Genomic DNA, 288,358 nt, shown 5'->3' with positions numbered 1-288,358 from the left:
AAGAAGAGGTGGCAAGAATACACAGAAGAACTATACAGGAAAGATCTGAATGTCCCTGATAGCCATGATAGTGCGGTCACTGAACTTGAGCCGGACATCCTCGAGAGTGAATTCAAGTGGGCCTTAGGAAGCATTAGTAACAATAAAGCTAGCGGAGATGACAGTATTCCAGCCGAGCTATTTAAAATCCTAAAAGATGATGCTGTTAAAGTGCTGCATTCAATATGCCAACAAATCTGGAACACTCAACAGTGGCCACAAGACTGGAAAAGGTCAGTTTACATTCCAATTCCAAAGAAGGACAACGCCAAAGAGTGTTCAAACTACCGCACCATTGCGCTCATTTCACATGCCAGCAAGGTGATGCTCAAAATCCTACAAGCTAGGCTTCAGCAGTATGCGAACCGAGAACTACCGGAAGTACAAGCTGGGTTTCGAAGAGGCAGAGGAACTAGAGATCAAATCGCCAACATTCGCTGCATCATGGAGAAAGCAAGAGAATTCCAGAAAAACGTCTATTTCTGCTTCATTGACTACGCTAAAGCCTTTGATTGTGTGGATCACAACAAACTATGGCAAATTCTTAAAGTGATGGGAGTACCAGACCACCTTACCTGTCTCCTGAGAAACCTGTACGAGGGTCAAGAAGCAACAGTAAGAACCAGACATGGAACAACCGATTGGTTCAAAATTGGGAAAGGAGTACGACAAGGCTGCATATTGTCACCCTGCTTATTTAACTTATATGCAGAGTACATCATGAGAAATGCCGGGTTGGATGAATCAGAGGTCGGAATTAAGATTGCTGGGAGAATTATCAACAACCTCCGATATGCAGACGATACCACCCTAATGGCAGAAAGCGAAGAGGATCTCAAGAGCCTCTTGTTGAGGGTGAAAGAGGAGAGTGCAAAAGCTGGTTTGAAACTGAACATTAAAAAAACGAAGATCATGGCATCTGGCCCCATCACTTCCTGGCATATAGAAGGGGAAGAAATGGAAGCAGTGACAGATTTTACTTTCTTGGGCTCCAAGATCACCGCAGACGGTGACTGTAGCCATGAAATTAAAAGACGCTTGCTCCTTGGGAGGAAAGCTATGGCCAACCTAGACAGCATAGTAAGAAGCAGAGACATCACCTTGCCGACAAAGGTCCGTCTAATCAAAGCTATGGTTTTCCCAGTAGTAATGTATGGCTGTGAGAGCTGGACTATAAGGAAGGCTGAGCGCCGAAGAATTGATGCTTTCGAACTGTGGTGCTGGAGAAGACTCTTACGAGTCCCCTGGACTGCAAGGAGGTCAAATCAGTCCATCCTAAAGGAAATCAACCCTGAGTGCTCATTGGAAGGACAGATACTGAAGCTGAAGCTCCAATATTTTGGCCACCTAATGCGAAGAGAAAACTCCCTGGAAAAGACCCTGATGCTGGGAAAGACTGAAGGCAAAAGGAGAAGGGGACGGCAGAGGATGAGATGGCTAGATAGCATCACGGATGCAATGAATATGAACTTGAGCACGCTCCGGGAGAGAGCGCAGGACAGGAAGGCCTGGCGTGCTATGGTCCATGGGGTCACGAAGAGTCGGACACGACTGAACGACTGAACAACAACAACAACAACAAAATAAAGCATTTTTTTTTATCTTTTTAGCATACTTTTAGGAACATTACAAATTAGAGGAAAAGAGGTGACTGTAATAATCAAATAATATTTCTGTCATGGTCAATAATTCAGTATATATAAAATTCCAGCTAATGCAAAATGCTCATTAAATTTCCCCCCTCCCATTATATATACCATTTCTTTTTCAGTGTAGAAAATTAATCCTCATTGGTTACGTGTTGTCATTTTACACTGTTCATACCTCTTTTTATTGTGCTAACAAGGGAAAGGGATGGGAAATTGGAAATGAAAGTTCTATTTTTTAAATGAGATTTGTGTGAGGCTAATTAATAAATACCAGTAGCATGAGGGAACATCGGCAACCAGGCCTGTTCATTTGCAAGAAGTAAATTGGAAAGACTGCATTTGTCGCACATTTCATACAGTCTATAAATATCAGTTTGGCCAGCCCAGGTCATTGCTTGGCAGACATTTCAGAAATGTTCCAGTGGCTGCTCTGAAAGTGTTGATTCAGACAAGAATCTAATATGTCTTAATGATGCCTGAATTCAATGTGAACCCCAGATTCCTTGGAGGATTGCTCACAGAGGAGGCAAAATGCTCAGTGTCTCATCCAGAAAAAAGTCTTGGATATCTTCAGTCCAGTAATGTTGCTTTCATTTTTAAAATCTAGAGACATTGGAAGAAGAACCTTCAATTAAAATGTTTGCATTCTACTAATGCTGTTTAGGTGTTAGCCTAAACATGTGAGGACTAAAAGTAGGCACAGGGTGTGGTCATACCTTCCCCAATGTTCTCATGTGCACTTTCCCCATCTGCTCAACCTGATGCATGACATTCTGAAGGAGGGTTCTATGTGCATTCAGATGAACACAAATAGAGTTAAATCCAAAGTTGTCCACTTGTGCAATGGAACGTCCCTTTGCTCTCTGCCCTGAATACCTCTCCACTAGTGCTGTGCACAGACCCTCCAATCTGCCTCAGATGCTGCTTTGGATCCTCTCAAGTGACCCCTATTTGCTTCGGACCGATTTGGACCCCTTCCTCTCCAACTTGGATCCGAATCCAAAGTGAGTTTCAGATATCCAGATAGCCTGTTTTTGGTGTTTTCCCATTGACTTGCAGGGGAAACCACAAATGGTTATAACTTTTGTTTAGTTTTCATGATACAAGCATGAGATTTGAGGACCTCTCCACCCTGCTGGAGAGGAGGCCATGCGCAAAATTTCAGACAGTTTAGCCTAGCGGTTTTTGTGCTAGATGGAGTTAAAATCTGATGTTTTCCACAGAGAATCTCAAAGCAAAGAGCTGTAACTTCTCCCTTTTTCCACACACACACGTGACACTTTGGCCTCTCCCAGCCCCCCTTGAGGGCATTGTACCCCCCCAAAGCCCAGGGAGTTTGGCCCACTGACTTGTATGCTAGGCGCAGGTGAAACTGGAGTTTTTCCAAGAAAACTCCCAAAGCAAAGAGCTGTAACTTCTCTCTGTTTCCATGCATGCAGGTGAAACCTGGGCCCCTCCCAGCCCCCCTCGAGAGCATCCCACTTGCCAAAGTCCAGGCAATTTGGCCCACTGGCTTGTGTGCTAGGCACAGGTGAAATTTGATATTTTCCACCAAAACTCCCAAAGCAAAGAGCTATAACTCGTACTTGGTTCCACACACGCACGTGACACATTGGCCTCTCCCAGCCCTACTCACGGGCACCCCACCCACCAAAGTCCAGGGACTTTGGCCCACTGGCTTGTGTGCTAGGCACAGGTTGAATGTGATATTCCCAGAAACTCAGACCAAACTCAGAAGGGAAAGTGTGCTGAAGCAGAGGTCACAATCCCTAATCTCTGCTGCTGGTTTCTTTGAAGTGTAAAACAACCCTGATTCAGAAGAATCCCCGGCTCAACCTCTCTATGCCTGAATACACACATTACCTGGCAGGCAGGCTGGAACAGATTTTTTTTAATCTGTTTTTGTTTATTTCTATTCTAGCACACACTAAATGAATATTTTGAATGTATCTTGAATGAACATGATACTAGGGATGTACGAAAGTCACTTACCTTTTCGCAGCTTTGATTCGTGGGGGGGGGGAGACGCTCCGTCCCTCCCACCAGAATCCTCCCTGGGCCGGCTCTGCTCTGCGGCGGCTCCATGGAGCCGCCGGCCAGGGCCATCTGCAGCCGGAGTTCTGGCCACAGAACAAATGGCGGTAGTGGCCACCATTTGCATGGCTGCCTTTACCGTGATAGGCTATGTAAATACTTACATAGCCTATCACGGAAAGAGCAGCGGCGCAAACGGCATAGCGGCCGCCGTTTGCGCCCCTGCTATTTGCCGTGATAGGCTACGTAAATACTTACGTAGCCTATCACGGCAACCTGGCAGGATGCAAATGGCTGCTGCTACGGCGGCCGCAGCAGCTGGCCAAGAGACCAGCTGCCACTGCCGCTGAAGGCCCCGCTGCCAGAACATCCGCCCCAGGTAAGCTTTGTCCTGGGGGGGGGGATTCCACAGGGTGGAGGGGGGTGGGAGGCCGTTCCACCATGGGTTTCGGGGGGCCAAATGCCAGTGCATTCGGCCTCATTGAAATCCGTGGCGGAATTCTCCTATTCTCTAGGCAGTGTGCCTAGCCTAGAAGGGCCACTGATTTCTGAATGCTGGAAACCTCCACCTTTCCCAAACCCCATCTCCTCCATGGTGGCCTGCCTAAACCTCTTGGGGGTGAGAGATGGAGAGCTTGCAGGAGTTCTGGAGCCACTACCAGCCTTCTGCTTGCTCCTGCTGGGATGTGGGGGCCTCTTCCCTGAGCAAGACCGATTGGTGCTGCCTCCTTAAGTGCAGGAGCAGGCTGCTGGTGCTGTAGTGTCCTGGCTGTTTCCCCCTGCTCAGAGATGCCTTGAAGTGGTTGCACATGGCAGTGCTGGGATCTGCTCCCAACTCAAAGTGGTCCCCAACAATTCTGCCCTGACATTTCGGGGGAGGAGGAGATTCAGACTGCCTGCCTTGAGTCTGGCGGCACACCACACGAGCAGGGGGAACAATGGAAGAGGGGTTGGGTGCTGGAGCCTCTGCCTGCTGCTGATCCTCCTCCAACACACCCTGGAGGATGTCCTCCTCTTCACCCTCCACCATGCTAAGGACGTCAGACACCTTTGACCTAGGCTCCCCTCTTCCACTAAAGAAGGAGATGCTGCTCCACCTTGGGCAAGAGTGCAACTACTGCACCTGCCCACGCCAGCCTGCTCAAACAGTGAACTCCAAGCACTGCAACTGGCCTCTGTGCTCTGTTGCCCTACTGCACCAGTATGCACTATCTGGGCTAGAGGACAGAGAGCTGGGCTAACAGTGCTGCTAGTGACAGCAGCACCTCGCCCACCTCTGCCCTGGCAAAGATGCCTCATATTTGCCCTGGCAAAGATGCCTCACACACACACACACGGACGCAGACACACAAGAGTTAAAGAAAAGCAGAACTACCTAAGCAAATGATGGGTGTCTTTCATTTATTGTTTTATATTTCATGTTCTGTTATGGAAGGCAGGGTAACTTCAAGAAATATAGGACGACAGCGCAGGTGATAAGAGCCAAATTAGGGATGTACGAAAGTCATTTACCTGTTCCTGAAAGCTGATTCGAGGTGGGGGGGAGGCGCCTCGTCCCTCCCCATGAAATTCTGGCCGGGGGGGAGGCACCCCATCCCTCCCCCCCGAAATTCTGGCCAGGCGGGAGGCGCCCGGTCCCTCCCGCCACGAATCCTGGCCGGCCGGGAACGCAAACGGCGGCGGCCGTAGCTGCCGCCGTTTGCGTCCCTGCAGTCAGCTGTGATAGGCTACGTAAATGTTTACGTAGCCTATCACGGCTGAATTAAAGAAAAACAAAAAACCACGTGCTACGCTGTTTGCGTTCCCCTTATTTTCGCCGTAGTCTATGTAAATGTTTACGTAGACTACACGTGCCAAAATAAGGAACGCAAATGGCGGCGCCCATGGGTGCCGCCATTTGCGTATGGGAGTGTTTTTTTTTGTTTTTTTTTACTCAGCTGTGATAGGCTACGTAAACATTTACGTAGCCTATCATGGTATTTTTTTAAAACCTAGCCGTGATAGGCTACGTAAATCTTTACGTAGCCTATCACTTTTTTTTTTTACTGGAAATGGCGGCGGTGGCAGCCAGTCGGAAGACTGGCCGCCGCCGCCCCGCCGCCCTGCCGCCCCGCTGCCGTGCCGCCATCAGAGCCGCCGCCGCCAGGGAGATTCGCCCGAGGTAAGTCCCGTCCCGGGGGTGGGCGGGGGGGGCAGACCGTTTTGCCACCGATTTCGGGGGGCCAAATGAGCTGGCATTCAGCCTCCCCAAGATTCGTGGAGAAATTCTCTGACATCCCTAAGCCAAATTAAACAATAATTTCGTGGCCGCTATTTGCATCCCTGCCATAGCCATGATAGGCTACGTATATATTTACATTGCCTATCACGGCTTGGCAGGGATGCAAATGGCGGCTGGCGTACCAGCCACCATTTGTGGCCTCAGCCCGGCAGCGGCCAGAAGACCACCCAGAGCTGCTGTTGCTGTCACAGCTGGAGCCACCGCCGCCACGTAGGCTCCATCCCAGGGGGGTTCCGTGGGGTGGTGGTGGGGATTTGCCCTGTTCTGCCATGGACTCCGGGGGACCAAATTCTAAAGAATCCAGCCTCACTGGAGTCCGTGACGGGATTCTCCAACATCCCTAATCTAAGCACATTCACCTGAAATGCGTAGAAGCCCCCTTCAAACCTTGATGCTAAGTGTGCAAATGTCAGGGTGGAGCAGCCATGGGGAACTATGGGGAAAGCCATAACTTTTCCCATACGGTGTCCCTGGGAGGGATGGCAGATCTCCATGTCCTGTCACTCACAGAGGCATTTGCGGCCCAATTTTAAATGTGCAGGAATAGCTGCATGCTCTAGCACCTCCATGTGGCACTTGCTCATTTTAAAGCAGAAAAATAAAATAAAATGCAGTCCCTGGACCACCATGTACAAATTCATTGAGGTATGGATTCAGATGGAAACCTGCATTCCTATCTGCACTTAAGAATTCGTAGCAATATTAGGGATGTCAGAGAATTCCACCACGGACTCCACCACGGATTCTTCTAAAGAATCCAGCCCCCTGGAATCCGTGGCAGAACAGCCTCCCCACCACCACCCCATGGAATCCCTCCGGGACGGAGCTTACCTGGCGGCAGATGAGGCGGCTCTGGCTGTTCTCCTGGCCACTGCTGGGCTGCTGTGGCCACAAATGGTGCCCACCGTAGTGGCCTCCATTTGCGTGGCTGGCTTTGTTCGTGATAGGCTACGTAAATACTTATGTAGCCTATCACGGCAAAGAGCAGGGGCGCAAATGGCGGCCGCTATGCCAATTGTGCCCCTGCTTTTTGCTGTAATAGGCTACGTAAGTATTTATGTAGCCTATCATGGCAAAAGGCAGCCACGCAAATGGCGTAGCAGCCTCTATTTGCGTCCCTGCCTTTTGCCGTGATAGGCTACGTAAATACTTACATAGCCTATCATGGCTTACTGCAAGGACGCAAATGGCGACCGCTACGATGGCCGCCATTTGCAGCTGCAGCAGCCCGGCTGCGGCTGGAACTCCGGCTGGGGCCAGCCCCGGCCAGCGGCTCCGCAGAGCTGCTGTGGAGGGGAGCCGGCCGGGGAGGATTCTGGGGGGAGGGACGGAGCGCCTCATCCCCACCGTGTATTGCCCGGCACGGAGCCAGGTAAGGCTTTCGTACATCTCTAAGCAATATAGATGCAACACAAATAACTTAAACATCTTTCTCTGACCAAACCTGCTTGTTTCTGAGGCACCAGTGTCACCAACAATGGAGACATATGTTATGGTTTGTACATCACCTTGGGTTGGATCCATATTTGGTCATACATAGAGCAGACCCATTGAAATCAATGGGAGTTAAGTTAGTCATGATGGACGTGTACCATTGATTTCAGTGGGCCTCCTCTAAGCATGAGTAAATCTGGATTGAACCGCATGAGTGTTTTATAAAGGAAGGTGATTGATTTTTTTTATTAAACATAGTAAGCACCACCAGAAAGGACATAAAAGCTTTGACTGCTTGTGGGAATACCAAGGTATACACAGTGCATATTTAGAGCAGTGATTGGGATGGTGGTTGTAAAAAACCCAGGTGCAGATTCCCAATTAGCTATGAAATTAACTGCATCGTGGTTTGCTCAAGGCAATTCTTTTGCCTTGAGTACGTCAGTGATCACTGACTCCAATCAAGCCACGTTTGTGACTAAGCAGCATATTGCAAGAAACAAGACTTAAGTTTGCTGTGACTGACTTGTTACAGTGATTTCAACATGACTTACTCACAACTAACTTAAGCTGTGTTGAGGACACTATCCTGCAGCCTAACAGTATATTACACGTTGGTTGTGAGAACTACATTAAACACGAATTCTACTTTTTTAAGCTTTAGAAATGTTTGCCTTTTTGACCCATTCCTTTCCAAGACTTGGTAACCGCTTAACGGAACCAAACTGTTCCATGTGTGGGAAGGAAACACTTCTACCAGGACTGAAGAGAATGAAACCAGGAGCAGCACCAAGAAGACACCAGGAACAGCTTTCAGATAGTCTCATACAGAACTATAGACTCTAGGGATGGTGGAGAAATCCGCCACGGACTCCAATCAGACCCCCGGAGTCTGTGGCGGAATGGACTACTCCCCCCCTGCCACCCCACGAAATTCTCCCCAGACGGACCCTACCTGCTGCCAGCTGGTCCGGGTCTGTCCGCTGCCGTCCACTGCCCCGGTCTGCGGACGCAAATGGCGTCCGGCATAGTAGGCGCCATTTGCGTCCCTGCCCTTGGCCGTGATAGTTTATGTACATATTTACATAGCCTATCACGGCTAAAGCAGGGACGGAAATGGTGTCCACTACGCCGGGTGCAATTTGCAGCCGCAGCTCAGCAGTGGATGGAAGTCCAGCTGCGGATGGGCCTGGCCGGCGGCTCCGCGGACTCGCTGTGGAGCAGAGCCAGCCGGGGAGGATTCCGGGGGGAGGGACGGATCACCTCCCCTCTCACGGACGCCCTGAACTGGAACAGTGAGTGGGGTTCGTACACCCCTAAGACTTGTACTTGCAAAAAACAAACAAACAACAAATGATAATCCAAGTCTTAGATTTATCAAAAAGGGATAGAGTTAGGGGTGTACGGATTCCCCACCGTCTGTTCCGGTGGGGAATCCTTGAGGGGGGGAGATGATCTGTTCCTCCCCCTCAGAATCCTCCAGAGTGGTTCCGCTCTGCTCAGAGGCCGGGGGGGGGGGACTGGCTTGGGGGCGCTTACCTTCCCTCCTGCCAGCCAAAGCCATTCGCCTCCTCCCTGTCCCTGCCGATTGCCATGTCTTAAAAAAAGAAAAGAAAAGGCGATTGGGAGGATGTGCCCATAGACTTATACGCAAATAGAATCATGAATCTTGCATATAAGTCTTTGTGTCCATTGGCTTATATGGAAGATTCACCGCTCTATTTTGAGTATATGTCCGTGGGCACATCCTGCTGATCGCATGTGCCCATAGACTTATACGCAAAATAGAGCAGTGTATCTTGCGTATAAGCCTAAGGACACATAGACTTATATGCAAGATTCATGACTCTATTTGCATGTAAGTCTATGGGCACATCCTCCGGATCGCCATTTTTATTTTTTTTTGGAAGACATGGCAATCAGCAGGGACAGGGAGGAGGTGAACAGCTCTGGCTGGCAAGGAGCAGCTGAGTGCCATTCTACATCCAGTCCTCCTGGTGTGGAGGTAAGTGGTCCCAATCCGCTGGGGATCCATGAGTCCAGATTCCAAAGAATCCAGCCTCATTTGAATCTGCAGTGGATTTCTCTGACATCCCTAGATGGAGTTCTCACCAGACGGTGTATACCTAAAACTATATAAAAACAAAGTCAACATCAGCTGTTAGGGATGTACGAAAGGGACTTACCTGGTCCCGCAGCTTGCTTCACGGTGGGGGGGGGAGGCACTTCGGTTCTTCCCCCGAAGTTCAGGCTGGGGGGGAGGCGCCCCGTCTCGCCTGGCCGAAATTCAGGCCAGGGAGAAGCGCCCCGTCTCCCGGCTGCGAAATACAAAAGTAAAAAGAGAGCCAGCATGGTGTAGTGGCTAGAGTGTTGGACTGGGAGTCGGGAGATCCGGGTTCTAGTCCCCACTTGGCCATGGAAGCTCACTGGGTGACTTTGGGCCAGTTACAGACTCTCAGCCCAACCTACCTCACAGGGTTGTTGTTGTGAGGATAAAATGGAGAGAAGGAGGAGAATGTAAGCCACCTTGGGTTCCTTGCAAGAGGAAAAAAGGCGGGATATAAATGCAATAAATCAATCAATAAATAAAAAACAACAACACACACCCGTGATAGGCTACGTAACGATTAACGTAGCCTATCACGGCTAGATTTCCAAAGTCAGCCATGATAGGCTACGTTAATCGTTACGTAGCCTATCACGGGTGACTTTGAAAAAAAAAACGCGTACGCAAATGGCGGTGCCCATGGGCGCCGCCATTTGCATTCCTTATTTGGTCCCGGTAGTTTACGTAAAGATTTATGTAGACTACGGCGAAAATAAGGGCAACGCTATTTGCGTTGCCCTTATTTTTGCCGTAGTCTACGTAAATCTTTATGTAAACTACGGGGACCAAATAAGGAATGCAAATGGCGGCGCCCATGGGCGCCGCCATTTGTGTATGTGCTTTTTTTTTTTTTTCAAAGTCACCCGTGATAGGCTACGTAACGATTAACGTAGCCTATCAAGGCTGACTTTGGAAATCTAGCCGTGATAGGCTATGTTAATCGTTACGTAGCCTATCACGGGTGAGGTTTTTTTTTTTACTTTATTTTGTAATGGCGCCGGCGGCAGCCGGTTGGAAGACCAGCCGCCGCCCCCCCCGACGAAATGCCCCTGAACTCCCACCGGGACCTGCCGCTGAGAGGGACATTCAAGGGAGGTAAGTCCCATCCCGGGGGGGTGGGGGGGTGGCGGAGAATTTCACCAACAATTTCGGGGGGCCGAATGCATTCGGCCTCCCCGAGATTCGTGGAGAAATTCTTTGCCATCCCTATCAGCTGTTCTACCAGAAGCATTATGTTTTCAGAGGGTTCAACCATATGAGGGGGTTCTGGGGTCACACTGGCTAGCTTTGCTTCCTGCTGCTGTCATGCACACCAGACATGCCTTCCCAAAGCAGTGCTTTCAGTGACAGCGTGAAGGGGGCCCTTTGTGCTTACTGACATGCGCATAGGGGTCCTAGACACAAGGGGGAATCCTGAGATGGGATTATTTGGCATTGCTGCCTCCTGTTATAAAGGCAACCAGAAGTGAAAAAAGCAAGAAAGCAAAACAGAATGAGCATTTACCAGTCCCACATGCACACAGGCTATCTTAGCACAATAAAGGGAGACCACACCCTTCTTTAGTGAAGGAAAGAAAACAGTTTTACTCACAAATCGTCTTGTGTATACAGTGCAGGTAGAGTGTAGAGTTTTCAAAAGAAGTTTGTTCCATCCATCTTGTGTTCCATTACATCAGCAGGAGTGAGAGAGCAAACAGATGTGCTCCCAGCAATGGTGGAGGTCAGGGAGGGGGGCAGAAGGGGAGGAGCAAAAAGGAAGAAATCACAGGAAACCACATTGTAGGCTATAGAGATCCTAAGGATAGCTGTGGTCAAAATTCCCATGAACTAACTGTAGCACTGCCCCATTCCAGTAACTTGCAGATATGGCTGCACTATTCCCAACATCCTGGACCATTCTGCCAGGGGCAAGGCTGGCATGTGACCCTCTTCTGTGGGGTGGGGAGTAGCCAGCGTGCTCCCATGATAACCTCATGAGGGGGGTTGTGGGAACCCTCCTACTGAGAATCTAGTTTGAAATTAGTCACAGTGCCTATCCAGCAAAGTAATGTTATTTTCACTTATTTATTTTTTTTAAAAAAAGGACAAAGGGGTAAATGTTGCTTTTGTTGCCTCATTTGCAGATCACATTACATGGCCAAAGCCAAATAAAGCTCACTAACCCACTCTGTTGCTCAGTCAAAATATACTTTGACAATTGACTGCTTAAAAAGTATGATCTCATTCCCCAGAGAGGTTTAAAAAATGTGCTTTCTTCAGGTTCTGAGAGTGTGACATGATGTTATACTGTGTCGTTGGTCTCATTTTCTAAGGATGCACATGCTTCGTGACACGGCCCAGACATCGTTGTTGAGACCTTAGCATCTTTGTTTTGACTTCAGCAATTGCGTAACGTGTTGATTTTTCTTTTTAAGAAGTATTGATGGTTACAAGTCAGACTTCAGGTTGAGTTCATCATCTGTATCTTATGATTTGCAGAGTTTTGATTGAAAAACATCTGGGTGAGGCTGGAGAGGCAGCAGCATTGGAAACAAAGGGGGAAAAGCCATTGAAGACTTAAGAATAGCAAAATATGTCCCATTCCAGCCACACTAAACATTGTCATTCACTTCCAAAAGTTAAAGCTAGAGGACAGCAAATGAAGCCCAATTGTGCAGCTGGGAGGTATTTTTTACAATATATTTTTTTTCATTTCCCCAAATCCTACCTGGCAAGGTCCATAAAGCAGCCCTTTCAGAAACAAAAAATGACAATCATCACCAGGTTTATGATCAGTGTAATGTTTAATCTGATTCTGACGTACTGAAGGGTAAAGAAGTGGCCTTCTACACTTGGATAGGAATGCACACATTAAATTTGCTCCACTCTGTTGCTTGATAACAGTATAAATGCTACTTCATTAAGGAAAAATTAATTTTGCCAGGTGAAAGTAAATGCCGGCTAAAGTGATTAAGCCTCCTCACATCAAATCATCACACATGAGCTGGTTTAAATGGCCCTATGAGATGCTCTGATGTCTTTTCTACAGGAGGAAGTGTAAAAAAGTTGTGCAAATGGGTTGGATATGCAGTGAAACAAAGAGGCTTTGTAGCCTCATTCCCTTTGCTTCCAAAACATGTTCTTAGAAGCTGAAATTGTTCTTAGAAGCTGCATGTTCTTCCAGAACATGTTCTTAGAAGCTGCAAATTGGGCACTCAAAATGAAGACTATTTAACATCAGATTTTGCACTTAAAATATTACACTACAGTCCCAAATGCAGATGGATAATATCTCAACACTGAAAAATGCACATAGATTTTTCCAGGAAAACAACACCTACGAGCAGGTGCTGTGAGGAATCTTGAATCACCTGGCAAACTCATCCACATCGCCAGTCATCATGTGCTAAAGCAAACAGATAAATAAAAAAGTGGACTATTTTGAGACAAGCTCTCATTCAATATGCACAGAACTGGTCTGGGTTTTGCAGCTAGCTGGATAAAGGAAGGAAACTTCAACTGAATGCCACTTGCCTTTGGAGGAACAGGTGCACATCACCATCATCTCCACCCTTCAACTCAAAGGCTCTCAGAGTGGCTAACAGAAATGTAATAAATAAATAAGAACAGAAACAGTCAAAACACTAAAACACCAGGGTAAAAAATAAAATAAAAACCAGAACACCAAGATAAAATAGCCAGAGTCACACCAGGGCCAGATCTACACCTTGTGTCATATCATTACGATCCTATCATGATAATGCTATGTCCCTCTTGCACATTTATATCCTGTAGGACACACAATGACACTTGTTGCAGTATTTTGGATAATGTGGAATAAAAAACAGGAAATAACCCTACAAAAGCAGTATGTTGAATGTGTAATGTGCCCCAGCGTTTAAATCACAAATCTAAAAGAAAATCTCAAGAGCCAGGGCGAATAAAAGGTATTCACCTCACACCAAAAAGACAGCAAGGTTGATGCCTGGTGAGCAGCAGTGAAGAGAGAATTCTAGAGATGGGATGCCTGCTGAAAGGGCTTTATATCTGGTTACTGATTGCATTATCTTTGAAGGCAAGGGAACTGAAGGAGGGCCTGGAAGAAGATCTTAACATAACATCTAGGGGCTAGGTAATCTTATTTGGGAGAAAGCTGTCATTTCAGTGGGCCCAAGGCATTTAGGGTTTTAAAGGTGAAGAGCAACACTTTTAATTGGGCCTAGAAACAGACCTGGAACTAGTGCAGTTATTTTTTAAGGTTTCATTTTCAAATACTTCTGAGCAAATAGTTTTAGCAGAACAATACATTTAACAAAACCATACCATATACAAACAGTAGCAATGATAATTATTTAAAGAAAAGAGTATTAATGGCACATTTATCACTTACAATATATGAGAGTAATATTCCAACAAAACAGTATAATGTATTGAAGCTCTTAATGTGTCTTTTTCACATCTGCACATCTCAAAAACAATTCTCAACCAGTTTTAAACTCCTCAAAGTTTTCGTATTTCCAAATACATCTGTTCTGTTTGGTTCAGTTACACATCATAATATATTTCTAAATATTATCTTACTAAGTAAGGGCAATTCTATGTAACATTAAATGTATGTTTGCATTTAAAATGCATGTCTTTTAAAAAATGGCAGCTTTGGAGGACTGATTTTCAACACAACACCCCCTGTCCACCTGCTGTGATCTCACTAATAATCAGGCCACCCCCAGCATTCATTATTTACATTTTTAAAACTGTGCACATTAAATTCATATGAGCATTTAACATCCTGTCATATGTTAGTTTGGTCCTAATACATGACTGTCATGTATTGGACCTTCCAATGTGTTTGTTTATTTATTTATTACATTTCCATACTGCCCAATAGCTGAAGGTCTCTGGGCAGTTCACAAACGAAGTACAGCATAAAAACAGTATAAAATAGAAAAATTTAAAACTACAGTATAAAAATACAACCAGAATAAAATCTAGCAGCAATTCAGAGGTTTGAAATACAGTAACAGATTTAAAACAGCAAACTTAAAAGACTAGGATATAAAAATGTAGGGGTGTACGAACCCCCACCTACCTGGCTCCCCTGGGGGTCTGCGGGTGGGGAGGCGATCTGGTCCTCCCCCCCTGGAATCCTCCTCAGCTGGCTCCGCTCCACGGCAAGTCTGTGGAGCTGCCGGCCAGAGCTAGTCATTGCCGGACTTCTGTCTGTGGCCAGTCTTCGGATGCAAATGGCATCCGGCGTAGCGGATGCCATTTACGTCCCTTTGCCTTACCATGATAGGCTACATAAAGATTTACATAGCCTAGTAAGGCAAAGGGACGCAAATGGTGTCCGCTACGCCGGATGCCATTTGCATCCGAAGACCGCCACGAATGGACCTGGCCGGACCCGGCCCTGGCAGTGCCAGGTAGGATCCAGCTGGGTTGGACTACGTGGGGTGGTGGGGTGGTCTGTTCTGCCACGGACTCTGGGGGTCCCAGAATCAGGCCTCCCCGGAGTCCGTGGCATAATTCTCCGCCATCCCTAGTACTGGGAAAATACAAAGGTCTTCACCTGATGCCAGAAAGAGCACAACATAAGTGCCAGGCAAACCTCTCTAGGGAGCCCATTCCACAACCGGGGTGCCACAGCAGAAAAGGCCCTCCCCTGGTAGCCACCCACCTCACTTCCTTTGGCAGGGGCTCCTGGTGAAAGACGATGATCTTAGGTTCCAGGTAGGTACATATGGGAGGAGGCGATCCTTCAGATAACCTGGTCCCATGCCATTTAGGGCTTTGAATGTTAATACCAGCACTTTGAATTGGGACCAGACATGGACCGGCAGCCAGTGCAGCTGGGAAAGTACTGGCATGATATGATCACATTGGCCAGTCCTAGTAAACAATCTCACTGCCCTGTTTTGGACCAGCTGAAGTTTCCAGACTGTTTTCAAAGGCAGCCCCATGGATAATGCATTGCAGTAATCCAGACAAGAGATTACCAGGCTGGGGATAACTGTAGCTAGGCTATCTCTGTCCAGATAAGGGTGTAGTTGGTATATCAGTAGGTTGACTATACGTACTAGGGATGGCAGAGAATTCCGCCACGGATCTCGGTGGGGTCGAATGCCAGTGCATTCGGCCCCCCGAACTCCATGTCGGAATGGCCTGCCACCCCCCACCCCCCCCGCGGATCCCCCCCAGGACGAGACTTACCTGGGGCGGATCTTCCAGGCGGCGGCGGCTCCGGCGGCGGCGGCCGGTCTTCCGACCGGCTGCCGCCGCCGCCGCCATTTCCAGTGTTTAAAAAAAAAAAAAGATGTGATAGGCTACGTAAAGATTTACGTAGCCTATCACGGCTAGGTTAAAAAACAACAACAACAACGTGATTGTTGCCGCCATTTATGTTCCTTATTTTGGCCCATCTTAGTCTACGTAAATATTTACGTAGACTAAGACAGCAAAAGTAAGGGGGAACGCAAATAGCATCCGCTACGCTATTTGCGTTCCCCTTTATTTTCACCATCATAGTCTACGTAAATATTTACGTAGATTAAGATGGCCAAAAATAAGGAATGCAAGGCAGCGGTCATAGCCGCCGCCATTTGTGTATGCGTTTTTTTTGTTTGTTTGTTTACCCAGAGCCCTCCGTGGCTGGAAATCTAGCTGCGGACGGCTCTGGCCTGGGCCTGGCCGGCTGCTCCATAGAGCTGCCGCGGAGCACAGCCGGATGTGGAGGATTCCGGGGGGGGGGGAGGAATGGATCGCCTCCCCCGCGTCGAGGATTCTGGGGGGAGGGACGGAATGCCTCCCCCCTACCATCAACATAATCCGCTGAAAGGTAAGTGACTTTCGTACATCCCTAGTCAAGTGACAGTTCTGGAGCCAAGAGCACCACTAAACTACGAATCTGATCACTTAGTGGGAGTGCAACAGGTTGAAAATGATCTAGCTGGGCAGACAAACCACCCACTAACAGTATATCTCCATCTTGTCTGGACTGAGTCTCAGTTTATTGGCCCTCATCCAGACCGTGTCTCCACAACAATGGAAGGAGAAGTGAATGGTGGAGTACTGGATTTTTTTTAAAAAAGGAATCAGCTTTGCTGCACTTTGGTCTATATAGGGCTCCATGAGCAAGTGCAAGTCACTTCACAGAACATACTTCCTTGGCGGGGGTTGGAGTGAACATCATCTGACTGGCAGAAGGTGCTCAACTAATAAGAGACTTCCCCTGTCTCCCCCCCTTTCTCCTTTCCCTTGAATTTCCAGATGCACCTGCATTTCAGGAGCAAGCCTCACTGGCCACAATGAGAGTTACTCCCGAGTAGACACACATATGCTTGTGCTGGGAAAGATGGGGGGGGCACAGGGATGGGAAATCAGTCCCTTTTCTAACCACAGGATCTCTATAAGGAAGGTATGAAGTCATTACTTCCTAAGGCAATAAAGCCATGGTGAATTGCAGGTTTAGTGAACCGCTTTACAGGCTTTAAACTTCAGTTCACAGGGATCTCTGGAAATTCTGATGTGGGCATTCAGAGGGCAAGCCTCACTGAGCACAATGGGAGTTACTTCCGAGTAGACACATGTATACTTGTGCTGGGAAAGGGGGGGGAACACAGGGATGGGAAACCACCCCCTTTCTAACCAAACTGATACTGTGCAGGATCTCTGTAACAAAGCTGTGAAGCAATTACTTCCTAAGGCAATAAACCAAAAAACAGAGAATCAGAGCCTCGAGATTATACTTTAGCGCTTTTAGGTAATGTACTTTAAACTGTGCCATTTCAGTTGAGGGGGATCTCTGTAAATTCTGATGTGGGCATTCAAGGGACAAGCCTCATTAAGCACAATGGGAGTTACTTCTGAGTAGGCACTAATTCATTTGTGCAGGGACAGGAAACACACAGGAAACATGCCTTGACAGGGGTTATGGTGAAAGGCACACCCCTGGGCAGGGCTAGCATACCTGAGGTAAATGTGGGGGTTGGGGCACACAGCAACTATACTGAGGAGAACCTGACTTGGTGAAAAGAATTGGACTTTACGCAGTCTCAGGAAATCTGTTTTTTCTGTGATAAGCTCCAGGGTGGCTGCTGCTAGGGGTGTACGAAACCCCGCTTACCTGGCTCCGCTGGGTTCTGCTGGGGGGGAGGTGCTCCATCCCTCCCCCTGGAATCCTCGCCGGGGGGGGAGGCGATCCGGTCCTCCCCCCCAGAATCCTCGAAAGCTGGCTGTGCTCTGCGGTGGCTCTGTGGAGCAGCTGGCCAGGCCCAGGCCAGGCCCGTCCGCAGCTGGATTTCCAGCCGCGGAGGGCTCTGGGTAAGGAAAAAACAAACAAACACGCGTACGCAAATGGTGGTGGCTATGGCCACTGCCATTTGTGTTTTTTATTTTTCTTCGTCTTAGTCTACATAAATATTTACGTAGACTAAGACGAAGAAAAATAAGGAACGCAAATGGCGGCAGCTGTAGCCACCACCATTTGTGTATGTTTTTTTTTTTAATTTTTACCGAGACATTTTAGGCTATGTAAAAACTTACGTAGCCTATCACGTCTGGGTAAAAAAAAAAAAAAGTGTACGCAAATGGCAGTGGCTACGGCCGCCACCATTTGCGTCCCTTATTTTTCTTTGTCTTTTTTTTTTTTTTTACAAAGACGTGATAGGCTACATAAAAACTTACATAGTCTATCACGTCTCTGTAAATAAAGAAAGAAAAAAAGACAAGACTGCAAATGGCGGTGGTGGCAGCAGCCAGTTGGAAGACCAGCCGCTGCCGCCGCCGCCACCGCCGGAGCCACCGCCGCCGCTGCCCAGAACATCTGCCCCAGGTAAGTCTTGTCCCGAGGGGGATCCGCGGGGGAGGCGGGGGGGCAGGCCGTTCCGCCATGGAGTTCGGGGGGCCGAATGCACTGGCATTCGGCCTCACCGAGATCCGTGGTGGAATTCTCTGCCATCCCTACTGCTGCATGGCCACAGTATCATGTATCCCTAAGGACCTCAACATGCAGCCGGCTTGGAGTAAATCACTGGTGGAGACACCGCCCTTCCCCAGTCCATTGCCATGCCCAGGCACTGATTCAGAACAGCCACTGCCTCACTTGGATTTGATTAGGGATGGCAGAGAATTCCGCCATGGATCACGGTGAAGCCGAATGCCAGTGCATTTGGCCCCCAGAACTCCATGGTGGAACGTTCTGCCCGCCCGCCCCCCCATGGATCCCCCCCGGGACGAGACTCACCTGGAGCAGATCTTCCGGGCGGCGGCGGCTCCGGTGGTGGCTTCGCCGGCGGCAGCTGCGGCGGCTGGTCTTCCGACCGGCTGCCGCCGCCGCCATTTCCACTCTTGGAAAAGAAGAAAAAGAAAGACGTGATAGGCTACGTAAAGATATATGTAGCCTATCATGACTAGGTTTTAAAAAAAAAACACGACGTGATAGGCTACGTAAATATTTACGTAGACTATCATGGCTGGGTGGGTTAAAAAAAAAAACTACGTACGCAAATGGCGGCAGCTACGGCCGCCTCCATTTGCGTTCCTTATTTTTGCCCTCTTAATCTACGTAAATATTTACGTAGGCTAAAACGGGGAATAAAAAAGGGACGCAAATAGTGCCTGCTACGCTATTTGCATTCCCCTTGATTTTTGCTGTCATAGTCTACATAAATATTTACGTAGATTAAGAGGGCAAAAATAAGGAACGCAAATGGCGGCGGCCGTAGCCGCTGCCATTTGCGTACGCGGTTTGTTTGTTTTTTACCCAGAGCCCTCCATGGCTGGAAATCCGGCTGCGGACGGCTCTGGCCTGGCCGGGCCTGGCCAGCTGCTCCGTGGAGCTGCCGCAGAGCACAGCTGGCCTCGGAGAATTCCAGGGGGGAGGAACGGAACGCCCCCCCATCAACATAATCCGTGAACAGGTAAGTGACTTTCGTACATCCCTAGATTTGATGAAAATGAGAGGTAGAGCTGAGTGTTGCCTGTGTATTGATGAAACCTCAGCCCACACCTCTGGATAGCCTCCCCCAGAGGTTTCATGTAGATGTTGAACAGCATAGAGGATAAAATAAAGCCCCGTAGAACCCCATAACATAATTCCCAAGGCACAGAGCAATAATTCCCCAGCACCACCTTCTGGAATTGGCCATCCAAGTAGGACTGGAACTGCTGCAATGCAGTGCCCCCAATTCCCAGCCCAGACAACCTATACAGAAGGATACCATGGTCAATGTATCAAAAGCCACTGAGAGATGCAAGAAAATCAACAGGGTTGCACTCCCCCTGGCCCTCTCCCAGCAAAGGTCATCCCACAGGGTGACCAAGGCAGTTTCTGTTCCATAACCAGGCCTGAAGCCCAATTGAAATTGATCTAGAAAATCTGTTTCATTCAAGAGTGCCTGGAGTTGTCCTGCAACCGCCCGCTCAAGCACATTGCCCAGGGAGGGGATGTTAGCTACCGGTCCATAGTTGTTAACATCCTCTGGAGCCAGGTTAAGCTTTTTCAGGAGTGGCCTAGTTACTGCTTCTTCTAAAGAGGCCGGCACCACTCCCTCTCTCAAGGAGGAATTTACAACCTCCTGGACCCAGCTGGACATCCCCTCTTTGTTTGATGTGATAAGCCATGAAGGGCAGGGGTCGCGCACACAGGTGTTGGACCAGACTTGCCCAAGCACCTTGTCCACATGTGTTATTACAATTCTTGCAGCTATCAATAATTGTGTCCTTAGATACTTAGGAGATAATAGTTTATGATCCAGTGCAGTTTTTTAAAACTCCAGTGCAGTTATTTATTTTAAATGCATATATGAATTCAGTGCTGGTGCAATTCATACACACTATTGTGTTGCATCGCCATTGCTGCTGCCACATTGGCCATGTGATCTCCAGTGACATTTCTCCAACAATGCCTGGCTCTGAGGAAAGACCCCTCTACACCCAGGCATTTGGGGCTGGGCGGTTCTCTGAAGATCTGCACCAGTTGCATTCTCCACCCAATGTGGCTCTTCAGAGACCCTGTCTGCCTTTTGGCTCACTCGGAGAGGATCCTCAGAGTGAGCCAGAAGGTGGGTGGCTGCATTGGAGACCCTGCTGGCCACTTTCTCACTGTGGCTGGTGTTTGCTCCAGTGGGAAAGCAGGGCTGGTGAGGCTCTCTGGAGCACCCACTGTAGTGCTGCTAGGTGGATGGCAGCTCTGGAGAGCCCTGCTTGTACTGCAGCAAATACCACCATGGGAGAGCAGCTGGAGGGTCTCCCCAGAGCACTCTCTGTAGTGCTGTATCTCTGGAGTGAGGCAATGGCTGGGGGCCCTCCTGGCAGGGGTGGGTCAGGGAACCTGCCAATTCGCTGCTTGTCCTGCTCTGCCACCTGAGACGTGAGATTCACCCCACCTCATGGGATGGCTAGCCGTGTATGAATTTAATGTGTTCCCTACTTCTAGTCCCAGTCAGTAATATGACTGCTGTATTTTGAACCAACTACAGTGTCCAAACAATACTCAAAGGTAGACCCACATCTAACACACTGCAGAAGTACAAACTGAGTGTAAGGCAGCACACCTTAATGGCATAGATAAGTCCAATGAGGCTCTCTCTGCTTGACAGACTAGCACCGTGGATGCCTGTCTGCTTTTCCATGCTGAACGAGTATATTTCTAAATAAACATGCTCTGGGGATGATAGAAATGTCACTATAGCATCTATATGGGCTGTGGCTGAACACGTTTCCAGAAGGAAATAGAGCCACATATAATAGCAATACAAAGCCCAGGTGATTCAGGAACTAAACAACATGCTAACATTTCCAGGGACCTTAGCAGCAATTGTTATAGCTCCCTGTGATACACTTTTGCCTTATTTTATGTCATATTTGGATTGCTACTTCTGAGTCAGTAATAGAGAAAGATAAAGGTATAAGTGAAGCATAGCAAAGCAAAGGTAGCTTGCGATATCAAAGCAACAATATTTTAAGTAATGCCAACCATAACCAGAGTGGCAAATTTTCAGAGAAAAATATTGCCGCAAGTTATGCTGGAGTTTACGTCTATTAGTATAGTGAGCTGTATGATTGCTTCTGCTGAAATTAGATTGTTTGCAGATAGAAAGAAGTTTTCTCACCCTTGGGTCAGATCTACATGGAAATGAAATGAGAAGCGCTTTCTGTGTTTATCTGGATTTATATGAAATGGGCTTTGGTCTGTCAGCAGCACATGAAGCAAGAAAAGCAGAGTATACGCTACCTAAAAGCCCACTTTTGTGGGTCACATAGCACTTGAAAATGGCCATACTTCAGGGTTCAGTGGCTGGAGTCTAGTGAGTAAAACTGAATGTCATCAACCCAGTAGGTGCTGCTCAGCAAATGAGAGGGGCTTGTTCCCCCTGCTCAGGAAAGTTTATTCGTGCCCCAAATTAAGCCCCTGTAGTTTACCTCACACCGCTCCCCTCTCATCCCCCATTGGGGTATTGTGAAAGATTAAAACTGCACTTATATGAATGGAAAAAACAGGCTGCATTCTGTGTGGGTAAAGCCGCTACTGTGGTATTCTGACTGACTGAAACAATGAAACTACACTTTTATGAATGGGAAAAACAGGCTGCTTTGGAAGTCCTGATGGAGTGGTATGTGCGTGGATGGTGGACGTACATTGCTTCCTTCCACTACTACAAGAGCACATGGTCCTGCCCAAGGCACTGAGCAGCAACTCCGGCTTCTCCTCCTCCTCCTCTCCTGCCGCCTTGACTCCATGTGCTATGCTCAGGCTTTCTGTTTCAGCTCACTCCCCTTTGGATCACTGGGGCTGGACACCACCGCCATTCTTCTTCTCTTTCTCTTTCTCTCACTCTCACTTGCATCTTCCCAGCAGCTGATGAGGGACGAAGGAGTAATGAAAGCCCCCAAGCATTGGGGGCCCCCCAACTGCCCCTGATTCATTTTTTGATGGAGAACCATTGATAACTTGCAGCAGGATCACTTGGGGGGTGGGGGTGGGGAAGAAGAGGAAGGGAGAAGGAGGCTGAAGGATTTTTAGAAAGGAAATCCCACACTTGCAATTTGAGTCCAATGAAGTACATTGACTTCGAAGGAATGGAGAAGTGCTTACATGAACGGGAGAAAACAGGCTGCATTCTGTGAATGGGTAAAGTGCCTACTAGGGATGGCGGAGAATTCCGCCATGGACTCCAATAAGGCTGGATTCTAAAGAATCTGGTCCCCCAGAGCCCGTGGCAGAACAGACCACTCACCTTCATCACCCCATGAAGTTCGCGCCGACCAGATCCTACCTGCTGCTGTCTGGGCCCATCCACTCACTCCGCTGCTGTCCACTGCCGGTCTGCGGATGCAAATGGTGTCCAGCATAGCGGACACCATTTGCGTCTCTGCTCTTTGCCGTGATAGGCAAAGAAATCTTTACGTAGCCTGTCGTGTGAAGGGACAGGGACGCAAGTGGTGTCTGCTATGCCATTTGCGTCCCTGCTCTTTGCCATGATAGGCTATGTAAATCTTTACGTAGCCTATCGCGCAAAGGGACAGGGACTAGGGATGGCGGAGAAATCCGCCACGGAATCCAGTAAGGCCGGATTCTTTAGAATGCGCCCCCCCGGAGTCCGTGGTGGAATGGACTGCTCCCCCCCGCCATCCCGTGAAGTCTGGTAGGGACAGACCCTACCTGGTGCAGTCCGGTCAGGTCCATCTGCTGCCGTCCGCAGCCATCCACTGCCAGGCTGTGGAAGCAAATGGCATCTGGCATAGCGGTCGCCATTTGCATCCCTGCCCCTTGGCCATGATAGACTATGTAAATATTTATGTAGCACGGCAAAGAGCAGGGATGCAAATGGCATAGCAAACACAATTTTCGTCCCTGCTGTTTTCATGGCTGGCTACATAAATATTTACCTAGCCTATCATGGCCAAGGGCAGGGACGCAAATGGCGTCCACTATGCCAGATGCCATTTGCGTGGCATTGCGTGGAAGTCCAGCTGCGGACGGGCCCGGCCGGCGGCTCTGCAGACTCGCCACAGACTGGAGACGACCGGGAAGGATTCCGGGGGGAGGGAGGGATCGCCTCCCCCCCAGAGGATGCCCCAGACTGGATGGGTGAGTGGGGTTCGTACACCCCTAACAGGGATGCAAATGGCGTTCGCTATGCCATTTGCGTCCCTGCCCTTTGCGGTGATAGGCTACATAAATCTTTCACCTCCCCCCCCGCGGACCCCCCAGCGGACTCGGGTGAGTGGGGTTCGTATACCCCTAGTGCCTACTGTGCTACACTGAATGATTGGAGGGAAAAACAGGCTGCATTCTGTGAATGGGAAAGCAGCCCTACTGCGAAAGGGGAAAAAGAGGAAATGGGGGGAGGGGGCACCCCTACCCCTTGACCAGGTCACAGCTAGATCACAGACATAATTACGCCCAGGATTTAATGCAGGGGGACGGGGCACACTGTAGCGGAACTGCTCCAGAGCCATGTTTAAGAAAAAGAACACACTAAAACAACTTTCCAAAAATGTGCCTTTTCCAGAGGGAAGCTGCGGGACTGCTGCAGACTGGCGATGGCATTATCTGTCACAAACGACCCTGATGTGCTCTCCCTCCACATTAAATCGGCCATGTAGATTGGGCCATGGTTACATGAAACCTTTTTTTTGGTGGGTGGGTGGAATAGATAACCTTGTATAGTAAAAGAAGCAGTTCTCTAACTGAGTTTTGAATAGATATGATGATAATGTAACAAGAGTAGGTCTGACCTGAGATAGAGAACAGTTGCATTTTGCGAAAAATTGTATATCTCCACAAAATATTCTCTCATTACCACAATTGTTTGGAAGGGATCTACAAAATCATTTGTCCATTGAGAGTGAGGGCAGGAAGCTGTGCATCTCACAGCTAAATCTGTAGGAATGCCAAGGAGACCTATATAGAGGGAGGGAAATCCTGCCTCTGTCATTTCTGCTTGGCCAGGATTTCCTCAAGAAATCTTCAAGAAGAGGATTCTGCTTGGCCAGGATTTCCTCAAGAAGAAACCCCTGTTGTGGTTTTAATGTTTTTGTTATGTTTTTGAATGGGTGCTAGATGTGTAGATTAGCAAAAGAAGCTGCTTGTGAAAAGGCAGTGAACAATATACGGAAAGGATAAGCAAGTGGGATTTTATGAAACATTTTGTCCCTTGAAACCTTCACTTTGACCCACAAAAAATGTTCATGGGTGAACATTTGATGCAGCCCTAAGCAAGAATTTATTTGAGTTGACAATGAACAGTGGCATTATAGATTATTCCAGATCTAAAGCATTTGTAGTTGTGCTGTGTGCTACTTAATATTAGTGTTTCCCCGCTTAAACTCTCCTTTAGAAAACCTGCTTTTTCTTTTGGTCTAGAAGTATTGTAAAAGTGCCGGAGTAGTTTACTAAGGGCTTCTCCGCACCAGGCCTTTTATCCTACAACTTTACTGGGGCTTCTGCTTCTGGATTCTTGGTGGGATTAAGATCAGTTCCTTTGCATATGCTTCCATCTTTCTTCTTCTTCTTCTTCTCCTTCTTCTTCTTCTTCTTCTTCTTCTTCTTCTTCTTCTTCTTCTTCCTCCTTCTCCTCCTCCTCCTCCAGGGATTGCTTTTATCTGCATGTTCTATGTGTTTCATTATACAGCAACTAGATGGTGTAGCTGTTATAGTGCTCTTCACACGGGCAAATTCAAATTGCATTTTTTAATTGGCTCATTATTTCCATGTCAAAGCCACGGAAATGGTCATCAAGCATGGGAGAGGCCCTGGAGGGTGATGACGTCATGTAAAGCACCTGCAAACTTCTGTGAGTAACCAATCTCGATCACAGGATAAAATCTCCATGTGGAGAAGGCCTAGGACAAGCTGTTACCAGTTCCCATATTTCCCAGCCCTCATCCCAGACCAACCAAACCTGCTGTTATTTTTTAATCAAATAACATTACAAATAATTTCTGAATATAAAGTTGCTGGATTAATTATCAGGATTTTAATTGAATAATTGATTGGGAGTATCACTTTTAAAGGAAAATATTTTTTCTGATTTAGATAGAAAATGGTTAAGCTGTGAGAAGATTCAGGCAGATAATGAAAAGCTCAGTTTTTACTGAGCTGGAGTTAGTGGGAAGACATGGCTGCTATTATGTGTGAAAGGCAGTTGTTTATGCAAGCAGTGGAAAAGACAAGTGAGGGCTGATAAAGTTGAGTATCAACAATGTATCAGTGACAGGTATTGTCATGGGATCCATTTTTATGCAAAATATATTAATACATGTAAGTGATAATTTGGGGCAGTTCCTTTGATTTTTGTCTGACAATCTTCCTTAAACTATGTCTGAAAAAGGAACATACATTTCAGAGAACAAACAAACTCACATGCAGCACACATCCCTGCAAATCGTGGGTTAATTAATGCCACCATTACATGTGAACAGCCTCAATGCTAAGTGCATGTGAACCCAATAATTTCAGTGGACTTAAGTGCGTTTATTTCTCTCTGTTGGATTGTGGTCATAGGGTTGTGTGTGTATGTGTGCGTGGAGATAGGTCAGGAAAGGTTAGGGATGGTGCGGGCGCCAGATTCTGTCCAGGAATCCTGCAGAACCCCTCCTGCCTGCACCCCCGAGCCCCACTTCCTGAGCGCCTGCCACCGCTTGCCCCCTGCCTATGCTTGGTGAGTGGCCTGCACTCACCCTGGCAGCCTCATCCAACTCCGCAATTGCCATTTTTTGAAAAATAAAATGGCAATCGCAAAAATGCACATATTTGCACATGCGCAAAAATGTGCATTTTTGTGAATGCACATATTTAGGTGTGTGCAAAAAGTGCCTACTTTCCGAAAATGGGCATTTTTGTGCATACACAAATATGTGCATTTCGCAATCGCTATTTCATTTTTCAAAAAATGGTGACTGTGGAGCTTGATGAGGCCATCGGGGTGAATGCAGGCTGCTCACTGAGCCCAAGATGGGCTTGAGCATGGTCTGGGGACCATCAAGCAGGGTCAGAGGCTGGGCGGACAGCCGGAGAACCTGGATGGAGGTGGGTTTGCACATCCCTAGGACAGGTCAGTTTAGGTTGCAATCCTATATCCATTTACGGGGGAATAAGCCCCATTAAGCTCATGTGACTTATTTCTGAGTCAACATGTAGAGGACTGCACTGTTACTTTCCTTTAATTTCATCCTCCCCTAATTTGAAGCAGAACTTCTGTGCATGGGTCAAAGCCTTTCAGTGCAATCCTAGACATGTTTATTTAGAAGTAAGTCTCACTGAGTTTAATGGGGCTTACTCCCAGGTAGGTGAGTATAGGTTTGCAGCCTCAGCATGCAGCCAGTATCACAGACATTAAGATTTGTGGATAGAAATAATGTACATAGAAAAAGAAGTGGAAAAAAGGCTAGCAGCCCTATCTAAGGTTGCCAGCTGTGCAAGTAGGATATTGTAAATTGAAATAAAAAAGGAACAATGGGAATCTGTTTGCTGACAATTTTTAAACATTATGATAGGGCTGGAAAATCCAGTTAATCCCTATCATCCTTTAACCTCACAATGCACAGTTGCTGAAGCCTCAGAACATTCTCTAGACCATTGACTTTTATTATGGGGATGGGGGAATGGCACCTATTCAAACTGCCTGTGTCAAAATTTGACATTGTGTGAGCTTAAGTGTGGCTACAGATTATTCACCTACTCTAGCATTAATAGTTACAGATGCCTGTTTTCTAAATCTTCCAAGTCTTGAAAAACCAGAAATAAATTCCAGGTCTTTCAAAAAAAAAGAAAAAAGAATTAAGCTGTTCAGTGGATATAGAGATGATATCTGGAAGTGCTCACCCCTTCCAACACGGAGTAACATTCAGCAGATGTGTTCGGTATCGCTACATAGACACATAGTGAACATTAAAAAGGATCTCAGAAAGCTGATCAAACCATGCTGAAGATAGTTACATTTAGTTGCCTATTGAAGGGAAAAAATGCACCTTGGGTAGAAACTTTTAGTACACTACTTTCTGGCTAGAAAACAATCTTTTTCTTAGAAGTACTTTTCATCACTCCTTGGATGCCAAAACAGTTTCTTCAAGGACCCTGGGCAGTGAAGTGGATGTTGTTGCTGTTGTTGGGCACAGTCCTATGGATGTTTAGACAGAGAAAAGGCCTACAACTTCCAGCATTCCCCATGCTGGAAATATCAAATATACTGTAGCTTATACAAATATACTGTAGCTTATACAACATTTTAAATTGCTCCTCCCAGTAATGTAAATGATTGCAAAGGCTTGGATTCTAACTAATGCTTTGTCGGTGGGAGCAGGGTTCCCTCAGCAGAGTTCTACTTCCAGGATGCCTCTGCCACTGGAAGAGGGAGGAAGGCATTTTTCACTGATTCCCACTCCCTCCTGGATCCCCTGAGAATCTGTACAGAAGGTTGGGAATCCCTGCTATCCACACCCTCTGGAACTGTGTCTGCAGTGGCTCAGAGGGCTGCAGAGAGGAGGGGTAATCATGGACAATTGCCTTACCCTTTCTTCCTTCAACAGAATCATCCACTGGTTCAGTGTCCCTTCCACAGATGGAAGGAGCTTTTCCATTCATGGAAAATGAATTCAGCTAGATTCAGCTCATTAATTCCTGTCCTGTCTACTTCTAGTACATTTTAACAATATTCCAATTCTCAGTAAACTTGTTATCTAGTTGTTAACCCTCTCTACCCCTAGCAAAATTTGCTAATTTGGCCATAATGTCCAAAATTTTTAACAACTATTCCCTTATCAATAGAACGTCTCTCCCTGTATTGGCCCCAGGAGTGTAACCAAGTCACCTGCAGTGTTAGAGGGGCCTAGAGATCCATAATGCCTTGCTTAAGTTTATTATTAGTGCAATTCCCTTGCTAGTAAGCCTCTGAGCATGTGAAGATGAGTCAAAGGGCCGATAGCGCAGCCTAACACATTCCATACTAATGAGTGAGAGTGTTATCAAGTACTCTGCCTGGGAAATGAAGTTTATTTACAGGTGGCTGTGCTGAGAACCAAGTGCTGTTAGTCTATGCTGGGAATGAACGCTAGATGGTGCTTGCTGCTATTATGCTGCCTGATTGCTAACATGTATGGTATAAAACCCATTGTACCCCCATGGCTCTGGGTTCAGAGAAGCTGTCTGATCCAACCATTGGGTATGCATATGTGCTGTAAGTTACTCAGTAAAGTACGCCTTGAAGGGAAACCAGGGTCTGATTTATCACTATCTTGGCACCTCTAAATTACGAGGTGGAAGCCCACGGCTGGGGTAATACACTCCCCCGCCCCAGTTAACACTACCAATAATTCCTGCTGCAGTGAGTAGGTGAATAACCATTTCCTGGGCTTCTGGTGGGATTAGACTGCAATTCCATGGTCTTTAGGAGGATAGTTTAGGAGCCATAGAATATTGCTGATCTCCCCCCTCCATGGCTTGCAGTGGGAGATACACCCAGAGAAGTTCTCCCTAGATGGTGGTTGGTGGTGCAAAAACCAGGGTGGCTTGGGGAGGTGTTTGGGGCATGTTGGGGGTGGCCAAAGATCCATAGTTTCCTAACCCCCTTTTTCCCCTGACACCCCCTGCCCCAGCAGAGCTGGAAACTATGGCAAACTGATAGGTGGCATAGCAAATTCATTCTTAGTAACATTGGGAGGGGAAACAAAGACAAAAAATTGCCAACTCTATTTTTTGTTCTGGCTGGCATGAAGTGCCCGGGCTTAGGATGTGGCAGTTCCTCTTCCATTGACCCCCCCAACTTTAGGATTGCTTTGTTAATGATCTAAAATAACAAAATAATATAATGCAGTGATCAAACCCCCCTGCTAGTTTAAGACCAGTAACACAGAACTGGTCATACCTGCTCAGATGGAATTACACCACCAAGAAATATTATTAATTCCTGGATAAATTTGGCTTAACCTTAGTGGGGGCTGGGATTAGCAATTTGAATATCAATTTATAAAAAAATGTTCTCTAAGATTCACACCTAAAGTTAAATGAGGCACAACATTCCATACTCATTTCCAGCAAGTAGCAGAAACATTTTGTTGTTGTTGTTGCAGATCTCTCCCCCAGGTTTCTTATAAGTATTTGAGCTTGAATCTAATTCTAACCACATTCTCTATATATTTCTCAATGTGCCTTTTAACATAGAAGAGGAAACTATGATATCCAAATGATGTACAATTTATTTCTCAAAGGACCATATCTTCTTGATAACAGGGTAACCATGTGACATACTTGAAGGTAGCAAAATAGTGGTAATTGACCCATTCTCCCTTGCAATTCTGAATAGACTGTCATTTCTTCTTCACATAAAACCTTCCCTTATTTCATTGTACTCCCATAACTTCATATCACCCAATTATTATATGTGTTCTAACTCTGAGTTGTAATATACTGCTGTGAAAGGTGATAAACATGAATATAAGTTATGTTTACATTTATGCCACACTGCATATAGAGTATTCACATATGGATTCCATTTGACTGTTTAAGGTGGGGTTATTGAACCTCTTTCAGCCCAAGGGCTGAATTCCATTTTGGACTGACTCTTGGGGGGCATATTCCAATGCCCCCCAAGAGCAGGGCTAAAGGCAATGAGGGCAAGGTCAAAATGCCAGCATATTTTAGCTTGAAGTTCTTACTGCCAGTAAGTAGGCCTTAGGAGAGTCATTCCAACATTTTAGGATGGGGAAAATGCACAAAAGACGGGAAACTACCAAATGATCGGCAGTTGGGGGAAAGGGGTGTGGAGCCATCTTGGGACAACTGGAGGTCCAGATTTGTCCCACAGGCCTGAGGGTCTGCATCCCTGGTTTAAGGGGTACAGCAACATTTTGTTGCTCCAATAAAAGGCCTTTGTCTTTAAAGAACAAACTTTTCATGCAATTCTGAATTACAGTGGAAATTATTCCTTATATCCTCATGCTAGAGAGGCCCAACTGTTTGCTCTCATCTCTATATGTTCTGGAGAAAAACGAGGGTCTTAGTTGCCTCAACATGTGGGGAGAGGATGATATGTGGTTGCGTTGCTACCAGTGATAGAAATTGCTTGTGCAGAACTCCTCGCTGTCTGGGAACTATCAAAGAAACACATCCTGCTTTACACTTGACTGTGGCTTCCAAGTGAATACCTCAGTAGGGTACAGGACCACAGCTGGCTTACAGCCAGCCTGTAATGAAGACACTGCTTGTATCTATGAACCTCTTGACTGTACTTCTGAGTGAGGGGCCTCCATCAAATGGGAGCTGACCCACTTGGTGTGTGCAAGCCTAACTAGGGATGGTGTGGGCACCTGATTCCATCCTGAAATCTGGTGGAACCTTCCTGCCTGCACCACTAAGTCATGCTCACTGAGCCCCTGCCCCTGTTCGCCCCCTGCCCCCGCTTGCCAAGCCATCCACACACACCTGGGCAGTGGCAGTGGCAGTGGCGAGCAATACCATCACCATTTAAAAAAAAAAATGGCACTCACAAAAAGACATATATTTGCATATATGCAAAATGGGGCCATGAATGGCCCATATACGCAAGATTGCAGGCAAACAGACACCTGTAATCTTGTGTATATGGGCGCTTCATGACCCCATTTTGCATATACGCAAATATGTGCACCTTTGCGTATATGCAAAATGGGGCCAGGAATGTCCCATATGCACAGGATTACAGGCAAGCAGACCCCTGTAATCTTGAGTATATGGGAGACCTACAATGACTTTTCATACAGGTCATGCATGGTTCCATACAAAAACCATGTGAAAATGATTTTTTAAAATGTATTTATTAGATTTATTAGCCACCTACCTGGACTGATGTATAAAGAAGACATTGTCTGAAGGATTACAAAGGTAATAAGGGGGAGACACCTTGGAAGTTTTATTGCAGGGGTACAGAACCTCTTTCAACCTGAAATTCAATCGATTTCAGAGACGCTTTTGAGGGGCCACATTCTGGTGGTGGGTAGGGCCAAAGGCAGAAGGGGTAGTGTTCCATCATCACTGGAGCTCTAGGGATTGACAGCCAATTAGCACCAGGAAAGGCTGCTGAAGGTCAGCTAACCGGAGGCTCTATCAAGCTTGAGCTGATATTGTAAAAGATACAATGAGACTTCTTTGAAGGAAAGGCTCAGTGGAAGGAGTCTTATAAGACAGGGCAGGGCAGTCGAAGGAAGTTTTCAGGCTGATGTCATGGCAATATTTCCTTCTGTGACACTTTTAAAAAGTTTATTTTTTTCCTGCCAGACATTGACATTGTTGTGGGGTTTGCATTAGGAACTCTTTGACCACCTGGTACTGTGTGGGAAGACCAGTTCTCTTGTACTCAAGGATTATTTTCAAGATCAGTTGTCAATGAAATGCATAAGAGAATAAACACTGAGAGAGACAGTGACAGTGTGTTTTCTGTTCTCAGTCCATTTTTCCTCTGTAGATACTTGGCTAGCACAATAGGATGAATGCAAACCCCTCTGGGATGTATCTAAATAGGGCTGCGTGAGTGGTTGTCATGAACAACTTTCCACTGGGTAAGTCATACAGCTGAGGCTTTCCAGATCTTCTGTTTACCAGTATTCACTTGGATGCCTTCCACCCTAAACACCTGCTAATGTTACAAAGGACAGCATATTCCATTAGTAGTTTCAATTTTTGAGGTAAAGCAAATTGGGCAATTATGCAAATGATGTCATGATTATTGTTGGTACAGGCTATAGTACTGATCGACACTTGCATCTCATCCTCATCTAATTTTATAGTACTGTTATAACTTTACACCAACTTTGTAACTTTATTCCTGAGGGTCAGAAATGTGTTCTCTCTTTCTCTAGGCTCTGCCTGGTGCTTAAAGGAATGTTTTGTCTCCAGTTCAACAGTACCAATAATGTAAATTACATTGTGCGTCCATGTAGCCCCTCACATGTTGGAGGAGCACCTTCTGTAGCAGGGAGCCTACTCTACTTAGAATCATAGAATAGTAGGGGCCTATAAGACCATCAAGTACTTCTCTACTTGTAATTTAGCACCCTGATTATACAATGCATGAAAAGCTGTGGAGATGGGCAATGGAGAGGGTAGGGCCAATGCTCTGCCCAGATGCAGTTCTAATTGCTTGTGGGGAAACTTCTGAATAGGGCTCATCTGTGAACTGTAATGCAGTTGCCTATAGAATGCAAAGAACAATGAGTCATCAACCATTCTGCACAAGGAAAGCCCTTGCTGCCCTTACGGTGCTCGCTTGCTGAATGTTTGTCTCAGGGAAATCAATGACATTTCATTCAGGATAATGGGTTCAGGACCAGGCAACAAGTCTTGAATAGTAAAAGTCATCCAGTGCATTTTGAGCCATCAGGAAATTCTAAATACAGCTGCAGGAAGATATTTTCTTCTTTCTCTCAACTTGTTGAATGCCTTATTTGTCTGTAAGTTGGGAGAAGAGTTGTCTCAAACAATTTTGGATGACTTTAATTACAGATGTTTTCATCACGCTTTCAGGATAGGTCTTCCTGCTTTCTGTGGTTTAAACACTTGGCTCACTCTGTTATTTAGTATTGAGTGCATACTGGAGGGAGCAATCCTATGGCCACTGGTCAGTGGCTAGATGGCCATAGGATATGTGAATTTCCGGGAACCAACCTCGGTGCCCTCCCTCCGATGTCAGTTCCTGGAGAACTGACCTTTCCCCCCTTCCTCAGAAGAGGAGCATGGAGCAGCCAAAATGGGGTGTTCCGGGGGGCATTCCAGGTTGGGGAAGACAGAAATGCCAGTATGACACATACTATGTGCCGTCTGGCAGCCTCCTCCCCCGCTCCACCTTCCCACAGTTAGACAGCCGAAATTGGCTGTCTAGCCACAAATGCAGGGCAGGAGAAGCACAGAGGGAATGACACCCTCTGTGTTTCTCCTGCCCTGCATTGGATAGGTGGTCACTTCCAAGTTCAGAGGCAGCCATCTATCCCCATAGGACTGCGCCCTAAACAAACAAACAAAAAATACAGCCCCCCCGCAAGGAACAAAGTTCTGTTCCTGCCTTTAAAAAGGTCACCTTCTTCTATATTATTAAACTAATTCATAAAAATAATAGGAATATAAAATTAGTCCAGAGAGAAGAGAGAGAACTTTTGGTGTCAAGGTCTCTAGGTACCTATGGGTATGTGTGTGGTGTTTTTTTTTTAAATTTTTATAAAATCATATATTATTATTCTCAACTTTCCAAAGTGTTTAATTATAGCCTTTATTACATAGATACTATGTAATAAAGGCTAGAAGTCAAACCCTAGAAGAAAACGAAGGGGGGAAATGCACAGAACCTTCAATTCTGCAAGACATTCGGTCCATCCTGAGTTAGAAACCTATTTCTTTCACAGTTCGTCCCCCTTGCCCTATCTGCATAGGAAAATCCAGACACCAAGAGGCCTGATCATAATGAGGCTGATCATAGTTGTTGGTATATCCATGCGATACTGCTAACAGTGAAACGGAAGCAATATATAGGTGGCTGATAGATGTGGTTACTTCCTGCAGATGACTCAGTCAGTTGAGTACAAATCAGCCATACATTCTGGAGATGACTATAGACTCTCAGTCTCCGTTTGTTCCCAGTCTGCAAAATAGGAATAACAAGGATCTAGTTTGTTGGGAGATTGCTAGTTAATCGATGTTATTGAGAGGGAGGGCGAGAGTTAGTTAGTTTGAGAGCAATCCTATGGCCTCCCTAGACAGCAGCTGAGGTGCCATAGGATAGTTTTGGATCGCTGAATCCGAGGTCAGAGACAGCACTCTGACCTTGCACTCAGGAGTCCATGCTCCTTGCCCCCTGCCTGCTGGTGCAGAGAGAACAGCGCTGTCTGAGATCCCAAAAGGGAGTTTTCCTGGGGGATAGGACTAGGAAGGCCGGCTTACAAGGAAGATTGCCTTCACTGCACCTCCCACTCTGCACTGGATGGTCATAAGCCTCCAAGTTCAGATAGTTTAATGATAATCCTGACAAGTAATAACTCCAGGTCTGGATTGTTTTAGTTGATTGGGGATAGAGTTGAAAATGGTTGGATGGCTCTGCCTTGAAGCCTATAACAGGCTTCCTTCAAAAGTTGTGATTCAAAAAAGCATTTTAATCATTTGCTATGACTGCATTTGCTGATAGTTAGTGTATCAGATTATAAGATCTTTGGCCAGCCACTTAGTGACTGAGTCAATTTATATCATTGGTATAAGTCTCATCAGCTTTGCCACAGACTTCAATTCAAATAAACAGCTTCTGAGAAGAAACAGTATAAAAAAATTAATTTCATTATGAAAAAATAACGAGGAGTAGTGACTTTAAAAACAGTTTTGAAAGACTGAATAACAAATGAAAAAGAAGTACAGGGGTATGGATTTTGAGTTCTTATTTTATTACAGTGACTAATGGATTATTCAAAGTGAACCACAATTAGAATTCTTTCCTCCTTTTCTTATTAAGGGATTTAGGCCCAGGTGTATCGGTCCATTGAAGAAGACCTAGTCAACCTAGACATGTAGGTTGGTATTTTCATCTTGAAACAATTGCTATTTAATGAGCAAGAAAAAAGGCATTTTGAGGTTCAGTGTTTATTTTTATATAGTATTCGTCTCTGAGTGGTTCAAAGGCAGTGTTTTTAATGTGCAATGTAAAAAGTTTTAGATCACTTGGACCCCAATATAGACACATTCCATTAAACCTGCAAGACTTTCCTTTTCACCCCATTAAATATTATCAAAACCACAGGGCTGTAGCTTAAAGTCTCAAAGTTATTGCTAATAAGTGTGCTATTTTTAAAAAAAGTACCATGAACAATTTAAAACAAAACCCAGCTTTCTTCCTTTCCTTTCCAATTTAAATAGCACATTGGGGAATGCATTCAACATAGAAGACTTCCTCTGTATAAAAATAACTGTATAAAAATAACTAATATTATAAGTGATGATTTTATTCTTTAAAAATGAGAGTAACAAAGACAAATCTGGACACTGGAATTAAAGAAAGAGGGAAATAATGATTGTGTATTGAACTGAGCAATTCCAGCAAACTTTACTCAAGTGTGTGTGTGTGTGCTGTGTTTGCCTTGTGATAGGCCAGAAGTTGTAAAAGTGGAATCTACCACAGGATGGATTCCTTTTCTGGGTATGCTCAACAGACCCAAATTACAGATACTTTTTAGACAAAATTACACACACACACACACACACCAAAATTAGGGAGTATTTATAGATAAATAAATAAATAATAAATTTGGAAGTAAGTTCAACCAAAATTAATGGAAATTGCAATTTGAGTCAGTAAAAAAGGTCATAACTATAAAACAGACATACCTTTTGATCAGTGATGATGTTGTGCAATGTCACAAATTGTGCTTGCTTACAACTTACCTTCCATGCACCCACATTTTTCTGGGTTCTTTCAGGCCCAAATCCAGATGGGAAGGATGGAATGCTTGGGACCAGCAAAGATGCCCCACATTGTCCTGGTCCTGTCACAGGGATGTACGAAAGTCACTTACCTGTTCGTGGATTATGTTGATGGTGGGGGGGAGGCGTTCCGTCCCTCCCCCCAGAATCCTCGCCGGCTGGCTCCGCTCTGCAGGGATTCTGCGGAGCCGCCGGCCGGCTCCACCAGCAGCCGGACATGCGGCCGCTGACTAGCAGGGACGCAAATGGCGGCGGCTGTAGCCGCCGCTGTTTGCGTCCCTGCAGTCAGCCGTGATAGGCTACGTAAATGTTTACATAGCCCTTCACATCTGACTTAAACAACAACAACAGCAATGCACGTACGCAAATGTTGGTGGCCATGGCCGCCGCCATTTGTGTTCCTTATTTTGGCACATCTTAGTCTACGTCAAGATTTACGTAGACTAAGACGGCGAAAATAAGGGGAACGCAAATAGCGTAGCGCTACCCTATTTGTGTCCCCCCTAATTTTCCCCATCTTAGTCTACGTAAATCTTGACGTAGACTAAGACGTGCCAAAATAAGGAATGCATTTGGCAGTGGCCATGGCCACCTACATTTGCGTATGCGTGGGGTTTTTTTTATGTCAGATGTGATAGGTTACGTAAACATTTACGTAGCCTATCACATTTTTTAAAAAAACCTAGCCATGATAGGCTATGTAAATCTTTACGTAGCCTATCACGTCTTTTTTTTTTTAAACTGGAAATGGCGGCGGCCGCCGCCCTGAAGATCCGCCCCAGGTAAGTCTCATTCCGGGGGGGGCAGGGGGGTGGCAGGCCGTTCTGCGACCGATTTCCACCATCCTCTGCTTTGGCTTTTAAAAAAAAATTAAGGCGTTATCTTCAAAGAATCGTGGTTTCTCTGCAATTTTTTTTCTAATTCAGACATGATCTTTGAAGATTAGAAAATTCAAAGTTTTGAAAATTCAAAGATTTGACGCTTCAAATCTCTGAATTTTTGAATCTTCAAATTTTTGAATCGTTGAAGATCATGCCTGAATTAGAAAAAAAAAATCGTGGTGAAGCCACGATTCTTTGAACATAATGCCTTAATTAAAAAAAAAAAAAGCCGAAGGGGGAGGGACAGAAGGGGGTAAAACTTAGTCTCATTTGAAGGGATAGAAGAACCCCCTGCTCAGTGCAGGAAGCCTGATTCCCAGGTGGTCGCCCATCCAACTACTTCCCGGGGCTGACACTGCTTAGCTTCCGAGATCAGACAAGCGCACGCACATCCAGCCCTTTGCTTGTTGCTGAGGAAACATTGAGTGCTGAGGAAGCTATGCGATCAGTAGCCAGAAGATGACATGGGGCCATTGAGAGCTGTGATTGGACAGGAGGGAAATACAAACACCACGGTATATGGACAGACAGGAGAGGGGACTACGACCAGATACAGTAGCAAAGGCAGAAAATCAGAGCACATTGAAGGGAAATACCAGGATATCAGGGTATTGAAAGCGGTAGCATGGAAGTGGGAAATTCCGGTTCCAATTCGAGGCGGGTACTGTGTAGTGTGAAAGACAGGCAGTGAAACCTCATTGGAAGTGAAAAAACCCATAAGTGTAGATTGGCCCTAAACCAACAAATCAGATGTGCAATTTCTTCTTCTCTGTTGGTATTACTTATGGATGTGACGTCAGAGAATTCCGCCACGGATCTCGGTGAGGCCGAATGCCAGTGCAGTGAGGCCAAATGCCAGTGAAATCCGTGGCGGAACGAAGCCCCCTGCCCCCCCCCACGAAAGGTGTGCAAAACGGAGCAGTTACCTGCTGCTGTTCGCACTGCTTTGTGAATGGCAGCCGCGTCTGCGGCCGCCATTCGCTTCTTCATTATAGCCGTGATAGGCTACATAAATAATTATGTAGCCTATCACGGCTAACGCAGGGACGCCATTTGCGTCCCTGCAGAGGCTGTGACAGGCTACGTAAGTATTTACGTAGCCTATCACAGCAAAACTAAGGGAAGGCAAATGGCAGCGGCTACTGCGGCCGCCATTTGCATTCCCTTTTTTTTTTGCTGTTTTAGCCTACGTAAATATTTACGTAGGCTAAAACGGCAAAAAAAAGGGAATGCAAATGGCAGCCGCCATAGCCGCCGCCATTTGCGTTTGCTGTTGTTGTTGTTGTTTTTTTGCTGTGATATAAATATTTACGTAGCCTATCATGGCAAAATACAGGGACGCAAATGGCGGCGGCTACGGCACCCGCCATTTGCATCCCTTCAGGCTGCCCAGCGGCTGGATGTCCGGCTGCGGGTAGCCCTGGCTGGTGGCTCCGCAGAATCTCCGTAGAGCAGAGCCGGCCGGAGAGAATTTTGGGGGGAGGGATGGAGCGCCTCCCCCCCCCATGAATGTCACCCTTCAAAAAGGTAAGTGACTTTCGTACATCCCTAGTATTACTCTACAAAATCCTTTATAACACAGCACTCACTAGTTTATAATTAGTAGTTTATGTTATACATTGTAATATAAAATTTATTTCAAGAGACATGTAATCTATTCCTTATGAATTAAAAATTGGCTTCTGACTTGAATGATTGAAAAATATATGGGATACATTTTCGGCACAGCACTGGTTTTTAATCTTTGTGTCTCAAAGGAAGCATGGGGAGAATGGGAAAAAGAGTCGCAAACCTTCAGCAGGCAAGTGAGAATGTAGGTGTCCATCTTAATGCTGTCTCCTGTATGATAGGTATAATTAACTTATAAAGTAAATAGCAGAATTGTTTTTGCTAGGAACATTTCCATGTGAGTTTTCAGGGCCTAATTAATCTTTCAGTTACCAGAGCAAACCAGAACTGATTCTACTTAAGTAATTAATGTTGTATCAGTGTAAGAATGGCATAATTCTAAAAAAGAAAAGATTGTAATAGTTCACTGTTGCATACCATTGGGTTGCATACCGTGTGCTTACAAAACCTAACTAGAACATTTTGCATGTATGGTGAGTTTCATTTCTTATCTTCCTTGTACATTACCCACATACTGCCTCCCCTGCCACAATCTGTTATATCTCCTGTGGCCTTCCTGCAATAGGCCATCTGCTCAGAAATGAATTTTTTTTACCCCTTGATCAGCTGTCTGGTCTAGTCAGTCATGAGCTAGAGATGTCTACCAGATCAAAGGCAAGTTCTTCTTTGGGCAGACATCCTTCTTCTCAGCAGGTGGCTGCCTGCACCGGAGGCCTCTTATGCAGGAATGGGAACACTTGAGCAAAGATGCAGAAGCTGCACCAAGGGGGAAAAGAACTGAACAGAAAAGAGGTTTCCAACTGACACCTCTAGCAGGAATGTACTCAGTGATATGTTCTGATTTTTTTTTTTATACAGAACAGAGTGTGATACAAAACAACACACAAAAGACATTGAATTCATAATTTGAGTTCTACTGCTCTTGTCCTAGTAGCTTGGTAAAGTCATTAGCAAAGCTGATTCAATGTGCATGGGACTGGATTCTTAGAGAACATTCCCTAGATCGGGGTGGACAGCTGAGGGAGGTCTGGCAGCCATTTTTGCCCCCTTCTCCCTATGGGCCCCTCCCCCAGCCCCAAATAATTTTGAAAATCTCCAAAATATGGCAGTTTGCTGCCAAAATTCAGCAGCAAACCACTCTGTAAATATAATATGGAGTGCTACATGGGTCAACTTTAGTTTGTTGGCATTACATTTAGTGCTCCATAGTAGTACTCTAGCACTAAAACGATAAGACTTAGCTTGCCAACAAACTAAATTTGGACGTTTTAGCACTCCATAGTGCTAAAATGGCCACCTCTCCCATAAATATTTTCCCTGCTACTGGTGAATTTGGCAGAGTGGTGGTGGGCAGCAGGGGCTATAGGTAGGGATGTATGAAAGTCACTTACCTTTTCGCGGATTGTGTTCCTGATGGGGGGAGGCGCTCCGTCCCTCCCCCCGGAATCCTTGATGGGGGGGAGGTGATCCAGTCCTCCCCTTGGAATCCTCGACGGCCGGCTCTGCTTTGCGGCGGCTCTGCGGAGCAGCCGGCCAGGCCAGAGCCGTCTGCAGCCAGATTTCCAGCCACGGACTGGCGGGTGCGGACGCAAATGGCAGCTGCCATAGCGGCTGCCATTTGCGTCCAGCCAGAGAGCCGTGATAGGCTACATAAGTCTTTACGCAGCCTATAACGGCTGGGTAAAAAAAAAAAAAAATGGCGTACGGAAATGGCGGCGGCTATAGCGCCGCCATTTGCGTTCCTTATTTTTCGCCGTTTTAGTCTACGTAAATATTTACGTAGACTATTACGGTGAAAAAAAAGGGGAACGCAACTAGCATAGTGGGTGCTATTTGCGTTTCTTTTTTATTTGCCGTTTTAGCCTACGTAAATATTTACGTAGGCTAAATATTTACATAGGCTAAAAATATTTACATAGGCTAAAAATATTTACATAGGCTACGTAAATATTTACGTAGGCTAAAACGGCGAATACAAAAGGAATGGAAATAGCGCCCACTACGCTATTTGCGTTCCCCTTTTTTTTGCTGTAATAGTCTATGTAAATATTTATGTAGACTAAAACGGTGAAAAATAAGGAACGCAAATGGTGGCCGCTGTAGCCGCTGCCATTTGCATACGCCGTTGTTGTTTTTTTACCCAGCCATGATAGGCTACGTAAAGACTTACATAGCCTATCACGGCAAAGACCAGAATGCAAATGGTGGCTGTGGCAGCCGGTTGAAAGACGAGCCACCGCTGCCGAAGCCACTGCTGGAGCTGCCGCCGTCCGGAACATCCACCCCAGGTAACTCCCGGGGGGAATCCGTGGGGGGAGCAGGGGGGCAGGCCGTTCTGCCACGGATTTCGGGGGGCCGAATGCCAGTGCATTCGGCCTCACTGAAATCCATGGCGGAATTCTCTGCCATCCCTAGCTGTAGGCAGCTCATGGGCTATGTGTTGCCCACCCCTCTCCTAGATTATAATCCATACATATCCAATGTTTGAGGTTTGCTATATTTTGGGTTCCAAGAAATCAAGATTCTCACACTAAGTTTGACATTGCAGTATGACCATCTATTCTACAAAGACTGAGAAGACTGGGAAACGAGAAGATTAGAACTGTTTGATGCAAGTACTGTTGCTCTTGTTTTAGCAGCCTCCAAATAGCCAGATGTTTATGGCCATCTGGCACTCTGTTTTACCAAAAAGAAAGAGCTGAAAAATCCTACCATTTAAAAACCCACCTACATTTCCTTACTGGTTTTATTCCAAAATTGGATTGGAACTTGTTAGTGTTAGTGATATTACCAGCAAGCAGTTTGTCAGTATGTGTTAGGCAATACCAACAGGTGGAAAGGGCTAGTGGACAGTAGCATTTCAGAGAGAAAAAAGGAACATAAGAGCAAGCCTCCCCATACATTCTTCTTTGTTTGATGCAATAGTCTCCTGTAACATTTCCTCACATTATGTTTTTAGATATGTGAGACTTAAACTCAAACTCCCATGTGCTAAAAATGTAACATGAAGAAACCTACTTATATCCTCTTGCTACTCTTCATTTTAATTATTTACTTTACTTCTTTTATTTATAGATTATTTGTGCAAAGATATGGAGATGGCCTAGATAAATTTGTGAAAGAGAGTATGCTTAATTGATGTGCTCACTATACATATCCAAAAAATTCCAATACTAGTCTACTGTGCTGAGGTTGAGGTAATGTTTTAGGACTCTGATCTGGGGATGGACAGCTATTATAAGATATGACATATAGCTAATGGCCAGAATCAGCAGATTGAGATTCACATCCCCACCCACAGTCCAAGTTACATCAGAATAAGCATTACCATCCACAGTGCAGTGCAGATGGGGATAGAACTAGATGACTCCTGTTTTGTATGGATATTATTTATAGCATTTGTATCCCACCCTCCAGACAGTTTACATGGGTTTATACCATTTTATTCTCATGACAACACTATGGAAGTAGATTCTAGTTCCAGTTCCAGCAAGCTTCATAGCTGGACAGGAATCTAAAACCAGGTTTCCCTAGTCTAAGTGCAACAATATCCAACATCTCACTGTATGCTGGCAATGTTCTATGCAAACATTTCCCAATCTAGACAGGAAATCTAGCCAGGCACGGAGATCTACTCCTATGTACACTTCTCTCTATCTGGATTGGGTGTAGTAGTTTGAAATGAAAGCCAGTGCAGAACTTCTAGGTTGCTAAAGTCTACTTATAGTCTTTCACAATGACATTCTCCTAACCTAATTTCCAGTTATAGCTTCAGTATCTCATAATATTCAGCGTCACCTTGCATTCCCAACTGTTGTTGAGTCAAGATGATAAAACAATCCTTTTGCTACTCCATGCCTTTTCCACCTTGTTCACTGATTATCACTTATAGCAGATGGTGTTGTGAACTGATCCTAGAAAAAATAAATATAGGTAGGGCACACTGATGCGGAAAGGTTAGCCGCAAACACAAAATCTTCTCATATTTCACCTCCTCCTTGTGAGTCATTACACTGATTTCCCATAAAGTCAAGAAATGAGGTAAAAAATTCTGCTTTTAACCTACAAGGTCCTTCATGGTTGTAGCATCTCGTGCTTAGCTGATCTTTATTCTCCTTAAGCTCCAATTCCGATGTCATCCTCAGATCTGTTCTTCTAAATGTCTTTATTCAGTAGCACTGCAAACTGATGAAATAGTAAATTGTCACTGCCCTTATTCATTACATATTTAGGTGATACAGATTTCTGGATCTCAGCACTATCATGTTGCCTACATCTTTATATAATTTGGATCCCTTTCCAAATCATTATCAGTTAATTAGTTCCATTAGCCAACTAAAGCTTTAATCGCAAATTAAAATTTCCCCCTTAAATAAAAAGTGGACTGACACAAGAAAAGATCTGGGATTTGGGTCATTTTAATGACGTTTTCACTATCCTGAATTTTCTGAGTTAAATATAATTCTCTGTTATATTCTGGGCTGGACTGCACTTAGCTACTGATTCCTGATACCCACCAGATACTAATAAATTAACCTGGATATGGATTGCTTTTTTGCTGGTTTCTGATAAAACGACATAGCATCCCAGATATGTGTTAACCTGCTACATTAAACCTGATCTTGGTCTGATCTATTATTCTACTTTGCTCGTCTGATCTATTATTCTACTCTTCTAAGGTAATGGCAGACTGCCTTATACAGAGGGGTCAAGTAAAAAAAGAACAAGGTGCCCTTCATCCCCCTCTTTAATTCCAAAAGCCAAACAGTCTAAAATTGACTGATACATAGATAGAAATCTTAATTTATTATGCTCCGCCCCATTACAAAATCAATATAACTCACTCACCCAGGAGGACCCTCCTGAAAGTCCAAATGGTCATGGAGCTGGTTATGTAGCAACCCAAGCTGTCACCCCCTCCCAGCTCACACCCCAGCAAAAGGAAATATTTGATATTAAGTAAGTTGCAGACCTTTGCACATTGGTGTCCTCTCACTGGAGGCAGTCTTCAAGGCTCTGAAGCAACTTGAAGCAGAAACTGCATTAATTCCAGAAATGAAATCTAGGCTTGAGCAAATTTCAAATCATGTGGAACTACTTATTAGGGATGTACGAAACTCACTTACCTTTTTGCGGAATTTTTCGCGGTGGGAGAGGAGGCGCTCCGTCCCTCCCCTGGAATTCTTGATGGAGGGGCGGAAATCCGGTCCTTCCCCCCGGAATCTTGCCCAGCCAGCTCTACTCTGTGGCGGTTCCGCCAGGGCTGTCTGCAGCCGGATTTCCGGCTGCAGACGGGCTGCTGCAGACGCAAATGTTGGCTGCCATAGCGGCCGCCATTTGCGTCCAGCCAGGTTGCCATAATAGGCTACGTAAGTATTTTCGTAGCCTATCACGGCAAGCAAAAAAAAAAAAAAGCGTATGCAAATGGCGGTGGCTACGGCGGTGGCTACCATTTGCGTTCCCTATTTTTTGCCGTTTTAGCCTATGTAAATATTTATGTGGGCTATTACGGCGAAACAAAGGGGAATGCAAATAGCGTAGTGGGCGCTATTTGCGTTCCTTTTTTCCCCGCTGTAATAGCTTACGTAAATATTTACATAGGCTAAAACGGCGAAAAAAAAAGAACGCAAATAGCGCCCACTACGCTATTTGCGTTCCCCTTTGTTTTCGCCGTAATAGCCTATGTAAATATTTATGTAGACTAAAACGGTGAAAAATAGGGAACACAAATGGCGGCCGCCGTAGCTGCCGCCATTTGCGTACGCTTTTTTTTTTTAATTCGCTTGCTGTGATAGGCTATGTAAATACTTACGTAGCCTATCACGGCAAAGACCAAGATGCAAATGGCGGCCATGGCAGCCAGTCGAAAGACCAGCTGCCGCCGCCGCCGGAGCCGCTGCTGGAGCCACTGCTATCTGGAACATCCACCCCAGGTAAGCCTCGTCCTGGGGGGAATCCGCAGGGGGGCGGGGGGGCAGGCCATTCCCCCACGGATTTCAGGGGGCCAAATGCCAGTGCATTTGGCCTCACTGAAATCTGTGGCGGAGTTATCCGCCATCCCTACTACTTATGAGCTTAAAGAAACAGGAGCGAACCCCAAGCAGAGGAAAACCTGCATCCCAGGATCTAGTAATGCCTGTTATTACCTCAAGGACTGATTCGAGTCCTATAGATTACAAGCTAGTAATCTCTTCACGTCAAGTGGCCCTTGATGTCTTCCCTTTACAAAATGGCTCTCTCCCTAGTTGGCAAGGGAAATCTAGAATTCAGTCAAATCTAAATAATTTGCTGAAGCTGGGCCTAACAATTGGAGATCTGAAATCTTTTCAGATTCTCCTGACGTTATGATACCAGAAAAGATTGGTGCTGACCCTTTCTTCATCTTGGATGGTGAATACGGATGTACAAAACACTTACCTGGTTTCGTCCAAGGACATCCGCGGTAGGGGGGAGGCACTCCGTCCTTCCCCCTGAAATCCTTGATGGGGGGGGAGGCAATCTGTTCCTCCCCCCTGGAATCCTGCTTGGCCAGCTCCACTCCACGGCCATTTACATAGCCTATGACAGCTAAAATGGCTGTAGGGGACGCCATTTACGTTCCCGCTTTAGCCATCATAGGCTATGTAAATATTTATGTAGCCTATCACGGGCTACCATAGGGACGCAAATGGCGTCCCCTACTCAGGATGCCATTTGCCTAGGGATGGCGGAGAATTTGTCCACGAATCTTCGGGAGGTCGAATGCCAACGCATTCTGCCCCCCGAAATTGGTGGGGAAATTCTCCGCTGGCCCCCCGCCCCCCCCGGGATGGGACTTGCCATGGCCGAATGTCCCTCTCGGCGGCGGGTCCCGGCGGTGGTTCGGCGGCATTTCGTCTGGGGCGGGGGCAGCGGCCGGTCTCCCGACCGGCTGCTGCCGCCGCCGCCATTGCAAAAAAAAAAGTAAAGTAAAAAACACACACACACACCCGTGATAGGCTACGTCACGATTTACGTAGCCTATAATGGCTAGATTTCCAAAGTCAGCCGTGATAGGCTACGTAAATCGTCACTAGGGATGTACGAAAGTCACTTACCTTTTCGCAGGGGTGCTTTGCGGTGGGGGGGAGGCGCTTCTCCCCCCAAAGTTCAGGCGAGGGGGGGGGAGCTGTCCCGCCTCACCTGGCCGAAATTCAGGCCGGGCGGGGAGGCTTCCCTGCTTCGCCCGGCCGAAATTCAGGCCGGGGAGAAGCGCCCCGTCTCCCCGGCCGCGAAACAAAGTGTTAAAAAAAAAAAAACCCGTGATAGGCTACGTAACGATTAATGTAGCCTATCACAGCTAGATTTCCAAAGTCAGCCGTGATAGGCTACGTAAATTGTTACGTAGCCTATCATGGGTGACTTTGGGGGAAAAAAAAAAGCGCGTATGCAAATGGCGGCGGCCCATGGGCGCCACCATTTGCCTTCCTTATTTTGGCACGTCTAGTCTACGTAAACATTTACGTAGACTACGGCGAAAATAAGGGAACACTATTTGCGTTGCCCTTATTTTCGCCGTAGTCTACGTAAATCTTTACGTAGACTAGACGTGTCAAAATAAGGAACGCAAATAGCGGTCCCCATGGGAGCCGCCATTTGCGTACGTGCTTTTTTTTTTCAAAGTCACCCGTGATAGGCTACGTGACGATTTACATAGGCTATCACGGCTGACTTTGAAATCTAGCCGTGATAGGCTACATAAATCGTTACGTAGCCTATCACGGGTGTGTGTGTGTTTTACTTTTTTTTTCGCGGCCGGGGAGACGGGGCGCTCCTCCCCGGCCTGAATTTCACCAGTGAGGGATGGGGCGCCTCCCCCCCATCGCCTGAACTTCGGGGGGAGAACCGAAGCGCCTCCCTCCCACCGCGAAGCAAGCTTCGAGAACAGGTAAGGGACTTTCGTCCATCCCTACATTTGCCTCTGGAGCAGCCCGGCAGCAGCCGGAGCCGCCGCTGCCACTGGAGCTGCTGTCGGAGCCGCCGCCAGAGCCGGAGCCGCTGCTGGAGCTGCAGCCAGGTAGGCTCTGTTTTGCGGGGCTTTCACGGGGTGGTGCTCCATTCCGCCATGGATTCCGGGGGGCCGAATTCACTGGAATTCAGCCACCCTGGGATCCATGGCAGAATTCTCTAACATCCCTAATGGTGAACAAAATAATGGCGTTGGAGGGTATTCTTCAAAAATTTAACATCAGAGCCAGACGGGTATACCAAAATGGAAGTACAACCCTTATTTCTATCTTTGGATAGAATATATAATTTGGATATATAAGACTTATATATATTTGGATATATAAGACCTATGCTTCCAAAAACACAAGATCTATTTAATGGGGCACCATTGATTGATTTAACCCTAGATCCAGTGCAAAGTAAATTACCAACCAAAGATCCTGTACTCACTAGTTCCTCTACGGCAGTGCCAAACTTTGATCCTATAATTGTAAACTTCTCTGATGACTCTCTGTTTCAAGAGAATCTTGCACAGAGCAATGCTCAGCCTGCTCAACATGGACTTCACCAGATGATCGACACCGAAATCAGATTGACTACATCCTTTGTAGCTAAAGGTGGCGGACATCTATACAGTTGGTAAAAACAAGACCTGGAGCTGACTGTAGTTCAGATCACGAACTTCTTATTGCACAATTTAGAATCAGACTAAAGAGAATAGAGAAGACCCACAGAGCAGTTAGATATGAGCTCACTAATATTCCTAATGAATATGCAGTGGAGGTGAGGAATAGATTTAAGGGACTAGATTTAGTAGATAGGGTGCTGGAAGAACTACAGACAGAAGTTTGCAACACTGCTCAGGAGGCGGCAACAAAAAACGTCCCAAAGAAAAGAAAACCAAGAAGGCAAGATGGCTGTCTGCTGAGACTCTGGAAGCAGCCCTAGAAAGAAGGAAAGCAAAAGGCAACAGTGAAAGGGGGAGATATGCCCCATTAAATGTAAAATTCCAGAGGTTAGCCAGAAGAGGTAAGGAATTATTTTTAAACAAGCAATGTGCAAAAGCGGAAGAAGATAATAGAATAGGAAGGACAAGAGACCTCTTCCAGAAAATTAGAAACATTGGAGGTAAATTCCAGGCAAAAATGGGTATGATCAAAAACAAAGATGGCAAGGACCTAACAGAAGCAGAAGAAAAGGTGGCAAGAATATATGGAAGATCTGTATAGGAAGGATAATAATATCAGGGATAGATTTGATGGTGTGGTCAGTGAGTTAGAGCCAGACATCCTGAACAGTGAGATTGAATGGGCCTTAAGAAGCATTGCTAATAACAAGGCAGCAGGAGACCATGGTATCCCAGCTGAACTGTTTAAAAACTTGAAAGATGATGCTGTCAAGGTGATGCATGCCATATGCCAGCAAATTTGGAAAACACAAGAATGGCCAACAGATTGGAAAAAATCAACTTATATCCCCATACCAAAAAAGGGAAACACTAAGGAATGTTCAAACTATCAAACAGTGGCACTTATTTCACATGCCAGTAAGGTAATGCTCAAGTTCTTGCAAGGTAGACTCCAGTAATTCATGGAATGAGAATTGCCAGATGTACAAACTGGGTTTAGAAAAAGCAGAGGAACTAGAGACCAAATAGCCAATATCTGCTGGATAATGGAGAAAGCCAGGGAATTTCAGAAAAACATCTATTTCTGTTTTATTGACTATTCTAAAGCCTTTGACTGTGTGGACCATAACAAATTATGGCAAGTTCTTGGTGGTTTGGGGATACCAAATCATCTTGTTTGCCTCTTGAGGAATCTGTATAATGACCAAGTAGCAATGGTAAGAACAGACCACGGAACAACGGACTGGTTTAAGATTGAGAAAGGAGTATGGCAGGGTTGTATACTCTCACCCTACCTATTCAACCTGTACGCAGAACACATCATGCAATGTGCTGGGCTTGATGAATCCAAGGCTGGAGTTAAAATCACTGGAAGAAACATTAATAATCTCAGATATGCAGATGATACCACTTTGATGGCTGAAAGCGAGGAGGAGCTGAGGAACCTTATGACAAAGCTGAAAGAAGAAAGTGCAAAAGCTGGGTTGCAGTTAAACCTCAAAAAAACCAAGATTATGGCAACCAGCTTGATTGATAACTGGCAAATAGAGGGAGAAAAAGTGGAGGCAGTGACAGACTTCGTATTTCTAGGTGCAAAGATTACTGCAGACGCTGACTGCAGCCAGGAAACCAGAAGACGTTTACTTCTTGGGAGGAGAGCAATGACAAACCTTGATAAAACAGTTAAGAGCAGAGACATCACACTGACAACAAAGGTCTGCATAGTTAAAGCAAAGGTATTCCCTGTAGTAACCTATGGCTGTGAGAGCTGGACCATAAAGAAGGCTGAGCGAAGGAAGATAGATGCTTTTGAACTGTGTTGTTGGAGGAAAATTCTGAGAGTGCCTTGGACTGCAAGAAGATCAAACCAAACCAGTCCATACTCCAGGAAATAAAGCCAGACTGCTCACTTGAGGGAATGATATTAAAGTAGGGATGGCGAAGAATTCCGCCACAGATTTCAGTGATGCCGAATGCACCGGCATTTGGCCCCCTGAAATCCGTGGCGGAATGGCCTGCCCCCCCACAGATTCCCCCCTAGGACGAAGCTTACCTGGGGCAGATGTTCCGGTGGCGGCGGCTCTGGTGGTGGCTCCAGCAGCGGCGGCTGGTCTTTCGACCGGCTGCCGTGGCTGCCATTTGCATCTGCTGTTTGCTGTGATAGGCTATGTAAGTATTTACGTAGCCTATCACGGCAAGCAAAAAACCCAACGACAGCGTATGCAAATGGCGGCGGCTATGGAGGCTGCCATTTGCATTCCCTATTTTTCGCCGTTTTAGCCTATGTAAATATTTACATAGGCTATTACGGCGAAAAAAAGGGGAACGCAAATAGCGTAGTGGGCGCTATTTGCGTTCCTTTTTTCCCACTGTAATACCTTATGTAAATATTTACGTAGGCTAAAACAGCGAGAAAAAGGGAACGCAAATGGTGGCTGCTGTAGCCACCGCCATTTGCGTATGCAGGGTTTTTTTCCCCGGAAGGATGCCCAGTGGCCGGATATCCGGCTGTGGGCGGCCCTGGCCGGCAGCTCTGCCGAATCTCCGCGGAGCAGAGCCGGCCAGATCAGGATTTCGGGGGGAGGTGCGGATCACCCCGTCGAAAAGGTAAGTGACTTTGGTACATCCCTATTTCCCCTTTTTTTCCCACAGTAATAGCCTACATAAATATTTACATAGGCTAAAAGGGCAAAAAATAGGGAATGCAAATGGTGGCCACTGAAGCTGCTGCCATTTGCGTATGCTGTTTTTTTTTTCCTGCTGTGATAGGCTACATAAATACTTACGTAGCCTATCATGGCAGCCTGGCTGGACGCAAATGGCGGCCACTACAGCAGCTGCCATTTGCATCTACAGTAGCCAGTCTGCAGCCGGAACTCAGTCTGCAGACGGCCCTGGCCAGCTGCTCTGTGGAGCCGCTGCGGAGCAGAGCTGGCTGGGCAGGATTCCGGGGGGGAGGACTGGATCTCCTCCCCCCTTGTTGAGGATTCGGGATGGAGGGACGGAGCGCCTCTCCCCCCCCACGAATCACATCCATGAAAAGGTAAGTGACTTTCGTACATCCCTATATTAAAGGCAAAACTGAAGTACTTTGGCCACATAATGAGAAGACAGGATACCCTGGAGAAGATGCTGATGCTAGGGAAAGTGGAAGGCAAAAGGAAGAGGGGCCTACCAAGGCCCAGATGGATGGATGATATTCTGGAGGTGATGGACTCAGCCTTGGGGGAGCTGGGGGTGGTGACGGCTGACAGGAAGCTCTGGCGTGGGCTGGTCCATGAAGTCACGAAGAGTCGGAAGTGACTGAATGAATAAACAACAACAACAAGAGAGATAACAGAAGTAAATTTTCTGGCATCCACAGAAAAAGCCCCCTCTTCACAAATCTTCATTCCTACTTCACAGCTAAAGAATGGGGCCATTTTTGTGATGTTAGACTCAACAGAATTACTGCTATACCCTCCCCTCAACTAGCAGAACCATCAACCAGTGAGGTTAGCAACAGACAGTCATAACTCCATGAGGAGAAGGGAAGGCAGGACTAGTATCAGAGGCCCTCTCAGAAGTGCCAGAATAAGGATTCAATGACAAAATGTGGATCAACAGGAATTAGGAAAAATACTTGCTTCCAATAAAATAAGATATCTATATGATCTAATAACGGATGGTCATATTGGAGAAGCTAAAATTGACCTATTCCAGGATATGACTACAGAGCTGGAACCCTTGTTATTATGCACCCCATGACTGTTATTAGGCCCTAAAAAGTCTTCAAAACCATGGTTTGATTCAGACTGTATGCTACAGAAGAAAAAACTATACTAAGCTCATCATATGCTTAGATGAAAAGCAACTACCCCCCTTCCAGTTTGGTATCTTGAGCAACACCGATTGTTTAAAACTCTAATTAAAAGAAAAAAAAGGGAGTACTTCCTTTCTCAGTGGGTAGAGCTGGGCTCAGCCCTAAAGCCTAAGGATAGAACAACATTCTGGAGTATGATGAGTCTACATCACAAGCCAAGTCCTCTGCAAAGTTTATCCCCCATCAGTGCATCTAGATGGGATGATCACTTTCGGAAGCTGTTTTATGTAGTAGGGACAGAGATAGATATGGGTCCAGTGGACCTGGTAAACTAGCATGCGTGGCCCCCTGTAACCCTGGAAACAGTTATTAACTTAATTACAGGCTTAAAGAAAGGTAAAGCCCCAGGCTTAAATGGTATAACTGCTGAGTTAAGTGGTGGGACCCATTGCTTGCATCCTTGTATTGATGTGATATGTCAGGTGTATTCCTAAAGGAGTGGGTTATGGCAATTGTTATCCCAATCCATAAGGGTGGTTCTAGATCTGACCTGAGAAATTATAGACCACTTAGTCTCTTGGACATGATTGACAAGCTCTATAGTAAATGCCTTTTACAGAATTAGAGCCCTGGTTAGACGAGTCTGGAATCCTGGCTGAGGAACAAGCAGGCTTTCGGAGGGAACGCTCTACTATAGATAATTGTTTTCTCCTACACCATCTGATTGGGAAATATACTTCTCCACCATACAGAGTGCTATTTACAACATTTGTGGATCTGAAAGCTGTATTCGATTCAATCTCAAGAGTGCGACTATGGCAGAAACTCAGAGATCTTCAGATTGAACCCTGGTTGGGAGCGAGAATCCAGGGACTATATACAAATTCCATCATGTGAGTCAGACTGGACACCAGCGGAACATTATCCAAAGTTATCCCAGTCAATGGAGGGGGGTAAGACAGGGATGCCTGCTGGCCCCAACATTATTTAATATATATCTGAATGACATGGTAAATGCTCTGTCTGGTCCACAGTTCTTTCCACCATCTTTGGGGCACCGTTCCATTTCTGTATTATTATATGCAGATGATAATGTCATCCTGTCTTACACCTCGATAGGGATGAGATGATTGCTGGTGGCTCTTTCCAAGTTTTGCCAGCAAGAAATGTTGACTGTGAACTATAAGAAAACAAAGATTATGGAATTAGGTAGATCTAGAAAGATCCATCAATGGTCGCTGGATGGCTATAACTTAGAGTCAGTAGCTAAATATAAATATCTTGGAATCATTTTTTCAAAAGCTGGCAAATGAGTTAATTGTATAAAAGGGACGGCAGAGAAAGCTAAGATTACAAGCGGGGCAATCCTAAGGTTTTCAGCTGGGAGAGGAGGGCACTTAATTTCCCCACTTTTGGAACTTTATCATTGTAAACAATTGCCGCAAATGCTTTATGGGGCTGCACCATGGGCAAATTCAAACCTGGCTGAGCTGGAATCAGTTCAACATGGGTTTTTAACAAGAGTGCTAAATGTAGCAAGAAGCACCCCAAGGGCCATAATAAGAACTGAAATGGGGGTCTTGCCCATTTCGGGCCTGGTAATGAATTTAGCGGCTGGTCTCTGGCTCAGATTGATTTTCCAGCTAACCTCACCATTGCTTCAGTCTGCTTTTGAAGAGATGAACCATGTGGCCAGGTCATGGTCAGATACAGTGAGAGTGTATGTGACCCAGATTGGTTTCTCATATGAATTCCTTTGATCAAAGGGTTATGATGTGGCCAAATCGATCATAAAGCAGAGGACAGCAGATACATCATGGAAAATGGACACAGCCAAGGTGGCTAATGGTAGGTCAAATGAATTATATGCTGGGTTGCCAGCTACATTCAACCAGGCAGCACAATTAGGGAAAGTCACTTACCTTTTGCGGATTATGTTGATGGTGGTGGGGGAGGCGTTCCGTCCCTCCCCCCGGAATCCTCCGCGGCCGGCTGTGCTCCGCAGCAGCTCTGTGGAGCAGCTGGCCAGGCCCAGCCAGGCCAGAGCCATCCGCAGCCGGATTTCTGGCCGCGGAGGGCTCTGGGTAAAAAAACAAAAACAAACCGCGTACGCAAATGGCGGCGGCTACGGCTGCCGCCATTTGCATTCCTTATTTTTGCCGTCTTAATCTACGTAAATATTTACATAGACTATGACGGCGAAAATAAAGGGGAACGCAAATAGCGTAGCGGGCGCTATTTGCGTCCCTTTTTGATTCACCGTTTTAGCCTACGTAAATCTTTACGTAGGCTAAAACGTCGAATCAAAAAGGGACGTAAATAGCGCCCGCTACGCTATTTGCGTTCCCCTTTATTTTCGCCGTCATAGTCTACGTAAATATTTACATAGATTAAGATGGCAAAAATAAGGAACGCAAATGGCGGCGGCCGTAGCTGCCGCCATTTGCGTACGTGTTTTTTTTTAAACCCACCTGACGTAAAGATTTACATAGCCTATCACATCGTGGTTTTTTTTTTTTTAAACCTAGCCATGATATGCTACGTAAATCTTTATGTAGCGTATCACGTCTTTTTTTTTTTTTTACAAGCCTGGAAATGGTGGCGGCAGCAGCCGGTCGGAAGACCAGCCACCGCAGCCGCCACTGCCGGAGCCGCCGCTGCCCGGAAGATCCGCCACAGGTAAGCCTCGTCCTGGGGGGGATCCGCGGGGGGGCGGGGGGGTGGCAGGCCATTCCGCCACGGAGTTCAGGGGGCCGAATGCACTGGCTTTCGGCCTCACCGAGATCCATGGCGGAATTCTCTGACATCCCTAGGCACAATATCTGGCACACCCAAGTCCCTGTTCATTACGGGTTCTTATGACAAAATGCCGACTGGATAGTATTCCCTTGAAGGAAGTACAGGGAAGATTTCATAATGTACCCAGGCCATGTCGGCTATGTCCGTTCGGTTGCAAGGCAATAGAAGATCAAATTCACTTTCTGCTAGAGTGTGCTAAATACAATAACTTGAGATTCAAATATATTTTTCCACTCCTAAAGAAAAAGAGGTTGGAAACATCAAGGGATAAGGTGCTTATTTTATTAAATGGATTGGATTATTATGCTGCTTTTAGAATGGCAAAATATATTAATACTGCTCTGAAAGTGAGACAAGGGGCTTTGAATTCAAACCCCCAAATTTTGCTTAGTTCAAGGTAAGACAAGCCAAAATAGTTTGGTGATAGGTTTTAAATATTAAATTTTAAGGGTTGTTGAATTTCTGGAGGTAACCAGTGGCTGTATTTTAATTAAATATGTTTTAGCTGTATGGCCTGGTTCATTGTTTTGCAAATGACTGGTTGTCAATGCAATAAAATTGAATTGATTGATTATCCTACTTTGCTGGACCAATTTAGCCCTTTTCAGATGTTCAAAAACCATGAATAATCAACACATGGAGGGTGGAGAGACATAATGACCACTATCCCCATTCCTGATGTCCATGTGTTGATTTTGTATACAGATAGACTTGGTTCAGACTTTCAGAACAACATGTGAGATTTGGAAACAAGGATAGCAGGAATGGGTCTCCTCCTCCATGTGTTGATTTATCCATGGTTTTGAACATTCTTGCTATGATTCTCCTATAATTATGTATGTCATTGGACAAGTATTAAATCAGAAGAAACATTTGATTTATTTATTTATTTTACTTCAACTTTATTTTCTACGTGTATGTTAACAAGCTTAAATTAAGTTAATCTGTCCTGACCTGAAAAGAGCCATTGTGTGCGTAGGTTAGTTCCCAGCTAACCCATTTTTCCTATAAGTATACAGCAGTCTGTTGTAAAGGGGTGGAGCTCATTAGTGCTGTACAGAATTAGATAGACTACAATTAAGTGGCCCCCACACTGCTATGAGTGTGAATCAGCCACTATTGTCTCCTAAAATTCATGCCTCAGAATGATGTGGTATAGAGATTGGAGATACACAATAATAATGATGATAATAATTATAACAACAACAACAACAACAACAATAGATTGCTTTACAAAATAACAGGAAGAAGAAAAGTTACAATTTAGACTTTGATGAAATGGAGGAAAAACAGAGTCATAAATGGACTGAAGGAATTTGGTAACATGAAGATGGAGGTAAGGACAAACTGGGGAAGAATTCAGTTAAGTTGCCTGTATGTAAGCTTAGCTTCTATAGAGCATGAGAGATAAGTGGTTTTGCCAGCCACAAAGCTTCATGAAAATGGTAGCTTTGGTGAGGGTTTGGAAGGAAGAGAGAGAGAGAGAGAGAGAGCTGGCATCACATGGAGGTTCTGGAAGGGAGTTCAGGCAGAAGGAATAGCAAAGCAGAAAGACATTGATCATCTCTACACCAGCCTAAAACACCACATTTAAAACAGAGGTTTCTGCTTCCATTTTGAATGCAAGATCATGATTGACTCCCTTAACATGTGCTTCCTTCCCCCTCCTTTCCCCCCTTATCTGAGTCTTCCATATGTTTCATTATGCAGCCACTAGATGGAGCTGTGCTCTAGCTCCTCTTATTGTGACTTTTCCTTTTTCTCAAGGGAACTCAAGCGGAACTCAAATGCTGTAATTTGGTAGCTCATTATCTCTGATCTTTTAAAAAATGGAATGAAGTTCATTTAGTGTGGGAGATGCCCTGGAGGTTGATGACATCATCGAAAGGACCCACAAACTTCTGTGAGTAACCAATCTCAATAGCAGGATAAAAGCTCCATGTGAAGAAGCCCATTAAGACTACAGGAGACCAATGGAGGGCTGAGGATTCTGGAGCTACAGCAACAAATGAGATAGGAAGGAATATATCTGGGACATGAGAACTGGGAAGGAACAGGACTGTTCTCCATCTTTGTATTTAGATGGTTTTAGAATATTATGGGATTAAATCTTTTTTTTTTTCTGTCTGCTAGTCAATTTCAGCCCAAAGGTTATTAGTTTAGAAGACAAAAGTTTAATTACACTGTAGAGGTCTGACAGCTTTGTTCAGGAATCCAGAAGTTCACTTCTGGGTGGTTAGAGTTGGGGAGAGGGAAAAAAAGTGCAAGAGATATAAGAAAGAGGAAAAAAGGAGTCAGAGCTGCTGGAACTGGAGAACTAGCTGCAAGAGTTGGACCAATGACAATAAGATATTTCTTGGATAAGGGGCCTGGAAAAAAGGGGATACATCCCCATTAGGCTCAGGGGTGGCCCATCCATATTGGTGAACTAGGCGGTTATTTAGGGTGTTAAGTGGGATGCCAAATTCATGGAAAATAAATACAAATTATACAAATACTCCCTTTGAAAATGGTCTGGAAATTTCAGCTGGTTCAAAACAGGGCAGCAAGATTATTAATGGAAACTGGCCAATGAGATAACATCACACCAGTACTTTACCAGCAGCACTTGCCTGCCAGTCCATATCTGGGCCCAATTCAAAGTGCTGGTATTAACATTCAAAGCCCTAAATGGCTTGGGGCAAGGTTATCTGAAGGATCGCCTCCTCCCATATGTACCTGCCTGGACCCTAAGATCATCTTCAGGAGGCCTTCTCTGGGAGCCCCTGCCAAAGGAAGTGAGGCAGGTGGATACCAGTAGGAATGGCATGGGAGTCCAAAAAGGGGGTGGAGTCCAATGGACTCCTCCCCGTCCGATGGACTCCTCACCGTCCAGCCTCCTGCACCCCACTTGCTGAGCCCTGAGGTGCTGACGGACCTGGCTGCTGAGCATCCTGGAGCTTGGCGAGCAGCTGGGAGTGCTGTGGCACCCCAGTGCTCTCGCCCTGGCCTCCTCGAGAGCACTGGGGGCTGGCTGTGCTGGGACCCGTCCTGCCTCCACCAGCTGTTAAGGAAGCCCTTGACAGCCAGTGTGGGGACGAGGGCCAGGGAGAAACTTCTGGGGGCTGGCCATGCTAAGGCCATAAAGCACAAGGGCTTGACTGCCAGAGCCCTTGGCATGGAGAGGAGGGACGGCCTGTGCAGCTCAGTGGGTGGGGCAAGCAAGGAGGCTCACTGAGCAGGTCCAAGCCATGCGAGTGGGGGGTGCAGGTCATCAAAATCCCCCCCCCCAGGACAGGGACGAGTCTGTCCATCCCTAGCTACCCGGAAGAGAGCCCTTTTTGCTTGCCCTGGCTGTGGAATGAGCTCCCTAGAGAGGTTTGCCTGGTACCTACGATGTATTCCATTCAGTGGCGCAGGGTGAAGACCTCTGTATTCTCCCATCATTTTAGAGCACTAGTCCTTTTGCTCTGCTGTTTAAAATCTGTAATTTAAATCTCTGCATTGCTGCTAGGTTTTATTCTGGTTGTACCTTTATATTGTTGTTTTAAGCTTTCATATTTTATATTGAGTTGTGCTGGACTTCGTGGTTTTAATTTTTGTGAACTGCCCAGATTGCTTTGGCTATGGGATGGTACAGAAATGAAATAAATAAATAAACACAAATGAAAATGAAAATTTTGTGTCTCTATTTTATCTGATCTCAGAAACACTGGTTGGACAGATTGATGGAGGGAAAAACTGAATAATTATGACTCTGTTTAAATAAATACGCTCAAATAGGGATGGCGGAGAATTTCTCCACGAATCTTCGGGAGGCCTAGCGCCGAGGCATTCGGCCCCCCGAAAGTGTTGGGGAAATTCTCCGCCGGCCCCCCGCCCCCCCGGGATGGGACTTACCGTGGCCGAATATCCCTCTCGGCGGCGGGTCCCGGCAGCGTTTCGGCAGCGTTTCGTCGGGGGCGGGGGCGGCGGCCGGTCTCCTGACCGGCTGCCGCTGCCGCCATGACAAAATAAAAAAGTAAAAAAACACCCAAAACACACACCCGTGATAGGCTACGTGATGATTTACGTAGCCTATCACGGCTAGATTTCCAAAGTCAGCCGTGATAGGCTACGTAAATCGTCATGTAGCCTATCACGGGTGACTTTGGGGGAAAAAAAAAAGCGCATATGTAAATGGCGGCGGCCCATGGGCGCCACAATTTGCGTTCCTTATTTTGGCACATCTAGTCTACGTAAAGATTTACGTAGACTACGGCGAAAATAAGGGCAACGCAAATAGCGTGCTCTTATTTTCGCCGTAGTCTACGTAAATCTTTACATAGACTAGATGTGCCAAAATAAGGAACGCAAATGGCGGCGCCCATGGGCCGCTGCCATTTGTGTACGCGCTTTTTAATTTTTTTTCCCAAAGTCACCCGTGATAGGCTACATGACGATTAACGTAGCCTATCACGGCTGACTTTGCAGATCTAGCCGTGATAGGCTACGTTAATCGTTACGTAGCCTATCACGGTTTTTTTTTTTTTCACTTTTCTTTCACGGCCGGGGAGACGGGGCACTTCTCCCCGGCCTGAATTTTGGCCGGGCGAGGCGGGGCGCCTCCCCCTTCTCACCTGAACTTCGGGGGGAGAAGCGAAGCGCCTCCCCCCCACCGCGAAGCAAGCTGCGGGACAAGGTAAGTCCCTTTCGTACATTCCTACGCTCAAAAAACATTAAAACGGAAAATGGGGGCAAAATGTTTCACAGTTTACCAAAAACCTCAGCCTAGGTCTTCCCTTGGGATTTGGGGGTAGGGGTACTGATTGCATGGTTTGCCTCAGGCGCCATTTGCTGGCAGCTAGTCAAGGGCCGCCCCTGCCTAGACTAGCTGGACACGTTTATCTCTGATTATTTTATTATCCTATTGCTCGTATGAAGAGTGTGTGTGTGTGTGTGTGTGCTTCCATTCAATTTTTTACCTTTTTCCCATTCACATTTTTCTTCAGTAAAATTTAAATGTTGTTATTTGAAACTTTGTGGTTGCTTTTCTTTTTGGTTACTCACATAATCTGAGCACTGAGAGCATTAAATGAATTCAGCAGCAGGGGCCTAGGTGACAGCAAAAGTTAAGGTGGAATAGTTTGTAGTAGTTAAAACGGGAGTTGACTAGAGCATGAACCAGAGTTTTTACCAAAGGAGTCAACAGGAAGGGCCACACCTTTTCTTTATGTTACATGAAGAAATGACATGGTTTGCTGACAGACTGAATATAAGAACCAAAGGAGAGGGAAAGAGGCCAAGATAAAAGCCCAAAGCTTCAAGCCTGATCAACAGGTAGTCAGTGATGTTGTCAGTGGACAGAAGAAGAGAAGGGCTTGGGAGTGTGCGTGCGTGCGTGCAAGCGTGTATGCATATAGGATGTGAAGTTTGACATGACAATGAAACATTCCAGAAGAAATATCAGAAAGACATTGGGGGAGAGAGGAAAATCTGGGCTAGAGAGGTACTGCATATAGGTGATACTGGAACCCTTTGATGAGGTCACCAAGGGGGACTGTATGTAAAGAGAGCATAGAAGAGTTTCAACAGATGTGGTACTTTGTAAAAGTGCGGAATTTAAATGCAAATACATTAATACAACACCCTTAAATGGCATAATTGGTGATGCCTCATTCATAAAACTGCAATTCTTGTAAAGAAAGAACAAAAGAAAATGAGAAGAATGTTCTAAAAGAACTACTGACACTTGGAGAAATAATAAATAGTACTTTATTTAAAGTATTGTTTGTTACTTCTTGTTAGTGGGTCTTATAGAATACACTGCTTGTTCTCATTCTTTTTGTTTTGCAATAATTGCAGTTGCATGAATAGATTTAAGAAAGGTTTTTTTGTTTGTTTTAAAAATAGACAGATGTATAAATCAAGCCCAAATGAGTGCCTTTGAAAACACCAGCAAGCCCAATATAGCTCATTATTGCAAATAATAATGCAGAGAAGAGTATAAGGTCATTTGGTTTGGGAACATGCCATATGGCAATCCAGTCTGTTTGCCACCAGGTTGCCTGGGTTCCACGTGTTGATAGGAAGGAGGAATATTAGCTCCCAAGTTGATATGCCTGTAGTTAAAATGCTAATATAGGATGCTTGGCTGTCTAAACAGCATAATCTTCAGTAAGGCTTGTGGTAATTAAAGCATGGAAAAGTTTGAATAACTGTAGTTTTATGTTGCCTCTAGCTACATTCGTATAGTTTATGCATTTGAGTATTTATGGTCCCCACTGTATGCTTGTTCTAATTCTAACGAACCACTGTTGAAACTTGCTCACATACACAACACATATGGTGTATTTCACCACAGCATCAATTTCACCTTTAAGCATTAATTGTGTTTACTGAATTTAAAGACGCAAAGATCTGGACATTCATGGTCCTCCAGCTTTGTATTTTAATATAATATGGGCACAATCCTATGCATGTTTAGACAGAAAAAAGTCCTGCAACTCCCACCATTCCCCAATCAGTATGGCTGCTTTGGGAATGTGGAAGTTCTAGGACTTTTTTCTACCTAAACATGCATAGGATTGCGCACTGCGGCACTGTTGCTCTCACAAATCCAGTTACATGTGGGCTTTCAATATTCAAAATATTATGAATCAGTATATATATTTGAAACATTTCAAAGCCTGAAGAAATGTGCATAACGGAGAGTAAAGTTGCATATGTTCTAGATGTCTGTTCATGGGATGTGCTGCATATGTTCTGACAGGATTTTACATGATAATCATTTTGGATTTCGTCTACAGACCAGGATATCAGAGCAGTGCTTCTGGTATGATCTAGAGGGCGGTAGTTTTGAGGTACAGAAGTTCCTGCAAAACAATTGAAACTAGCATACAGTTGTATGTATCCTTCCCCCAGGTGTTTTTTTTTTTTTTTAAACAGCGACTGAAACAACCTTGGGAAACTGCAATCTTGAGTACAGAATCTGTAGGGGAAGGCAAGGAGTGGGGGAGAGGATTTTCTTAATTCTTTCACATCCAGCCATTTCTTCCCCTTAACGTTTTCTCAAAGTTGCTTTACCCCCAGGGGATAAGACATGGCATCCTCTCCCCTGCCCACCACTGCCATTTTTGAGTGACAAAAGCACTTGGGGGAACATGATTTTAAGCAGAAAAATGGATTGAAGTGAAATACTTGAGCAGAAAAACAGCCGGGGGGGGGGGAGGGTTAAGCAGCAGCTCCTCCACCCCCATTACCAGTCATCAGAGAAGCCTCCCAAGTCAATTTTTATTTTATTTTATTTATTTATTTGATTTATACCCTGCCACTCTACCAAAAAATCGCGCTCAGAGTGGCTTACATTTAAAAAAAAAAATAGGTTAAAACAATAAAACACATTTAAATATGACAAAAATAACAATTACAGAATAAAAACAGCATCCAATTAGAGAATAAAGACTTTTGTTAAAAAAAATAAAGTTGTGAGGAAGATGCAAATGTGTGTCATGTGTGGGTTAGGCCATGCAGTGCAATCCTTTGCACATTCCTCAATGGGGCTTACGCCTTAGTAAGTGTTTAATATTGCATCCAATTCCAAGGACAGATTTAAAATGTGTTATGCAATACCGCCCCTGGTGCCTAAAGCAGGAAGAACACAATGGGTGCGGGTAGGAATTGGACTCAAATTTGTAGTAAAAATGATCTTTGTAGAGTAGTTGACATGAAAGAAGTATGAAAGTAAAACTCCTTCATGGTTGCAAAAACAAAACAAAAAACAAATAAACCTTGAAAAGTGTCTGCTGAAAGTATGGGAAAAGGAGAAAGCCTTTGTTGTGGCTTCTAGTAGTCAGAGGCAGCCTTCTGGGTCCTCCATTTGGGGCTAGCATCAGGGAGGCGACATTGTCAGGCATTTGACAAGGCCCATTCCTCTGTAGAGGGCCCATTGCCAACCCATGGTCTTGACTTTGACCTAGATCTGCATCCTCCTTGTCACTGCTTCCTCACCAGCCCCCACTGAGTGAATGATCTTTGAGTTTGAAAGGAGCAGAAAAAATGAGCAGCGGCCTCTGTTTGCCTCACCGTCACCTCTCCCTTTGGGTTGCCATGCACACTGGGTCCAGGAGAAGAAGGCAGGCAAGTGAATGGGTGGTGGCAATAGAGCTTCGGCTATTGGGTGGTACAGAACTGTAATAAACCAACAAACAAACAACAAGAAGAAGGGGTTGAGCTCACTCAGGGAGGGTCCCCCACACAAAATAGCCATGTGTTTTATTTTACAGAAGACAGTCTTCTATTTGGAGGCCTTCAAGGGCTCTCTGGTTCAAGTTTGGTTTAAAGATAAGGAACCATAAGAAGGGAGAGCAGGGGCCTTGAAGTTGCCTATCAACAGCATCCGGACAGCTGACTTAGCAGTCACACCACTGTGGTGAGACCTATTATGTTTCTATTTATATTATACTAATTATTTCCAAACCTGCATCTATACATATATGTCAGCATATGTATATTTTATGCTAATCTATGTAATCTTTTCTCCGCTTTTATGGCTATGAGTAAGGGCCCTCCAAATGGAGCTGGTACTGTCTTGATTTCTCCTAATTTCTAACCCAACAACACTAGTGTTCCCCACTCCAGTTTCCAGAAAAGGGGTGACCCTTTTCTGACTATCATGTTAGGCTTGAAACTTCTAAATTGACTTAAACTACTTTTTTGTATTTTATTCTGAGCACAAAATTTGTGTTCTGTTGATACACATGTTGGGATTCACAATGGCAGAAAGCATCCAAAATCCAACTTATAAAGATGCATTAATTTATACACAAAGAAATTTGGTCTGAATGGGTTTTAAAGAATAAACACTACTTTAATGGAACTATCCAGCCAATAAGTGTGTGAATACGTTCACTAGGCCAGTTTTGATGTACATATTACATTCATATTACTTTATCAAGCAAAATGGGACAGCTGGAACATGCATTAATTAATGACAACCAACTCATTGAGATAAGGATTTGTATTCTCAAGAGTCAGACACCTGTAGTAGTAACAAGCATACCAAGTACATAATTAAGACATAGTGATTGAAATTATGCTTCAAGTCTCCATTTTGTCAGATTATTCAAGGCTATAGGAATTATCTCATTTGTTATGGTTGACTGATGTCTTTTCTAAAGGTCTTGATTTCCCTTTTTTGGACATTGTAGGTTTTTTTAAAAAAATCTCAGCATTTCTGAATGGAGCAAACTTTGGGAAAACTGAAAATTGAGCACTCTTGGAACGTATGCATTTCCCTTAGCAAAGTGTAAAGCTATAGCAGAACAAAATTAAATTGTTCTTGTAATTAGAAACATTATGTAAACCAGATCAGCCCAATCCCTTGCATCCATGGCATTTATTACTTATAATCAGTGTAATGGCTACACTTGAAAACTTTATAATTTATGCAGCTCTTGGTATAAACAAACAGATGGCAAACAACAAGATATTCTATACATATTGTCATTCAAGAATGTTGATCCCCTATTTTGTCTGCCAGCAGAAGCCATTGGTAGCATAAATATGTCATGGATAATTTCTCAGTTTGCCCTACTAATGACAGAAACTGTGACTATCAAAAACAATTAAAAAGATTTCCTAAATAATCTGTCAAGCAGTTTTGGAAAGAAGCATTTGACACTAAATAACACTGGCAAATATCCTGCATGTGCGTGCACGCACGTGTGTGTGTGTGTGTGTGTGTATATGTATGTGTATATATATATATATATATAAAACATTAGTGAATCATAATATGGCCAAGGTATTTTAAACAGTCTACTGAGAAATGTAGTCTGTTTAGTTGAGATTTCCCCCCAGATTTTTCACCCCTTTTATCATCAGAATAAGGCTTAGGTTTTTGAAAACATTGAGAACGTAATAGTTTCTGGTTTTCATTTCATTCTCTCCCCATCCCCCAATACTAAATCAAACACTTGGGAGAAAGGAAATTCTCTAGAATGTAGTAGTGTGTGTATATATATATTTAAAAAAATTCAACCCAGATGCTTGGTGACCATTTAAAAACAAATATTCCAGACTTTCCAATTTGGCTTTTCGCTGTCAAATGAAATGAAATATCATGGAATGGGCAAAGAATGAGACATTGTAGTACCAGATCCCATCTGGTACAGCTCAGTTTGATTCATAGTGGCTTGCACTCCATAAAATGTTTGAAAGTTGCAAAGTCACTCAATAGTGCCTACTGTCAAGCTAACCTTCTCAAAGCATTGTTTTAATGGAGAAACAAAAACTTATTTATAAAGACCATATGTGAATGAAACTACCTGGGAGTAAGTTATCAGGACTGTAGGGTCCAATAAATCATATAGTTGAATGCTGTGTCTGAAACTCTAAAATCATGTACTTCATATTTGTTGCACTTAACATCAATCTGAATGTATTTTCCTGTGGTGTGAGCCACTGCAGAGATCCTGTGTGTTTAGGATTCTTCATTCACTTCCCTTCAGTACTAGGAGAACTATGTATATAAAATGGGAATGTGAGTGCAGAGCTGTCTGCAACACTGAATGGAAGAGGGAAGTCTAGGCAATGATGGGAGTCCCGTACATGCATGAGAACTCTTGTGTGTGCAGGGAGTAGGGTGGCCACTTACCAAGTGCCAAAAAAGAAGAAATGCATCACTAAAAAAGTGGAGAAAAGGGGGACAGCGATTTGCATGACATTTGCATATGCTAATTTTTCTGTATAGATGCAAATTTAGAAATAATTGTTATAATTTAAATAGAAATGCGGTACACCTCACCAATTTTGGATGACTGTGACCAGGTGAGCTGTGTGCCTGTCTGTTCAGCCTGCCATCCAGGTGATATCTGTTGATGGAAAACAAGTTTTTATGGTTCATTATTTTTAAATGGGAAGGGAACTGGACAGGGCAGCCCATCAGATAGAGAACACTTTCAAATAGAGCACAGTCCTCTGGCAGTTCTTCAAATAGAGAACTGTCCTCTGTAAAAGGGGCCACCTGGCCACCCTAGGCCACATTCTTGTTGGGAATATTGCAACCTTCTCTGCAAGTTACTGGAAGGGGGCAGTGTTGCAGTTAGTTAGTTCATGGGAATTTTGACCACAGCTATCCTTAGGATCTCTATAGCCTACGATGTGGTTTCCTGTGATTTCTTCCTTTGTCTTCTCCACACACACACCAACCTCCACCATTGCTGGGAGCACATGCGTTTGCTCTCTTGCTCCTGCCTGTGTAATGGAACACAAACTGGACTGAACAAACTTCTTTTGAAAACTCTACACTGTACCTGCATTGTATATGGAAGAAGATTTATGAGTGAAACTGTTTTCTTTCCTTCACTAAAGAAGGGTGTGGTCTCCCTTTATTGTGCTAAGATAGCCTGTGTGCATGTGGGACTGGTAAATGCTCATTCTGTCCTGCTTTTTGTTTTTATTCTACTTTCTGTTCTGCCTTTCCAACAGGAGGCATCATTAGTAGGGATGTTAGAGAATTCCACCACGGATCCCAGGGGGGCCGAATTCCAGTGAACTTGGCCCCCCCGGAATCTGTGGCGGAACGTAAATATTTACGTAGCCTATGACGGCTAAAGCAGGAACGCAAATGGTGTAGGGGACGCCATTTGCGTTCCCGTTTTAGCCGTCATAGGCTAAGTAAATATTTACGTAGCCTATCACGGGCTACCATTGGGATGCAAATGGTGTCCCCTACTCTGGATGCCATTTGCGTCCGCACCAGCCTGGCAGCGGCTAGAGACCCTGCTGCGGGTTGGTGGAGCGGAGCCAGCCGGGCAGGATTCTGGGGTGGAGGAACAGATCGCCTCCCCCCCGTCGAGGATTCCAGGAGGAGGAACGGATTGCCTCCCCCCACCTGCGGAACCTGGTGGAGCCAGGTAAGCAGGGTTTCGTACACCCCTAACATTACCAAATAATCTCATGAATTCTCCACAACACGCAATTGTAATCATGTTAGTGGGGAATGCCTGAAAAGAGCTCTTGGGTCATCATCATTTAGAACAGGAAACCTTCCTAGGAGCTGATGGGACAAGCTCACCCCCCTCAGCCCTCCCTTCCCTGAAGAGCAGGTTGAAAGTTGAACTTGTTAGCTATTTTTCCTGGAAGAGAAGTGCTGTTTGTCATGTATACGAGTATAAGTGTGGAAGCCACCCAGACTGTAAAATATGGAGGTGAGATAGCGTAGCATGAACATTTTGATTTTGTTTTCCACAGTCTTTTTGTAAATAATCATTTCACCTTATTTCTGTGTACTGCATTAGAACGAAACTGCTTAATTGGAAGGAACACTGACACTGTTGAATATGAAGCAGAGCCCAGAAGTTCCATGTGTGCTTGAATTATCAGTTTTACCATATTGTGAAAGATTGTGAGCAGGTAACCTTGGTTGTCCAGTCTGTTGTCCAGGTGCTAATTGTTGATGGGCAATAGTTCTTATGGTTCATTATCTTTGAACTGCACTGAAACATAACAACCCTTTAAACAGAGGATGCCTTCAAACAGAGGTTATCCTCTGGCAGCCCTTCAAATGGCCACCCCGCCAAGGAGCCATTGACCAAAGTTGTTGTTGTTTATTCGGTCAGTCGCTTCCAACTCCTCGTGATTTCATGGACCAGCCCACGCCAGAGCTTCCTATTGGCCGTCGCCACCCCCAGCTCCCCCAAGGTTGAGTCCGTCACCTCCAGAATATCATCCATCCATCTCCTGGCCCTTGGTCGGCCCCTCTTCCTTTTGCCTTCCACTTTCCCTAGCATCAGCATCTACTCCAGGGTATCCTGTCTTCTCATTAGAAGTTAGGTTCATGACCAAAGTTAGGTTCATGGAAACTTTATTCACAGTAAGAGATGGGGGGAGAACAGAGAAGCAGTTTTCAGTAATTTCTCCTGCAGTCCTCTGTGCTCTCTGAAAATCTGTTCTGAAGAATTGGAACAACATGGGGGGTGGCACAAGAGGCTACAGGGAGAATGGGGAATTAGCGACAATCAGTTCCACTCTTCCTTCCATGAGTGGGAACCTCCACTAAATCACCAGCCCTTACAAGGCTCAGGACTGCAGTACCTGATGAAGTGCCTGTCCTGGCTTGAACACACCTGTATACTATGTGAAACAGCTAAGGTCATCCTCTGGGTGTCTACTCCAAAGGAGGCTCAAAAGACAGCAACAAGGGAGAGAACCTTCTTGGTGGTAGCTGCCCAATTACGGAATGATCTCCCCTATGAGGCCTGCTGGCACCAACATTGTTATCCTTTCAGCTCCAGGTCAAGACTTTTCTCTTTTCCCAGGCATTTGGAGGCATGTGATGAGTTTTAACTGATCCTGGATTTGTTTTATGGTTTGGCTGATCGCTCAAAGTTATGTTTAGTTATATGTTGTCTCTGTGTATACTGTCTGTGCTGTTTATGTTTTTAAATTTTGCATATTGTCTTTTTAATGTTTTTAATCTTTGTGAACCATCCAGAGAGCTTTGGCTATGAGATAGTATAGAAATATAATAAATAATAATTAATAATAGTAACACACAAATCTTTGGAATCTTGAGACATTTGCTTAAATTGTGAATCAGCAAATCCCCCCAAATGCCTTGTTTCTTTCAATGGAACTACACTGCAAGCTCTGCTGGAACCAGGTAACTATGGAACAAAAGTTATTTATAAGTATAATTGTAAATTTAATAACAGAAAGCTGAACTAGAAATAACTTATTGAGAGCACCCGAACTGCACATAAATGTACTTAGGAAGATGTTTCTTATCATGAACATCATGCTGAAATATTGCTATCATGGCACTAAGGAAAGGACATTTTGTCATTTTAAACTTTATTTAATTATTAGTTTTTATTGACTGCAATATTATATCCTGACAGTTCTACGGGTAAACTTCTTCTGACAGTACTTAGGACTGTGGAGTTGTGCTAAAGTCTTAAATAGCAGCAGAAAATGATGGGAAATATAAGTTGAAGATAGGTAGGTTATTAGTCTGTTTTCATTTTAAAAAGGCAGCTGCTGTCTTTTGGAAGATTTAAGACATTTAACATATGCAGCTGTATTATCAAAGAATGAAAATTACTCAAAGGTATCTTTTAGTGGCAATGACCAGCAACCAGAGGCATGCAGAAGGGCTCCAGTTATGCAGTCATAGCTGAATGAAGGGACCATGCAATACCAATTATTTCTGGCCATAGCTTCCAGCACCTGTGTAAATGAATCTCAAAACCACTAAACAAAATAAATATCAGTTAAAAATACAGCTAACAACCTCCTAAAATCATGTGTCCTTCTTGAAAGGTATGTATACTGTATAGATAAATTGTCACTTGCCAGGTTGCCAATGGAAAGAGAGGAAGGAGGGGCCAGATGGAGTTCTCTGGGGAGATACTCTGAAGGCTAGGGGGTAATACAAAGAAGGTCCTGTTCTGGGTTGCCAGCCACCTCATTTCAGACATAGAAGACCACCGGAACAGGACCTCTGGTAATGTTCACAGCACGTGGGCAGGGTCAAATTCAAGTAAGTGGTTCTTCATCACATAGCCTGATACCATACTTTCTTTCTCTCTCTCTCTGTATGTGTGTGTATGCACACACACACGCGCACACACACACACACACACACACACACATATGCTGTCCTACATTCCAATACAAATTGTTGTCAAGATTAAAATAATAAAACATAACAAACACAAAACTAAATAACATGAGAAAGCAATACAAACTATTTAAATGCAGTTGAGCTTATAGTAATAAACAAGAAAAATGAAAAGCAGCCATTAGGTAAACACAAGGCAACATTAAACTAAAGGGCCTGGGCAAACAAAGCTGTTTTCACTTTATGTCTTATGTGTTAAACTCAAGAGTAGGCACCAAGGACACAGACCTGAAGAGGGCATTCCAGAAGCAATTTAATTGCTGAGAAGGCCTGATCCATGGTCAGCAGCCACGAAAACTCATTAGGTGAGAGAACATAAGAAGAGCCCTGCTGGATCAGACCAAGGGTCCATCCAGCCCAGCATTCTGTTCACACAGTGGCCAACCAGCAGACCATGGGAAACCCACAAGCAGGACATGAGTGCAACAGAACCCTCCCGCCCATGTTCCCCCGCATACTGCCTCTGATACTGGAGGTAGCACAGAGTCATCAGGACTGGTAGTCATTGATAGCCTTCTCCTCCAGGATAGCCTTCTTCTCCTTGTCTAACCCGCTTTTAAAGCCATCCAAACTGGTGACCATCACTATGTCTCGTTGTAGCGAATTCCAGAGGTGGACTATGTGCTGTGTGAAGAAATTCCCACAGAAAGGATTCCCTGCCAGATGACCTTGGAAAACGGGCAGGGTCTCACTGGAACAAGTGGTCCTTGAGCTACTCTGGTCTCAGGTAGGGATGTTGTGGGAATCTGAGAGGGGGAGGAGTCCGGTGGACCCCCCCCCCCGGCTTGGTCTCCCAGACTCCAGTCTGCGGATGGTGCCACTTATCCGCCCTTGCTTGGCTCCCTGGGTGAGCCACTGTGTGGTGTACAGGCACCTAGTACATGGCCACCCAACCCCTCAGCAAACCACCATTTTGCATAAAAATAGCAGCTCAGGTTTTTTCATAAAAGGCCTTTACGGATAAACCCAAGCCGCCATTTTTAGGCAAGATTACAGGTGTGAATAGTCCATTCAAGCCTGTAATGTTGTGTAAATGGCCCCTTTATGGCCACCGTTTATGCAACATTACTTTTACAGAAAACCCCAAGCCACCATTTTTTTGGCAAAATGGAGGGTCGGCGAGGGGACAGGCAGCTGGCGGGCACTTGTGGACTGCGCGGTGCTTGGCAAACCGCCCAGTAAGCACACGGCAGGATAGTGAGTGGGATCCAGGAGGCTCAGCAGGGGAGAATCCTCTGGACCCCAGCCCCCTCTTGGATGCCTGAGACATCCCTACAGTCAAGCAAGCAAGTGGTAGCAATGATGAGGAAGAAGATAAGGAGCAATAGCAGCAGTAGTGACACTAGTGGTGAGAAGGTAGACCCACAGCAGGGGAGGGCCCATTTAGCATACCTTGCACAAGGGCCTGAAAAACTGAGAGCAGGTGCTGGTATCAGCAAATTGCTGATACATTCCAGAGATGTGAAATACCCCCTCTAGTGCATCCCTCCAGATCAGTTGTGCTTTTTGACTGCTTCTGATATTTGACAGGAATGCACAGGATTAATACAAAAATGCCAACATATTTAAATAGGGAATGCATAAAAAGCTCAAGTGATTGAAAAAGCCCTTTGTTGCCCAAAGGAGGGGGGAAAAGGTTTATCTTAGAAAAAAAGGGGGAGGAGTAACAGCTAGGGGGGAGGGCAATTGAAAAAGAGGATGGGGGTCTTGCTCCTTCAATAGTGGGTAGAAGAGGGGATTTCAGTAGATGTCGCTTGCAAGCGACACCTGCTGACAGACCCCTTTTCTACACAGATATTAAAAGTGAAGGAGGCCTGTCCTCTTTTTCACTTGGCCACCACTGCAGATGATGTAAGGCTTATTTTGACCCGGGGAGGACCCACCATCCCACTCCTTGGCTGCAAATGATGTGGACTATAAGTTCTTGCTAATGAGCATGGCTCTTGTAGTTTGGCAATTGGTCTGATGCATTTCATGGCAGTTTATGTCCTAAGTATTAAACAGGAAGGTGGCCATCTAGACAACTCATGGATCTGGGAAATCTTGAAAAAAGATAGTCACAAACTAGAGCCCTACACAGGAAGCCATTTTTTTAAAAAAGAAAGTAAAAATAGAAAGCACCAATATCTTATCTATAGCTTTGTTTTGATGTTTTAATGATGTTCAGTTTGAGCATAAGGGAAGAAAGGGGAAAGAGCTTGAATGACTTTCCTGATTTGATGGCCCCAATTTTAGAATCTCTCCCAAGTGCAGTATGAAAAGAAAACAGCTGAAAGTTTCCGGCTAAGATAAGCCTCCAAACAGGCTATCAATACTTACAAGTCAAACAGATGTTAGTAATTTCAGTCTCCCTAAGATGGAGATCATAATCACAGGCTCAGTTGTGATATTGCCCATACTAACATTTTACTTCCCAAAATGAAGCCCCCATGGAGAGTCTTTGCTTTGTAAGTTAGCCATGGGTGAATAACAGAAATAAATGATGTGGATAAGAGTTTGAAAATCTTCAGATACTTCCTGATTACCCAGTGCTTCCACACGAGGCATGAAATTCAGAGTGCATTTATCAAGTTTTGAAGTGCACTTTGAAGTCTAGATTTCACTTTTTGTTAGTCCAGTGAATCCTGGAGTGAAAAAGACTTTCAAAAACTTGTAAGAAGGAGATTTTCTTAGAGATCTGTTTGCAAGTGATTTGTCCTTTTTATATGAAGGAATTTATACAGAGGAAAGATATAATGTTCTGCAAGCATTTTATCCTGATATAAGAGGTACATCCACTGACTAGGGTGGCCACTTATGGATCACCAAAGAAGAGGGAAAAAGAGAATACAGATTTGCAGAAAAAAAAATGCATAGGCTAATTTTATAGATGAACAGTTAGAAAAAAATTACTTTCTAATGTCATCCATTTCATCGTATAGTGGAGGAAGGAAACATAGTTGAGGAAACAGTGACTTGGTGAGCTATGTGCCTGCTCAGTCTGCTGTCCAGGTGCTAACTGTTGATGGGCATCTTCAAGGCCCATGTTCTCCCTTCTTATGGTTCTTTAGCCTTAAACTGGATTTGGCCTGGACAGCTCTTCAGATAGATGATACCTTCAAATGGAGGACTGCTCTCTGATAGCCCATCAAACAGAAGACTGTCCTTTGTAAGGTAGGATACCTGGCCACTCTACTGGGGACTAATAAGAAAATATTTACATGTGATTTCACTGGTGAGAAATTTGGGGAAAGGGGAAAATCTCCACATTCTGCTGATGATTCCAACTGGTCTCATATTGGTTTCTCAGTTGCATCTAGGCTCCAGCATGCACCAAAAACATAACTGGCAATGCCTGAGGGTCTGGCCCAGAGGCTTCTGGAGAGAGGCTGGGTCAGGGAGAATGGTTACAGCAAGTGTGAAAGTGTCTAAACTGTGGCAAGTATTGCTAGCATTGGTGTACAGCAGGGTTAAGTCATTCGCTGATAAGCTTGTGTGGAACTGAGGGGCATACGGCCGGGCCCTTAAACATTCTTCCTGCTGTATGGGAGCTGCTTATCCCAGATTGGGTTTTACACGGCTGGGGGTGGTATCTAAGGGCCAAACTAAACCTTCTGTCTAGCATGCATGGCAGAGCCATGGCAGAACCAGGCATGCTAGTTTTTTGTACCTCTGTGTAAGTGCGCATGGCCCTGATTCAGATTGGGATTGCAGTGCTCCGGCAGGGCTGTTAAACCATTTCTCTCCACTCATTTTTTTTATGAAATTCCACCCCTTGTTGGAGTGTGTGTGTGTTAAAAACACACACGCTCCATTGAAAGACCAAGCTACATGTAACTAACTATGTAAGCACAACGGGCCAGGGGGCTTTAATGCTCTCCCCTGCGCCTGTAGTTTTCATTGCCAAAAAGTGATTCATCTGTTTTAAGGGATCACTTTTTGGAAATGAAAAATACAGGCATCCCCCCCCCCCCCGCCCAACTAATCTGTATAGGGAACACAGACTGGAAGAATGATTAAAACCCCCTACCCCCCACTCCCATTCTAGGGATCTGGATCTAAATCAGACCCCAATTTGGATCTGGCGTATTTTAGAGTAAAAAAGAAAGATGCTAGCCCTGGACCAAACTAAACATTCTGTCTAGCACACATGGTGGACTTCAATTGAGCATTTCTTTATTTTTTTAAACTCTTCCCCCTTTATGGGGTTGGAATTTCATAAAACATGAGGTGTGGGTTTAAGCCCCCCTCCTGAAGCACTGCAGTTTCAATCTGAATTGGGGCTACACTCGCTTACATGGAGGTAAAGAAAATTAGCGTGCATGACTCCACCATATGTGGTACACAGAATGTTTTGTTTGGCCCCATGTCTTGAAAGTAATGCATAGTTTGTGCCTCATACTGACCTTTTAAGTGGGGAGTCTATGATAAGCTTCCAAGAAATGTCCAGGTCTCTGGAACACTGACCTATTAATCCAAGTTGTTGAACTTTGCCCTTGTCTGTAATATGATCATTCCCAGCATCATTTCTCTGCAGTTTAGGGACATGGCACCATGAACACCTGACTTGATGCTTTGGTCAATAGCTGTATCCATGCTTCATTAAAAGGAAGGATAATGATTTAGAATGTTGAAAATTACAAAACCTATTTTGTCTCTCTTTCCTGAAAATAGTGAGAGATTTAGCTTCATTCCAGTAGTTTCAGAAAGTTCAGAGTCAGGTCATGTGACAACCTTTCAAATGGGAATCTCTTGTTTTATGTGATGAACATATCAAGGTTTGAATGAATTGTTTGAAATCATCCATTATAGTAAACCTATAAGGGTTCCAGCTGCTGCTAAGAATACCGGTAAAAATAATGCAAACAAACTGGGCAATTTTTGGCCCACTGTCATAAATAGAAATAATCTAAGATATTTGTTGCAAGCAGTACTTTGCAATTTATTTGGGATATCTTTCTCTACCCACCAAATGTTTTTCAGCAGGTTATAATAGCTACTTTCTCTTCTCTAGTCAAATTAATAATGCCCTAAAGGTTTATACATTATTCCTCCCATCATACATTTCTGGTAGCAATTCTTGTAGCTCTCTGTGAACAATGAAGTTAACATAGTGACCACCTAGGAAAGAATTTTGGAAGGAAAACAGAAATTCTATTTTCTGTCTAAAAAAAGGTAGGCATTCTTGGGCTTCTCATTTTTACACTTTTGTCTTTGTAGATATGCATAAAAAGCTGCATCCATTCTAAGCGCTCCATTGCACTTTTACAATCAACTGAAAATAGCTGTTTATTTCCCAAATTTCTAATTTGCGTATGTGGCCATTTTACCTTCTCTATATTTTCAGTGCATTAAAGAACTTTGATTCAAGAAATGTAACTTTATGAGAGCATGATCCTGCAGAAAAGTTACAAGGGATGTTCAAGAAGGAATCCGTCTTCCCAAACCAGAAAACCTGAAACAGTGAAAGAGGCATGAAAGGGGGAATTTGACTCTTAAGTTGAATCAGCAGCATAATCAACCCTGCCTTATCAGGGTTTCTGATCACAGGAGCTTGGTAAGTGTATTCAGATGAATGTACATACAGAGCCCTTTTCAAACCTTCACATTCAATGTGCAAAGGTCTGACTGGTTTGGCGCAGGGCTTACAAGCATGCCCCACACACTCCTCCCCATTTTGGATCTACATGTGAGGAGGCTTCCACAGCGCTATAGTAGCTATAGATGTGGTAGTATGTACAATTTTCCGTGTTTCTGTATTAGAAGGCTTTCTCTAGGTAGGAGTTCTACAGACTATAATTTGATGTCACATTCCAGTTTGGGCTATTGGCCAGTATGCCCTCCCATCATTGTTCTCATGCAAGGAAAACCTAGTGCTAGCTTCTGAAATGTGATAGAATGGCTCCTTCTTTCTGTAGCTGTCTGAATGTTACTACTACAGCAGTAGCTAGTGGCATGACAGAATGGTAATTATATCTAATTAGAACAGAGTAAAATGTTATGGGAGGGAGAAATAATGAAACTTGATTACATTTTATGGTAGGGACATAAAACCCCCAACTTTCATTTTACACTCAAAATTAGCTTACCAGCTGATAAACAACTAAATGATCATTTGAAATTTTCAGCACAGTACTTGTCTTGCTAAACAGCATTTCATGCTTATTCTTAAGTCTAGAATTTCTTTCCAAAGAATTGTCCAGTGCCATTTTATTGCCTTCATTTACTTTTTCCATATATAGTTTATGACTTGCCTTTTTGAAGTAATATGTGTTAAATGGACTGTGTTGAGGTGAAGGATGAATATTGTAAGATAGCTCTGATAAATTAAAATATAATATTTTTTTCTTAATTATATACACCAGTGGCATTTCTTTTAAATATGGAGATCTTTTTCATTTTTATTATCTTATCTATCAAGCAACAAGAATGTAATGTAGAAATGTTTTCTATTTATCACAGAACACGTTTGTTCAAATCATTGTTTCAGCAAATGTTAATTTCAGTTACTTACAGGCTTCTTCTCAAGGATACTGGCTGTGCACTGGAACATAAGCAGTTTTATGGAAGTGCTAAAGAAGAACCAGGATGCAAATAGATTTGTTCAGAAAACACTTATAGACATCAAATTGTCCAGATGCACAGAGCTGAGCCTCCATTAAAAATACATCTCAACGTGGAAACAAATGTCAGAATCTAAGAAAACTGTGTCCAGAAGTGTGATGCTTTTAAACTGTATAGTCATGTGATTATGAATTAGTTAGTACCCTAGATATGCCAAGAAAGCTGTCTGAGTTGTCAGTCTAAAAGTTAGATATGAATCCTAGGAGAATACTTTTGGACCTCGAAAGCTGGCACTTCGTATGCATTCTAAAATAAGAGATGGCAAATTAATGATCTCGGTAACAAGGACGTGCAAGTTTCATACCTTCATGTCACATTCAGTGTGCCAGATTACTGGACTGGAAATGTAGCCATACAAGCTGTTGAACACCCCAGGGATGAACCTCACAATCTTGGCCATTTGGAAGCATCATTCACCTTCCCTCATTCCCTTCTTTTCCCCAACATATTGGACTCGGCCTCCTTCTGGTTAGAGGCTGCAAGCTATCTCTGATGCATAATGATGGGTTATTTCCCTAGGCTCAGTTCGGATTGAGAATGAAATTGGAGAAAAATATACATTTTTTTTTCCTAGAGAGTTTTAAATTGATTTGTAATTGCTGGCCCTTGTCTTGAGCCCTGCACTACCTGATTGCTATGCTGCTGCTGATTGGTTGGCTGCTCCTCCTCCTCTGTGTTCTCTCTCTCTCTCTCTCTCCTCTCTCCATGGCAGGGAGAGAGAGACCTGCTTTTTTTTCCTGCTGCAGCTGCCACAGCCAGTGGAAAAGTGGACAGGAGAAGCCTTTCTCCAACTCACATTAAAATCCAAAGGGCCATAATGCATGCCTTCATATTAAAGACAAAAAAAATCTCAAGTGGTCAAGGTTGGTACTCCAAGCCAAGGAATTATCATTGATATCACTGCTGATGAGCCCAAGGTGCTCTGTCAGGAAAGGACAGGGTGACTGGAGAACTTGGAATCTCTCTCTCTCTCATGCTCTCAAAGAGGGCATAAAAAGATTTCAACTGCTTTCCCACTCTCTCATGTATTCATGTTTTCCTTTTGTAAAATCTACTAGGCGGCTTAACATTTCAAAAGTAGCATTTGGAGGGGGGGGGGTCACTTGTTTATTTATACTTGTTGCCCTGATTATTATAAATGGTTGCTTTTGTCAAATATGGTCTCAGTTCTAGTGGCACTAGCTGTTACGTTTCCCTTGGGGCCCGTCTTTCCTGATGTACTCACAAACACAAATAGAGAGGCTTCAGTCTCAGGCCTTTAATTCATTATCAACAGGTTCATTACAGATGCAAATCCTCGAAAACTCTCAGGCTACAAAGGAATGCCTCAGGGGATTCAAACAGGAACGCCGACTACAGGTTGAAGTGAGGCTTGCTGGCTAGACTAAGGCTGGATCTACACTTGCCACCTTTTTTTGCTTCCAATGAGGTTTCACCGCCCAACTTTCACATTATGCAGTACCCGCCTCGAATTGGAACCGGAATTTCCCACTTCCGTGCTCCCGCTTTCAATACCCTAATATCCCAGTATTTCCCCTTAATGTGCTCTGATTTTCTGCCTTTGCTATCGTATTCGGTCGTAGTCCCCCCCCCGCCTGTCCATATACGGCGGTGTTTGTATTTCCCTTCTGTCCAATCACAGCTCTCGATGGCCCCATGTCTTCTTTCAGCTACTGATCGCATAGCTTCCTCAGCAGCCCCCATTTCCTCAGCAACAAGCAAAGGGCTGGATTATTATTATTATTATTATTATTATTATTATTATTAAATTTATTAATCGCCCATCTGGCTGGTAACCCAGCCACTCTGGGCGATGTACAACATACAACAAAACGGTTTAAAACAATAAAATTCTACAGTAAAAACATTTTCTAAAAAACCCTAACCCACCCTAAATGCCTGCCTGAACAACCACGTTTTTAATGCACGACAGAAGCTCATTAAAGAGGGGGCATGGCGGAGTTCCCTAGGGAGGGAGTTCCACAGAGTGGGGGCCACCACAGAAAAGGCCCTCTCCCTCGTCCCCACCAGTCTAGCTGTCCTGGCTGATGGGACAGAGAGGAGGCCATCCGAGGCTGATCTTGTTAAGCGGCTTGTCTGGTGCTGCTGGAGGCGCTCCTTAAGATAGGCTGGGCCGGAACCATATAGGGTTTTAAAGGTCAAAACCAACACCTTGAATTTGGCCCGGAAAACAACTGGTAACCAGTGCAACTCCTTCAGCACTGGAGTGATGTGATCTCGCCGGCGGCTGCCTTTAATCAGGCGAGCCGCCGCGTTCTGTACCAGCTGCAGCTTCCGAACCGTCTTCAAGGGTAACCCCACGTAGAGCGCATTACAGTAGTCTAAACGAGAGGAGACCAGGGCATGTACTACTGATGGGAGCAGATGGTCGGGAAGGAAGGGGCGCAGCCGCCGTATCAGATGGAGTTGATACAGCGCTGTCCGGCTCGCAGCTGACACCTGAGCCTCCATGGACAGCTGGGAGTCCAAAATGACCCCCAGGCTGCGGACCTGGTCTTTCAAGGGTAGCTGTACCCCATTCAACACCGTGCACTTGTCTGATCTCGGAAGTTAAGCAGGGTCGGCCCCGGTCACTAGTTGGATGGGCGGCCACCTGAGAATCAGGCTTCCTGCACTGAGCAGGGGGTTATTCTATCCCTTCAAATGAGATTAAGTTTTACCCCCTCCTATCCCCCTTTCTTCGAAGCTTCACAACTTTGAAGCTTCGAAGATCATACCTCAATTAAAAAAAAAAATTGCGGAAAAGCCCCGATTCTGCGAGGATAATGCCTTAATTAAAAAAACACACACATCTGGAGCGGGGGATAGGAGGGGATAAAACTTAATCTCATTTGAAGGGATAGAATAACCCCCTCCTCAGTGCAGGAAGCCTGATTCCCAGGCGGTTGCCCATCCAACTACTGACCGGGGCCGACCCCGCTTAGCACCCAAGATCAGTGTGCACAGGAAAACAGCACGAAAACAGCACAGCGCTTGAGTGTGAACCGAGGTCACGCATTCAATGAAGCACTGCAACGGGGAAAATGGGTGAGTGTGAATAATCACGTTTTAATGCGAGAGCGTTTAACCCGACGGGACACCGAATTCATTGCAATGGCGGGCACAATGTAGATCAGCCCTCACTTAGGGAGGGATGTCTCGCCCTTCCAGTGATGCTTCCCTACGTCGCCTCTCACACATCAATAACTGGGTTGACCATCTGAGCTCCACTCCTGACATTTCCCTCTTAGCTCTGCACCATAGTCTAGCATCTCTTAGGACACAACCCCCACTCTCCTCCTCCTCCTTGTCCTCCTCCCAGCTTCTCACAGATAGGAGCAAGGTGGGGGAGGGGCTTCAGGCCCAGCCATCTGGTAGTTAGTAACCTGAGAAGCATGCCTACCCATATCTGAACTGGCTTGGGAAAATGCATCCCCCGGTTAGGGATGGCGGAGAATTTCTCCCCGAAACTTTGGGGGGCCAAGCGCCAACGTGTTCGGCCCCCCGAACAAGTTTCGGGGAGAAATCCTCCGCCCCCCCACCCCCCGCATCCCCCCGGGACGGGACTTACCTTCACTGAATGTCCCTCCTGGCGGCGGGTCCGGCCGGCAGTTCGGCGGGTGTTCGTGCGGGGCGGGAGCGGCAGCTGGTCTTTCGACCGGCTGCCTCTGCCGCCATTCCAATAAAAGAAAAAAAAAAAAACGTCCCCGTGATAGGCTATGTGACGATTAACGTAGCCTATCACGGCTAGATTTGCAAAGTCATCCGTGATAGGCTACGTAAATCGTCACGTAGCCTATCACGGGTGACTTAAAAAAAAAAAAAAGCGCGTACGGATAATGGCGGCCCCCATAGGGAGCCGCCATTCCCATTCCTTATTTGGTCGCCATAGTCTACGTAAAGATTTACGTAGACTACAGCGACCAAATAAGGAACGCGAATGGCGGCTCCCTATGGGGGCCGCCATTAGCGTACGCGCTTTTTTTTTTTTAAGTCACCCGTGATAGGCTACGTGACGATTTACGTAGCCTATCACGGCTGACTTTGCAGATCTAGCCGTGATAGGCTACGTTAATCATCATGTAGCCTATCACGGCGGCGTTTAAAAAAAAAACTTTCGAGTTCGCGGCCGGGTGAGGCGGGAAGCCTCCTCCCCGGTCTGAATTTCGGCCGGGGTGAGGCGGGAAGCCTCCCTCCTGGCCTGAATTTCGGCCGGGGCAAGGCGGGAAGCCTCCCCCCAGCCTGAACTTCACGGGGGGAGCAGCGAAGCGCCTCCCCCCCCCACGAACAAGCTTCGACGAAAGGTAAGTGACTTTCATCCACCCCTACCCCCGGTTCTGGCTGTTTCTCTTCTGAATCTGAACTGCTAACTATCTCCCTGTACTCAGACAATTCTGACACTAACTCCAATTCTACCAAGTAAAACACTAAACAATGTACAGACATATAGCAATGCATAGATACAGAGCCTTCTCAAGATAAGTTCATGTTATTTGTCAGAGAATCTTGTCTTTTCTGAACATCCTTCTCTATTCTGTTTTTTTTGTCTTTGATTTTTTGGTGGGGGGCTTCTTGCATGCTTTGTTAGAAATATGATGCATTGGCTGCCATTTTGTGCATCCCCTTGACACTCCCCATATCTGTAGGGGGGGAATACTTTGGAGAAACTGGGATGGACATTTTAGCCCATTCATAGTATCACCTATCAATTGGCTATATTGTACATAACCCCAAGACGTTGAGGGCCCTTTCCTTGAAACTCCACCAAAGGCTAGACTGCCCTCTTTTTATTAAGCAAGAAGCAGGCAACCATCTTTCCTTTGGTGCACCTAAAAAAACCTATCCAGGACCAGCCAACTCTTTGTTTTTATGATTAAACTTTCTTTTCATAATTGATCTTAGGTACTGAGATTCCAGTGAAATTCCTGAGGAGACCCTACAAGGTCATACAAGAAGTGTGATTTCAGAAGCAAAAGCCACAATTTAGCCTTTGGAACTTCTGGCTGGGTGTCTGCTCATGCATCTCCAACCCCTGAATTGGATGATTCCAGGAGAGGTCTTGCTGTGATAAACTCATCTTGACTGATCCTGGACTTCCAGTTTTCCTGGTAATATTTTGCTGAGGCAAGTCTCTTATTTTTACCTTCTTTCATGTTTACCCTGATACCAAACATCCCTGCCCCACCTCCTGTATTTGGACAGAGCATAAGGAAGCTCTCTCACCAGCTTTTCTGTTCTAACTACAATTTCCCCTCTTCTCCCCTCCTCAGAAACCAAAGTGACCCACCATGCAGCTTCTGTGGCTATTAGCTGTCTCAGTCCTACACCCTCCCCCTGTCTCTGGGCAGTTTTCATAGTTACCCATTAAATTGTCATTTTGTTAACAATTAAATTGCACCCTAAGTATCTTGCAAGGATATTCTGCTATCTAGACTAAATAATTGAAGTTATTCATGCTGTGCTCCTATGTATTTGGAAAGCCTGCTAGTATTAATGTTATTGTGGTGAGAATTGACAACTCTTTTCTACAATAATGAAATAGTTTTGCAGTTGTTTTCAATGTAAATCTTCTATGGACTTGATTAGCCCTTGGTCTGTGACAATTCCATAATTTTCTTATGATATGCATCAACCCCACTATGGCTCCATCATATCATACAATCTAGTTATATTTAAAAAGTATACTTAGGGCGCAATCCTATCCAGATAGGCGGCCAGGTGACTGCCTATCCAATGAAGGGCAGGAGCAACATGGAGGGGATCGTTCCCTCCTGCCCTTCATTTTTGGCTAGATGGCCGATTGTGGCTGTCAACCTGCTGGAGGGCGGAGCGGGGGAGGAGGCTGCTGTACAACACACTGGATGTGTTGTACAGGCATTTCCGCCCTCCCTGCCCCAGCACGCCCCCCAGCACACCCCTTTTCAGCCTCTCTGTGCTCCTCTTGTGAGTGTGGAGGATGGGGCCATTCCATGCTGCCTCTGAGGCAGCACGGAAGTGTGGGGAGGTCGGTCCTCCGGGAACTGACCTTGGTGTGTGGGCTCTGAGGTTGATTCCCGGAAAACAAGATATCCTATGGCTGTCTAGGTCTAGCTGCTGTCTACTGGCCATAAGATTGCTCTCTTGGATACTTGTTTCTTTAAATTTAGGTTTGTAAAAAAACCAAAGAGACACTTCCAAGTGATCTTACTTTCCCCCCTTTTTGTAATGCCTAGTGAATGAACACCCTGTAGCACTAGTAATTTTTCTTCTTTACTCATAAACTTATAATCCATAACATTTGCATCACTTTGCTAGGAATATCTATTATAGGCACTACATATGTAACTAAAATGCTGCAAATGTGTTATTTAATTAGAGGTGTCAATAATAATTTCTTACTAAGAATCCAATGAGACCAATTTTTTGCTAAGAACTGTGCCGAATTTTTCCAGTTGTAGAATAAACTCATGCCATAAACTCCAGGAGTTTATGGCACCATATTCACAGAACTACAATGACTTACAGAGTAGAAGGCTATGTGATTTACTCAGTATTTGGTCTCCCCTTACCATCAACATAATATATTAGGTGGAGCATATTGAAGACACACCGCTGTTAAAGCATCAATGATGCACAAAAAATTGCTTTCACCTGGCCTAGTCTTCTGTATTCATAGAACTGGAACCAAGCATGAGTTCACAGTCTTTGAACCATCAGGCCAGTGTGGTAGTCTTAAGCTTTCTTGATGGGATGTTGAGACACTGAAGACACAATGAGAACATCTGAGACACTCCTAAATTTAGCCACTAATTGGCTAGTAATACCAAGTAAGTATTATTACAGTAGGAACACATATTACATTTTGTTCTTGTTATATCTCATACTAATAGGTAGCTAGAAAGGAAAGACATGTCTTTCTTAGGTTATAATGGAGAGGAGATTCTCTGGAGGCAAAGTCCTGTAAAAAGCACAAGACTGACTGTCAATAGGTGCCTTGCAGATTTGAACAGTGTGGCTGTAATCCTCTGCAAATTTGCATGCAGTGGTGTAGCAGAGGCAGGGCTCACAGCGATGCAGCCCCAGCACTTTTTCATTAGCAGGGACTCTGATGTCATCTGCCACCCCCTTCAGAATTCCCTGTTCCCTCTGACCTTAGCTGCGATCCTCACACTGTAGCTGTGGGGAGAAGGAATTTTCCAAGCAACAATATATTGCTCCATGTTGGAATGCAAAGTATTTGGGATGACTTGGTCTGGAATGGGCAATTAAGACCTATTCACTTTACCAAAGAGGTGCTCCTGGTGGAGATGAAAACTCTTAGAACTGGTTTGTTGATATGGATTGACACAGCTGCCTGAAGCTTTTGGACTTCCCTTGGAGACTGTCACAGACTCACAGTGAGCTCCTGCATTTCCAAATTTACCACTACACCACTGTGTGTGTGTGTGTGTGTGTGTGTGTGTGTAATTTAATCCAGCTGGACGTTTCTGTTGGAGGGGGAAGGGGGAGATATAATGAAGGAGCTTAGGGAAGGCTAATGGGTAACGTTGGGGTGCTAAGGGAGTGTGCACAGGGGCTGAGGGATCTGTCCATGAGGCCTGAATTGAGAGGCTGAAGCTTTCATAGAGTATCATATTTTGAAAACCTAAAATGTTTGTGTTTGAGTGAGTGAGTGAGTGAAAAAGATTTTAACACCCCTGCATTTTCTCTCAGACGTCCAACTGAAATACCCCTGCCTTACTCTCAGCTGCACTGTTTTTGGATCCCAGTGGAAGGCTGAATATCTTACAAGGCTGTGCAATCTTAGAAGGGGGCGCGGCTGTGAGGGGGCATGGCTGTGACTGTCACGAAGGGGCCCCGTACTTCTGAATTTGCCACTTCACTACTGTTTGCGTGTGACTGACACTGAACACAATGGGACTTACTTCAAAGTGAACATTCATAGATTGAGCTGTAAGTCACCCCCTTTTAGGGTTAGCCCAATTAGGCCTTGCCACAACTCCCATTGAAATTGTCCTCTGGAGCCACATCATTTGAGTTGTTTAAATGTCCATCACAATGTTTAAAGCATGATGATTCTGAGGTAACTAAATCTTTACTCTTAGGATTGCTTTGAAATTAAGTTGCAGCCTTCCAACTCTAAAATAAAAACAAATTTCCCTGCTGTTAAAATATTTTTTCAGATATTACATTCCTACAGGAAAACATCATCCTGTATGGTCCTATTCTAATCCCTTAATGGGCATTTTTCCCTTGCCATCTGGTTTCTTCCACAGTTGAAGGAATGTCTAAAATCAATCCCTTCTTAACATACAATTTGGTCCATATTTAATGGTACTAATCCACAAATTGTATTCTAATAATAAAAGAAATTGAATCTGTGTTGCCACCAGCCCATCTTAGTTAAGCTTCTCTTGTCACTGGGCATCCTCCTAGAATGCTTTTTGGAACAGTACAATGCAAAGATAGTGAGATGCTTTGCAACAGAAAATGTTTATATGAACACTTTTAAGAACAGGATAATAAATCAGTTTTAGTATTAATTTTTTTTAAGCTTAAAATTATTCTTATCAAAGAAATTTCTGGCATGCTATTGAATGGATTATTCACATAACAGATTTTTTTTTAAAGTATAGTTAATTTTGACAAACATTTTCATCCAAATAACTTCTCCAAACCCACCAAGAACTGTGTAAGAAAGGCAAGAAAGCAGGTGATGGGTAAAGAAAGGAACTTACCTGCAGAGACAGCAACTCATGGTAGAGCCAAATAAATGTTTATTGGTTCATGGTTTCAACGACATGTGGAACCATTCATTTGTAGCCTTTTATCCTGCACTGAACATTGCTATGTACCTATAACAACATGGAGATCTTGCAAAAGGTGGCGATGGTATTATCAGCTCACTACATAGCCAGAGGTTACAAAAAATGGCTTTGCCATTTTGCCATGTGGTTAGAGGTGTCATGACAGACATCTTTAAGTGGCCACTACCTTAACTGTTCAGGTGAATTCCCAGTGATGTTTCCAGGATTTTGAGGGCACCTGGGCAAAGCCTCCTCAGTGGGCCCCATCCCTCAGTAAGTCTGCCTTCTTACCACCATTATCATCAGGTGCTATTGCTTCTCCTCCTCCTTTCCATCATTACTCACACTTCTTGCGTGACAGGCAGAGAGCCAGTGAGCAAGTGGTGTGAACTGCTCCTCCTTCTCACCATGGCTGTTGTCTGGACCAGAGTGAGAGGCAGGTAAACAAGCAGGTTGCAATGGTGAAGAAGAGGAGCAATTCCAGGGGGCAGTTGTTAGTGGGCCCCTGCTGGGATGTGGGCTCTTGCTTTCTGTTGATGTTGGCCCTGTGAATTCCCCCTAGACTCTAGCATTTTTTTTCCATTGTAAGAACACAAACACAAGGAAGAACCTTGTCCCAACTTCTTCTGCAGCTGGCCAAGGCACAGAGCCTAGACTGAGAAGCAACAAACAGTTGCTTCCTTGGAAAAAATATACTTCCTTAGATTCCTTCTCTGTGTTGCTATCACCTTCTTCTCCCTTCCTTCCCCAGGTTGGAAGCACTTTGGGGAAGGGGGTGATAAATTTATTGGCTGTCTTAAATTTTAAATATCTTCCTGACTTCATGAAGCTTAGTCAATCAATGGCTGGGCCCAGGACAACAGCAGGAGAAGGTGGCTCAGGCTCAGAGTGTCTGAAATTCGTTCCATGAACAAAAAGAGATATTTTCACAGTGTTTCCCTTTTTTCTTTCCTAGCTACTCCTGTCTGGCATTAACCATGGTAAAGTAATGTCTAGGTGCCTGCATCATCAAAGGGGGCTTTCCCTCAATTTTCACAGTAATCCCACCAAAGGCAGTCACTGATACTATCACTAGGCTATTGGAAATGTTCTGCCCTTTTTGGGTATTCTCCATTATGCAATTGCAATACCATTATGTTCTTGTTGGCCCCACCCTACCACCACCCACACACTGGAGGGGGATGGTCTGAGGTTGGGAGGCTGATATATATATATATATATATATATATATATGGATGCTAAATCACATGGGAAGCCTATATGTCAGGATACAGAACTAATTTTGGCTGGGGGCATGGCCACACACACCTGACATCATTTGCTCCCTGGCCCAGGTGTCAGCTGTATCTTCTACCTGGCACTTGAGCTAGGAACCAGGCTTTGCTGCATATGGGCTTTCCCAGTTAGGGAAGCCCCACATGCAACAAAACTGAGCTGGACTAGCCCCCATCACTCCTTCAATGGGGACCGATAGAGACTAGCTTGGTTCCACCCCGTCTTTGCATGTCCCACCTCCTTCCTACAATGGGAGAAGGAGGTAGGCTGCATGAAGAAGTGACGGAGTCCCCATTGCAGGAAGGAGGTGGAGGGGCCTAAATAGAAGGGGACTCACCCATGCACTGTGTGAATGGCTGCTTTTCCCAGCACAGACGAGTCCCAGTGCCTGTCCTTCCCCACTGCGATCTCTAATCTCAGATCAGAGATAATAGCGGGGGGGGGGGCGGATTCTTCCAATGGGAGGGGCTTGCAGCCTAAGCCCTGCCCCTGGAGGAAGCCCAAGAGGCTGCATGGGCCAGATTAGACATATGTCATTCTGGAAAATCATGGAAACATATATGTCGGGGGGAGGGAGTTGAATGTAATGGGGGACAATACACTAAATGTTATGCACTAACATAAATTATATAAATTGTGGTGAACCCCGACAGATTTTTGGTGCATTTCTCCACACACTGAAAAACAATATCCAAATCCATCTGTGAGCGGACCCAGAACATACAGCATTGAATAATCCGTGAAATACACATGGAACAGATTTCACAAAACTTGGAAATAGTTGTAGCCCCAAAATATCTGGTGACTCAAGGTTGAGAAAGGCTACATGGGGTAACTTCATCATCATCATCATCATCCTACCCTTTCTCTAAAGAACTCAGAATTATGTACATAGTTATTGCACCTCCATTATCCCTTCAACACGCCTGTGAGTTGGGTTATGCTGAGAGACTGAGTCACATTCACCCAGCCAACTTCATGACTGAATTGGGATTCAACCCAGGTCTCCCTACTTCTAATATGGTACTCTAAGCACCATATCGCACTGGTGCTTAGGCATATCTTTATAAAGGTTTATCTTTATAGAATAGTATGCATATATTACTTTAAGCTTTGACCATCACTGCCTTTACCTTTGCTGCATTTTATTTTCGCAAGTCTTGATCCAGACAAAGTTATGCGATTTAAGGTCCCATTGACTTCAGTGGAAAAGTTAAGCTCACACTTAAAACACTTCCATTGCAATCAATATGACATAAACATGTCTGTAGATAGATTGTACCCAATATCTCTCTTTTAATCATTATGGCCTAACTGCTATTTTAGTACTACTGTCTAGGGATGTCAGAGAATTCTGCCACGGATCTCAGTGAGGCTGAATGCTAGTGCATTCGGCCCCCCAAAATCCGTGGCGGAATGAAGCCCCCCACCCCACCACCCCATGAAAGGCGCGCGAAACGGAGCACTTACCTGGTGCCGTTCGCGCTGCTTTGCGAATGGCAGCCACATCTGCAGCTGCCATTTGCTTCCCATTTAGGCCATGATAGGCTACGTAAATATTTACGTAGCCTATCACGGCAAAAAAAGGGAACGCAAATGGTGGCCACCATAGCTGCCGCCATTTGCGTTCCTGTTTTTTTGCCGTGATAGGCTACGTAAATATTTATGTAGCCTATCATGGTAAAAAAACAGGGGTGCAAATGATGTAGCGGCTGCCATTTGTGCCCCTGTCTTTCGCTGTGATAGGCTACGTAAATATTTATGCAGCCTATCACAGCAAAAAAAGGGCGCAAATGGCGGCTGCCGTAGCCACTGCCATTTGCGTCCGCAGGCTCCACACACCTGCGAATCCACCCAGCCGGTGGCTCCGCGGAGTTGCCGCAGAGCGGAGCTAGCCGGGTTAGGATTTTGGGGGGAGGTGCGGACAGCCTCCCCCCCACCGCAAATCACCCCTGAGAAAAGGTAAGTGACTTTCGTACATCCCTACTACTATCCAGCTCACAGACGCATATGATTGATGCAATGTTCTGATGCTTTCTGTTGATGTATCTCATTCACATAACATGTAACTTGAAAATAAAAACAATAGGACCTCTAAAGTACACATACTTTAGTACTCATACACATATGAGCCAACAATGTGATGTGGCTGCAAAAAAGGCCAATGCTCTTTTGGGCTGCATTAATAGAAGCATAGTTTCCAAATCCTGGGAAGTACTAGTTCCCCTCTACTCAGCACTGGTTAGGCCTCATCTGGAGTACTGTGTCCAGTTCTGGGCACCACACTTTAAGAAGGATGCAGACAAACTGGAAAGGGTTCAGAGGAGGGCAACAAAGATGATTAGAGGACTGGAAACAAAGCCCTATAAAGAGAGACTGAAAGAACTGGGCATGTTTAGCCTTGAGAAGAGAAGACTGAGGGGAGATATGATAGCACTCTTCAAGTACTTGAAAGGTTGTCACAGAGAAGAAGGCCAGGATCTCTTCTTGATCATCCCAGAGTGCAGGACACGGAATAATAGGCTCAAGTTACAGGAAGCCAGATTCCGGCTGAACATCAGGAGAAACTTCCTGACTTAGAGCAAGACGACAATGGAACCAATTACCTCAGGAGGTGGTGGGCTCTCCCACACTGGAGGTGTTCAAGACGAGGCTGGACAGCCATCTGTCAGGGATGCTGTGACTTTGATTCCTGCATTGAGCAGGGGGTTGGACTCGATGGCCTTGTAGGCCCCTTCCAACCCTACTATTCTATGATTCTATGATTCATACTCCCAAAAATATTGCTTGAATGATCCACATGTCTATTTCATTCAAATAATAAAAAATTAAGGGTGCAATTAAGCATAGCAGGCTGGGCATGCTGGGAGTTGTAGGCTTTTTTCCTGTCTAAACATGCATAGGATTGCACCCTTAATTTTTTTTAAGCTAGCTACTAGATCAAGAAAATTATGTGTTCCCATGCCTGCCTCCCCTCTCTTTTCCTCTCACGTACACAGACAAAATTCATAGACGTAACTGACTCAAATTTAGCCATTTGGGTCACTAGCTTTACAGTGATCTGGGTAATATAAGATTACTGGGGGGAAAATTGCCCTATATTCAGCTCTGTATTGATCAAACTGCAAGATTTGTGGAAATGCTTTGCAGACATCCACCTTCACAAGTCACTCAGCCCCAATTCACACAATCTTTATTTCAGTTTATGTGAGACCCAGCTGACTTCCCTTTTCACAATCTGGCCTGAATCAACATTTCATATTTGGCGAGGGCAAGGCACATATGCTCACTCATGTATAAACAGCTGCTTATGGACATCCTAGGGCATGAGTGTTGAGTGAGCATAGCACACACCTGGTTGCCACACAGTGTTTCGAACTATGGAGACAAAGACTTAAACTTGTTTGAAACAGAACATCTGAATTAACCCTCGTTAGGACTGTAAGAAGTTATTAAATGACTGAAAGCAATGTTATTATTTGGTCCAAGACTAGTACACAAATCATATATTATAGGTTAAAATAATTTTTAAGAAGCAGAAATGTATGTCTTTACAATTTAAGATTACATTTATGGCTGTAGGCTGTTCGCCACAGATAAACATATTCAAAGAATAACATGGCAACACTGAGGGCTGATATTTGTATTAAGGCTGCCATAGGGACATGGCTAGCAATTGTCCTATCAGGTAACATAGAACATGTGAGAAGCACTCACTACATGTTGCATGGAACATGTGAGAGAAGCACCCTGAGCATTGTGACTACACTGGAAGTAAAGTTACTTAAGTCAAAGATAGATGATAGACCGTTCCAGTAGGTTGTATCCAAGGTTTGTCTAACTTAAGTCCCACTCATTTAGTGAGTCTACTCTAAGTAGGACTAACAATGGACACAACCCAGTATTAGAAGTTGCACTAAGTTAGACTTATTTTACAAGAATAAATCCTTCCCAGAGTGATCTTGGGGAGGAGAGGCAATAAATAAATAGAAGTTTATTCCTGAACTTGCTTGAAAAATGGTCTTTTAGCAACTTCAGTAACAAAAAAAGATCATGGGATCTAGAGGTAGTTAAATACAGATTTTGTCTTTAGCAGGAATCAGAACCACTTTGTGAGCAGAAAAGAATAGAGATTTGTTGGGGTTATGTGCTTAAGGGCAGTTTTTAATGGAGGCCTTGCACAGGCAGCCCAAGTTTGCATGACCTGCCCCTTCCAGAAACAAGCATTTCCACTCGTCCTGGCCTTGCCCATAGAAGTGCTGCATTGTGGCCACCAGCAGTAGGGGTCATGCGCAGGCCCCTGCCAGGGGAGGGGGGCATCTGTGCACACACTGGGGATAGCAGGCCTGGGCTGCCCACACCAGGGCTCCATTGGATCCTGCCCCCTGAGTCCAGCTGCAGTCATTATGCATCAGTTTTATTATAGACCTGTAGCAGCAGTAGCGATGGCACACAGCATGTTCTAGGAAAATGTAGAAGACTCTTGCATTTAACATGCTGTACAGTAGGCTGAGGCGAAAAAATATAAGGTAGAATCAAACATAAAGAAGGCCTTAGTTACTAGCATCATGGGATTAAACCAAGAAAATAGCCTCGAGGTGTGTGGATGGAGGAAAAATACAGGAAGCCCTTCCTCCCACCCTATGTCCACCCTGTCAGCATAGGATAGAGTGGAGCCTCCAATAACAGAGCCTCTGCTCAGAAAGCACAGGATTGCTCTCTAAAATGACTAAATAATCCCACTTTAAGAAACCAACCAAGAAATTATAGTATAATTGGATTCTGATTATCTTGCCAACTAAAAATGTAAGGGGTCAGAACATCACAAATATGCTTTTTAAAGTTATATTCCAACATGAGGTTTTCCAACCTAGTTATATTGCCGGTGGACGTGAACCAGCAGTGTAAATCTAAACCTTTCTGATTTTTCACATCAGCATTTCAAGAAAAAAAAGCCAAATAAGCATCTATGAGTATTGAATTCAAGTCTTCAAGAACATAAAGTTTTTATTCACTGCTAAAAGCCCCTTTACTTACCTTTTATTACACATTGATGCAACATTAGAAGGAAGTTGGCTGTTATTAGTCTATTGTTAAATTGTAATGGAAAAATATTAGGAAAACGTTTTAGTAAAGTTAAATAAAACAAGGCTAGCAATTTTCATGGGTCGTATGTAGCAAGTCTTTTTTTTAAAGGACATTATTACAAACAGAGGGAATCGAGGCCATATGCCTATGACCTGCTATTTATTTAGAAAGAGGATATGTTTCCAGACAAACTCAATCACTACTATAATGGAATTATGAAGTAAGTGGATAAAAGCAAAGTTGGGTGATTGAGTAGATCAAATAGACCTGAATTTAGTACAGCATTTGATGAGGTGGAATAAAACAATCCAAATGTATTTTGAGCATATGGTTGTACAAGTTCAATCATTTGCGTTATAGCAACCCTGAGCAGCCTATCACCAACTAAGCCAAGTAGTGGTAGTGAACCAGCCATGCAGTAGCTTGCCAGGTGTTTGATAATCCCTTTATTTCTGCAGGAACACAGGAGTTTGGATCTCGACTACTCCTGAGTGGAACTCTGCTTATGGAGTGCCCCTGCTGGAAGAAGGGGCAAGGTCAGCTTCCTGTGGCCCTCAAAAAGCTGCTCTGGAGCATCAGAGGATCTTCTAGAACATCATGGGAGGTGAGATGGAGTGCTTCAGTAGAGGGGATCAGTGAAAATTGCCTTCTCTTTCCCTCCAGCAGGGAGCCTCCACTGGATCTCAGCCCCTTCTGAAAACAGAAAGAACTCTCCTGTACATACCTGGAAGGGCAAGTCAGGATCAAACCCAGGAAGTCTACCCAGCCTCTGGTGGGCCACAAAGCATAGTAGGTTGTGTTTGGCTCGGTAGGTCACAAGTTGTGCAGGTCTAAGATACAGATTAATGATGTCAAATGGAAACAAGTAGCTCAGTGGAAGAGCACATGTTTGCATGCAGAGGGTTCCAGGTTCAGTTCCCGGCATCTCCTGGTAGAATCCTGCCTGAAACCCTGGACAGCCACAGGTCAGTGTTGGCACTACTGCCCCAGATGGACCAATAGTCTGACTCAGTATAAGGCAGTTTCCGATGTTCCTAAAAACAAAAGTTTTTGGAGGCCCAATCCACTAAGCAGTGGCAGTGCCCTTCTATAATCCTTTGTCTGAAGGTAGCCAGATTAGAGCATAACTTGAATCCAAGCAAATGTTTGCAAACCCCCAGGCGTGCTTGAGAAGTGTTCACTGCCTCTGTTGCTGCTACTGCCCTTTAGCACCATTAAGATTGGACTTCAAAGTATAAGTCTAGGACTTGGCAGCCTGTCCCCCCACCCAGACAACTGCCAGAGCCCACCCAACTTCCATGCTGCCTGTGTGCTCCAGGCCTGGCTGTGTGCTCCACCACTAGGAGGCAGCCCCTGACTTGGGCATGCAGGCACCGTGGCTTAGGGATGTCAGAGAATTTTGCCACGAATCCCCGGGAGGCTGAATGCCAGCGCTCTCGGCCCCCTGAAATTGGTGGTGAAACGGTCTGCCCTCCCCGCCCCCCCGGGACGGGACTTACCCTTGGGGAATCTCCCTGGTGGCGGCGGCTCCAGTGGTGGTTCGGCGGCGGCTGGTCTTTTGACTGGCTGCCGCCGCCGCCATTTCCAGTAAAAAGAACAAAACAACATGATAGGCTACGTAAAGATTTACGTAGCCTATCACGGCTAGATTTTCAAAAAATACCGTGATAGGCTACGTAAATGTTTACGTAGCCTATCATGGCTGAGTGAAGGAAAAAAACAAAACACCGCGTGTACGCAAATGGCGGCGCCCATGGGCACTGCCATTTGCGTACGCGCGGTTGTTTTTTTTTTCCCCACTCAGCCGTGATAGGCTACGTAAACATTTATGTAGCCTATCACGGCTGACTGCAGGGACGCAAACGGCGGCGGCTATGGCTGCTGCCATTTGCGTTCCCGGCCGGCCGGAATTCGCGGCGGGAGGGACGGGGCACCTCCCCCATGGCCAGAATTTCGGGGGGGAGGGACAGGGCGCCTCCCCCCCAGCCAGAATTTCGGGGGGAGGGACGGAGTGCCTCCCCCCTACCGCGAAGCAAATTTCGTCAAAGGTAAGTGACTTTCGTACATCCCTATCCTTGACTACTTAACTGGTGCATGTCACCCCTTGTGAGCAGGAGGTGGAGCTATCAGTGGCAGGACTCAAAGATGGCACCATGGGTCATTTTGGAGTTTGACACCTCTTTTTGGCTGGATGGCGTTAGGATTTAGGAACCATCAAAAAAGGAATGGCTCCATCTGTAATTCCAGGGGCAAGAGACACCTTGCATATAACGTCTTGTCAGCTACAGTTCAATTCATATTCTCATGCTAAATTAACTTTATGGGGGAATCCTGGCTTGAAAATAGAGAGACAGCCTTTACTGTGGAGGAACTGGCTTGATAATGGAATTTATACTTTAGATCAGTTAATAGGATTGGATGATGAGTTTTTGCCATTTTCAGGAATGCAGTTTAGATATTGCTTGCCGTCTAGCACTGGGTGGCAACGTATTCAATGGCAGCACCTTTTGGTGTGCATATATGAGCCATCAGCAATCTTCAGTGCCTCCTATATTGTTGGAGGAATTAATTGATTCTTTACAAAAAACTCAGCCTACAACAACTGTTCAGAAATGTCTTTTGGATTTTAATAAAGTCAATGTTCAGTATGTTAGAGAGGAATGGAATAGGGAATTGGAATGCTCTATACAGCCTAATTCATGGAAAGTTGCCTTAGCTTCCATATGTACTATTTCTGTAGATTTAAAATTGAGCCTGCTTCAATAAAAACTGATGTTTTGTGTACTGGACACCGCAGAAGCTTGTTAAGAAGAAACTGGCTAGCTCCACTAGATGCTGGCATTGCGATATGGGTAATGGGCCGCTGAGGCATATGATGCAGGCATGCCTGTGGTGGCTTCTTTCTGGCTGGAAGTTACTCCATGCGCATGTTTCATTCTTGAAAAATCTGTGATGATAATTGCAGATGTTCCTGCACTTTTAAATAACATTCCGGTGATGTGGGGATTAACAGATGGACAACAAAAGTAGACTTTGAGAGCCCTTACAGTTGCAAAGAGATTCATATTTCAAGCCTGGAAGGATAAACAACCACCACTTATCATTCAGTGGTCTGAAGCTCTTACTGCTCTTGCTGCATTTGAGCATATATATCCCACAGTTGTCAGTTTCAGCTGGATGCTTATTTAGATATATGGACTGCTTATATTAACGTATATATTTGAAACCAAAGTGTTGAATCTCTCTCTCTCTCTCTCTCTCTCTCCCTCTCTCTCGATATCAATGGTGTTGTGCATAGTTATTGCAAATGGGTTTGTCGGTTTGTTATTTTTTGTTGTTGTTTATTGTTTTGTTATAATTGCAAATAATGTTTTTTTCAGAAAAGATGGCACATGGCTGGGGCTTCCACTTTGCAGGACAGGAGTAGAGGGGGCAGCCACAGTGCACCTTCCCAGCCATGGCAATGTCAGGCATGGCTGGTGGTTTGCTAGTTACACTGCCAGTCCAGCTAGAGAGGCTGAAGGTGGGTACTGTGAACTTGTGTGCTGTGCCGGCAATGCTCCTTCTCCTCTCAGAGTCACTGCTGGCATCCCTTTTCCTCTGTTGCTAGGATGATGGAGTACTTTGGAAAATAATGAAATGGGTCAGGCTGGGTTGGGGTTGAATACAGTTTCCTACGTGGCCTGCTTGCAGCCTCAGGAAAGGATGGAGCTGCTCTACTTGGGATGCAGCAGGTAGGTGGAAAGGAATCCCTTGCCCTCACTCAGCGAATGGCCTGCACTCACCTTGGTGGCACCACTGAGCTTCGCAGTTGCCATTTCTTGAGAAATAAAATGGCGATCGCGAAATGCGCATTTTGTGAATGGGCATATCCACACCTGCAAAAACCACATATTTGTAAATGCACATATTTGCATATTTTCACAAAATGTGCATTTTTGCATATACAGAAATATGTGCATTCATAAAATGTGCATTTGAGCACATACACAAATATGCGCATTTTGCAGTTGCCACTTTATTTTTCAAAAAATTATGACCATGGAGCTTGATGAGGTTGCTGGAGTGAATGCAGGCTGCTCACTGAGTGTGGGAGGGGCTCGAGCATGGTCCGGGGTCCGGCAAGTGGAGGCAGGGGCTGGGCGGGTGCCTGGAGAACTCAGACGGGGGTGAATTTTCACATCTCTAGATGGGGGTTTCCTGGCTTGACAAAAGTACATGTGAAAAGTATCTTGGAGGTGTAGTTGATTACAAGCTGAATATGAGCCAGTACTATGATGTTGCTGCAAAAAAGGCAAATGCAATTTTAGGTTGAATCAAGAGAAGTATAGTTTCTAATTCACAGGAACTAATAGTTCCACTCTACTCTCTGCTGGTCAGACCTCATCTCGAATGTAGGGGTGTACGAAACCCTGCTTACCTGGCTCTGCCAGATTCTGCTGGGGAGGGGGAGGCACTCCGTCCCTTCCCCCGGAATCCTCGCCGGCCAGCTCCGCTCCGTGGGGATTCCATGGAGCCGTCGGCCAGCTCCGCCAGCAGCCGGACATCCAGCCGCTGGGTAGCAGGGACGCAAGTGGCGGCGTTTGCATCCCTGTATTCAGCCGTGATAGGCTACGTAAAGACTTATGTAGCCTATCACGTCTAGGTTAAAAAAACAAAAACAAAACACATACGGAAATGGCGGTGGCTACGGCCGCCGCCATTTGCGTTCCTTATTTTTGACCGTCTTAGTCTACATAAATATTTACGTAGACTAAGATGGTGAAAATAAGGGGGAACGCAAATAGCGTAGCGGACGCTACATAAATATTTACGTAGACTAAGATGGCCAAAAATAACGAATGCAAATGGCAGCAGCCATAGCCGCTGCCATTTGCGTACGCGTTTTTTTTTTTTAACCCAGACGTGATAGGCTATGTAAGTCCTTACGTAGCCTATCACTAATGGGGGAAAAAACAACAACAACAGACTGCAAATGGCGGCGGCAGTGACAGCCGGTTGGAAGACCAGCCGCTGCCGAAGCCGCCGCCGGAGCCACCGCCGTCTGGAACATCCGCCCAAGGTAAGTCTCATCCTGGGGGGGGGTGTCCGCAGGGGGCGGGTGGTGATGGCAGGCCGTTCTGCCATGGAGTTCGGGGGGCCAAATGCACTGGCATTCGGCCTCACCGAGATCCGTGGCGGAATTCTCTGACATCCCTACTCGAATGCTGTGTACAGTTCTGGACCCCACACTTTAAGAAGGATTCAGATAAATTGGAATCAGTTCAGAGAAATGCAGCAGAAACTAAGTCCTAGGAGGGAAGACTGAAGGAACTGGGTATGTTTAGCCTTGGGAAGAGAAGACTGAGGGGGGGATATGATAGCATGTTTCAAGTACCTAAAGGGTTGTCACACAGAAGAGAGCTGCAATCTGTTCTCTGCCATCCAAAGGGTGATTTGGTGATTTGCTTCATGGGTGATTTGCTGTGGATTGGAACCATTTGGAGGTCCTTGGTGGAGCATGACGCCATGGCCAGTCTGCAGCCACCTGGAGTTTACCTGTGGGGAAGCTGCATTTTTGCAGATTACTTTTACTAGGCTTTTTTCTTTAATTCAGCTCCCCTGTGGTTCAGCTGACGTGTGCCCATCTGTCCGCTTTAAATTCAGTATGATTGGGTGTTCCTAGGGGTGTGTCTTTCACCTGGCTGTGACCTTGGTTACCTAGGTAACTAGAGGAACTCGCTTGCTTTTCCAACTCATCAAAGCACCAGGGCACTCTTCCGTACCTTCCGAATTGCGCTGAGCTTCCTTTTTTGCCAGTAGGAGTAACTAGACCTCATTTCCCACCCCATCCCCCTTGAGATCCTTCTCTGATGCTTGTGTTACGAGGGTGCTGGCTGGAGTTGCCTCCCTCTGCTAGCACTACTGATGCCATCACCTCTGCCTCTGCTGGCTGCCTCCTCTCCTCCCTCTCCTGCATTCTTTAGTTTTCACTGTGTCATCCATATAGCAAAATACTGGGCTGCAGGCTCCTGCTCCTCTGGCCACCTCCCCTTGCTAGATAGCTAGAACTTGAAACAGCGCGGCTCTGATTTTCTCAATGGGAAAAAGATGCTGCAGTTTTTCAAGGGGCGGGGGAGCAGACAACAGAGGCTGCAGACTGAGAATGGGTGAAGTGGCTAGATTCCTGTATTTACTCCCCAGAAAAGGAGAAAGGGGGTGGGAGGTCTAACTCCCCGACTGTTGGCTGGAACAGGGTAAAATTGCACTGGTGGGGTGCTCTCATGGGGAGCCTTCAGATGCTGTTGGGGATAATAACATGGTAGCTGGGGGGAGCCTGGACAGGGGCAGGAAACAAGCATCTCTCATTGGTTGAGCAGCAGCACCTGCCAGGTTGATGATGTTCAGTTCTACTCCCCTCACTCAACCTGGAAGTATGTTCCTTTGAAGCACTGTGTGACCCGTAAAAAGCGGATTTTTAAAGTACGGTACACGCAGCTTTTCTTGCTTCGTGTGTCCCTGATGGACCAAAGCTGATTCCATGAAAATCTGGGTAACATCCCATTGCGCTTCTCATTCTGTTGTAGTGAAGATTCCCCCCCCCCCCCCGGTTATAGGACATGAAATAATAGGCTTTAGTTACAAGAAATCAGATTTTGGTTCAACATCAGGAAAAACTTCCTAATGGAACAACCACCTGCCTAGGGAGGTGGTGGGCTCTCTGTTGCTGGAGGTATTTAAGCAGAGACTGGACAGCCATCTGTACAGGAAGCTTTAAATCGTATTCCTGCACACTGAGCAGGGGGTTGGACTCGATGGCTTAAATGGTCCCTTCCAACTCTATGATTCTATGAAACTTAGGGGCAGAGGAAGGTAGAAGCAGAAACTGTATGCATTTCTAGAACCCAGTGGAGCATCTTTCTCTGCTGGGGCCCAGGACTACCAGTTCCAGAATCTCATGGAGAAAAGAGAAGCTGTGCATTTCCCCATAGCAATGAGGAAAGTTGCTATGTTTGGGCCTGGAAGCACCCACAGCCAGTGCCTCTGCCTTCCTCTGGCCCAAAGTAAGTTCCTTCCTTCACCATGGAAAGGAGGAAAGGGGAGGAGGTAGCAGTTCACTCGGTTGGGGTTATGCAACATAAAGCCACATATTTTATTTCTTGAAGGTTGCTTTATTTCTTTCCAAGTTTCATGATTACAAGCAGGTGTTTACGTGAACTTGGTTGGTCCTGACACAAACAAGGAACAGAAATAATCTCTCACTGTCAGGTCCAGGTAGTCTGCTTTGTAAACTTTGGAGACCTGCCCAGGAATTTGCCAACATGGATCGTGTGAGAAATCCTTCAGCAGCAAATAATTTCTCAGCATTTCAGTCCAGAGTGGATAAAAATGGATGGATTTAAAAATAAAGAAATAAACATTTGCTTTTGAATTTAAATTGAACGTTTAAATGTTATTTATTTGTGTGTGTTTTTAACACTTGGGGCTGGATCCAGATTAGGCATTCTGCATGTACAATTGGGCTAGGCAGACGTGAACCTGTCTGGCCCTTTCTCTCCACATCAGACTTTCCACTCCCCTGAAAAAGCTACACAGAGCCTCAGGCATGAAATTTGGTCCTGGGATGCAGGGGTGATATGACAGCAGGGGCTGGACCCATGAATGCAGCCTGGCCTTACTTTATCCCAAGCCACAAACAAAGGTGGGAGTGAGCCAAACTGAGCTTTGAAGTGATGTTTGTAGCATTTCAGCAAGCTCAAGCATCCCTGGTTCTCCCATTCCCACTTCACCCCTCCACATGATTACAATTGTGTGTGTGTGTGTGTGTGTGGGGGGGGGGATGCCTGAACAGGGTTTTTGAAGAAAGACATTCCATACCTAATAAAATTAAACTGCACTACTGCAGGCAGTAAAATTACTGGATGAAGCTATAACCACAACATTTTCTTGCAGGCATTCTCGACTTCAGATATAAGGGTAGATACCAACCTGCCAAAGAAGATGCTGCTGCTGTGCTGTGGCATGGGCATCAAATCATCACTCTTCAATCAGGCCAGCCATAATCAATTTTAGAACTGCAGACGAACCTTTGCTCATGATGTTCTAAAAATAAAGTCACTCCACTCACCTGGTGCAAGTCCATGGCTGAGCACCTGGACTTATAAATACTAAGTCAGCTTTCAAAAGCAGTCACTTCATCTGAAGGCACCATAGGAGAATCCTTTCTTCATTTTCATTCAACGTTGAGAAATGGACTGGGAACTGAAAGAGCAGAAAAACTTGTATTTCTGCTCCAGTCTATAAATAAAAATGAGAACAGGAATGCATGGCCTTGAGATTTACTTTTTTAAAAAGTTTCAAGGGTAGCCTAGGGTACTCGGAAGACTGTTGTAAGTGTGAAAATAATGTAACATCTAAGGTTGCTTAGTTTAGAGAGCAATCTGATGGGCTAGATGGCCCATTGACAGAGGGCTTTGATGATGGAGCTCTCCTTCCATCCTTAGCCCTGCCAGGTCGTTGCCTGCAATGTGGCAGGAGAGACAGAGGCTGTTTTTGTCTCTCCATCCTCCTGTGCAGCAATTTTCCTTAGACGAGTCTCTGAGCCTGCCTAACTTGCTTGCTCTGCCAGCAGTGGGGACAGGGGCTGAGAGGCCATTTAATCCATGGGACCATGGACCTCTCCCCTCCCCACCCATAGAGCCACCTCCCACACACCTATGTCATCCCTTCCCAATGCCAGAGTACTCAGCTTAGGAGAGGGAGACACTGCAGAGCTTTCTGTGGTGGCTGGGAGGGTTTGAGGTTGGGGTGGGGAGTGTTTCTGTAACCCTGTATTTCAGAGTAGTTCAAACGGAACCAGATAGATTCATTTACATCAAGGTAAATAGTCAGATCTCCTACGAGGCTGGAGCTTTATCTCCAACCTTGGAGCGTAGATCCGCTGCATCCTGTAGCCCCTCAGATGCTGTCTAGGGGCCATAGGATTGTTCTCTTAATTATATTCATTTCTGCCCTGCCCTTCAGTTTAGCCAACATTTACATATATGTGCTATTTTGCATGTGCAGTGTGCTTCTCATTAACATTCCCAATGCACTACAACTCGGCATATGTGATGAGCAAAGTTATCCATTAAATATGATGCATTTTCAAAAATTAGTAGAAATATCATGATGGTCCATGCATGCATGTACACATGTGTGTTTATACACACACACACTTTCCTGGATGGTATAAATAATAATGGTGTGCAAAATCCTGCCCTGTATTTTTAGGATTTTTTCTCTCTCTCCCTGCAAAAGAGGCACTGTTTGTTCTGCCTCTTTCTTTCACAGGGAGGGGGAGAATTTTGGAGAATTTTCTCCTTTGGGAGGGGAACAGGGTTTCCACATACCTTTTTAAGTTTGGGAGGTGGCTGAAGGATCTCTTTCTATTCAATTGTATTTCCTTTTACTTGAAAAAAGCCCCCAGCATGAGACTCTTTACAGACAGGCTTCTTCAGCCTGGCAGCACTTCTTGAACTTCCATGAGACCGTGTGACTTCACCCTCTCCTGTTGGCATTCAGCAAGAATTCCCGGGCTGCAGAAGCTTGGCAAAAACTCTGGGGCTGTGGCAAACAACAACAAGTGGGACTTCTGGAGCTTTAGAAAAAACTCTTATCTTGTTTGCGTTTGTTGCTGCAAGGAAGAAGATAATTTTTCGAAAGCTCTGAAAGCCCTGTTTGTTCCTACTTTGCAGAGCTTCTGTGGCCTTGGAGGCCTTCCTGAATGCCTGTAAGAGAGGGTGAGGTCACATGGTCTCCTGAGAGTTCAGTAAGAGCTGCTGGGCTTCTCTCTAAAGAGTCCTGGGCAGCTGCAAATGCTGGGCGGGGGGCAAAAAAGGAAGATCCGCAACCACCACTTAAAAAGGTAAGAGGAAAGTGTGTTCTTTTCCCCAAGGAGAAAGTTACCTGAAATTGTCACCTCCCCAGCCTCTTTCACAAGAGTTTTCATCCCCACCCCGAAATGCCAAAAATGGAAGAACTGAAGTTTTGGGCATAGCACTAATAAATAATCTTGTTGTAAATTAACATGTTTTAGTGGTTGCAATAACAAATTGGTCTTCATAAGTGTTTAGGAAATGTATGAATTACCAATGGAAAATCTATTTTCCTGATTATTTAAACCACATTTTAAATCACCTTGATGTGAATGAATCTATCTGTTTCCATTCAAACTACTCTTAAATAAAGAGTTACAGAAATACATTCCTATTTACATTTTGGTCTTCTCCATTTGGTGACTGTGGTGATTTACAAGCCAAGCAACTTCCTTGCAAATTGTCTTTTATGTTCCGGATGCACTGGATTCATTATTTTCCATCAGTTCAACAATTCAATATGCTGTTTAAGGTTATTCAAATACAACCCAGTCAGCATCAAGGACGATGGGAATTTTATGACTCTCTTGCACGTTAAATGGCTTTTGCAGCAATTCTTCTCTATGACCTCTGCCAGAAATATTGGTAAAAAGGTGATTACTTGCTGCTCCGTTTCAGGTACTTTGCCTACTAAGAAGAGCAAGAGAGCTCTGCTAAGAATAAGGTGAAATTGGTTAGTCTTTTCCTCTCATATTCTCAGAAAATCTTCAGAACTATATGCATGGGGTATTAAGGGATACAGGTTCATAACTAAGGAAAGGTTCCTCCTGTGCAAGCACCGAGTCATTACTGACTCCTAGAGGGACGCCGCTTTCGCTGGCCTTTTCATGGCAGACTATAGCAGGGTGGTTTGCCATTGCCTTCCCCAGTCATGACTACCTTTCCCCCAGCAAGCTGGGTACTCATTTTACCGACCTTGGAAGGATAGAGGGCTGAGTTGACCTGAGCCGGCTACCTGGGACCCAGCTTCCGCTGGGATCGAATTCAGGTCGTGAGGAGAGTTTCGGTTGCAATACTTCCGCCTACCACTCTGCTCCACATGAGGCTAAAAACTAACTAAGAACTAACTAACTAACTAAGAGCAGTATCCAATGAGACCGCTTTGTTCCCACTGATTCCATTGGGCCAGCAGGACACACTGCTAGTGCAATGTGGAGTTAGTGATTCTGGAAACAAGCAGAAACACTCGTTCCTGGCTCAGGCAGGTCAGTGGAGCTCACTTATGCAAGGTCCGCTGAGCTTTCCTGTTCTGGCAATGAGTGTTTCCGCTCATTTCCGGTTCTTATACAAAGTTCTAACTCTCCATTGTGCTAGCAGTGGGTCCCACTGGCACTTGGGCAATGTTGGATACTGGGCTAAGCATGCCATCCTATGCGTGTTTAGTTGGAAGTAAGGCCCAGATTAGACTGGACATATGCCATATAGTTCACCCTTGCATAGCAGATTTTTCTTTCACAAATAGGCAGTGCACCCAAACTAGATCTGGACGATGTGGTGTGGGGAAGGGGGATTTTAACTTTTTGGTTTCACCATGGTCCCAATCAGAGTTACTCCCCCCCATCTGCTATTCATAATATAAGGAAAGCTCAGTTGGTGCCAATGGGAGCTTTCCTCCAATTGAGAATAGCATGCATGGGGGATGTGTTGGAGTGATTCCTATGAGGACCCTTCCCTACACACCACGGTCCTAATCCAGCCCCCAAGACACCAGATATTTGTAAAAGAAAAATCAACCACATGACAAACTACATGACAAATGTCACATCTACTTTAGCCCTAATAGTCCTCCTGGCCCTGTAATGAAGTCCCATAAAAATTTCTGTTGTGATTTGTGTAACCAACAAAGCCACCTAGTATATGTATAAGAGAACCAGAAAAACTTGGGTAGACATCACCATAGTCTGGAACAGATTTTCTAGATGCCATCTTTCAAAATGGCTGCTGCCAAATTTTAACTGCACCTATTTCAGCTCCTATAACATTTACAGACATCATTCTGGTGTCTAAATATATGATTCTGGGGTCAAGGAATTCAATGAGAAAGTTCTTAAATTCATATGGTTCTTAGATTTTATGGTGTTGCTGCAAAAGCCATGGTGATGTCTACCCAAGTTTTTCTGGTTCTCTTATACATATATTAGGTGGTTTTGTTGGCTACACAAATAACAGAAATTTTTATGAGACTTCATACAGGGACTGGCTTAATGGACGTTACAATGCTTTCAGCATTTGAATGGGTGCCATGTAGATGCCACTTTGAAATGGATACTTATTTGGCCAAAGAATCAGCAAGGGTACCATCAATTGGCCAATCCAGAGCCTTGTCAGGAAATATGGACCAATCCTGAAGCATACCCACCTTCTACTCAGGGCAGTAGGTCCAGATACCACCTGACCAACCTTCATTATACTTCTTGTTTTGAATACTTTACTGCACTTGCTGCTAGATTGAGGTCAGTCAAGTGGCCAGGGTTATTCTTAAAAGTGTCATAGAACACTTGTTTTTTTGACAACAAATACAGCTACGTCTCTGGATTTCATCAAACATAGGCTGAGTGAAAGGCTTACAGAGAGTGCATGTTAGGCCTGATTAAGTTTTAGCTCAGTTTCACTGGGGAGTTTCCTTGAGCTTGGTCAGAGAGGAATTCTATAGGTCCCTTGCTTCCAAGGTTTCAGAGCTTCCCTGAGCAATACCTGTGTGCAGGAATTGCATAATTCCCTAGTCTCAAAACTTGGCCCTTAAAAAAAACCCTCAGCTCTGAGCTCTGATTAATATACAGGATTTTAACAAAACACAGAGAAACACTTTTAAAAATTTATTTAATCAATTTGTAAACCACTTGACTATGTCTAAAAATGTATAAACCACTTTACTACATTTATTAACCACTTGACTAAATCTACATCTCGAGGTGGTTTACAACACAGATATTTAAAATACAAAATGTTCACAGTTAAAGCATTTAAAAATAGAATACAAAATTTCTTTGTTAAAAACATTTAAAATAGCAACAAAAACATTCTCAGTAACCACTGGAAGAGGACAAACCACCAACAAATTGGGCAGCACAGTCAGGTGAAAAGGGAGGACTTTAACCTAAAAGTCACCTAAAACATGCCACATTTGGCACCTCCTTCATACCGATGCGGAAGGCAAAAAAAAGGAGAAGAAGCAGTGGTTTGCTGCCAAACCTGCTGCAAAGTACTACTGCGTATTACAAGGATCAAATCAAATGTAGCTTGTTTTCAAGCTAAATTTGACCCTTTTGGTGCTCCGTAGCAGCTATGGAGCATGAAAAGGTTCAAATCTAGTTTGAGAACAAGCTTAATAGGACCCTCTTAGGACTCCGTACTGCCAAAGACAGCATTTTTCTCATCGCTTAATTTAGCACTGCAGGGGCAGGGCTGGCAGGGACCACACTGTTGGTAGTGGCAGCGGCGGAGGCCTATGGACCACATATTGCCCACCCTGGCTTAAAGGTTAGAGGTTTTCCTCAAACATTCACTTTTCAGCCCCAAAACTGAAACGCCACAACAACAACAACAACAACAACAAAATTGGCTTAGCTGTAAGGACCAAACTAGATGAGATGAGAAATACTGATTGTATTTCGGTTTTTTGTTTTTATATTTTACACAGTGAAAATTCCTTCTCCATCTCAGGAGACAAACGAGAGATGGTGTTTTTGTAATGTTTGATTTATTTACAAATATACAAGTAGAGCATGGTTTATTTACAATTATATACGTAGAGCACTTGGAGCATGGCTGCAGACCTGCTAGATTCCCAGAGAGAGATACCTGCACCCCTTGATGCTTCTAGAGCTCCCAGGTAGGCATGTACAAGAATTTCATTTTTGTTTGCAAATCATGTCCCATTCACAAACCTGAATGTGAACATGAGTAACAGCATCTTTTTCAGAAAAAAAAATAACGATTTCCTGAACTTGCATTAAAAAAGTGCACTTTAAAAATGCAATCCCCCCCCCCCCAAAAAAAGTTAGCACATAAGAAGAGCCCTGCTGGATCAGACCAAGGGTCCATCTAGTCCAGTATTCCATTTACACAGTGGCTAGCTATGAATGGGAAATCCACAAGCAGGACATGAGTGCAGCAGCACCCTCCTGCCCATGTTCCGCAGCATGGTGTACATAGGCATATTGCCTCTTGTAATGTTTGGTGTTTGTGGGCATAAACAGAACACTCAAAATACAAGGTTGCAAAGATAGCTTTTACTGAGTGAGTCGCAGTACAAACTTACATTCCCGCTCTTACAGTTATCAGGTGAATCCTTTTATACTAAACAGGGTAACACTCAAATGATTCCCCTCATACAACACAGCCAAATACAAACACATATCATTATATCTCTCCTTTTTTCTTTTTGTTTTTCATTCTCCCTATCCGTATCTTAGAGGTTTTCTCAATATTCTTCCTCTACTGGTTTCTCCTCTACCTCCATCTTTCTGAAATCATTCTGTTTTGTATTCACACTTCCACTATCTACCTTCCTAGTCCCTCTATCATGACTTCCCTCAGGCATCCTTTCAGTCCTATGCACATTGCAAATCCTTTCTGTTTCTCCTATACAATCTAGGGATGTCGGAGAATTTCTCCACAAATCTCCGGGAGGCCGAATGCCAATGCATTCGGCCCCCCTAAATTGGTGGGGAAATTCTCCACCCCCCCGCCCCCCTGGGATCGGACTTACCTCGTGCGAATGTCCCTCTCGGCGACGGGTCCCGGCGGTGGTTCGGCGGTGTTGCGGCGGCAGTGGCAGCAGCCGGTATTCTGACCGGCTGCCGCCGCTGCCATTTCCCAGTAAAGTAAAAAAAAAAAAAGTGATAGGCTACGTAACGATTTACGTAGCCTATCACGGCTCGATTTTCAAAGTCAGCTGTGATAGGCTACGTAAATCTTTACGTAGCCTATCACGGCTGACTTTGGGGGGGGAAGCGTGTACGCTAATGGCGGTGCCCATGGGCGTTGCCATTTGCGTACGCGCTTTTTTTTTTTTTTCAAAGTCAGCCGTGATAGGCTACGTAAAGATTTACATAGCCTATCACGGCTGACTGAAAATCTAACCGTGATAGGCTACGTAAATCGTTACGTAGCCTATCATGTTTTTTTTTTACTTTAGTTTTTTCTTTTGCAGCCGGAGAGGCGGGGCTCTACCCTCCGGCCAGAATTTTGGCGGGGAGGGATGGGGTGCCTCCCCCCCAGCCTGAATTTCGGCCGGGAGGGGCGGGGCGCCTCCCCACCCGCCAAGAATTTTGGGGGGAGAACTGGAGCGCCTCCCCCCTCCACTGAAAACAGCTGCAGGACCAGGTAAGGGACTTTTGTCCATCTCTAATACAATCTTGCATCCTGGGTTTCCACCACGTATGAACTGGGAGTTTGATGACATTCAATTAGTTGTGCAGCCAGGTTGCCTAGGGATGGCGGAGAATTCTGCCATGGACTCCAGTGAGAATCCCGCCCCCTGGAGTCTGTGGCGGAACGGATCACTCACCTCCGCCTCCCTGCGGGATCCATCCAGGTTGGATCCCTGTCCACGTCGGCCCTGCGAAGCCAGCTCTGCAGGGCTGGAGAAAGTTGATACGGCCGGCAGCCATTGCCGTGCTGTACCTCTGTGTAAGTCAGTCCCCCGGATGCAAATGGCATAGTGGGCGCCATTTGTGGCCTTAAAGCTGGTTGATTAGCCTAAATGCAGACATTTACGGTTGTATTTAGGCTAATCGACCAGCTTTACGGCCGCAAATGGCGTCTGCTACACCATTTGCGTCACTGTTTTTGGCCATGATAGGCGCTACGCCATTTGCATCCCTGTTCACATGATAGGCTATACAAATATTTGCGTAGCCTATCACGGCCAAAAACAGGGACACAAATGGCGTAGCGGACGGCATTTGCAGCTGTGAAGCTGCTCGATTAGCCTAAGTGCAGCCATAAATGGCTGCATTTAGGCTAATCGACCAGCTTTACGGCCACACCATTGGCGTCTGGGAGACTTTACTACACCATTTGCATCTGGGGGACTGACTTATAAAGAGATACGGTATGGCAATGGCTGCCGGCCGTATCGACGTTCTCCAGCCCTGCTGAGCTGGCAGCCAGCTCTGCAGGGTCGAAGCGGAGGTGGCCTGGACGGATTCCGGGGGGGGAGGAATGGATTGCCTCCCCCCCAGCTGCTCCCCACGGACGGCAGGTAAGGGGATTCATACATCCTTAAGGATTCGTACATCCTATTACATGAGATACTTTCTGGTTGCAAGAATGATTTTGCTATAGGTAACCTTGTTCTCAAATGTCTTCCCAATTCCCATTAGTAACTGTGCTGGAGACTGCTTATCTAAAAAAGGTGTATTTCTAAGATTTAACAAAGATATGGATCTATATTATACAAACTATCTTTAAGATCTTCTTAACTGTTTGGATAGCTCTTTCAGCCATTCCATTTGATCTTGCACAAAATCCCATTCTCTCACAAACAATCTGAAGTCCCTAGAATTGAATTTAGGATCATTATCAGATATTATAACTTAAGGTGTCCCATGTCTAGCAAATTCAGATGTACAATGCATAATCATACATTTACTGGCTAAAGTTTCTAACAAACAAACTTCCAAAAACTTTGAATAATAATCTACTATCAAAAGATATTCCTTCCCATGAAACTTCCCATGAAACCCATTGCCAATTTCAGCCGTGGTCTTTCTGGTACTTCATGAGGTAACAACATTGGTTCCTTTTGATTATTATTTCTGAAAGTTTGACATACCTTACAAGATTATATTAATTATTAATGCTTCTATTTGCATACACGTACCCAGCCAAAACATCACATCTCGAGCTCTTCTTTTACTCAATTCAGTTCCCAAATGATTCTCATGAATTAATTCCAACATTTCTTTCCTCAACTTTTGGGGTACAATTAGTCTGTCATTCTTAAATATTAAACCATCATACACACTTAATTCCTCTCTATAATTCCAGTATGGTTTAGGTTCTTTAAAAATTTGTGCTTTCTTTTCTGGCCATCCTGTCAAAGTAAGTGCCTTTAATTCTCGCAAAATGTTATCTTCCAATGTTGTTAATGTACATTCTTTATATTTCAAATCAGAAATAGGTAGACAAGAAACTACTAAATTCACAGCAACATCAGCTTCTTCAGTATTAAAAACCTATATGAAGACTCCTGTCTTCATATAAACCCTCGATAATGCATCAGCTATTTTTAACTCTTTACCAGGTTTATATATTACATTCAGATGATATTTCTGTAATATTAACAACCATCTCTGAATTCTTGGAGGAGTATTATACAGTGATTTTTTAAAAATAACTTCCAATGGTTTATGATTAGTTTCAACTGTAATCTCTGTGCCATTTGATTGCTGTCACTCATTCATAGCGTTAGAAAAATATGCCACTGGTAAACCTCCTTGTAGCTCCTAATCCAGTACCACTAGCATCAGCTGATACAAGTACAGGTTCTTCAACACTGTAATATCTCAGGACCTATTGTTAACATCTGTTTTAATCCATTATATGCTTCCTTATGGACCTTTGTCCATTCAAACTCCACCCCCTGGACTAAAAGTGGTCTCAAATTAGTTGTCAATGTAGCAAGATTTGGAATAAATTCAGCCAAATAATTAACCATGCCCAAGGATCTCTGTAATTGTCCCTTATTTTGAGGACTTCACATTTCAACTATTGCTTCAATTTTAGTTCTATCAGGTTTTATTCCTTCTGCAGTTAAGATATGTCTCAAATAATGTATTCCAGTCATAGAAAATTTGCACTTCCCTCTATTCAGTTTCAAATTCCTTGCTCTACACCTTTCTAAAACTTGCATAACTCTTCCATCATGCTCTTGTTGTGTCCTTCCCCATATCAGGATATCATCAATAGCACATAACTCCTTCACATCCTTCAAATACTTGTTGCATTGCTGTTTGATATACTGCAGGAGCAGATGAAATACCAAAAGGCATTCTAGTAAATCTATATCTACCAAAAGGAGTATTAAAAGTACATAATCTGGAACTCTTCTTATCCAGCTGCATCTGCCAAAATCCATTACTAGCATCCAACACGGAAAGCGATTTTTCACCTGCCCATGTGCTAGTGATTTCATCTACTGTTGGTAACTGAAAGTACTCTCTACAGATGGCTTTATTCATATCCCTTGGATCCAGACAAATTCTTATTTGATCTTTACAAGATTTATCCACAATCAGTATTGAATTTACCCATTCTGTAGGTTCTTCCACCTTAACAACCACACCCATTTGCTCCATTCTTCTAAGTTCTCTTTCTACCTTCTCCCATAACATAGAATATTTCCAGAACATCTGGAATTTTACAAGAAGCATGCACTACTGGTGCTATCTGTGGATCCATTTTAATTAAATACTCACCTGGCAAACATCCTAATCCCTGAAACACATCTTCATAATGCTTATGTATTTGCTTTCCTTCCTTCCTTTCTAACACATTTACTCTTTTCACTAACTCTAAATCAGTAACTGTTTTTAAACCCAAGATTGCTTGTGCTTCAAAATTTACTACTTGGAATTCTATATCAAATTCTTGCCCTTTGTATGTACATTTCATAACACACTTCCCCAGCTCTTCCAGTCTTGTACCTGAATAAGTAACTAATCTTATATTTGATTTCTGTAAATGTTCACTCTGAAGGCTCTTATAAATTCTTAAGGAAATAGCATTAGCTTGTGCTCCATTATCTGTCTTAAACTTCACATCCTTATTCTTTATTTTAAGATCTACAGCCCACTCTTTTTCCAAATTATTAGATGTTAAAGTCCCAATAAACATATCTTGTAAATCTTCCTCCAGCATGTGCATCTTCTTGTGAACAAACTTGGCAACTATGACTTTACACATCTTTGCAAAATGGTTAGATCTTACACATTTTCAGCAACCTTTTTCATATGCAGGACATTGTCTTATGTTATGGTTGTAGATATCACATCTAGAACAAAACTTTGAGCCTGAAACAAATTTTGAAACAGATTTCACAGTCTTCTTCTTATGCAGCTGAGTTTTCTTTTTAACACTGTCTTTACTTTTCAAAATATCCATTTGTTTCTCAGCTGATCCCAGTCCTTTTAATTGCTTTGCAGTCACTTCTGCTCTATAAATGCTCACAGCTTTTTCCAAGGTTAAATCCACTTCTGCCACCAGCCATGCCCAAAGATTATCTGATCTTATTCCACAAACAATTATATCCTTAATCAAAGACTCACACAGCTAGCTAAACTCATATAACTGTGCCAATAACTTCAGTCAGTCACATAAGAGTCAACAGGTTCTTCCTTATTCTGAGCTCTTGAAAAGAACGTACGTCTCTCATGTAAAATTTCTTTTAGGAGCACAATATAATTCAAACTTATTCAGCAAAATTTGTGTCTTGCGCTTTTCTGCTTCATCATATATTTCTCTGGCTTGTTCTCCTGCCACATGCAGGAATAAAGCAGCTTGAAGCTTCTCATTCTTCTTGTCAGCTCCATTTGCTATACAATATAACTCAAATCCTTATCTCCATTTTCTCCAATTTTCAGCCACATTACCTTCAAATAACAGTTTTTCTGGAGACTTGAACTGATCCATTTCCTTGCACTTCTGACACCATGTAATGTTTTGTGTTCTTAGGCATAAACAGAACACTCCAAATACAAGGTTGCAAAGACAGTTTTTACTGAGTGAATCACAAAACCAAACTGTGTGAGTTTTAAAGCCGTCCAAATTGGTGGCCATCACTACGTCTTGTAGTGAATTCCCTAGTTTGACTATGTGCTGTGTGAAGAAGTCCTTCCTTTTATCTGCCTGAATCTCCCACCATTCAGCTTCATGCGGTGACCCCGGGTCCTACTATTATGAGAGAGGGACAAAAATGTATCCTTATCCACATTCTCCACACTACACATAATTTGTACATCTCTGTCATGTATCCCCTTACTTGCCTTTTTTTCCAAGCTAAACAATCCCAGCTGTTTAGGGACCTTCCCTCATAGGGGAGATTCTCCAGCCCCTTAGTTGCCCTTTTCTGCAAGCTGGTGGCTTTCACATTCCAAGCATTCCAGGGATGATGTCTGGTACAACTCCCATAAAGGGGACATTCTGAGCCATTACTGAGCAATTCAACTGACAAATGTTATGTCCAGGCCAGCATTCACAACACCATATTGATCCCATGATCTGAATGTTTGATCCAATGCATTATTTGTTTTGGAAGGTGGGATGAAGCAAGGAAGGATGAGTCAAATGGCAAAAACAGAGTGAGGCTTGAAAGAATAGTCTCTCTCAGGCCCCTTCCAATGCTACTTTTGAAAGACTAATTCAAGACAATTTAAATAAAACATTTGCTTCAGTCTGGTCTCACCTGTATTTACCACCAGCTGATAAGGGGAGCAGTGATGCCCTTCTGCTTGATCTGACCAGCACATGCACCTGATGGAAATAATGCAAGGTCTACAGGAGAAAGGCATGTCTGGTTTACACCTGAAAAAAACCCATGATCTTGTCAGCAGATGATGATACAGACAATAATGACGCACCACTTCCTAGATTAGTCCAGAACAGGAGAATGGACTTTTGGTCCCATCACCAGATGGCTAGCAGTTATGGGGGTTAATGGTGCCATTATCAGTGCAAGAAGAACCAACAGGAGCAGTCCTTGACCAACAGAAGCAGTCCAGTCTTCAACATACTAAGGATCTTAGCCAAGGTCTATCTCTGTAGGGTCTATCTCTGTAGATTATTTCACTTACTGGTGCCAGAAGAAGAGGTTTGTAGTGCCTTTCATGTTGTCTCCCACAAGTAGAAGCCCCACTGCAGATAAGCAGTCCCATGCTCTTGTTAACTTTCTGACACAGAAAGATGCCAGGAGAACAACTGCTCACCATAAGGACCAGAGAAAGAAAGATGCCAGGAGGAAAACCCCTCATCACAAAGAGCAGAGAGCAAAATCTAACCCCCAGGTTCTTGGTAGGTATGGGATACAGAAACTGGCTCCCAAGGGCAACATACCTTTGCTCCTTGAATAATTGCAAATGCCAACTTGTGGCAAATATACAGTGCTAGAACCCAAGCATTAATGTGCCTAATTCACAGAATTTACTGAATACTGTACATTCTATGCTTTGAGAGCAGAGACACACATTTTAAACTCTCTCTCTCTCTCTCTCTCTCTCTCTATATATATATATATATATATATGCTGGGTTTAGTGAGCTGATTAAAGATAACTTTACAGTTGGGACTTTGCCTGCCATAAATAACTTGGGATCACTACCTCCTCTTTGATGCAGTAATGCACTGGTCTGTTGATTATCTACGAATAATTCAAGCTAAGTTGGCCCCATGGCTCACCTGAAGAACTCAACAAATTTGGCTGTGCAGCCAATGCAGATATTATGTCATATTTCCTTCCACTTCCATCTATAATATTTCTCAATGAGAAACCAACGGAGTCTGGAATTTTAATCTATCTGGGTTATTTTGCTGTAGGGATAGCAAGGCTACACTGAGTATTGTTTTCCATTCTTTTTCGTTCTGTAATAGTGTCCCCTGTCCCTTCCACAAATAAAGCCGCACTTCTCAATACACTTCCCCCTGTTTCTGAAGAAGCTATTTTTTTTTTTTATCATTTGGAGAAAAAGTAGGGAGCTGAAGAAGGATAGGATTGGTAAACATGCTTAAGTAGCTTTTATGGTTTTTTTTTAATTTAACATTTTGATAATATCATTGACACTTAAATTTTTTTTTGCATGTTATTAGAGGCTAAAGGTTTCCTCTTCCCAGGACAAGTGTCATATCAAGATATGAAAAGTAATAATTACAGTGCAAACAAGCTTTCATCAAGATTTTGGGAGGCTATTTTGAGATCCCCTTTTGACAAACATAGTCCACTGCTCTAAATAATGGGTAAATTATTGCATTTTATATAGCAGCTAGGGACCTCATAGTACACCAGAAACATTTAAATATTTAAGCTTAATGTCACCCCTGAGGTAGATAAGCATACATTTAGCTGCTGACAGGTAGTTAGATATAGAAGAGGATTAGTCAGACAGTATTACATTCCTGCAAATCTACTTAGAGCAGTTTATATTCCCTTAGTGGGACTTCATGTCCTCAGAAATGCAGGATCCCTTAGTAGAGCAATCATACAATTTGTTTCAGGGTGGTCAACTGGCTGGCTTTAAAATAGCATGGTCTCTCCACTGAGCTAAAGAGCTAAGGAGAGATGAAGTCTTCCTTTTGTAGATGAGTTTGTCATAATCAGTTTGTGGTGGTGTTATGTTCCTTGTCTAGCTTTCTGAGATGTGTATATGCTCACAACTGGAAGTGTATTTGGAGGTCTGTATTAGAATTCTAATGCTTGTATAAACTGTAATTTCAGCCTAAACGGGCTTGTAGTGGTCTTGCTACAGTTAATCCTCTCAATTTTTTTTTTTAAAAATAAGTATATTCATATTCCACATCTTCCTTTCTCATCTTTCACATTTTTTTTTTAAAGGTAACCTAACTTCCACATCCAGGGGCAAACACCATACTAATATTCTGTATGTTTGCTAGAGTAAGAACTTTTGTAAGCAGGAAGCAAAACTATCAGTACCTAAGCACTCTCATAATACTAGAACCCGTAGTCGTCCCATGAAGCTGATTGGTGGGAGATTCAGGACAGATAAATGGACACAGTGCATAGTTAAACTATGGAATTCAATTCCACAAGATGTAGTTGGCTTTAAAAGGGGATTGGACAAATTCATGGAGGAGAAGGCTATCAATGGCTACTAGTCCTGATGGCTATGTGCTACCTCCAATATCAGAGGCAGTATGCCTCTGTGTACACCAGTTACTGGAGAACATGGGAAGGAGGGTGGTGTTGCAGTCCTGTCCTGCTTGTGGGTTTCCTGTGGGCAGCTGGTTGGCCACTGTGTGAACAGAATGCTGGACTAGATGGACCCTGGGTCTGATCCCACATGGCTCTTCTTATGTTCTTATGTTCTTAAGCCATAGATGTAGAGGTGAACTGCTGAATGCAACCTGTGCCAGTTTTCAATGAATAAGATAAGGATCACTCTTGCAAGCACAGTTTACACACACGCACACACACACACACTCATGAACAAAAAGGATGAACATGGGAATAGTTGTTCTAGTGTATTTTCATTTATTTATTCTAGCCTAAAGGCCTCCAAATCAGCTCCCCACAAATAAAAGCAAACACAATTAAAATCAGAACAAACCAAAATGATAAATAACAGCAGTAAATAGAACAGATATAAAAATATGAATATAAAATATTACAGTAACAGGAGTCAGGCTTCCTGAACCTGCCCAAATACATACTGTTATCGAAATCAACAGAGCCATTTTAAACTGTCTTATAAATCCCAGAGCATTCTTGAATTCATAGGTGATACATATCTGTGGGACTGGACCATTTTAATTGGACACCTGCCTTTGAGGAAATGGTATGATAGTGTAAGGTTCCAGACTGTGTGGAGGCTTCCTTGCTTCCATCTGTACACAAGGAGTCGTCCTTTCTGCAGACATTCATGCTATATGTGTAAATGCCTGGGGATGCCTATATTACACAGCTGATGTCAAGGAATGGGGCTACATGGCACAGCCATACTCCCTGCTCATGTGTAGAGGTCAGTGGGGACTAATGTGCCCATGTTTCCTCTTTTACAGAGGACAGTCTTCTATCTGAAAGGGTGCCAGGGGACTGTTTTGAAGGCATCCTCTGTTTGAAGGGTTGTTCAGTCCCGTCCAATATTAAGATCAAGAAACATCAGAAGGAGGAGCTGGGCCTTGAAATTGCCCATCAGCAGTACCTAGACAGCAGAGTGAGCAAGACACACATGCCTGGTCACAGTCTTCCACACTATGGCAGTACGTATTGTGTTTCTATTTAAATAATAATAATAACAATAATGTCTAAATTTGCAGCTGAATGTATAAATAAGCATATGCAAATTTTCTGCAAATTGGTATCCTCTGTGTCCTCTTTTTGGTAATGCATTTCCTCTTTTAACTGGCAATTTGTAAGTGGCTACCATAGTGGGACCTTGAATACCTGAATAGGGCTAAAGTCTCCTACCTCTACATAATTTAAAAACTGGATTTTAACATTTAGAAAATGTTTGTTCTTTCTCCCTGCTGCCAGTCTGCCTCCTGCCACAATAAGGCTAATAGGTTTTTCTTTAAAGGAGTTGCCAGACGTGCATCAGGGGCAACTTCCTAAGTTCCCTTTGGACACATTGTCTGATGTTCCAGGACAGCCTTCCCTAACCTGATGCCTTCCAGATGTGTTGGACTCCCATCATTCCCAGCCAGCATGTTTGGAGAGCACCAGGCTGGGGGAGGAATGTTCCTGGGGGATGCATGATGCAGCTCTTGGTCTTGGGGGCCAAAGAGAATCAGAAGTACTTTGTGGAAAGAGAGTTTCTTTTCTCCACGTTGGTCTGGCATGTAAAGCATTGAGCCTTGGATCCTCAATTTTTGATCCGGGAACAGATGGAACTTCAGTTCACAGAAGGAGAGCTGCACTGGTGAAAGGGATCCTTCCGTGCACAAAAGGACCCCTTCCATGGGCTCAGCATCCTTTCCATTTATGGAGCAAAATGTTAGGAGCCTAGCCCTTGTGTTCAGCTGAGGAAGACAGACTTCCCACTCCTCAGCTAGCAAGGATGTTGGTTTTTTGTTGCCGGCTTAGAAAGTTTGGGATAAGCAGAAAAATAAATAATTGAAAGAAATATTTTCTACATTTTGTATTGTGAAGGTATTTATCTTATGATTAATATGAAGATCCATGTTTACCATGACTAATCATAATCATGTTTGTTTCAAAGCCACTTTAGCCTTGATTTATGGCTTCTAAGGCATCCTGCAGTTTGAACAACAATGCCATCATTTACCTAAATGGCTGTTTCTGCTGCTATATTTCAGCATTTGAAACTGATCATTACAAAACTGACTATCCATATGATTATTAATTAAATCTTTATAAGGGCAAACATTTATCATGCAATTGGCTGTCTTCTCAATTAAGATTTAGATGTATTGTGATTCTGCATGAAAACAATGTTCATGGGGCAGGAGGCAACTACTCATGGTTCAGATTCTACTTTGTGTTTGGCCAAATTTGCCATGACAGCTCCTGTTCCTTGTTTTTCTGAGTCAACATTTTAGAAGCAGAGTTGGCATAAATCTACAATATTCTTTCTGCATATCTGTAATTTTTCCAAAAGCTGCAATGGTTCATCAAATAATGTTTTTGAGAATAGTTCTGCTTTTTGGGGAGCAGCTAATCAGTAGTCATACTTATAAACACCAGTTGAGGGGGGCTGCAAATTGCTCTTCCCTTTTGTTTTCTAACTTCTGGTTCCTGTTCCTCATCCTGAGAAAGCCAGGATCCTCAACTCTCCAGGCTGATTTACAGTTGAGAAAAAAACCTGTGGTAGAAAGCAGGATTGACTCCAGTTTTTTGAGGAAGATTCTGGCAAGGTGCCCCAATCGGTAGGACTCCCCTCTGGCTGTAAGCTTACCTGGTAGTTGCAGCTTGGTCTGGAAAGCTGCTGGAAAGCCCACCATTTTAACTTCCCAGAGTTCCCTGGAACAACACTATGTCAAGTGCTCTTGGAAAATGTGGAGAATTAAATTGCAGGCTGCTATCCTGACCCAGTTGCTACTGCCAGGTAAACCGATGTTCCGGAAGAGAGTGGGAGGGCCAAATGAGGGATCAGTACTGGTATGGCTAAGATAGTAATCACCACTGTTGGCTACTTGGACACTGGCAGTTGTTTATGTTCGCCTTGGTAGAAACTTACAGTAAGTGAGCTTTACAAAAGAAGACTATATGTTAATATATATTTCTCCCTGGTGGCAGGGACTTGTTCATGTTGGGGAGCATTAAACATGCAATTCCCTGGTTGTATCTAGGATCTGCCTTCTGTGAGAAAAAGTTATATTTCATAAGAGGAAGGAGTTTGCTTGCAGAAGGCTCTTCAGTCCAATTTTGAAGGGATCCCACCTCTTCCCAAACCAAAGCTCACCCCATTCAGCAGGGTCTCCTGACTCTCTGTGCAGCATTTTCAGGTGGCTGGAGGGGCTGCCACGGGAAAGAGGGAAGGGTAAGTTCACTTCTGCCAGTGCAGTTGCTCATGCTGGAATCCGAATCCAACCCCATCCATTGAAGTGGTGCAGACCAGGTAGACTATGCCATATGCCTTTCCTAAATGTGTCAATCCATGTCCAACAGGCTCATTTTCCACTCCTAAAATTCCATGAGGAATAATATTTCTCAGCTTTCCTGAGAAGCTTCAGAATGCCTTTCTTTTCATAAAAATAGCTGCATGCAAACAGATTTAACAAAGTTCTATTCAGTAGCAACTACAGGATAGTGAGGAAGAGAAATAAAGAATTCCAAGGAGGTTCTGGAAATGTCATTTAGTGGCAAGTGAGCTGTGAAACGACTTCATGGCCTTTGTATTGATCCTTGTTTTCATTCACTGTTAGTGTTGTACCAGTTGACTTATGTTTTGTTTAATTTTGCTCTCTAATGGCTCATACATACATACATGTTTAAAGGGTCCTATAAATGCGTCCCTTCACCCCATCCTTCAGATCTGTGGTGCTCTACAATTGCAATTAGTGCTAAATGCTTTGAAGGGGGGGGAAAGGGTTCCAAGGCTTATCACATATATTTGTGCTGTGCTTCAGAGAGCTGCCTGGTAGAAGGAGAAGGACTGGAACTGGTTTGTTGTTGTTTTTTCCTTTCCCCTTTGGCATCTGTGTAGTGCGTTTAGCAGTTGTTAAGAAAGGGAGGTGGGGACACATGCCTACATTAATAATAATAATAATGATAATAAAGTTGAAATCGATTCTGGATTGTGTTATTGTTAAAGTTGTTTGCTTGAGATTGCTTGTTTGAGGTTGTTTTAGATATATATTCTCTTGTGTATATTGTTTGTGTGTGTGTGTATGTAAATGGGTTAAATCTCTGTATACTGTATTTGTTAATGTTTTTAATCTTTGTAAACTGCTTAGAGAGCTTTGGCTATTGGGCAGTATAGAAATGTATTAAATACTACTACTACTACTACTACTACTAACAACAACAATAATTTGTTTTAGGTACAAATAAAATTTAAAAATAAATACATATTTCTCTACTGCTTTTCAGATGAACCTCCCAAAGTGGTTTTCACAAACATCTAAAACAGGGGTGAGGAACCTCAGGTCCAGGGGCCAGATCCAGCTCTGCTGGTGTTCCATTCTGGCCCTCTGGGGTTCTCCATATGGCCACACCCTTTTCCTCATATGACCACAACTCTTTTCCCCAACCACCAATCATTTTGTGGTTTCCTGGCTTTTGTGCAGTTTTTTCTCCATTCTGAAAGGTTGAGATGACTTTCCCAAGGCTTAGTTACTGGCAGTAGGAGCTTTAAGCTGCAATATTCTGGTATTTTGGAGTTTGTGACCCTGCCCCCTTTGGCCTAAGCCCCATCCCCTTTGCCTTTGGCCCCTTGTACCACTGAAATGTGGGCCCCGAGAGCTTCTCCGAAATTGAATTTGGTCCTTGGGCTGAAAGGCTTTCCACATCCCTGATCTAAAACATGAACATTCCTGCAAAATATAATTAAAGAAAACAGCAGCAAAAATAACACAGCTAGATAAAAAGACAATTTAAACATACTAAAAGGTCTGACAGAATAAAAAGCTATTTGGTTAGCAATGGAGAGGAAATGAGTTCAGCAGTAGCAAGCTTCCCTGGAGATGGCACTCCAAAGGGGTCTGTGTGCACAAGTGTGCACATGCATGCCACAACATGGAAGGCCCTATCACAGGTCACCCCCACCTCACCTCACCTCACCTCAGATGGTGATGGGACCTGAAGGAAGGCCTCTGATGAAGATATTAATATCTGGGCAGGTTCATGTGGGCAGGGACAGTGCATTAATCTCTAGCTCCGCTGTGACATATAGCAGACTTCCTCCAAGCATCTACTCTCCCTGGAGAAGGAAGATGCTGTACATCTCATTACTCCTTGCAGATCCCAACCAGAGTCTGGTATGGTGAGAGTAATTTACAGGTCAGCACCCACCTCTGTTTCCAGCTCCTATAGCTACATGGGTGCTAGCAGGAGGGATAATGGTTTAGTTTACATGATTGTGTAGCTGTGCTTTTGTACCTGAATAATAATAAAAAGAATCTTTTATTATTATTTTTTCTTTTTTTAAATTTCTTTTTCTTGTAACACACACTTCCATACCAGTGGGACTGTGTTTTTAACCTCCAGTGAATAGAGGACGAAGCACAGGCTATTCCAGTACAATCAGAAAGCTAGAAACATAAAGGGAATAGAGACTATGGCAGGAAAGGACTCTCCAGTGGTGGTGACCTGCAAGGTCTGTGTCATGTTTGTTTTCTTGCATGAGATCAACATAGCCTACATCTGCAACAAGTGCAAGCTGATCATGCTGTTGGAAGAAAATGTAAGAGGACTGGAGCGGCGAGTGTCAACCCTCCAGGGAATAAGAGAACACAAAGAGTTCTTGGACAGAATGGTGGAACTACAGCAGCAAAGTGAAGAACAGAAGCTAGAAGAGCAACAGCAAGCTGAGGCAGAAGAGAAAAATGCTGAAGTGAGGAAAAATTAAGTAGAGGATACTCCTTGGAAAAGGGTGACAGTTAGGAGCAGAAGAACTAGAAGCCACTTTGCACCAGTGGAAGCATTGGAACTATGGAACCATTTCCAGGTACTTGAGGATGAGACTGGAGGACAACCTGCAAAGGAAGAATTACAGGGGAACCTTCATGAGAGCGAGGAAGAGGCTGAAGGTCAGTCAAGCAGAGGCAATGAAACTAAGGCCTACAACAACAAAAAGAGGAGTAGTTGTGGGAGACTCCTTGCTGAGTGGGATCAAAACCCAAGTATGTCACAAAGACCCATGGACTTGCCAGGTATGCTGCCTCCCAGGAGGACGGATTACAGATGTGACTGAAGGGCCTTACACTCATAAGGCCCACTGACAGGTATCCCTTTCTTCTCATCCATGTGGTAACAAATGTTACCACCAAGCGGAGCTACGAAGAAGAAATCATGTCAGACTTTGAAGCTTTGGGAAGGAAACTCAAGAACTTTTGGGCCCAGATAGTTTTCTCATCCATCCTTCCAGTACTTAGAAGAGGGATTGAAAGGGAAAGAAAAATACTCTGGGTAAATGACTGGCTATGAAAGTGGTGCTGGCATGAGAGATTTGGATTCTGGAACCAAAGGCTATACTTCCTGGAAGATGGACTGTTGGCAAGGGATGGGTTGTACCTCACAAAGGCCGGGAAGAATGTGTTTGGCCACAGCATGAAGAACTTCATCAGGAGGGCTTTAAACTGAATCCTACAAGGGAGGGAGATGTACAGTTGGGGGTAACAACGGACAAAGGGTAACAAGGGTAACAACCGCAACAGAGAGAACAGCTCTAATAATAATAGTCTTCAGAAACATGTAGGAAGAATGCCAGACTATAAAGCACATGGTCTTCGATGTCTATACACTAATGCCCAGAATACGGGAAACAAACAGAACGAACTTGAACTCTTAATACAGAAGGGAAATTATGACTTGATAGGTGTAACTGAAACTTGGTGGGATTACTCCCATGACTGGAATACAGCAATTCAAGGATATAACTTGTTCAAAAAGAATAAGAGGAACAGAAAGGGAGGTGGAGTTGCACTATATGTTAAAAATACATATCTCTGCACAGAATACAGGGGGATGAGCTTGGTAGCCCCATCGAGAGCATCTGGGTTAAAATAAATGGAGCAAAGAATAAAAGGAACATGGTGGTCGGAGTCTACTACCAGCCACCCAATAAAGGAGACGATGAGGATGAAACTTTTGAAAAGCAAATTGCCAATGTTTCAAGGAAGCAGGATGTAGTAGTAATAGGGGACTTCAATTTCCCTGATATTTGTTGGGAGACAAATTCTGCAGAACGTGGCCCTTCCAGGAAATTCCTGACATGTGTTGCTGATAATTTCCTCCTACAGAAAGTGGAGGAAGGAACTAGAGGATCGGCTATCCTTGACCTGATCCTAACCAACAGAGATTACTTAGTGGATACTGTAGCAGTTACGGTAACTCTGGGGGAAAGTGACTATGTTATACTTGAGTTCTTGGTTCGAAAGGAAGCAAAAGCCGAGTGTAGCCAAACACGTACCCTGGATTTTAGGAAAGCCAATTTTAATAAACTCAGAACAATGATAAGTAAGGTCCCATGGCAAGTGACTCTAATGAGAAAAGGAGTCCAAGATGGGTGGGAGTTTTTAAAAAAGAAAATTCTAGACGCACAATTACAAACAAGAAAAAAAAGTGGAGGACAACAGAAGAAACCAACATGGCTTGGTCATCACAAAAAGCTTGGAGATGACCTGAAAACAAAAAAGGACACATATAGGAAGTGGAAGGAAGGCCAAGCAACAAAGGAAGAGTACAGGCAGGTAGCAGCACAGAATTGCAGGGATGGCATCAGGAAGGCTTAAGCTGAGAACGAGCTGAGGTTAGCAAGGGATATTAAAAGCAAGAGAAAGGCTTTCTTCAGATATGTGCATAGTAAAAGACAGAGGAAAGAAATTGTGGTTCAGCTATTAAATAAGGATGGCAAAATGATAACAGATGACAAGGAAAAGGCAGAAGTGCTCAATTCCTACTTTGGTTCAGTCTTCTCCTGAAAGAGGTTCTATGAGCTCCCTGGCAAAGGCAAAGTACAGGCTGAAGGGGCAGGATTGCAGCTTGAGATTGATGGGCATATGGTCAAGGAACACCTAATTACTTTGAAGGAGTTCAAATCTCCAGGGCCAGGTGAGCTGCACCCTAGAGTAATAAAGGAACTGGCAGAAGAATTCTCAGAAACACTGTCTATTATTTTTGAGAAATCATGGAGGATGGGTGAAGTGCCAGATGACTGGAGGAGGGCTAATGTTGTCCCTATCTTCAAAAAGGGCAAAAAGGAGGAACCTGGGAACTACAAACCAGTCAGTCTGACATCAATCCCTGGGAAAATTCTGGAGCAGACTATAAAGCAATCCATCTGTAAGCACCTTGACAACAATGCAGTGATTACTCGAAGCCCTCATGGATTTGTCAAGTACAAATCCTGCCAGACTAATCTGATCTCATTTTGTTTATCAGGTAACCTCCCTTGTGGACTGTGGGAATGCTGTGGACATCATATACCTCGACTTCAGCAAAGCTTTCAACAAAGTGCCCCATAATATCCTGATTAGCAAACTAGCTCAAAGTGGGCTAGATGACACAACTATCAGGTAGATCCACAGTTGGCTACAGAATAGGTCTCAAAGAGTGCTTATCAATGGGATCTTCTCAAGCTGGGAAGTGGTTATGAATGGGGCACCACAGGGCTCGGTCCTGAGCCCAGTGCTCTTCAACATTTTTATTAATGATTTGGATGAGGAGGTGCAGGAAATGTTTATCAAATTTGCAGATTACACAGAATTGGGTGGGAACCCGGGAAGACAGAAACAGAATTCAAAGTGATCTTGATAGGCTGGAGTGCTGGGCAGAAAACAACAGAATTAAATTTAATAGGGATAAATGTCAAGTTCTGTATCTAGGGAAAAGAAATCAAAATGCACCGTTACAAGATGGGCAATACTTGGCTCAACAACACTACAAGCGAAAAGGATCTTGGAATTGTTGTAGATCACAGGCTGAATATGAGCCAACAATGTGATGTGGCTGCAAAAAAGGCAAATGCTCTTTTTGGCTGCATTAATAGAAGCATAGCTTCCAAATCCTGGGAGGGACTAGTTCCCTTCTACTCAGCACTGGTTAGGCCTCATCTGGAATACTGTGTAGGCACCACACTTATGCAGACAAACTGGAGAGGGTTCAGAGGAGGGCAATGAAGATGATCAGGGGACTGGAAACAAAGCCCTATGAAGAGAGACTGAAAGAACTGGGCACATTTACCCTTGAGAAGAGAAGATGAGGGAAGATATGATAGCGCTCTCCAAGTACTTGGAAGGTTGCCACAGAGAGGAAGGCCTGGATCTGTTCGCGATCATCCCAGAGTGCAGGACACGGAATAATGGGCTGAAGTTACAGGAAGCCAGATTCCGGCTGAACATCAGGGAAAACTTCCTGACTGTTAGAGCAATACGGCAATGGAACCAATTACCTAGGGAGGTGGTGGGCTATCCCACACTGGAGGCATTCAAGATGAGGCTGGACAGCCATCTGGCAGAGATGCTTTGATTTAAATTCCTGCATTGAGCAGGGGGTTGGACTCGATGGTCTTATAGGATCCTTCCAACCCTACTGTTCTATGATTCTTTGAATGTTGATCAGCAACATGAGAATGAAGAAAATTGTCCAAAACTGTCATGAAAATACAATGAGAGGGAAGCAAGTGTGGGCTATCTGGTTCTGAAAATGCTAATTGTCAGGACTGTTAAACACAGTACTTAACTACAGCACTGTAGGAATTCAAAAACCTGAATGTATGAAGAAACCGTCATAGATCTCTCCACAGGATCAAGCAGATTTTCTGTTTCTCTCTGTTTTACCAGTTTTACAGTGTGGGGAGTCCACTGGCTTCATAACAAGTACATTAAACAGAAGTGATGAAGATAGAACTAACATGATCAAATTTACATGAGCGTAATGGGGGGGGGAGGGGAGATAGCACACTGCTTATTTCTCAAGGGCATACCCATTTCTGTGTATTTCTCATGCAAACAATTCTGAAGGTTGTCACTTGCTTTTATCTTCCAAGCATGGTGAATCAGTGTGTGCAGAAGGAGATAACTTTGAAGTTGCTGTTATTCAGTAGGCAAGACTCCTACTCAATCTTGGCAATGGATTTGTGAAGGTAATTAGGTGATGAGTCGATTTGTTGCCAGCAAATAGTGTCTCAGTATATGCATTAAGTAGAGCTGGAATGGAACATTAAGACGCAGATTTCAAATGAAAGTGAATCATTCTGTGATATGCTGTAACCAATACACCACTCAGCATTTAATTAATATTATAAATATCACAGCAGCTAACATCAAGCTGAGGTTATAAAGATATATTGATACAAAACAATGATAATAGAACAGAGACCTCAAATGAGGTTGGTTCAATTTGTTGATTATATTCACATTGAATGGCAAAGCAACACATTTTTCAGGGACTGGATTTTATTTTGATAAAGGGATGACTGCTGCCTCCTTTTTCAAAAGTTCCAGGGAATATTGGGTGATACGATTTCATTTTGATATAACACAGTGCAGAAATGTCTCTAGCGATATGTCTTCTGGAGGTTGTTTTGAACTCATACAGGCAGGCAATTGTATTCAGCAGGGTGATAACAGTGTTTCTTAAGGGACTGTCCATCCATTTTGGAATATCCCAGAATAGCTGTTTTTCACTGTGTGGTATGCACACAGTATTCAGTCTTTTCAGCCCTGAGATCCACGTTCAACCCCAGTCTGCAAAATGAAACCCTGTACATGCCTGCTTTTCTCTCCATATTTTTGTCTCTCCCCATCCCAGCTTTTTCCTTACCTAAAAATAGAAGCTTAAACAAAGAATAGAAAAACAAAGGCAAGTGCCACAGGTGAGAGATCCATTTTAGTCAGGATGTGACCCACTTGTGGCTCTTGAGCCACTAGTTGAACACCAATATCTTATGGCAGTATGTGAAGATACACTGAATATTAGGGATATGCAAAAAATAAAATAAAACCGAGAAGTCACCTCGGAATATGCCTCGTTGGTTCAGATAGCGGGTTGCTTTGGCCCAGAGCCTTGGACCATGGGCTTGACTATGGCCTTCATCTCAGAACTGAAGCACTGCATTTTCTAAAGCCTTCGTTGACTACAATCATGGGAACATCAGCTAACACCAATAACATTTTTAAAAGAGGCGCCCTTCTTCCCCTGTGCTACTGTGGGCAATTTGCTGTGATCTTTGTAGTGTGACTGTGTTTCACACCCACACAGTGTTAGACTAGTATTTGGTGCAAATTATAAAATCCTACCTGCTTGTAGAGCCCTCCAAGCATGAGCACCCCACTCCTTCCAGAAGAGAAGGGGTGTGTGTGTGTGGTGGTGGTGGTGGAGGAGGAGTGGTCCTTCATTTCAAAGATCTGAGAAGCCCAGTTCATCACTGCGACTTTACATTAAGCACAAGTGTGCAACTGTGCATCAAGCACTAACCCCGCCTGCTTGTAAAGCCCCCCCCCATCCATTCCTTCAGGCAGAGAGGAAAGTGTCTTTCTCCATGTTTGTTTCAGTGCCAAAAGGCCTAGCTTATCACCAGGTCCTTGAGAGCAATGAGAGAGAAAAGAGGTGGCAAGATCAGTCCTCCCCCACCCGTAGCTATGCTACCTGGTTGCCTGAAGATCATCTCCTATTATAAGTTGCCACTTGCCAACAGGCATCACTGTTAGCTGGAAGGTGGTGTCCTACTCCTATTCTCCTTTTACCAGCAGCCAGGAAGAAAGTGCCGGAGGAACTTGTGGGGCTGTGGTAGAACTCCACAAACCTGATCGGGGAGTTGGTGTTAGCCACCCACTGAACAGGGAGCAGTGGGACACACCAGGTGTCTCCCAATTCATGGTGGCTCTCATCTCATTCCTTGAAGCCCTGAGTGCTGCTGCTAGGGATGTCAGAGAATTTCTCCACGAATCTCGGGGAGGCCGAATGCCAGCACATTCGGCCCCCCGAAATTGGTGGAGAAACGGTCTGCCCCCCGCCCCCCCCAGGACGGGACTTACCTTGCTCGAATGTCCCTGGAGGCGGCGGCTGCCGCTGCCACCATTTCCAAGTAAACGTGATAGGCTACATAAAGATTTACGTAGCCTATCATGGCTAGATTTTTAAAAAACACCGTGATAGGCTACATAAATGTTTACGTAGCCTATCACAGCTGACTTTGGGAAAAAAAACGCGTACGCTAATGGCGGCGCCTATGGGTGCCGCCATTTGCGTTCCTTATTTTGGCACGTGTAGTCTATGTAAACATTTAAGTACACTACGGCGAAAATAAGGGGAACGCAAATAGTGTTGCCCTTATTTTCGCTGTAGTCTACGTAAATGTTTACGTAGACTAGACGTGCCAAAATAAGGAACGCAAATGGCGGCGCCCATGGGCGCCGCCATTTGCGTACGCATGTTTTTTTTTCTTTCGAAGTCAGCCGTGATAGGCTATGTAAACATTTATGTAGCCTATCACGGCTGACTGCAGGGACACAAACGGCGGTGGCTACAGCCGCCACCATTTGCGTCTAGGGATGGCGGAGAATTTCTCCCCGAAACTTCAGGGGGCCGAGCGCCAACGTGTTCGGCCCCCCGAACAAGTTTCGGGGAGAAATCCTCCGCCCCCCCACAACCCCCGGGACGGGACTTACCTTCCCTGAATGTCCCTCCCGGCAGCGGGTCCGGCTGGCGGTTCGTCCGGTGTTCGAGCGGGGCGGGAGCGGCAGCCGGTCTTTCGACCGGCTGCCGCCACCGCCATTGCAATGAAAGAAAAAAAAAAAACACGTCCCCTGATAGGCTACGTGATGATTCACGTAGCCTATCACGGCTAGATTTGCAAAGTCAGCCGTGATAGGCTACGTGAATCGTCATGTAGCCTATCACGGGTGACTTTAAAAAAAAATGTGTACGGATAATGGCGGCCCCCATAGGGCTATTCGCGTTGCCCTTATTTTCGCTGTAGTCTACGTAAACATTTACGTAGACTACAGCAACTAAATAAGGAACGCGAATGGCGGCTTCCTATGGGGGCCGCCATTCGCGTACGCGCTTTTTTTTTTTTTTTTTAAATCACCCGTGATACGCTACGTGACGATTCACGTAGCCTATCATGGCTGACTTTCCAGATCTAGCCATGATAGGCTACGTGAATCGTCACGTAGCCTATCAGGGGACTTTTTTTGTTTTTTGTTTTACTTTCGTGTTCGCGGCCGGGCGAGGCGGGAAGCCTCCTCCCCGGCCTGAATTTCGGCTGGGCGAGGCGGGAAGCCTCCCCCCCGGCCTGAATTTCGGCCGGGCGAGGCGGGAAGCCTCCCCCCCGGCCTGAACTTCGCGGGGGGAGCAGCGAAGCGCTCCCCCCCACCGCGAACAAGCTGCGAGAAAAGGTAAGTGACTTTCGTCCACCCCTATTTGCGTCCTGGCAGGAGATGAGGTTTCGTGGCAGGAGGGATGGGGTGCCTCCCCCCTGGCCAGAATTTCGGCGGGGAGGAACAGGGCACCTCCCCCCCACCCCGAAGCAAGCTTTGGGATCAGGTAAGTGACTTTCGTCCATCCCTAGCTGCTGCTGACAGACAGGCAGGGGAGTCGCAAAAAAGCATGTGAAGGGTCCTGCAGGAATGCATGGTGCTAGCTCTGTTGCCTCAGTACTGAGGCTCACATCAGCAACATCTCCAAGACAATGAATGCATGAATGAACATTGCGTGATCAATTACATCTGAAGGGAGCTGCTTCAGTGTGCACAGGGTGTCCGCCATGGAAATGGGAATCCTGGCCAATCAGGGTTCTTGTCTCTGTGGAGAAAACCCTCCACACATTGTAGCAGCTCCCTTCAGACTAAGCCCACCATCCATCAGCTAGGGGATATTGCTAGCAGGTATGTCTTCTGCTTCTGCTTCTCATTATCATCAACAACATCATCCCCATCATCTATATACCAGCTTATTTGCTAAAAAAAATCAAGGCAGTGAAGAACCATTTAAAACAGTGAAATCTTAACAAAACAGAAAATAACATTAAAAAACATAAAACATTAAAACAGCTATGTATTTTAAAAGGCTATTTTTTTTTTTAAAAAAATGTATCTTCACACCCTTCCTAAAAGCCAAGTGAGTGTGGCCCAATCATAGTTCATGAGGGAGCACGTTCCACACTTTGGGAGCAACACTAGAGAAAGCTCTTTCATGTGTGCCCAGTGAACGGCCTCTGCGAGCCATGGTGCCCCCCAAAAGGCCTCTTCTGCCGATCTTAGTACTCGGACAGCTTCACTGCAAGACAAGTGGTCCCTTAGTTTATTTATATCGCAAGTATATCATCCAGTTAACAAAGTCCTCTGGGTGGTTAACTATATAAACTAAAACCCATAAAAACAATCCAAACGGCATTCTCTGCATGGTTGAACTTTCAAGTGACCGCCATGTTGCTAACCGGATGTGGAAATCAAGCCTCAGATGCCATTCTGAGAGAAGCTACAACTCCCGTTATGTGCTTTCAGAAAGAAACAGTCTCAAGTCTGGTGTGTGTGTGTGTGTGTTTTAATCTGTCTGACATTAATCCATTGCTTTTTTAGCCCTTTCCCTTTGAACTTCATAAAGGAACTTCAAAAAGCACAACATGCATTCTGCTTTAGATTGACACCAAAGGGATAATTAACTAATTGGTGTTAAAATGTTTTCTGGATACAGTTGTTTCTCAAACACTCTTTGTTGTGATTATTTATCTAGTGTTTCCGTCCAGCCCCCCTGCCCTTGCCCCTCAGGATTGACAGCTATTGTGTGAGGGAAAAGGAGTCTGGACTATGACTCTGTGTGTTATCGTTATGATTCTATGCAGTAAAGTATTAACAGGTTGAAAATTAGAACTACTTAGGTCTTAGATAATAACTACCAAACCTGTCAGTCTCTGTGTCAAGGATAACTTCCTCTCCATGGGAAGCTCAGGCTGAAGAGAGAAAGGTGGATCTTCAAGCAGTAGAAACTCTAATTAACTATGTACATGATCTAAAGGAAAACTGGCTTGGAATCAGCATATTAACACTGTATCAGTGTAAACCCCTTTTCAACCTGTGAAAGAATAATGCGACTATTATGCATAAGAGAAAATGTGGCTTATATGTATTGACAGAAATCTAATATTTACTGTAACATGAAAGCAGAAGGGTGCCCCCCTTGCATTATTATAACCCCATTCAGTGTCCCTATAATAAAAAGGCAATAATCTGTGAAAAAGGCGTTTTTATTATATTTTAAAACCATAATTTTCCAGCTTCTGTTCTTGTAAATGGTTAGCTCCACTGTCATAAACACAACATTTCCTTTCATTGATACAGCTAAAGGATCATCCAGATGTTACACTGAAGTCACATGGATAACCATAAAGTGAAGATAAACAAGTTAATCAATGGAGACATTCCCCCCACTTTTTTTTTTAACCCCTGCTGGGCATTTGTGCTGGGGGTGGGGGCAGTTTGGAATTTTGGGATGAAAATGAGAGGTGGGAAGCTTAAAGACCCCCCTCCCAGAGTGCCGAAATCCCAATCCAAATTGGGGCTGTGCATGCTTGCACTATATTATAGTAAATATATTACTATATTACTATAGTAAATATGTATGATTTGATGGATGTTTTGTTTGGCCCTCAGAGTATGAAGGATAACAAGAATACAAATTTTTTAAAAATCTGCTTCTCATAGTTGGGGTATGAAACATGGGTGCTGAGAATTAAAACATGAGTACTAAATTGAGTGCCATTTTTGGTAGAAAGGCAAGGTACAAGTCAAATAAATAAATAAATAAATAAATAAATAATTTATTTTTGTGTAGCACCAAATAGGAGAAAATTACTTTTTAAAGTGAAAGAACATCCTCACATGTTATGAGTCAGGCCACACATGAGACAGACTCCCAATGTCTTTTTCTGAAGATTTCTGAATCCCTCAGGGCTTCAGGGTTTTGGAGAGACTTTCTCTCATGAAACCTCGGCTAGTCCTAGAGGCCCTCCAATGACCTGTGCTACAGCATTCTCTGTTTTTCCTGCCAGATAGTAACTCTTCGAGAACATGGATAGCCATGCTTCAGGATCTATTTTGCATGATCTATTTTGTTTTTCTGTTTTTGTTTGTTTGTTTTTTAACTAAAACTCCAAAATCCACCAGCCAGAGCCTGGTGTAAAAGACACATATTTAGAAGTAAAGAATTCTGAGAACAGGTGGGAGTCAGAAATTCTTGATCATAGACTGCAAATCACCCAAAGATCTACCCGTAGTTTGAGACTACTTTTGCCTGGTGTTGTTCTAGAATTTAGTCAATTTACTTTCCAGAGAGTACTAATTAATCTTCACAGTAACCTGCTAAATCAGGGGTTAGGAACCTCCAGCTGTGGGCCTAATGTGGCCCACAGAGATTCCTCATCTGGCCCATGGGACATCCTTAGATTTCTCCAGCGAGTTGGGTTTAGCCTCTAAGACCCATCCTTGGAGGAATTCCACCTGGAAGACTCCCTGCTGCTATCTTTGATATGAGATTGGAGATAGCAGGGACATGAGCAGTGGGGTCATGGTGCCTCCTCCCAGCACCAGCCAAGTCAGTTTGCACACTGCATGAAGCTGGAGAAACACGTGTACTGTGCCTTCCCCCATTGGGGTGAACATCGTGTGGACAAAGCTAGTTCTGAGCCAAAACACCAGCTGACCAGAAAACATCAGAGGCATGGCCACCACCACCCGACATAATCCGGTCAACGAAAAGCGGGGTGTGTGTGTTCTTTCTTTCCACCCCAAAGTGTTCTCCATCCCTGTCCTAGATCAAGTGACCTGAAAGCTTAAATGCAGAATATTCCTTGAGCTGAGTATTTCAGGACCCAACAGTGGGCTGTAGAAACCTTCAGATTGAATTCATGCCACAATAAGATTCACAAAACAAACAAAGAACCCCAAATAGGATAGCCAGAAGTTATCAAGGTCAGGAGCTGTCAACAAAATAGCCTACAACACAGAAAAATGGACAAAGAAGAAAAATCAAGAGAACAGTCAGATAGGCAAGGCCACCAACAGATACAGACAAAGGTGGGGATCTTTCGATCAGTCTGTTGCTGGTCCAGGTCTGTTTCAAATACCTTCATTCCTAAATCTACTCAACCCCTTTCCTACATCAATCTGTGAATTACGGTTTTTAAAACTTCCTGAAAATTCAAATTAAACACATTTTTCACAAAATACACATGTTTGCATGCTATTTTATCCTAAAATACATCTTGTATAAGCATTCTTGCACATTTTTGAGCTGAGAACTGTGTTGCAAAATTGGAAGAAGTGCCAAAGCTGAAGGAGAACTGTGTTCAGATCCATGTATTAGTCCAGGAAGTGTGAATCAGGTCAGTTTGCTTTCAAATGCAGACAGAACAAAATCCCCAAGCATCCCTAGAATCTAAGGCCTAGATAAATCTGAAACTGAATGAGGTATGAGACTAGTGGACAGTTGAATAAGGAGAAGAAGCAGAAATCAATTACTTCTTTCAGCAACGGCTGGTCAAAGGAACAGAACAAGATGACTTTTCAGACAAGTGTTGTCTGTTCATTGCCTGTGTGGGCAGGGAGGGGGTGAGATGGCTGCAGCATCCTGATCTTTGATGTTCTGAAGAAAGCCTACACGTGCATGCATATCAGGTTTTCTCCTGAAAAACAGGGTTCCCATTCATGTAGAGAGAGCCCTATGTGTGCACAGTTATACGGTGGCTACAAACAGTGTGTATAATCCAGTTCCGCCTATATATGCTCATTTAATGTTGTCTGAAAAGGGCTAAGAAGATGCAAGGCAGGGAAGAGGAGGGCTGGATGGCCTGATCAGAGAACCTAGAGTCCTTTGCCATAAAATCAGCAATGGAGAGAGATGCTAGGTCAAGCAGGCAAAGATGTAAAGGCCAGGCTCTTCATATTTATATATCCCTTGACTAATCTGAAGATGTTTTACCACCTGTCTGACAATGGGAATGAATGACATCCCTTTTCGCCCCTGGTCTCTGAGAACGGAGCATATATTTTTTAAGATTGCTAGGGCCTAACTCACCCTGGCTTTATCCCAGCTTCCACCGAGAGGAGGGAAGGAAGAGTATAATGTAATTTCTATTTGGATTGGAAAGACTAAGATGTTTTTCAAAAGCTTGGTTGAAGAATGGCTTATCAGTAGCTCAGCTACATACACACAGATACAGATCGTGTACCTTTTATTCACATATTGTCTCTGAGCAGAATCTTGGCTGGCATAGTTCACATGAAAAGATGACAAAATCTAAATGGAAAAATTAAGTGATATTATGATATTGCCATTTTAGATATGCCTGTCTTGCTAACTTCAAGTGTGTCCATAGGAGCACATTTCTAGGAAGAGTGGGATTTCTTATTGATAGGGTGCAAAAAACTCATAGGACACTGTACTGAGTGCTCCTTTGCCAGTAAAAAAAAAAAAAGTTAGGTCACAGAGGAAAAAAAAAAACAAGAAAAAAATTCAATTACATTTACAGCAGCAGCTGAAGGGGAACAAAATCAATGAAAGGAGCATACTTATTAGAGACCCGCAGTTGCCATAAAACTGAAACTAAATCACATTGACAGCATCTGAACTTCAGGTAAATTGCTTTGAATTCAGAATAGGAGCTTGGAGAAATAATGGAAATAATATTGCAGTTGTTGGGGGTGGGGGGAGACTATCATTTGTATATATTTGTTGCTGTTCTGGATTGTACAGAACATTATTATATATTATATAGGCACACACAACACTAATACATTATCTATATTTTGTTAAGTAGGGACTGCTGTTATTTACTGAGTAGATGAAAACACCACTGTTGGTTGAGTTGGGTACCATCAACGAACTGACCTGACCCTCAGTTGAGCACCCGGAGTATTAAGCAGTAGGGTTGGACAAACCTGTCAATTTTGGTGTTTTTTTGTTTACATTTTCCCAGTCATAAGTTTGATTCATCCCAAACTTTAAAATGTGTTCCCATCTTCAGTTCTGTCAGGATTCCTTTTGCCCCTGCTGAACTTCAAATGCCAAATCAAACACAGACAAGAGACTTCAATCCACAGCTTTTAATCCATTACTTCAGTGGGTCATACAGATGCAAATTCTCAGTGACTCTCAGTCTGCAAAGGAAATGCCTTTGGGGGATCAAAAGATAGCTATGAAAGTTGCCCACCATGTGAAGAAAGGCGGGCTCACTATCCTAACTTAAGGGGCGGTGGGGGCGGGAGATCTCCTCTCTCATGACGCCTCTAAGCACAGCTGTTCATGCCAGGCCAATCGGGCAGACCGTCTAAGCTCCGCCCTGGCCATCTCTCTCTTGGCTCTGTGTCTGTGCCTGGTGTCTAAGAATTCAGGCTCTCCAAGCCCCGCCTCTCCCTGTACTCTATATCTCACGGGCGCGTGTGTGAAGAGGGACCCTCTCCGTCCAGCTGGGTCTTTGAAACCTGAGGAGTCTGCTTATCCATGTCTGGACAAGCCTGGAAAACTTGCTCCCCCATGTCTTGCAGTTCTTCTTCAGAATCTGAAGTACTCTTGCACTCCCTGCGCTCAGAGGCAACCCTGATAAGTTCATCCGAAATTTTGAGAAACTTTCTTGCAGTATCTACATGAAAATTCATATGCAATGCATGTTTATACACACTTTTGCTGAACATATACATTTTTGCATGCAATTTTTCTATTTCAATGCATTTTTAATATTATTTTCACAAATACATTCATATTTGTGTGCGCGTTCCCATGATATATGCACTGTATGCATTTTTTAATTTGAGAACTCCATTGCAAGATTTGGAGAAGTGCACATTTCAAAGGATAACTGAGTTTTGAAACAGCATATTTGTTCAAAAGTGCAAAATTAGGTAAATTCACATTAAAATGCAAAATGAACGAATTTCTCCTCCTCCTTATTAAGCAGTGACAGAAGGAAAGCCATTGGTCAAACCAATTATTTTCCCCAGAGGATTTGTCGAGACCCACTCTTCATCTCTTTGTAAATTTTGACTTTGTTAACTATGGAATGAAGTTGTACATAGGTTCTCATTATTTATTTCACCAAATATAATGAAGTTGTCCAACTACAAAATGAATGTTTTATGGATTGTTTTGATTGCCCTTTGGCATGTTGGTGATGTAATGTGTAAAGCAGAGAGGAAAGTAGTGAGGTTCAGTTCTAATTCTGATAACTCAGTATCCAGTGGAACCATCCTCTGAGTGACTGAGAACAGTTCCTTTGGATTGTGAGCAATGGGTGTTGGAACTGAAGTAGATGGCATGATTCGGGTCGTGTCTGTAAGAGCCAATATGCTGCAATGGAGCCTTGCGTCTACCCCATGGGCTGGGCCGGCTGTCCTGTTGATCATGTCAGCTTGGACTTGCGCCATAAAGTAAGTGGCCACGTAGCAGCTTCATGATTTGGTTAAGATTTGTTTAGGGATGCTCTTTCAACGCAACCCTATATCTGTCTACTCAGAAGTAAATCCCACTGAGTTCAATGGGGCTTATTCCCAGGTAAGCAGAAATCGGATTTCAGATGTAATGTGTAGCATTCAGTGTTCACCACACTATGCTAAATCCATATCTACTAGGGTTTGTATTAGCCTCTGAAATAACAGTGATGGGCATTTCTAGGCAAATGGATTTTGCCATTCAGGATCAGCCTATTAACAGACAGTTTTAAAGTGAAAATGGCATGGACATTTGATCCAATGACTCAGCTTCTGGTTAGAGCACGTAAAAAAAAATTGCATTGGTAATCTTAGGGAAATGTCTGGTACTACTGCATCAGAGTAGTACCAGATCAAAGTAGCATCAAAGACATGGTACTACTGTACTACAGTGACCCCTTCATGGATCACTGCCTTGTTGTGGCGAAGGGGCTTGCGTAACTCAGTGAAGCCATAAGCTATGCCGTGCAGGGCCACCCAAGACGGACAGGTCATGGCAGAGAGTTCTGACAAAATGTGGTCCACTGGAGAAGGAAATGGCAACCCACTCCAGTATTCTTGCCAAGAAAACCCCATGGAACGTATCACAAGGCTAAAAGAGATGACGCCGGAAGATGAGCCCCTCAGGTCGGAAGGTGTCCAATATGCTACTGGGGAAGAGCAGAGGGTATTTCCAAGTAGCGCCAGAAAGAGTGAAGCGGCTGGGCCAAACCCGAAAGGACACTCAGCTGTGGATGTGTCTGGCGGTGAAAAGAAAATCCGATGCTGTAAAGAACAATATTGTTTAGGAACCTGGAATGTCAGATCAATGAATCAAGGTAAGCTGGAGGTGGTCAAACATGAGATGGCAAGATTGAACATCGACATCTTGGGAATCAGCGAACTAAAATGGACAGGCATGGGCGAATTTAATTCAGGTGACCATCATATCTACTATTGTGGGCAAGAATCCCTTAGAAAAAATGGAGTAGCACTCATAGTCAACAAAAGGGTGGGAAAAGCAGTACTGGGGTACAATCGTAAAAATGATAGAATGATCTCAGTACGAATCCAAGGCAAACCATTCAACATCCCAGTAATTCAAGTCTATGCCCCAACCACTGAGGCCAAAGAAGCTGAGGTTGATCGGTTCTATGAAGACCTCCAACACCTTCTGGAACTAACACCAAAAAAAGATGTCCTCTTCATCATAGGGGATTGGAATGCTAAAGTAGAAAGTCAAGAAATCACCGGGATAACAGGCAGGCATGGCCTTGGTGTACAAAATGAAGCAGGACAAAAGCTAATAGAGTTTTGCCAAGAGAACATGCTGATCAGAGCAAACACTGTTTTCCAACAGCACAAGGGGCGACTCTACACATGGACGTCACCAGATGGTCAATATCGAAATCAGATTGATTATGCCTTTGCAGCCAAAGATGGAGAAGTCAGTCAAAACAAGACCTGGAGCTGACTGTGGCTCAGATCATGAGCTGCTTCTTGCAAAATTTCGGCTTAAATTGAAGAACGTCGGGAAAACCACTAAACCGTTCAGGTATGACCTCAATCATATCCCTGATGAATATACAGTGGAGGTGAGGAATAGATTTCAGGGATTAGACCTGATAGACAGAGTGCCTGAGGAACTATGGACGGAGGTCCGTAACATTGTTCAGGAGGCAGCAACGAAATCCGTCCCAAAGAAAAAGAAATGCAAGAAAGCAAAGTGTCTGTCTGATGAGGCTTTACAAGTAGCTCACGAAAGAAGGGAAGCGAAAAGTAAGGGAGAAAGGGGAAGATATAGCCAACTGAACGCAGAGTTCCAGAGAATAGCAAGGAGAGACAAGAAGGCCTTCTTAAATGAACAATGCAAAGAAATTGAGGAAAACAACAGAATGGGAAAGACGAGAGATCTCTTCAAGAAAATTGGAGATCTCAAGGGAACGTTTTGTGCAAAGACGGGCATGATAAAGGACAAAGAAGGCAGGGACCTAACAGAAGCAGATGAGATTAAGAAGAGGTGGCAAGAATACACAGAAGAACTATACAGGAAAGATCTGAATGTCCCTGATAGCCATGATAGTGCGGTCACTGAACTTGAGCCGGACATCCTAGAGAGTGAAGTCAAGTGGGCCTTAGGAAGCATTAGTAACAACAAAGCTAGCGGAGATGACAGTATTCCAGCCGAGCTATTTAAAATCCTAAAAGGTGATGCTGTTAAAGTGCTGCATTCAATATGCCAACAAATTTGGAACACTCAACAGTGGCCACAAGACCGGAAAAGGTCAGTTTACATTCCAATTCCAAAGAAGGGCAACGCCAAAGAGTGTTCAAACTACCGCACAATTGCTCTCATTTCACATGCCAGCAAGGTGATGCTCAAAATCCTACAAGCTAGGCTTCAGCAGTATGCGAACCGAGAACTACCGGAAGTACAAGCTGGGTTTCGAAGAGGCAGAGGAACTAGAGATCAAATCGCCAGCATTCGCTGCATCATGGAGAAAGCAAGAGAATTCCAGAAAAACGTCTATTTCTGCTTCATTGACTACGCTAAAGCCTTTGATTGTGTGGATCACAACAAACTGTGGCAAATTCTGAAAGTGATGGGAGTACCAGACCACCTTACCTGTCTCCTGAGAAACCTGTACGATGGTCAAGAAGCAACAGTAAGAACCAGAGATGGAACAACCGATTGGTTCAAAATTGGGAAAGGAGTACGACAAGGCTGCATATTGTCACCCTGCTTATTTAACTTACATGCAGAGTACATCCTGAGAAATGCCGGGTTGGATGAATCAGAGGTCGGAATTAAGATTGCTGGGAGAATTATCAACAACCTCCGATATGCAGACGATACCACCCTAATGGCAGAAAGTGAAGAGGATCTCAAGAGCCTCTTGTTGAGGGTGAAAGAGGAGAGTGCAAAAGCTGGTTTGAAACTCAACATTAAAAAAACTAAGATCATGTCATCTGGCCCTATCACTTCCTGGCATATAGAAGGGGAAGACATGGAAGCAGTGACAGATTTTACTTTCTTGGGCTCCAAGATCACCGCAGACGGTGACTGTAGCCATGAAATTAAAAGACGCTTGCACCTTGGGAGGAAAGCTATGGCAAACCTAGACAGCATAGTAAGAAGCAGAGACATCACCTTGCCGACAAAGGTCCATCTAATCAAAGCTATGGTTTTCCCAGTAGTAATGTATGGCTGTGAGAGCTGGACTATAAGGAAGGCTGAGAGCCGAAGAATTGATGCTTTCGAACTGTGGTGCTGGAGAAGACTCTTACGAGTGCCCTGGACTGCAAGGAGGTCAAATCAGTCCATCCTAAAGGAAATCAACCCTGACTGCTCATTGGAAGGACAGATACTGAAGCTGAAGCTCCAATATTTTGGCCACCTAATGCGAAGAGAAAACTCCCTGGAAAAGACCCTGATGCTGGGAAAGACTGAAGGCAAAAGGAGAAGGGGACGGCAGAGGATGAGATGGCTAGATAGCATCACTGATGCAATGAATATGAACTTGAGCACGCTCCGGGAGAGAGCGCAGGACAGGAAGGCCTGGCGTGCTATGGTCCATGGGGTCACGAAGAGTCGGACACGACTGAACGACTGAACAACAACAACAACTGCATCAAATTTAATTAAAATCACAAAAGCCGTTTTCCCCATTTAACAATGGTACATTTCTTATAAGCAAAGGATGCCACTGAAGAATAAGATCAATGAGCTCCCTAGTGAGGTTCACCTGGCACCTACATTGTATTCCTTCAAGGTGAAAAGGGCCAGGTGAAGACCCTTTTTTTCCCCAAGCATTTTAGCATTTTAGCTCTAGTCTTTTAGCTTTGCTGTTTTAAATCTATATTTTAAATCTGCATTGCTGCTAGGTTTTATTCTGGTTTTATTCTGGTTGTATTGTTATATTGTGGTTTTAATATTTTTACATTTTATATTGTTTTACTGTGTGCTTTTTGGTTTTAAATTTTGTGAACTGCGCAGAGAGCTTCGGCTATTGGGCGGTATAGAAATAAATAAATAAATAAATAAATATTCTGTGACTAATATGTCTGTAGAATTGCACCACCCCAGAATATTTGTGGGGAACTGCTTGTTTTAGAACACCCATGTCAAAGCCTACTGCACATGAAAAAGCTATGCATCAGGGACTAGCCTTCTATTTCTTCCATGAAAATCTTTGGACTAGTTAATGTGCACTAAAATAGTCCAGATGGCTACAGTTGCATGGGGAAAGTAACATCTGAGGTGATTGGATCTTGGAACTTCCTAGTGGGGATTCAAGAGAACTTGATTATTTTTTTTTAAGTATCTATATCACAGCCAAGAACTTGTATTCCTGTCAGCTCATATGTTACTTCCTCCACACAGATGTGACCACAGAATGACTGCAGCTTGTGGAAAGAGGGTTAACCATGAGGATGAGGATGATGCAAGTATAACAGAAACAAAAAAGAAAAGGGGGGAAAAACAACAAAAGATGAAAAAAAGGGGGAGGAAGAACATGATGTAAAAACATATCTATTTACAATAATAATTTACACCACCATTCATAAAAGGGAGAAGAAAAAAGGGGATTTGACACTTCTATTTCAAATATATACATTAATATAAGCAGTCCATATATCTAAATAAGCATCTATATGAAATTAACAACTGTAGGATGTATGTTCAAATGTAGCAAAATCAGTAAGATCTTCAGATCATTGAACGATATGTGGTGGATGTTTATCCTTCCAGGCGTGAAGGATGAATTCCTTTGCAACTAACTATAAGGGCTCTCAAAGTCTGCTTTTGCTGTCCATCTGTCAATCGCATCATAGGAATATAAAGGGTTACCTGCCCCTGCTTGATCAGGGTCTCAGTGCACTGCTATTTAAATAATGAAAAAGATTCATGAGATGCATTCCCACATTTCACATGTTGCTTGATTTGACCCTCAGTATCTCGATTTGTCAACCATAGCGATAGTGTTTACTGTATTTAAAAATATTTAAACATTCAGTCCCAGTTTCACAAGGAGGGTCTGAAGCATTTCTTCCTACTGGGTTATCTATTTCCAGAAGTTTCCGCTGAAGGATAGTCAAGAAGATTAAGCTCTTCGTATTTTTAAAGCAGGTATGATGCCAGTTATTGGCACATGTCCAACTATACAAATGAACTAGCCTTATAGAAACAAATTGCATCGAACTTGGTTATTCATTACTGTTTATATTTGCAAACACTGGCAGGCATTTGATAGATATTTCTTTTATCATTTTTTTTTAGTTAAGTGTGTATAGGGCAATCTATTTCTGCCAAACCTAAAAAACAAAATAGCACTGTCTCACAAAATCATGGGCCCTAGAGGCAGAAAGCAACAGGCAGCTGGAGCTTTTGCTCTCTTCCTTGATTTCTGTAGTCAGAATCTTTGAGCTGAGCTGTTTCCTAAGAATCAAATGATTTATATGATGCAGAGCCCTTGAGGGATGTGCAGAGGAGCTACCTTCCAGTTGTTGAACCATCACTTGCCTTTCCTATGTCAGCCACTCAAACTTTGCATATACATACAATTCATATTTCTTTCTCTGCTATCAGACTGACCTTTGTCATTTTCCAACCACCCTTATTTCTCTGGCATAGGGCAGGCTGGAAATGTTTTCTATGTATTAAAAAGTACTTCTTTCCATGTGTGGCTCATGGTAATCAAGAATATGGTATTAATAAGAAAGACAACAACATTTGTAAAATAAAACTAGACTGCTGTAATCCCATACACCCTTACCCAGTGAACTCAATGGGACCCACTTTTGAGTAGGCATGCATAAGGTTATGCTAAGTCACTAAATGCTGGTTTAGATTTAAAAAACAAAACCTGTTTGCAGAAGAGATGCCTGACCAAAACAGATGTATTGGAGGAGCTCTATTATCAAACTGGATTTATTCATTTTTAAGAAGAAAAACTGATAAGCAGCTATAAGGGTCCCTAGATTCAGGGCAGGGGTGAGGAAGAGAGTCCTGAACTTTCCCCCCTCTGCCATGTTCCGGATCAAATTTGCTTTCCCCTAAACCTGCTATTAGTGCTGCAGAAGAAAAATGCAGGGACTTGTATTGTGCCTTGCAGTGGAGGCTGGTGGTTCCTATCTCAGTGGGGCAGTGAATTTCTTGAGGAATGACAGTTTTGATTCCTACATCTGGAGTGAAGAATTTTACAGCCTTCTCATTAGGTATGTTGGTGAAATATAACCTTAGACCATCCTTCCCCAAGCAGGTGGCTTCCAGATGTGTTTGACTATGGCCCCCATCATCCCCAACCTCCCAGATGATGGGAGTTGCAGTCCAACACATCTGGAAGGTACCAGCTCGAAGAAGGCTGCCTCAGGCTCTGTTGGTGTAAGCAGAACAATGGATACAGAAGTACTCCAAGGCTATGGAGCTCAGCAGACAAAGGAGGACAAAGAGTTTCTCTACACCAGCCTAAAATCCCACATTTAAAATGGGGCTTTCTGCTTCCGTTTTAAATGCAGAATCACAATGGACTTCCTTTATACATGCTTCCTTCCCCCCCATTTCCCCCCTCCTTTTTCTCCTTATCTGAGTCTTCCACATGTTTCATTATATAGCTGCTAGATGGTGCTGTGGTCTAGCTCCTCTTATTGCGGTGTTTCCTTTTTCACAAGAGAACTGAAGCAGAACTCAAGCATTGTAATTTGATAGCTCATTATCTCTGATCTTCAAAAAAACGGAATAAAAGTCATTTAGCGCAGGAGATGCCCTGAAGGTTAACGACGTCATCTAAAGGGCCCACAAACTTCTGTGAGTAACCAATCTCAATAGCAGGATAAAAGCTCTGTGTGAAGAAGCCCCAAACCTGTCAAAGACCAGTGTTCCCTCTACTTTCAGATTACAGTACTTCCCAACCACTACTACCTCAGTCTTTTCTAATTTCACTTTCAGTCGCTCCCATATGGTCCCTCGTTGTAAGATGACTGCAGGACTTGAGTCAGGTAAGAATAAGAGACTGGGTGTCATCAGTACATGATTTCACTCAAGGCCTCCTATGACCTTGCTGAGGAGAAAGGAATTATGTTAGAGGCCACCCATGGAAGGGTTCAAACAAAGATTTCATTGCAGCTGATCTGACATCTGCATCACCACTTACAGTCCTGTATGGCCTGGTGTATGGTCTTTTAAATTTAGAATAAGCTCTGAGACCAGTGAGCTGGTTTATCACATACTTCACAGACAACATTCACAGGATGCTGAACTGACTCAAGTTCAGAAACTGTCCAGATGTGGCTCAAAGACAACAACAACAATCCATTTTGGATCCTATCAACTACCATCCTTGATCCATGACAGTTAGGGTTCTGAGCTGGCTATAGTGCGATCTTATTGTTCATTGATGGTCAGCCTTGAGGTTTAGGCAGGATGATACATTACTTTTTGCTGCCATAGCATGGCATTCATTTTCTCAAGTAATGAATGCTGCCATTAGTTGGATGTGGAACACTGCTCCTGTTCTGGTTATCTGTGCTCCTGTTTTGGCAGTCCCAAATAATCTACAGTGTGTGTGTGAGACACACACACAAACACACACACACACACACACACAGAACAGGGAGAGGATGCCTAAGGGCAATTATGCTGATGACCATTGCCAAACTACTGATAAGCCTTATAGTGTGATCTTTAAATATATTAAGCACACAGTATAATTAAACTCAGAATATAATGAAACTGCCATTGTAGTCAGGTAGACAGAGATTAGACATTAGCAAAGAGAACATTAGTTTCTCACCCGTAATGAGTGTGTAAACACCTACTACCTGGACAGCATAAGTGATCCCCCATAAGGGTTATGGGGTGGGGAACCTATTTCAGCCTGAGGGCAAATTTCCATGAAGCTCTCGGAGGCTGCATTCCAGTAGTGTGCAGGGTGAAGGCAAAGAGGATGACGCCAAAGGAAACGGGTGGGTCCTAAAATACGCAACAACAGCAACAACAAGAAATACCAGCATAGTACTGTGGCTTAAAGCTTTTCCTGCCAGTAACTAAGCTTTAGGAGAGCAACTTCAACCTTTTAGAATGGGGGAAAAAAAACCTGCACAAAAGCTGGGAAAGCATCAAGCAATTGGTGGTTGGGGAAAGGAGTGGGGCCAAGGAAGGGGTGTGGCCTTCTAGGGAACCCCAGAGGGCCAGATTGGAACCCTAGGAAGACCAGTTTTGGGAGACCCCTAGTCCAATTAGATTAGTCCAATTCGATTAGATGTAAGAGATGTATGTTTATGTTCTGACTACATATCGTTGAGTACATGTATGATTACATAATGCAGAGATGTGCAACAGGATATTTGTCTAGAGGAAGATTACTAATTCTGCTAATGCTGCTCAAGACAGCTGGCATTTCCTTGCCTCTTGTGGAGACCATTCTTTTCTTCTTTAAAGCAGTCTCATTTCTGCCAGTGAGGATTGATTCCTTTTTTGTTTCATGTGGCGACATACATTGCCACTTTCCTCTTCCCCTCTTCCATTATTTATAGTTGAAGTTAGCTCCTACTTCCCAGAAAGTAGCGCTCTCTCTCTCTCTCTCAATCTCCCCCCCCCCCGTGTGTGTGTGTGTGTGTGTGTGTGTGTGGTGTAGAATGGCAGGATATTACTCACAGGAGGAAGCACTATTATTCTTAAAGGATTTTTGACAGATTGACTTCCAGTTTCAGAATGCTCTATTTTTGATATGCCTGGTATGATTTTTATGTTCAAATTATAAACATTTCCAGCACAGTACAGCTCAATCTAACTCCCCAGGTATAGTTTATCAGAAAGCAATTTTGTTTAAATGAAAAGACAAATGAATAGATGCTACCATCACACACCTGTCACACAAATGCAACCTTGTACTAGGGATTCATCACAGGCTAAGTGAGAATTTATTTTAGGGAGCAGGGAAGTTGGGGATTGTTAAAAGTATTGGCAGTGCATCACTGGTGTGCTAGATATGCCACTAAGCCGTTTTGAGATATGTTCCAGGAAAAGGAGAGAAATGGCCTGTCACCAAGGAAGATTGAGGATTTAACAAGGCAGATGTCTGAATGAGCCCTAAAGGTCAATCAGCTTCATCAGAAACCACTTGAAAGACTACAAATGCAGCATAATGTCCTCATGGGAAGCACCCAAGATCGATGTCTAATAGCTGTATAGTGCAGGCCCTGCAATATAAAACTTTCAGAGGGTTTAACGTACAAAAAAGGTGAGGACTTTATTGCTCTTAGAGCTCATTTTTCTCCCCGGAATGCAACAGCACAGGACAGTTACTTGCATGTTTTAATACTTTTGAGTAGGAGTATGTGAGCCAAATGAACAATTTAATGTGCCTTTGAAGTATGCAGAGATGGAAAATGCTTTTCAGTCTACTCTGTGGTTATTTACCAGCCATGTATACAGGAACTTGGCATGCATAAAATAAAATAAATGAGCTGCTGTACTGGTACGGATACTTTGTCCTCCTCAGGCCAACATCCACAATGGTAATCTTAGCTGTATTCTGGCTTTGCTGCAGTAAACAAGGATGTATGAAAATGCCAAGAAATAACAAAGACTGATTCTGTCAAGAGTAGGCAACTTGGTGCCATCCAGGTGTTTTGGACTACAACTCCCATAATTCCTGACCATTGGCCATGCTGACTGGGGCTTATAGGAATTGTAGTTTAACACAGCAGGAGAGCACCAGGCTGTTTTTATGGATATTACAGAAAAATAGATTGTGTTCCCCGAAGCCTCTCCAGTCTTACTTAATGAATCATTTCATTCAGTTTAAAATGTGCCTTCTTAAAGTTCTTGCTGTCTAAGCAGCCTGCCTATTTCATGAGTGGATTATTGTTGCCTATGGTCTCACAGAGTAAGAAGAAAATATAAAGTATTGGTTATAGCAACTCTGTTCTTAAGACTGCTGATTTGCCTTGTTTTTCATTAGTTCTTTTGTCTTAGCTCAGCCTTTGCTAATCAGTGTTTCCAAACAAAGGTTAGACCGGGTTCATTTGCCTTCCACCTGTTACATTCATATCTTTAATAAGAACTTAGTGGAATGAACTTGGTTAAGTTACTCTTGCTAACATATTTTTTTTGGTCTAGCAATAATTCTTTTGGCCAACATGTAAACAGGGCAGCCAGGGGCCATCTACATGGGCGGTTTTCTCTGGTGCTGCTGGGGGCTGGGGCTTAAAGTCATTAGGGACACATGACATTGTGACAACTCTGCAGCAAAGCCATTTCCAGCCTGCAACCCGGGGCGGGGGGGGGGCAGAGGCATGTTGTGCCGCATTTTCCCTTTAAGCTTGCTTCCACGCATTTCCAGTGCAGAATGCACCATATATCCCTGAATTAAATGCAGCTTCCTGTGTGTGTGTGTATGTGTGTATTCTGCTGCTACATCACTGTAGGTGAGGTGACCCCCCCCCCACATCCCTGCTTTGTGGAATGGCGGCCGTCGAAGTTTGGAGAACTCATTGTCCTCAAGTGTACTTGAGCAAAGAGAACTCCCACCCAAGGGAAAATACAAGCTCAGCATCCCTACTTGGAAGTAAGGGAACAGCTGATTGCCCCTGTTTAATTTTTAGTTTAATTTGCTCCACATCAATTATTTTCGAGGGTGCCAGGTTGTGGAAGTAACCGGTTGTCTCCTCTCATATCACTGAGCATAGAAAGGCAGATTGTGGAGGGAAGCAAGCCTGTTATTCTCAATGGGCGTTCATGTCCGATCATTTGGACATTTGGTTCACAGCCTGTTACATTCTGGGCCAGGGAGAGAGACAGTGGAACCCTCGGTAGCACGCTGTGACAAGTTTGCACGGCACTTTGAGGATAAAGTCGCTCAGATTCGTCATGAATTGGACACCACCATTAACGCAGTTCCATTGGTAGAGGCGTTCAGAGCACCGTCTGGTCCAGTTTTATTGGATGAGTTTCAGTTACTGAGGCCTGAGGATGCGGACAAGGTGCTTGGCCAAGTCCGATTGACCACTTGTGTGCTTGACCCTTGCCCTTCATGGCTTATTAAATCAAACAAGGAGGGGTTGTCCAGCTGGGTCCAGGTGGTTGTAAATTCCTCCTTGAGAGAGGGAGTGGTGCCTGCCGCTTTAAAAGACACAGTAATTAGACCACTCCTGAAAAAGCCTAACCTGGACCCAGAGGATGTTAACAATTATAGGCCAGTGGCCAACATCCCCTTCCTGGGCAAGGTGCTTGAACGGGTGGTTGTAAGACAGCTCCAGGCACTGTTGAATGAAACGGATTATCTAGATCCATTTCCTGGTTTTGGAACGGAAACTGCCTTGGTCGCACTGTGGGATGACCTCTGCCGGGAGAGGGACAGGGGGAGTGCGACCTGGACCTCTCAGCGGCTTTCGATACCATCGACCATGGTATCCTTCTGGATAGGTTGTCTGGGTTAGGAGTTGGAGGCACTGCACTACAGTGGTTCCCCTCCTACTTGGATGGCCAATTCCAGAAGGTGGTGCTGGGGGATTATTGCTCTGTGCCATGGCAATTGTGCCATGGGGTTCCACACAGCTCTATTTTATCCCCCATGCTGTTTAACATCTACATGAAACCGCTGGGGGAGGTTATCTGGAGGTGTGGGCTGAGGTGCCATCAATATGCAGATGACACCCAGCTCTACCTCTCTTTCTCATCAAACCCAGGTGAGGCAGTGGCTGTTCTGAATCAGTGCCTGGGCACAGTAATGGACTGGATGAGGGCCAATAAACTGAAACTCAATCCAGACAAGATGGAGGTACTGTTAGTGGGTGGTTCGTCTGCCCGGCTAGGTGATATTCAACCTGTTCTGGAGGGGTTGCACTTCCCCTAAAAGATGAGGTTTGTAGTTTGGGGGTGCTCTTGGATCCAGAACTGTCACTTGAGGCACAGGTGAACTCAGTGGCATGGAGCACTTTTTATCAGCTTAGGCTGGTATACCAATTATGCCCTTATCTGGACAGAGATAGCCTAGCTACAGTTATCCATGCTCTGATAACTTCTCGTCTGGATTACTGCAATGCGTTATACGTGGGGCTGCCTTTGAAAACGGTCCGGAAACTTCAGCTGGTCCAAAATAGGGCAGCAAGATTGTTAACAGGGACTGGCCTGCGAGCTCATATTACACCAGTACTTTTCCAGCTGCACTGGCTGCCAGTCCATTTCCGGGCCCGATTCAAAGTGCTGGTGTTAACATTTAAAGCCCTTAACGGCTTGGGGCCAGGTTACCTAAAGGATCGCCTCCTCCCATATGTGCCAGCCCGGACCTTAAGGTCATCGTCAGTGGCCCTTCTCCGTGAGCCCCTGCCAAAGGAAGTGAGGCAGGTGGCTACTAGGAGGAGGGCTTTTTCTGCTGTGGCACCCTGGCTCTGGAATGAGCTCCCTAGTGAGGTTCGCCTGGTGCCTACATTGTATTCCTTTCGGCGCCAGGTGAAGACCTTTTTATTTTCCCAGGCATTTTAGCTTTCTAAATTTTTATCTTTGCTGTTTTAAATCTGTATTTTAAACTCCTGCACTGCTGCTAGACTTTATTGTGGTTGTATTGTTATATTGTGGTTTTAATGTTCTATATATTTTAAATTGTTTTATTGTGTGTTTGGTTTTAATTTTTGTGAACCGCCCAGAGAGCTTCAGCTATTGGGCGGTATAGAAATTAATTAAATAATAATAATAATAATAATAATAATAATAATAATAATAATTTGCTGCTGCGATTTTGTGCGGCACTGTTCTGGGGCTTTGTTTCTCATTGTTCAACTCACTTGCCTTTCTAATTCATTAAAGTGACAGTGCTTTGTTTTGTGGGTTCAGGGGTTTTCCTGTTGCTTCCTTCCATAGGCAGAGTAACTAGCCTGCCTTCCTCATTCATAAAAGCACTGTTTCAGGGCTTCAGGGGGAACTAGCCCTTCTCTCCCATTCATAAAAGTGTGGGCAGGAGGAGGAGGGTTAGTTCTTGGTTGGGAAGCGGAGGCAGCAGCAGCCCTGCTGCTGGCTTAGGGGAAATGATCCGATTATTTCTCCATGACACTTCCCTGTGCCACCAATGGGAGAGAAACATCTGTATGTGTGCTCTTGAGCATATCTAAATGTTTTCCTAGGCTGGGACATGGCTGGGAGCTAGGACAGCTTAGGATCCCTTAGATCCTTGACCACTCCCTCCCTCCCCACTCACTGGGACATTCCCCAAATGTCCAGTCAGTCTCCCACTCTTCCAGGTTGGAGATTTCTGTGGTGGCTGAGAGAAGCCACCCGAGAAGGGCTCTGACATTAAAAAAAAACAAAAACCCTGAGGATATAGTTCTGTCTATGGCCTTGAAGGGTTTTTTTCCTTAACAATCCTATGGCTCCTGAGATGCTGCCTAGAGACCATAGGATTGTTGTTTAACTGTATTACACACTACATTTCAAACATACACATTCTGTAAATTTAAAAAAATCTATACTATACACACTGCTAGTTATTCTCCTTTGTCTGTTCCTCCCTCTCTCTGCACATAGAGATTTATACAACTTTACACCATATGATCAATAAAAGAATGTGTGATAAATAAATTATCCTTCACTCTAAGCTTCTTCTGACATGTGTCATCTCTAAAGGTACAAAGGGAACTATAATTTATCTTTCATCTCAATAGGATTTTCATTCAGAATGTAGGTAAATAATATTGGATAGTTAAACATTAAGATGAGTTCTGACCAATATAATATTTTGAAGCTGTCGTGCTGTACGTCTTCATGGTAATATGTACTGTTGGAAAAAGAAATTTCAAGATTTTCTGTGGATTCTGACTTCGTACACTGCATTAGATTCGTCAAGGACAAGCAATGAAAATCTCTTGTATATTCTGTACATATTTTCTAAATCTTTCTCTTTGCAGCATAAGAAATCTATAAACACAGAGTCTGGCAAGTGTGAAGTAAAAAGATGTGAATATTAACTCTGCACAAATTTAGAATGAACTTAACCAGGTGTCCCTATGCAATTATTATATTTACCTTTGCTTACTGCATCCATCTTTTAAATTTTTTGATCCAGACATTCTTCTGTACAGCTGATCTGCATGTAGATGTGATTCAGAAACACATGTAACCTTTAAGAATAGATAGGACTGAGTGATGAGGTATTCTCTTCCAATTGCCATGAGGATGCTGCCAAAACTGACCAAGGGCCAGGTGAGTTATCCCCACCCGGCCCAGAATGTTTAGAAGCAATTATGATGATTCTGTGAGTTTCCATGCCCTCTCTAGTGGATGCCAGGAATGGAGTGAAAATGTGGAGACTGGGGTCACAATGTGACAACCAAGCTCTACAGTGCAGATGTATTATTATTAGGAGTAGTAGGTTTTTCTCCTACTCAGTGTATTTGCCATTGAAACTCCAACTTGGATTGGGAATATTTCTTCAGTCTCAGCTACCAGATAAAATTACTGCTCAGCTGAACTGGAGCAAGTAAAAATTCATACTAAAAGCCAAGGTTCTTTTTGTTTGCATAGAAAAATCAAGAGACACCAACTGGTGCCAACAACAACTGCTATCAAAGAGAAACCATCTTACAGAGCACATTCGTTAAGCCTGAAGAAGAACGGTCCATACTCAACATTTTTCTTTTTTTTAAAAAGGAAAAAAAAATGATTTATGATTTTTCTCCTGTTTATTTCAAATGGCAATTTTACATCTCATGAGGTACAACAGTACAATATTCCATCAGTCTTCCAGACAGTTGCAGTCAGAAGCAATAGTACTCAGCCCTTAAAGGTTAAACACAAGGTGCACATTTTATAAGGGAGACACAAAGACCCCTTTCTACCAAGTCATTCAAGAAAAGTTTATTGTGTCAGAACTAATTGGGCATATTACCTGTCAGTACATCATACAGATATGATTTGAGCTGACTCAAAAGAACCTTCCTAAGTAACCTACTCTTTTAAGTAGTTAAAGTGAGAGTAAAGTTGAAAGTTGTACTGGAGACTGAGCAAAGAGAATGGGATAGTGTGGCCCCTTTCTAAGTCATTTGATTATTGCCCAATTATAATAAGAATAATTATTGCCTATTATTATTATTATTATTATTATTGCCTAATGGTTAATAAGATATAACAGCATAAGAAAAGGAGTGAGTTCTGACTGAGGTACAACTTCACCTTCCCAAATGTCTGTCAGTGGCTATACTTTTTTTCTTTCTTTTTTAAGCAGAGAGCAAACAAATGTTGGGTGGAGGATATCAGTTAAAGGATTAATAATGCAATTCAAGGCACGTCTACCCAGAAGTCCAGCAGTGGCACAAAATATCCCACAACTTGAGGCAGGAGGACACACGTCACCACCTCCCCCTCCACCCCCATGCTTCGCTCTGAGGGATCCTACCTCAGAGCAAGGCAAAGAGTTTCCCTGTGCTGAAAGTGTGAACCAGTCTGTCATAATGCATTTTATGTATACTTCCATTTTAATACCCAGTCAAACTCAGGTTGAATTTACATGGTGGCAGCAGCAAGCATCTGTGAGCAATTCTACATCTAGGGTATTGTGGGAAGTTTTAAATAGTGGCTTGCTGACCTAGGGCAGGGCATCAATGCCTGGTACCACTTCAGACAGCAGGTAAGTAATCACATTTTTAATAGTATCCCTTAAATAGGGGGGGACCCTTCTTGACCACAGCAAACTAGTACAGCAGCCAGATTGCTGAACTAGAGCTTTATCACTGAGAAACATGGGAGAGCATTGATATATGTGATCCTCACTGCAGTTTGCCGTGGTATAGTGTACTCTGCAATCCTGTTCAACAGCAGAAGTAAACCAGACATTGACATTACACTTCCCACATAGAGAACACAAAATTTTAAAAACTATCCAGTGGTGTCATTCCGCTAGCCCAAAGCTTCTACCCGTTTTCATTATTGCACAATTTCCCTTGCGCAAATGCGTTCACAACTCATTACAACGTCATTACACTTGCTTGCACTACTTCCACTAGTTGCTTGCACTATTTGCACTAGTTGTTCTGCTAGTGCTTGCACAACTATTCGCAGAACAACACCATGTCTTGCACTTGTTCTGCTAGTGTTATGTTGGATACAACCCTATATTTTAGGTTTGAAATGAGTGCTTAATGTAATGTTGGTCAATGTATACCTTTTTTGGAAGAGAAAAAATTTGTCATACTTTTAATAATTACCATAGATGGAATAGCTGAAGTGCTGATCATCACACACTCCTGAAAATCAGTTGAATTGGGTTATTAAGGCATTTGATAGAACCTCTTAGCATTCTGTTAAAGTTTCACTTTGAATTCCTGCTTGCTGCTGGAGAATTAATAATTTCCTTTACAGAAAGGAATAACTGGAATAGTTTTTCATTTAGAAATGTGTATAAACTAAAATGCTGAAACCTGGCCTCAGAGGTATGATCAATAAAGGAGAAAATGCATATGTAATATCTGAATGCCCTTTTATTTGTCAATGTACAGGCTAAAAACAGTTGGCTCTTTGGAGGTTGTCACAAAATGACTCATAAAAAGTGCCTTTTAGTCTGCTGGCATGCTCAGAATTCGTATTTAAATTAATAGAGTTTATTTTATGAAGCCATCTCTCATAGTCCAGATGTACTTATTCAAATGACATTTTTTAGTTAGGCTGATTAAATACCAGAAAAGGCTGGCATGCTTTAACTATTCTTTATAGAACAATTTATGCCCCAGGCCCAATCCCTGAATTTCCTCTAACTAGTTATATTGGAAATTCTCTTTTTGATCTAATTCTCATCTTCAGATTTGAAGGGAATCATATTCAAAAACTGCCTGAGTTGATGATCGCTTACCTTTAGTCTGATTTGCTGGTACCGCTCAGTAAGAATAAAATTAAACCTAGAAGTTTTGCACAAGGTTGATGATCCTTTATTTTATCTTTACATTTGAGAGTCATCATTCGTAACTACTTTTCATCATATTAAATACCTTTTCATTCCACAAGTGCCTATGTGACATTTAACAAGTCATCCTCCCATAATATTAATGTCTGCTGTTGATAATGGCATTCTAGAACTTAAGTAAGCTCCATTTACTTCAAATCCTTGTGTTGGGATCCTTGTCAAGATAATTTGATGAAGATAATAGAATATATGTCTGACTTTAACAGTGTTTGTAAAATGTGTCATATACAGTGGGCCTAAAAAAGAAAGAAAGATGGAAAAGAAGAAGCTGAATGAAAGGGAATAGTAAATATTTAATAAAATGTACACCTACTGGGCCCCTTCATGGATCACTACCTTGTTGTGGCGAAGGGGCTTGCATAACGCAGTGAAGCCATAAGCTATGCCGTGCAGGGCCGCCCAAGACGGACGGGTCATGGTGGAGAGTTCTGACAAAATGTTGTCCACTGGAGAAGGAAATGGCAACCCACTCCAGTATTCTTGCCAAGAAAACCCCATGGAACGTATCACAATGCTAAAAGAGATGACGCCGGAAGATGAGCCCCTCAGGTCGGAAGGTGTCCAATATACTACTGGGAATTTCCAAGTAGCGCCAGAAAGATTGAAGCGGCTGGGCCAAAGCCAAAAGGACACTCAGCTGTGGATGTGTCTGGTGGTGAAAAGAAAGTCTGATGCTGTAAAGAACAATATTGTTTAGGAAGTAGGAACCTGGAATGTAAGGTAAGTGACTCAAGATAAGCTGGAGGTGGTCAAACATGAGATGGCAAGACTGAACATCGACATCTTGGGAATCAGCGAACTAAAATGGACAAGCATGGGTGAATTTAATTCAGGTGACCATTATATCTACTACTGTGGGCAAGAATCTCTTAGAAGAAATGGAGTAGCACTCAGTCAACAAAAGGGTGGGAAAAGCAGTTGTTGTTGTTGTTGTTCAGTCATTCAGTCGTGTCCGACTCTTCGTGACCCCATGGACCATAGCACGCCAGGCCTTCCTGTCCTGCGCTCTCTCCCGGAGCGTGCTCAAGTTCATATTCATTGCATCCGTGATGCTATCTAGCCATCTCATCCTCTGCCGTCCCCTTCTCCTTTTGCCTTCAGTCTTTCCCAGCATCAGGGTCTTTTCCAGGGAGTTTTCTCTTCGCATTAGGTGGCCAAAATATTGGAGCTTCAGCTTCAGTATCTGTCCTTCCAATGAGCAGTCAGGGTTGATTTCCTTTAGGATGGACTGATTTGACCTCCTTGCAGTCCAGGGCACTCGTAAGAGTCTTCTCCAGCACCACAGTTCGAAAGCATCAATTCTTCGGCGCTCAGCCTTCCTTATAGTCCAGCTCTCACAGCCATACATTACTACTGGGAAAACCATAGCTTTGATTAGACGGACCTTTGTCGGCAAGGTGATGTCTCTGCTTCTTACTATGCTGTCTAGGTTTGCCATAGCTTTCCTCCCAAGGAGCAAGCGTCTTTTAATTTCATGGCTACAGTCACCGTCTGCGGTGATCTTGGAGCCCAAGAAAGTAAAATCTGTCACTGCTTCCATGTCTTCCCCTTCTATATGCCAGGAAGTGATAGGGCCAGATGACATGATCTTAGTTTTTTTAATGTTGAGTTTCAAACCAGCTTTTGCACTCTCCTCTTTCACCCTCAACAAGAGGCTCTTGAGATCCTCTTCGCTTTCTGCCATTAGGGTGGTATCGTCTGCATATCGGAGGTTGTTGATAATTCTCCCAGCAATCTTAATTCCGACCTCTGATTCATCCAACCCGGCATTTCTCATGATGTACTCTGCATGTAAGTTAAATAAGCAGGGTGACAATATGCAGCCTTGTCGTACTCCTTTCCCAATTTTGAACCAATCGGTTGTTCCATCTCTGGTTCTTACTGATGCTTCTTGACCCTCGTACAGGTTTCTCAGGAGACTGGTAAGGTGGTCTGGTACTCCCATCACTTTCAGAATTTGCCACAGTTTGTTGTGATCCACACAATCAAAGGCTTTAGCGTAGTCAATGAAGCAGAAATAGACGTTTTTCTGGAATTCTCTTGCTTTCTCCATGATGCAGCGAATGCTGGCGATTTGATCTCTAGTTCCTCTGCCTCTTCGAAACCCAGCTTGTACTTCCGGTAGTTCTCGGTTCGCATACTGCTGAAGCCTAGCTTGTAGGATTTTGAGCATCACCTTGCTGGCATGTGAAATGAACGCAATTGTGCGGTAGTTTGAACACTCTTTGGCGTTGCCCTTCTTTGGAATTGGAATGTAAACTGACCTTTTCCGGTCTTGTGGCCATTGTTGAGTGTTCCAAATTTGTTGGCATATTGAATGCAGCACTTTAACAGCATCACCTTTTAGGATTTTAAATAGCTCGGCTGGAATACTGTCATCTCCGCTAGCTTTGTTGTTACTAATGCTTCCTAAGGCCCACTTGACTTCACTCCCTAGGATGTCCGGCTCAAGTTCAGTGACCGCACTATCATGGCTATCAGGGACATTCAGATCTTTCCTGTATAGTTCTTCTGTGTATTCTTGCCACCTCTTCTTAATCTCATCTGCTTCTGTTAGGTCCCTGCCTTCTTTGTCCTTTATCATGCCCGTCTTTGCACAAAACGTTCCCTTGAGATCTCCAATTTTCTTGAAGAGATCTCTCGTCTTTCCCATTCTGTTGTTTTCCTCAATTTCTTTGCATTGTTCATTTAAGAAGGCCTTCTTGTCTCTCCTTGCTATTCTCTGGAACTCTGCGTTCAGTTGGCTATATCTTCCCCTTTCTCCCTTACTTTTCGCTTCCCTTCTTTCGTGAGCTACTTGTAAAGCCTCATCAGACAGACACTTTGCTTTCTTGCATTTCTTTTTCTTTGGGACGGATTTCGTTGCTGCCTCCTGAACAATGTTACGGACCTCCGTCCATAGTTCCTCAGGCACTCTGTCTATCAGGTCTAATCCCTGAAATCTATTCCTCACCTCCACTGTATATTCATCAGGGATATGATTGAGGTCATACCTGAACGGTTTAGTGGTTTTCCCGACGTTCTTCAATTTAAGCCGAAATTTTGCAAGAAGCAGCTCATGATCTGAGCCACAGTCAGCTCCAGGTCTTGTTTTGACTGACTTCTCCATCTTTGGCTGCAAAGGCATAATCAATCTGATTTCGATATTGACCATCTGGTGACGTCCATGTGTAGAGTCGCCCCTTGTGCTGTTGGAAAACAGTGTTTGCTATGATCAGCATGTTCTCTTGGCAAAACTCTATTAGCTTTTGTCCTGCTTCATTTTGTACACCAAGGCCATGCCTGCCTGTTATCCCGGTGATTTCTTGACTTTCTACTTTAGCATTCCAATCCCCTATGATGAAGAGGACATCTTTTTTTGGTGTTAGTTCCAGAAGGTGTTGGAGGTCTTCATAGAACCGATCAACCTCAGCTTCTTTGGCCTCAGTGGTTGGGGCATAGACTTGAATTACTGGGATGTTGAATGGTTTGCCTTGGATTCGTACTGAGATCATTCTATCATTTTTAAGATTGTACCCCAGTACTGCTTTTCCCACCCTTTTGTTGACTATGAGTGCTACTCCATTTTTTCTAAGGGATTCTTGCCCACAATAGTAGATATGATGGTCACCTGAATTAAATTCGCCCATGCCTGTCCATTTCAGTTTGCTGATTCCCAAGATGTCGATGTTCAATCTTGCCATCTCATGTTTGACCACCTCCAGCTTACCTTGATTCATTGATCTGACATTCCAGGTTCCTAAACAATATTGTTCTTTACAGCATCGGATTTTCTTTTCACCGCCAGACACATCCACAGCTGAGTGTCCTTTCAGGTTTGGCCAAGCCGCTTCACTCTTTCTGGCGCTACTTGGAAATACCCTCTGCTCTTCCCCAGTAGCATATTGGACACCTTCCGACCTGAGGGGCTCATCTTCTGGCGTCATCTCTTTTAGCCTTGTGATACGTTCCATGGGGTTTTCTTGGCAAGAATACTGGAGTGGGTTGCCATTTCCTTCTCCAGTGGACCACATTTTGTCAGAACTCTCTGCCATGACCTGTCCGTCTTGGGTGGCCCTGCACGGCATAGCTTATGGCTTCACTGAGTTACCCAAGCCCCTTCGCCACAACAAGGCAGTGATCCATGAAGGGGGGGAAAAGCAGTACTGGGGTACAATCTCAAAAACGATAGAATGATCTCAGTACGAATCCAAGGCAAACTATTCACCATCACAGTAATTCAAGTCTATGCCCCAACCACTGAGGCCAAAGAAGCTGAGGTTGATCAGTTTTATGAAGACCTACAACACCTTCTAGAACTAACACCAAAAAAAGATGTCCTCTTCATCGTAGGGGATTGGAATGCTAAAGAAGGAAGTCAAGAAATCACCAGAATAACAGGCAAGCATAGCCTTGGTGTACAAAATGAAGCAGGACAAAGGCTAATAGAGTTTTGCGAAGAGAACTCGCTGATCAGAGCAAACACTGTTTTCCAACAGCACAAGGGGCGACTCTACACATGGACATCACCAGATGGTCAATATCGAAACCAGATTGATTATATACTTTGCAGCCAAAGATGGAGAAGCTCCATACAGTCAGTAAAAACAAGACCTGGAGCTGACTGTGGCTCAGATCATGAGCTGCTTCTTGCAAAATTTCGGCTTAAATTGAAGAACGTCGGGAAAACCACTAAACCGTTCAGGTATGACCTCAATCATATCCCTGATGAATATACAGTGGAGGTGAGGAATAGATTTCAGGGATTAGACCTGATAGACAGAGTGCCTGAGGAACTATGGACGGAGGTCCGTAACATTGTTCAGGAGGCAGCAACGAAATCCATCCCAAAGAAAAAGAAATGCAAGAAAGCCAAGTGGCTGTCTGATGAGGCTTTACAAGTAGCTCACGAAAGAAGGGAAGCGAAAAGCAAGGGAGAAAGGGGAAGATATACCCAACTGAATGCAGAGTTCCAGAGAATAGCAAGGAGAGACAAGAAGGCCTTCTTAAATGAACAATGCAAAGAAATCGAGGAAAACAACAGAATGGGAAAGACTAGAGATCTCTTCAAGAAAATTGGAGATCTCAAGGGAACGTTTTGTGCAAAGACGGGCATGATAAAGGACAAAGAAGGCAGGGACCTAACAGAAGCAGATGAGATTAAGAAGAGGTGGCAAGAATACACAGAAGAACTATACAGGAAAGATCTGAATGTCCCTGATAGCCATGATAGTGCGGTCACTGAACTAGAGCCAGACATCCTAGAGAGTGAAGTCAAGTGGGCCTTAGGAAGCATTAGTAACAACAAAGCTAGCGGAGATGACAGTATTCCAGCTGAGCTATTTAAGATCCTAAAAGATGATGCTGTTAAAGTGCTGCACTCAATATGCCAACAAATTTGGAACACTCAACAATGGCCACAAGACTGGAAAAGGTTAGTTTACATTCCAATTCCAAAGAAGGGCAGTGCCAAAGAGTGTTCAAACTACTGTACAGTTGCTCTCATTTCACATGCCAGCAAGGTGATGCTCAAAATCCTATAAGCTAGGCTTCAGCAGTATGCAGACTGAGAACTACCGGAAGTAAAAGCTGGGTTTCGAAGAGGCAGAGGAACTAGGGATCAAATCGCCACCATTCGCTGCATCATGGAGAAAGCAAGAGAATTCCAGAGAAATCTCTATTTCTGTTTCATTGACTACGCTAAAGCCTTTGATTGTGTGGATCAGTATTTACGTAGGCTAAAAATATTTACGTAGGCTAAAACGGCGAATCAAAAAGGAACGCAAATAGCGCCCATTACACTATTTGCGTTTCCCTTTATTTTTTCCGTAATAGTCTACGTAAATATTTACGTAGACTAAGACAGAATGGCGTGTCACTCCCCCGCCCCCCCGCGGATCCCCCCCGGGACGAGACTTACCTGGGGTGGATGTTCCGGACGGCGGCGGCTCCGGTGGTGGCTTCAGCAGTGGTGGCTTCGGCGGTGGTGCCAGTGGCTGGTCTTCCGACTGGCTACCACCGCCGCCATTTGCAGTCTGGTCGTTTGTGTTGTGTGTTTTTTTATGTAGACGTGATAAGCTACGTAAAGACTTACGTAGCCTATCACGTCTGGTTTAAAAAATAAACGCACATGCAAATGGAGGTGGCTACGGCCAACGCCATTTGCGTTCCTTATTTTTTGCCGTCTTAGTCTACGTAAATATTTACGTAGGCTAAAACGACGGATCAAAAAGGAACTCAAATAGCGCCCAATACGCTATTTGTGGTTCCCTTTTTTTTTGCCGTAATTGTCTACGTAAATATTTACGTAGGCTAGAATGGCAAAAAATAGGGAACGCAAATGGCGGCCGCTGCCATTTGCGTACGCTGTTTTTTGGGGAGGGGGGTTAGCTGTGTTAGGCTACGTAAATTCTTACGTAGCCTATCACGGCTGCCCAACTGGACACAAATGGCAGCTGCTATGGCGGCTGCCATTTGCGTCCGCACCAGCCAGTCCGCGGCTGGAAATCCAGCTGTGGATGGCCCTGGCTGGCCGGCTGCTCCGCAGAGCCGCTGCAGAGCAGAGCCAGCTGGGCAGGATTCCGGGGGGAAGGACCGGATTACCTCCCCCCCATGTCGAGGATTCTGGGGGGAGGGATGGAGCACCTCCCCCACGAACACAATCTGCAAAAAGGTAAGTGACTTTCGTACATCCCTAGAATATAAGGAAGGCTGAACGCTGAAGAATTGATGCTTTCGAACTGTGGTGCTGGAGAAGACTCTTACGAGTCCCCTGGACTGCAAGGGGGTGAAATCAGTCAATCCTAAAGGAAATCAACCCTGACTGCTCATTGGAAGGACTGAAGCTGAAGCTCAAATATTTTGGCCACCTAATGCAAAGAGAAAAGTCACTGGAAAAGACCCTGATGCTGGGAAAGATTGAAGGCAAAAGGAGAAGGGGACGGCAGAGGATGAGACGGCTAGACAGCATCACCGATGCAATGAATATGAACTTGAGCACACTCCGGGAGAGAGCGGAGGACAGGAAGGCCTGGCGTGCTACGGTCCATAGGGTCATGAAGGGTCGGACATGACTGAACGACTGACCAACAACAACAACAACACCTACTGGGGTAATATATGAAAAGGTGTTAAAACACAGGTCATGACAGAGAAAATGTCAGCCATTTTGGTTAGCAACATCACCTGGAATTGTTAAGGTTGACCCCACCATTAGGCAGAGTATGGCAAATGCCTCAAGCAGCAGATACTTGGGGTGGGGTACAGCCTCCTGGAGGCTGTTGCTCCTGAGCTCTCTGGTGCTGTTCCCTTCTGTTGAAGGACATAGCTTTGTGTGCCACACAACCTGTCCTGGCCCCCTAAACTAGCCTGCTGTCTCAAGCAGCAGTGCTGAACCAGTGCTGAGGTAAGTTTCAACTGCCAGCCCAGTCAGCATCTGTATGTGGACTGGGGAGGGAGGGACACCATCTTGCCGTTCACCTCAAGCAGCAAAATGGCTGACCCTGAGAATTGTTATAGAGTGTGAGTCAATGGGAAAAAAATTACAGTTTGGCAAAGAGTTTCCAGGTGGCACCAAAAGTCAGGAGAAGGTAGTGACAGTTTTGTGATCTCTGTGAATTCATGCTAGAGTTCTAGAGTTACGTGCCAGAGGAAACCTGAAGTAAAAAATGTCCTTAGTCCTGGAAATGATGAATATATTCTTGAATCATGAGACTGCTTTATTCCTTCTCTTAACTAAATCTCACTTCTGAGATCTGAGAAAGGATTCTGCATGGGACCTCTGAGGTCACCCATGCTTCCAAGGGATGGGACCCATAAAGGCCAAGAAGTCCCTATCTGAACCTGGAGTGGGCAAGCATACTTGCTTTGGCTAAGCAGAAAGGAAATAGAACCTCACTTCAGCATGCTGGATTAAGTATCCAGGCTAGGGCCAGATGGGGCCAGGCCCTGAAAAAGAAGAATATGGCCCCAGCAGCCACTGGCTGGCAGCAGTGTGGCTGCTGTCTGTCAGGCATGTAGTTCTGCCGGGACTCAATGAGTTGATACCCTGGTTCCTTTCCATTGCCGTCCTTGCCTGATCTTTCGCATCCTGAGCTGAGCAGCTGTGTTCTTTGTGCCCACCTTTTTTGCCAGATGACAGCTGACAGGCAAGTGCTTTTCAGCACTGCAAATGCCACCCACCTCCATCTACCATTCCTGCCTCCTTTCATCCCCCTTCACTGCTGTCTTGCATGAGTCTGTGCAGTAGGAATTTCCATATCCTTCTTTTTGAAAACAAACCCACAAGTAGTGTTGGGAGTGGCAGTTCTCACAAGCTCAGCAGTGCCCTCTGAGAGGAACATGGCCCACCCACTTCCAAAGCATGGAGCAACCCAGCAGTGGTCCCAGTGGGTAAGTAACCTCTTGTCGTGTCCCTCAAAGAATTCCTAGGCTCTCGCAAGAGTGTGCCTTCTTGCCCAGCCAGTATGGTATGGGAGGCATTGTTAGAGGGTGTGTTTTTTTTTAAATTGCAAATGCAAAGAAACAAGGCAGGGCCTGGTGTTTGTGTGTGTGTGTGTGTGTGTGTGTGTGTGTGAGGGGGGAGAGGCTGTCTGAGAAGAACAACAATGAACACATCTATGGAAGAGGAAGGTAGGAAAGAAGAAAGGAAGGAGGAGGTGGGGAATCAATCACCTGGTTATACCTTCAGCCCCAAAATCTAGTCCTTTGCAAAAAATTCCCAACTCTAGGAAGTTTGCCAAGTGGAAGAACCACCAGGGGAGGGGAAGAATCATAGAATCAGAATAGTAGGGTTGGAAGGAGCCTACAAGGCCATCGAGTCCAACCCCCTGCCCAATGCAGGAATCCAAGTCAGAGCATCCCTGACAGATGACTGTCCAGCCTCGTCTTGAATGTCTCCAGTGTGGGAGAGCCTACCACCTCCCTAGGTAATCGATTTCATTGTCGTATTGCTCTAACAGTCAGGAAATTTTTCCTGATGTTCAGCCGGAATCTGGGTTCCTGTCACTTGAGCCCATTATTCCATGTCCTGCACTCTGGGATGATCAAGAAGAGATCCTGGCCTTCCTCTCTGTGACAACCTTTCAAGTACTTGAAGAGTGCTATCATATCTCCCCTCAGTCTTCTCTTCTCAAGGCTAAACATGCCCACTTCTTTCAGTCTCTCTTCATAGGGCTTTGTTTCCAGTCCCCTAATCATCTTTGTTGCCCTCCTCTGAACCCTCTCCAGTTTGTCTGCATCCTTCTTAAAGTGTGGTGCCCAGAACCGGACACAGTACTCCAGATGAGGCCTAACCAGTGCTGAGTAGAGGGGAACTAGTACTTCCCGGGATTTGAAGCTATGTTTCTATTAATGCAGCCCAAAATAGCATTTGCCTTTTTTGCAGCCACATCACATTGTTGGCTCATATTCAGCTTGTGATCGACAACAATTCCGAGATCCTTTTTGCTTGTAGTGTTGTTGAGCCACTTATCCCCCATCTTGTAACTGTGCATTTGGTTTCTTTTTCCTAGGTGCAGAACTTGGCATTTGTCCCTATTAAATGTCATTCTGTTGTTTTCTGCCCAGCACTCCAGTCTATCCAGATCACTTTGAATTTTGTTTCTGTCTTCCAAAGTATTAGCTATCCTGCCCAATTTTGTGTCATCTGCAAATTTGATCAGCATTCCCTGCACCTCCTCCTCCTCCAAGTCATTAATAAAAGTGTTGAAGAGCACTGGGCCCAGGACTGAGCCCTGCGGTACCCCACTCGTTACCTCTCCCCAGTTTGAGAAGGTCCCATTGATAAGCACTCTTTGAGTCCGATTCTGTAGCCAACTGTGGATCCACCAGATCGTTGTTTCATCTAGCCCACTTTGAGCTAGTTTGCTCTAGGGATGTACGAAACCCCGCTTACCTGGCTCCGCTGGGTTCCGCTGGGGAGGGGGAGGCGCTCTGCACCTCCCCCTGGAATCCTGGCCAGCCAGCTCCACTCCGCATAGCCTATCACGTCTTGTAAAAAAAAAAACCCAACAAGACTGCAAATGGCGGCGGCGGCAGCTGGTCGGAAGACCAGCCGCAGCAGCTGTCGCCGCCCGGAAGATCCGCCCCAGGTAAGTCTCGTCCCGGGGGGGATCCACCGGGTGGTGGGGGGGGGGTGGCAGGCCATTCCGCCACAGATTTCGGGGCAATCTCACCAAGATCCGTGTGGGAATTCTCTGCCATCCCTAATTCAGCCTCACCGAGATCCATGGCGGAATCCTCTGACATCCCTAGTTTGCTCATCAGGATATAATGGGGCACTTTGTCGAAAGCTTTGCTGAAGTCAAGGTACATGATGTCTACAGCATTCCCATGGTCCACAAGGGAGGTTACCTGATAAACAAAATGAGATCAGATTCGTCTGGCAGGATTTGTACTTGACAAATCCATGTGGGCTTTGAGTAATCACTGCATTGTTGTCAAGCTGCTTCCAGATGGATTGCTTTATCATCTGCTCCAGAATTTTCCCTGGGATTGATGTCAGACTGACTGGTCTGTAGTTCCCAGGTTCCTCTTTTTTACCCTTTTTGAAGATAGGGACAACATTAGCCCTCCTCCAGTCATCTGGCACTTCCCCCGTCCTCCATGATTTCTCAAAGAGAATAGACAGCGGTTCTGAGAGTTCTTCTGCCAGTTCCTTTATTACTCTAGGATGCAGTTCATCTGACCCTGGAGATCTGAACTCATTCAAAGTAATTAGGTGTTCCTTGACCATACGCGTATCGATCTCAAGCTGCCATCCTGCCCCTTCAGCCTGTACTTCACCTTTGCCAGGGGTCTCATAGACCCTCTTTCAGGAGAAGACTAAGCCAAAGTAGGAATTGAGCACCTCTGCCTTTTCTTTGTCATCTGTTATCGTTTTGCCATCCTTATTCAATAGCTGAACAACCATTTCTTTCTTCTGCCTTTTACTATACACGTAGTTGAAGAAAGTCTTTTTGTTGTTTTTAGCATCCCTCGCTAACCTCAGCTCGTTCTCAGCTTTAGCCTTCCTGACGCCATCCCTGCAATTCTGTGCTACCTGTCTGTACTCTTCCTTTGTTACTTGGCCTTCTTTCCACTTCCTATATGTGTCCTTTTTTGTTTTCAGGTCATCCCTAAGCTTTTTGTGAAGCCACATTGGCTTCTTCTGTTGTCTTCCACCTTTTCTTCTTGTTGGAATTGTTTGTAATTGTGCCTTGAGAATTTCCTTTTTTAAAAGCTCCCACCCATCTTGGACTCCTTTTCTCGTTTGTGTCACTTGCCATGGGACCTTACTGATCATTGTTCTGAGTTTATTAAAATCAGCTTTCCTAAAATCCAGGGTACGCATTTGACTACACTCGGCTTTTGCTTCCCTTAGAACCAAGAACTCAAGTACAACATGGTCGCTTTCTCCCAGAGTTCCTGTAACTGTTACTTTATCCACTAAGTCTTCTCTGTTGGTTAGGATCAAGTCAAGAAAGAAATGGAACTTTTGATGTAAACATAGCCCTTTTATAGTGCAATCTGATGCCTGTTTACTCAGAAGTAAATCACACTATATTCAGTAGGGCTTACTCCTAGGTACGTGTGCTTAGGATTTCCAGACTTAGAGCACATTCCTATGCATGTCCTACAGCTCTCAGCATGCCCCAGCCAGCTTGGTTGGCTGGGGGATGCTGGGACTTGTAGGACTTTTTTCAGTTTATCTTTGACCTGAATTTATACAGTTCACACTTCCCAGAACTGAACACTGACTCAAACATAATCTGCGGATAAAATCTGTACATTTCCAAGATTGTGATGTGATTTGCGGAACAAAAGAATATTTGAAAAAACTTGTACATTTGAAAAATGTGCACAAAAATGCTTTAATCAGTGGGAGAAAAATGTGTACTTTTCTCAAATGCCACAATTGACAATTGGTGCTTACAATTGAAAAACACGCACACAAGAATTCATATGCATTTTCATGCAAACAGGAAAAAAAAAAGCTTGCCCAAGGAAAATGAGTTTGTGTGTCACAGTGGTGTGCACTGTACATACAAATTACAATTCAACACTTTCTTTTTTAAAAAGCCCTGCTGTCTAACAAAGGGGTTGGGCTGGGTAGTGAACATGCACTGTAGAAGGCTCTGCCCTAATCCCTTAGATTCCACCCAAGATGCTGCCCACGTTGGGTGAGGTATCCAGTGTTAATCTACTTCAAGTAGACCCATTGAAATGAATGGGACTTAAGTTAGTCCTGACTAACTCTACTCTCATGCATTTCAATGGGTCTACTCTAAGTAGGACTAACATTGGATACTATCCTAGGTGTCCAGGAGCATACATGATTGTGGGCTCATTTTGTCCAAACACAATCTTCCCCAGCAGAATTTCTTAGGCTCCACCAAGAGAAATGTTCTGGATACATCCCTGACTCTAGGCCAGGTAATAAAAACAGCCACTTCTCCTTAATTTTTGTGGGGAGACTTGTTGGATCACCCTTTCAAAGATGGGTTTTGCTGCATATACTCCACAGAATCAGAAGCTCCACTCTCCCATTCTGCATTGTCCAAGTGGCAAGATAAGAAATGCAGTTCAAGAAAGCAGTTTGGCTTGGCAAGGCAAGATCTGGAGAAAGTCCAGCTGCTTCTCCCATAGCTGCTCTTGTCGTAAGTAGGGATGTACGAAAGTCACTTACCTGGTCTCGCAGCTTGCTTCGCGGTGGGGGGGAGGCGCTTCGCTTCTCCCCCCGAAGTTCAGGCCGGGGGGGGAGGCTTCCCGCCTCGCCCAGCCGAAATTCAGGCCGGGGAGAAGTGCCCCGTCTCCCTGGCCACGAACTTCAACAGAAAAGTAATAAAAAAAAAAACGCCCCGTGATAGGCTACGTGACGATTTACGTAGCCTATCACGGCTAGATCTGCAAAGTCAGCTGTGATAGGCTACGTTAATCATCACGTAGCCTATCACGGGTGACTTAAAAAAAAAAAAAGCACGTATGCAAATGGCGGCCCCCATAGGGAGCCGCCATTCGCGTTCCTTATTTGGTCGCTGTAGTCTACGTAAAGATTTACGTAGACTACGGCGAAAATAAGGGCAACACAAATAGCGTTGACCTTATTTTCGCCATAGTCTACGTAATCTTTACATAGACTACAGCGACCAAATAAGGAACGTGAATGGCGGCTCCCTATGGGGGCCGCCATTAGCCGTACGTGCTTTTTTTTTTTTTTAAGTCACCCGTGATAGGCTACGTGACGATTTTACGTAGCCTATCACGGCTGACTTTGCAAATCTAGCCGTGATAGGCTACGTTAAGCGTCATGTAGCCCATAGGGGTGGACGAAAGTCACTTACCTTTTCTCGCAGCTTGTTCGTGGTGGGGGGGAGCGCTTCGCTGCTCCCCCCACGAAGTTCAGGCCGGGGGGGGAGGCTTCCCGTCTCGCCTGGCCGAAATTCAGGCCGGGGAGGAGGCTTCCCGCCTCGCCCGGCCGAAATTCAGGCCGGGGAGGAGGTGCCTTGCCTCGCCCGGCCGCGAACGCGGAAGTAAAACAAAAACAAAAAAAAAGTCCCCTGATAGGCTACGTGACGATTCACGTAGCCTATCACGGCTAGATCTGCAAAGTCAGCCGTGATAGGCTATGTGAATCGTCACGTAGCCTATCATGGGTGACTTTAAAAAAAAAAAGCGGTTACGCGAATGGCGGCCCCCATAGGGAGCCGCCATTCGCGTTCCTTATTTGGTCGCTGTAGTCTACGTAAATGTTTACGTAGACTACGGCGAAAATAAGGGCAACGCAAATAGCGTTGCCCTTATTTTCGCCGTAGTCTACGTAAACATTTACGTAGACTACAGCGACCAAATAAGGAACGCGAATGGCGGCTCCCTATGGGGGCCGCCATTATCCGTACACACTTTTTTTTTTTAAAGTCACCCGTGATAGGCTACGTGACGATTCACGTAGCCTATCACGGCTGACTTTGCAAATCTAGCCGTGATAGGCTACCTGAATCGTCACGTAGCCTATCAGGGGACTTTTTTCTTTTCTTTGATTGCAATGGCGGCGGCGGCAGCCGGTCGAAAGACCGGCTGCCGCTCCCGCCCCGCTCGAACACCCGACGAACCGCCAGCCGGACCCGCCGCCGGGAGGGACATTCAGGGAAGGTAAGTCCCGTCCCGGGGGGGGGGTGCGGGGGGTGGGGGGGTGCGGAGGATTTCATCCCCGAAACTTGTTCGGGGGGCCGAACACGTTGGCGCTCGGCCCCCTGAAGTTTCGGGGAGAAATTCTTCGCCATCCCTAGTAGCCTATCACGGGGGTGTTTTGTTTTTTTTACTTTTCTTGGAATGGTGGTGGCAGCAGCTGTTCAAAAGACCGGCTGCCGCCCCCGCCCCTGTCGAAGCCCTGCTGAACCGCCGCTGCGACTTGCCACCGGGAGCGACATTCGGGAAAGGTAAGTCCCATCCCGGGGGGGGGCTGCGGGGTGCGGGGGTGTGTGGAGAATTTCTCCCCGAAACTTCTTCGGGGGGCCGAATACGTTGGCACTCGGCCCCCCGAAGTTTTGGCGAGAAATTCTCTGACACCCCTAGTCATAAGGTTGACTAATCTGAAGACTGAATTAGCAAAAGTTAAGGAAACCCATCCACACAGTAGCATGTAGCAGAGTGATCCAGTAGTTTACCTTTGAGTCCAAACCCTTCCAATATGTCAGAAAATGGGCAGTGGAAATAAGATATGGCACCTTCCTTGCTTTTATAAAAAGACAGAAAGCTGCAATGAATGGAAGCACACAAAACTGCTTTTACCATCTGCAGAGCTCCCAGACCTCTTGTAACTTCATAGCAACAGGATGCTGATGTTGCTAAAAGCCAAAAGTCCTTTTAAAAATATGCACAGTGAAATGTAAGCTAATTTACATGGGAGGATATTGTAAATAATTATAAAAATTAAATAACACAAAAATAATATAGAATTCTAACAATGACAAATAAAAACAAGAATGCCAAAGAAAAATGGAGAATGGCAAAAAGCAAGAGGCTCACAGAAATTATATAAAATGTTTATGATAGAAATGGCTGAGCAGAAAGTTTCCCAAACCAGAAGTATTCCAACTTGCCGCATCGTATTAAAACTTTTGGGCAGGGTGCACTGTTCATCCAATATGTTTTCAGGGAAGATGAATTATGGGATATGTCTTCCAGCTAAAATAAATGTTGGATTTTAGAGCTGAGCTGAAGTTCTCAGAAGCTATTTCCCTAGAGATATTAATGTTTAAAGTAAAATCAAATATTAATAGCTGAACATTGGTCATTTAAGAACAACAACACACACACACACACACACACACACACACACACACACTATACCTAACCAGCTAGGCTAATGCATTTTTGTATCTTTTCAGGGCAAAGAATTTCCTTTTTCATTTCAAAGTAGTATTCAGAAGTGGTGAGCAAAATACACACCGTCTCTCAATTATCTCTTTGAGTCTTTGCTATCCTGTTGAACCCTTGAGCCCTCCAAGAGCAGAGAGAGTTTAGTGAATTTGAAAAGGGTATTTTAGAGTTTGCACTGAACTAAAATTGGGTCCCCTATGCAGGAAGATGTTCAAAATGACTTCTCATATATATTCAGACTTTTCAATATTCTCCAAACACGTAGTCCTGCCTAAGTGCTGAGGTGCTCTCTACTTCTTTTCTAGGAATGTATGAAGAATGATATATGAGTTGGTGGATTTTTTTTTTTTCACCCCTTAGGGTCAGCACACATGTTACAAATGCCAAGTGGAAGCTGCTTTATATCATTCCAGACAGTGGCTCAGCCTGTACCAATAAGTCATGTGACTTCTCCCTTGCCACCAAATACCTTTCATTTTTTAATGTCAGTGGTGGCATAAGATTATTCATGTATGTATGTATGTATGTATGTATTTGTTTTAGAAATTGCTATCTCAGTTTTGGCCACAAAGACCCCCCACACACACACAAAGGTGGCGCGCAACAAAGTAAAAGCTTACCTGTTTCGTTTCGTACATCCGCGGTGGGGGGGAGGCGCTCTGTCCCTCCCCCCGAAATCCTCGTCGGCCAGCTCCACTCCGCAGCGACTCCGTGGAGCCACCGGCCGGGGCCACCCGCAGCAACATCCGGCCGCTGCTTGGCTGCGCAGGGACGCAAATGCGTTCCCTTTTTTTGCATTCCCTTTTTTTTGCTGTGATAGGCTATGTAAATATTTACGTAGCCTATCACTGCCTCCGCAGGGATGCAGATGGCGTCCCTGCGTTAGCTGTGGTAGGCTACGTAAATATTTACGTAGCCTATCATGGTGTCAGGAGCGCCCTAGCCGCCTCTTTCAGTCTACTCCAATAGCCAACTCAAGACACAGACGAAAGGATTCTTTTCAAGGCTTTAATCCTTTTACAACTTAATGACTCTTTCAGATGCTAATCACTAGCGACTAAGCAATGAACAGCAGAACAGCCTATGCTCCGAGTAGGCAGTTGATCCCCGTTTGAAGGAGAATCACTTGAAGACCCTGAACTTATGGGTTAGGGAGAGTTCCTCCCTCTTTCCTTTGGGTCCCTGGGAGGTGGCCGTTGCTTGCACGCCAAACAGGTGCTACGCTTCCTTTCTGCGCCCTCCATCGCTTGTCACACCCTGCGCCTGTGTCGAGTGTCTAGCAAGCCTAGGGATGGCAGAGAATTTCTCCACGAATCTCGGGGAGGCCGATTGCCAACGCATTCGGCCCCCCGAAATTGGTGGTGAAATTCTCCGCCCCCCCCGGGATGGGACTTACCTCCCTCAAATGTCTCTCTCGGCGGTGGGTCCCGGTGGCGGTTCGGTGGCGGTTCAGCGGGGGCGGCGGCCGGTCTTCCGACCGGCTGCTGCTGCCGCCATTACAAAATAAAGTAAAAAAACCCCAACAACACGTGATAGGCTACGTAACGATTTACGTAGCCTATCACGGCTAGATTTCCAAAGTCAGCCATGATAGGCTACGTAAATCGTTACGTAGCCTATCACGGGTGACTTTGAAGAAAGAAAAAAAAAGCGCGTACGCAAATGGCAGCGCCCATGGGCGCGGCCATTTGCGTTCCTTATTTGGGCCTGGGTAGTCTACGTAAAGATTTACGTAGACTATGGCAAAAATAAAGGCAACGCTATTTGCGTTGCCCTTATTTTCGCCGTAGTCTACGTATATCTTTACGTAGACTACCCGGGCCCAAATAAGGAACGCAAATGGCAGCGTCCATGTGCGCCGCCATTTGCGTACGCACTTTTTTTTTTTTTTCCAAAGTCACCCGTGATAGGCTACGTAACGATTTACATAGCCTATCATGGCTGACTTTGGAAATCTAGACGTGATAGGCTACGTAAATCGTTACGTAGCCTATCACGGGTGTGTGTTGGGTTTTTTTTACATTTTCTTTTTATTTCGCGGCCGGGGAGACAGGGCGCTACTCCCCGGCCTGAATTTCGGCCAGGCGAGGTGGGGCGCCTCCCCCCCCGGCCTGAATTTCGGCCAGGCGTGGCAGGGCGCCTCCCCCCCCGGCCTGAACTTTGGGGGGAGAACCGAAGTGCCTCCCCCCCACCGCGAAGCAAGCTGCGGGACCAGGTAAGTGACTTTCGTACATCCCTAAGTAAGCCCCCCTCCTGCACTTTCTCAGTGCTAGGATCACTATCTATCTCAGGAATCCTGGCAGGAGGAATCTCTGCCAGCTGCTGTGCCTGTGAGGGATGAGCTGGCTCCTCTCCCATGGATTGCTTATCCTCCTCAGAATCAGAATTGCTCTGGGGTTCTATCAGCTCAGTTTCCACCCTGACACACGGGAAAAATCGTGAAGTGAATGGCGGCCGCAGGTGCGGCCGCCATTCTCAAAGCAGCGCGGACGGCACCAGGTAGGTGCTCTGTTTCGAACGCCTTTCGTGGGGTGGGGGGGTGGGGGGCTTTGTTCCGCCACGGATTTCGGGGGGCCGAATGCACTGGCATTCAGCCTCACTGAGATCTGTGGTGGAATTCTCCGCCATCTCTAAAAGCCACTAGCCACTGTGATCTATGCACTGGTAACCTCATGATTTGACTACTGTAATGCACTCTATGTATCCTTGTTCAGAAGCTCCAGGTAGTGCAGAATGCAGCAGCTAGGATAGGATACTCACTGGAATACCCAGCTGTACACATATCACACTTATGTTAAAATAACTGCACTGGTTGTGTATTTGCTACTGAGCAATATTCAAGCTACTGTTGTTGAGATACAAAGCCTTAAACAACTCAAGACCAGGATACCTAGCTGACCACCTTTCCCTATATATGCCCAGTTGACCCCTGAGGTCTTCTGAGGAGGCCTTATGGGTCATTCGCTGACAGGATGTAAACAGGCCTTCCCAGTAATGGCACCTACCCTCTGGAACACTGTCTCATGCAGTGGAGGGTGGTGATTCTGATGTCAGTGGGGCAGTGAGTCCAGGTTTCAGTTAGAAACCAGTTCTGACTTGTTCTGACTGAAACCCAGAGCAGATGAACTGCCCCACTGACACTGGAGTCACCACACTCCACTGATTTCATGTGTTGTTCAAGAGCTAGAAACTGGAAAGCTTTGAATGCCCCTTGAAGACATAGTTGTTTACACCGGATTTCCCTGACTTGCAATGGATCATGACACTGCTCCATTTTATTACTGTCTTTGTTTTAGGGGTGCACGAAAGCCACTTACCTGGTCTTGCAGCTTTTCGCGGTGGGGGGGAGGCGCTTCGCTGCTCTCCCCCCGAGGTTCAGGCTGGGGGGGGAGGTTTCCCGCCTCGCCCGGCCGAAATTCAGGCTGGGGGGGAGGCTTCCAGTTTACTGTGCACAGTTTACTGTGCCTATGGAATTTGGGGATGATGCATTTCTTTCAGGAAATGCTTTAAGTAAGATAAGATTATGAATGGGAGTGGTTCATTTCAATGGATGAATGAATACATATAGAAAATAGATATTGGGAGCTACTCCAGCAGCCCAAAGTAAAATGAGCTGAACTGCGGTGTTGTGATGTTGCCAACTCACAAGTACCCCAACTCACATGCACAGAAACATGTAGAGGCCTCCCCAAGAGGAGCAAGTTGGGGAGAGCCAGGGTTCAAGGAGCCCTAACAGGAATGGATGAGCAGACGATGCAAAAGAAGAAGAAGAAGCCATCATGACCAACTTGGCAACTATTCAACAGTAGCCTTAGCCATACATTGTACAATGGCCAAGGCCAGAGCGGGCAGCAAGATTAGAATAGGGTATCCACATAGCTGTGAGTCCATCATAATGGAGGTGAGGACCATAGTGGCCTCAAGAGTGTGTGTGTATGTTTGGTGCCTTTGCCCAGATGAGTTTGTCCCTTCTGAGATGCCTGATTTGCTCTGCCCAGAATGGATGCCACGTATATATTATTTATGAAACTATTTAGACAATACCATAGTTTAATTGAATACTAGAGTTTTGTATAATTTCTCTTATATTTACTTTTTGTGTATTTACTCCAGGAGATGGGAAATGTTTGGCTGTCCAGATGTTTGGGCCTACAAGTACCATGAGCCTTAGCTGGCATAGCCAGTTGTGAGGCATGGTGGGAGTTGGCCTAAACAACTGGAGGGACACCAGTTGCCTACCATAGTTTACTCCTTTTACCTTGTTATTCCATCTTCTAAAATTGCAAAAGCTTGTATAGATACTGTAGAAAACAGGGCCACTTTTCAAAATGGAATTAATGGCTGTACTGAACTAGAATCACAGAATAGTAGGGTTGGAAGGGGCCTACAGGACCATCGAGTCCAACCCCCTGCTCAGTGCAGGAATCCAAGTCAGAGCATCCCTGACAGATGGCTGTCCAGCCTTGTCTTGAAGGCCTCCAGTGTGGGAGAGCCCACCACCTCCCCAGGTAATTGGTTCCATTGTCATATTGCTCTAACAGTCAGGAAGTTTTTCCTGATGTTCAGTCGGAATCTGGCTTCCTGTCACTTGAGCCCATTATTTCGTGTCCTGCACTCTGGGATGATCAAGAAGAGATCCTGGCTTTCTTCTCTGTGACAACCTTTCAAGTACTTGAAGAGTGCTATCATATCTCCCCTCAGTCTTCTCTTCTCAAGGTTAAACATGCCCAGTCCTTTCAGTCTCTCTTTATAGGGCTTTGCTTCCAGTCCTCTGATCATCTTTGTTGCCCTCCTCTGAACCCTCTCCAGTTTGTCTGCATCCTTCTTAAAGTGCGATGCCCAGAACTGGACACAGTACTGCAGATGAGGCCTAACCAGTGCTGAGTAGAGGGGAACTAGTACTTCCCAAGATTTGGAAGCTATACTTCTATTAATGCCATTCAAGATAGCATTTGCCTTTTTTGCAGCCACATCACATTGTTGGCTCATACTCAGCTTGAGATCAACAACAATTCCAAGAACCTTCTTGCTTGTAGTGTTGTTGAGCCAAGTATCACAGCTGGTAACTGTGCATTTGGTTTCTTTTTCCTAGGTGCAAAACTTGGCATTGATCCCTATTAAATTTCATTCTGTTGCTTTCCGCCCAGTGCTCCAGTCTATCAAGATCACTTTGAAATTTGTTTCTGTCTTCCAAAATATTAGCTATCCCGCCCAATTTTGTGTCATCTGCAAATTTGATCAGCATTCCCTGCACCTCCTCCTCCAAGTCATTAATAAAAATGTTGAAGAGCACTGGGCCCAGGACTGAGCCCTGCGGTACCCTACTCGTTACCTCTCCCCAGTTTGAGAAGGTCCCATTGATAAGCACTCTTTGAGTCTGATTCTGTAGCCAATTGTGGATCCACCTGTGGATCATTGTTTCACCTAGCCCACTTTGCGCCAGTTTGCTCATCAGGATATCCTGGGGCACTTTGTCGAAAGCTCTGCTGAAGTCAAAGTATATTATGTCCAGAGCATTCCCACAGTCCACAAGGGTGGTTACATGATCAAAACATGAGATCAGATTCGTCTGGCAGGATTTGTTCTTGACAAACCATGTTGGCTTCGAGTAATCACGGCATTGTTGTCAAGGTGCTTCCAGATGGATTGCTTTATCATCTGCTCCAGAATTTTCCCAGGGATTGATGTCAGACTGACTGGTCTGTAGTTCCCAGGTTCCTCCTTTTTACCCTTTTCGGAGATAGGGACAACATTAGCCCTCCTCCACTCATCTGGCACCTCACCCGTCCTCCATGATTTCTCAAAGATAATAGACAGCGGTTCATAGATCATAGAATCATAGAATAGTAGGGTTGGAAGGGGCCTACAAGGCCATCGAGTCCAACCCCCTGCTCAATGCAGGAATCCAAGTCAGAGCATCCCTGACAAATGGCTGTCCAGCCTCGTCTTGAAGGCCTCCAGTGTGGGAGAGCCCACCACCTCCCCAGGTAATATGTTCCATTGTTGTATTGCTCTTACAGTCAGGAAGTTTTTCCTGATGTTCAGCCGGAATCTGGCTTCCTGTAACTTGAGCCCATTATTCCGTGTCCTGTACTCTGGGATGATCAAGAAGAGATCCTGGCTTTCTTCTCTGTGACAACCTTTCAAGTACTTGAAGAGTGCTATCATATCTCCCCTCAGTCTTCTCTTCTCAAGGCTAAACATGCCCAGTTCTTTCAGTCTCTCTTCATAGGGCTTTGTTTCCAGTCCCCTGATCATCTTTGTTGCCCTCCTCTGAACCCTCTCCAGTTTGTCTGCATCCTTCTTAAAGTGTGGTGCCCAGAACTGGACACAGTACTCCAGATGAGGCCTAACCAGTGCTGAGTAGAGGGGAACTAGTGCTTCCCGGGATTTGGAAGCGATGCTTCTATGAATGCAGCCCAAAATAGCATTTGCCTTTTTTGCAGCCACATCACATTGTTGGGTCATATTCAGCTTGTGATCGACAACAATTCCAAGATCCTTCTCGCTTGTAGTGTGGTTGAGCCACGTATCCCCCATCTTGTAACTGTGCATTTGGTTTCTTTTTCCTAGGTGCAGAACTTGGCATTTGTCCCTATTAAATGTCATTCTGTTGTTTTCTGCCCAGCGCTCCAGCCTATCAAGATCACTTTGAATTTTGTTTCTGTCTTCCAAAGTATTAGCTATCCCGCCCAATTTTGTGTCATCTGCAAATTTGATCAGCATTCCCTTCACCTCCTCCTCCAAGTCATTAATAAAAATGTTGAAGAGCACTGGGCCCAGGACTGAGCCCTGCAGTACCCCACTCATTACCTCTCCCCAGTTTGAGAAGGTCCCATTGATAAGCACTCTTTGAGTCCGATTCTGTAGCCAACTGTGGATCCACCGGATCGTTGTTTCATCTAGCCCACTTTGAGCTAGTTTGCTCATCAGGATATCATGGGGCACTTTGTCGAAAGCTTTGCTGAAGTCGAGGTATATGATGTCTACAGCATTCCCATGGTCTACAAGGGAGGTTACTTGATCAAAAAATGAGATCAGATTTGTCTGGCAGGACTTGTTTTTGACAAATCCATGTTGGCTTCGAGTAATCACGGCATTGTTGTCAAGGTGCTTCCAGATGGATTGCTTTATCATCTGCTCCAGAATTTTCCCTGGGATTGATGTCAGACTGACTGGTCTGTAGTTCCCAGGTTCCTCCTTTTTACCCTTTTTGAAGATAGGGACAACGTTAGCCCTCCTCCAATCATCTGGCACTTCCCCCGTCCTCCATGATTTCTCAAAGAGAATAGACAGCGGTTCTGAGAGTTCTTCTGCCAGTTGCTTTATGACTCTAGGATGCAGTTCATCTGGCCCTGGAGATTTGAACTCATTCAAAGTAATGAGGTGTTCCTTGACCATATGCCTGTCGATCTCAAGCTGCAATCCTGCCCCTTCAGCCTGTACTTCGCCTTTGCCAGGGGGGTCATAGACCCTCTTTTGGGAGAAGACTGAACTAGAGGAACTGAACTGGAACTGAACTAGAACTAGAACTGAACTAGAACTGAACTAGAAGACTGAACTAGAGGAACTTTGATAATGAAAGTATGGTAATGGATAGAATGCTGAGTCTGGGTGTGTGAGAGCTTGGTTCAAATTCCTAATCAGACATTAATAATACATTCTTTGAATAAGCATACAGGGAGAAAAATATGGCAGAACTAAATCATGATAAGCTTATTGATCCAAATGAACGTGAGTGCAAGGAACACTCAATTACCCTGAAGCTAAAGGGGAAGCTCCTGATGTATGGCGTGATGGGTTGCACTATTGCCCTTGCATATATGGCAAAAAAAGTAGGTCAAGGCTCTTCTGTACAAGAGGTTTCTTCAATTTTAGAAATGAAACACTCTTTAATATGGAAAGTGAGACACATCAGAGACAACATAAGCCATTCACTAGCCTACTTTAACAAGTCTTGACTGGAAATCGTACTAAGAAATTGATTTGGCACAATGCACAATAGCTCAAAGGGAGTATAAATTTGCATCTTCTCAAGACAAAGAATCTTCTATAGACCTGAATCTTCATGGGCAGCAATTGGGTATATTTCTTGACCCAGGTCATGCTTGCCAACCATTTATATACTTATTCGTAACACAGAGTCTTGTGGCTACTTAAAGACTAACATAAAATCAACCAGGGTGTTGAGAGACAACGTGCAGGAGAAAAGAGGCACTACTATCTCTTGCATCTCATGGATGCAAACTCCAGCTCCACAGCAAATAACAGACTGTTCCTTCAGCAGGGACACCATCAGAAGAGGCAGGGAGAGTTCCTCTCTATAAAATCAAATGAGGGCAGCTAGAGACCACACCTTTACTGTGTACCACAGGTGACTGGAAAAGGATGGTGGCTAAGGATGAACTTAGCACCATCATCGGACCAAGTCATTGGAGAAATGTTGGCTCCATGACGAGTGGGTAACCTGTGGGACAATTTTAGTTTTTCTCCACCTTCTCAACTTGATAATGAGTAATGGATTGCCAGTATTAGATTAACTGTATGGTGACCTCCCATTTCCCCTATTTTTATGGACTTTGAAGGTGAACTGCATATTTAAATAGACTCTTCTGTGGATTTGTAGACAAAAGAAGTACCAGGGAGATATTGAAAATTTTAATCTTCCTTTGCAACATTATTGTATTGATTTGCAACATCTGTGCCTACCAAGGGGGAGTTGTGCAATATTTATGAAGGGCATATATACATTTGGAAAAAGGAGAGGGATTAATACAACAAAGCTAAACAATATGCATATTTAAGAAAATGAATTGTATGGATAAGTTAGAAGAACAAGGAATATTACACATTTTTTGACAATATGGAGACAAGGAAAGCTGCAAAGAAAACAGATGCTAAAGATGAGGTGGAGTTAATTGAATCATCTACTATTTTGGAATTATTTATTCCCTATTAAATAAAGAACTTAAAAATTCAGAGCAAAACAGACACAGAGAAAAAAAAAGATGGGGGGAAGAAGCTTGAGGAATGAGGATAAATTAGATAAATGAGATAAAAAGTGGGAGCAGTATTTAGAAAGTAGAGATAAGAAAGTAGAGATAAGATGATGCACTGAAAATGATCTCTGAACAATTCTCAGCATTTGAGATGGTTTTAGTTGAGCATAAGAAACAAATGGAGGATTTAACAGCTAAACAGGATGCAACCTGTGCTCAGATCAGGTAAAACAAACAGCAGAATAAAATTAAAGAGGTAATAGTAGCACAGAAATTGGACTTAAAGGATTTGGAAGCAAAATTAGAAGACATACAACGCAAAAAAAGATAACATAATTTGAAATTAAGAAGGATTCCAAATAGTATGAGAAGAAAGATTTCGTGGTGATGGTGGTAATGGTGGTGGTGGAAAGTGTGGTACCAGTTGGGACTGAAGGATCAGACACTGCTAAGAAGTTTAAATAAGCCCAGAGATATTGTGGCAACATTTATTTCATTAAGGATTAGAGAGGAAATTTGGGGGTGGGGGAAAAACCTTCTGTAGATGAAGAAGGAATCATATTCTTAACAATCCTCATGACCATCCCATGGCAAGAAGGTGACAGTTTTATTCATAACAGAAAATAAGGAGGTATGATCATAGAATCATAGATTTCCTTTCCAGCTAACAGTCAATGCTACACATGTCTTTCCAGAAGTAAGTCACCATGTTGGCCATCTGTGGAATCAGGCACAACCTTGGCAGACCTTGGGTCTCTAGTAGGGATGTCAGAGAATTCTGCCATGGATCTCAGTGAGGCCGAATGCCAGTGCATTTGGCCCCCCAAAATCCGTGGCGGAACGTAGCTCCCCCATCCCCCCACCCCACAAAAGTCGCACGAAACGGGACACCTACCTGCTGCCATTCGCACGGACTTGCGAATGGTGGCTGCGGCCACGGCCGCCATTTGCTTCATCACTATAGACGTGATAGGCTACATAAATACTTACACCATTTGCATCCCTGCAGAAGCCGTGATAGGCTGCGTAAGTATTTACGTAGCCTACCACGGCAAAAAAAAGGGAATGCAAATGGCGGCGGCCGTAGCCGCCGCCATTTGCGTTCGCTGTTTTTTGTGGTTTTTTTGCCGTGATAGGCTACATAAATATTTACAGAGCCTATCACAGCAAAATACAGGGACACAAATGGTGGTAGCTATGGCAACCGCCATTTGCGTCCCTGCAGGCAGCCCAGTGGCCGGATGTCCGGCTGCAGGTGGCCCCAGCCGGTGGCTTGGTGGAATCTCCATGAAGCAGAGCTGGCCGGAGAGAATTTCGGGGGGAGGGACGGAACACCTCCCCCCCCACCGTGAATGTCACCCTTTGAAAAGGTAAGTGACTTTCATACATCCCTAGTCTCTAGTGTGGGCCTGGCTGGAGATTGCTAGGAGTACAGCTAAAGCCTGTTAAGCAAACTTCTTGTTTTTCTTCTATGGACATGTGAGAGTAACGCAGTCTACAGTACCTTTGTTTGCTTCCTTTATTAACCCTTTACTTACTTGAAGCCTATAAAAGATGGAGGGGCAACTCTTCAGGGAGAAGCAGTGGCCGCCACCTTAGACAATAGGGCTCTATACAGTTTGTCTCCTACAACAACTCCAGGGCTGGCTGGCATCCTTGTTCTTTCCCTCTCTGTGGGAAGAACAGGCAATGCTCTGTGGGTTGCTACAACAACCCCATCCTGTGACAATAACTTATTATAGAAGATCAAATAGACAACAGACAAATAAGTTTATTGAAATATGGACTTCATTTGCAATATTTCGGAATATCAGGATACTATCCAACCATATACTTTCTTTTCATTATTGTAGAGTATTTTCTTGTCTTTTTGTTTGTGTATATCCTTGACTGTATTCTTTTTGTGTAATTTGCATAGGATTATATAAAAATTAAAATTAAGCCTTTAAAGTGGCACAAGACTGTGATGTTTTTGCTACAATAGACTAACACAACTACCCCTCTGTAAATACTCATGTATGAATGCAAGCCCCAAATCTTTTTGAATCTAAAGGGGCAAGACAATCATGAAAATTCTGCAGGCCAAATTCCTGTGGTGTGTGGGCATATTGTTCTGGAAATGTCATCTCCTGTATAGTAGCTCTGGATTTTGTTCCTAAAGAATCCCACGCAATTTGGAATTTTGTAATGTATTGTCCATCCATGCAATAGCTTTACATTCTCAGGACAGGAAACACCCACTTTACATGGTTTCTTAAGCAGAAATCCTGCAGAGTGCTGACTTACACAATCCATTTCAGTGAAAACCTTTTACACAACAGTTATTGTATGAAACATATCAATAAAACATTAATGAGCTCTGCTCTGCTCTGCTCTAAACCGGCAGGCGGACATTGTTTCAAACAGTTCATTTTCCATCTCTGGTAGAGACTGAAACAGCATGACTACTTCTGTTGACTTTAATTTTGAACATGGTTATTCGCAATGAAATCACCCACAGGGTGATCACTGCATCATAAGGGTAGTGCTTATTTTAAAAAGAACTTGCATCTACCTTTTCCCTTGAAAAATGCAAAATAACAAATGAGCTTAAAGATATATTCATACATACTGCAATGGATTTTAACATTTTCCCACTGCAATAAGTTTGTTATTATTGCTGCTGATTATTGATTTTATTAATTTTTGCTGTTTTATTATTATTGTATGGAATTTTATTACGTAAGATGCGAAAAAGGGGTTTGTTCCCTTAAAGGCGGCCTAGAAATAATGCAAACAGATAATAAATAAATAAATAATCCAATTTTGTTTTACCTGAGTTTACATTTGTGACAGCCATTTCAGTGTTAAGTTTACACATTTTCAGTGTTCTGCTTCTGGCCAGGAACGGAGCTGTCCGCAATTTCATGGACCTCCTGTAGGCATGCAGAATCTTGTCAAAACACTATATATTGAAGGGGTCCCATTTGTTTATTTGTTTGTTTATTTATCAATCATCATAAGTATTTATAGGCTACCTTATAACAAAGTTCTCAGGGAAGTTCACAACCTGAAGAGAATGCAACAAGTCCTGCTCTTATACAGTTCCATGAACATACTAGAGAACCTGGATAGGGCTCTTTATTTCCTTCCAGTTGTACATATGGAACAGGTACAGGATGGTGGAATGCCTGTTTTGGCAATAGTACATATGGAAAGGATGTTGGGACTGTAGTTGATCACAAACAGAGAGCTTCGGCTATTGGGTGGTATAGAAATAAATAAATAAATAAATACTGAAGTGAGTCAGCTGTGTGATTGTATTGTGACTGTAAAAAGGAGGAGGTAATTTTAAACTTCATTAATCGAACTATAGTTTCCAAGGCACAAGAAGCAATAGTTTCACTTATTCTGAACTAGTCAAACTTCATCTGGAGTGGTGTATCCAGTTCTGGGCACTTCAATTTAAGAGGAATGTAGACAAGTTCAAATGTGTTCAGAGAAGGGCAACGAAAATGCTCAGTGCTCCATGGTATAGAAAACATGTCCTATAACAGTGGTTCTCAACCTTCCTAATACCGCAACCCTTTAATACAGTTCCTCGTGTTGTGGTGACCCCCAACCATAAAATTATTTTCGTTGCTACTTCATAACTGTAATTTTGCTACTGTTATGAATCGTAATGTAAATATCTGATATGCAGGATGTATTTTCATTGTTACAAATTGAACATAATTAAAGCATAGTGATTAATCACAAAAACAATATGTAATTATATATTGTGAAATATTTATTTCTAATTACAAATAAATGAAATTTTGTCTTGAAGCCTGCATCACTGTTAATAAGTTGTGGGAAGCACTCTTGGGAAGTCGAGAGGCGGGCGGGGAAGTGGAGAGATTTCCTGGAATTTCGTGGTGGGGGAGGCTGGGGAGGGCGCACACACTGAGAAAGAACGCATGAGAAGAAGTTGCAAGCGAGAAGCAAGAACAGGGTGCAAAGAGCGAGTGTGCGGGAAACAGGCATGGAAGACACCGGTGAGAGACAGGATGGCTGAAAGAGTATAGGAGGGGGAAAGAGAGCGAGAGAGCGAGCAGACGCGACGAGAAAGCCACGGGGGGAGACAAAGCACAGAGAGACACAGACACAGACACACAGTTGCGAGGCGGCCCTTGGAAACAGAGCCGTATTGTGTGTTTCTCCGCACACTGGGTCTTCCCTGCGAATTAAGACCGCAGTAGCAGCGGCGGGCGAAAACGTGAACGGAAGGGTGTAAGGCAGTGAATCTGCATGTGGGCGGACCTGCCTGGAGACGGATAGAGGAGCGGTGTCTTGGTTCCTAAGACCATCGGAAATATGTGTTTTCCGATGGTCTTAGGCGACCCCTGTGAAAGGGTCATTCGACCCCCAAAGGGGTCGCGACCCACAGGTTGAGAACCGCTGTCCTATAAAGTTGAAATAACTGGGTATGTTTAGCCTTCAGAAGATAAGATGGAGGGTGGTGCACCAGGCATCCTAGGCTGCTCCTTCTTGGCCATCCCACCCATGCATGGGCACAAAGTAGGGTTCTTCACAAAAGCAGGGAAACTGGGACTTCTGTTTGCAGAAAGGCTACTCTAAAAATCATAGATGTGTCCTCAGGCAAGAACCCTGCAAAGTTTCAAAAGGATAGGTGTAGGAGTTCATGTGGAAGGGGGGGGATGATTTTCAAATTGAGGGGGGAGGCGATTCACTTCCCATGCCCTCCCTCATTTGTGGGGGGGCAATTTGTATGAAAATGGCTCACATGATACAGGTGTACCCAGGCAAAAAACCTGCAAAGTTTCAGAAGAAGAGACATAACACTAAAGTTATAAAGACATAACCCGTTCAAGGCTCATTCATACTGAAGCATGGGGTTTCTGGAAGAATGGCCATCCCATGGTCTCATCCTTACTCTATTGAGCTGCCTGCTTAAGACATACAAAACAGAGGGAATTTCAGTAGAAAAACTAATAAATAAATAATGTTATATTATAAAATTGCTGATGCAATGCAGTCCATTTCCGGGCCCGATTCAAAGTGCTGGTATTAACATTTAAAGCCCTTAACGGCTTGGGGCCAGGTTATCTGAAGGATCACCTCCTCCCATACGTGCCTGTCCAGACCTTAAGATCAGCCTCCGCGGCCCTTCTCTGTGAGCCCCTGCCAAAGGAAGTGAGGCGGGTGGCTACTAGGAGGAGGGCTTTTTCTGCTGTGGCACCCCGGCTCTGGAATGAGCTCCCTAGTGAGGTTTGCCTGGCACATACATTGTATTCCTTTTGGTGCCAGGTGAAGACCTTTTTATTGTCCCAGGCATTTAAGCATTTTAGCTTTCTAGACGTTTAGCTTTGCTGTTTTAAACCTGTATTTTAAATTCCTGCACTGCTGCTAGATTTTATTGTGGTTGTATTGTTATAATGTGGTTTTAAGGCTCTATATATTTTAATTGTTTTATTGTGTGCCATTTGGTTTTAATTTTTGTGAACTGCCCAGAGAGCTTCGGCTATTGAGCAGTATAGAAATCAATCAATCAATCAATCAAATAAATAAATAAATAAATAAATAAATAAAAAATGTACTAAATGAGATCAGGAACTAAAAGGAGAATGGAACCAAAATGATGGGGAAAATCCAACAAAATCTTTTTCAAAATGGAATAGGGGGAAAGAAGAACTAAGGCATAGTGAACTTCCTCTCTCACACACATGAACACACACTTGCAAGAAAAACGTCAGGACAAGAGGAACTAAATTCAAATTATTATTATTTTTTCCCTAACGAGGGGAGGGGACAATTCACTACTAAATTCTGCACAAAGGCAATAACACAGAATGGCTGAGAAATCAAAGTGTATCTCATAGAGAAAGATTTTGCAGGAAAAAGTCTGAGAGAAGGATTGATTTAAACCAGAAAAAATGAATTCATGAAATCACTTCACTTTCTACTCCGAAGCTGCTATACTGTAAACTGACAGAAAATGTAAGCCAGCAAGAATTGTATTGAAATATTCAAAAGATCGCAACGCCTTCCCCAAAGCACAAGTGATTGGAGACCTTGATTAAATGTGCCCTAGGATTAGAAGGAGGGCCTATTACTCACTCAGTCATGCTCCCTCCCCCCTCCTCTCACTCAACATTTTAGAAAAACAAAAATAAAAGATGCCATTTGCATGTCTCCTGCATGGTTTCAGAGGGAAGGCCACTTCACCTCAGGAAGCACCAGAACTGGACCAAAGCTTTGTCTTTGTCTGAGTCCAATGCGCAGCACTATTATTTATATATTTATGGCATTTGAATGCTGCCCCATAACATAAAGTTATCTTGGTGGTTCCAAAGACCTTACAAGTAGTTGTCCCATATCCACGGGTGCTCTAGGTTCTCAAATAGCAGCATCTCACACTTCTTGACCAATCATTTATTACAAATGTTGTGAATGGCTGCTAGTCATGATGGCTATATATTAGGGATGTATGAAACACCTACCTGGCTCCACGCCAGGGAATCTGTGGTGCGGGGGAGGTGCTCCATCCCTCCCCCCAGAATCCTCAACGGGGGGGGAGGCGCTCCGTCCCTCCCCCCAGAATCCTGCCTGGCCGCTGACATCCGGCCGCTGGGCAGCCCTGCAGGGACGCAAATGGCGGCTGTCATAGCCGCCGCCATTTGTGTCCCTGTATTGAGCCGTGATAGGCTACATAAATATTTACGTAGCCTAACACGGCAGGGGGAAAAACCCAACGTACGCAAATGGCGGTATCCGCCGCCATTTGCGTACACTGGGTTCCCCCCCCCCGCCATGATAGGCTAAGTAAATACTTACATAGCCTATCATGGCCTCCGCAGGGACGCAAATGGCGTCCCTGCATTAGCCGTGATAGACTACATAAGTATTTACGTAGCCTATCATGGCTATGAAGAGGAGGAAGTGAATGGCGGCCGCAGGACGGCCACCATTCGCAAAGCAGCACGGACAGGAGTAGGTAAGTGCTCCGTTTCGCGTGCCTTTCGTGGGGTGGGGACTTCGTCCTGTGTGCCTTTCATGGAGTGGGGGGGGCGGGGGCTTCGTTCCGTGATGGATTTTGGAGGGCTGAATGCACTGGCATTCGGCCTCACCGAGATCTGTCGCGGAATTCTCTGACATCCCTACTATATATTCAGATTTAGAGGCAATATGCCTGTGAATACAAGTTGCTTGGGAACATGAGTGGGAGGGTGTTGTTTCATTCATGTCCCACTTGTGGGTATCCCATAGGCAGCAGGTTGGCCACTGTCTGAACAGAATGCTGGACTCGATGGGCCTTGGTCTGATCTACTATGACACTTCTTAGGGATTTACAAGAAGTAGTTTGCAATATGGCAAGGGGTGGGGGGAATAAAGAGAGTAAAAAATTCCACTGGGCAAGTCTAAAGTAAGCTTTTTAGATCTCAGCCACTTTAATTCACATGATATGCATAACCTTTGCAGGAATATGTCAAATACCTGGAAAAAGCTGTTGGACGTGTTTTGTGCAATTTGAGGTGTGAGGCAAGCTATGAGGATGTTTTGAAGATAATCATCAGTGAAGCAAGATTGCAGTTTACCCTTGTTACATTTTAGCAATGAAAATGTTTGCTCATAAATGTCCATACTTTTAACGACAGATGTTAATTTATGGGAAGATGCACTATGTCTGCACGTTTCATCTCATCACCTTTTTTGTGACACTTGAAGTCTGTGAGGTTGGAATGTGCACAAACTGCTACACCATCCAATTTATAAATAAGGGATCAATTTTATCAGAGCACTCTGCAGATACACAGAATAATAATCTAGAATGCTTTTTAAATCTCATTCTTGACTCTTACAGTAATAATGTCTATTACTTATACTCAGTATGTTCTTTGTAGCCTAGACTCCAGGCACAAAATATACCACAATATTTGTACCCCATCTACCTACTTAAAGCATTGCAAACTAATTTTAAATGGATCAGTTATCATGGATATGGTTGTATCATGAACACTGCCAATAATTTGCAATTATGAAGGAATTATATTAAAATAGTTTTAAAATTCTGTCTCTCTTACAGTGGGGACAAGAATTAACTTTTCTTTTATTGCCTGGAATGCTAATAGTTATGGAAAGAATTGGCAGGATGTTAACACTCAGTTGTAAGGCTTAACATTTATTTTATACAGCTTTTTGATTCTGTTCTCTGGAAAACTATACTCTTCTAAATTTGAGGGCCCAAACAATGTGAAGGGCTTTTTTTCCATAACACATTGAACTTGGGGAACCTACAGTTTGGCTTGTGGAGCTTTCACCCACAGGAAGCCGCACTCACTGCTTGCTTTGAAATTTGTGGTGAGTAAAATATACCAAGACACCCCATATGAGTGGGTGGGCTGAGAAGGTGGCCCATCTTATAAAAAGGAAACACATGTCATTGGTATCTACAGATCACCGCAATGTAGTTAACAGTATATTTGATATTTCCATCCCTTCTGACAAGCTGGCAACTATATAATTGGTATAGAAGCAGGAAATAGCAGGCTTTCTCATCTTGGTGTGGTTAGAATGTAACTCAAAAGCCGGATCTGGAGACCTGCCACCATTCGCCTTGGCGTGAAAACACTTCAGGCAGTAAGTAACTGTGGTTGGAAGGCTGTCAGTACATGTAAGGCATAAATATAATTTGTATTTACTGTGATTCTTTAATAAAAAATATATATTTGTTACATAAACAAGGATAAACAGAAGTTACTGAAGACCTGCCTGTACCCAGAAGTGAAGCTGTTACACATGGACGGACTATGGCTTGTCTACTGTATGGGCATTAAAACTTTGTGGGTGGTTGATACACTGCAGGTAACCTTTGAGCTCCCTGTTGCCCATACTAGTATACATGGAAGATTCATGGCACTATTACAGCTACTCTGGCCTATTACCACTATAAGGTCCCCCCCCCCGCCCCCTAATTTGGCTAGTTTCACTGTAGTTCTTTCCTTTGGTCAACTTCAGGATGAATTGCAGCTTGCAGCTTGGCAGAAAGGGTCCACATTATTAGGTTCCACACATCACGGTTTTGTTCTCGTTTCTCTTCTGGCTCATCTCAAGTATATGTTGTGCCTTGCTACATGAGGTTGATAGTGAAACCACTGCATCTTTTTATCAGCTTACGCTGTATACCAACTACGCCCTTATCTGGACAGAGATAGCCTAGCTATAGTTATCCATGCTCTGATAACTTCTCGTCTGGATTACTACAATGCGTTATACATGGGGCTGCCTTTGAAAACGGTCTGGAAACTTCAGTGGTCCAAAATAGGGCAGCAAAATAGGGCAGCAAGGGACTGGCCAATGAGCTCATATTAGTTACACCAGTACTTTTCCAGCTGCACTGGCTGCCAGTCCATTTCTGGGCCCGATTCAAAGTGCTGGTATTAACATTTAAAGCCCTTAACAGCTTGGGGCCAGGTTAGCTGAAGGATTGCCTCCTCCCATATGTGCCTGCCCAGGCCTTAGGATCATCCTCAGCAGCCCTTCTCCATGAGCCCCTGCCAAAGGAAGTGAGGTAGGTGGCTACTAGGAGGAGGGCTTTTTCTGCTGTGGCACCCTGGCTGTGGAATGAGCTCCCTACTAGTGAGGTTCGCCTGGCACCTACGTTGTATTCCTTTCGGCGCCAGGTGAAGACCTTTTTATTTTCCCAGGCATTTAAGCATTTTACCTTTCTAGACTTTTAGCTTTGCTGTTTTAAATCTGTATTTTAAATCCCTGCATTGCTGCTAGGTTTTATTCTGGTTTTGTTGTTATGCTCTGGTTTCAATGTTTTATATATTTTATATTGTTTTATTGTGTGCTTGTTGGTTTTAATTTTTGTGAACCGCCGAGAGAGCTTTGGCTATTGAGTGGTATAGAAATAAATACATAAATAAATCTTGCCTATGAAATAAGCCCCTGTTCTAATTCCAGAGTCTGTTGAGGTGCCTTAAACACTGTAAAGTACACTGAATATTAGGACATGATAAATAGACCTTTGGTATAACTCTCCTGAAGTCAGCCGAATGAGAACATGGAAGACTTTTGGCTCGTAATTATTATTTTTTAAAAATTATGAGTAGATGGCACAAATTAATATTTCACCACAGGCTTTTAAATCACTTAAAACATGTTATGTAGGAAAGACTAACTATATTAGCGTATCACAAGAAATCCAACTCTAATAGTTTCATAATCTTGTTTTTATTCTGGGTGCTTGATCTAGGACAATATTCCACATTTCTTCCTTAGAGTTATGCAGTCAACAATATCATACCCAGTTTGCATGTGTGCACACACACATGTGTGCACACACACGCTCACACACACACACACACACACACACTTTCTCTTGTAGATAAATACAGTTACTAAGCAACAGTCTTTTAGGATCCCAAAACAAAATTCTTGGAAGCATTAGGGTAAAACCTCAGAGTTTAATTTGAACCAGAGCTCACAAGAGCTTCAACCCCAAATTTCTAAAGGACCAAAGAAATAATAACGTGCTTCTGAATACTGCATTTGTTCCTTTCTTTAAAAATTGATGGTGATAACATATGTAATTGCAGCTTACTTCAGTTATTCAGCCGAAGAGACCAAGTAAAAAGCTCTTCTTTCAACATGTACCTCTTTCCCCAATCAAGTTGAACAGTCTTTCCCAACCTGATGTCCTCCAGATGTGTGAGAGTACAACTCCCATAATTCCCTACCAGCATGGCCATTGACCATGCTGTCTGGGGATTGTGGAAGTTGTAGTTTGACACATCTAGAAAACACCAGGTTGGGGAATGCTGAAATATGAGCTCAATACTGGAACAAAGCCTATGTTTCCAGGTTTTTACAATGACCAATATGAATTTTTAAAATTATTTTTTTATTGATGGTTTCAACAAAGCAGAGCAAAACAATAGAAAAAAAAGTATTGACATAACTGGATATATCAAATTCAGTTAATACATGTGAAATGTGTGTGTGTGGGTGTGTGTGTGCGCGTGTATAGACATACAGCTTTCTAGAAAATAACAAAAAATATACAACAAATCCCCAACAAAGGCAGACCAAATATCCATATATGTATCCATTTGCAAGTGGCGCCGATACACCACCCATTCACATATTGAAAGTGTTGTTAGGTCCTCAATCTATTGCATTATAGGAGGTGAGCATTTATCCTTCCAATGTTGTAATATCAGACTTTTAGCTGTCAAAAGGGTGCAGAGAATACATTTACACTGACTGTGCGTTAGCTTCCAGGAAGCATGTAGATAATTTGAGATGACATGTACATCAGTAAATATTAAAGAGTGTTCCAATATCAAGTTAATCCATATAATAACCTACTCCCCCAAAGATGCAACAATTGAGCACTGCCAAAACATGATTACAAGAAGCATTAGCAGTGTTACACCTCCAGCAGTTAGCTAACTTAGACAAACCCTTATTAAAGAGACATTGTGGCATCCAATAGACATGGAAGTGAACAAGAGTTTTTGCTGAATAAGGCATAACCTGAGATCCATAGATGCTTCAGATACATATGCTAAAACAGAGATCTATTGATTAGGCAAAATGGGACAATCCAGTTCTTATTCCATCCTGCTTAAGACCCTGTGTATTGTATTTATTTACTGTCAGTAAGTATTTATAAACATGGACAGTGGAAGGATATAGCTGTTCAGCCTCAATAACTGTTTCCAATAGCAAAGGAGCCTCTGAAGCTGTAAAAGCAGCGGGGGCCAATATGAAAAATAAAATGATTTGGATTTAAATCAAGGAAAATTCTGAGCATCATTTGGGATATGACAGTAAATTACTTAATGGGCTGGATTCAGACTGTTGCACTGAATTCTCGTTAAATTAGTGGGAATTTAGTTAAGTCATTACTAATGTGTCCCATTCCCCTTCATGGATCACTGCCTTGTTGTGGTGAAGGGGCTTGCGTAACTCAGTGAAGCCATAAGCTATGCCGTGCAGGGCCACCCAAGATGGACAGGTCATGGCAGAGAGTTCTGACAAAATGTGGTCCACTGGAGAAGGAAATGGCAACTCACTCCAGTTTACAAGTAGCTGAGGAAAGAAGGGAAGCGAAAAGCAAGGGAGAAAGGGGAAGATATATCCAACTGAATGCAGAGTTCCAGAGAATAGCAAGGAGAGACAAGAAGGCCTCCTTAAATGAACGATGCAAAGAAATCGAGGAAAACAACAGAATGGGAAAGACTAGAGATCTCTTCAATAAAATTGGAGATCTCAAGGGAACGTTTTGTGCAAAGACGGGCATGATAAAGGACAAAGAAGGCAGGGATCTAACAGAAGCAGATGAGATTAAGAAGAGGTGGAAAGAATACACAGAAGAACTATACAGGAAAGACCTGAATGTCCCTGATAGCCATGATAGTGCGGTCACTGAACTTGAGCCAGACATCCTCGAGAGTGAAGTCAAGTGGGCCTTAGGAAGCATTAGTAACAACAAAGCTAGCGGAGATGACAGTATTCCAGCTGAGCTATTTAAAATCCTAAAAGATGATGCTGTTAAAGTGCTGCATTCAATATGCCAACACATTTGGAACACTCAACAATGGCCGCAAGACTGGATTGGTCAGTTTACATTCCAATTCCAAAGAAGGGCAACGCCAAAGAGTGTTCAAACTACCGCACAATTGCGCTCATTTCACATGCCAGCAAGGTGATGCTCAAAATCCTACAAGCTAGGCTTCAGCAGTATGCGAACCGAGAACTACCGGAAGTACAAGCTGGGTTTCGAAGAGGCAGAGGAAATAGAGATCAAATCACCAACATTCGCTGCATCATGGAGAAAGCAAGAGAATTCCAGAAAAACGTCTATTTCTGCTTCATTGACTACGCTAAAGCCTTTGATTGTGTGGATCACAACAAACTGTGGCAAATTCTGAAAGTGATGGGAGTACCAGACCACCTTACCTGTCTCCTGAGAAACCTGTACGAGGGTCAAGAAGCAACAGTCAGAACCAGACATGGAACAACCGAGTGGTTCAAAATTGGGAAAGGAGTACGACAAGGCTGCATATTGTCACCCTGCTTATTTAACTTCTATGCAGAGTACATCATGAGAAATGCCGGGTTGGATGAATCAGAGGTCGGAATTAAGATTGCCGGGAGAATTATCAACAACCTCCGATATGCAGACGATACCACCCTAATGGCAGAAAGCGAAGAGGATCTCAAGAGCCTCTTGTTGAGGGTGAAAGAGGAGAGTGCAAAAGCTGGTTTGAAACTCAACATTAAAAAAACTAAGATCATGTCATCTGGCCCTATCACTTCCTGGCATATAGAAGGGGAAGAAATGGAAGCAGTGACAGATTTTACTTTCTTGGGCTCCAAGATCACTGCAGATGGTGACTGTAGCCATGAAATTAAAAGACGCTTGCTCCTTGGGAAGAAAGCTATGGCCAACCTAGACAGCATAGTAAGAAGCAGAGACATCACCTTGCCGACAAAGGTCCGTCTAATCAAAGCTATGGTTTTCCCAGTAGTAATGTATGGCTGTGAGAGCTGGACTATAAGGAAGGCTGAGAGCCGAAGAATTGATGCTTTCGAACTGTGGTGCTGGAGAAGACTCTTACGAGTCCCCTGGACTGCAAGGAGGTCAAATCAGTCCATCCTAAAGGAAATCAACCCTGAGTGCTCATTGGAAGGACAGATACTGAAGCTGAAGCTGAAATATTTTGACCACCTAATGCGAAGAGAAAATTCTCTGGAAAAGACCCTGATGCTGGGAAAGACTGAAGGCAAAAGGAGAAGGGGACGGCAGAGGATGAGATGGCTAGATAGCATCACCAGTGCAATGAATATGAACTTGAGCACGCTCCGGGAGAGAGCGCAGGAGAGGAAGGCCTGGCATGCTATGGTCCATGGGGTCACGAAGAGTCGGACACAACTGAACGACTGAACAACAACAAATGTGTCCCATTAATTTCAATAGGACCAGAACATGACAATCATAGACTGGATCCAACCCACTATGGAATTCCAGCAGTTGGTGTTCCCCTGGTGTTTTATCTGATGGAGATGACTGTAGAAGTAGAACACGCTCTGCAGTGTGAGGTACAAATATCTTGCTGCCATGACTAACATAGGGGAGCCATATGAAAAACGTTACCTGTAGCAGTGGCAAACCTAGTGACTGGGCAGCTATCTTCAAGACGTGCTAAAAGTCTGATACAAATTAGCATTCTTTATTGAGGTGTTCAAGGACACTGTAAGGTCCTCCTGTGATTCAAGATCCTGCTGCTTAATACCAGAGACCAGATCCTCCCTGATAAATCCAATGGACCACTAAAGACAAGGACATGCTACTTGTTATTCTTATGGTGTTTCCCTGCTGAAGAGTTTGATTCCTGCATCATGGTGGGTGTTTTTTTTAAGTGTTAGTAGCTTATTTTGTTGAACTTCACACTTTAACTGTTGCTATGTGGTACTCAAGGGAACAAATCTCACTGTGATATAAGGTCAATGAGGCACTGGAGTATCATAAGTAGTAATGAGGAAGTATCAGAATATTTGAAGCTGACTCCGATGTGGATGAACATTCAAGGTTATAGGTATCTATCAAACTGAGATAGAAAAAGAAATGGCGGGGGGGGGGGGGACGGCAACAAGCCAGAGTTGTTGGTTTTATTATACTCTGCTTCTAGGAGCATTGGAAAGCAGTTTTACTTGGAACAGTGTATTACTGTTGCCTCTGAACATCAGCCAAGGAGCCCAGCAAAATAAAAAAGAAACCTGGCATTTGGAATTTCCCAAAGCATCGAACTTTCAGGTTTGAAAAGGTGGTCAGTATCCAAATCGACACAAGTGCGAACGTAAATTACGTTGTGCTGGTGTACGTGGCCTCTAGTGCAATACCAATAGCACTAGCTGGCTTGACAGGAATTGCTGGAAAACCTACTACACCAGCTAACACTATTGGCGTTGTGCTAGAGGTCCTCCCTTATGCTAGAGCAACGGAATGTATGTTAGCACTCGTGTTGACTTTGATATTGCCCAGCATTAGGTAATCATTTTATTCTTGCCCTCTCTCTTGTCAGATATATTACTGATTGTGGCAGAATAATTCTGTCCCCCACCCTAAGGTATACAAACACTCCTAGCTTTGCCCACAAAGCCAGTATTAGGAGGAGAAGCTAATGAACAAAGAGACGAAGGATTCATCAGATTGCACTCCACTAGTCCTTTGACCAAGGCAATACTTGGATTAGAGTTACCTGCTACTGTCCCAAAGACAGGACCTGTTGCTTGCATAGGTCTGGTGCAGTGAGATATCTCTTGCTGACTTCTACTCTACTGATGGCCAGGCCATTTACCTTCTTTTTTTCCAGCCTGCTTTGGAATAGACCTGGATAATTTTCCAGAGAATCCTGTCACACTTGATTGCAACAGGAAGTAAGGGAGAAAGGCGGAGAATGGATTACTGCTGCACTGGAGTCACCATTTTCACATGTCCCAAAGCAACTGGTAGGGATGGAGGGGGAGTCCAAGGAAGGGGTGGAGTCCAACGGACTCCCACCTGTCTGTCCTCCTGGACAGCCCTTGCCAGACTGCAGTGGGCTCACTTCCCTACTCAGCGACCAGTGGGAAGCGCTGTGGGGACACCTGTCCCCTTACTGAGCTGTGATTGTGTGCATAATAGCAGCTCGGTTAGTTCTGATATTTAAAGTTGAGTCTATGGCTAACTTATAGGGGCAATGACTCAAGGGCACAGCATAAAGGGCCCTTTACACCTGTAATCTTGAGTCATTGCCCCTTTAAGGCAGTCATAGACACAACTTTAGATATGCAGAACAGTCAGGAATGAATCTGAGCATGTGGAGATGTCTGGCAGCTCAGATTCAGAATTGGATTGGGAACAGCCAGAACAGAGGGAGGCAACCTCCCCAATGAGCCCAGATATGGTGAGACTTTCTTCCCAGGACCTTAACATAGAGATGGCAAAGGCTGAATGGCTGCCCCATTCCTCCAACATGAGAATGCAAGTTGAAGAGGAGGAAGAGGAGGGGGCCAAGGGCATGACTTGAGGGATGCGAGAGTCTGTTGCAGAGCGAAGTGGGAAAAGTTAGGGGCAGAGCTAAGATGCTCCACCAGGGTGGCCACTTGTGATAGCCAACATAGGAGGGAGCCATGAAATTCTTGTCCAGACTGCTGGCAACTTTCCTAACTTCCACTTCATATCCTCTATTGATATTCGTAGATGTGTGGATTAGCTGGTTCATTGCAGTCAGAGAGTTTCCTAAATTTTGCATTTGTAATGAAGCTAGTTGTTAACCAATAAAGTAGTGTTAGCCTGTGGCTTTGTTTCCTGGAGTGTGCTGATTGCGAAGAAAGAGGACTGAGGAACGTGACAGCAACGCGAGCTGTGATTTCTGTGCACAATCGTGGTTCGGTAAGGGAATGGACGGATGGCCCCACAGTGCTTTTGGGCCAATTGCCAAGCCGTCTAGCAGATCCTGCCACACAGCTCACCTGGGCGGGCAGCAAGGATGGCTTGTGACTTCCCAAAGGGAGCAGACGGAGGTGCATCCATCCATCCCTAGCAACCGGCATTGTCTCTGAGTCAGAAACTGGCAATGTTGATCTGGAAGAAGAAAGAATATTCTTTCTTCTTCCAGATACCCCGCCACTTAATATCCAAAACCAGTTGGGCATCTACACCACCCATTATGCTGGTGGCTGTTATGCTCATGTGAAGAGGGTATTATGCTGCTATAATGACACTGGAATCCCCTGCATTTCCTGCCCACAAAGCAGGTGAAATAATAGCAGTAGAAATAAGACATAACACAGCAAATCCAGTAGCCACTTTGAAACATCCCTGGCAACTCCTTCACCATTGATCACTATGCTGCATGCTTTTTTGGCCCCCACAGTACCAAGGCAGAGAAGACATCAGTTCAAGCTAGAGATGCTAGAGAATTTTGCTTGGGATGCATTGTGGAGCAAACTGACCTAATTCACAGCTACTGAACTCATGTGTGGATCAGAAGCATTTATCCTCCCAATTGTGCATTTCTCTGAATTTCAAAATACAGTTTTCAGCTTGAAAATCACACACCAAAATGTGAATACAAATTTGTAGTTTATGCTAAAATGTGTATAAAATGCCCATTTGATGATAAAATGCATATTTTACAATAAAATGCTTATAGACTGTGTATAATTTTTTGTGTGAAATTCCTACCCCTGAAATAATTGCAGTTAAATGTGGAAGTGAAGTGGAATAGACTTTTGAAGGAACAGATACAAACCTTACACAGAGCAAAAAGAGACTCATCTGTACATCCCTAGTCCAAACATGGTGACAGGTGTGACATCATGGTGATGTCCCAGAATTCAACGAACACCAGTTTAGCTGGTACAATGTATCTTAGTAGTGATCCTATCCTTCCCCTCAAGCTGGCATCGATCAGGAATAGTATTGCACTGTACCATATACAAATGTAGACTGCAACAGGGATGTTGCGGAAGTCCGAGAGGGGTGTGGAGTCTGGCCAAACTGCCACTCTTACTGGACCCCACTGACCAAGCCACCATGTGGTCTGCGAGCACTTGGCAGCCACCGACCCCTCAACGAGCCACCATTTTGTGAAAAAATGGCAGTTGTTTTTCTGTAAATACGATGTTATGTAAATGGCGGCCGTAAAGGGGCCTGTAATGTTGCATAAATGTAATGTCATGTTGCATAAATAAACTATCTTTTAAAATTATTTCCCTCTTTAGCTTTCATGCAACATTACATTTACAGAAAAACCCAAGCAGCCATTTCTGTTTTGCAAAATGGTGATTTGCTGAGGGGGTCAGGTGGCCTCCGAGCACTAGCCAGGCATTCACTGATCACCCATGGACTGTGCAGTGGCTCATCCAGGGAGCTGAACAGGGGCGGATGGATGGCGGCAGCTTGGCGAGCACTTGGCTGCACGGCCGAGGTGAATCCACCTGTCCCTAGACTGCAAACCTATACACGCTAGGAATTTCACACAAATCTGCAACAGATTCAAATGAGCTCAAATTTCGATGAATCTTACCTGCAGATTCCACAGAGGACTGGCTTTTTCCAAGTTGCACAGATTCCATGGATTTGTTGACTGTTTGTTTTTTAACTTGGGGAGGATTTGTGCAACTTTGTTCATTTGCAAATGCACACTTGTGCTAACACGAATTAGCACAAGTAAACGTTAGTACAAGTGTGCATTTGCAAATGAACAAAACCCTCATACAAAAAAATACAATTCCATCAATGAGTGGACAATGGAACGAATGGTGCCTGACAATTTGTGAAACACAGACAGAACGGATTTAACAAAATCTGTACATCCCCAATACACACTTACCTGGGAGCAAGTCCCATTGAAATCAATGCATAGGATTACACCAAACTTGCATAATCTAATCAGTCACAGTTGGGGGGGGGGTCTTTTAGAAATGTTGAGATTTTAAGTACAGGATTTTCTGTTAAATCTAGAGAGATATAAAGGTTTCACAACATTCTATTGCCTACTTTAACAAACCGTAACAATATATTTAGCTGGCACCTTTGTTTGTTTGTTTGTTTGTTTTAAAGCTTTAGAGCCCACAAAACTATCTTTTAAAATTATTTCCCTCTTTAGCTTTCTACTGATTAATAAAAAGTCAGGTGAGTATATCAGCCTCTTTAAATATATTTCCTTCCATGAAGCCCCTGATCTATTTTATTGATTAACTTTCAGTTGTTTTTCCTGTAATGTTTGCAAATACTGTCCAATGCGTTCTGAAGTCTATGCTGTGATTTAAATTGCACAGAACTGCTCTGGACTATTTTTTTATTTATCATTGCAGGTTGTGCAGCTTGAGCAATTTTTTTAAAAAAGTATTCAATATTTGTCTATCTATACTGTATTTAGAATAGTCAAACCATATATCCTTTTTCCTTTCTCAAAGCTAGGTAATCCTGTTTTTCAGTTACTTTGTAATAGCAACATCAACTTGACTGGCATTTGTGAGTGACTGTTTTATGTTCTCCCTTACCAGTGGTATAAAACTAAGAATATTTTACAGAAAGCAATTCACAATACATATGACCACATATATTATCTTGTTATTTTATACTCTAATTATTTATAAATAAAGTTTTAATGAATGCATCTGGTGCATATCTTAAGCTTAGTCAAAACAGCTGCTGTCCAGTCCAGTTTATACTTTTGAAACATGTTCAAAATTAAAGGAAGGTGTGGAGATTTCAAATGTAAATGATTGTTTTTCTAGCTGCTGTGAGTAAACTGGTACTTAATTCTAGATCCCCTTCATTAACAATATCTTTCAAATAAGGCATTTTGCTTTTCAGTAAGTATTTTTTTTGTGAAGACTTGTGGTGATTACAATAGGTAAATAAAAAAATCAGGCCTACAACCCATATACAATACCAACATCTCACTTTAGCATATATGTTGAATATATATATATTCCTTTCTAGACCTATTTGCAACTGGCCAACTGTTTTTGAGGAAAAAACTTAATTCAGGCTGAATATTACGTCCACATCCTGATGCTTTCAATGAATCCACATAAGGATTGTTAACAGTGCAATGTTTACTTGGAAGCAGGCTGTACTGTGTCCAGCAGTGGGGCTTACTTCAAGGGAAGCGAGCATAGGACTTCCTATGCTTGCTTAACCTAAGAAAACTTGACAAGTAGAAACAGTGTTATGGGCAAAACATATATGCATGACAAGAACTGTTTATTTCATGTCAAGACTACAAAACACATGTTGCAGTGTGAAAACAAGTGTAATATTTAAAGGCATCTTGTATCTTCAAGTATGCAATTTATAATAGTGGAAAAAGTATTCAAGTCAAGGAAAATGCCAGAAAGTCAGTAGAAATTCAATTTTCAGGAGTCAGGAGGGTAGAATTAAAAATGGAATTCCATCAATGAGTTTTGCACATATTACCGACATACACGTATGGGCTGGTAAGAGTGCAATAATACTGACATTCAAGTTCTTTTAATAGGCTAGCTTCTAGTGGCGTTTCTTTCCACATATGTTTCTAAAGTCTGTTTTCAGTCTTCAGTCCATTTGAAAGAGGGTAATTAAAATCTAATGATGATTAATTTTTATGACTACAGGTCTATTTTCAAATTTGAACATATGATGCACCAATGAAGAACCCCCTTAGGAATTGAAGTATTGAGTTACTTAATGTTCAGCTCCGTAACAATTCGATAGCAATTTCAAATTGATTTCTGGGGTACTCAGTGATAGACTCAACATACTGAAGCAATATTATGATTGAGAAGAGCAGTTTTTGATCTGCAAAACAAAGACATTAGCAGAAAGGTTCCAAAGGGTTTGGGTCAAGTCTATAAATGACTTTGCCTACTAACATTCAGAAACTCAAGTCAGTTTTGTGTTACATCTAAGGCAAAGTCACATGCTCTGCATAGCTGATATTCAGCTTTGAATTGTTTCACTACTTTCCAGCTTACCTGCATTGTTAAGTAATGGCAGCAGTACACCCTGAGCAGCAAGGGTGCATAGGCCTAGTTTACACTTTATCAGAAGGGGGTCATCTCTACTAAGCACGGGGAGCCTGTCTTCCCTTACATTGTCCTTCATTGCTACAATGTCATGTGTGATACAGGCCTATGGATGGCCAATCACAACACTGAGGGATGGGATTGTGCTAATCATGTTGTTAGGTTGTAGGTATTGGGGGGGGCACATAGCCATTTATCTTCCCTCTCAAACCATATGGAGGGCCCAGTCCATTATACATGAATTAGCCCATAGAGATTTGGCCTCAGTAGCTGCTCCACCTTTATAGAAATCAGGAAGGATACAAAAAATGAGTTAGGAATCATATTTCTGTTTGGCTGGTATTTTGCATCCATTTGCGTCCCTGCGGAGGCCGTGATAGGCTACGTAAGCGTTTACGTAGCCTACCACGGCAACCCCCCCCCCAAACAGCGGACACAAATGGTGGCGGCTATGGCAGCCGCCATTTGCGTTCCCCCTTTTTTTGGCCGTTTTAGCCTACATAAATATTTATGTAGGCTATTACTAGGGATGTACGAAAGTCACTTACCTGGTCTCGCAGCTTGCCTCACGGTGGGGGGGAGGCGCTTTGCTTCTCCCCCCGAAGTTCAGGCCGGGGGGGGAGGCTTCCCGCCTCGTCCGGCTGAAATTCAGGCCGGGGAGAAGCGCCCCGTCTCCCCGGCCGCGAACTTCAAAAGAAAAATAATTTAAAAAGCCCCGTGATAGGCTACGTAACGATTTACGTAGCCTATCACGGCTAGATCTGCAAAGTCAGCCGTGATAGGCTACGTTAATCGTCACGTAGCCTATCACGGGTGACTTTGAAAAAAAAAAGCGCGCACGCTAATGGTGGCCCCCATAGGGAGCCGCCATTCGCGTTCCTTATTTGGTCGCTGTAGTCTATGTAAAGATTTACATAGACTACGGCGAAAATAAGGGCAATGCTATTTTAGGCTACGTTAATCGTTACGTAGTATATCACAGTGGCATTTTTTTTTTTTTACTTTTCTTGTAATGGCGGCGGCGGCAGCCGGTCAAAAGACCGGCTGCCGCCCCCGCCCCTGCCGAAGACCTGCCGAACTGCTTCCGGGACCCGCCGCCAGGAGCGACATTTGTGAAAGGTAAGTCCCATCCCGGGGGGGGCGGGGGGCAGGGGGGGCGGAGAATTTCTCCCCGAACAACCTTCGGAGGACCGAATGCGTTGGCACTCGGCCCCCCGAAGTTTTGGGGAGAAATTCTCCCCCATCCCTAGCTATTAAGGCGAAAAAAAAGGGAACGCAAATGGCATAGTGGCCGCCATTTGCGTTCCCTTTTTTTTCGCCGTAATAGCCTATGTAAATATTTACGTAGGCTAAAATGGCCAAAAAAAAAAGGGAACGCGAATGGCGGCCACTACGCCATTTGCGTTCCCCTTTTTTCCCACCGTAATAGCCTACGTAAATATTTACGTAGGCTAAAACCAAAAAAAAGGAACGCAAATGGCGGCCACTATAGCTGCCGCCATTTGCGTCCACTGTGTTTTGTTTCCTTTTGCCGTGATAAGCTATGTAAATATTTACATAGCCTATGATGGAAAAATCCAGGGACATAAATGGCGGCGGCTACGGCAGCCGCCATTTGCGTCCCTGCAGGCTGCCCAGCGGCCGGATGTCCGGCTGCGGGCAGCCCCGGCCAGTGGCTCTGCGGAATCTCTGCGGAGCGGAGCTGGCCAGAGAGAATTTCGGGGGGAGGGATGGAGCACCTCCCCCCCACCGTGAATTTCACCCTTCGGAAAGGTAAGTGACTTTCGTACATCCCTAATTATAATATAATTTATATTATATTGTTTCTAATAACATGTTCTTATGGGTCATGCATCTCTGGGATAGTCTGCACTATGAGACCATATGAACCATATAACACTTTGCTCAAGAGGCTACAATGTGTAGTGCATCATTATGTGATGATGACTGATTATAGCAATTTAAGTGCATTTACAGTCCAATCTTATACATGTCTACTCAGCAGTAAGTCCTAATGAGCTCAGTGGGGCTTACCCCTATGTAAGAGTGTATAGGATTGCAGTGTTAGGTGAGTAAGAGATCTCAAAAGCTTCCACCTTTCTTTTCTCTCCCTCTGAGGCCGCATTTGCAAACTCGGGAAGCAGCTGACATAGTTCTTTCCATGGTGGATGCACAGGAGAGGGGGATTTGAACTCAGAGTCCCCTTCCCAAGGTCATAGCAGTGTCTATGGCCTCAGGAGGGGGACTCCGAACAATCCTGTGGTCTCTGGGACACTCTACCAGCGACCATAGGATTGCTCTCCCTCCATGATCAGTAATAGGGTTGTGAGTGATGTAAAGTCAAATGCATATGTTGCAACTACTGAGACAGAATTCATACAAAAATAGTAGGGTTGGTGGAGAATTTCTCCCCGAAACTTCGGGGGGCCGAGCGCCAACGTGTTCAGCCCCCCGAACAAGTTTTGGGGAGAAATTCTCCGCCCCCCCCGCCCCCCGCACCCCCACCCAGGATGGGACTTACCTTTGGCGAATGTCCCTCCTGGCGGCGGGTCCGGCCGGCGGTTCGGCGGGTCTTCATCCGGGGCGGGAGCGGCAGCCGGTCTTTCGACCAGCTGCCGCCGCCGCCATTCCAATAAAAGAAAAAGAAAAAACGCCCCCGTGATAGGCTACGTGACGATTAACGTAGCCTATCACGGCTAGATTTGCAAAGTCACGTAGCCTATCACGGGTGACTTTAAAAAAAAAAAAGCGCGTATGGATAATGGCCCCCTTCATGGATCACTGCCTTGTTGTGGCGAAGGGGCTTGCATAACTCAGTGAAGCCATAAGCTATGCCGTGCAGGGCCACCCAAGACAGACAGGTCATGGCAGAGAGTTCTGACAAAATGTGGTCCACTGGAGAAGGAAATGGCAACCCACTCCAGTATTCTTGCCAAGAAAACCCCATGGAACGTATCACAAGGCTAAAAGAGATGACGCCGGAAGATGAGCCCCTCAGGTCGGAAGGTGTCCAATATGCTACTGGGGAAGAGCAGAGGGTATTTCCAAGTAGCGCCAGAAAGAGTGAAGCGGCTGGGCCAAACCCGAAAGGACACTCAGCTGTGGATGTGTCTGGCAGTGAAAAGAAAATCCGATGCTGTAAAGAACAATATTGTTTAGGAACCTGGAATGTCAGATCAATGAATCAAGGTAAGCTGGAGGTGGTCAAACATGAGATGGCAAGATTGAACATCGACATCTTGGGAATCAGCGAACTGAAATGGACAGGCATGGGAGAATTTAATTCAGGTGACCATCATATCTACTATTGTGGGCAAGAATCCCTTAGAAGAAATGGAGTAGCACTCATAGTCAACAAAAGGGTGGGAAAAGCAGTACTGGGGTACAATCTTAAAAATGATAGAATGATCTCAGTACGAATCCAAGGCAAACCATTCAACATCCCAGTAATTCAAGTCTATTCCCCAACCACTGAGGCCGAAGAAGCTGAGGTCGATCAGTTCTATGAAGACCTCCAACACCTTCTAGAACTAACACCAAAAAAAGATGTCCTCTTCATCATAGGGGATTGGAATGCTAAAGTAGGAAGTCAAGAAATCACCGGGATAACAGGCAGGCATGGCCTTGGTGTACAAAATGAAGCAGGACAAAAGCTAATAGAGTTTTGCCAAGAGAACACGCTGATCATAGCAAACACTCTTTTCCAACAGCACAACAGGCGACTCTACACATGGACGTCACCAGATGGTCAATATCGAAATCAGATTGATTATATACTTTGCAGCCAAAGATGGAGAAGCTCCATACAGTCAGTAAAAACAAGACCTGGAGCTGACTGTGGCTCAGATCATGAGCTGCTTCTTGCAAAATTTCGGCTTAAATTGAAGAACGTCGGGAAAACCACTAAACCGTTCAGGTATGACCTAAATCATATCCCTGATGAATATACAGTGGAGGTGAGGAATAGATTTCAGGGATTAGACCTGATAGACAGAGTGCCTGAGGAACTATGGACGGAGGTCCGTAACATTGTTCAGGAGGCAGCAACGAAATCTGTCCCAAAGAAAAAGAAATGCAAGAAAGCCAAGTGGTTGTCTGATGAGGCTTTACAAGTAGCTGAGGAAAGAAGGGAAGTGAAAAGCAAGGGAGAAAGGGGAAGATATACCCAACTGAATGCAGAGTTCCAGAGAATAGCAAGGAGAGACAAGAAGGCCTTCTTAAATGAACAATGCAAAGAAATCGAGGAAAACAACAGAATGGGAAAGACTAGAGATCTCTTCAAGAAAATTGGAGATCTCAAGGGAACGTTTTGTGCAAAGACGGGCATGATAAAGGACAAAGAAGGCAGGGACCTAACAGAAGCAGATGAGATTAAGAAGAGGTGGCAAGAATACACAGAAGAACTATACAGGAAAGATCTGAATGTCCCTGATAGCCATGATAGTGCGGTCACTGAACTTGAGCCGGACATCCTAGAGAGTGAAGTCAAGTGGGCCTTAGGAAGCATTAGTAACAACAAAGCTAGCGGAGATGACAGTATTCCAGCCGAGCTATTTAAAATCCTAAAAGATGATGCTGTTAAAGTGCTGCATTCAATATGCCAACAAATCTGGAACACTCAACAGTGGCCACAAGACTGGAAAAGGTCAGTTTACATTCCAATTCCAAAGAAGGGCAACGCCAAAGAGTGTTCAAACTACCGCACAATTGCTCTCATTTCACATGCCAGCAAGGTGATGCTCAAAATCCTACAAGCTAGGCTTCAGCAGTATGCGAACCGAGAACTACCGGAAGTACAAGCTGGGTTTCGAAGAGGCAGAGGAAATAGAGATCAAATCACCAACATTCGCTGCATCATGGAGAAAGCAAGAGAATTCCAGAAAAACGTCTATTTCTGCTTCATTGACTACGCTAAAGCCTTTGATTGTGTGGATCACAACAAACTGTGGCAAATTCTTAAAGTGATGGGAGTACCAGACCACCTTACCTGTCTCCTGAGAAACCTGTACGAGGGTCAAGAAGCAACAGTCAGAACCAGACATGGAACAACCGATTGGTTCAAAATTGGGAAAGGAGTACGACAAGGCTGCATATTGTCACCCTGCTTATTTAACTTCTATGCAGAGTACATCATGAGAAATGCCGGGTTGGATGAATCAGAGGTCGGAATTAAGATTGCTGGGAGAATTATCAACAACCTCCGATGTGCAGACGATACCACCCTAATGGCAGAAAGCGAAGAGGATCTCAAGAGCCTCTTGTTGAGGGTGAAAGAGGAGAGTGCAAAAGCTGGTTTGAAACTCAACATTAAAAAAACTAAGATCATGTCATCTGGCCCTATCACTTCCTGGCATATAGAAGGGGAAGAAATGGAAGCAGTGACAGATTTTACTTTCTTGGGCTCCAAGATCACCACAGACGGTGACTGTAGCCATGAAATTAAAAGACGCTTGCTCCTTGGGAGGAAAGCTATGGCCAACCTAGACAGCATAGTAAGAAGCAGAGACATCACCTTGCCGACAAAGGTCCGTCTAATCAAAGCTATGGTTTTCCCAGTAGTAATGTATGGCTGTGAGAGCTGGACTATAAGGAAGGCTGAGCGCCGAAGAATTGATGCTTTCGAACTGTGGTGCTGGAGAAGACTCTTACGAGTCCCCTGGACTGCAAGGAGGTCAAATCAGTCCATCCTAAAGGAAATCAACCCTGAGTGCTCATTGGAAGGACAGATAATGAAGCTGAAGCTCCAATATTTTGGCCACCTAATGCGAAGAGAAAACTCCCTGGAAAAGACCCTGATGCTGGGAAAGACTGAAGGCAAAAGGAGAAGGGGACGGCAGAGGATGAGATGGCTAGATAGCATCACGGATGCAATGAATATGAACTTGAGCACGCTCCGGGAGAGAGCGCAGGACAGGAAGGCCTGGCGTGCTATGGTCCATGGGGTCACGAAGAGTCGGACACGACTGAACGACTGAACAACAACAAAATGGATAATGGCGGCCCCCATAGGGAGCTGCCATTCGCGTTCCTTATTTGGTCGCTGTAGTCTACGTAAATCTTTACGTAGACTACGGCGAAAATAAGGGCAACGCTATTTGCGTTGCCCTTATTTTCACCGTAGTCTACGTAAAGATTTATGTAGACTACAGCGACCAAATAAGGAACGCGAATGGCGGCTCCCTATGGGGGCCGCCATTTGCGTACGCACTTTTTTTTTTTAAAGTCACCCGTGATAGGCTACGTGACGATTTACGTAGCCTATCACGGCTGACTTTGCAGATCTAGCCATGATAGGCTACGTTAATCGTCACGTAGCCTATCACAGGGGCATTTTTTTTTTAACTTTTTAGTTCGCAGCCGGGAGAGGCGAGGCACCTCCTCCCCGGCCTGAATTTCGGCCAGGCGAAGCGGGAAGCCTCCCCCCCGGCCTGAATTTCGGCCGGGCGAGGCGGGAAGCCTCCCCCCCCAGCCTGAACTTCGCGGGGGGAGCAGCGAAGCGCCTCCCCCCCACCACGAAAAGCTTCGAGGACAGGTAAGTGACTTTCGTCCATCCCTAAAAAATAGTAATGAAGGTGAAAGAACAGAGCAAAACAAATGCAGAAATTCTTGATGTTTTTTGTGTGTGTATTTTGGGAACAGAAGGACAATGTATAGCCTATATTTGGTCTATAAAATAATATTTCTCTTCCTTAGCTTCTAGATAATACATATTGCTGCATGATTTTTTTTAAGATGTAGAAATCAATTTCTTAGATGTGCCTGTTACGTCTGAAGGCCCAAGATATCCTGAAGAATTGGTATTCAGATGTATTCTAAAAGAAGAATTTAAATACTAGTGAATTCACTTTCCACAACTTATGAACTTAAAAGGATGCTTAACACTGCAGCAAAGCTAAAAATGAAAGTAAAAATGAAAGCAAAAAGCCTGGCAGAGCTCCATCACATACGACTTAGAAAGGTTTAACCCTTTCCGAAAAGCTTTGAAAAATTTATCATCTGAAAAATATATTTTAAATTCAGTTCTCCAAGGATAAGCAGAAATTCAAATTAACAAGATGTTGGTCAAAGGATTATGGTGTCCTGAAGCTATGTGGGGTGCTCACAGATAGCACTGTTTTATACATTTGTAATGAAAAGCTTAGTTTCTCCAAGTACATGGTATCAAATGTGGAATTCATCTCTTGCTTTATGGGATTTAAAGATCTGTGGGTCATTGTTCTTGAGAGCATGAAAGCTTTTCAGAATAACATTTCTACAATTAAGTGATTGCGCAGAATAGCCCAAGCAGAAATGAAACACTAAAGACCATTCTCCTTAAGACTCCACAGTCTTAAGCATTTATTTCTCAGTGAAACTTAATGCCCAAACCTAGGTTAATGGCATCAAGGGGATTTGCCAATTATGTATATGGGTCAAAGCTCATGTTTTTCATATATTCTGGAGGTCAAACTGAAAACCTAGGTGTTTCGTTGTGTTTCTTTTTCTTTCCTGTAAGCATTTAATGGAGATTTGTCATATTCAAATTAAAGAGAACCTCTTTATTGGCACTGGCTCAAGCTGGGAGAGTACATATATTAAAAATGTGCTCTTGAACAAAACAGAACAGCACAACACAGCGGTTCTGGCCCCCAGGACAGCCTCTCCCCTGTTGTGCCCACAGAACTGGCGTGTAACATTTGAAGTGGTTGACTTTTAAGCCAATGGTTGCGTCCCCCAGAAAATGAAATATTAGACGATGTGGTTTCTGAAGTATTTGGCACAGTGGGAGGTAAGATGTGAAATTGCTTCTGAATTCCTTTGGAGCAATATTGGGACATGCATAATGATGATGCCCAGCATTATATGTCCCACACACTGACTCTAGAGTAATTGCATTTTACACAGCCTGCTGCTCACACAGCACCTTTGTAAGTGAGCCATAAATGCTTGGCTTCTCTAACTTTATTAAAAGAATAAAATCAGCAGAATGATACCACAGCATTGACCCAAAACACATGGCTGAACAATAAAACACATGACTAAACCAGTCTGAAAATGTTTCAAGCACAATACTGTGCAGTCTAGAATACCTATGAAGTTTTAAGTGAATTGTGAAGGGAAAGAAAAGGTTGTGCTACTCTCTTATCCAACTTTTCTCAGCCTTAGAATCTGACCCAAGGTTAGCCATAACTCTGTTGTAATTAGGGGTGGACGAAAGTCACTTACCTGTCGTCGAAGGCCGTTCGCGGTGGGGGGGAGGCGCTTCGCTGGTCCCCCCGCGAAGTTCAGGCCGGGGGGGGAGGCTTCCTGCCTCGCCCGGCAGAAATTCAAGCCGGGGGGGGAGGCTTCCAGCCTCGCCCGGCCGAAATTCAGGATGGGGAGGAGGCGCCTCGCCTCGCCCGGCCGCGAACGCGAAAGTTAAAAAAAAAAACGCCCCCTGATAGGCTACGTGACGATTCACGTAGCCTATCACGGCTAGATCTGCAAAGTCAGCCGTGATAGGCTACGTGAATCGTCACGTAGCCTATCACGGGTGACTTTAAAAAAAAAAAGCGCGTACGCGAATGGTGGCCCCCATAGGGAGCCACCATTTGCGTTCCTTATTTAGTCGCTGTAGTCTACGTAAATGTTTACGTAGACTACGGCGAAAATAAGGGCAACGCAAATAGCGTTGCCCTTATTTTCGCCGTAGTCTACGTAAACATTTACGTAGACTACAGCGACCAAATAAGGAACGGGAATGGCGGCTCCCTATGGGGGCCGCCATTCGCGTACGTGCTTTTTTTTTTTAAAGTCACCGTACACCGTACACCGTACACATTATCCGTACACTCTTTTTTTTTTTTCAAAGTCACCCATGATAGGCTACGTGACGATTCACGTAGCCTATCACGGCTGACTTTGCAAATCTAGCCGTGATAGGCTACGTGAATCGACATGTAGCCTATCAGGGGGCATTTTTTTTTTCTTTCATTGTAATGGTGGCGGCGGCAGCCGGTCGAAAGACCGGCTGCCGCTCCCGCCTCGCTCGAACACCCGCCGAACCGCCGGCCGGACCAGCCACCGGGAGGGACATTCGGTGAAGGTAAGTCCCGTCCCGGGGGGGGCGGGGGGCAGGGGGGGCGGAGGATTTCTCCCCGAAACTTGTTCGGGGGGCCGAACACGTTGGCGCTCGGCCCCCCGAAGTTTCGGGGAGAAATTCTCCGCCATCCCTAAATGTAATGGATGCCACTGCAAGTTGTTTGGGTATAATAATAAGCTCTACATAGTTCAGGCTTTGAATTTGAACAGAATATTTTACAGCCCAATTCTAACCATATTTATATGAAATTCACTTACTTCTGAATAATCATGGTTACTGTTAGGGCCAGGCAACCAGTTATAGGGATGTCAGAGAATTCCGCCACGAAATTCTTACTTCTGTAACAATCGCTATTTTTTTGTAAATATTTACAAAATATTTTTTGTAATATTTAAAATATTTTTTGTAATATTTAAAATATTTTTTGTAATATTTAAAAAATACGTATTTTTTAAAAAAATTGAGATTCTCTGTCTTCATTTACTTTCAGCCAAAATACTTCCTCTTCCTGGGGGCTTCCGAAAAGAAGGCTGTCTTAAGTGTGCCTGAGTGACAAACTCTTTGTTTAAAGCAACGCTGTTTTAAAGAAAGAAAAAACCTTTTAAAATGACCATGCCACTCCAGGACCAGCATGGTCAATTTAAAAGGTTTATTCTTTCTTTAAAGCAGCGTTGCTTTAAACTAGGGATGTCAGAGAATTCCGCTATGTATCTCGCCCCCCCGAAATCCATGGTGGAATGAAGCCTCCCACCCCCACCCCCTGCGAAATGGGCCTGGAATGGAGCACCTACCTGCTGCCGTCTGCGCTGACTTGCGAATGGCGGCCACGTCTGCGGCCAGGATTTGCTTCTTCCATATAGCCGTGATAGACTACATAAATACTTACATAGCCTATCATGGCTAACACAGGGACGCCACTTGTGTCCCTGCAGAAGCCGTGATAGGCTACGTAAGTATTTATGTAGGCTATCACAACAAAACTAAGGGAACGCAAATGGCAGCGGCTATGGCGGCCGCCATTTGCGTTCCCTTTTTTTTGCCGTGTGATAGGCTATGTAAATATTTACGTAGCCCATTATGACAAATGAGAGAGGCGCAAATGGCATAGTGGCTGCCATTTGCATTCCCCCCTTTTTTTTTTGCCGTGATAGGCTATGTAAATATTTACATAGCCTATCATGGCAAAATACAGGGATGCAAATGGCGGCGGCTACAGCAGCCGCCATTTGTGTCCCTGTGCAGGCTGCCCAGCGGCCAGATGTCTGGCTGTGGGTGGCCCCGGCTGGTGGCTCTGCGGAATCTCTACAGAGTGGAGCCGGCTGGAGAGAATTTCGGGGAGAGGGACAGAGCGCCTCCCCCCCACTGTGAATGTCACCCTTCGAAAAGGTAAGTGACTTTCGTACATCCCTACTTTAAACAATGAGTTTAAAATTGCGATTCTTACAGAAGTTATGTGGACTCATGGACATGGCTGGGCACCGGAATTATGGTTTTCAGTACGGATTTATCTTTGTAATTTTTGGAGTGGAAAAAAAAGAGGAGAATTCCAGGGGCTTGTGAATGGTAGGGTTGGCAGAGAATTTCTCCCCGAAACTTCGGGGGGCCGAGTGCCAACGTGTTCGGCCCCCAAAGAAGTTTCAGGGAGAAATTCTCCGAACCCCCCTGCTCCCCGCCCCCCCCGGGACGGGACTTACCTCTCCCAAATGTCCCTCCCGGCGGCGGGTCCCGGCGGCGGTTCGTCGGGTCTTCGTCAGGGGCGGGGGCGGCAGCCGATCTTTCGACCGGCTGCCCCCGCCGCCATTCCAATAAAAGTAAAAAAAAAAAAAAACGCCCCCGTGATAGGCTACGTGACCATTAACGTAGCCTATCATGGCTAGATTTGCAAAGTCAGCCGTGATAGGCTACGTAAATCGTCACGTAGCCTATCACGGGTGACTTAAAAAAAAAAGCATGTACGGCTAATGGCGGCCCCCATAGGGAGCCGCCATTCACGTTCCTTATTTGGTCGCTGTAGTCTACGTAAAGATTACGTAGACTACGCCGAAAATGGGGGCCGCCATTTGCGTACGCGCTTTTTTTTTTTTTAAGTCACCCGTGATAGGCTACGTGATGATTTACGTAGCCTATCATGGCTGACTTTGCAGATCTAGCCATGATAGGCTACGTTAATCGTCACGTAGCCTATCATGGGGGCGTTTTTTTAAAAAAACTTTTTATTTTGCGGCCGGGCAAGGCGAGGCGCCTCCTCCCCGGCCTGAATTTCGGCTGGGCAAGGCGGGAAGCCTCCCCCCCCGGCCTGAACTTTGGGGGGAGAGCAGCGAAGCGCCTCCCCCCCACCGCGAAAACCTGAGAGACTAGGTAAGTGGCTTTCGTGCACTCCTAGTGAATGGCGGAACGGAGCACTGGCCACAAGCTGCAGAAGTCAAGCAGCACTGAAGGTACACAATTCGTACATCCATAACCAGTTATGTTTAGGCTACGTGACACATATGTTTCATACCTAATGTACAAGTCCACAGTAATCCTTAGTCAACAACAATATTACAAAAGGTACTCTTTGCGAGCAGAGATGGGTCAAAGAAGAGTCAGATAACAAGGCTTGGGTTTGAAAATTGGGCCACATTTATTGAAATATCTGCAAAGGGGAACCTAGGACAGGCATCTGACTGTGCCAGCGACTAGCTGGCACTTCTCGGGCGAAAGCACACCCAGCCTGAGGGGTGGCATCGATCTCGCCGCCCCTCCGGACTGCCCCACCCCCAACCCGGTGCCGCACAACACCTGGGTGAGTGAGGAGGGTTGGTCTCCCAGGCAACCCTTATCCCCCCACCAAGCCACACAACCCGTTCAGGGGGCCTCAGGCGTCACCTGTCACCATAAAGTGCCTCTGCATGCACACCATCCCTAATCCCTTTCTGCTTTTGCCCGTCCTAACCACCACAGGAGTCACAAGCCTAGAGCTTGTGAACTCCCCCCACCTGCACAGAACAACTTCCCGTAGGCCCCTTTGCAGATCTGACAGAAATATGCTATTCCCTACATTAGACAGGTGGACACCGTCCTCCCTGTAACGCTCCTAGGGTTGGCGGAGAATTTCGCCCCGAAACTTCAGGGGGCCAAGCGCCAACGTGTTCGGCCCCCCGAACAAGTTTCGGGGAGAAATCCTCCAACCCCCCCCGCACCCCCCCTGGGACGGGACTTACCTTCGCCGAATGTCCCTCCCGGCGGCGGGTCCGGCTGGCGGTTCGGCGGGTGTTCGAGCGGGGCGGGAGCAGCAGCCGGTCTTTCGACCGGCTGCCGCCGCCACCATTGCAATAAAAAAAAAAAACGCCCCCTGATAGGCTACATAACGATTAACGTAGCCTATCACGGCTAGATTTGCAAAGTCAGCCATGATAGGCTACATCAATCGTCACGTAGCCTATCACAGGTGACTTAAAAAAAAAAAAAAAGTGTGTACGGATAATGGCGGCCCCCATAGGGAGCCGCCATTCCCATTCCTTATTTGGTCGCTGTAGTCTACGTAAAGATTTACATAGACTACGGCGAAAATAAGGGCAACGCTATTATTTACGTAGACTACGGCGAAAATAAGGGCAACGCTAATAAGGGCTATGTAAGATCCGAAGTCTGGCGTAGTACCATACGTGCAGCCCAAAGCACCATACTGTGCCCGCATAAGAGCACCCATACCGGCGTACGTCAAGTCCAGCAGTCTGAGGAAGAAAACATTAGGGCAAGCAAAGGGAAATTGCAACAGAAAGAAAGCGGTCAAATTGTGAGGGCCCTGCTGGAATGCTTCGAACTGCCATCGTTCCACCGCCATAACTTGCCTGTGAGAGACACCTAAAGTGGCTGCCTTGGGGACTGCTCATTACCAAAAGAGGGTTCCTATCGAAAATTACCTGGCCTAGCGAGCTAGAGCTGATCTGGTAGCAGCCCAACTGAAATTTTGTTAATAGTGAACTGTCGGACTGACAAGACAAGGGTCCCTTCTAGACCCAGTATCCCAGTAAAACTTGTGATGACCCTGACGGGCATTAACCTCTGAATGGGTAGGTGGAGTACAGTGGGAAAGACCTGTGTACATCGTAGCATCTGAAGGCCCTTCTGGACAAGCCAGATAAGGAACCCAAAACAACCCTGAAAATCCCAAGGGCCCTGAAGAGAGCCATTAAGGCTGCAGCGTGGGACAGTGAAACGCCATACAGGGAGGGGCAAATGGAGGGCCAAATGGAGGGCCATTATCTCGGAACCCAAGAAGGGAATCTGGAGAGAGCAGGTCCCCAGAATCTGCTAAAAGGTGGAGGTGGCCACGCCACCACCTCACAGTGGACACTTGGCAATGAAAGTTGACTTGGTGTCAGTAACTCTCCTTATTGTGGCCAAGACTAAAAACGGCCAGCTCGCCCATCCTGGCTCTAGCAGATATCCCCCTTATTCCTCAAAGAGATGCAGAATTGCAGCAAAGCTCTATAGGGAAGGGCCATGAGTCCTGACTGACGTTTGCTCCTAAGGTGCAGGACTGCATACCTGCCATGGTGGCACCAGTACATAGAGCTATGTAATTTAGGATAACATGTTAATCTTTGGTATAGGGATGGCGGAGAATTTCTCCTCAAATCTTCGGGGGGCTGAGCGCCAACGCATTCAGCCCCCCGAAATCGGCGGTGAAATTCTCCGCCCCCCACCCCCCCCCGGGACGGGACTTACCTTTGGCGAATGTCCCTCCTCGGCGGTTCGTCGCAGGCGGGGGGCGGCGGCTGGTCTCCCAACCTGCTGCTGCAGCCGCCATTGCAAAAAAAAAAAATAAATAAAGTAAAAAAACGCGCACACACCCATGCATAGGCCACGTAACGATTTACGTAGCCTATCACGGCTACATTTCCAAAGTCAGCCGTGATAGGATACGTAAATCTTCACATAGCCTATCACGGGTGACTTTGAAAAAAAAAAAAAAGTGCGTACGCAAATTAGGGATGGCGGAGAATTTCTCCCCGAAACTTCGGGGGGCCGAGCGCCAACGTGTTCGGCCTCCCGAACAAGTTTCGGGGAGAAATCCTCCGCACCCCCCCGACCCCCGCACCCCCCCGGGACGGGACTTACCTTCACCGAATGTCCCCTCCGGTGGCTGCTCCGGCCGGCGGTTCAGCGGGTGTTCGAGCGAGGCGGGAGCAGCAGCCGGTCTTTCGACCGGCTGCCGCCACCGCCATTACAATGAAAGAAAAAAAAAAAAAACGCCCCCTGATAGGCTACGTGACGATTCACATAGCCTATCACGGCTAGATTTGCAAAGTCAGCTGTGATAGGCTATGTGAATCGTCACGTAGCCTATCACGGGTGACTTTGAAAAAAAAAAAAAGAGTGTACGGATAATTGCGGCCCCCATAGGGAGCCGCCATTCCCATTCCTTATTTGGTCGCTGTAGTCTACGTAAATGTTTACGTAGACTATGGCGAAAATAAGGGCAACGCTATTTGCGTTTTTTTTTTTTTTTAAGTCACCATATGGGGGCTATGGGGGCTATGGGGGCCGCCATTTGCATTCCTTATTTTGGGACGTCTAGTCTACGTAAAGATCTACGTAGACTACGGCGAAAATAAGGGCAATGCTATTTGGTGAAGGCCAATTGCAGAAGAAGCAGCCTGGATGGGCATTGCTCCTCTCACGGGATTAGCAAAAGTACATTGGTTCTCCATCGCTGATGCCCCTACAGGAGAGAGAAGATCTGCTGAAAGGAGCAGGGGCCATGCACCGAGGCAGCCAGTGGGCAGGGAGGCGAGGGGCGCATGTGCTGCCGAGGGAGGGCCGGCGCACCCGGCAGCGCAGCAAGAGGGCTGCGCCTTCCGGCAAGCCAGAGGCGAGTGCACCGCAGCAGTGAGCGCCGACACCCCCAGAGCCGCAGCCAGACTGAGTGAGAGTCTGCGCCTCCCAGTGCGCCGGAGGCGGGGGGCGCGCGTGCTACAGCCACGAGTGTCAGTGCCCCCAGAGGTGCGGCAAGCACCATTGAGAGGGCCGCCCCCCCCAGCGAGTAAGAGGCGAGGGGCATGCACGCTGCCAAGGGAGGGCTGGCGCACCCGGCAGCGCAGCAAGAGGGCTGCGCCTCCCGGCGAGCAGGAGGCGAGGGGCGGGTGCACGCAGCAGCGAGCGCCGATGCCCCCGGAGCTGCGGCCAAACCCAGCGCGGGGCCACGCCTCCCGGCGAGCCGGAGGCGGGGGGTGCGCGCGCTGCAGCCGCAAGCATCGGCGCCCCCCAAGGCACGCCAAGCGCTGGTGAGAGGGCTGCCCCCCCAACAACCAGGAGGCAAGGTGCATGTGCGCCGCCGAGGGAGGGCCAGCGCACCCGGCAGCACGGCAAGAGGGCCGCGCCTCCTGGTGAACCGGAGGCGAGGGGCGGGTGCACGCAGCAGCGAGTGCTGCCGCCCCCGGAGCCGCAGCCAAACCCACTGCGGGGCCGCACCTCCTGGCGAGTCAGAGGTGGGGGGCACGCGTGCTGGAGCCGCGAGCGTTGACGCCTCCCGAGGTGCGGCAAGCACCAGCGAGAGGGCCGCCCCCCGGCGAGCTGGAGGCAAGCTGCACACACGTCGCAGTGGCGAGTGGCAGCGGGTGCGCCGCAGCAGTGAGGCCGGCGCCCACAAGGCACGCATGCCACCCAAGCGAGCGCCAGGATCCACAGAGGCACCGCAGCCGCCGGCAGGAAAAAACTGCGTCCTCCATGAGCCGAGAGGCAAAGGGCACACGCGCCGCCCAAGCTGGCGCCAGTGCCACCAGAGGTGCGGTGAGTGCCGGCAGCACCACGACAGGCCACGGCGTGCCAGCCAGGAGTCGGTCGTTGCTTCCAGGTCAGTCTCTCAAGCCGCGAGAGCGAGAGAGCTGGTTTGGATAGGGCGCAGACCTTAAGAGGGCTCTGCCGACTCCTCCCCTGCTTGTTGGTGCCATGGGGGGGCACCCAATAGGCAGCAGCCACCTCTTCTCACCCCACCCGCCCGCAATGTCCCCCCCTTTTGCCAGACAAGCTGGCGCCGGGGTTAGGGCACATATGTCAGTGTAACTTATAACAAAACCACAAATCAATATATAGCTGAATCCACAAGTATGTTCAAGCTTATAGGATGTGGGAATGTGAATACGTTGCTCAAGTAATAATTTCATTAAATGTAGTTGGAGCAAAATCCAATTTATTTTTGTGGTTCTCATAATTTTTATTAAAGACTTCCTGTTCCTTCAAGAACTGCTTTCCATTACCCAGTGGTTCTAAAGAAGGGTTGGGGACTTGTCGGCCTTCTGATATTATTGGACTCAGACTCCCATCAGGCCCAGCCAGCATGGGCAATGGGTCAGTGGTGATGGGAGTTGCAGTCCAACATCTGAAGGGTCACAGGTTTCCCATCCCTGTCCTAAAGCTTTCCTATTGCATTGCATCCAGTAGTATTGGGTAGCATCATTGTGAGTTATTCACAGAACGTCCATAATTCCCCATGTGGTAATTCCTGCTTGGTGGTGTACACATCACATTAGCCATAGGGAAACTGTCAAATGGCCTCAAAATACTACTGTGAGAGGAGGGATCTGTTGCTGTTAGGCCTTTTTTGGTGGCAACTCCATAACAAACATAATGTATGCTCTGGGCCATGGTCCCTGTTCATTGCCACAGGAGAAGATTTTGGAGACACTTTGGATGCTACTTTGAATATGCAGATTCAGAGGTCTGACTCCCAGCATGAGCCATAGGGTGGGTGGCTCTCTGGAGAGCTGTGTCAACTGGAGGAAGCAGCTGGCTGTCTCTCAACCTGTGCCCTATGTTTAAAGTAACATGCAAAATAGAGAAACATGGATCTCTTGCCCCAGCTGTAATCTGTGTGCTGAGATAGCCACATGGAACTTACCATGTGTGTCTCCTTGCTTTGCTCAATTCTCGAAGTGCTGGCATTCAGAGATGCAATCTTCTGACAAGAAGGATGTGACACTAAACTCCCCATAGCACTCATTATTTCCCTCCCTCTTCCTTTGCCTTACTCCTTTTCTCCCTCCTTTTTCAGTCCCGTCCCCCCCCCCCCCCGATGAAGAGGGTTATGGAAATCATATTGCAGGAACCTGGCTCAAACACAAATTAGGGGAGAAATTCTGCAGCTCAGATACTGGCCCTATTTGTCTTTTTAGAAAAAAGTGGAAGGTTGACATTCAGTGAACTGTGAATCTGATATGCTTTAAGGTGCTATCAAGTAGAACAGAAATAAATGGTGCATCTCAGAATTTATGAACCCAATTCAAAAAGATTTCATTTATTTGGGCTACTGATTGAAATGGAATATATACTCAGTTAAAATTCATTGAGTTATATATACCTTCTGAGTATTCTTTTCAATTCTGCTGCAAACTCTGAAAAAAAGAGGCAGTGGATCAAACACCATGTGTACAAAAACTTTAGATGTGTGGCTAGAAATCTGTGCATTTTATCCAGGTACATGATTTGGTGTCTGTCTTTCTCTGTATGACTTTCTCCTTTTTCTTGTGACTTTCACGTTTAGATGGTATTATTTTTCCTCTTTTCAGACAGCCTCCTCCATTCGAGACGATTGTCACATGAATCTCCATGGTCAGTTGGTCTATTTTAATACTTTGCCTCATTACACAAACTGATAAAAGTCATACAGTTTCCCTGCATGCCAGATGTACTAAATTTTTATTTCCTCCCATGTTCTTTCCAGTCACTGCCCCGCCATTCACCCTTTCTGTGTCAGCCTCATTCATTCATCTGGGGTTGAAGGCTGTTCAATGAAATGTTCAACTTGCTTCTGTTATGACTTTCTGTACTAGACTAGAGTCAAACTGGTGAAGGCGACATCATGCAACAATACTGGTGGAAACCAAAATATTTCATTAAGGAAAACACCATGGCTTCTGCTTTGCCCAGACTGGAAAAGTTGTTTTATGAAGAAATGCCAAAGGGAAAGTGGTAACATGGCAGGAGAAGGATCATGGCCAGAAACAACAGTGGTAAAACTAATAATTATGACACAGAAACTCAGAGGCTGGTTGAACTTTTCATAAATGGCCTTCAACCCCCAGTGAATAGAGGTAGCTGGCTGTACTATGAACTCAATTATTAATATTAATATTAATATTAATAATAATGTTTATATAATTCTTTTAAGGTTGTCCAAGTAGTATCTGGTTGTAATCTTGCAACCAATACTGGAGATGGATGGCATGTAACCAACATTGCAGATAGATTAAAGATAGTGGCTTGCCTGATTGCCAGACTAGGCTGTGACTTTATATTGTTTGGCTGTCTGTGGTTATTATTATTATTATTATTATTATTATTATTATTAAATAGCAGTGTGTGTGTGTGTGTTTGGGGGGGTGGGAAGAGCCAGACTAGGTCTGTGGACTGCTTTAACCCTTTGCTACTACCACTGACCTGGTTGGAATCACCCCACCCCCATGCCTGCTATTTGCAATAGGAGCTCAGCTCTCACAGGTGCCATTGGGAGTTTTGCTCTCATCACGGGTAGCAGGCATGTGGGGGAGGGGGGATTCCAACTGGCAGTGCAGCAGGGACAAAGGTTTCAAACAAGGTTAAACAACACGGACATCATCACATCTAGTTTGGTCCTAAGGCTATCATTAGAAGCAGTTTTTGTTAGACGATCTCCTAAAGAGGAATCTCAGAATGAATATTCCGTAGTCTCCAAGTGTATGCCAGGGCTGGCCCTCCCATGTGGCAGGGTGAATCTCCGCATTAGACAGTGGAGTGAGCGGAGTGGTGAATTGCACACTTCCCCCTCGCCCCTGCCAGCATGGTATGCCGCCGCCGCTGCCTCCAGTGGGTGCTCCAGAGAGCCCCACCGTCCGTTCTCACATCATGGAATTTGCCACAGCAAGAGAGCAGTGCTGGCGGGGCTCTCCAGAGAAGCCACCCACTTGGTGACACCAGCAGCTGCTAGGGAGAGCCCTGCTGGTCCTGCTCTCCCACTGTGGCAAATGCAGCAGTGAGACAGAGAGGGGCCAGTGGGGCTCTCTGGAGCATCCACCTATCCTATTTTGCTCTGAGGGGATCCTCAGAGCAAAACAGAGTGTGAGTGGCTGCTCTCAACCACCCGCCTTCTGGCTCATGCTGAGAATCCTCTCAGCATGAGCCATAGGGTGGGTGGCTCTCTGGAGAGCTGTGTCAACTGGAGGAAGCAGCTGGCTCTCTCTTCAGAGAGCCAACTAGGCTCAAATGGCTGGCTCTGCAGGGATCCTTCCTCCTATGCATGTTTGCTCATAAGTAAACTCCACTGTGTTCATGTGTAGGATTCTGTGGTCAGTGAGTGCACAAATCAAACCATAGTTTACCCATGCTATGTTGATCCCTGAACACCAAGCCATTCCACAGCAACTCAAGGTTCTCTAGTCCTTCACACAGAGTATCCAGTGACTACAGGCGTTCTGTGGCAGACTGCATTGTTGGACCACAATCACTGAGCTATGATGGAGAGAGAAGAGTAGGCTGGAAAGCCCATATCTTTCCTCCTTACTGTCATGCTTGATTTTCATGCAGTACAGGTGTCTTCCAGGGGTCACTTGACCAGCTTGATTTGATCACACCATTGGTTTGTGCCAACACAAGTACTACATGGAGCGTCTGACTTTTCCATGTTTGAATATGTTCAATTCAATTTTACTAGAGTAGCTCCAGTTTTTCATTACTAAAAAACTTTCTTATTCTCTTCCACTGTGGATTTATACAGCCATAGTTTTCAGTCCCCATGTTAGTTCCCTTGGTCAAAGTCAAAGTCCATCACAGAAGATTCATAAGCGTTGACAAGTTTGTCACAGCTAGGGATGTCAGAGAAATCTGAAATGGATTCAAGTGACTTTGTATTTCTATGAATTTGATCTGCGGATTCCGCAGTGGACTGGCATCTTCTGATTCATGTAGATTCTGTGGACATACAGACTGGGTTTTTTTCTTTACCAGAATTGTATGCAAATTTCATCATACAAATGTTACTGGAAAATATGCTAATATATAAACCTTTAAAACACACACACACAACAACAACATTTTATAAATGTCCAATCTTTTTTTAGCCCCTGCTGTGTAACACTAAGAAAAATATGCAAAATATTGCATACCAGCGAAAATTATGTAAGTTGCAGTAGACATTTCTGCATACTTTTCCAAAGTGGAAAAAAAATCCACTTCCATCCATGAATGGACAATGGAATGAAAGACCTCTGAAATCTGTACATCCCTGGTCACAGCCCAAGTCAAGGTGTTTCTAATCCTTAATTTTGTCTTTCCAGAAATGGCAGAGCTAATTGAGCCTGCCCTGATAATAATCCTTGGAACTTTAGATCTGAAACAGAGCAGAGTGGATTTTGGTCTTACCTAAAACTGCACACACAATCCTAGATGTTGCTAGGGATGTACAAAAGTCACTTACCTTTTACGAAATTTGATTCGCGGTGGGAGGGAGGTGCTCCGTCCCTCCCCCTGACATTCTGGCTGGGGGGGAGGCATCCCATCCCTCCCCGCCGAAATTCTGGCTGGGGGGGAGGCGCCCCGTCCCTCCCCGCCGAAATTCTGGCCGGGGGGGAGGTGCCCCGTCCCTCCCGCTGCGAATCCTGGCCGGCCAGGTCTGCAAATGGTGGTGGCCTTAGCCACTTGTGTCCCTGCAGTCAGCCGTGATAGGCTATGTAAATGTTTACATAGCCTATCACGGCTGAGTTAAAAAACAAACAAACCGTGCGTACGCAAATGGCGGCGCCCATGGGCGCCGCCATTTGCATTCCTTATTTTGTCACATCTAGTCTATGTAAACATTTACATAGACTACGGCGAAAAGAAGGGGAACGCAAATAGCGTAGATGCTACGTTATTTCCATTCCCCTTATTTTCGCTATAGTCTACGTAAATGTTTACGTAGACTAGACGTGCCAAAATAAGGAACACAAATGGCGGCGCCCATGGGCGCCGCCATTTGCGTATGCGCGGTTTTGTTTTGTTTTTTAACACAGCCGTGATAGGCTACGTAAACATTTACGTAGCCTATCATGGTATTTTTAAAAAATCTAGCCGTGATAGGCTACGTAAATCTTTACATAGCCTATCAAGTTTTTGTTTTTTTTTTAAACTTGGAAATGGCGGCGGCGGCAGCTGGTCGGAAGACCGGCCGCCACACCGCCGCCGCACCGCCACTGGAGCCGCCGCTGCCGCCAGGGAGATTCGCCCAAGGTAAGTCCCGTCCCGGGGGGGTGGGGGGGCAGACCATTTCGCCACTGATTTCGGGGGGCCGAATGTGCTGGCATTTGGCCTCCCCGAGATTCGTGGCGAAATTCTCTGACATCCCTAGATGTCGCAAGAAGAAAAGAACAAATACATTTTTGACATATCTTTGTACAATTCAGAAGGCTCCACTTTATAAATCGGATGTGTCTACTCTACACAGACATGGCTAATTTCAGAATTCTTTCTTTCTTTCTTTCTTTCTTTCTTTCTTTCTTTCTTTCTTTCTTTCCAGATCACCATTCTGCTTGCATTCCAGACAGTGTATAGGGAATAAAGCAACAATAAAACCAATTCAAAATCAAAACACAACAGGAATGTTAACCATTCAAAGCATTTGGAAAGAAAAGCATTCCTTCTTATACAACAGCAAACCAAAAAATGAAGTAGGGGCTTTGTAGGAGAAATTATAGCTCAGTGGCAGAGCATATGCTTTGCCTGCAGAAAGCCGCAGGTTCAGTCCCTGACATCTCCAGTTAAAAGACACTTTCAGGCAGCAGAACTGGAAGGGCCCTTGCATGAGATCTTGGAGACCTATTGCCAGACTGGAATAGATGGACCAGTGGTCTGACTCAGCATAAGGCAACTTCATAATTTTCATTATGGTGCCACTACTGAGAAAGTCCTGCAACTAATTTCAGAAAATGATGACACCCAGGGCAAAGAGTTTCAATCTGATCTTAAAATACTGGGCTCTAGTCAAGAAGGAATTTATAGGTAACAATGAGCATTAATTGAGGCCAAAAGTTAGCCAGAAGCCTGTGCAGGCAAGCAAGTAAAAGTCCAGGAATCAATCTTCGTATTACACAGAGTGGGAGGATGGGAGACTGGATGCCAAGATACTCCACTGAAGATGGGAGAAGAGTCTCATGGGTGACAAATTTTAGACTGCAGATGGGAGGAGAGGATCACATAAAATCTCCCTGCATGTAGTAATTTAGCTCATTGGAGAGAAAGACTGATAATTCTACCAGCCTACTCTGTGTAGCATGTAGACAAATTCAGCCCAAATATGGCAACATGGTGATGGATTGCTCTGAGCTAAGATCAGAAAGAATCACCATGTTCATCAAATACCCACCTTGATTTGTGTGTGTGTGCACACGCATGCATAAGTACAGGTGACATGTAACATGGAAATATTGTTATTCTCATGGCATTGTTTTCAGAAAATCATGAAGTATATGGTGTGCTGTTTATGAATGAAATACAGAACTACCTGCCTACAGTCACATAATCTAGGTAAAACATCAGGGACACAACAGCTGGGGACAACTTTGCATTTGACAGATGAAAGGAACCTGTGTACGTTTAGGCTAAAATCACAGGATATTTACTGGTGTGAAAAGAGCCTTTCTAATACTACTGTTGTGACTGCCTCCACCCTGACAGAAATGATCAAATTTTGTTTCTCATAACATTCATCTGACTATGAATTTTGTGTAGTGGATAAGATATATGGCAAATATGGAATTATACTTCTATAATATTTATCTTAGAAACCACCCTGGTTTCAGAGTTTCTTCATCTGGAAAGGAAATGTGGTGCTGTTTTTATTGCTGCTAGGTGGCTTCCCTTCTGTGCTGACTGCTGAGTTCCCAAATCTATTTCCTTTAACTGACAGCTCATGCGGAAACTATCAATCTCTATTGGACACACAAGGAAGGTGGGGTAGCCTTTCAGTATTTTCAACTCTGTGTCAGGGAAAGGAGAGAGATGGTGGAAAGAAGCCTGTTGGGTTGAATGAAAAAGCTATTTCTACTGTGGTATCAGCAACCTCTGAGCAACAATTTTCCTGTCAGTTTGTACTGTGGGTATACCTCTGAACAAAACTAACAAATGCTGGATTTCTTGCTATCATCCCTTAAGTTATTTGTTTCCTGCCCCATAATATTGTAAACAAAATATTTTCCCCAAACTGAGCCTCTTACCTTTGAAAATAAATTGTTTTTCAAACCCGTTAGAATCATGTGTGGAAATTCTTTGCATTTAATCTTTTACTTTAAAGTCAGTGGAATAATATGTACTTCTGAAAGCAGTTGCTTGCAAAGGTAACTAACAGAAGTATCGTGCATTGTCATGCCCTTCCTTAATGGAACTTGGTGTGATATACATGGTCCCTGCCCCCCCCCCCCGACCCATTTTATCCTCACAACAACCCTGGAAGGTAGCTTAGGCAGAAAGAAAGTGACTAACCTAAAGTCACCAATTGAGCTTCACAGAGTGTAGATTTGGACTCAGGCCTTCCTGGGCTAGATCTACACTAGTGCTTTTTATTGGTATTGAAGTGCACTGATAACTGTTGGGCCACATTAAGCTTTACATCATACCATCTCTAGAGTGATGAAAGGGTCGTGGATTTAATACAAAGATTACAGATATGGTGTACTCCAGAAAAATTCAATACAATTATCTATATTTATAGGGCTTGATAAGCATGAGCACTTTCCCACCCCCTTGTTCCCACAGAAGCCCTTCCAGCCCCCTGAAATGCTACACAGAAAGCCAGGAAACCTTGCTGAATGGGGTGAGCTGTGAGGGGGAGGGAAGAGGAGGGAAGGATCCCAAAAATTGGGTGGAGGGACTTTCTGCAAGCAGAGCTCTTCCCCTTGAGGAATATTCCTTCCTCTCGAGAAAGGCAACTCATATTTTTTATTATTATTTAGCCTTCTACCCACTCTTCAAATATATTATCAGGGCAGTTTACAATAAAATATTAAAAGCACCTTAAAATAACCACATGTTAAAACAAGCTAAAATAGCTATATAAAATCAGCATCCAAATGAAACAGATCAATAAAAGTTTAAACACGAAAAAGCCTGCAAAAATAAAAAGGCATTTACCTAGTGCTGGAAAGATGTCAGACAAGCTTCTCTGAGGAAAACATTCCAAAGCCAGGGTGCCACCACTGAAAAGGTCCTCTCCCCGGCAGCCACTCACAATATCTTAGATGAAGTGCTGGCCCCAGGTTTTGCAGGGCCCTTGGGCAAGACACCCATGATGAGCCCCCTCCCTCAGTGAGTCTACCTTCTCAGTCATTGTCACTAGCTGCTATTATTCCTCATCCTCTCTCTCACTGTTGCTGTCAGGGTGGACACTGAGCCCATAGAATCCCAGAGTAGTTCTGATGCTGAGGAAGAGCAGTCGCTCCTTCGGGAGAGGAGCGCGCTCCTTTTTTCCCAGGACCAACAGCTGACGGAGATTCCTCCCACCCACATTCCTAGTTTAGAAAGCAGTCCAGGGAGTGACTCAGCACAGATAGCAGACTGGGGGGGGATGCGCGGCGCAGACGCAGAGAGCGGCGCCAAATGGTTCGCGCTCAAAGAATGGTTGCGCCCAGAGGATCCAAGGGAAAAGGGGAGGGATTCTCCCTAGTCCTTATATTCAGGGGTCTGCCAGTAATTGCCCTTCAAACGGGGACCAACTGTTCCAACTTAGGGCATAGGAGCTCTGCTGCTCATATCTAGTTGCTAACAGTAGAGTTGTGAAGTTGTAATAGAGGAATAAAGCTTTGAAAAGAATCCCTTTGTCTGTGTCTGGACTTGGCTACTGGATTAGACTGAGAGCCCTCCAAGGAGCCCTTGACAGTTGCTACTACTTGCTTACTTGAGAGGCAGAGAGCCAGTCAGCAAGCAGGCAGGGGCATCTGCTCCTCCTCCTCCTCACCACTACCATTGTTGGGGTGAGAACGAGGCAAGTGAACAAGCAGGCTGCTATGGTGAAGAGGAGGCGCAAACCCAGGGGGCTCTTGTCAGTGGCTCCTCCTGGGGTGTGGGCCCTTGGCATATGCCCAAGCATGCCTGTTGTTGATGGCGGCCCTGCTTAGATGGCAGGGAACTGTAGAAGGGCCTCTGATGAAAATCTTAAAGTATAGGCAGGCACATGTGGAAATAGGTGATCGCTCAGGTACTTTGGTGCAAGGCCACAAAAGGCTTTAAATGTCATGTCTAGGGAATGTGTGAGAAATTTGTTCCAACACTTTTAAAAACAGATTTACCCAGTTCGTATCTCCTGGGCCAAAACGTGGACCTGAATGTAATTTGCAGTAAGAAATCTGTACTTTTCCGAGTATACGTTTTGTTCTGCAAAACAGCAACAAAAAGCGTTCAACAACACACACACACACATTTGAAAAGTGTGCAAAGAAAAATGTGTACATTTCTGAAATGCACACAAACATGCCGTAGTCAATGGGTGCATATGTCCAAAAATGCACACATTTAAAAACAAACACAAAAACTCATATTCCCCCCCCCCAAAGTGATTCAGTCACCTTTGAAAATAAATTGCACACATTACAAAAAAAATGTGTATGGGCTGCCAAATGGATGGTTTAAAAAACAAACAAAAACATCATGGGTTCATACAGAAACAGAGCTGAACAAGTTTGATCCAAAACCCCCAACAAGCTCGCTGAGATCAAGATGGACATATTCATCTCTCGTCAAGACGAGCACTTTGAAATGAGCCTGGAAATAGGCCTGTAGCCAATTATTATTATTATTATTCTATTTGCTATTGTTTATTACATTTCTATACTGCCCAACAGCCAAGGCTCCCTGGGCAGTTCACAACAATGAAAACCATAAAATACAACATGACGAAACAAAATACAAAACTTAAAAGTTTAAAAGTAGCATGTAATACCCCAAACCCAACATCAGTCACAGCTCAAGGAAAGCCTGGGTCAAAAGGTGCATTTTTAGGAGGCGTTTGAAAGATGCCACATTTCCTGCCTCCCAAACTGCACGGTTTCCCAGAGGGTGGGGGCTGCTACAGAGAAGGCGGCCCGTCGGGGTTCTTCATGGCAACATTCCTTTCATTTGCGAATGACCAGCAAGGCCTCCTCTGATTATCTTAAATGTCACCTGGGTCTATACAACAGAAGGCGGTCTGCTAGGTATCCTGCACATGGCAAAGCACTGGTGTCATATGCTCAGAATGCCCGGTCCTAGCAACGTAGCAGCCATATTTTGAACCTACTGCAAGCCTTCCAACTTTAAGGCTTGCAGTATTGTACTTTATTATTGCGTTATTGTACTTTGTTTATTGCTTTACGATGAAATCAGTCTTACATGAGTCTAGCGCACTACTGAATATATGAATCACAGCCTAGTCTCTCCCAGTGCAATCCTGTGCATGTCTGCTCAGAAGTTTAAGTTCTTCTCCCATTGCATTTAGTGGGGCTTACTGGTAGGTATATGCACATTGCTGTTTAAGAGCACAACACTGTGCTTATGTTATATTGGTGAGGGGCTTTAGGGTTCAGGGGAAGCCCCTGATATGTTGGCAAAATGCAAGATATGCCACCACCGTCAGGTCTGTCATTTATGCCATTTTTCTATTTTATGGTTGTGTTTCCCCGCTCCACTTGTGGGCTTAACACACATAAGATACAGAAGCTTTTCCACTGGTGTGGAGCAGTGTATATCCTCTCCAGCATAATATTGTCAGTGGAGACGGGGTAATGAAGAGACAGACAACAAAGCTTGGATTGAAATTGGGCTACATTTATTGAAATACCTGCAAAGGGGAAAACCTAGGATGGACACTGGCTGTACCAGTGGCTAGCTGGCACCTTTATTGGCGAAAACATACCCAGCCTGAGGGGTGGCGTGTCAGCATTGCCACTCCTCTGGACTGCCCCTTATGGGGGAGGTAGACCTTCCCATGTCACCCTCCCGGGGCCACACAGCTCCTGGGTGCGTGAGGTGAGTCAGTCTCCCAGGCAACCCTTATTCCCCTGCCGAGCTGCAAAACCCATTCGGGAGGCCTCAGGCATCACCTGTCACCATAAGGTGCCTCTGAATGCTCACCATCCCTAAGCTCATTCTCCTTTTTGCCCGTCCTAGCTGCCAACTGGAATGCAACCTGAACTGAGGAAGAATTAGATCAGAATTACGTACAGGACATGCCCAACCCCATTAATAGTGTGAAGTAGGCAAAAAGACCTGCAGTCCCAGCCTGTGAGCCAAAAATTCCTACTTGCCCCCCCGCAAAAGGGCAACCGGTTGTCTTCACACTGCCTAAGGGCAGGTGGGAGGGAGCCATGCAAGTGAGAGACTGCTTGAAGAGAGGCGCTGATCAAAAACAAAACCTCTCCAGCCCCTCCCCTTTAGAGTGGTGCAAAGGGCTGCCCAATGGCAGCCTGTGATGCCTCTTCACCCCCCCCACAATGCGCCCCCCATGGCCAGCAAGCCGGACGTGGGAGTAGGGCATGAGTATTGGATTACTCTGCCTGCCTCTACCCCTCTCTTTGCCCCCCCCCTCTCTGTGAGTGTGCAATGCTACCAGTTCCCTTTATGACTCTGTTGAAAAAGATCAACGTCACATGGTCAAATAAATTAGTTTTGAGCCTTAATGTTAAGTGAGAGGGCTGGCACAATAATTGTAAATCATCAGTTGATTTAAAAACAAACACAAGATGAACGGCTGGAATTAATGAGATAGAAGGTAGAATCACTATCTCATCCTTTCCTCACTCTCTATTTAGTTTGTGGATCTAGCAGTGTAAATGTTGGAATTATGTTTTACAGCACACCGCTTAAAGAACCCTGAACTGACCACATTATTGGCACTGGGGTGTCATGTTTAGTGTTCTGCATTTTTATTTCATGTTGAGTCCTTCCTTCTAAAATAAAGGGAGCTATGCTGATTTATGCCCATAGCGGAAGTGCAATCCAAGCCAAATATTTATTCGAAAGTCCCACTGTGGTCAATGGGGCTTACTCCCAAGTAAATGTGCATAGGATTATAACTTAAGACAGAAATTATAAATATATTTAACTCTCTGTTTCCATGATGAGATCTTCCTATGGATGCCAGATATACAGTATACATCCTTTCTCATCAACAATCACATACTGTTCCCTAAATAACAATGACTGTATTCAGCAAGAATGGAAGAATGGATTTTCTGCATAGTAGTTCACCCTTCAAGCAGAGATTGGATGTTTTTATATTTATGTGATGGGATTTACAGGACAGAAAAAGTAATTTTGTCCTGTAATCACCATAAATTACAAATCCTGGCCAGTAGGGAGAAGCAAGGAAGTAAAATGTTTTACTATATTGGCATGGTCTTGAAGGTCGAAGGTTAAAAATATAGAAATATGTGCATCTAATTTCTCTTTCCTAGGGCTAGGTCTTCCATAAAGCCCAGCTGGCCTGGTTTTGCCTAGGTTCTAGCTATGCCACTTGATACCCCTTTAGATGTTAGCTGGCCTGGATTCCAAGGGTCTTTAAAATGATCATTTTGTCTAGTCCTTATAGAATCAGAGAGCCAAAATGTGCCTGCAGTATTCTGCTCAATACACTTTTTTGAGAAACAAGCATGCTCCTACCTTCCATTGTTGTAGCCAATAAGGGAAATCACAGCTAAGATTTCCACCTGGGAGCTGCACAGGGAGCCATGGGACAGCACAGCCGAGGCTGAGGCAAACTGCCCTTTGGCTCCTCCTCTCCTGGAACTCATTGACAGCCATTCCATCTGACTGACGCTGAGGGAGAGGTGAGTCAGCATGGCCCACTCCATTGGCTTGGATGGGAATGGATCTTTGGCTCCTCCTCTCCCAGAACTGCCTCTTTAGTGGTGATCTTATCCAATCCATGGAAGGAGAGAATAGCACTGCATGCAGCGGCCCTGCCTTTGCTGTCATGTCTCCATTGGTTCCACTTTTTGCCATCCATGTGTGTGGCCATGTCAATAGAGGGGATCCATAGGCTGCCCTCGTGATCTCTGCAGAATTGGGGTTCTAAACCATAAGAGGTGCTACATGCATAAAGCAGACCAGGCACCCCTCTACAGAAGTACTCCCTTGACAGGCACATGCTGGTGGGAATGGAGCTGGTGAGATAAACCAGCAACAGGTCCAGGACAAGTGGGCTCAGATTCTGTTCTCTCTCAGTAATGACTGCATGGGTGATGACACTTGAATAGAGCTCTATTCAATATGGAATTGGGAAGATTCAGTTCCAATCTGGTTGTTTTCTTCTTTCCTCCCCATACATTTTTCTTTTTGTGTTGTTTATTTCAGATTGGAGTAGGCAGAAGGTAGATTTGGAACTCCTAATAGTCCTCTGGATGATTTGTAGTAGATCTGCAAGGATTTCTGATTCCCAATTGCTTAACAATAGCAGCAGCAAAATGTCTTCCACACACTCTAAATTATGCCATTGAAATAAAGAAAGCTTGGGGAAAACAGGAGTTGGTTTTTGTGCGGAGGAAAATCTATGAAGTCTGTTCAGTTCTGGTACTCAAAACAAATTTCAAGGCTCAGGGCCAAACTACATTTCCTGCTAATTGGGTTGGCGTAGTTGAGACTCCTTTTTCTTTTCTTTTCTTTTCATTAATTCTTGCATAAGTGTGTGCTTTCCTGATCTGGATCAGGACCATGCTGTTCCAGGACAGGAGGGTTTAGGCCTAGCCCATTCCCCACCCCTGAAATTCCACCCCCCCCCCGGGAGGGGGGTTAAAAAAAGAAAAGAAAAGAAAAAGCTTCCATTGATTCTAGTAGAAAGTTTTGTACCTGTGACTGGACAGCACCATATTTTCTCAGCCAAATTAGAAAGCGGAATTCAAGCTCTTTTTATTCCATATAAAAACACAGAGACAAGTTGCATTTTAAAATGTTTATTTTTTTTAAACACAATGAAAAAATAAGAATAAAATGAGCATAAGTAATGTGCAACTTGCGTAATATGCAGATTAGATTAATCAGACTTGGGAAACTGGAATATGGCAACCTTATCCAGGGCACAGTATTGGCTAGAGAGGGTATTGCTGGAACTGACTTTGTAATGTGTGCAAGTAGTAAACATGAGGAAAGCTAGTATCCAAACAATAAGCACATGACCATGATTGCTACTGATCATTTCATTTTGACCATTGCTTTGCAGATCATTAAATCACCATAAGAAATCCTGTAATCCAGGGCCAAATTGATGAAGTGTGAAAGTTTTCTTCAGCCAATCTTTCATAAATATCTCAAGAGGGATATTAAGACCTAGAAGAAAGAAACGTCTGGGGAAAAAATATTCATTCTGAATAAATGTCTTCAATTTAAATTGAATCTTGTCCCTGCTACTTAATAAAACTCCTTGCTTCCATTTACAGAAAGTGAAATTAACTTGGTGTTCTCCACCTGAAGCTCATTCTCATCTGCTCACTTCCAAAGGTGATAGAATTGGTGGCATGGGGAGGCATGCGGTAGAGAAACTGCCCATATATGATAGTATGTGATATATTATAGAAGAGGCTTATGGGGGAGTTGAAGCAGCAAATTGCCTGACCCTTTTCCATGGACCTATTACACTACAGCATGAAAAGGCAGCTCCCACATGGCTGGATACTGCATCTGAAGAGCACTCAAGTCAAGAGAAGGCATAATTAGGGGTAGGGAGAATCGGCAAGGTTTAGGTTCATCGAAAATCTCCTATTTTCATCTCTGTGCTCAGTTTGTCTTGTTCCCATTCTTGAACATGAGCTTCCCCCACCTTTCAAAACAAAAAAGTGTGCATTTCAATGTGCCTTTTAAAGTGTGCACCCAAAATATGAATCCCCCCCTAGACTAAGGTGTGGATGTCCACATTGTTGTTGTTATTGTTGTTGTTGTTGTTGTTATTAAGTGCACTTTTAGAAAATGACTGCAAGTTGGTGAGCTTGTCCAAGACATTGCACTCCCACTTGTGTTCATGTCCAGTGTTGTGAATGGGACAAATTCAAAGCAAAAATGAACCCAAATGAAATTCTTACAGGCTAAAAGAACCATTGTTAATAAAGAATAAACAGACTCAGATGAAATCTGGAAGGAAGAAATTATGTGCTCCATATCATATGATGGTAAATAGGATTCTAAAATTTTTGATCTTTGTATCATCTGTGTGGTTTATGCATGCCTATTAGATGTAATGAATATAAATTGCATCTAAAATAAACTAATAAATTAGAGTCTTAATTAGCCAAAACAGTCTCATTTGTTGAAAAGTCAAATGCAAATTATTCAGGGTCATTGTTTCAACAAGAACAAAGCAGAGAATGAAACTTCTTTCTTGTGAATATCTTCCAATCCTTTTTTTATATAAAGAAAATATGAAAGGATAGATGGATGGATGGATGGATGGATGGATACACACACACACACACACACACACCAAGATAGATAATGATGGAGAGAACTTGCTCCTTACCTGCATATTTGCATAGATCTTTTCAATGCATGAAACTTTTTTGGCTAAACAAGGATCCCATTTATTATTTAGAGAACCCTTCTCTTTTTATAAAGAAAGGACTAGGGATGTCAGAGAATTTCTCCATGAATCTCGGGGAGGCCGAATGCCAGCACATTCAGCCCCCCCAAATTGGTGGAGAAACAGACTGCCCCCCCGCCCCCCCCGGGACGGGACTTACCTTGTGCGAATGTCCCTGGTGTAGGGATGGCTGAGAATTTCTTCCCGAAACTTCGGGGGGCCAAGAGCCAACGTGTTCGGTCCCCCGAACAAGTTTCGGGGAGAAATTCTTTGCCCCCCGCACCCCCCCCGGGACGGGACTTACCTTCGCCGAATGTCCCTCCCGGCGGCGGGTCCAGCCGGCGGTTCGGCGGGTGTTCGTGCGGGGCAGGAGCGGCAGCCGGTCTTTCGACCGGCTGCTGCCGCTGCCATTGCAATAAAAGAAAAAAAAAAAACGCCCCCTTGATAGGCTACGTGACGATTAACGTAGCCTATCACGGCTAGATCTGCAAAGTCAGCCGTGATAGGCTACGTAAATCATCACGTAGCCTATCACGGGTGACTTTAAAAAAAAAAAAAGCGCGTACGGATAATGGCGGCCCCCATAGGGATCCGCCATTCCCATTCCTTATTTGGTCGCTGTAGTCTACGTAAAGATTTACGTAGACTACAGCGACCAAATAAGGAATGCGAATGGCGGCTCCCTATGGGGGCCGCCATTTGCGTACGCCCTTCTTTTTTTTTTTTAAAGTCACCCGTGATAGGCTACGTGACGATTAATGTAGCCTATCATGGCTGACTTTGCAGATCTAGCCATGATAGGCTACGTTAATCGTCACGTAGCCTATCACGGGGGCGTTTTTTTTTAAAAAAAAAACTTTGGAGTTCGTGGCCGGGCGAGGCGAGGTGCCTCCTCCCCGGCCTGCATTTCGGCCGGGCGAGGCGGGAAGCCTCCCCCCGGCCTGAATTTCGGCCGGGCGAGGCGGGAAGCCTCCCCCCCCGGCCTGAACTTCGCGGAGGGAGCAGCGAAGCGCCTCCCCCCCACTGCGAACAAGCTTCGAGGACAGGTAAGTGACTTTTGTCCACCCCAATCCTGGTGGCGGCGGTGGCGGTTCAGCGGCAGCGGCTGCGGCGGCTGGTCTTCTGACCGGCTGCCGCCGCCGCCATTTCCAAGTAAAAAAAAAAAAAAATGTGATAGGCTGCGTAAAGATTTACATAGCCTATCACGGCTAGATTTTTAAAAAACACTGTGATAGGCTACGTAAATGTTTATGTAGCCTATCATGGCTGAGTGAAAAAAACAAAACAAAACTGCGCGTATGCAAATGGCAGCGCCCATGGGCGCCACCATTTGCGTTCCTTATTTTGGCTCGTGTAGTCTACGTAAAGATTTACGTAGACTACAGCGAAAATAAGGGGAACGCAAATCGACATTTGCGTACATGCGGTTTTGTTTTGTTTTTTTTCACTCAGCCGTGATAGGCTATGTAAACATTTACGTAGCCTATCACGGCTGACTGCAGGGACGGAAACAGTGGTGGCTACGGCCGCCGCCATTTGCGTCCCGGCAGGACAGGATTCCCGGCCGGAGGGACGGGGCACCTCCCCCCCGGCCAGAATTTCGGGGGAGAGGGACAGGGCACCTCCACCCCAGCCAGAATTTAGGGGGGAGGGACGGAGCACCTCCCCCCCACCGCGAATCAACTTTCGGGTTCAGGTAAGTGACTTTTGTACATCCCTGGAAAGGACATACAGAGATATCCACAAACAAAGATTTGATTCTCTGTTATGTTTTGTTGATGCAGTGAGCCTAAATAAAGGGTTTTGTGGGGGGAGGTGGTGAAAAAGGAAGAAGAATGACATGTAGATGAAGTGCTTTAGACTGAGTCTATCAATACAAAGGGGTGTGAGTGACATCTAGGGATGTACGAAAGTGACTTACCTTTTGCGGATTATGTTGATGGTGGGGGGGAGGCGTTCCATCCCTCCCCCCGGAATCCTGGCCGGGGGGGAGGCGCTCTGTTCCTCCCCCCGGAATCCTCCAACGACCGGCTGTGCTCCGCGGCAGCTCCGCGGAGCAGCCGGCCAGGCCCGGCCCGGCCAGGCCAGAGCCGTCCGCAGCAGGATTTCCGGCCGTGGAGGGCTCTGGGTAAAAAAAAACAAAAAACCCCAACGCGTACGCAAATGGCGGCGGCTACGGCCGCCGCCATTTGCGTTCCTTCTTTTTGGCCGTCTTAATCTACGTAAATATTTACGTAGACTATGACGGCGAAAATCAAGGGGAACGCAAATAGCGTATCAGGTGTTATTTGCGTCCCTTTTTGATTCCCCGTTTTAGCCTACGTAAATATTTACGTAGGCTAAAACGGTGAATGAAAAAGGGACGCAAATAGCACCCGCTACGCTATTTACGTTCCCCTTGATTTTCGCCGTCATAGTCTACGTAAATATTTACGTAGATTAAGATGGCCAAAAAGAAGGAACGTAAATGGTGGCGGCCATAGCCGCCGCCGTTTGCGTACGCTTTTTTTTTTAAACCCACCCCCAACCATGATAGGCTACGTAAAGATTTACGTAGCCTATCACGTCTTTTTTTTCCTTTTTTTAAAAACCTAGCCATGATAGGCTACATAAATCTTTACGTTGCCTATCATGTCTTCCCCCCCCCCCCACAAGCCCGGAAATGGTGGCAGTGGCAGCCGGTTGGAAGACCGGCCGCCGGAGCTGCTGCTGGAGCCGCCGCCGCCTGAAAGATCCGCCCCAGGTAAGTCTCATCCCGGGAGGATCTGCGGGAGGGTGGGGGGGTGGCAGGCCGTTCTGCCACAGATTTCAGGGGATCACCAAGATCCGTGGTGGAATTCTCTGACATCCCTAGTGACATCTCCTTGAAGATCTTGCACTCTAAAGCTGTGTACAAGTGGCCTGTCAAAGTTCTCCACCCTATTTGTGGCCAAAGAAATTGGGAGGATCATTTCATTTAATTTCTCCAGGGAGAGGAGAAAGTTTCCAACAGGTCCTTGGCGGGCGGGGCTCTTGGTTTTTGTTGTTGTTCAGCTGGTGCTGCAAGTGGTATCCTGGAAGCTGTTTTGCATTCTCCACGTTGTCCCACATTGTTCCATGGCATGGTTGGGGTGGGATTGTTGCCCCCCCAAAAAAAAATAATGGTGGAGAATATGCAGAGGAAAATTCTGCAACATTTTCTGGGAGCAGTGAGAAGAAGCGAAATTATTTTTTCTCAGAAAAATGTCTTCTGAGAAATTTGGCTCACATTTATTCCCCTCCCCTCCACCTTTGTGACTTCTATTTTCTTCTTCTCAGCTTGCTCAGTCTTTTGATACCATTGGCTTAGCACCCACTGCCTTGGCCCTAGAATGTAGGTTATTGGAGAATATTTAAATTCCAAGCTCCATGTGATGTATGAGGAATTCGTTTCAGTTCATTTATTACCAGAATTTACCCTGTTTGCACCTCCCTAATCTGAACACAAACGCGAGCACAATCTGCAGTGAAAGCTCATACATTTTTGACCTTGTGATGCTGTTTGTGGCAGGGGCACACGTAATGCATTTGAAAAATGCATACATTTGAAAAATATCCATGAAAAAAATGCATCCTTTCTAAACAGTGTACTTTAATCAATGGGAGGAGATTGTGTACTTCGAAAGTGCACCCAGGTACCTCACAATTTCCATGCGAAAAGGAAAGAAAATCTCACAATCTGATATGGACATAAATTGGACTGAGTTTCGAGGTGGAATTCAGAGAATCATATTCAAGCTTTGACTGCCTTGGTCGCCCTGTGGGATGACCTCTGCCGGGAGAGGGACAGGGGGAGTGCGACCCTGTTGATTCTTCTGGACCTCTCAGCGGCTTTCGATACCATCGACCATGGTATCCTTCTGGATAGGTTGTCTGGGTTAGGAGTTGGAGGCACTGCACTGCAGTGGTTCCGCTCCTACTTGGATGGCTGATTCCAGAAGGTGGTGCTGGGGGATTATTGCTCTGTGCCATAGCAATTGTGCCATGGGGTTCCACAGGGCTCTATTTTATCCCCCATGCTGTTTAACATCTACATGAACCTGCTGGGGGAGGTTATCCGGAGGTGTGGGCTGAGGTGCCATCAATATGCGGATGACACCCAGCTCTACCTTTCTTTCTCATCAAAACCAGGTGAGGCAGTGGCTGTTCTGAATCAGTGCCTGGGCACAGTAATGGACTGGATGAGGGCCAATAAACTGAAACTCAATCCAGACAAGACGGAGGTACTGTTAGTGGGTGGTTCTTCTGCCCGGCTAGGTGGTATTCAACCTGTTCTGGAGGGGGTTGCACTCCCCCTAAAGGATCAGGTTCGTAGTTTAGGGGTGCTCTTGGATCCAGAACTGTCACTTGAGGCACAGGTGAACTCAGTGGCACGGAGCACTTTTTATCAGCTTAGGGTGGTATACCAACTACGCCCTTATCTGGACAGAGATAGCCTAGCTATAGTTATCCATGCAATGATAACTTCTCGTCTGGATTACTGCAATGCGTTATACGTGGGGCTGCCTTTGAAAACGGTCCGGAAACTTCAGCTGGTCCAAAATAGGGCAGCAAGATTGTTAACAGGGACTGGCCTGCAAGCTCATATTACGCCAGTACTTTTCCAGCTGCACTGGCTGCCAGTCCATTTCCGGGCCCGATTCAAAGTGCTGGTGTTAACATTCAAAGCCCTTAACGGCTTGGGGCCAGGTTACCTGAAGGATCGCCTCCTCCCATATGTGCCTGCCTGGACCTTAAGGTCATCGTCAGCGGCCCTTCTCCGTGAGCCCCTGCCAAAGGAAGTGAGGCAGGTGGCTACTAGGAGGAGGGCTTTTTCTGCTGTGGCACCCTGGCTCTGGAATGAGCTCCCTAGTGAGGTTCGCCTGGCGCCTACATTGTATTCCTTTTGGCGCCAGGTGAAGACCTTTTTATTTTCCCAGGCATTTTAGCTTTCTAAATTTTTATCTTTGCTGTTTTAAATCTGTATTTTAAACTCCTGCACTGCTGCTAGATTTTATTGTGGTTGTATTGTTATATTGTGGTTTTAATGTTCTATATATTTTAAATTGTTTTATTGTGTGTTTGGTTTTAATTTTTGTAAACCGCCCAGAGAGCTTCGGCTATTGGGCGGTATAGAAATTAAATAAACAAACAAATAAATAAATAAATAAGCTTTGCTGGTTTCCACATCTCTACGTGGTAGTATTCCATACGTTTTCTCCCAAACAGCACCTTGAAAAGCTGAAGCTGTTTTAGGGTGCAATCCTATGCATGTTTGGAAGTCCTACAATCCCCAGCATTCCCCAGCCAGCCATGCTGGGACTTGTAGGACTTTTTTTCTATCTAAGCATGCATAGCATTGTACCCTTAGTCCATCTAGCCTGGTACTGTCTAATTTGACTGGTAGCAACTCTCCTGGATCTCCTGCTGAAGTCTTTTACAGCACTGTTACCTGAGATCCTTTTAACTGGGGATGCCAGAGATTGAACCTGAGGGAACTTACACAAGTTTGCAAAGTTTGTGCTCTACCATGGAACTGTGGCCCTTCCTTTTAGGGGAAAAGTGGTTTAGCACCATCAGGACCTTTCACTAGAAAGGAAGGGGACACATGTCACTTTTGGCTTATAAACCAGGATATGTGAACAGCTTGTTTCTAGCACATGTATCTCAAGCATAACTGTGGAAAGGCCTTTCGCAGAGATTGGAGTTCAACATCAACAGATAACTGTCATTTACAGTACTCAAGGGTTCTCTATTGTGAACAATAATCTCCCAGTCTCTTCCTGTGGCTACAAGGATATGAAGCACTGTGAAATGAGCATGGATAGTAGGTGATGTTTGGTTGTCTATCCAATCCACATGTGTGTCCAAGTGCTGGGAGGCTGAAGTTAGTAAATGATATAAGCAGATGGGACTTCAAAAAGCTAAATGGAGAAAAGAGAGCTAATGCAGAATGTCTCCCATAACCCAAGTTGCCAGCATGGGCAGGAGCTGAAAAAAGGCAGAAATGTGAAACTGGATTGAATTATTTCATGATTGGAAAGTGATGATGAAGCAGACTGGCATAAAATTGATGCCAAATCTAAAATTTTACCGGTACTGCAGGCCAGTGTATTTCTATCCTGTTTTCCTTCCCAAATTAACAAAAGTGATCGTCCTTCAGATTCACACATAAATATGGGTTCTTACGCTCGTCATCCATGTATTTGTGAGGTGGAGGGTACAGGAAAACCTCCATCTCAATTTCTGTAATAATGGCTGCAATTTTGTCAGCTGCCACTATCAGAGAAATGGCCATGACTACTTTATTGTAGAGATGGATGAATCTGTCAATTTCGTTTTCTCTTAGTCTCTCACTGTTCTGATCTTTAAGTTCAGTTCATCTCGAAATTCGAGAACTTTTTTTTTAAGTTCACATGAATTTTTTGGGCATTTTTCATGCATTTTGGTATGGGTTTTTATATAATATACAACTTTTGCAAGCAATTTTTCTAATACAATGCATTTTTGAACATTATTTCCACTAATATTTTTGTGTGCAGTTTTCCCTAATACTCACAGTTTGTACACATTTTTATTGGATAACTTCATTGTAAAATTCAGAGAAGTGCAAATTTCAAAGGATAACTAAGTTTTGCTTTGCATATTCGTTTGAAAGTGAAACATTGGGTAAATCCCCATGAAAATGCAAACTGAATGAATTTTTTCTCCACTTCTACTGAAGAGTATTCTCCTGGTTCACAGTAGCTTTTCTTCATGGGGTCATGCACTCAATATATGATTGCATGGATTAAAAAATGGCCACTTGTATGCATGAACCATCCTTCAGTTACATGGTATTCTTGTCATCTCAGACTCTGAACATATCGTGAATCATTCTGTTCTTGATGTTTAGTTCACTAACGTTTATAATTCTGAGGAGCAGATGCTGACCAGTTAGATAATAATGTCTTTCATGGGATGAAACTTATTTTCTAGATGAGAAAGAAATTCATTTCAATCTGGCTTCAGGACAGGTTTTGGAACAGAAAGTGCCTTGGTCACGCTGTGGGATGACCTGGCTATGCTGTGAAAGCAACAGGGGAGTGTGACCCCAGTTCCCTTGGACCTCTCAGCGGCTTTCGATTCCAACCATGATAACCTTCGGGACAGGCTATTTGAGTTGGGATGTGGCGAACTGCATTGCAGTGGATTTGCCCTGTCATGGTTTAGCTAATTGATTTCTGAGCCCAATCCAAGGCAATGGCTGTAACTTTAGAGTTCTATGGCTTGGGGCCAGGTTACCTGAAGGAACATCTCCTCCCATATTTACCTACCTGGATACTAGGGGCTTCATCTGAGGCCCTCCTCCAGGTAGGGATGCTGGAGACATTTGAGATGAACTAAAATGAGCTCAGATTTCTTAGAAACCGACCTGCGGAATCTGCAGCGGAGTGACCCCCCCCCTCAGGCCGTGTGGAGTCTGGGGTATTTGTGATGGATTTTTTTACTTTCCTGAAATTTACGCATATTTGTTTGTAGGAAAATACAGACGTTTCTGTTGAGGAAAAGTTGAATGGAATGGGGGACAATATGCTAAATGTTACGTACTAAGGTAAATTATGTAAATCCTTATGAAACCTCTTATATAATTATTTGCGTATTTTTCCACATGACCAGATAGATAGATAGATTAGATAGATAGATAGATAGATATAGATATAGATATAGATATAGATACATACATACATTCGCATCCATCTGTGAACAGATGATGGAACAAAAGGTGCCTGACAATCCATGAAACACAGTCAGAGTGGATTTTACACAGTCTGTACATCCGTATCTTCAGGTGCCCCCAAACTGAGGCAGGATGGGTGGCTACAAAGACACAGCCTTTCCAATGGTGCTTCTCCGTATGTGGAATGCCCTCTCTAGATAGGCTTGTCTACTGCCAACACTGTGGTCTTTCTGGTGCCAGGTGAAGGCCTTTTAAATTTTGCAGGCACTTTAGAAATTGACTGAGTGCTTTTAGATCTTTGTCCTGTTTTATCCTTATTGCTGCTTCTGCTTTTATTCTGTCTGGCATTGTTTTTATTCCTGCTCCTGGTTTCATCTTGGTTTTATCATGTGTCATTTGATCATCATTTTAAAAATTGTTGTCTTGTATTTCATGTTTTAAATTTATCTATATGCTGTCAAGAGAACTTTGGTTATTGGACACTCTAAAAATGTAAGGAACAAACAAACAAACCCACCTCTAGGAAAGTCTTTTTGGGAAGCCTCACTCACTGTGCACCTTTCCTGTCTTTTATACAGCTCCATCTTCATGTTTCATCTGTCAATCCACTCCCCCCTCCCAGTTCTTATCACATCTGGCTAATGTAGGTAGTGGCCTAATGGGAAAGACCTGTGTCATGTATTGTACCATGCTCAGCACAATGTTAATTGCACATAAATGTTCTAAAATAGCAGTATTAGGTTTTTTGGGGTAAAGTTTGTATCTAATAGAACTTCTTGATTGTACATGTTTCAAGGAATTTAACCAGTGGAAGCAGAATGCGGGTCTACACAGGACCAGGACTTTTTTCAGAGAAAGAATAATGATGTCATCAGCTGGAGCACCAAGGTTGGGCAAGTGGATGATGTGATTTAATGAATGATGAGATCTTAACGACATAGGGCGGGATACAAATGTTCAAAATAAATAAATAAATAAATAAATAAAAATGTGATAATGAGGCTTTGTAGTTTTACTATTGTTTGTGACATTAGCAGAAAGCAGGGGTGTTGAACCTCAAGCCCACAGGTCAAATCCAACGCACTTGGAGTCCCACTCCAGCCCTCTGCGGTTCCCCAGAGTACTACACCCACTTTCCTTGGTCCCACCCCTTCCCCTCCGCAAACACCAGCTGTTGAGTTGTTTGCTGAATTTCACACAGTTTCCCTCCATTCTAATAGGTTGAAATGCCTCTCCTAAGGCTTAGTTACTGACAGCAAGAGCTTTAAGCTAAAATATGCTGATATATTTTGTATTTGTTTGTATTTTTGAACCAGTTCTTTTTGTCTTTGGCACCACCCACCACTGGAATGCAGCCCCAGAGTTCTTCCCCAAAATGGAATTTGGCCTTCAGGTTAAAAGAGGTTCAACACCACTAGCATAGAGGAAGTCAGAGAACAAGGCCATTTCATTTTATGACTGTTGGCTGATCCTAATAAATTGGGTATTATGCTATGCACATCTTTTCTTGGGTATGTGTGTGGGTGTTTGGGCGTGTATCATTTTTGGACTGTCCTTGGGGGAAAGGCTATGGGAAGAGATGTCATGATGAGCTCCTACATCTCAAAATTTACCACTACATCACCAATTATAACCATTGCCCTATCTTCAAGGAAAGAGCAGGATGTGAATCATGTCAATGCAGAGCTTGTAACACAACTGGTAAGCTACACTTCCTCACTCTGCTGATTGACTTAAAAGACTCTTCAGAAAAAAAATAGGGATGGTGGAGAATTTCTCCACAAATCTTCGGGGGGCCGAATGCCAACACATTCGGCCCCCCGAAATTGGTGGGGAAATTCTCCGCTGGGCCCCCCCCCCGGGATGGGACTTACCGTGGCCGAATGTCCCTCTCGGCGGCGGGTCCCGGCGGCGTTTCGGTGGTGTTTCAGTGGGGGCGGCGGCCGGTCTCCCGACCGGCTGCCACCACCGCCATTGCAAAAAAAAAAGTAAAGTAAAAAACAACAACAACACCCGTGATAGGCTACATAACGATTTACCTAGCCTATCACGGCTAGATTCCCAAAGTCAGCCGTGATAGGCTACGTAAATCATCACGTAGCCTATCATGGGTGACTTTGGAAAAAAAAAGCGCGTACGCAAATGGCGGCGGCCCATGGGCGCCGCCATTTGCGTTCCTTATTTTGGCACGTCTAGTCTACGTAAACATTTACGTAGACTACGGCGAAAATAAGGGAATGCTATTTGTGTTGCCCTTATTTTCGCCTTAGTCTATGTAAATCTTTACGTAGACTAGACGTGTCAAAATAAGGAACACAAATGGCAGTCCCCATGGGAGCTGCCATTTGCGTACGTGCTTTTTTTTTTCTCAAAGTCACCCGTGATAGGCTACGTGACGATTTACATAGCCTATCATGGCTGACTTTGGAAATCTAGCCATGATAGGCTACGTAAATCGTTACGTAGCCTATCATGGGTGTGTGTGTGTATGTGTGTTTTACTTTTTTTTTCACGGCCGGGTAGACGGGGCGCTTCTACCCAGCCTGAATTTCGGCCGGGCAAGGCGGGGTGCCTCCCCCCCATCGCCTGAACTCCGGGGGGAGAACCGAAGCGCCTCCCCCCACCACGAAGCAAGCTTCGAGAACAGGTAAGGGACTTTCATCCATCCGTAGAAAAAAATTGTTTAAAATCTGGTAGACAGCTGTGACCTCTGCTTTGCTCACCACTTATACAATGGTGTATCAGGTTTCCCTTTACATTTTTAATCCAAATTTTTTTTCCATCTAAAAATGGAGTCCTTTGTAAAAATAATTTTTTTAAAATAATTTTTTTAAAAAAATCTGGTGTTGTACATTATGTTTTCTAAACATAGAACATAATAGACATGCAACATAAGAGTTGCCGAAAGAGTACATCATCCAGAAGAAATGCATTGTTCAAGGAGTCTAATTAGGTCCAACATGAGCTAATTAACAGTTCAGTGGAGGCAAAAGGAGAAGGGGACAGCAGAGGTTGAGATGGCTAGATAGCATCACTGATGCAATGAATATGGACTTGAGCACACTCCGGGAGAGAGTGCAGGACAGGAAGGCCTGGCGTGCTATGGTCCATGGGGTCATGAAGTGTCGGACATGACTGAACGACTGAACAACAACAACAACAACAGATAGGAATAGGAATTGGAACCACAAGTTCACGTGGTCGCACGGGCATTCCAAGAACTGCTGCTGGGCTGAAAGCCTGTCAGGATAGGAAGAGCCCTGCACTGCTGCAAGCACAAATGGGACTTTCCTAAAGCTGCTACTATTGAAATGCTATTCATGAAGACCCATGGGCTGCTGTGAGTACATGCATAGCTTTTCAAGGAGGAGGAGGTGCAGAGCGGTGCAACCTGAGATGGCTGGCAGGTAGGTGATGAGAAGATCTGGGCTTCAGCAGCAGTTTATATATGCACAACAAGGTCTTGGAAGAATGGAGAACTTTCAACTGAGATTGGATGGAGGAATTTGTAACCTGACAAGCAAATTATGATTTCTGTTAGGGTACATTGGCCCATCAATAATGGTAAGCCAAATGGTGAGGGTTGTTTTTTTTAAAAACAACAACAACCACAGCATACTGCTACATTTTTAAAAGCTAATTTTGCATGGCTGTTAACACATATGGATATTTGCAATCAACAGTGTCCCATATAATTTAGAGATCTTTTTAACAGGCACAAAGTCATCAGACCCACAGCAATGGCTGTGGCTTTCAGACTTCTCACTGCAAAAGATTCCTGCAGCATGAGGTCTCCATGTCACAGAGGAGGAGGATTATAAAGCCCACTTTTCTCTCATTATCGAAATTAACATTCATTGATTACATGAACCCAGCACAGCACCCAGACATTCACTGTGCATGAGAAACAAAACTGAAAATTAATAACATCTCTTCTAAAGCATGAATCCCAATTAAGGCAACTGAAAAAATACAAGAAAGCAAAAACTTTGTGTATTCTTTTCTGTTTTAAACAGGAAAAAAGAACTACATGGAATGTTGACAACAGCATCACTGGCCAGAAGGTCTTGTTTTGTATTTTAATGTGCATTTCCAATTCCTCTATTTTAGATGCAGGAGAAAGGCTAGTCAGAGCAGATGGACCTAGGGGACTGGATTGTGTTAGAACAGGCAGTGAAAAGCATTAGAACAGAAAGGTAATGAGTCTACCATATCGTTGTAAAGAGAAAAAAAAGCATGAGGCTGCAATCCTAAGCACACGTACTTGGGAGTAAGCCTGTTGAACATAGTAGGATTCATCTCTAGGTAAGCATGAATAGGATTGTGCTGCTGATTTGGTCCAGTCTACTTATGGATTCACCAGTTTGTTTTTTCACTGGTTTGTCTGATCACATTATACCTAGTCAGGCATTCAGATCAGGTGTATAACTAGCAACGGACGGGCTCACCTCCACCCAGGGATGCCGGTCGCTTGCTGAGATACTGTCACTGCCTGCACCTGCTCGTTGCATCACACAAGCCCCTTGACAGCTTGGCGAGTGACCAGTGAGCATTGTGGGGCTGCCTGTTCCTTCCCTGAGCCACCATTGTTACACAAAATGGCGTCTCGGGTCTTTCCAGAAAACCAACGGTGCATAGATTGCAGCCTTAAGGGGCTGTCTACACAACATTATAGGTGTAAATGGGCACTTATCAGCACTGAGCAGTCTGCAAGTGCGGGTTGGCCTCCCACTCCTTCTTCAGCTTGAGGAAGGAGCAGGAGGCTGACCCCCATTTGCGGACTGCTTGGTGCTTGGCAAATGCATCCAGTTAGTACTTCGTGGTCTGCAAATGAGAGTCTAGGGGGCTGAGCAGGGGGGAGTCCATTGGACTCCACCACCGTATCAGGAATCTGTGATATCCCAATGTAGAACTGATGGGATTATTTGGTATTGCTGCCTTTTGTTAAAAAGGCAGTTAGCAGAGAAAAACAAAAGGCAGAACACAAACGCTAAAAAAAGAGGAGGAGACCACACTTTTCTTCGGTGAAGAAAAGGTAAAATGATTTACTCACAATATTCTTGCATAAAAATGCAGGTATAGCATAGAGTTTGAAACATAGTTTGTTTGGCCCACTTTGTGTTCCATTACACAGGCAGGAATGAGAGCAAGCACATGTGCTTCCAGCAAAAGAGGAGGTCAGAGAGGGAGAGAGAGGGAAGGAAGGAAGGAAGGAAGGAAGGAAAGAAGGACGGGGAGGAGCAGGAAGCCACACTGTAGGCTATAGAGAACCTAAGGCTAGCAATTAGAGCTGTTCATCGCTTTGGTGCCGAATCTGAATCCCAAGGGAATAGGGATGCTTTGGGGGTGCTTTGGTGCAATCCAAAGCAAAACAGACCATCTCTGAGGCACGCCGAAGCAAAGTGGGTCACTGATGAAGCACCTTGGTCTGCCTTGGAGCTATTCTGATGCCTTCTGAAGCCCAGACAGCTTCAAAATGTATCAACTTGAGAAAGATCAGGGTGGGGGAGAGCAGGAGGAGGAAGGGGGGAAGGGGGGAGGAGGAGGAGGGAGGGACCTTTGGCAAATGGCAACTCTAGTTGCCAAATTAAGGCTGAATGTAACCCAGCAGTCTCCAATCAGTGACAGTGGTGGAGGCAGCAGGGTGGGAAGAATACTGGATATACTGGAGAAAAAAGCTTGCATTTGTTCATTGCGTGCAAGAGAGAGATCTGGTGGTGTTACTGGAGAGAGCTCTGAAGTTATTTGGCTAGATCTGTGGTGTGTGTGTGTGTGTTGGACTCTTTCCCACTCTTTCTTCGTAGTTTTCTGGCTAGATCCTTTACTCCCCCCCCATTAAAAAGTACTTTCCTTTCCTTGTTCTTGACTCCCCCCTTCTCAGTCCCTGTATTCCTTCCTTTCCCATTTTTGAACTCTGTATGTTTTCCCTAAAAAAATAAATAAACTCTTTTCTTTGCTTGTAGGTAGTTCCATATTGGCTTTTCTTTTGCTCTTTTGTGTTTCTCTGTGTGTGCTTGTGTTGTGGTCAAGCAAAGCACTACACATGTCCACATTTCACAATACAGTGGGCAAAACACTACATCTGTTATTTAAATAATACTCCATGGTGTGGCAAATCAAGCAAGCCCAATATGAGGCATCTTCAGGGTCTTGAATCCGTTGCAATTTTCTCCAACATCCCTTCTGCTACAATCAGAGTACTTGAAAGAGAGTGAGAAGGAAGTTAAATGAATTTTGAAAAGATGGAGCTAGGCACATTAAGTTGACCAGACTTTAGAAATCCAGCCCCCGCCTTTTTTTTTTTTTACCACAGGGCATTTGTATGAATCAACCATCTCTTCAGTCCAAGATGGCAAATTGAGAGTCCACAGCCTGCTGGATGCCAACTTTATATGGCCCCAGATTACCAAATTTAGTAATACTAGGGGAGAGGGATTATTTGCACTTCAAAGAAACCTACAGAAGAGATTAAGGATAGTGACCTCCTCCTAATCACCACCTAAACACCTAACTTCTCTGATTATCCCTTTAAGACCTTTGGTTTGAGTTTCTGAGAACAGCACATTTTATCTGTGCCTAGCAGAAAAACTATTGGGCCACATTGTCTGCTATTAGGCAGGTGGAATCCTCTCCATGCGGGCTGAGAAATCCCCAAATTTCATGCATGTCCGTCAAAACATTGAAAAGTTATAGCACTCAGCTTTGAGAGTTTTTGTTGTTGAAAAAAACAAATTTTAACTCCACCAAGCACAAAAATTCCTGAGCCAATCTGTCTGAATTTGGCAAGTGAAATCCTCTCCATGGAGGCTGATGGGTCCCGACAGTTCATATAATTATCATGAAAACATACAAAGTTATGGCTATTTCTATTTCCCAGTGCAAGTCAATGGGAAAACGTCATATCAGAATGATTTGGATATCTGAATCTTGCTTTGGATCCGAATCTGAAATGAAGTGGATGGGGTCTGAATCAGTCCAAAGCGAAGTGGGGCTGCTTCAAAAGGTCCAAAGCAGCATCTGAATCCCTACTAGCTATACCCCAAATTCCCATGGACTAACTGCAACACTGCCCCCTTCTTGTAACTTGCAGACAAGGTTGCAGTATTCCTGAGACTAACTAGGACCCATGGAGAGAGAATGAGAATGAGGAACGCAGGAACATGCCTTATACTGAGTCAGGCCATTGGTCCATCTAGCCCAGTATTGTTGATGCTGACTGGCAGCAGCTCTCCAGAGTTTCAGGCAGGATTCTTTCTTATCTTAGCCCTACCTGGAGATGCCAGGGCCTGAACGTGGAACCATGCAAAGCGTGTCCTCTACATGCAAAGCGTGTCCTCTACCATTGAGCTACAACCCCTGCCATACGAGCTCCACTCCTCCCCACTCCATCACCGTCCTCCTGTTGAAGGTGAGCTTCTGCAGCTGGTAGCCTTTCATGGTCAAGTAGGCTTCACACACAACACTTTTCACTGCTTGTTCTAATACAACTCACTCCCATGTGTCAACCCGCTGCTACTTTGAAATTGCAGAGGTGGCCTACACAGATACAAAAGGCTCCCTGCTACTAGTTGACCCAGAACATGAGGAGGAGGCGGAGGCAAAGTAAGCATGCTCATCCTTCTTGCTCTTATTGTTCACATGTAAAGATACACTAAATCAAAATGCTTGAATAGGGCTACTGTTAGAAAACACATTATTTTCTTGTGTGTGCCATCATATGATGTACACAAAAACAGTTTCCCCCCCTTTTATTTATATAGCAGACAAGATGTTCACACACACATACACAGTTTAGGGAGACAGTTCAGCTTGTAGCCCACTATTTTAGTGATTTGTTAGGCCAAATAATGAGCTTTTGCTTTGGGGGTTGTTCAGGGGTGGGGAGTTGTTTTGGCATAAGCAAGGTTATAATTTTAAAACCACATATAGTATCTATCCAAGTAAAATCAGACTGAAAATGGAATATGCATTAAAATATCAGACTCCTGAAAGCTTTCGCCCATGTACTAAAAAGCCAACTAAGAAAACATACTCAGGCTTGAGCTATAGCAAGCCCCCAGGGGGAAAAGTGCATGACTGTAGAGCAGCCACTGAAAATTGGTCTGCCTATGTCACTGCTGGCTAGAGATTAGTTATCACCAGAGTACTGAAGCCATCATGTCAAATCTCCAAGACAAGATGGTATCGTCCATAGGACCAGCTGCAAATTGTGATCAACAGCATCAAGACGTGCAGAAAATCATACAACTGGGTGCCATTTTATCATTTGGTATCAAAGCGAAAAACATTGAATAAATCCACCACAGTCTCAGTGTGTTATGCATCAGTGCAATCCTACACATGTCTACTCTGAGACATGTCCCACTGAATTCAGTGGTACTTGCTCTCCAGGGAAGTGTCTATACTTTTGATCTGCAACATGGTGTCTGTGGGGTGTGTGTGCATGGCTGGTGTGTGTGGGTGTTTATGGATCACCAAGTTTCTTCTTCTTGTGAAATGCGTATTTTGTTGTGTGTTGTGGACACAAAAGTGTGATTCGGAATTTGGGGCTCAGATCCCTAACCCCTTGTACTCATTTTCTTGGTCAAGTTACTTGTCTCTCTGAGCATCATCAGTTTGCCTTTTGTGAAATGGTTGTTGGAGCACAAAGCTGTGGTTTCAAATGTATAGTTTCATGTTTTGAAACTCAGACTCCACCTCCACGTTGGACTTACATTTTGGAGCAGGTTACTTTTCTTTTCGCCTCACCAATTTGCTTTCTGGGAAATGGGTGTTTTGTGACTTGCCACATCCATGATGGTAGCAATTTTGTGAATGGACTCAACCTTTGCTGGGCAGGGTTATGCTCCCCCTGAATACTCAGGCTTGCAGTCCTAATGTACTCCTGGACTCGACCATGAACCTGGATACCCATGTTTCAGCAGAGTGCACTTGCACAGTTGAGGCTAGTGTACCAGAGATGTCTGATCTGGCCATGATCAGGCATGCCAAGTTACATCCCATTTGGACTACTGTACACACTGGGCATGGGCTGCCTTTGAAAACCATTCAGAAACTTCAGCCAGTCCAGAATGCTCCCTTGCTACAACAGCTTCACTGGCTACCAGTCTGTTTCCAGGCAGAATTCAAAGTGGTGGTTATGAGCAGTAAAGCTGTATATGGCTTGGGACCAGGCTACCTGAAAGACCACCTTTTTCCATACTAGCGTGCCCAGTCCTAATATCTTTAGGAAGAGCCCTTCTTTCAAGATTGCCACCTTCAGAGGCGCATTTGGTGATGGCATAATGGAGAGCCTTCTCGGTGGCTGCTCCCAGACTGTGGAACTTCCTGCCAAGGGAGGCTAGGTTTGATCCTTCTCTGCTGTCCTTCTGCCAGTGGGCAAAGACCTTTTTATTGAAACAGACCTTTGGCATGTAAGTGGGCCTGTTGGGTTGGATGCTATTTTTATTCTGGTTTTGTTGTGTTTTTAAAGGTGTTTTAATGCATTTGTTTTATTATTGTTTTAATCAAGTTTTATTTATGATTGTTAGCCACCTTGAATGCCATGTTCCTGGTAGAAAGGCAGGGTACAAATAAAAAAATAGGCAAGCTTCCCTGGCAACAAGTTTTAAGAGCACCTATGAGTAGGGATATGCCAACCCACCCATCTGTGTTCTCCAGTCACCTGCCCAGCCCCTGCCCCTGCTCGCTGGTCCCTGGAATGTGTTTGAGCCCCTCCTGTGCTTGGCAAGCAGCCCGCACTCACCCTGGTGGCCTCATGGAGCTCCGCAGTCACAATTTTTTGAAAAATAAAATGGCAATAGCAAAAATGTACATATTTGCATATTCACAAAATGCAAATATGTGCATTTTTCGATTGCCATTTTTAAAAATTGGCAACCGTGGAGCTCAATGAGGCTACTGGGGTGAGTACAGGCTGCTTGTTGAGTGCAGGCAGGGGGTGAGCAGGGGCAGGGGCCCGGTGAGCTGGCCTCAGGGGTGCGGGTGGAGGTGTGTGTTCCTGCCAGATTCCTGGACGGAATCAGGTGCCCACACCATCCCTACCCATGAGATTTCTCAAAATACAAAAGTGCCCACTGGGCCAAAAAAAATCTGGGGAACTTGGTGTATACTATAGGATTATGGTCTAAGGTTACAAACCTAAACACATCTACATGGGAGTAGGGCCCACTGAACACAGTGAGAGTTACATCTAAGTAATTGGACTGCACTAGAAGGTGTCCCCCCCCCAGGTGAAACATAAGCTTAGCTACCACTGATTTAAGGCTGCCTGGTCTGTTTCCAATCCCCCAAATAAGGCATTGACAGTTCCAGTGAGTACATGACCCAGAATACCCAGTTGTTTTTTCTTTAATCAGAATGGACCTGGGTCCAGTTTGCAACTGATCACATTCAGTTTTACTTCATTACTACAAATTAATTGTCCTGGCAAGGCTTGAGGCCCAGGGGAAGCAGTCTGCACCACAACATTCGGTCTGTTCCAGCCAGGTCATACAAAGCGAGGCAGGACCTTGAGGGTGCACTGAATGAACTGCTGACTGGAGAGCTTTCCCGGAAGGACCTGCTGTTCCAGCAAAGGACTGCAGTCAGTTGAGGCTTTAGGTCGGCTGGCAGAATCTGGTCTTTCAGTAGCCTCACCCCTGCAGGATACTGACTGCAGTTCTTGAAGGGCCAGTGTCAGTTTCTACAGTCTCATGCTCCTGCACAGCTGAGAGAAAGGAGAAGATGCAGGGAGTCATCCTCAGAATCAGATGATGGGAGAACAAGATCCTCTGGCTGGGCAGGTATAAAAGGGGGTCCTGAGTGCTCCCCTTCAAATGGGGTTACTGGTTACCCATCCAAATATGAGGCGTCCTCAGGGTAGTACAGAGCCCCAGAACCAGGGGACCTGGCATTAATTGTATTCATTGTATAATTTGGTTTTTTTGACATTGAATTCAGAACTAACTACTATATTTTTTTACCCGTAAACATCGGAATATGGGAACAGAGAAGAACAGTAATGCAAAATGTTTACTCATTGCAGAATGTGCATGTTGTCTGCAGTTGTTGTTGTTGTTTTAAATCCAAGTTATGTCTCTAGAAAAAGGATTAGTGATGAAATCCCTAATGCGGTCCATGATCAAGCTTGCAGGACGCAATTTGCGGTGTATCTTGGAGGTGTTGTGTTAGAGAGGGTCAGTGTGTATGGCTCTTGCCCTTGGTTCAGTGATTTGCAGACACGGCAGTAATATATGTAGAACAAAGATACTTATTTCATAAATGATATGTTTTAGCAATAGGAGACCACTTATTTTCAGTTTATTATTGATACAATCAAGGGAAAAGCAGATAAGACTACATGTATGTTACAACATTTCCATCATCCATGATTTAATTAAGGATGAGGGGGCCAACCTGGTTTGTATCACCAAGACCTGGGTGGGGGAGCTGGCTCCTTCATATACACCTGAAATGAGAGCGATAAAGCCAGTGGAAAGAAGGCTGGAACTCAGATGGGGAGGGGGAACATTCATGATGAGTCCTAACGAACAGGAGTGAGCACCCACTATTGGCCTATGCTGTGGCACTGGTGGCAACATCTCCCCACTTGCCTGGGAGCCAATTTTGTGCTGGTGAGAGGGCACAGGGATGGGAAGGAAGCAGCGGGGGACCATGGTTCTTCTGCTGCTGTGCTGCAAGGCTTCCAGACGAAGGCTTGGGCCTATGCTGGGCGGCAGGGATGCAATCAGGACACTGATTGGCTTGATGGGTGGCAGGACCCAAGTGGACCAGAAGGAGAACCTTTTCCCTCTGCTCCACCCCTGGTCCATATATTTATATTTAAGCCTTAGCCGTGGCTATGGCATTGCCACCACCGAATCTCCCACTCACTCACTCCTAGTGATCATCATCTTGTTATGGACAAGAGACAGCTGCCGGTTAACAGGTCTGAGAAGGAATTTTACCTGCATATGTAATTGGCACAGTGGTGTAGGGTTTTTGCCTTTCCCATAATCTTGCTATGGGCCAATGTTATATGTAGGCATTTCATACCACAACTATAGCTGATCATTTGGTGGGGTTCTTTAGCCATTATTGCAAGCCACAACTTTATGGTGGCACAGAAGACAATGGGATAGATCCATTCGTAAGGAAAAAAAGGGACTGGGCTGTCTGCTACCCACAGTGAGGATCCCTCTAAGGGAACTTGGGGAGGGAGTGTGAAGGGCCAGCCCAGCACAGGTGTTGGCAACCCATCTATGCTCCCAGAATGCAGGCTGGCCAGGAGGCAGGCTGCCACTAACTCAAACCATGCCTTCTGCCCCTGCCAAAAATTATTCAAGTTGTAACCAATAATGCTGTGGCCAGTTTATTAACCTATTCAGGAACGCGTGTCCATTTGTTGTCTTCCCACTCCCTTTCCTTCAATCCAGTTATGTCATATGTGCTGCCTGCACAAACAGTTCTCCTCTGCCATTGCATCTTCTCAGTGTCATCCTGAGGAGCTTTACTACATGGTAGAGAATCTTTTGAAACCTGGCCTAGGAAGGCCTAACCACCAGTGATTTTCAGGCTTGCCTAAATTGTCTGAAAATCACTTTGGGCGCAATCCTATGGGGACAGGCAGCCACCTCCAAACTTGGAGGCGACCACCTATCCAATGCAGGGCAGGAGAAGGGCAGAGGGGATCATCACCTCTGTATTTCAGCTGCCTTGCATGAGAAGAGGGAGCGGGGAAAGTGGCTGCCGGATGACACATAGGATGTGTCATACAGGCATTTCCACCTTCCCTGCCCCGGAACGCCCGCCAGAATACCCCGTTTTCACTGCTCTGCACTCCTCTTCCAAGCGCAGAGTGGAGGGCCATTCTGAGCTGCCTCCGAGGCAGCACGGGGGGTGGGGAAAGGTCGGTTCCTGGAAACCGACGTATCCTATGGCCGTCTAGCTGCTGACTAGCAGCCATATGATTGCTCCCTTCAAAGCTCATTTTTTGGCTCACTCCCATTTTTGTTTTTGATTGTTTGGGGGGTTGTTTGAATGGGGAAACTGCTCATTTCTGTGTGCATTTTTCAAAAGCATGCACTTTCCCTCATTGACTAAAGCATGAAAATGCATATATATATATATATATATATATACACACATACATACATACACACACACACACACACACGTATGTGTGTGTGCGTATATATATATATATATATATATAAAAAATGTGCATATCAAAGTGCACATTTTTGAAAAATACACATTTTTTAAAATGCAATTGCAAATTCAGGAATTTGTAAACATTTCTTGACTGCCCCACAGTGTGCTAGCTGGGACATGTCTGCATGATTTCAGACAAAATTCTCAACATCCCTAGACTAAGCACACATCAGTTTCGTCAGGAACATTAATCCCAGGCTCCAAAATAAAACAGCAAAACTGGATCAAGCCTTTTGGAAATATTGGGCCAGCTTTTGCCAAAAAATTATTCAGCTTTTGAAGTACTCTTGTGTAACTGCAGCCAGAGTGCTTGTGTTAAATGCAACTACTTCTTCCTCATCCTCCAGTGTAATATGTGGTGATGGCAAAGGCCAGTGAGACAAGTCATCGGCTATCACATTATAGTGTATTATCACTTTGTGGACAAATCCTGATGTACTACCACATTTCTCTCCGACTGGCATAGGAATATAGAAAGATGGTCAGCTGCCTTATACTGAGTCAGTCCATTGGTTTATCTAGTCCAGTACTGTTGACATTGACTGGCAGTGGCTCTCCAGGATTTCAGGCAGGACTATTTCTCACCTTATCTGGAGATACTGAGGATCAGACCTGGGATCTTCTGCATGCAAAGCATCTGCTCTACCACTGAGCTATGGCCCTTCCTCCTGTGGCCCTCACTCACAGTAGAGACTGGTGTCTGCACTGCAGCAGTGTGTAGCTAAAGAAGAGAAATGTGTCTGGAAAAAAAAACCTGGCCCAAGGAGAATGTAGAACTCCCAGTAGCATGCTGTGATGCATTTGCAAGATACTTTTAGGGTAGACTTGCCCATATCCATCATGACTCGGACTGCACAACTAATGCAATGTCATCAGTGAAGGTGGCAGAGCACCATCAGGACCAATTTTACTGGATGAGTTTCAGTTTTTGGAGCCTGAGGATGTGGACAAGGTACTTGGCTGTGTCTGGCTGACCCTTGCCCTTTGTGGCTGGGGATGGCTTGGGCATCCAGTTGGGACTTGAAGCTCGGTGATTTCTCACCAGATGCCAGTCTGCAGACCGTCATGTTTGTCCGACTTCGCATGCTCCGAATTGGTCAAGCGTGGCAGGCTCCACTTTGCGCAAAATGGCAGCTTGAGCTTGGCCTTTCTGTAAAGGCTGATATTACATAAATGGTGGCTATAAAGCAGCCATTTATACAACACTGTGGAGGTAAACGGACCATTTATGCCTGTAATGTTGCATCAATGGCTGCTGTATGGCTGCCATTTGTGTAAATGGCCCTTTACGAAAATGGCTGAGCCACCATTTTTATGCAAAATGGCAGCTCAGCAAGGGAGCCTATGGCTGCGCACCTCTTGCCTGGAACCCGCAGACCACCCAGCACCTTGCTGTATGTGCATGGGCTGAGCTATGGTGAGTTTGCCCATCCCTATTTGTGGCTTATTAAATCTATTAGGTAGGGGATGCCCAGGAGGTTGTAACTGCCTCACTGAGTGAGTCATGACATGGATAGTCTTCCCAGAATTCCTAGTGATATGATCCAGCCAATTGTTACCCCTTTTAACTCTTTGTGGGTTCTTGGCTCTCCCACTGAAATCAACAGGTCTTAAAAGTGCTTGACATTTGCTGGATCATGGCTAGGCATTATTACAGTGAGCAATACTTTATACGGCATCTGTTGAATAAGCTTTCCTAACTACTTTATTGCTGATTTTGAGTCCATTTCCCTGAAATCCAGGGGTGAAGAGTACATATCCAAGAATGATTTATAGAATGAGATAATTAGCTGTAACTGAGCATATTATGGAGAAGATTCTTTGTACTACCATGCCAGTGACTTTTCCAAGGTTGTGTTCCCACTGAGTGATTTTATAATCAGTGGTATGAACTGTCATCCATCCTTTCCACAATTTCTAAAGCACCAGGGTTCACTGGTTTCTGGGAATACAAAGTAATGAATGAGATACTAAAGCATCCAATCCTTCTGTCCCGAATTTCCACCAATGCTTGTTTGAAAACAGTGGTAATGAAGTGTAGGGATTTTGTGGTTTGATACAGGCTCCCTGTGGTATTTCTTTGAAAAGCTGAGATGCGGCAGCTCGCCTCACTCCCCCTTTCTTGTTTAGCCCAGTTTAGCAACAACTTTGCTGCTCATCATAACCAGATGCTCAAAGAGAGCTGCTACACAAAGCTGTGTAGCTTTAAAGGTCTCATTAATTTTCTTTGTACTCCAAACCTGCAACATTAAAAATTCCGCTACACTGATTCCATTTCCAAACTCAAAACTCGCTCCAATTTTCCTGCTATTTACATCAAAGAGGGCCTGAAAGGGATGCACAAGAGAATTACATTCTTGTGTTGAAAAATTAATAAATCGTTGACACTGACCCATTTTTCTGGCTTATGAATTTTTCAAGCTTTTCTACTTGTAAGACAGATCCATGCTTAAACTTGTTTTAGGGTATTGTCCCTTGAAAGATTAAAGAGGAAAGTCTGTTATTCCTTTGGAGGATTGATATGGCATTAAATAAAGGGAAGACTTTTTTTTAAAAAAAAGATCTATTTAAATATCACATGCTTGTTTTAACAAGGAGGCAAGCATGAGCTCAGTTGTACAAAATCTCATTCACATCATGATATCTTTCTAAGATAAAGGCTGAGCCCACACATTTGCTCCCCCCCCCATTTCTGTAATGTCTCACTCACTCTGGATCATCTACAGGACACAATAGCCAACCCATTGCATTCTCGTGATTTCTCCTTTACTATATTATTTTGTCTGACCTGATTTGGGATAGTTCCTTCTTCTTCTGTCTCTTGTGCTCTTGTTGTGTGAGCATTTTGAGTTTGGACAAGTGACACACTTTTATTACACCTGAATGGTGGGAGTGGTTGGTATCTCTGTCTTCAGGTTAGGGATGTTCGAAGAATCGGTCCAGAGGATCGGGACCGCTGAGCCTTTGGCGGCTTCCCCCCTCCCCAGACTGTGACTCGCTTGTCCACAAGCTGACCCAACTTCACCTGTGTCGAATCAGGCCAGCTCACGGACTTCCACCGTCACCATTGCCATCCACTCTGCACAACTCTCTCACTTGAGAGAGTTGTGCAAAGTGGCCAGCAGGCAACAGCAGCGGTGGCAAGGAGGGAAGGAGCCATGGCACTGCTCTTCCTGCCATCGCCAGTCATTGTGCACAAGTGTCCCCTCCCTGCCAGGGCCCCATCAGGGAGAAGGGGACACTTGCACTCAAGGACCAGCACTGCAATTGCCTGCCACCAGTCGTTGTGTGCAAGCGTCTCCTTCTAAAAAACAAACAAACTGGGGTGGAGCCCAGCCTTCCCAGCCTTCCCCCTCCCCACAGACATTGGAGGCAGGTCAGGCAAGAGAAGCGGTCATGCTAGGAAGTCTTTTCAGTGGCCTTCAGCATGGCGGTGGTGTGTTGGTTGTTGCTGCCAACCAACCATCTCCATAGCTGGCTACCTGCACAGTGGAATTTTTTTTCAGGGGAGAAATGTTGTGGGCAGTTGCACGGATGACATGTGGACTAACCTTTGGTTCAGGAGCCCACCATTGCTCCCTCCCCCATCCTGTGCTAGTCTCTTTTGCTCTTTGTGTGAGATACTTAAAGTAAAAAGTATAAAATGAGAAGAGCCATACAATTATGCTTCATATATGCACGGTTGAAGAAAAAGCCAGAAAGACATATAGATCCATGTGCACTACTGTGCACAACTGCAGAGCTCAATAGGTGTGTCCTTGAAATATCCCTGGGTGGGGTGGGTGGGAGAAACACCAGAGAAACAAATTACCCCGAGAAATAAAAATTCAGATGAAAAAACAGCTGCTTAAAAGTGGTGGAAAGATCACTGAAGATGAGGAGGCTGAAGTTATGGAAGGCAAAAGTGTGGAAATGGTGAGAATTGATGCCACAGTGCAGGCAGGGCAGAAAGGTTGCCAAACCAGCAGGCTAATCCACCACAAAACAGGGAACAATATTAGCCTGATTGCTAAAGCAATCAGATGCTCCTTCTCCCCTCAAGAACCCTTTCATTTCTTTTCAAAGTCCCTTCAAAAAAGCCGCTTCCCCCCCCCCCCCAAGTAGTAACACAAGACTCCTACATGGATCACTGCCTAGTTGTGGTGAGGCTTCCGTAACTCAGTGAAGCCATAAGCTATGCCATGCAGGGCTACTCAAGATGGACAAGACATGGTGGAGAGTTCTAACAAAATGTGGTCCACTGGAGAAGGAAATGGCAACCCACTCCAAGAAAACCCCATGGAACGTATCACAAGGCTAAAAGATATGACGCCGGAAGATGAGCCTCTCAGGTCGGAAGGTGTCCAATATACTACTGGGGAATAGCAGAGGGAATTTCCAGGTAGCACCAGAAAGAGTGAAGCAGCTGGGCCAAAGCCGAAAGGACACTCAGCTGTGGATGTGTCTGGTGGTGAAAAGAAAATCCGATGCTGTAAAGAACAATACTGTTTAGGAACCTGGAATGTAAGATCAATAAATCAAGGTAAGCTGGAAGTGGTCAAACATGAGATGGCAAGATTGAACATCGACATCTTGGGAATCAGCGAACTTAAATGGACAGGCATGGGCGAATTTAATTCAGGTGACCATTATATCTACTACTGTGGGCAAGAATCCCTTAGAAGACATGGAGTAGCACTCATAGTCAACAAAAGGGTGGGAAAAGCAGTACTGGGGTACAATCTCAAAAACGATAGAATGATCTCAGTACGAATCCAAGGCAAACCATTCAACATCCCAGTAATTCAAGTCTATGCCCCAACCACTGAGGCCGAAGAAGCTGAGGTCGATCAGTTCTATGAAGACCTACAACACCTTCTAGAACTAACACCAAAAAAAGATGTCCTTTTCATCATAGGGGATTGGAATGCTAAAGTAGGAAGTCAAGAAATCACCGGGATAACAGGCAAGCATGGCCTTGGTGTACAAAATGAAGCAGGACAAAAGCTAATAGAGTTTTTCCAAGAGAACACGCTGATCATAGCAAACACTCTTTTCCAACAGCACAAGAGCCGACTCTACACAAGGACATCACCAGATGGTCAATATCGAAATCAGATTGATTATGTCCTTTGCAGCCAAAGATGGAGAAGCTCTATACAGTCAGTCAAAACAAGACCTGGAGCTGACTGTGGCTCAGATCATGAGCTTCTTATTGCAAAATTTTGGCTTAAATTGAAGAACGTAGGGAAACTACTAAACCGTTCAGGTACGACCTAAATCATATCTCTTATGAATATACAGTGGAGGTGAGGAATAGATTTAAGGGATTAGACCTGATAGACAGAGTGCCTGAGGAACTATGGATGGAGGTCCGTAACATTGTTCAAGAGGCAGCAACTCAATCCATCCCAAAGAAAAAGAAAGGCAAGAAAGCCAAGTGGCTGTCTGATGAGGCTTTACAAGTAGCTGAGGAAAGAAGGGAAGCGAAAAACAAGGGAGAAAGGGGAAGATATATCCAACTGAATGCAGAGTTCCAGAGAACAGCAAGGAGAGACAAGAAGGCCTTCTTAAATGAACAATGCAAAGAAATTAGGGATGTCAGAGAATTCCGCCACGGATCTCAGGGAGGCCGAATGCCAGTGCATTCGGCCCCCCGAAATCGGTGGCAGAATGGCCTGCCCCCCTGCCCCCCCGGGATGAGACTTACCTGGGGCGGATCTTCTGGGCGGCGGCGGCTGCAGCGGCGGTGGTGGCTGCGGCGGCCGGTCTTCCGACCGGCTGCCGCCACCATTTCCAGTTTAAAAAACAAACAAACATGTGATAGGCTACATAAAGATTTACATAGCCTATCACGGCTAGGTTTTTTAAAAAAACACATGATAGGCTATGTAAATGTTTACGTAGCCTGTCACGTCTGACTTTTTTTAAAAAAATAAAACCTGCGCGTACGCAAATGGCGGTGGCTATGGCTGCCGCCATTTGCGTTCCTTATTTTGGCATGTCTTAGTCTACGTCAAGATTTACGTAGACTAAGACGGCGAAAATAAGGGGAACGCAAATATCATAGCATCCGCTACGCTATTTGCGTTCCCCTTATTTTCACCGTCTTAGTCTACGTAAATCTTGACGTAGACTAAGATGTGCCAAAATAAGGAACGCAAATGGCGGTGGCCGTGGCCGCCGCCATTTGCGTATGTGCGTTGGGTTTTTTTTTTTTAGTCAGATGTGATAGGCTATGTAAACATTTACGTAGCCTATCACGGCTGACTGCAGGGACGCAAACGGCGGTGGCTACGGCCACCGCCATTTGCGTCCCTGCTAGCCAGCGGCCGGATGTCCGGCTGCTGGCGGAGCCGGCCAGTGGCTCCGCAGAATCCCTGCGGAGCGGAGCCGGCTGGCCAGGATTCCGGGGGGAGGGACGGAACGCCTCCCCTCCACCATCAACATAATCCGCGAACAGGTAAGTGACTTTTGTACATCCATAAAAGAAATTGAGGAAAACAATAGAATGGGAAAGACTAGAGATCTCTTCAAGAAAATCGGAGATCTCAAGGGAACGTTTTGTACAAAGACAGGCATGATAAAGGACAAAGAAGGCAGGACCTAACAGAAGCTGATGAGTTTAAGAAGAGATGGAAAGAATACACAGAAGAACTATACAGGAAAGATCTTAATGTCTGTGATAGCCATGATAGTGCGGTCACTGAACTTGAGCCGGACATCCTCGAGAGTGAAGTCAAGTGGGCCTTAGGAAGCATTGCTAACAACAAAGCTAGTGGAGATGACAGTATTCCAGCTGAGCTATCTAAAATCCGAAAAGATGATGCTGTTAAAGTGCTGCACTCAATATGCCAACAAATTTGGAACATTCAACAGTGGCCACAAGACTGGAAAAGGTCAATTTACATTCCAATTCCAAAGAAGGGCAATGCCAAAGAGTGTTCAAACTACTGTACAATTGCGCTCATTTCACATGCCAGCAAGGTGATGCTCAAAATCCTACAAGCTAGGCTTCAGCAGTATGTGAACCGAGAACTACTGGAAGTACAAGCTGGGTTTCGAAGAGGCAGAGGAACTAGAGATCAAATCGCCAACATTCGCTGCATCATGGAGAAAGCAAGAGAATTCCAGAAAAGCGTCTATTTCTGCTTCATTGACTATGCTAAAGCCTTTGATTGTGTGGATCGCAACAAACTGTGGCCAATTCTGAAAGAGATGGGAGTACCAGACCACCTTACCTGTCTCCTGAGAAACCTGTACGAGGGTCAAGAAGCAACAGTAAGAACCGGACATGGAACAACCGAGTGGTTCAAAATTGGGAAAGGAGTACAAGGCTGTATATTGTCACCCTGCTTATTTAATTTATATGCAGAGTACATCATGAGAAATGCTGGGTTGGATGAATCACAGGTCGGAATTAAGATTGCTGGGAGAATTACCAACAACCTCAGATACACAGATGATACCACCCTAATGGCAGAAAGCGAAGAGGATCTAAAGAGCCTCTTGTTGAGGGTGAAAGTGGAGAGTGCAAAAGCTGGTTTGAAACTCAACATTAAAAAAACGAAGATCATGGCATCTGGCCCCATCACTTCCTGTCATATAGAAGGGGAAGAAATGGAAGCAGTGACAGATGTTATTTTCTTGGGCTCCAAGATCACCACAGACGGTGACTGTAGCCATGAAATTAAAAGTAGGGATGTACGAAACTCACTTACCTTTGCTCCATCCCTCCACGCAGAATCCTCGACGGGGGGGGGAGGCGATCCAGTCTTCCCCCCCGGAATCCTCGATGGCCGGCTCCGCTCCATGGCCAAGCCGCGGAGCAGCCAGCCAGGGCTGTCCGCAGCCGGATTTCCAGCCACGGATGGCCTGGTGTGGACACAAATGTCAGCCGTTGTAGCGGCCACCATTTGCGTCCAGCTAGACAGCCGTGAAAGGCTACATAAGAATTTACGTAGCCTATCACAGCTAACGTCCAAAAACCCCCAAACAAACATGCAACTTATGCAAATGGCGGCGGCTACGGCAGCTGCCATTTGCGTTCCCTATTTTTCGCTGTTTTATGTTATGTAAATATTTACGTAAGATAAGTCGGCGAAAAATAGGGAACGCAAATGGCGGCTGCCGTAGCTGCCACCATTTGCGTACGCTGCGTGTTTTGTTTTGTTTTTTGGACGTTAGCCATGATAGGCTACATAAATTCTTACGTAGCCTATCACAGTCCAAGGATGGCAATGGCGGTGGCAGCAGCCCTCCATGGCCGGCCAGGAGACCAGCTGCCTGATGCCACCACACCTGCCCCAAGTAAGTGCCGTCCCGGGGGGATTCCGTGGGTGGGCAGGGGGCCGTTCCGCCACAGATTCCAGGGGGCCGGATTCTAAAGAATCTGGCCTCACTGGAATCCGTGGCGGAATTCTCCGCCATCCCTAATTAAAAGACGCTTGCTCCTTGGGAGGAAAGCTATGGCAAACCTAGACAGCATAGTAAGAAGCAGAGACATCACCTTGCCGACAAAGGTTCATATAATCAAAGCTATGGTTTTCCCAGTAGCAACGTATGGCTGTGAGAGCTGGACTATAAGGAAGGCTGAGCACAGAAGAATTGATGCTTTCGAACTGTGGTGCTGGAGAAGACTCTTACGAGTCCCCTGGACTGCAAGGAGGTCAAATCAGTCCATCCTAAAGGAAATCAACCCTGATTGGTCATTGGAAGGACAGATACTGAAGCTGAAGCTCAAATATTTTGGCCACCTAATGCGAAGAGAAAAGTCACTGGAAAAGACCCAGATGCTGGGAAAGATTGAAGGCAAAAGGAGAAGGGGACGGCAGAGGATGAGATGGCTAGATAGCATCACCGATGCAATGAAGATGAACTTGAGCACACTCGGGGAGAGAGCGCAGGACAGGAAGGCCTGGCATGCTATGGTCCATAGGGTCACGGAGAGTCGGACATGACTTAACGAGCGAACAACAACAAAGTAACACAAGAACATAGGAAGGGCCGGCTAGATCAGACCAAGGGTCCATCTAGTCAAGCATTCTGTTCAGACAGTGGCCAACCAGGTGCCCACAAGCAGGACATGAATGCAACAGTACTCTCTCCCATCCATGTTCCCCAGCAACTGTTGTACGTAGGCATGCTGCCTCTGATACTGGTGGTAGCACTTAGCCATCAGGACTAGTAGCCATTGATAGCTTTATCCTCCATGCATTTGTCCAATCCCCCTTTAAAGCCATCCAAATTGGTGGCCATCATTACATCTTGTGGAAGTGAGTTCCATAGTTTAACTATGCCTGTGTGAAGAAGTACTTCCTTTTATCTGTCCCACTAATTGGCTTCATGGGATGATCCCGGGTTCTAGTATTATCACAGAGGGAGGAAAATGTTTCTGTATCCACATTCACCACACCATGCATTATTTTGTACACCTCTATCATGTCTCCCTTCACTCACCTTTTTTCTAAGCTAACCAGTCCCAGCTGTTGTAACCTTTCATCCTCATAGGGGAGTTGCTCCAGCCCCTCGATCATTTTAGTTGCCCTATTCTGCACTTTTTCCAACTCTACAATGACCTTTATTAGGTGTGGTGACCAGAACTATCCTAAGTGTGGTCATACCTTGAGGGATGCTGGAGAAATTTGAGATGGATTACAATGACCTCAGACTTCTTCTAAGAATACGACCTGTGGAATCCACTGCAGACTGGCCCCCACAGGCTGTGCAGAGTCCGGGGACTTTTTGATCTTTTTTTTTTAACTTACTTGAAATTTATACAAATTTATTCGTAGGAAAATATGCAAGTTTCTGCTGAGACTGGTAAATATATGTGGGGAAAAGCTGAATGGAATAGGGAACAATATGCTAAATGTTACGTACTAACGTAAATTATGTAAATTGTTGCAAACCCTCTTACGGAATTATTTGAGTATTTTTCCGTGTAACGAAAAAATTTTGAATCCGTCTGTGAATGAATGACACCACACAATCCATGAAACATGCGGGACAGATTTCACAAAATCCAGACATCCCTATGCATCATGTATTTGTATAAGGGGAATATGATCTTGGCAATTCTATTTTCAATTCCTTTCCTAATTATGCATAACATGGGATTTGCCTTTTTCACAGCAGCTGCAGACTGATTCGACAGTTTCATAGCGATGTCAGAGAATTCTGCCATGGATCTTGGTGAGGCCCTGAAATACGTGGCGGAACGAAGCCCCCTGCCCCACCACTCCACGAAAGGTGCGCGAAACGGGACACTTACCCGGTGCTGTTTGTGCTGCTTTGCGAATGGTGGCTGCATCTGCGGCCGCCATTCACTTTCCTATTTTTGCTGTGACAGGCTATGTAAATACTTATGTAGCCTATCACGGTTAACACAGGGACACCATTTGCATCCCTGCGGAGGCCGTGATAGACTATGTATATATTTACGTAGCCTATCACGGCAAAAAATGCCATAGCCGCTGCCATTTGCATTCCCTTTTTTTGCTATGATAGGCTATGTAAAAATTTACATAGCCTATCACGGCGAAAGACAGGGGCGCAAATGGCATAGCGGCCACCATTTGCGCCCCTGTTTTTTTGCCATGATAGGCTACGTAAATATTTACGTAGGGAACGCAAATGGCGGCGGCTGTGGCCGCTGCGCCATTTGCGCCCCTGGGTTTTTTTTGCCGTGATAGGCTATGTAAATATTTATTTAGCCTATCACAGCCAAAAAACAGGAATGCAAATGGCGGCCACTGTAGCCGCCGCCATTTGAGTCCGCAGGCTCCACATGGCGCCTGCGAATGCACCCAACCAGCAGCTCCACGGAGTTGCTGCGGAGCGGAGCTGGCAGGGTTAGGATTTCGGGTGGAGGTGTTGGGCGCCTCCCCCCCACCGTGAATCACCCCGTCGAAAAGGTAAGTGACTTTCGTACATCCCTACAGTTTCATCGAGCGGTCAGCCACAGACCCAAGACCTTTTTCTTGGTCAGTCACCTCTAGCTCGGACCCCATCAGCATATACATGAAGCTGGGATTTTTTCCCCCAGTGTGCATCACTTTACATGTGCTTACATTGAACTGCATTTACCACTTTCATGCCCATTCTCCTAGTTCGGAGAGATCCTTTAGTACAAAAATATTAGTACAATGCAGACCACCTGCAGTTCAGCAGTAATATTTGGTCATCCCTGGATAAGAGACCTTCAGTATTCCCTTGCCCTAGAAGTGACCTATCCCTTTCCCAGTCCCAGAGCAGTGCTGTGCACAATTCAATGTGTGCAGGCATCTCATAATGAGAAGATAATAAATTTCTGATAAGCCTGTTGTGAGCCTGCATAACTTGTGATCCACTTTCAAAAGCAACCCACAAGTAGGGATGTTGGAGAAATCCTCCACGGACCCCAATGAGGCCAGATTCTATTGAATCCACCCCCCTGAAGTCATTGGAGGATCGGATCCCTTACTTCTTCCTCTGTCGTGAAGTCCTCGCCGGCGGATCCTCCCTGCCAGCGGCTCCGAAGCCCCAGCGATACGGCCGCCATTGCCGTATTGCTGGATGGACTGACGAACTGCGGATGCAGATGGTGGCTGGCACAGCGGCCGCCATTTGCGTCCCCTGCTCTTTGACATGATAGGCTACGTAAATCTTTAAGTAGCCTATCGTGTGAAGGAACAGGGCTGCAAATACGCCATTTGCGTCCCTGCTTTAGCCGTGGTAGGCTACATAAATCTTTACATAGCCTATCACGTCAAAGAGCAGGGGACGCAAATGGTGGCCGCTACACCATTTGCATCACTGGTCTTTTCATAATAGGCTACGTAAAGATTTACATAGCCTATCACGGCTAAAGCAGGGAGGCAAATGGCATCCCCTATGCCGGATACCATTTGCGGCCGCAGCCTGGCAGCAGACGGAAGTCCAGCTGCGGCGGGGCCCAGCTGGTGGCTCCGCGGACTCGCCGCAGAGCAGAGTGGAGACGGCCGGGGAGGATTCTGGGGGGATGGATGGATTGCCTCCCCCCCCCCCGTGGATGCCCCAGATTGGAAAGGTAAGTTGATTTCATATAGCCCTACCCACAAGCTATGTAGTGTGATCTTCCAAGCATTTCATCATCATGGGGTTGTTGTTGTTGTTTTGGAAGTCCAGGCATGAGTTTTGTCGAGTCCCTGACAGGATGCCATACATGGTTGGTTGGGTCACAACTTGTGCAGAATTTCTGGCCAGGTTTGCTCCCATTTTTTCATATGATGGTGGATAGTAGATGAAAGCATGTTACGCGGCCAGGTTATCAGGTATCACATGTACAACACAATGAATGAATTCAATATGCATTGGGTGGTGAGTGATGCCAGTGTGACAAGGCAAAACCTGCTTGCTTTCTCTTTTCCAAAAACTACTATGTTCTAAAAAACTTGAGCTTTAGAGCTTTTTAAAATTATATACCATTTAAATTATTGTAGTCAGTTTTAAAACCTTTTGTCCTGGTTCTTCTTCTTCTTCTTTTTGCTCTTAATTTTTTTTAATTGTTTAATTAATTGTAAAATTTCAACAAAACAAAACCATAAATTTATTTATTTATTTATTTATTATATTTATATCCCGCCTTTTTTCCTCCTTAAGGAACCCAAGGCGGCTTACACAACGATCCTCCTCCTCCATTTTATCCTCACAACAACAACCCTGTGAGGTGGGTTGGGCTGAGAGTCTGTGACTGGCCCAAAGTCACCCAGTGGGCTTCCATGGCCGAGTGGGGACTAGAACCCGGATCTCCCGACTCCTAGTCCAACACTCTCACCACTACACCACACTGGCTCCCAAAGAAGAAGAAAACAAAAACATGTAGCTACATAGATCTGAATATATCAGTTTCAATACATGCATATGAAGTGTGTGGGTGGGTGTGGGTACATATGAAAATACAGCTTTCTAAGAATGCTACATAAACTTCAACAAAGGCAGACCAAATATCCATATAAGTAAGTATCCATTTGTGAGTGGATACCACCAGTTCAAATGTTGTAAGCATTGGTCCTCAGTCCATAGGAGGGGAGGATTTATCCTTCCTTCTTGTCCTGGCCCTTCACAACAGCTGATTTTATCCTCCATATGTTTGGCCCTCAGCTGCCGCTATGTCAATAAACCCAAAGGTATATGCCAGCCTCCCTAAGGGTCAAATGAGATAATGTGTTAACTGTGTGACTGTATTTGATGTGCCTGGTTGTATTGATCTGGGGTTCTGCCTCCATCAAGTCCCAGTCAAATTAGATTCTTTTGATTACAAAGATGAAACAGAGTGACTTGTGCAAAAAAGATCACAGTTTATTGATAGAAAATGGATGCAGAATATAATATATATGCAAAGAAATCTCACGTTTCCCCTCAGCCAATGCACAGCTGAATTGTCTGTCTGGGCCCCCCAAAGACAGATGGGAAATCGTTCTTCTAGGACCAGCAAAAGTTCTACAAGCTGACAGCATGTATTGCCCCTTGGAGCGAGACCAAAGCGCAAAGTCCGCAGACGTGCTTTTATAGCTGTCTCTTTCCAGCTCAGGAGCTGACAGGATAGCACATAGACACACTCTCGCTTATCAGAACTGGAGGGAGGGGGGTTGGCTTACTTCTCATGGGAGACGAAACCTATCTGTGCTCAAGCAGGGTGAGGTCAAAACAGCTTCAAGGTGAAATCCATAGATTGCAGGCCTGTGGAAAGAGCTTCTTAATAACTATTAAGTTGCCGGATATGCCACATTACACAGGTCTACAACCAGCATGTAAGAACTCTGTGAAGTCCGCTTTTTTGCTCACTAACCAACTCACAACAAGATCAGAACTTCAGAATGTGGGGAAGGGGGGGCTTAACCCTTTTCCCCACATCCCATAGTCCTGAAGAATGCTGTCCCTGAAGCTTCTATATGCTCTGGGAAGGAAGCTCTCTTTGTGGTAGCTTCCATCTGGTGGTGGAAATAGAAGATACAGGGGGAAAGGGATTATTATCAGGATAGTGACTTGAGGAGAAAGGGTTAGATCTCCTTCCCCGCATGTCTCAATCCCCTGTGGCTCCTATTTTTAAAAGGAAAAAAAAAGGAAAAAAACTCAGACACATTAAATGCAATCACACATTTACAGTGCAATCCTGTGCATGTCTACTTAGATGTAAGACCCATGGCATTCAGTGGGACTTACTCCTGTGTAAGTGTGTGTATAATTGCTCCCTTACAGTGCAGTCCTATACATGTCTACTCAAAAGTAAGCCCCATTGAGTTAAGTGAGACTTACTCCCAGGTGAAGAAGTATAGGATTGCAGCGTTATGGTGCAATCCTTTGCATGTTTAGACAGAATGGCTGGCTGGGGGACTGCTTGGAGTTGTAGGACCTTTTCTGTCTAAACATGCATAGGATTGTACCTTTAGTTTGGCTCTAAGTTAGGCAGGCATTATAACAATGATTCCATCCCACAAAAAGGAAGAAAGGTTCCAAGGCCTGGAATCTTCTGAAGTGATTACAAAATTTTAAAAGGATTCCTCAAAAAATAAACTATTTATTAATTATTCCCAGATTTCTTTATTAGTATCATTGTTACCATAATCACGTTTAGAATGTTATAATACTTTGTGCCAAGTGCTAGATGATCCCCAAAGAGCTATGTTTTACTGAGTAGATTCTAAGTTAGGAATGCTTAATATTTGTCTGTAAAATTTCATCACAGTCACTTTTTGAGAGGTGTTTTTGAGATATTAAAATTGATTAGATTGTTTTGACAGTTTTACTTCTGCTTGGAGATTCTCACTGTTGCTTTTCTGCAGTAATCAATCTCCAATATGAAAGATTGCTGGTTGGGAAGGGGTGGAGGAGGGAACTTCTCAAGATTCCAAAAGTCATCTGAACCAAAATGAAACGCAGTGCTGTGGCTGTCTACTTAGTTCTCTCATTTCTGTGTGTGTGTGTGTGTGTATGTGTGTGTGTTTTAAAGGACAGAAGAACAGCCAGCTTTGCCGCAAAAATCAATGATTTTGGATGTATGACCTCTGGCTGGCTGAGAAGTCTAAAACCAAGCGTGGGATTAATAAGGACAAGTCATGGAAATTGTCAGATGTACTGTATCCTCTTTTTTGAAGAGTTCAGCAGGATGGTATGAAAAATTAACTCAAAAATCAATTATGTATAACATCACTGTGCACATACTTAATACTTAAATAAATGAAAAACACATGGAGTTAGCTATATGTTCTCCTGCAGTCTAGTTATAGAGAAATAAGTATATAAAAATGTTAGAGATCTTCTTTTTCTTTTTTGCATTTATCTTCCCCACTGACCAACAAAACATATTTTATTATATAAAACATTCACTAGTCTTTCACTGTCCCATATGTAATCCCTGTACAGGAAATAATCACTGTTTAGATCTCATGCTATGGGATATTAGACAAGGCCCGTTACAAGACATGGTAGTATATGAATCTGGTTGCTAAGAACAGAGATATAAACAACATTCTGGGCCATAATTTTGATATGACCATCTTTTTGTTGTTGTTTTGGTAATGAAAAGATTTCATAGCAAGCTGTTCAGTAATGACTGTTGGAATATGCACCAACTTTGGATCATCCATATATATATATATGCATTGTTTACATTCTGAGAATTCATTGCATGCTTTTTTTCAGAATGATGAAGTGAAGAGCAACTACTTTGATTTGTTGTATCTGAAGGAGCTGTATGCGTGAGTGATATGAAGAGACAATTCAGGAGCACTGCTAAATATGTATATAGCAGCTAATTCAAGTGGTTGTGTAAGCAGTAGAAATCATGCAATATTCCAGCATGAATAATGGTTTTTGAAGCAACTCTAATCCTTCCCTTTCCTTGATAAGGGAGCCTCCAAATGAAATTTGATAAGCCCCATATCTGGTATGCGCCCCTGTAAGTAGGAGATGCTTCAAGTGCTACTTATTGATAAGATGGAACAACTGATTTCTACATCTTCACTGGCATCAATGTACTGTTTCCCACTCCAGAGTGATGAGAAGCTCTATCGGCTGTCTAGCCACGAAAGCTGGGCGGGGGGGGGGAGCAAAGAGGAGATTTGCTCCTCGCCACTCCTCCCACACTGCACTGGATAGGCAGTTGCCCCCGGGCTCGGAGGCGACCATCGACCCAGGTAGGATTACTTCCTTAATCATGTATACACATAGTGTACATGTGCAGGAGAAACAGGGCTGTTTGTATGTGCAATGAAATAAGACCCATGCGCCATGCCCTATATGATAAGTTACACATGGCTTTATGTGGGAAATAGTTCATATTTGATGTAGATTTCTGACAGTCATTGGTGGGGTTATATTCAGGATTAGGATCACATAGGGGAATTATAGTAAAATGTCAGATTTTCTGACAGGGGTAACCTTCCAAAATGATTTATAGAAGGAGAAAATTAGTTGCCTGCAACATGCTTTATTAAGTGGAACATTTTTCAGCTTCTGACATTTTGAAGTTTGTATTAGCCATGAATGGTTCCCTAACAAAGAGAACAAGCAAGTTACTCCAATTATTTTAAGGGCCTGCATTTTATATTCTATTCCCATGGAGCATACAGACAAAATGAGGTCTCGGTCTCTCTCTCTCTCTCTCTCTCTCTCTCTCTCTGTGTGTGTGCCTTGTGAATATTTTAGTCACCCATGAGATAAGCCCTACTTTGGGGTAATGATTGGTGACTGGTGTGAAACTGTTTACAAAGGGTGGAGATCAAGGGAATAGATTAATTGATTGAATCTGAATCTCGATTCAGAAATCTAGATCTTCATGCCTGTATATATGGAATATATGCCTGTATATATGGAATAGGAGTATACAGATAGATTGATTGAATCTGAATCACGATTCAGATCTTCATGCCTGCCATTGACTATAATTGGAAATCAACAAATGGCCATAACTTTTCTTTTGTCAGAATTGTATGAAATCTGCAGTTATAGGGGCCCCATAGGAGGGGGTTATGCCTGCCAAATGTCAGGCAAATGCAGGGTTGGTTTGTTTGTTTGTTTTTGCTATGTGCCTTTAAGTTATGATTATTATTTTTTAAAGGGACTGCCAGTAATTATTTTATTTCTTGATAGAATTACATGAAATTTATAGGGATAGTTTTTCCTTCTGAGGGGACCTGCCAAGTTTCAGATTAAAGAGTTCAGGGAGCTTTGTGCCAAAGCAGCCTGTATAGTTTGGGGGTTTCCAAAACAGGATGTGCTTATTTCTCTCTCTCTCTCTCACTCTCTCTCTCTCTATGGTAAATTGTCATGAAAATGACATATGGCTTATGTCATTTATGTTAACTAGCATAGCATCCTAGTTAAGAAGTATGGAACATGAAAAAGGCATATGTCATACAGGTGTCCCTTAGGGATGTTGGAGAATTCCGCCACGGATCTCAGTGAGGCCAAATGCCAGTGTATTCAGCCCCCCGAAATCTGTGGCAGAATGAAGCCCCCTGCCCCACCACCCCACGAAAGGCGCGTGAAACAGAGCACTTACCTGGTGCCATTTGCGCTGCTTTGCGAATGGTGGCCACGTCTGCAGTCGCCATTCGCGTCTTCATTACAGCCGTGATAGGCTACGTAAATACTTACGTAGCCTATCACGGCTAATGCAGGGACACCATTTGCATCCCTGCAGAGGCCATGATAGGCCACATAAATATTTACGTAGCCTATCACAGCAAAAAAGGGAATGCAAATGGCGGCCGACGTAGGCACCGCCATTTGCGTTCCTGTTTTTTTGCCGAGATAGGCTACGTAAATATTTACATAGCCTATCATGGCAAAAGACAGGGATGCAAATGGCAGCAGCTACGGTGACCATCTCTGTGCAGCCCAGCGGCCGGATGTCCTGCTGCGGGCGGCCCCAACCGGTGCCTCCGCGTAGTCACTGCGGAGCGGAGCCGGCCAGGGAGAATTTTGAGGGGAGGGATGGATGTCCCTGGATTAAACCAGGTAAGTGTTTCGTACATCCCTGGTGTCCCTAGGCAAGAAACCTGAAAATTTTCTGAAAAATAGGTACAGAAGCTAAGGAGATATGATGAGTGAAAATCTAGGGATGGCGGAGAATTCTGCCATGGATTTCAGTGAGGCCAAATGCACTGGCATTCAACCCCCCCCAAAATCTGTGGCGGAATTTCAGTGAGGCTGAATGCACTGGCATTCAACCCACGCCCTGTTCCCCCTCAGATTCCCCCCAGGATGAGGCTTACTGGGGTGGATGTTCCGGATGGCGGCAGCTCCGGCGGCTGGTCTTTCGACCGGCTTCTGTGGCCGCCATTTGCATCTTGGTCTTAGCTGTGATAGGCTACATAAGTCTTTACGTAGCCTATCACGGCAAGCCATCAAAAACAACAACAACGATGTACGCAAATGGCGGCAGCTATGGCGGCTGCCATTTGTGTTCCCTATTTTTCGCCATTTTAGTCTACGTAAATATTTACATAGGCTATTACAACAAAAAAAAAGGGGAACACAAATAGCGTAGTGGGCGCTATTTGCGTTTCTTTTTATTTTTGCCATTTTAGCCTACGTAAATATTTACGTAAGCTATTATGGTGGGAAAAAAAGGAACGCAAATAGCACCCACTATGCTATTTGCGTTCCCCCTTTTTTCCATCGTAATAGCCTATGTAAATATTTACGTAGGCTAAAACGGCAAAAAATAGGGAATGCAAATGGCGGCCGCTGTAGTCGCCGCCATTTGCGTATGCTGTTTGTTTTTTTGGGGTGGGGTGCCATGATAGGCTATATAAATACTTACGTAGCCTATCACGAAAGCCTGGCTGGATGCAAATGGCGGCCGTTACAGCGGCCGCCATTTGCGTCTGCACCAGTCCGTCTGCGGCTGGAAATCTGGCTGCGGACTGCCCTGGCCGGCTGCTCTGCGGATCCGCCGTGGAGCACAGCCAGCCAGCCAGGATTCCAAGGGGGGGAGGACTGGATTGCCTGCCCCCCATTGAGGATTCTGGGGGGAGGGACGGAGCACCTCCCCCCCACCATGAAATATTCCACGAAAAGGTAAATACATCCCTATGAAAATCAATTTGTTAGTTTTCTGTTCAATTGGCACCACAATTACAGAAAATGCAATAGTACAGGGATGGATGATGGATGTGGAGCATACAGTGGCAGAGCCAGAAGTACTTGAACATCCAGCATTTTCCAAGCAAGCACTCAGTGCTACCCCATCCAGGTTGTGCAGACTTCATGAAACTTCTGTTAGTGTTCCTGCTCCTGTGAGAGAAAACTAGCAAAGATCACTAAACACTGGATCAGTCGTGTGATATATTACTTGGTAAAACCTAGGGATGTTAGAGAATTCTGCCACGGATCCCAGGGGGGCCGAATTCCAGTGAATTTGGCCCCCCGGAATACATGGCGGAATGGAGCCCCCCGCCCCTCCACCCCGTGAAAGCCTCACGAAATGGAGCCCACCTGGCTGCGGCTCTGGCTGCGGCTTTGGCTCCAGTGGTGGCGGCAGCAGGACCTACTCCTGCCCCTACTCAGGACACCATTTGTGTCCGCACCAGCCCGGCAGCGGCTGGAGGACCCGCTGCAGGTTGGCTTGGCCGGCAGCTCCGCGGCCTGGCCGCAGAGTGGAGCTGGCCAGCCAGAATTCCAGGGGGGGAGGAACGGATCGCCTCCCCCCCATCGAGGATTCCAGGGGGAGGAATGGATCGCCTCCCCCCACCTGCGGAACCCGGTGGAGCCAGGTAAGCGGAGTTTTGTACACCCCAGTAAAACCATTCACTGTGGTTAGAAGGTAGAGCTGTCAGTCACAAAACTACAACCTATCCTGTCCCTCCACTCCTCTCCCCACCCCGGTGCTTTCCTTATATGGAGAACACAGGGAGAAAAGTTTTGGAGACACAGTGTATGTGAGTCTGTGTCCCTCCAAATCCCAAACCTTCAGGTTTGTTCAGACTTGGATTTGGTCTGCTTCAGAGGACTCCTGCTTCAATTGTCCAAATCATTCTAATTCACTTCTGGAATTGGCTGAATCTGAAGCACACCCCTAATACAAACAGTGTTCTACAGACTTTTTGTCCTGTTCTGGGCCAAACAGAAGCCCACAGGGATCAGGCAGCAAGTGGCAAGGAATCAAGGCAAAGCTGGTTTGAAGTTGCAGCACCCAGGAGAGCTCCTAGTAAGCAACTTGCTCAGATAAGGTCTAAGATCAAACTGAAGCCTTTTATGGTACAGTCCCAGATTCCACCCTTCAGAATGGAAGCCTTAAAGAGCCAGGCCTCTGCCTTATAGCCTAGGATGCCTCTGTCTCCAAGAGTTCATGCCGGGGAAGGTGCTGGTGATGGCACATTGGCTCCCTGGAATGTGGGGCTCTTGTGAAAGAGCATGCTGGTCCAGTGCTGGGGCTCACACTCAGGGGTCTCTGGGGGCTCATGCTCAGGGATCTCCAGCAGTTCTGCAATGGTGCTCAGACCTGGAGTTTCCTCTGTTGGCACTACTGGATTCTTGGCATCAGAATCCATGTCACCGACTCACCGCTGGATTCCTGGGTCATTCTTTTCCAAATCTTTATCAAATGTTCTGTCATTGGGGCTGGTGAGACTAACAAGACAGTGTAGCAATGTGTAACTGTTATTGCATCAAAAAGCCTAATTAAGAAACTTCCAATGTTTTATACATTCTTAACTTACTGGAATATCCTATGAGGGGTCTTCACACAAAGCTATCCATGCATTCAATTAATCTGCAGAGGGCATTGCAGGACTGCACAATCTAGTGCTGCCTCCATCTTCCTGATGAATGTCCATTGGATCTTCATGAGAAGGAGTTTTCCATGCAAACAGGTGTATTGGTGGAGAGCTCCTACACTCAAGGAGACGCCATGATTGGGCTGGATCTCTTCTTGAGTATAAGAGCTCTCCTGTGCAGATAACTCCTTCTCAGAAATGTCCAATGGATGTTTGTCATGGGAGGAAGAGGCAGCATAGAGGGCTGGCAGTGGGTGTTGTAGTCCACATGGCCCTGTAGACCCTCCACACATTCATGAGTTCATGTGAAGGCCTCCTATCACATCAAGAATAGTAACATCTTCAGGGAACACAGAAGAAATGTTCACATTAGGTAAGTGGCTCCTTAATTACAATTATGGAAATTATTGTTGTTCTAATGATATTCAGTTTAAACATTGCTGACACATAATTCATTCAACTTTGTGTTTGTTGTAGGGATGTCAGAGAATTCCTCCACGGACTGAAATGGGATCAAAATCATCAAATTCCCTTCAGTCCGTGCCATGGAATACTCTGTGAAGCGGCACCATGAGGTCCTGCGGAGCCAGCAGTCATGCGGCCTTTTTTTGTTGTCATTCGCAAAGAGTCATGAAATTTTCATAAATAAATATGCAGTATAATTTGTAAATTGGAAGGATAGTAAAGCAATATTACAATAATAAATCTGTAAGTTTTTTTAAAAAATGAATTGTGCTTACTGCCTTTTGTTTGTTCTTTTTAAATTGAAATCCTCCTTTTCCCTTGGGGAGTTTACTTTCAGCGAAAACATTTCCTCTTCCTTGTAGGGGCTTCCCAAAAGAAGGCTGTCTTAGGTGTGCCTGAGAGATAAACTATTAATTTAAAGCAACACTTTTTAAAAGAAAAGAAAAACCTTTTAAAATGACCATGCTGTCCTGGAGCCCTGCATGATGTATTATTCTTCCTGCTAAGCTTTATATTTCCACATCCAGTGTTGCTGTTGATGATGCTGTGAGGCTAAAATGGAGAGGAGAACCAACTCTGTGTATGTCTACTCAGAAGTAAGTCTTATTGAGTTCAATGGGATTTACTCCTACACATGTTAGCACCCCACTTTGCCCCCAGCTCAGCTTTGTATTTCCACATTCAGCTCATTATCATACCTCCTGTTAGGTTATCTCATAAGACCCTTGGGTGAATGGGGGGAAGGGGGGTTCCAGGGAAACAGCTGGATTGGGGGAGAAGCTCCCCCCCACATGCATATAATGGAAGAATGTAGGAAAGATTAACAAGTTTCTCTTTGTTTGAATAAAAAGCACACTCTGCACATGCTCAGGGAATGGAAAAAATGAGGAATAAACATACCAGGGAATATGAAGAACTACATTCTTCCATTATATGTGTGTGTGTGTGGGGGGGGAGCTTCTCCCCCAATCCAGCTGTTTCCCTGGAACCCCCCACCCCGTTCACCCAAGGGTCTTATGAGATAACTTAACAGGAGGTTTGCTAATGAGCTGGATGTGGAAATACAAAGCTGAGCTGGGGGCAAGTGGGGTGCTGACATGTGTAGGAGTAAGTCCCATTGAATGCAATAAGACTTACTTCTGAGTAGACATGCACAGAGTTGGTTCTCTTCTCCATTTTAGCCTCACAATGTCAACAACAATGCTGGATGTGGAAATGTAAAGCTTAGCAGGGAGAATAATACATCGTGCAGGGCTCCAGGACCAGCATGGTCATTTTAAAAGGTCATTTTTCTTTCTTTAAAACAGGGTTGCTTTAAATAAATAGGTTATCTCTCAGGCACACCCAAGACAGCCTTCTTTGGGGAAGCCCCCACAAAGAAGTGGAAGTGTTTTTGCTGAAAGTAATTACTGCATGACAGGGGAGGTAAAAAATACGTAAACATTTACAAAAAATAGTGATTCTTATGGAAGTTATGCAGGCTCACAGAGACAGATGGGTACAGGAATTACGTTTGTCAGTGGTACATATTTATCTACGTAATTCTCGGAGTGGAAAAAAAAGAGGAGAATTCCGCGGGCTTGTGAACAGTGGAATAGAGCACTGGACGCAAACTGCGGAAGTCAAGAGGAATGGAAGAAGCACAGTTTGTACAACATCCCTAGTTTGTTGACATCTTCAAAGCAGTATTTTTTTGACATTACAATTCATATAGATTGGAGGGTATTTTCTCTGTCAGAACACAATAAGGATCCCAGTCTTTTATTGATGTATTATAAGATTTCAGTGAACAGCCAAAGAAAACATAGTCCTATAATTAAAACATAAACTTTTAATACTTGTGGACACATAATTTCTGATTAACTGAGGTACAATTCAAAATTCAGTCCTAATGCTTCAATAATTAAAGCATTCAAATTGCCCTATTGACTACAGTCTTGAAATTGCATACCACAGATTTTGGGGATTTGGGGAATTTCTGCTTAAATCACAATGGTACTAACCCTATTGTGGAGACTGCAAAGCTGCAAGAAAATAATGTAGCCCCTCGCTTCTTAAAAGGAGAGGAATAGAATGCAATGCACATGCTTCATCTCATTTCAATCTCATTCCTCCAAAGAATTTAATAATGTTTTCCAGGTTTGATTGCCATTACAGTCTTTGATTGGAAATCGTATTCTATAAAAGTTTAAGGTTTCCCTTACTTTTCTACTGCCTAAACTTATCACTCCGGGAGAGAGCGCAGGACAGGAAGGCCTGGCGTGCTATGGTCCATGGGGTCACGAAGAGTCGGACACGACTGAACGACTGAACAACAACAACAAACTTATCATCATTATGTGTGTTGATTGTGCAGCCATTCCTTGCTTTTTTCCACTGGTTGTGAAGGCGATGGTAAAACCAATCACACTTCCTAATACTGAAAAGGTCAAAGCAGTATACTTGATAAATATATGAGGCATTATAACATTTTTTGTATCTAATTTTCATGTCTTGCACAACATTAATCTTATCACGTAGCTACTCTAATAAGAATTGGAAATAGTACAAATTTGACACATTGTCCTGCATAATTTTTAGTCTGTAGGCATGTGAAACTCACCTTATCTGGTATATATTGTTTCTGTATTAACAAAAGTATAACACTGAGGCAACATTTATGGTTTATAAGGTATTTTCTATTCTGTATACAGTACGTCAACTGCCCCAAGGATGTTGTGATACTCAAATTTAGATCTATCAAGTTCCTTTCATTCATTATATTTCTATACCACCCCATAGTTGAAGCTCTCCGGGCAGTTCACAAAAATTAAAAACCATTAAAATACATCATATAAAATATAAAACCATTCACGTAATAACATAACAAATAACACACACCACAACAACATATATCTAAACATTTCATTCATTCAAGTTGTTCTTAAGATATGTAATTTTAATGAAAGTAGTGTCTGTCATATACAATCCTTTTAAGGCACAATCCTGTACATGGTTATGCAGAAATAAATGTCCTACAGCTCCCCTTGATATTGCTCCATTGACTTGGATAATGGTGCGGGAAAACCTTCCCCTGCCAAAACAACAACATCAACCAAAAGCGTGAGGGTGTGTGGAAGCCTACCCCTGTGACGAGGACCCTCTTGCCTCAAGTGTCCATGGTGGTCTGGTGGTGGGGTACTTCCCCCCACACAAACTGTTTTTCAACACGGGAGGGTATTTTTTCCCCTTCACATTTCCAATAGAAGAACTGAAATTTGAAACACAAAATGCAAATTAACTAAATATGAATTACAATTGTCTGAAAGAAAGAAAATTTGAAAATCAATTTAAATCCATAAAATGAAAGAATAAGAAACATTTTCCAGTGCATACCCCTAATGAGCACTCAGACCATTCTACGAGTGTTAATGATATAGTAATGAGGAGAGAGTGTTCTGCAAACTAATAGCCATTATTGTATAACAATAACAATACTGGAGAGCTAGTGTAGTAGTGAAAGTGTTGGATTAGGACATACTGAAATGCTTAGCCTTGAAACTCCCTGGATAAGATTGTGCAAAGCTCTCTTTCTGTTAGCCTACCCGACCTTATGGGTTTTTTATGAGAATAAAAATGGGGAATGAAAATAGTGTGCTGCCCTGGGTTTCTTAGAGGAAGGGCAGGATAAACATTGAATAATTAAAAATAATAATAATAATCAATCCAAGATAAAGTGAAAGTAGTGTCAGGCTTGTGCAAGCTGGGAATAACTGGGCTGAATGAAATACATAGTACTTATGAATATGATGTAGTTAGAACAAAAGTAATATTGGGAAAACAGTATGTTCAAATGCTCCCAGTCATTCCAATCTTATAGACATGTCTAAAAGGTCCATAGGATTCTATACAAGGGGACTGACAATGTAACTGTATACATGCCTACAGAGTTAAGTCCCATTGATTTCAATGAGATTTACTTGCAGGTGAGTGTATATAAGATTGCAGCCTGAATGGGTCATGCCTTCTCCCACCTGTTCTTGTGAATGTTCCATGGATATCATAATGTGGAACTCTTATTAACTGGAATGGGCAACAGTCAAGTATTTTTCACAGCAATGCTGATGGCCACTGTTGCACTAGTCCCTGTGGTGGAACAAAATCTGTTTTGCCCTTAAGCATGATCTTGTGCACTCTGGCGGAAAACTACTGGAGTGTATGATTTGGCCACTGGCTAAAAAACCTCAGATAATATGCCAGGGAGACTGTGACTAGAACTTCAGGGGTTGACTAAGAAGACATTTCTCACAATGTTGCAGTCAGAAGGAAATATATTTTTTCATCTTCATTAATGAGCTTTGTTCCTTTCATATTATAAACAAGCTCCTTCTTTTAAATTAAAAATATGCTTATGGCTCTTTTGATCTTGATAAGCATCATAATCCTTTTGCATGCTTTATGGTTCCTTCAGCTACCCAACCCTTCTCTCTCTCTCTCTCTCAGGTAGTCCTGAATAGTGAGATATATCATACCTAATTCTCTTGAAACTCAGCCAAAGGTCAGTCTTGTGCAGAAGTGATACCGGATTAATGTGTCTATAAATTGCTCATCACTGCCTGACATGAGAAATAGTTGGACTGACAGAAGACTGGCAGATGAGCCTTCAGCCAAGGAAGTTTACCGTTAAAGTGAATAACGACTAGGGCTAAGCCGTATAAGCCTTTGACTAGGCCAGCTTCAAAATGAATTTGAAGGACAGAGCTGTGCCCTTTGTCTTTATTTGCATAATGCTTTCTCCTAAATTGTACCTTGTTTTGTTGTGCTTAAGCCCTTTTGGCTAGAAAAAGTATAAACCAGGTTTTCTCCATAATTCATTCCCCCTTCCTTTGTGCATATGCCAACCTGTTATCCATCACTTTAAGAGATTTTTTGGGATTTTTCTGGATGCCTGCTGTCAATGACTCTGTCATCTTTGCCACATGAGGGCATTGACAGCAAATATGAAGAAGAAAAAGGCTAAAGCTTGCCTCTATTTTTCTATTAAAATATGAAGTTTGCTCCATGGTCCTAAGGAGGCTATGATCTCAAATTTTTCAAAATGTCACTTCTTTAACTATACTCCTTACATATGCTACAAGAGCTTCTTAAATGGCTGCTTTTGTACCTTACTTATTGCTGGACTCAGCATGAATTCTCTCATGCTGAGGTAATGTGTTTTTTCCCCACAGTGAAACCCAGATGGAAGTGCAGGTAAAGTATGTTACACATCAAGTGGAGCAAGGGGAGAAGGGTAACAGATTTGTAATGAAAGAGGGGTGGGATATTGTTTTATATTATTTCGTAGTATATGACCAGGTGTTACAACAAGGGAGGCAATATTCAAAAAGCTGTTAAATTTTAACAGGCCTTATGGAAAATCCCCATGGAACTAGGGTATGAAGGATCCAACACTGGATGTGTTTGTGGGCCAACACAAGTTGGGCTTGATTGCAATTCCAAGCATGCACACGTGGAAGTAAACCCCATTAAAAGTCCCAAGACATTTCTGTGGGTACAGGATACAGCCACTTTGCTGAAGCTATGCTAGGCCCATGTCTACTCAGTGCCTGGATGGGAGACCACTTGGAAACCTCATGAATGATGTCTTAATTACCATGATGGAAGAAAGGCAGGATATAAATATACTAAAGTAGATAATGAATCAATGAAGTTTGGTTACAATAAATTTGGTAAGGAATAGGCAATAAGGTTGATTTTGAAAATTTGCTCAACTAGAATCTAATCAGAATATGTATTTGGCATTTTTGTTCCATCACCCCATCTTGGGATCCAGTTTCATGTAGATCTCATCACAAAATGGGTGGAAATAAATAAAAAAAATGCACCTGAAGGTTATACAATGCAATTTCGGCTGCAATCTATTTTCAAGAAGCTAAGTTAAAATCCGTTATTTTCAGGGGGACTTACACAGGTAGCTGCATACAGGATTATGCCCTCAAGTTGTTTTAAATCTGTTGGCATAACTTAGTAACTGTAAATATAAAATTGCTTTATAAAAGGCAAATAATAAAAATAATATGTAATAGGCAAAGGACAGTGACCCAACCCTCTTCAGCTACCTTAGGCACCTACTGTGAAGCATCAAGGCCAGCCCTACCATTAGACAGAGTGAGGCAGGCAGCCAGGCATCTCAGGTAGCATATGCTGGAGGGTGGGGAGCTGTTGCAAAGTGTTGAAGTTCAGAGCTGTGTGTGCCACGTGGTCTGCCCTGCACCCCTAAGCTAGCCTGCTGCCCTCAGGTGTGGAGTCTCATTGCCAGTGTTCAAATACAATTGATCTACCAATCCAGTTGGCTTTTGTACATGGAATGGAGGGCAGTAGGGCTTCTTGTCCTTCATGTCAGGCAGCCAAATGTGTTGGGCTCATGGTTTGAAGCATGTTTGTTACTTCTGAATTGTGGCTGATAATGTTTCTGTGAGATTTCGTCACTGTCTTTCTTGTCTATTCTGGCTGGCCTTACATTGGGTTGGCTCCAACATTGTGAAATTAAACCTGGAAGCAGTTAGGAGAATCACCACTCTATTGAGTTATTGAAGAGGTTCCAAAACCTAACTCTTTTGTCACAGCTTTGGCTGAACTCTCTCTCTCTCTCTCTCTCTCTCTGTGCGTGTGTGTGTAGGTTGGTGGCTGTGGCTATTTAAACTATTTAAAGATCTATACTGGTTTTATTGTAGTTGTTTTTATGGGTCTTATTTTATTTTATTTTGATCATCATTGTGAATCAGTCTGAACTCCAGTTTTGAAGCCATAACAAAAAATATTTGGCTCCTGGCCATGACCATCCAAACCAGATTTAAGAACAAAATGGACAACAAAAAGCAGTTTAATGTTTCTGACAAATGAATAAATGTACAAACAAACAAACAAATGCTGCCTTGCATAAACCTGAAATGATGATGCAAGCAATGATACCACCTGTGGCATGTTTCATTGATGGAGCAAGAGGCCTGTTCACAACTTCCCATTAACACGTAGGAGTCAGCGGCAGAACTGGTGGGTATAATCCTACCATGTGTATATCAGTCCAAATGTTGCATAGCCAGAGATATCACATTTAATATTTAAATGTAATATCCTGTTTCCCGCCTCCCAGCTGAACAGAGCAGAGCAGAGGAAGCTGCTCCAGCTGGTCCAGGGACTACAGAAGCAAGCAAGCTCCCAGAGAGCGAGTGAACAGAGCGAGCGAACAGGGGGAGCAAACAGGAGTTGGCCAGGGGAGTTGCAGTGGTAGAAGAGACAAAGGAGACAAAGGAGACAGAGGCTAAGAGTGGGACTCTGCTTTTAACCTCTACTGAGTAGAGGAGCAGGCACAGGCTAGTCTAGAACAATCACAAAGCTAGACACAACAAGGGAAAAGAGGCTATGGAAGGACAAGACTCTCCAGTGGTGGTGACCTGCAAGGTGTGTGCAATGTTTGTTTTCTTGCCTGAGAACAACATGCCCTACCCCTGCAACAAGTGCAAGTTGATCATGCTGCTGGAAGAAAAGTAAGTGGACTGGAGTGGCAACTGTTGACCCTCTAGGGAATAAAAGAACATGAAGAGTTCTTGGACAGAATGGGGGAACTACAGCAGCAAAGTGAAGACCAGAATCTTGAAGAGCAACAGCAAGGTTGCTCATTTCCCACCAGAAGTGGGAAATGCTGAGGTGAAGAAAAATGGAGTAGAGGATACTCCTTGGAAAAGGGTGACAGTTAGGAGAAGAAGAACTAGACGCCACTCTGCACCAGTGGAAGCAGTGGAGCTGTGGAACCGATTCCAGGTACTGGAGGATGAGACTGGAGGATAGCCTGCAGAGGAAGAATCACAGGGGAACATACATGAGAGTGAGCAAGAGGCTGAAGGTCAGTCAAACAGAGGCAATGAAAGTAGGGATGTTAGAGAATTCCGCCACGGATCCCAGGGGGCCCAAATTCCAGTGAATTCACCCCCCAGAATCTGTGGCGAAATGGAGCAACCTGCCCCACCACCCTACGAAAGCCCCGCGAAACGGAGCCTACCTGGCTGCGGCTGCGGCTCTCGCGGCAGCGGCTCCGGCCACTGCCGGGCTGGTGCAGATGCAAATGGCATCCTGAGTAGGGGACACCATTTGCATCCCTATGGTAGCCCGTGATAGGCTACGTAAATATTTACATAGCCTATGACGGCTAAAGCAGGGATGCAAATGGTGTCCCCTACTCAGGATGCCATTTGCGTCCGCACCAGCCTGGCAGCAGCTGGAGGCCCCGCTGCAGGTTGGCCTGGCCAGTGGCTCTGCGGCCTGGCCGTGGAGTAGAGCCAGCCAGGCAGGATTCCAGGGGGGAGGAACGGATTGCCTCCCCCCCCACTGAGGATTTCGGGGGGAGGGACGGAGCACCTCCCTGCCACCACGGATGTCCCTGGACGAAACCAGGTGTTTCGTACATCCCTAGATGAAACACAGGCCTACAACAACAAGAAGAGAAGAGTGGTAGTAGTGGGAGACTCCTTGCTGCATGGGATCGAGACCCAAGTATGTCGTGAAGACCCGTGGACTCGCCAGGTATGTTGTCTCCTGGGAGAACAGATTAGAGATGTGTAGGGATGGCGGAGAATTTCTCCACGAATCTCGGGGAGGCCGAATGCCAAGGCATTCGGCCCCCCGAAATTGTTGGTGAAATGCTCCGCCCCCCCGGGATGGGACTTACCACCCTCAAATGTCCCTCTCGGCGGCGGGTCCCGGCGGGAGTTCGGAGGCGTTTCGTCAGGGGCAGGGGCGGCGGCCGGTCTTCTGACCGGCTGCCGCCGCCGCCATTACAGAATAAAGTAAAAAAAAAACACACCACACCCATGATAAGCTATGTAACGATTAACGTAGCCTATCACGGCTGACTTTGGCAATCTAGCCGTGATAGGCTATGTTAATCATTACGTAGCCTATCACGGGTGTGTGTGTGTTTTACTTTTGTATTTCACGGCCGGGGAGACGGGGCGCTTCTCCCCGGCCTGAATTTCGGCCGGGCGAGGCGGGGTGCCTACCCCCCCACCCTGAAGTTCGGGGGGAGAACAGAAGCGCCTCCCCCCCACTGTGAAGCAAACTGCGGGACCAGGTAAGTCCCTTTTGTACATCCCTAGAGATGTGACTGAAAGGTTGCCTGCACTCATAAAGCCCACTGACAAGTATCCCTTTCTTCTCATCCATGTGGGAACAAATGATACTGCCAAGCGGAGCTACGAAGAACTCACGTCAGACTTTGAAGCTTTGGGAAGGAAACTCAAGAACTTTGGAGGCCAGATAGTTTTCTCATCCATCCTTCCAATAGTTAGAAGAGGGATAGAAAGGGAACGAAAAATACTCTGGGTGAATGACTGGCTACGAAGTTGGTGCCGACGAGAGAGATTTGGATTCTGGGACCACGGGCTATACTTCCTGGAAGATGGGCTGTTGGCAAGGGACGGGTTGCACCTCACAAAGGATGGGAAGAATGTGTTTGGCCACAGCATGAAGAACTTCATCAGGAGGGCTTTAAACTGAATGCTACGGGGAAGGGGGATGTAAAGTTGGGGGATAACAATGGACGTAGGCTCATGCACTGCAATGGAGAGAACAGCTCTAATAGCGCCCAATAATAGTTTTCAGACACATGTAGGAAGAAAGTCAGACTATGAAGCACATGGTCTTTGATGTCTATATACTAATGCCCAGAGTATGGGAAACAAACAGAATGAACTTGAACTCTTAATACAAGAGGGAAATTATGACTTGATAGGTATAACTGAGACTTGGTGGGATGACTCTCATGACTGGAATACAGCAATTGAAGGATATAACTTGTTCAGAAAGAACAGGAGGAACAGAAAGGGAGGTGGGGTTGCACTGTATGTGAAAAATACTTATCTCTGTACAGAAATACAGGAGGATGAGCTTGGTAGCCCCATCGAGAGCATCTGGATCAAAATGAATGGAGCAAAGAATAAATGGAACCTGGTGGTTGGAGTCTACTACCAGCCACCCAATCAAGGAGAAGATGAGGATGAAACTTTTGAAAAGCAAATAGCCAATGTTTTAAGGAAGCATGATGTAGTAGCAATGGGGGACTTCAATTTGCCTGATATTTGTTGGGAGACAAATTCTGCAAAACATGGCCCCTCCAGGAAATTCCTGACTTGGGTGGCAGATAACTTCCTCCTACAGAAAGTAGAGGAAGGAACTAGAGGATTGGCTATCCCTGACTTACCAACAGAGATGACTTAGTGGATAAAGTAGCAGTTACAGGAACTCTGGGGGAAAGCAACCATGTTGTATTTGAGTTCTTGGTTCTAAGGGAAGCAAAAGCTGAGTGTAGTCAAACGCATACCCTGGATTTTAGGAAAGCTGATTTTAATAAACTCAGAACAATGATCAGTAAGGTCCCATGGCAAGCGACTCTAACGAGAAAAGGAGTCCAAGATGGGTGGGAGCTTTTAAAAAAGGAAATTCTCAAGGCACAATTACAAACAATTCCAACAAGAAGAAAAGGTGGAAGACAACAGAAGAAGCCAATGTGGCTTCACAAAAAGCTTAGAGATGACCTGAAAACAAAAAAGGACACATAAAGGAAGTGGAAAGAAGGCCAAGCAACAAAGGAAGAGTACAGGCAGGTAGCACAGAATTGCAGGGATGGCGTCAGGAAGGCTAAAGCTGAGAACGCGCTGAGGTTAGCAAGAGAAGCTAAAAGCAACAAAAAGGCTTTCTTCAGCTATGTGCATAGTAAAAGTCAGAGGAAAGAAATGGTTGTTCAGCTATTAAATAAGGATGGCAAAATGATAACAGATGACAAAGAAGAGGTCCTCAATTCCTACTTTGGCTCAGTCTTCTCCCAAAAGAGGGTCTATGAGACCCCTGGCAAAGGCGAAGTACAGGCTGAAGGGGCAGGATTGCAGCTTGAGATCGATAGGCATATGGTCAAGGAACACCTAATTACTTCGAATGAGTTCAAATCTCCAGGGCCAGATGAGCTGCACCCTAGAGTAATAAAGGAACTGGCAGAAGAACTCTCAGAACCGCTGTCTATTCTCTTTGAGAAATCATGGAGGACAGGGGAAGTGCCAGATGACTGGAGGAGGGCTAATGTTGTCCCTATCTTCAAAAAGGGCAAAAAGGAGGAATCTGGGAACTACAGACCAGTCAGTCTGACATCAATCCCTGGGAAAATTCTGGAGCAGATTGTAAAGCAATCCATCTGTAAGCACCTTGAAAACAATGCCGTGATTACTCAAAGCCAACATGGACTTGTCAAGAACAAAGCCTGCCAGACAAATCTGATCTCATTTTTTGATTAAGTAACCTCCCTTGTGGACTGTGGGAATGCCGTAGACATCATATACCTCTACTTCAGCAAAGCTTTCGACAAAGTGCTCCATGATATCCTGATGAGCAAACTAGCTCAAAGTGGGCTAGATGAAACAACGATCCGGTGGATCCACAGTTGGCTACAGAATTGGATTCAAAGAGTGCTTATCAATGGGACCTTCTCAAACTGGGGAGAGGTAACAAGTCGGGTACCGCAGGGCTCAGTCCTGGGCCCAGTGCTCTTCACCATTTTTATTAATGACTTGGAGGAGGAGGTGCAGGGAATGCTGATCAAATTTGCAGATGACACAAAATTGGGCGGGGTAGCTAATACTTTGGAAGACAGAAACAGAATTCAAAATGATCTTGATAGGCTGGAGCGCTGGGCAGAAAACAACATAATGACATTTAATAGGGATAAATGCCAAGTTCTGCACCTAGGAAAAAGAAACCAAATGCACAGTTACAAGATGGGGGATAAGTGGCTCAACAACACTACAAGCGAAAAGGATCTTGGAATTGTTGTCCATCACAAGCTGAATATGAGCCAACAATGTAATGTGGCTGCAAAAAAGGCAAATGCTATTTTGGGCTGCATTAATAGAAGCATAGCTTCCAAATCCCAGGAAGTACTAGTTCCCCTCTACTCAGCACTGGTTAGGCCTCATCTGGAGTACTGTGTCCAGTTCTGGGCACCATACTTTAAGAAGGATGCAGACAAACTGGAGAGGGTTCAGAGGAGGGCAACGAAGATGATTAGGGGACTGGAAACAAAGCCCTATGAGGAGAGACTGAAAGAACTGGGCATGTTTAGCCTTGAGAAGAGAAGACTGAGGGGAGATATGATAGTGCTCTTCAAGTACTTGAAAGGTTGTCACAGATAGGAAGGCCAGGATCTCTTCTTGATCATCCCAGAGTGCAGGACATGGAATAATGGGCTCAAGTGACAGGAAGCCAGATTCTGACTGAACATCAGGAGAAACTTCCTGACTGTTAGAGCAATACGACAATGGAACCAATGACCTAGGGAGGTGGTGGGCTCTTCCACACTGGAGGCATTCAAGACAAGGCTGGACAGCCATCTGTCAGGGATGCTCTGACTTGGATTCCTGCAATGAGTAGGGGGTTAGACTCGATGGCCTTGTAGGCCCCTTCCAACCCTACTATTCTATGATTTACACTGCAGCAAGGATGGTCAACAGATGGGGTAAATGCAACCCCCCCTAGCCTTTTTTGTGTCCCCCACTGCCTCCCTACGCCCCCCCCCCAAATTTGCAATGGCAGCAGGGGGAAAAGCAGCAAATTTGCTTAAAAACAAGGTGCATGTCTTATTTGGAAGTAAAATCATGCTCCCAGAAGACTCCCAGGAGTGTGATTGTTTTTCATGCAAATTCCTGACTTTTTTGCTCCTATGTTGACAAATTTCAGTGGCAAATTCAGTGGTGGTGGGGAGCAGAAGGGCATCCCCCAGGGGGTCTGAGGGCCTAGTGTTATGTTGCTCTGATGAGAAAGCTTCAGTTTGTTAAAGTATTCCTTTTCTATATATTATTAATGACAGAAAGTAGGGATATATGATGTGAACGGGCCCTGTTCACATCCTCAGACATGAATGCAAGCAGGAATGCAATTCTTGGGAAATTTTGGCAATTTTCCGGACTTGTGTTCACATTTGAAACTGCACATTTGCATAAGTGCAGAAACCCACCCAAAATTTCAGTTTCAAAGTTTAGCCTATAGAGGGAAATGCTCATTTCTGAACAGGAAAAATGCACATTAATTTTTTTTTTTCAATCAAAAGGAAAGACACTTGCATTTGGGAATGCAAACAAGGCGAAATGGGCTTCAAGGACGAATTTGGAGAACTTTAACGAACCTGAAGATTGCATATTCACTCTTCCCTATAAAAAACTGGAAACTTTATATTCTGGTGACCAGATTAGAAGCACCCTTTGTTTTGTGGAAAGGCCTGACTCATTGCATAAAAATCCTTGTAAAACATAATACAAATTACTTGAAAACAAGAGATGAAACATATCTTGGCTGTGATTGCATAGAAAAACCCACTTAATCATTGTTTGTGGGATGAATACTTTCCTCAGAATTAATTACTTTCAAAGAGATAAAATGATATCAAATTATAAAATGTGCCCTCATTCTGAAGCATGCTTCTTAAGCTGGACATGCTTGTTGAACAAAGAAAATACCAATGGGAAGAAAGACATCTGAAGTGTGTTACATCACACAGGAAATGTTTTTTTAAAAAAGCTGCCCTGTTGGTTACAGGAGGGAGAAAAAAAGCAAGCTCATCTGAAGGACAGGACTGGTTCCAGCACATGGCATCCTTAGGCAGCTGTTGAAGTTTGGGGCTCCTAGCAGGGCCCACTGTTGACTCCTGCCCTGGGCTCCCCTTTAATTGTTTCTCTGATCTGATCATCTGATGTGTGATGGGCAGCTGAATTTGCAAGCAGCCATTTTAATTTCCCACAATGCCTCTAACATAGCATTGCTCTGTGTGTGTGTGTGTGTTTGTGAGAGGGGGTATCATTTTAATTTCCCACGATGCCCCAGAATGATCCTATATCACTGTGGGAAATTAAAATCCCAGTTCCATCTAAGTGCTGCTGCTTTCAGTTGCTGCCAAGCAAGCTCCCAGCACCAGGGGGGCAACCAGTGTAGAAGGCACTTTCCTGAGGGGACCCTTAAGCGTTGAGCTGGCTTTGGGGATTAATGTAATCATTTGTGTATCTTACAGTATTCTTGTGCTGAAAAAACACATACCCTTTTTACTTATCTCATTTGTACCCCAATACTTTCTCCAGCAAGTGCAGTGTAGCAGCATACATGGGTTTTTTAATTACTTAATCTCCACCCAAGCCCTGTGGTGTAGGTTAGGCTAAGAAATGGTCATTTGTCCATGGCCATGCAGAGTGCTTCATGGCTGATCAGGGAGTTGAATCCAGATCTCCCTGGGCCATAGCTGGACTTACCCTTAGGCAAAGTGAAGCAGCTACCTCAGGCAGGAGATACCAGGAGTGGTGGTGAAATGTTGGAGGAGACAGCTGTGCGTGCCATGCAACCTGCCCTGAGTTACGAACACCAATGTGCTGCCCTCGGGTCCAGTGGAGGAGGCTGTCCCACTGCCAGTAAGATTCAAGTGCCCGTATTGTCCACTTTTTTTTACATAGAATGGGAGGGAGTGCCATCATGTCTCATGTCTCTGGCAGCAAAAGGTCTTGGGCCAGCCCTGCCCTGGGCCAAGTCCAAACTCCCTTCATTATACCATGATGACATTATGTTACCTGTTTTCTTCAAGTAGGGTGGATGGGCGCCCCCCCCAATCCAGCTTCTCTAGGTGCCTCCAGGCCCAGCCCCTGCCTCTGCTCATGTACCCCTGGACCCATGCTCGACCTCCCCCCACTTGCTGAGCCGCCCACACTCACCCAGAACCCATCCTCCTGCGATTGTCATTTTGCAAAAATAATAATTTAAAAAATAATATGGAGATTGTGTACAAGCACACATTTAGTTGTATGCAAACTAGCACCATGAATCACCCATATACGCGACATTACAGGCATAAATGGGCCAGTTACGCCTGTAATCTTGTGTATATGGGCAATTCGCAGCATCATTTTGCGTACAACTGTATGTGTACATATATGCAAGTGCCATTTCCCCCCTCAAAATGGTGATTGTGGTGCTCAAGATTGGGTCCCAGTTGAGTACGGGTAGCTTGGCAAGCATGGGGGGGGGTTGTTGAGCAGAGGGAGGGGCTCAGCAGGCACCGCTTGGAGGCACAAGTGGTGGTGGGAGTCCACCGGACTCCTGGACCCAATCAGGTGCATGCACCATCCCTAGCTTCAAGTGGATTCCTTTCCCCACAAATCCCCCCGAGTCCTTCTTTCATGGGGTGACTGAACTGTGACTAATGTATAGTATTTCAGAGAATCTTCACATGTTGAATCAGGGCCTAAAAGCAGCCTTATGTATAATCAGCCTACATATAATTAAACAGTGTGTTATGAATTTAATTAACCTCATAGGTAATTTATTATTATTATTTTTAAATAATAATATAGCTTGATTACATTTAATAAATTATATGAGAAAGTGTATCTTGCTCCAAAGTACCTCATAAACAATATGATTCTGTTTGAACTGGTGCTAAATATCTTTTTGTTGAAGATGGATTATTTTTGAAGTGGTAGAGGAAATAAATGTTTTGAAAGATACATGGGAGAAAAAATAACTTGCCTAGCACTTAGGAACAGAAGGAAGTTTGACGCATATATGTCAGAATAGAAAAAGCCATGAAAAATAACCCTTGGTAAAAATGAACAGGTAAGAACCTTGAGAAAAGGAAGAAGAAACAAAGACCCAGATGGATTTTTAAACCACCACAGAAGCAATACTGGGCTTTTGAAAGCATATATGAGAAAGCTTAATGGTTGCTGCATGCATAAAGAAACCACTAATGGGAATCAAAGAGAAAAATGTAGGAGACTCTCACAATCCAATCCAATACTCCTCTCCTTGGAATTGAGCACCATTGAGTTCAATGGAGCTTAATCCCAGTCTCAATATATTATTGCAGTTTCAGGATATTAATGCAAACAATATCTGCACTGGGCATAATCCAGTCCCCACTGAATGTGCAGTGGATTCCCATTGGCACAACAGAGCCCTGTTTCCCCCCTCCCTTGCCTACATGCAGACACGTGCACACCCAGGCAACACAATGTCCTCTTATGGGGATGGGATGTCTGTGCATGCCTCCCATATCCCCATCTGCACCCTGGAGTACAAGTTTATTCAACAATATAGAAGAAGAGTATAGTGGAATTAAATAGATTCCTACAACAAGCAGCACAACTGCTAAACTTGCATCCTATTTCCCAAAGCAAAAAGCAGGAGCCTTTGTGTTCTTGAGAACACCGATCCACACACCACCCAGTTGCTTCTAGTTCAAACAATTTCAGCTAAAACATCTCCACTCTCTCTGGCCCTGTCCGTCTCCAAATCCAAAAGTGCCAAGAGCTTTATTTTCTCTCCTTCCCTCCTTCCTTCCCTCTTCCCCCCTGTCACCCATGCACCAAGACAAACACACACACAATAAGGATATCCAGTGCGGGGAAATCTGGCCCTCTTGGGACTCAATGGGTTTTCCCAGAGCCCTCAACTTGCCTTGTGTTTATGAGCTGAGCCCCAGGCTCCCTGCCAGAACTTATGGACTCTCGGGTCATGGTGCGCAAGTCTCCCTCCTCCCTGCTGGGGCACTGGCAGGGAGAAGGGGGGCGTTTGCACACAATGACCCACCAGTGCCAGACACCAGCATACAACTACAGATACTTGCATACAGCGACAGGTGGCAGGCAATTCTAGACCCTGTCATTGTGTGCAAAAGTCTCCCTTCTCCCTGCTGGGGCACCAGTAGGGAGAAGGGAGAATTTTGCACACAATGACCGACACCAGAATTGTCTGCCACCTGTATTTGCCACTGCTGCCACTGCTATTGCCCACCGGCTGCTTTGCACAACTCTCTTGAGTGAGAGAGTTGTGCAGAGCAGCCAGCAATGACAACGGCAGTGTCAGAAGTCCGTGAGCTGGCCTGACTCAGTGCAGGTTGAGTCGGGCCAGCTTGTGGACAAGTGAGCCGGAGTCCAGGCAGCCAAGCTGCCAAAAGCTCAGTGGGCTTGATCCCCAGGTGGATTTCTCCGACATCCCTAACACACACATTACACAGATCTCTGCACAGCCCTGTTCTCAGATCCTGTAGCTAAATTTCTCAGTCAAGGGGGGGAAATATCCTAGCCATTAGCCCCCATTGAGGAAATATCAGCTGATCTTTCTCGACTATTAGCAAACCATCAGTTTAACAAAGAATGGTCATCCAGCTTTCTTAACAGTATGGATATAGCATAACTGTAGGGATCTATAAGGGGAAAAGTTGAATCAGGGCATCAGGCAGGTAATCGATATATGGAGGGGAAAGGCAACCAGTAATGTTATTGGAAGGCAGCCATAAACAGCATGTTGGATAAAAGAAGCACACATAATAAGATAGTAGTCAATATTCAGATAAAAGACAAACTCTGGCAGGTAATAAGGAAACAGTCAATAGGAGAGATGAGCACAATTAGGGTAGCATATAATAAGGCACAAATCAATGCAACAGAAAAAAACCCCTAAGTAATTCCACAAGAGACAAGGGGTCAGGTAATATTAATAAGAAAAGCATGTAAGCAAAGCCCTGCTTTTGTTGATCTCAGGGTAGATATCACTTCATTTCACTGAGTTATTTCAGAAAGTATTATCCTGAACTAAAATTATCTTATATACTCATCAAAATGCATGTAACCAGGAGATTATAAATATTGCCATTCTTTTAAGGTTAATGTTCAGATAAGCCCCGGCTCCCTCACACTCAGGAAGCCCATTTCACTCTCATTTTGTGCTCATGGGAGATCAGTGGCTGGCCACCACCAGTGTAGTGGTGTAGCGGTGGTGCAGTGTAGTGGTGCAGTGTAGTGGTGGCCAGTTTCAGGCAACATTCCCCATCAGGACCACAGGCTGGCCTTCAGGGGTGGGTCTTTGAGGAAGACCAGAGGGAGAACCTGCTATTTCTGGTCTTCCCTTGGGACATAAATAGAGGGTCTGGTCACTGGGTTTAGCAGTGCCATTGCTGACATTCCCACTTCTACCCTCTTAATACATGGTTTCACCTTGCTATGGACAAAGGTTAGACCTTTATCTAACCAAAGTTCCAGTTGACAGGGCTGGGAAGGAATTTTACCCACAGGTCCAACTGGCAGAGTGGTGCAGGGTTTTCACCTTCCTCAGAGCAATGGTAATTCTGTCCAAGATATTTTAATAATTAATAATAACAATAATGATGATGATGTGAATCCTCTGCGTAGTTAGTTATCATTACTCATCTCAGCTCTGAGTTTTCTGTCAGTGTAATTAGGAGAGTCATTGGAGGCATCAGGCTAGATCCAGGGAAAGAGGTAAGTGTGGGATGGGCTCCTCACATAAGGGATCATGGGGCTGGTGCCTCAAGGCCAAGCCACATGCACAGGGTTCAGGAAGGGCTCGCACATTGGTGGATGCCATGTGGGCCCAAAATTTCCTGCTGCCTCCTTTTATGCCATTCCAGCACATAGACTGGGGAGTATGGTATCATCTAGCAGTCAGTGTGGCTAGTGACAAGGATCCAGGTCCTTATATTCTGTGATTACTTGTTTTTACTGTAAGTAATACATATTTTGGCCAGTTTTTAACCCACTCCCGTCTATGTGTGCAGTTATTGTTCCCTGTCCATAAGCCCTCCATGGACTCCACACCAGTGGCACAAATGTACCCCAATCTGGAAAAAAAGAGGTACAACCAAAATTTTGACTACTGAAAATGGTCAGTACCTGCAAACTCATCTGTACATTGCAAACTTGTGTGACCAGATGCAAAAGAGGCCAGTTTTAATAGCTGTAAAGAGGGAAGTTCAGCAGGTCGAACTTGTCATGCAAGCTACACTGGCTAAAATTCCTTGTTCCACACAACTATTAAAGGTGCATGAGCCCTGTCCTCTTCTCTATCTGTCCACCCAACTCCAAACTTAATTAAGGTTCTTCTGTATCTATCCATAGCAGGAACTTGTGTGCTGGAATGGGAGAAAAACAACATAAGCTTATGCATGTCTACTCAGAAATAAGTCCCAGTGAGAAATTAGTTCCACTGGAAAATATGCAGGCTTGCAGCCTGCATACTTGGGAACAATCCCCATTGAACTCAATGGGACTTACTTCTGCGTAGATATGTATAGGATTGCACTGTAATCTTGAATAGGTGACTATGAGCTACAATCCATCATGCCTTCCAAGACTTTCTCATTGTCTTGTTTTGATAGTAATATATTAGTGGCTAGTGGCTAATTCACACACAAACAAGGAAAAGGTAAAGTCAAAGGAACACACTATTTTTGAAGAATTGTTGCACCACAGTGTACATCATACAGCTTATTCAGTGGATTTAGTATGAAGTTCAGAGTTAGATGTGCCACATGCAATACATCCAGAAGAAGTAGCTATAATGGCTTATTGCTTTATAATATATGAATAAATCAAAGGTGAAGAAAAAACATATTTTTACATTTCCTAGCACAGTTTTGATTCTACATGATTGCTTGCCATGCTACTCTGGGAATGTTTGAAATGGCAAAATCATCTGTGAGGAGTGGATGATGCGATTACCTCCCATGCCAATGTCACTATCACCAGATATTAACCACATTTTTT

The 288,358-nt window shown here is 44.6% G+C and overlaps 1 protein-coding gene across 2 annotated transcripts; it reads left to right on the top strand.

The window, feature by feature from the left end:
• The first annotated feature begins 99,813 nt into the window (after window positions 1-99,813).
• Window positions 99,814-235,316, top strand: LOC146352375 (uncharacterized). Of its 2 annotated transcripts, XM_084832095.1 has the most exons (5): window positions 99,814-99,940; window positions 103,703-103,782; window positions 113,685-113,885; window positions 212,668-212,710; window positions 235,154-235,316. In XM_084832095.1, the coding sequence occupies exons 2-5, from the start codon at window positions 103,764-103,766 to the stop codon at window positions 235,218-235,220; spliced, it is 330 nt and encodes a 109-aa protein (XP_084688221.1). In that variant the 5' UTR covers window positions 99,814-99,940; window positions 103,703-103,763; the 3' UTR covers window positions 235,221-235,316. The 2 variants fall into 2 exon arrangements, 1 of the variants encoding a protein (XP_084688221.1); XR_014787352.1 differs by lacking the exons at window positions 99,814-99,940; window positions 212,668-212,710; window positions 235,154-235,316 and adding an exon at window positions 225,291-225,461 and having other exon boundaries at window positions 103,272-103,782.
• Window positions 235,317-288,358: the final 53,042 nt, after the last annotated feature.

This window comes from Heloderma suspectum, chromosome 2, assembly GCF_057233095.1.
Source record: "Heloderma suspectum isolate Gila_16-S chromosome 2, 16-S_ref, whole genome shotgun sequence".
Taxonomy (NCBI): Eukaryota; Metazoa; Chordata; class Lepidosauria; order Squamata; family Helodermatidae; genus Heloderma; species Heloderma suspectum.
The sequence above is the reverse complement of the archived record's forward strand: the minus strand, read 5'-3'. Positions and strand labels throughout refer to the sequence as shown.

What these genes read in the sequence shown, in the direction of transcription:
- LOC146352375 (XM_084832095.1), top strand. An exon ending in CAGTCTTCCACACTATGGCA is followed by an intron (nt 113,886 to 212,667) that starts GTACGTATTGTG and finishes TCCTCTTTTCAG; the next exon opens with ACAGCCTCCTCCATTCGAGA. An exon ending in TTGTCACATGAATCTCCATG is followed by an intron (nt 212,711 to 235,153) that starts GTCAGTTGGTCT and finishes ACATGTTTCAAG; the next exon opens with GAATTTAACCAGTGGAAGCA.